Genomic DNA, 288358 nt, shown 5'->3' with positions numbered 1-288358 from the left:
GTATTCTTAGTGTTGAAGACTAATTCATACTGAAGGTGTACTATATGAGCTTTATCAGTAAGTACTTCAAGGCCTATTGACTTTCAGCCAGCAAGATTGGGTCATCTGCATAATACAGGTTGTTAATGATTCTTCCTCCAATCCAGATGCCTCAACTTCTTCATACAGAGCAGCTTCTCAGATTATTTGAATAAGTATAGTGTGATAGATAGGTAGGTTTATAGTGCCAACCTGGCCAATAAGAACATGTGGGATTAATAAGTTCGCAGTTTGATTCGTGGGCAAAGAGATAAATGGCTCAGCAAGCCACACCTATCTCTCAGTTGCTCTCTGGTGATCAGACCAGTGTGTGGCTGCCTTACCTAGTTCTGCAGTTTGCTGCCTGGCTGTACTGCCATATTTACTGTTGCATGGAAGTGAGTTAAACTGAGTCCTCTGTACTGCTATGTGGACTAATTAGCTGTTATATTCCTTCGTGTTCTATCTATCTATCAAATCATAAATGTCCTGGTTTTGTTTCTCTAGAGAACCCTGTCTAACACATATGGTGAAAGGATATACCCACAACACACACTCTCCTGATTTTAAACCACGCACTTTCCACTTGTTCTATTCGAACCAATCCTGTTGGTTTGTGTACAGGTACCACAGGAGCACAATTAAATGTACGGGAATTCCCATTGTTCTCATATGTATTCATATGCTACCCAAAGTTTGTTATGATACACAGTAAAATCCTCTGCATAGTCAATAGTACATAAGTAAGCATTTTCCTTGTATCCTCTGTTTTCAGCCAAGGTCCATCTGAAACCAGCATTGATATACCTTGCCTCATGCCCTCTTTTAATACAGCCTGGATTTCTGGCAGCTTCCTGTTGACATATTGCTATAACTACTTTTAAAGGTATCGTCAATAAAATTGTACTTGCATGTCATATTAATGTTATTTTAAATTAATTTGCAAATTTTGTTGCGTCATATTTCTTTAGAATGGACACAAATATTAATCACTTCCAGTTGGTTGGCCAGATAGCTATCTTCCAAATTTCTTGACATGGACTATCACTGCATGAGCGTGTTGAAATATTTCCATTCCTATCCCTTCCTTGCTTTTCACTAATGCTTACATTGCAGCTTCAACTTCCTCTTGGCCTTTTGAACTAGTAGAACCTCAACTAATTCTTGGGAACAGAGACTCTGTACACTCCGTCCATATTCTTTGGATTCTCCCTACATCATTCAATAGTTTGATAAATAATCCTTGAACATTGCAATCCGAGGCTTGGATTTTTTCTTCTGTTCTTTCAATTTATGATATGCTGACCGTACTCATTCCTTTTGCTTTCCTAATTCCAGGTCTTTACACGTTACAATATAATTCTTTACTTTATCTTCTCAAGCTGGCCTTTCAAATTTTTCTGTTCAACTCTTTTATTTCATCATTTCTTCCATTTGCTTTAACTGCTTTAGGTTCAAGAGCAAGTTTCACAGTCTCCTCTGATATCCACTGTAGTATTTTCTTTCTTTCCTGTATTATTAATGATCTTTTTGAGGAGCCCCCAATAAAATGATTTATGATAAATAAATAAATAGCCACAGGTGACATGACAAAAAAAAAAAAGATTGATGACCTTGATGCTATTTCACAAGTCTTCTGGTAGCTGATCATTAATGTTCAATATGTCCGAACCATTCTTGAGATAGGCTCTAAATTCAGGTGAGATATTGTGATAGTAAGGTTTGGTGTCAATTTAGCTTGACCAGGATCTTCAGAAGGTGCAGGTCACACTCTCCTTGGAGGTATGACCTATTTCATAGCTATAAGTAGACTGTGGAGAATGGGCTCACTCTTTTTCTTCCTGATGAAATGACCCTGGACCCTACGTCTGGCTTCTTGGGATGGCAATCACCATGAGACCTGCTGACCCTAAGAGCTGTCTGTGGCCTGCCAACTGCCTGTTGACTTTGGATTCTCCCAACTCTGCCTCCACCAACCTGTGGTTTTCCTGTTTCTTGGGCTATTCCTCCAACAGCTTCAGGAGTCTGGAAGGGCCTCTAGTTTGCATCTGATTTATGGGCTGGAGTTGGACTGGGGTTTCTTGTTGTGTGGACTTCTTAATGTAAAATTCTTTATTGATATAAATTTCCTTCTTCTACATGTATCAGTATCACTGGTTTGTTTCTCTAGAAACCCCAGCCGACCACAGATATAATATAGGCTGTATTTGGGCTCTTTTGCGTTCTTATTTTAATTTTCTTCAGGTTTGACTTGAACTTGCATATTAGTAATTGATAGTCTTTTACATAGTTGGCCCCCGGTCTTGTTTTGTCTCAATGATATTGAGCTTCTCTATCATGTCTTCCCACAGAGTTAATCAATTCCATTCCTGTGTTTTCCACATGTATATATGCCGCTCCTGTTGTTGAATAAAGGTGTTTGCAATGAGGAAGTTATTGCTCTTGCAGAATTCTTTCATGCAGTCTTCAGCTTCTTTTCGATCCCCAAAGCCATAGTTTCTAATTACTCTTCCTTCCTTTTTGTTTCCATGTGTGCATTCCAATTGTCAGCAATTATTAATGCATTTTCAGTACATGTGTGGTCAATTTCAGACTAAAGAAGTTGGTACAATTCTTCATTGGCTTTAGTGGTTTGTGAGAAAATTTGAATAATGGTTCTATTAACCGGCCTTCCTTGTGTATGAAGATAGATATTATTCTGTCACAGGCAGCATTGCACTTCAAGATAGATCTAAAAATGCTCTTTTTGAGGATGAAAGAGACATTCTTTTGAATTTGTCATTGTCAGCATAGTCATTCTTATCATTTTAAGATTCAAAGGGACTATTTCAACTCACCAATGCCTAGGATATTGATCTTTATAGGTCAGATTCCGTTTTTTTATGATTTCCAATTTTCCTAGATTCTTATTTTGCACGTCTCATGTTCTGATTATTAATGAATGGTTGCAATGATTTTTCTCATTTTGAATTATAATCCATTAGCAAATGAAGGTGCCAGAAGCTTTAGTACACTTTGTTGCTAGATGCCTTCAAGTCAGTTCTGTCTCATAATAATGCCTACACAACAGAATGAAACATTGCCTGGTCCTGCCCCTTACTCAAAAATTTTGTTATGTTTGAGTCCATTGTTGTAGGAATTGTCTCGATCCATTTGATCGGGTGTCTTCCTCTTTTTGCAACCCCTCCACTGTAATGTGTATGATGTCCTCCAGGGACTGGTCTGTCCTGATAACATCTGCAAAGTACATGAGATGAAGTCTCGCCATCCTATCTGCCAAGGAACATTTAGCTGCACTTCTTCTCAGACAGATTTGTTTGTTCTTCTCTCCACCCATGGTACTTTCAGTATTTTTTGTCAGTACCTTAATTCAAATGCACCAGTTCTCCTTCAGTCGTTCTCATTCAATGTTCAAATTTCACATGCATAAGGTGTGGCGGAAAATGCCATGCCTTGGGCCAGGCGCAACGTAATCCTAAGTGAAATTCTTGATCTTCAGTACTTTAACGTGGTTATGTGCAGTAGATTTGCCTAATGCAATATGTTATTTGGTTTTTAGATTGTTGTTTCCATGAGCATTAGTTGTGAATCTAAGCAAGACGAAATCCTTGATAACTTCAATATTTTCTCCATTTATTATGATGTTATCTACAGCTCCTGTTGTGAGGTTTTGAGTTATCATTAAGGTGGACTCTACTTTGAGGAAGCTCTCTTTCTCGGTGATATTTTGATTGTTTTGCAATCTGAGGGGCTCATTTTCTGGCATTATATCAGACAATATTTTACTGCTATGCATAAAGTTTTCAATGGTGAATCCCTCAGAAGTGGACTGATTGTTTTGTCGTCCTGTCAGTTCTTAGTCTGGAAGCTGTGTTGAAATCTGTTCACCGTGGGTGATCCTGCCTGGTATTTGAAGTACTAGTGGACTAACTCCCAGCATCACAGCAAAGCACAAGCTACCACAGTGCAGCAAATTGACAGATGGGGCACGGGAGGGGAGTTGTCATTGTTAGACACTGTTAATTTGGCTCTAACTCATAGCACCCACAGCCTGTTTCCTCACAGTTAATGTTGGAGACCATTTTTGCAGCCAGTATGCCAATTCATCCCATTGAGGACCTTCTTCTTTTTTTCACCACTCCACTTTACCAAGTATGATATCCTTCTCTAGGGACTATGCTCAGCTGTTAACATGTCCAAAGTATGTGATATGAAGTCTTGCCATTCTCACGTCTAGGAAGCATTCTGGCTCTACTTCCGCCAAGAAAGATTTGTTCCTTCTTCTGAAAGTCCATGGAATATTCAATATTCTTCACCAGCATCATAATTCAAAGACATCAACTTTTATTTTATCTTTCATAATTATTGTCCATTTTCAAGTACATATGAGGTGATTGAAAATGCCATAGTATGATAGTTATATAATTTTATGTCAGTTTGAAGATATGTAAAAGTGTAAGGTTGGTATCCAATCTGTCAATCACACCATAGTCTGATGGTGCCTCTTTGTGGCCATGGCCTTCTCATAAGGAGGGCCCTGGGAACCTCCCCTTCTTTTTGCATTCACCTGACTGCTTCCTGCCCACGTTGAGAGCTGCCAGAGTCTTGCCATGCTTCCATCGACCTTGGGTCCACACGACATTGCAATCACTGGCCTTTGACATCCCTGCATTCTGCATCATTGCATGTAACTGCGTAAGTTGGAAAGGAACTTATGGGCTAGTGTTGGACTTATGGACTTGAGTTGGACTGGCCTGGGATATTTCCTTGAAATAGAAATACTATAATGACTTCTTGATTAAAAACTATTTATTGCACATATATGAGTGTCACTTGATTTGTGTCTCTAGTCAGCCTGGATTACATCCAGTTCACTGCCATCAAGTTGATTCCAACCCTTAGCAACTCTATAGGACAGGGGAGAGATATCCCTGTGGGTTTCCAATACTGGAACTTTGTATGGGAGCAGAACTGCTGATCTTGTGTTGAGCAACCCAACCGGGTTGGTTCTGACGCATTATGTTTGTAACCACTATACCACTAGGGCTCAGCTGTGCCTTATTCCTCAAAGTGACATCTTTTAACACTGGAAATTGGTCTACAGCAAGATCTACCAGTGTACTCGTTCATATGACTTATTTTCTTTTTACACTGTTTTGATTGTGATGTGAGGGAAAATCTACAGAGTAAATTGATTTTCTTTACAATTCATGCTATGTTTTATGATATTGATTGCAATACCTACAATGCAATACTACTTTTCCTATTCCCTCCCTTTGTTTGCCGTTTCCATTGGTCTTTCGTTCCCATGCCTTCCTGCCTTCTGAGTAACTCCCTGACAAATGCTGGGCTCTGAATTGTACATCGTTGACAGTATAGGTCTCCTATTTGGGGGCTGAAAGTTGAGCCATGGAGGTGAGGTCAGGTGTCAAATGGGAATTCCACTAGTGCCTATCATATCCTAAGGTTAGTCTTCTTATTTTGAGTTCTACATTTTCCCCAGTTGATCCAGGGCCTACTACTGTGAGCACTTTCAGAGCAATCTGCAGTGAGAACCCTATGCTACCTTGGTCTTCTGGACTCAGCGCTGTGGAGCCTGGGCTTCATGTGGTCAGTGAATCCCTTTCATCTTCTTTTGATGCTATCTGTGTAATTCTGTATTTTGAATTTCTCTTCAATTTTTTCAGCTAGTGAAATGCACACGCTTTTCATTTTTGCTGTCCTAATTCCAGGTCTTTGCACCTTTTAATATAATTCTTTATTCCATCTTTTTGAATTCCCCTTTGAAATTTTATGTTCAGCTTCTTTATTCAGCGTCTTTACTTCATCAATTATTTCTATATTTCTCTCTTTTTCGTACTTCATCATTTCTTTCATTGGCTTCAGCTACTCCACATTCAAGGTGACATCCGTTTTGTCTTTTCTTTAGTTTCTATCTTTTTAATTATCTTTGAATTTCTTTATTTATGATGTTCTTGATATTATTGCAGAACTCGTATCATCTCAGGTGATTTGTGTTCAATGTGTCAACTTTCTTCTTGAAGTATCCTCTAATTTAGATGAGATATACTCAAATTCATACTTTGACTCTTGGGGACTTGTTTTAATTTTGTTGGAATTCGAGTTGAATTTGCCATTGATGGTTTGTTCCACAGTTCGTCTCCAGTCTCGTGACTGATGATATTGATCTTCTTTATACCGTAAATACTTGAGTATAAGCCGAGATTTTTCAGCACATTTTTTATGCTGAAAAAGCACCCCAGCTTTGGGGGGGTAAAATTAGTTGCCTTGGGTTATACTCGAGTATGTATAGTAGATTATTTCAACAGATATAGTTGATTTAATTCCTGTGTATTTCTATCCAATATACATAATCCATGTCTATGGTTACTGTTTACATCCCTGAAAAATAAATGTTCAATCAATAAGCCATCCTTATTGGAAAATTCTATCATGAGATCTCCCATGTGGCTTCCATCCCCATGGCCATATTTTCTAACTAGTGATCCTCCTCCTTAGTTTCCAATTTTTGCATTCAAGTCATCAGTAATCTTGATTGCATGTTTCATCAATTTCAGACTGAAAAGGTTGGTAAAAATCCTCAATGGCTTTATTGTTAGCATTAGTGGTTGGTGTGTAAATTTGAATAATAACTTTATTAATTATTCATCCTTGTAGGTGTAATATATCCTACACCTAACAATGGTGAACATTGGAATCGATGTTGAAACATTCTCTTTTTTAACATGAAAGTCATCCATTCCTTTCAAATTTGTTACTCTGGTATGTAAACCATATTATTGTGACATTCAAAATGGCCAATACCAGTCTATTTCAGTTCAATAACACCTAGAGTGTTTGATCTTTATGTGTTCCATTTTTTCATGGCTTCCAATTTTTCTAGATCTATATTTCATGCATCCCATCTTCTTATTAGTGGTTATTGCAGTACTGCTGTTTCTTCTCATTTTGAGTCATTGCCACATCAACAAATATAGGTCCTGAAAACTTTATATCACTAAGGTCAACTCTACTTTGAGGAGACAGCTCTTCCCCAATTATATTTTGAGTGTCTTCCAACTTGAGGGGTTCATCATCCTGCACTATATGAAACAATATTCCACTGCTATCAATGTGCTCCACAAACACCACTATTTTTTTTCAGATGTAGATTGGCAGGTTATTCTTTCTAGTCTATTTAGCTTGTAAGCTTTTCTGAAAATTTTCCACCACGGGTAACTATGCTTGTGTTTGAAATACCAGTGGTATATCTCACAGGATCATGATGACTTTCAAGTTATGATAGTTCAAGAACCTGACATGTCTGACAACTTGGCATGCTAGCCTAATTCCGAATGGCCAGCACATCTCTCTTCTTGCTTTCTCTAGTTTCTGTAGACCACTGTACCTGAGCATGCATGGCTTAGGAGGTTGTGGAGTTAATTCTTGCTTCCTGGAGTAACCCTTAACCAATGACCCATAGGAGTTGTTGGACAAATAGCCACACTCCCTCACATTCTGGGCAGAATAACTAGTGGATTTTCTACAGTGTCTACAGTAAGATTAACCTTCAGTTGCTCACAATTTTAAATTGTTTGATAATGTACTTTTCATTGGCTGCCTTCTTTCCCTTTTCTATTTCCCATTTCCTTATTGATATCTCCCCAGAAAATGGCTTAATTAAAACCTTTGTCTCAGGATCTAATCCTATGGGGAACCCAAACTCAATCACACAAGACATTTGTCAAATCATGGACTTAGTGGTTATATCTATTATATGTGTAGGTCATGGAAGAGGACAATTCATACCATCCCTTTGAATAGTCACTCGGAGTGCCAACTGGGTCCCCAGCATAGATCCTGGACATCAAAACTCACTGTTTCCTGTATCATAACACTTCCTTTTAGACTTCAGTCATTCAAAAAACTCAACAAATAGCTTGCTGTCTCACTTCAAATTTTGTAGTGTGCAAATATGGCTATGTTTTCATTGTGTGTTTAGCCCTGGACAAATCAGCTTTGACCAGGAAGGTGAAGTCATGTGGAAAAACAAACCAAAAACACTAGCAGCTGTGTGTTGTGGAAGAAAACCCTGTGGATGAAGTGCAATTTTTAGGGAACAGAGACCAGTAAGATAAACCAATAAGTGTCCACTGTTCTGATGTTAAGGAGAACCCTGGTGAGGCAGTAATTAAGCACTTAAGGGCTAATCAATCAGCAGTTCAAACCCACCATCTTCCCCAAGGAAGAGTTAAGATGTGGCAGTCTGACCTCCTTAAGATTTACATTTATTACCACTACCAACTGATCTGAGAGGGATAGCATTAGGGGATCCTGGATCGCATTCTTAACGAGCTCTAATGGCAGAGTGGACTCCTCATTGATCTCCTAACCGCAAAGAAAGTGGTTCTAACCTATCAGTTGGTCCATGTGAGAAATATGAGTTTGTCTGCTCTGGTAAAGATTTAAGCCTTGGAAAATCAAAGGGTGAAGTTCTATTCTATCTTGTATGGTCTCTATGAGTCAGCTTCAACACAATGATAATGAGTTTGCTTTGGAATTTTGGGATAGAATAGGAGAAATATGTGCAACAAAGTTTAAACTTATTTTAAATGTTCAGTGGTATTGCTCAGAGAGAGATTCTTGGAACCCACAAGACTGTTGTCCTTAGGCACCTTCAGATCTGGAACTGAACTCACTCCCTTGGCTCAATCTTCAGCCAAACAATAGGTAGATCTATAAGGTAAAAAGTAACACTAATCAACTCTTTGAATCAAAAGGATATAATTTATTCAAAGATAAAGTTCAGAAGGGTCAGGAAAGAAGGGGGAATGGAAACAGGAAATACAAGGAGGAAGTGCGATAAGTGATATTACGTTGAGCAGATTGCAGTCAATATCATGAAGCAAAATATGTGTGAACCGTCAAATGGAAAACGGATGTATTCTGTAAACCTTCACCCAACTCACAATAGAGATTTTTTGTCAGCCTTGGAAACCTATGAGGCAATACTATTCTGTCCTATAGGGTACCCATGAGTTGAAATCAACTCAGTGGCAATGGGATATTGATGCTGATGCTTTCTGCCGATTCTAAAAAATAGGGTTATTAGCAATTATTGTGGAAATAGCATGAATGAGACTATGTAAATGGGGTTGGTTACAGATAAATTCTTGTAAATGTTAAAGGATAAGTGATTGAGGATGGACTTACCCAAAAAGAGAAAATTATTGCAAGACTTTGTTCCAGGGATAAAATAAAAATAGGTTTCCTGTGGGTAAGACTTAAGCCTATAGATATGGAATTTAAGGAACTGGTATTCCATGATGGTCACCTTCCCGACACAATCACTCAAGACAAAAAGTGGGTGTATAAACAAATGAGGTGAAGAAAGCTTATGGAGCCTAGCTATCAAAAGATAAAGAGTCTAGGGTTTTAAAAACTAGAAGGTTCACAAGTGGCCATCTAGCTTAGAAGCAATAAAGCACACATGAAAGAAGCACACCAGCCTGTGTGATCACAAGATGTAGAAGGGATCAGGTATCAGGCATCAAAGAACAAAAAAATCATATCATTGTGAATGAGGCGGGGTACAGTTAGGGGATCCAAGATCTATCTGTAGGCAACTGGACAACCCCTTACAGAAGGGTCTCTGGGAGGAGATGAGCCAGTCAGGATGCAGTGTAGCAACGATGAAACATATAACTTTCCTCTCATTCCTAAATGCTACCGCGCCCACTATCATGATGCCAATTCTACCTTACAAACCTGGCTAGACCAGAGAATATACACTGGTCCATATAGGAACTGGAAACACAGGGAAACCAGGACAGATGAACCCTTCAGGACCAGTGCTGAGAGTAGCAATAACAGGAGGATGGAGGAAAGGTGGGGTAGAAAGAGGGATATGATTACAAGGATCTACATATAACCTCCTCCATGAGGGAGGGACAACAAAAAAGTGGGTGAAGGTAGATGTCGGACAGTGTAAGATAGGACAGAATAATAATTTATAAATTATCAAGGGTCCATGAGGGAGGGGAAGGGGGAAGGAGGGGAAATGAGGAGCTACTACCAAGGGCTCAAGTTGAAAGCAAATGTTTTGAGAATGATGATGGCAACAAATGTACGCAGTGGATGTATGTATAGATTGTGATAAGAGTTGTAGGAGCCCCCAATAAAATGATTCTTTTTAAAAACCTCAAAGAGCAAAACACACTATGGTTATTGTACATCAATGATACTTCAATAAAATTACATTAAAAAGTGGAAAAAGAAATGGAATTTAAGGTAAAGAAAGTATTCCCTTTGAGGACCATATTGCAAATATATATTTAGGCAGGCAATTAGATAAAGACATTTTAAGTCTGGGCTTCTATACCTGCCATCTGTCTGTTATGAATAGTATAATTAGCAAGTAGAATCTCTCACACAAAATCAACTCAATATGGTATTTCTGGTCTGACCTCCGTGGTGTTCTACTCTGCTTTGATGGAGCTCATCATATCATGACTCTATAACAAGATTGAGGAGTTATTTGCATTCTTATGTGGAAGGTAAATCTGTTTGGCCATTCTGTTAGACTAGTTCATTTTCTTTCCTACCATCCCATCTGCCATTTTAATTCAAAACAAGGAGAAAAGCATGTATGTGCCTTTTGAGGAAGGAGAAGATTTTGGTGTGGAAGAAATTCTCTTCTAGACTGCAAGGTAAGTATTTACCCCCTCTAGCCCTGTTGGAGGAGGGGAAAAGGAAGAGAGACAAGGCAAAGAGAACAACATAGTTAGTTTCATGCCTCCTTACTTGACCTGGGGATTGAGGGGAATATCAGTGACTATGGACCTGTTGTGCTCCCCATTTGGAAGCATGAAGAATAGAGGCTGCCAGGCAGAGCAGCCCTCTGGGAAGTCACTGAAGACAAACATATAGAGAGTGCCATCAAGTCTACTGTGATCCACGGAGACCTTATATGAAATGGAATGGAGTGCTGTCTGACCTTGCACCATCGTCACACATTCCTGAATGTTGAAGTCCATTGTTGCAGCGATTAGGTCAATGTGCCTCAATAAGGATCTTCCATGTCCCTCTATTTCATCAAATATGATGTCTTCCTCTAGCAATTGTCCCCTGATAGTGTGTCCAAAACACATTAGTCAGTCAGTGTTCTCTTGTGATCCATAAGGTTTTCTTTCAGTAATTTTTGGAAGTGGACTAGCAGGCCCCTCTTCCTTGTCTGTCTTAGTCTAGAAGCTTCACTGAAACCTGTCCACCATGGGCAATCCTGCTGGTATTTGAAATTCTGGGAACAGAGCTTCCAGCACCATAACAATACACAAAGCATTATAGTACAACCAACTGACAGATGAGTGGAGGATATCTATATCTATATATGGAGAGAGAGAGAGTAAAACTGGCAATGCAGTCTGATTAGGCAGTGTTCTGATAATCTGCTGCTAACAGAAAGTATCCCCACAAATAACATCTTAAAGTAATGATAATATCAATTTTGCTCACAAATCTGCAATCTGGGCAGAGCTCAGTGAGGACACTAGTTTTGGCTTCATCAAGCATTAGCTGGGGTAGCTCAAAGGACAGAGGCTGCAGCTCTCTTAAGACTCACTCCCTCACACGACTGATACTTCTATTGGTTGGAGCTCAAGAAGAACCCTATATGTGACATTTTCATTTGGCTTGGTCTTCCTTGCAACATCCTGACAGGGTCCCAATGGTGAACAACCCAATACGACCAGGTGGAAGTCACAGAGCAACACTTCTGCCATAGTCAAAGGCCTGCCAAGATGCAAGGAAGAGGGAAAGCAGGCCCTGTTTCTGGAAAAATGAACACAAATTCATCTTGTAACAAGAGAATGTGCGATGTGCAACATTAGGACAGTCATCTTTGAAGGACACAACCTGCCATGAGCCAAGATACAGAGACAGATTTCTACGAAAACGAAAGGGCAGGACTTAGACTTAAAGATAAAGCCACAGACTTCATAGGACAAGAGCAATAGGGAGACAAGCAAAGGAAAGCTCTAGGACGCAAGCCTAACATGGCTAAAGATAGGGACAATGTCAGGACTGAACTGGAAGCAAGCAGACACCTGTGCAAGGCAGAACCCGTGAAGTTGTGAGTGCCTTCAAAGCTAAGTCAAAGTACCTTGGGGCGTGAGAAGGGAAGGAGCAGGAGAAGGAATTAATGGGTAGGTTTATGGAATTTGTAAGTCTGGAGACAGAGCATCAGGAATAGCTGGGTTCTGGCACTCAGTTGAGACCATCAGAGTTTGAACCTTTTCCTTTCAGAGCTGTTTCCTTTTGAGTTTCACGCAGGCTTCCTGATGACAGCTGTAGTTTTATCTAGAAGCTCAGGAATTCTATTAGAGAGAGGCTCTTTTCCTTTCTAATCATTGGTGGTACTATCAGGTAAGCATTGGATTGCTAACTGCAAGGTTGGCAGTGCTACCCTACCAGCTACCTCATAGGGAAAAAGATGGAACTTTCTGCTCACATAAATATTTACAGTCTGAGAAACCCCACAGGGACCTTCTATGATTCAAAATGGACTCATTGGCAATGGGGCAATTGTTTCTGGGGCATTTTTTAGGGTTAGATATCATTAACCTAGCATGAGTCTCATACTGAGTCTGACCCAGTCCCTTTGGACAGAGGAAAGTCATGCCCTGACTAGCCAGGCCTGGAGCTGGCAGATTGGGTCAATGCCAGCAGAAGGATGGAGCATGGTGGAAGAGTGATCCCAAAGATACAAGCCATGTGCTGTGAGTGGAAGAAGGGCAAATGAATGCTGCATTAATTAACCAGTCATTGACAAAATGAGGTTGCATGACAAATGGCTCCAAAACCCAGCAGTTCAACAAACAGCCCAACCCCTTCCCTCCCACACACACAGTTCTTAAAATTCAGGATCAGGGAGATTAACTGGAACTTTGAACTTGGCACTTCAGGGCTTGGAAGAGGTGACAGTGCATGTAAAGGCCTTGGGGCAGGAGAGATCTTGGTGTGACTGAAAGCCCAGAAGAAGACTAATTTGGGGGAGGTGAGATAATAGGAATGGAGTTTTCAGTGAGCATTTCCTTGAGAGCCTTCAAGCGAAAGCGATTTTTCTATATTCATGTTTTAGAAGTAGATCTCCACCCATTGGGTAAAGCTTTGGGTATTGGATTGGTGTCGGTATGCAGGGAAAAAATAAATGGGCTTGTTATGGATTAGGAGCCTGTGGTAGTCACCTAATCTTGTGTCAAGTTAAGGATTAGGAGTGTAGGCGTGGAGTTTAGGCTGCCAATCTGGAGAAAGTCAGTGAGATTTTTATGTGGGCATAGCCTCCTTCTGAGAACTCTGAGAAATCTGGTACTTCCTCCTTGGAGGTGGAAGACACCTCTCTCTCTCTCTCTCTCTCTCTCTCTCTCTCTCTCTCTCTCTCTCTCTCTGCTACTCCTTGGGAGACATTGCAGAAGGCAAGCCAAATGGATGCGACCAGACCTCTGAAGCCAAAGAAGCCTCAGAGAGATCGCTGCCAGCACTGAGATGCTTACAATGCCACTGGATCCACAAGACTTTCCACCCATTGGCCTGTGATTATCCTGCATTCAGCATCACTGCACATGTTTTATGGGTCTGAAAAGGAATTTATAGATTGGTATCAGACATATGGGCTAATATCAGACTTATGGATTTGATGTGCACTGGGCTGGGACGTTTGCTTAATGTACAATTACTGTTTGATATAAAACTCTCTCTCTGGATTTATAAGGTAGAATTAGACCAGAACATGTACTCTGGTACAGAGAGGAGCTGGAAACACAGGGAATCCACGACAGATGATCCCTTCAGGACCAGTGGTGAGAGTGGCAATACCAGGAGGGTGGAGGGAAGGTGGGGTAGAAAGGGTGAATCGATTACAAGGATCTACATAAAATCTCTGCCCTGGGGGACAGACAACAGAAAAGTGGGGGAAGTGAGATGTTTGACCTGTAAGATATGACAAAATAATTTATATATTACCAAGGATTTATGAGGGAGGGGGAGGAGGATGGTAGTGGGGAAATGAGGAGCTGATACGAAGGGCTCAAGTAGAAAGCAAATATTTTGAGAAGGATGAGGGCAACACATGTACAAATGTACTTGACACACAATGGGAGGATGGATGATGGATGGATGGATGGATGGATGGATGGATGGAATGACTGTGATAAGAGTTGTATGAGCCCCCAATAAAATTATCAAGGGTTCATAAGGAGGGGGGAGTAGGAAGGGAGGAGAAAAATGAGGAGCAGGTGCCAGGGGCTTATGTGGAGAGCAAATGTTTTGACAATGATGAGGGCAATGAATGTATAAATGTGCCTTATAATGGATGGATGGATGGATTGTGATAAGAGTTGTATGAATCCCTAATATAATGATTAAATAATAGGGAAATGATTTTAAAAAACCACCAACTCTCTCTCATACACATGCGTCTCCCTCGATTTTCCTCTAGCATACCCAGACTAATACACAGTTCGCCCCTGTCCTATAGGGCCGCTATGAGTTGGCATGGACTTGAGGGCAGTGGGTTTGTTAGGGCTTTGGAGTTCAGCAGGCCTTTGTTGGTGTGTTTGAGTCTATTTTTGTAGCTGTGTTTGCAGGTCAGTGGCTCATCTTCCAGCACTCTATAGGACCATATTTTGTTGTGACCCATAAGGCTTTCATTTGTTAATATTTGGAAGTAGATCACCAGGTCTTTCTTCCTAGTCTGCCTTAGGCTAGAGCAGTGGTTCTCAATCTGTGGGTTGTGACCCCTTTTGGGGTCCAGCGACCTTTTAACACGAGTCACCTGATTCATGGCAGTAGCAACATTACAGTTATGAAGTAGCAAGGAAAATGATTTTATGGTTGGGGATCACCACAACATGAGGAATTGTATTAAAGGAAGGTTGAGCACCACAGGGCTCGAGGTTCCACTGAAGCCTGCCCATCATTGCTGACCCTTCTGGGGTTTGTCATATCGGTGGCACAGCTTCCAATTTCACAGCAGCACTCTAGCTACCACTGCACCACGAACTGATAGACAGGTGGTGGACTGTTCTTAAAAGCCACCTGATTTACGATGCTTTGTTTTGACAGCCCTGGAAAATGGATACAGAATCTAGTTTCATAGTCAATGCAAGACACACCTTGGGGCAGTAGGGATGGCATGAAGTGAATAGATTCAAAGTATATTTTAGGGAGAGGAAGGATGACAGTTAATGCCTGGGGGGTGTGCAAGAAGGAAGGAAGCAGAGACACCATTGATATTAAGTGCCTGAGTTAAGACAGGAATTTCCAGGGAAGCTGGTGGGTCATGATGGGAGAATTTCACACTCCCCGGGGACAGGGGGAGCATTGATTAGTTCATATGTCTGCACATCTTCTCAGACAATAGAGGCTTTGTCATCCTCAAATGAAGCATGCAGTTGGAGCTCAGAGAGGGCATGCAGTGCAAATGAAGACTGGCTTGGTTGAGATGGGTGGACCAGGGCCACTAGTCAATTCTGAGGAGCTTCAGAAAACCTGCCCAGTGTCTTTTGGAGAGTGGGCATGTCTCATGGCCACAGAGGGCCTTTTAATGTTTCACCTCCCACTGCAGCAGCGAGAGGCTCTATCAGCTCATCCTGGAAAGGAAACATAATACCTGCCATCAGGTTCATTTCTTCAAAAAGGATGGAAGAATACAAATGAAAGACTACAGTTTGAAGGGGTCTTAGGCAGACTATCAGGCTCATTAAAGCTTCATTTATTAAAACTTCATTATTCAGAGACATTCTCCAAGTAGGATGTATGCTGGGGTGGGGGTGGGCATGAGGAGGAAGGCTTGGAGCAGGGTAGGGGAACAACCCCACACCCCCAAAAAATACCTTCCCAAGAAGCAATTCCAGTGGGCACAGATTAGATAGAAGTTTCATCCTCTGGTCACTTGATGTTTGTCCCTCTCTTTTATCTGAATGCTCTTTCCACATTGCTCAGATGAAGCATCCAATTTATATTAAAATGCAAGTTAGGAAGCATCATCCCCAACCAACCTTGTTCATCAAAATGGTAGTGCTCTCTCCGGGTACCCTGAGTTCAGTTTGTCAACAAGCTGAAGCAGTTGAGCTGGGGCTCTGTGAGGCCCAGGAGCATGAGTTCATTAATATCCGACCCATAATGCCTTGCTGGGTTTATGCCAACAACGCCCTGTCACTCCTTACCTTAGGATTTACTCACTCTTTGAAACAGGCATTTATTTACACACAGTTTGACCTCATGATGGTGTTCAGCAGATGTGGATCTTACTTATTTGCATTGTTCTGTGACAGTTGCAAAATTCGTTAGTGGCTCAGGGATCAATCCTCTGTGGACTGCCCCGAAGCTAGATGAAGCAAGCGGGTTCTCCCTGATTCATCCTCCCTCCTTAGCAATGCTTGCTAGTCAGGATAACATAGTGCCCATTAAAGAAACTGCCTGTGTCACTTTAAATTTGTGACCTGGGCGGGAGGGAGGGTCATGATCACAAGTGACAGAAACTGACGCTTGACTAACTTAGGGGAAAAGGCCTAATGGTGGATAAATGTTGGGAAGACAAGAAAATGTGGCAAATGCCTGGGCAATCTCAGGGCTGTGAAGCAGGTAATGGCGAAACACTCCTCCTGAGGCCAAAGCGTGCCCTCTGTAGTACATTAAATCACATTAACACACACCCATTCATGTTCACATGGGACCTGAGGCTATGGCCTTACTTGGAGAGGAGGTCTTGGCAGATGTGCTTAGATAAGTATTTCAAGAGCTCCATCTTTCTGGGTTTAGATTTCAGATGGATACTACATGCACTGATTGGTGTGTTCTTATAAGAAGAGGAGTGGGCACACAGAGACCCCGTGTGAAGACACTGGCAGAGATTGGATCAGTGCATCTATAAGCCAAGAAATATCAAGGATTAGCAGCAGTGACTGGAAGCAGAGAGAGGCTACTTTGATTCTCCTTCAGAGTTCTCAGAAGGAATGAATCTTGCCCACACCTTAATTTTAACCCTTTGTCCTTCAGAAAAGTGAGAGAACAAATGCCTGCTGTTTAAGTCACTCGATTGGTAGCCATTTGTTACAGCTACCCAAAAGAACCATTATGGATTGATCTGTAGCCCCCTCAAAATATGTGAGAAATTTGAACTTGGTGGACATGATCCTGTTTGAAAAGAAGGGAGTTCTTTTGTAATATAAATGAGGCCGTATGGCCACTGGAGATCCCTTCATAGAGGGGTTTAGAAGAGGAGATGGGTCAGTCAGGGTGCGAGGTAGTACCGATGAAGAACACAGCTTTCCCCCAGATCCTGTATGCTTCCTCCCCCCAACTACCATGATCCAAATTCTACCTTGCAGGGCTGGATAGGGCAGAGGTTGTACACTGGTGCATATGGGGGCTGGAGGCACAGGGAATCCAGGGTGGATGATACCTTCAGGACCAAAGGTGTGAGGGGCGATGCTGGGAGAGTGGAGGGTGAGTGGGTTGGAAAGGGGGAACTGATTACGAGGATCCACATGTGACTTCCTCCCTGGGAGATGGACAGCAGAGAAGGGGGGGAAGGGAGACTCGGGATAGAGCAAGATATGACAAAATAACAATGTATAAATTACCAAGGGTACATGAGGGAGGGGGGAGCGGGGAGAGAGAGGAAAAAAAAAAGAGGACCTGATGCAAAGTGCATAAGTGGAGAGCAAATGCTTTGAGAATGATTGGGGCAGGGAATGTGCGGATGTGCTTTATATAATTGATGTATGTATATGTATGGATTGTGGTAAGAGTTGTATGAGCCCCTAATAAAATGTAAAAAAAAGAAAATGATTAGGGCAAAGAATGTACAGATGTGCTTTATACAATTGATATATGTATATGTATGGATTGTGATAAGAGTTGTATGAGTCCTAATAAAATGTTAAAAAAATGAGGCCATATGAGAATAGGCTTGAGCCTAAACCTAAACACTTCTGAGTTAAAGGCCAGGATAGACCCAGTAACACACAGTACGGGGAGAAAGATAGCGAGGAATGCCAAGGAACTTTCTGGTATCCACAAAGAAGGACCCTGACCTAGAGTCGCACCCCAAATTTGAACCTGTAAGCTCCAAAGCAGGGGGAAAAGTGTTTTAAGGCTACTGACTTGTTGGATAATTTTTGGTTAAGGAGATTAAGACAGGAATTTAAGACATCCTCCAATCCTTCCTCTGGCTTCGTTCCATTTTTCTCACATTCAAGAGTCCTCCTACAGGATTCAGTCAGGTTGTTGTTGTTGTTGTTGTTGTTGTTGTTGTTGTTGTTCAGTGTCATAGGGAGGGTTTGGATTCATTGTGACCATGCATACAACAAAGTCATACACTGCCCGGTCCTGTACCATTCTCACCGTTGTTCTTAAGTTTGAGCCCATTGTTGCAGCCACTGTGTCAATCCCATTTGTTGAGGGCCTTCCTCTTTTTCATTGCCCCTCTACTTTCCAGAACACGATGTCCTGCTCCAGGGACTGATCTCTCCAGACAACATGTCAAAGTTAAGGCGAAGTCTCATTATCCTTGCCCTGAGGAACATTCTGGCTGTACTTCATCCAAGTTAGATGGGTTTGTTCTTTTGGCAGTCCATGGTACATTCATTACTCTTTTACATCACTACTAATCAAATATATCTATTCTTCTTTGGTCTTCCTTATTCAGTGTTCAACTTTCACATGAATATGAGACAGTTGAAAATACCATGGCCTGGGTCAACCCGCCCCAGTCCTCAAAGTAATCTCTTGCTTTTCAACACTTTAAAGAGGTCTCGTGTAGCAGATTTGACTAGTGAAATGTGTCATTTGTTCTCTTCTCTGCTGCTTCCATGAGAATTGATTGTGGATTCAAGCAAGACAAAATCCTTGACAATTTCGATCTTTCCTCCATTTATCATGATGTTATCAATAGGTCCAGTTGTGAGGGTCTGGGCTTTCTTTACATTGAGTCATAATCCAAACTGAAGGCTTTAATCAATCCTTCATCTTCATCAGCAAGTGAATCAAGTCCTTCTCATTTTCAGCAAAATTGTGTCATCTGTATAATGCAGGTTGTTAATAGGCCTTCCTCCAACCTGATGCTCCATCAGGCACTGCCCCTTAATGAGTTTAGGTCATGAAGGATAGTCCTCCATAGGCACATTGATTATTACACTACCACCCTCACATAATAAATTCAGAGAGAGAAAATTTCCCCAAAGCAATGGAAAGCTTACTAGAGAAGTGGAGGGTGCTAAAAGCCAAAGGTGACACAAACTGGAAATCAATACTAGTTTTCAATACCTGCAGTCATCTAATAGTTCACTGCACTATCTAAGGAAAGGTGAGGAGAACTGGGGCAATTCCATTAAAAAAAAGACAATGCAGGGTATATAAGTCCGTCATTCCTCTGGAGAAGAAAAACACATAGTTGGGTTGTAGAGCTTTGTTTGCTAATCAACCGAATGTAGTTGTAAGGCAGGGGTGTGTGTGTGCGCGCGTGTGTGTGTGCGTGCGTGTGTGTGTGTGTGTTGAAGGGAGGGGCTTGCCATTCTATTTCATAGCCAGGAGAAAGATGAGCCTCTTCCCATATCTTTTGCTCTGTGGCAAGTTACTGATCTACAAGGAACTTTTATTTGACAAGGATATTGCCGAGAAAACAACGGGAAGCTTGTGTTCATCTCTGCTGAGAGGTGGAGTCAAAGAGATGGGCTTTATGACAGACACCCTGATCGTGCAACCAAACTATGAAATGGCCTCATACATTCAACACACATTTGCTGCACCTCCCCAGTGTGCTGCCCAGATATTACCAGGCAGAGTGTTTTATGGGCAGCATTTTAGAGTTAGGCAGGCAGAGGGAGTGTCTTTGTGGGTGTTGCCTTTACCAGTCCTTGGATTGTTCTGGGACAGGCATGTCTTTTTCCTCTAAAGTAACTGATCGCGTGTAAAGAAGGAGTCTCCTCAGTAAGACGGGTTGAACCAAACCCAACCTATGACAATCATCTCAATTGGAACACATAGCGACCCTATACAAATACCCGTAGGGTTTCCAAGTTTGTAACTCTTTTGGGGGGTCAACTACCATATCCTTCTCTTGCAGAACCACTACAGAGTTGAGCGTTGTGTTAGCAGCTGAATGCTTAATCACTGTGCCCATTTTGTTTGCAGAGCCGCCCTCAAAACACTGAACAGGTTTTCTGGGTACCAAGTATGTCCACTTCTGTATCTGGCCTAGGGTGTTTTCTCCAAGGTGATAGGAGGTGCAAATCAGTTACTAGGGGTTTGGCAGAGTCAGTATGGAAACTGGGAGGGTGTGTGAAATTTGAACCAGAGTAGAACAATTCCAAGACACTTCCTAGGGATTCCTGGCATATAATATGCAAATGATAGTCAAGATATACAACTGTGTCTCTGTTCTTGGTTCTGTCAGTACCTGGTGTGGCCACAAAGGAGAAACCTGGTCTCCTGCTATTTTGAGCATCTAGTGTGAATGACAGGAGATAAGTCACATGCTAATGAACCCTGGTGGTGTAGTAGTTAAGCACCATGGTGCCCGGCTATCAAAGCATATAGCGTCTGGGGTCTTAAAGGCTGGAAGATAAACAGGGGGCCATGTAGATAAGAAACAACAAAGTCCACATGGAAAAAGCACACCAGCCTACACCAACATGATCGCTGAAGACAAAGCGGGTGCATAAGCACATGTGAGCATGTTTTCTTGATGTGCACTCACCCTTTACATACAACTCTCTTATACATACGTGTTTCTGTGGATTTGTTTCTCGAATGCACCCAGACTAACATAAGCAGCGTGGAACGCATTTAAGAAGCCTAGACAAGGGCAGGGCAGGATATTCGGAGGGACTGGATCCAGAATTAGAGAGGAAGGAGCCCTGGTGGCAAAACGGGCTGCTAGCTCCCTGTCCCAAGGGGGACAATGAGACTGCTGGCTCCCATGAACATTTACAGTCTTGAAAACTCCATATAGTGTCACTGTGGTTGGAATCCACTGGACGGCAGTGACCTTTTGGGATTGAAGGTGGAAGCCACCAATGACTTCCTGCCAGTGAGCCAAGGAGCCTCCGGAGAGTGTGTGAACTTCTGGAATGCAGTGAACAACCTCTGCACATCTGCTTTTCGTGCTGCCCAAGTCATGCCCTTGGCCTTTGCTTAAACATATTCATCCAGAAGTGAATCATCACAGCTGCTCCCTCCGGAAGCTGGGGGCTGAGCTCTCTGGTTCCACTCTGTCAGCATTTCTGGTCCGGGTACCTCCCCTCTGCCCCGGCACAGGCAATGTGCTTTTGGAAGCAGTGCTCCCTGGGTAGTGGGTGTGATTTGCCTCCTCTGGCCTAACATGATGAATGCTGAGAGGGGGTGGATACTAGGGGGTTAAACTCCCTGAACTTTACCTAGCCCAGGGGAAAACTTATTATTTAAAGTAAGCTTTAGACAGAATCTTTAGAAAGAGAAATGGTTAACTTTATGTACACAATTACTCCCCAACACATAGGCTCAACCTCATAGGCTGTGGATGACCTTGAGCAGGTGCTCAGTCACAATGGGTTTCTATCAGGATTGAGAGTTCAGCTCTCTCAACTCTCCAACTGGTTATTAGCACCATAGTCTTGTTTCTATTTTTGTATTTACTTTGTTTTGAGGGGGAAAAGACTCCCAATCCAACTATATTTTATTAGGAACTCCTTTGCTAAGTTTTACACAAGAAAAAGGCACAAACTGCTGTTCTGGATGAAGGAGAGCATCCGCATGAGGCCACAATGGTGTCGGAAGGACCCACAGCCACAGTGACTTAAATAAAATGACACCCATTCTGTCCTGCTGACTCTGACTCATAGTGACTCTGTGTAGGGATCCTGAAGTTGCTACCTTTACAGGAAGCAATAACCTCATCTTTCTCCTGTGGAATGACTAGTGGCTTTGAACCAGCGACCTTGCTCTTAATAGTCCAACACTATCCAGCATTACCACCTGGGCTCCTGAAAACTTAAATAAGACATAGAAAACAAACAACTTTGTCACAAAATTGTGACTGAAGACAGATCAATTCATGGAGTTTCAGGAGGGCCTGTGAGAGCATGAGCGGGACCTTCATTGGGATGTGCACACTACGGTATATCGTTGAGTGTGGCCCGGGGAGTGGATGCAAGCACACTGCCTGAGGGACAAGCTTTCCACTGCCAGTCAGCAGTAAGAAAGAACTCAATGGTGGCTGAATCTGTGGCCCCTCAAAATGGATGTAGGGTCTCCACATAGACTCTCACTGTGAGCCACAGCCTATTGCTCAAAATTTAAGCTCAAATACGACTTAAACGCCAAACATTCTGTTTCCTTAAAATAGGGTACTGCCAGGAACAGCTAGAAGTCTGCATGACCTATCAGATCTCAACGCCGATCTCAAATCACTTCACATGATCCATTCTACCAGGCATGTCAAGGACAACTAGAGGTCTGCATGAGCGAGCCCAAATCGCCTCCTCACTTACCCATTCCAGAGGCTGTGCCTGTATAACCTATCGACTAACACATTCCCATATGCCGTGGTTATGAAACCAACCATCATGCTGGAATAAGGACCAATCACGATGCGAGGGTCAGGGTCAATGGGAAAGCAAAATAGGGGCTGAGGGGAGCCAAGAGGGGTCGCTTCACTCAATCCCTAAACCTGATCTAATGTCACTAGACTGGGGTCTTCCTTACATCTCAAGGGCACCCGATTCATGATTGAAGTGAAATGTGCTTATTCAACCTTTGTTCTGCTTGCTGTCCTGCTGTGCTGCATCCTCTTCTTGCTTTTTTGTGCATGGCTCCCTCTGTTGTGGTGACAAATGGCTTGAGAGGGATTTGACATAGGGAGAAAGCCCACCCACATCAACTGTCACCAGAAGCAGACTCTAAGTCCATTTCTCTCACCTCACAGAACTATGCACACCAGACACTGGTAGGGCTGTCTGGGAGGGGAACCCTTAGTGCAGTGGTTCTCAACCTGTGGGTTGCGACCCCTTTGGGAGTCATATGACCCTTTCACAGGGCTCACCCAATTCATAACTGTAGCAAAATTACAGTGATGAAGTAGCAAGAGAATCATTTAATGGTTGGGGGAGGGGGGCATCACCACAACAAGAGGACCTGTATTAGGAAGGTTGAGAACCACTGCCCGAGTGTGTTTAGGACTTTGCTGCCCTCAAGGTCATCAGACATTCCTGAAGGCAGAGCCACTGCAGGAAGCCCTTCTGGGAAATGCCCTGAAGACAGGTCTCAACCAACTCAACCCTCACCCTCTGAGATCCTAATCATAGGACGCATGGAAATGCTCCCTGCCTCTTCGAAGGCTGTAAGTCCATGGGAGCAGAAAGCCTCCTCTTTCTCCCTTGGAGTGGTGGCTGGTGAGTTCAAACTGCTCACTTTCTGGCTAACATAACCCACAGACCAGCTCCCCCTGAGCTCAGTTTGGTTTGCCGCACAGCACACATTGTTTGGAACCTTCTGAAATAGCTATGCACATGTGCAGGTTGGGGGGATTTCGCACAAGATGCAGTTTTCCACCCTCTCTTGGCAAAAATAATTTTTGCAAAAGGCTTGTATTCTCTTCTGGATCTGAGTAGCAGCTACTCTCATGAAGTCATAGCACATACATTCATGCTACAGTCCTCCCAACTCCCTAGTGTCTTACGCCGAGTCTGCTCCATGCTTTTCTGTGTCCTACATGGCAGCTGTAGGCACCCAAGGCATGGGCTCTGCAGCCTGGGTCCAAATCTCTCCTTCCCACTTCCTCACTATGTGGTCCTTGGCTCATGACTTTAGAGTTGTATGAGCCCCTAATAAATTGTTAAAAAAATGATCCTCAATTCTATCTGAATCCTTGCCATAGCTCCAAGTTGCCTTAATAAACACGAGCAAGAAAAGTACCTCTGGCAGCAGACCGCTCAGGTTCAAATCCAGGCTCTCTAACTTATTGACTATGTGACCTTGGTCAAACCTGGACCTCTCTGTGCTTCCAAAGATTCACTTTCCAAAAGGGAAGTCATAAGCCAACTTTTCTTATTCCTCACTGGGTTACTTTGAAGATGAAATGAGACATCTGTCTAAAAATGCTTCTGACCATCCCTTGGTTCTCAGAGCTCCACAAATGCTATGGATTATTGTTATAAGATTATGAATGATTTTTTTTCCAAGGGTAGTGCAAAGATTAACATCAGTGCTACTTCTCTCTGACAAAATATCAATCCAAATTTCTAAATAGCAGGGTCTGAACGGATGCGCTGTTAACAGCATCTTGCTTTTCTCCCATCACTTGTCACAGTAAATCTGATAAGAAATGCTGGGCTAGGGCTGGCAGCCAAGCCCCTCACTGGCAGCGTGCAGGACCTCAGGTTGTTGACAGGCCAAGGGGCATCACAATGGCAAGAGGAGACTCCACAAAGAGCCCCTGATTCCTCCCCCACGCCCTCCTTCCTCACGTTCAGGGTTAAACGTCAAAATACTATTTTTTTGTCACCTGGTGAAATAATGAGCCCCCATTCCCGTTGCCTTGGTATCATCAGAGCGCAACGGCCACGTGGGGTAATCGCTGTCTCCGTGTTAATGCTGCTCACTTCAAACATTTTCACAGGCCCTGGCGAAATGAAACCTGTGCTTTCTACCTAGGTGGAGTTTGAGGCGATTCAGCCCATTTGCTTCTGCTGAAGAGGCTACCTCAGAAAAACAGGAAATAAAAACATAGAGGGTGCTATTTACATTAGGTTTCTCATTCTCTTCCTTTCTTCCCTACCTTCCTTTCTTCTTCTTGCCCTTCTCTTTATCTTTTCTTCCTTCCCTCCCTTTGCTCACGTGTTCCTGCCTGCCTTCACCTTCCAACTTCCCTCCCACACTCCTCCATTTCTTCTTCGCTCCTCTCTCCCCACCGCCACCTTTCTCCTTTCCTTCCCTGCCTTTTCCCTTCAGCCTCCCAGTCTCCCTCCTTCACTCTCTCCCTTTGCTCCTTCCTTTCCCCACCTTGTTTTGATCCAGTGATTTGTACTCCTTTCTTCCTCTCATCCCACCCATCCCCATTGCTGGAAAAACGTCAGTTCCTTGTGGCGCTAGTTTCTTGGCACCAGACCCTGTTCTTTGGGTGTTCACAAGTTTGCGTCCTGTGTGCAAACATAAGACAGACATATGATCAGGGTTGGACAGAAGATGGGATTTGACAGGTGTACTGCATCCCAAATCTCCAGGAGGCAAAGGTAAAGTCAGGCTCCTGCCTTTAAGGTTATGTCTCCCATTGTAACTGCATCCCACAGAGGCTCCTGCCTCCTGGCAACCTGAGGCCTGCTGCCTGCCTTCCTCTAGCTCCTGGGGAATTGGGGCAGCAGTGGCAAGAACAACAAAAATCCCCAGGAGTTGACAAGAAGGGAGGCTGCCTTGCTCGAGAGATGGCCCCCTCACCCACCTGCATGTTGTTGAGATGCAGGTTCTCATCCCTGTGGCTGGGCAAGAAACGCCCCCTCCCCAAACGCAGTGGCTTCAAACAAGGACCATCATCGTGTGGTTGCTGGGAGGCCACTGGGTGGTGCTTGGAGTCTCCCATGAGTTGGCAGTCACATGGGAGCTGGGGCAGGGGCCTCTGGTGACTCCAGTGCCTACATGTGCACTCAGAGGGCTGGAAGCTGAAGCTGGGTGCTTAGCTGGGTTGTTGGTTGGAGTGTCTCCACGTGGCCTTTCCAGGCGGCTCAGGCTTCTTTCAGCATAGTGTCCGTGTGCTGAGAAGTGTCCTGAGAGGTAGCACGTGGAGGCTGGACATTCTAAGGGTGAGCACTCAAGAAGAAGTCTTTGAAGGGATTTTTCAGAAGCTGTGAAGCACTTTGTGGGAGGGAAGGGGGTTGCCCAAACTAGATGTCACAGTGTCATCTTCTCCATAATCTATTGGTCACAGAGGTCATGGAACATCCCAATTTAAGGGGAAAGGGCATAGACTCTACCTTCCTATAGGTAACCTGTCAAGGAATTTGGGGGTCACATACGAAGACTGGGAGACCCTGGGTGGCACAAATGGTTAAGGACTCAACGTATCAAGAGGTGGGGAGTTGCACCCCTCAGAAGAAATAACTAATGGCCTGCTTCTAGAAGCCCACAGGCTTGAGAATCCTGTGATGTGTAGTTTCTCCCTGGCACCCAGGGGGTCCTCGGGAACCAGAACCAACATAACAGCAATGGGTTGGGTTTTTGTTGGTTTTGTTTGGGCTAATATTAAAACGACTAGTATGAAATTATATATGTATTGTGTTTAACTCTCAGGACTCTGATTATGCTGAAGTTGAAAAAAACTGTCTGCCTCTTCTATGAACGCCAGCCGATGGAGGCAAAGGGTGAGGGTCTAGAGGAAGAATGAATGTCCCATTCCCGTCCTTATGTTTCAGTTGTCCTTAAAGGGCACAGGGGACAAACCAGACGTCTTTGATATGATTTTAGCCTAATGATGTGCTAGTATGATGATGAGCAGCCTGAAAAGTGGTTTTAACTAATGTGATCCAATATTTGAAAAGTTGACGATTTCACATCGAATTTTATATTCTCAGCATCTCAGTTACAAACAGAAAATCAGGCCTTAAAATCCTTGCATTTCCCCAAGGCAACAACAGTCTGGAGCTAGAATTTGAATGTCCCCTGTGGATGAGCTGACACGTGCCTGTTAACCACAGTCCCCATCCATCCCTATTGCCCCCAAAACAGAGGTTGGCTACAAGTATCCTTTATCTATATGGCTAAATAGGTTAGTTAGTTTGGATTGGGTTGCTAGTTTTTCCTGTTTTGTTTTGCTTACTTTTGATTTTTTGGGGGGCTTGCAAATGGTGTGTATTTTGGTACCATGTCTTCCAAAGCGAGAAAACCAAACCCAGTAAGCCAAGAAGGTCAAACAGTCTAGATTAATGATGAAAGGAGGAGCCCTGTTGGTGAGGTAGATTATGAGTTGGACTTCTAACTGCAACATCAGAAGTTCGAAACTCCCCCCACCCCCACTCCACAGGAGAAAGATGAGATTTTCTACTCCTGTAAAGATTTACAGCCTTGGAAACCCACAGGGGCAGTTCTATACTCTGTCCAAAGGGTTGCTATATGTCAGAATTGATTCCAGGGTAGTGAGGTTGTCTTGATTGATATAAATAATTTTTGGTGAGTATTGAAAAAACCAGTCAATATTATTTTTAATACACATCAAAGAAGGTCCACATTAATTGTTCCCACAACCCTGCCACCTTCTTTCTTTATTCCCTTGCCTCCCACTCTCCTTTCTTCCTCCCTATGGTTTTATCTCATTCATTTTCTTTCAAGGGTTAGCCTAGGAGTGGGAAAGTCTGACTAATTCTTAACCAAAAGACTAAATTGGTTTTATTGTTGGTGTTATTACTTGGGTTAAATTTTTTTCTTTTCTCTTCTTCTATTGGTTTGTGTCATGTAACCCAGAAAATGGGGAAACATTTGGAACATCAAAACACTATCCTTTCTCAGTAGACTACAAGCATTAAAGGCAACAGAGATAAATACTCCAATAATAACAATAACATACAAGGATAGCTAGAGAGATAAATAGATAGATAGAAAAACCACAAAATCTGAGCAGTTGTGGGAAGGGGAATGGGAATAGCCCCATGAATAAATATAGGTTTGCCAGAGAATAGTTCTATATACATATTAGCATATACTACAAATATGACCATGAATATAATAGTGCATCCAGGAGGCATAGTTAGGAAATGTCTTAGCTAGAACAAAACTCCTTGAGGGAGCGTGTCCTAAATATCGGGGATCAGGAACATAGCTCTGAGAGACCTCAAGATCAATTGGTACAAACTAGCTCACAAAGACAATGTTCTATATCCATCAGGGAAGTGACTGGGGTCTTCAAAAGCTAGTGAGTAGCAAACTAAAAGTCGGTTCTTGGTCTCACCCTATGTGTTGGACAGGGTTCTCTAGAGAGACAAAACCATATTGCTAGTAATTATATATAAATATATTTTTAAAGCTAGATATGCAATACAAGAAATGAACCACTAAATTATATACAGATAGATAACACAAGAAACTAACAGTTAAATTATAAAACAGTGAGACACTAGCAGTCCTTTAAGGCTTGAGAGCCGCCAGTTGCCAGTCCCTTTCTGTAGAGAGAGCTGGGCTATATATACCCAGGCAGCAAACAGCAAGGCAAGTCACCAACTGTTACCAACTGTCGGTCCCCAGCTCCAGAGACGAACATTCCAATCCTGTGGGATTAAATGGACCTCAACTTACAGCGACAGAGTCCACAAGCTAGGCATCCCACAGGTAGTGTACCCCTTTAAATTGAGGCACAGAACAAGCAAGGCGAGGCTCACGAAGCCATTTATCCCTCTGTCCTTTGATTAATCCTACTTGTGTTTATCGGCCAGGCTGGCACAATAAACTATTGCACCCTGTCTGGAGCAAATACCATTGAAGAAGCTCAAGATGCCTGGCAACAATTAGTCCAAATCAGTAATGGACTATGCGTACCTCAGCCTCTATGATGCTAAGGTCAGAAGAACTAAATGGTGCCTGCCTATCACAAACAGCTGCTCTGAAAGGGATCATGGTACATGATCCTAGCTAGAGTGGGGAGTAATGTGTAAGAAAACTGAAAGTCATACTACTACTACCAATAGTAATAATAATGATAAAAGATGAGGTTTATTGGTTAGATAGACTAGTGAGATCCCCACTACTATGGTCCGTCATCACCCTTCAGGTCTGGAACTGAATTCAACCCCCTGAAAAATAGACAGGTTTATAAAGTGAACCTTATGAGAAAAGATTGCAGCCCTCAGTATGGATTACAACTCAATGTCAAGAAGACACACATCCTCACAACTTGATCAATAGGTACCATGATAAATGGAGAAGTTTGTTGTTTTTTTTACTTGGTGTTATTTGTTGAAGTTGGCACGGATTTTTGTCTTGATGAGGTCTATAATCAATGCTCTTGGAAGCTGCAATCATGAGATCAAATGACGCATTCCATATGGATACATTTGGTGCACAATACATCTGTAGAGTGCTAAAAAGCAAGGATGTTACTTTGAGGACTAAGGTGCACCTTACCCAAGCCATAGTAATTTAAATTGCCTCATAAGTATGTGAAAGTCAGACATTGAATAAGGAAGGCTGAAGAAGAATTGATATGTCTGAATTGTGGTGCTGGTGAAGAATATTGAAAGTAACATGGACTGCCAAGGGAACAAACAGATCTGTCTTAGAAGAAGTATGGTCAGAGGGCTCCTTAAAGGCAAGGATGGTGAGACTTCCTCTCACATACTTTGGTCATGTTCTTAAGAGAGACTAGTCCCTGGAGAAGGACATCATGCCAGGTGAAGTAGAGGGACAGTGAAAGAGAGGAAGCCCCTTAAGGAGATGGATTGACAGTGACTGAAACAAGGGGCTCAAGCTTGGGAACAATTAGGAGAATTATTCAGGGCTAGGTAGTGTTTCTGTCTGTTTGGCATAGGGTCAATGTGGGTTGCAACTGGCTCAATGGCACCTGATAAGAACAACTACACCAAAATGAATCATAGCACTGAGGAGCACACATTCCTCAGAACCATCAACCAGTCAAAAGCAAATAGGCAGTATTTGCCCAAGGCCAAATTCAAAAGGCAGGCAAGGTTAGGGCAGAAGGGTGAATGAAAACAGGAAGCAGAGTTTCAATGGCATGAGTGATATTACATTGCAGGAGATTGTCATCAATGTCACATAACAAAACGTGTATAAATTGTTACGTGCAAAGCTGATTTTCTCTGTAAACCTTAACCCACCTTACAATAAAAAGTTTCTTTTTTTAAAACAAAGACACCATCGTTCATATTATAGACACAGCCAAAGAAAGATCTCCTGGACAATCCTAAAAGGATCTCCCAAATGATTTGGGTAGTTAGCCCTCCCCAGGGAGTTCTACCCATTGAAACGCTGGGCGGTTATGGCTGCAATTATATTTCAGGCCAGAAGAGGCAGCAGAGGCCTGGTTGTTCAAATGCTACAAAACTACCAGACAATGGGCAAACAGTTTCTTTCCACGGACGACTAGCGGCTCTGTCATATCCATGTCTGGTGTTCAACACTTGGCGACAGAATCCAGCCCGCTGGGTTTGGGTGGGGTCTGTTTCTCACCCATGCTTGGCTTGGGATTGTTCTATGGCATCCACAAAGTGGAGTCCTTTCCTTTCTGATGTCCCGAGAAAGCTGTTTTCTCCTTTTTCTCTCTCTGGCCCTCTTCCCAAGAACCCTGGGGTTCACTCTGCTTTCCTCTGGTTGATGTTTCTCAGGCAGTTACTTGACCTCGGTTCATCTACTGCAGGTGACCATTAGCAAGTAACTGTACCGTCCTTGGCTGGTATTGTTCATGAGCTAGGCTGCGAACTACGGGTTAAAGGTTTGAGTTCACCCAGAGGTGCCTTCCAAGAAGGGCCTGGTGATATGCCTCTGGAAAAAAACCCACCCCATCCATGGAAAATTCTAGGGACCGGACTTCTCTAACACACTTGGGCTCTCCATGAGTCCGAGTTGACTCAATGGCAATTGGTTGCTGGTATTCCTGTAAGTAGAAGACAACAATCTTTAAGCAGTCCCTCTTGGATTCATGGGAGGAGGATGGCTTCCTCTGAGAGAACTTCTCAGGGCTCCAAGGGCTCAATGATCTTACAAAAAATGAGAGAAATGATGAGCCTGATGACAGATGATATTGCTATGTAGGCCTCGTTTCAGGATGCTCAAGTTTCCAGGTCTTTCCCTGACTCACAGTGTAGCCCTGTGAGGTTCCAAATAGAAGGGCACCCTTGCTCCCAGGACCTGGAGCCTTGTAGCTGAGCAGAGCAGTCATGATGAGAAAGAGGACCCAAGGGGGAAGTCAGGGGGCTGCTTCACTTGTCTCAGTGTCAAGCAAACAAATGTTTTGGCAGGAAATTTCTCTTCAAGAGTGTTCTGATTTCTTGAAGGAAATCTTTTTCTGAACCATTTCCTCAGGGGAAAACCACTCAACTACCTCGGGAAGGAAGATTTTTCTCCTTTCAAGCTTACCAGGCTGTGCTAACTCACAGAGGAGGTGTGACTAGCAGGCAATGAAACTGACTTCCAGACTCCTATGAAAATCAGCAAGTGCTCGGCTGCTAAGTGAAAGGTCGGCAGTTGGAAAACCCCAGCTGCTCTGCAGGAGAAAGTGGTGGCTAACTGTGTCTGACAAGATGACAGCTTTGGAAACCCAATGGGGCAGTTCTCCTCTGTGTTCTACAGTTGCTTTGAGTTGGAGTGGACTTGACAGTGATAGATCTGATCTTTTTCCCCATGAAAATCAACTTTCACGAATACATGTGCATTCATGGATGTCTGTGTCTGCTTTGGCATGCATGTGCACATATGTGCCTATTTGCACGTGGATGAATACGTCTGTGAATATGGGCGTCTCTATTTACTTTGCCATGTGTGTGCACATGTCTGCCTTTGTCAGTATGCATGCGGGCTCAGGCAGCATAAAGAGATCACAGAGAAACTTGGAGAGAAAGAGAAAAGTAACCTATTTTCTCATGGGTCTCCCATACCTGACGGTCTACTGGCATCCACCGCCACGAAGACCAGAGTTCACTTCATGCCATGTGTCCAGCTGCACATTGCTGGTTGAGGTCAGTCACCAGGGAGGCAAGTGAGACTGGCCTCGCCAACCTACCACCCACCTGCAGGAGTGATTCCCACCATCTGTCCTGGAGCCCCTCCCACCTTACTCAGCCTCCCTAGACCTTGAGTGAAAGGCGTTTCCAACGTTTTTACATAAAGATTTCTGAGATTGACTGAAGAAATGATTTCATTTGACAAAACAAGAAGCTTTGAATTTAAAGATTTGAGGCAAGTGCCCTTCAGAGAGGGGGCCACAGGACGGGGCTATGCTCACTTCCGGTATGCACAGGGGTTGCTATGAGTTGGAACCAACTTGATGAGCACCTGCCAGCAACAACAACAACCAGAAGTTGTCCAAACTTCTGTGGCCTCAACTCAGAAATGAGAATATTATTATTGCCTCCTAGAAAGAACTCAAGGTATGTACAATTGGTTAATAGGCGTTTGGAAAGTGAGTACATTAAGTGGACTGATGACATTGATAAGGCAATAAGAAACTGAGAAGGCTTCACTAACAGGTGCTTTCACATCTGTAACCAGTAGATTCCTTCCTTCTTCATCTCTTGCCATCTTAATCAGCTCCCACACTTTCCAGGCAGCTTGAGGGATTAAATGTTCAGTCTGATCCTATTATAAGCCTCAGCCTCAGAATCAGAGGCTTTACCTGAGGTTTGAGGAGCTATACTGGGAATGAGGGAGAGTAACCTGTCTTTTCTATTGCTCTCCTATCGCTCCCTCTTCCCTAGCCCTTCCCTGTCTCTGGGCCTGCCTTTCCTCCCTAGAGCATTGGCTTCCGGGAGAAGGGGATGGAAACAATGAGCACAATGAGCACATTCCTGACCAGGCCTCTTACCATGCTATGTTCCAACCCTCTCTTGGAAGGGCCTCCACCAAGTCCTCTTATGTCATCTCACAATAACTTGTTAGATACCATTGAGTGAGCTCCTGACTCATAGCAAAAGTACACACAAGAGATTGAAGCACCATCTGGTCCTGCACCGTCCTCACAATGGTCCTTGTGTGTGAGCCCATGGTTGCAGCAGTGTGGAGGAGATCCTGTCCAAGAAGGCTGCCAGTGGGTGGGAGGGGTTGCAGCTTTCAGAGACTTTGGAGGATGCCAAGGTGGATAGTTCACGGCGTATCATATGAGGTCAGCCAGCGGGCCTTGGGGGCCCTTCCCATTATCCATAGATATATGAAATAAATGGAGGCCCTCAGCAAGATGGGCTGCAGACACCTCCAGGACTCACTTGATCCTTGGCAAGCTCCCTTAGCCTTAGGACACCACCTGCTGGAACTGTGGCTCTCAACTTCCCTCCTGGCTCTCAACTTCCCTCCTAGAGGACTCCAGCCACCCTTCTCCTTCCAGATCCTTCCAGCAGGAGGCAGATATTGGTCTCTATGCTTTTGCATGTGGCCAGTTTTCTAGGAACAGATCAGCCTCTCCCAAGAATTTGGGTTCACCAGAGTGAGCGTGCCCACAAGTCTGCAGAGCATACGGCCAGGCCTCTGAAGAGAGAACTGCTGGAAGATTTGCCCCTTTTCAAAAGCGCTAATTCCACAGTTGAGAGCTCGTCTCCTGGGGACTCAGCTTGAGTCTCAAGGAGCACATCCCCTTTGACACTGCTGGCAACTCGAGGTGCTGTGGGTCATTTTCTTGCCTTTGAGGAGTGCAAGGGAAATGCTACAATATGTCCCTTCACATGAACCACCAATCCTTATCTGGAGAACTCTCTGAGATGACAGGGATGAGAGGGAGATGTTCCTGGGGCACGCTTTCACCTGCATATCTCTCAGGTGAGTCAAACATTTGACCCCCAAAAGTTGAGTATGATGGTGAGAGTTCAGGCTGGGAGATAGAGTGTCTGGGTTCAAATCAAGAGACTGCACATCTCAACTCCCATGGTTCTCCTGCATAAAACCCAAGCCAAGCAGTTTATCACTTCCCGGCTGAGTATCCTACTGAGGCCAGCTAAACTCATTCTTTGCTGATGACAACGTTGCTTGTACCAAATGGCTTTGCCATGTAGCCCTTAGCAATGGCCAGAAGGGCTGCTCATCAAACCGCAGAGCAGGGCTTCTGGCGCACACGTTAAGAAGGGGGCTATTCACAACAAGGTCAGTAGTTCAGAACCCACTAGCTGTTTCTCTGGAGAAAAACTGTGGCTGTGTGCTTCCATAAAGAGGCCCAGCCATGGAACCCCCCTGGAGAGGGCCATGATGAGCTGGAGTGAGCTCTACAGGAGTGGGATTTTTTACTGTGGATGTAATCCCACCTGGGCAGAGATTTTCTTTGTGACTTAAAGAGGCTGTACCTTACACCAATGACTTGGCTGATACAAAAGGATTCAATTCAACACTGAAGCAAACCAACTCCAAAGGAAGAAGGCAGCTGCCATGCAGAGAGCTCCAAGGATCACCAACCATGGAGGTTATTGAAGCCAAAACAAGAATACCGCCCACCAGCCCTCAGCCCCCAGGGATGGACAAAGAGAGCCTGCCCATCAAGCTGGTGCACTGGCATGATGCTGTCAGCCTCCGGTGCTGTGAGAACATTGACTTTGGTGTGTTAAAGGCACCCACTTGCGGTATGTTTGTGATGTCAGCGTGTGGAAACTATGGCAAGCCCCCCCTCCCTGCCTCACAGCAGCAAAGCCTCGGCATTAAAACCCTGTGCCTTCTGTGGCGCTTGCCAGCTGTGAGAGGGCAGGAAATGCCCTTGGCTTTTCTGCTCCTTGTTGCGACCTCCCTCTGAGGCAGGGAGCAGAGGATTTGAGGTTGGAATCTGTTTTTTTTCATCACTACCCTTTGTCATCTCTCTGAACACTTTCATGTGCTCCTCACCAGTGCTTCGCCCTCTCTATCACCAAGCCATGTGCTCTTTAAAACACGCACACACACACACACACACACACACACACACCTAATGTTCACATTTTGAGGCACATTTATCTTTAATTCACTAATAATAACAATAATTATTCAAAGCTGCTTTACCATCTGAAAAGAAATCTCTATGCATACACTTAGATCATGGATGCCAACTGCCTTCTTAACAACATTTCCCAATGAAATATTCAGCAGCGATTATATTAAGCCTGAAGCTGTTCATCCAGTTTGTGTTAATGAAAACAAAAACAAGAGACGAAGGGATCCAAAAGGACATGTAAGATCATAGACTGAAAGTAGCCCCATCGAGCACCAAAGGCTTGTCCAGAAGGGCAGAGCCACAGGTAAAAGCTATGTCTCTCTGGAGTTGCTGGCATTTAACTAGATGCAAAATGTCAGCGCAGGAAATGGCTTGCCCAATGCAAATACTAAGAAGGGAGGCATGTGTTCCTGTGTAAATGGAGCTTCAGCCAATCCGGGCCTTCAGGATCCAGCTCCCATCGCAGCATCCACGGGAAGCACCAGGGGAATGTTCCGTTTGCTTATTTTCCCTCTCTTTGCTAAGAAGAAAAAGAGCCTTTGTGGCCTAGTGGCTACAAGTTGGGCTGCTAATTGCTATATCAGCAGTTTGAAACTACCAGCTGCTTTGTGGGAGAAAGATAAGGCATTCTGCTCCCATAAAGAGTTCGAGTCTCAGACACTCACAGGGGCAGTTCTACGCTGCCCTATAAGTTGGCTGTGAGTCAGCATGGATTCGATGGCAGTGAGTTTTCTAAGAGTAAGAAGTATCTAGGGGTGTAAACAGTTAATGAGCTCTGCTATTAAGGGAAAAGTTGTCATGCCCAACCCACTTAGAGGAGCTGTGAAAGAGAAGCCTGGCAATCTTCTTCAGAATCCTCGGCCATTGAAAAGTTTATAGAATGTATTGACCTAGGTTGTTAAATAGATCCAGGTATATGGTGGAGCATACAGGGACCAATGTCATAAAACGGGGTGGGGGTGGAAAAAAATCTCTGAGACATGCAAAAACTGTGAGGGAATGAGTTGTTGAGGCTGGGGGATCAGGACCATCGTCTCTGGGATTTTCAAAGTTCCTGAGCAATCAGGAAAGGGGCAAGAGTTGGTCTCTCCCCATCCAGAGGACAGCAGAAGAGGAGAACTGATTGGGCACAATGAATCAATGACTAGTGACTCAAGCAACGATCACCCTCCACCACTGGAGACCAGAAGAACTAGATGGTGCCTAGCTCTCACTATCGACTGCTATGAAAGAGATCACATTAGAAGGGCTTGATTAGAGTAGAAGGGAAATGTGGGGCAAAACTCAAAATCATGATTGTCGCGCGCCAGGTCTCGCCAGCAAGAAAAGACGCACCACAACAGGATTCTTCCACAAGCATTTAATTTTTCATAATGCGGTAAAAGACCCCGAAACCCCAAACTACTGCTGCTTATATATGCTCTATGGGGACGTGCTGTGCCCTGATTGGTGCATTTGCCAAAACCTCATGCATTGATTGGTGAGTTCGCCAGAACCTTCGTTTGCATACTCCAGGGTGGAGTTATGACTACGTCATCTCAGCATCGCGCATGCGCTAAGTGGTTGTTTATCACTTAGTTGGACCACCGCCCTGACTGCCCGGCGCCATCTAGTAATGGCGGCGAGAGCTGCGGCTACCCACATCACGAGAGCTGTGGCTTCCCACATCTCGCGAGAGCTATGGCTTCCCACATCTCCTCCTTTCTTTTTTATTTTAAGCCTAATCCATCGATCAATTCCAGAGCCTCCAGCAGCTCCAAAAGATCAAGATGGATATAAAGTCCATCGATCCATCCCGGAGCCTCCAGCAGCCCCAGGAGATCAAGATGGATATAAAAACCCAAATCTGGTCACCCTAATGTGTGCAATGAGCAAAGCTCCACATGGTGCAAGGGCTGACCAAGATCCAATTTCTGTCACTCTTCCCAGTGCAATGGGACAATTCCCTTGGGGTGCAGGAGCTGACAACTTATGGGGGTTAGTTTTCTCTTAACAAAGAAAGCCAAAGATCATGGGAACCACCGCGCTCAATCGCTAAGAGCGCCTGCGTGATGATGACTTTGTCACGTTTTTGCTGGGCTTTAAGCTTGCAGAGCAACCATAGCAACAACACTCCTCCACAGCACATTATTGCAGCAAATGTAAACACCCCCACCCACTCTTTAAAGTAGGAAAAAGCAGTAGAAAGCCAAGAAGTAAAATCTCCAACAGTTATGGGTTTCATTCTTGTGCCATTAAGAGTCGTAATCTGCATCCGGAGTTGTTCTTGAAGTTCTTCCAGCTCAGCTGTCCATTGTCCTGTAAGATACTGGGATATATTCTTGCTGCTAAAAGAAGACTCATTCAAGAATTTTAAAGGTGTTATGCACAAATTAGGTGTTGAAGAAACTCAACTTAATTGCACCATGCTCGTAAGAGTATCCACTTGGTGTTGTAATAAATCAACTCTCTGGTTCACTAACAGTAAACCAGACATTAATCGAGCATCCAACATATGGACTGTAGATAAAGCTTCTGATGTAGATTGCGTAATATTGCTAATGACATTTGCTGTCATTACTTGATTAGACATAGCCAATCCTGCTGTAACCGCTGCTGCAGCTGAGATAGTAATAGCTGTAATAATTGCTGCGGTAATGCCAAAATCTCTTTTATATCTATAAAGTGTAGCAATAGGAAAAGTATTGGGATCTGCTTCAACCAGTACAGGTATCATAGTGGGAATCTTTACTATCAAGGCAAATGGCTCAGAGCCATTCCAACATTCAGCAAGCCAACACTGACTGCTAAAGCTATTACATGAAGCTTCCCAAAATGTATCATTTGCATGACTAAAGTTGAATGTTAACAGAAAGAAAAATGGGGGCTGGACACAAACAGGTGATGGCTGAAATTGCACTCTTGATATATTAACCATAGTATTTACTTTCAGCCTCTTTGTAGTGGTATTGTATACACCAGTGACATTGTATAAAGTATCATTAATTCCAAACATTTTTGCAAAAGGAGTTACTATCGTAGATGCTCCACGTTGATTATATACCATCCATTCATACCATGGCCAGGTATTATCAGGACCAGTGGTATTAGTATTACTATTCCATTTTGCTTTACCTAAAGTCGGAGTCATATCAAAACCTGGTATAATAGGGTTGCTCCAATAATTTGGAGACTGACATTGAGTAAAAGTAGGCGGAAAACTTTTTTCAGGTGAGCAACTAGGTAATATGACACGTCTGGTCACATTAGGTGGCACTACTGATCCATTAATGGGCCCAGGGGGCCTGGATCCTTCACGAATCACCATAAGTGTTGTTGTATTTACACGTTTTCCTTTCTCAGAGGTGCCACTTCCACCTGTAGCACCTTGTGCAACTTTCATAAGGGTGGATATAATATTATTAAATGTAGAGTCTCCAGAAGGATCCACCCAATTGACTAAAGATCCATTTCTTACATATATACAAGGTGCACTAGTATTGATGGTGGTAAAACACAAACTATATGCCAATGTAAAATTGCTTGCATTATATACTTTAGGAGGCTCCCCTCTAGGCGTAATACATGGTATTCCCAAATCACATTGCGTTGATAAGAATAAGGGTAATATTGACGCATTCGAGTGTATGGGAATAGGTACAGGCCAAGTTTTATCTATGGCCCATAAAAAAACTCCTTTAACTATTGGGGTCCATATTACCATCAGTATCAGCAACATTATTAGGTTGATCATCATCTTCTTCATTCTTCCTGTTCGCACGATCTTCATCCTCCTTAATTAATCTCACCAGTCTCTCTGGCACCCAGATGGGGTTTTCTTCTTTCTGTGGAAAAACACAAATTGCTCCCCTGGACCTGATTAATATGGGGTCAGGGCCATACCATTTGTTGTCTAGGACATTTTTCCATCGGGCCATTTCCTTTGGTGGCTTTGGCCATTGTCCATGTCTGTCTGCAGCTGATTGGCCTTTCTCATCCAGATTTTGAAAAATTTCAGTTTCTCCCTATTGAGTAAGATGCTGGCAGTTGGTTTTTCATATATGTCTCTGATTTCATTGAGAATTTCCCTTCGATTCCTATTTTTTAGTATTTGTATCTAGAATGGCTGTTAGATATTATCAAATACCTTTTCTGAATCAATTGAAATGCTCATGTGGTTGTTTTTCTTTTTTATATGGTAGATCACATTCATTATTTTTCTCATTTCAAACCATCTTTGCATCCCTGGAACCAATCTCACCTGCTGTGGTTCTTTTGCTTAGCTTTTTGATAGATTGTTGGATTCTGTTGGCCAGGATTTTGAGATTTTGCCCCTATATTCATAAGGGATATTGGTTTACAGTTTTGTTTTGCTTGAAATATTTATTTCTGTTGACAAATAAATGAAATTTTGTCTTAAAGCATGGTGCAGCATGGGTAACAATGTTCACTCACGGTACTCACATGTGGGTGTATCTGCATGTGGGCGGACCCACCTAGAGACAGATAGAGGAGCGGTGTCTTGGTTCCTAAGAACATTGGTAACACAGAAAAATATGAGAAAAAAGACAAAAAGGATGGTAATAGAAATAAATTAATAAAAATATCTATTAAAGGCAACAAAAGAGAGACAATGGGAAGAAAACATAAAATTTAAATTTACAAGACATATTTTTGTTTTAAATTCTATACCATTGGCTAAATTAACTACACTATCAATAAAATTGCCTTATGCCCAAGGGGATGATTGATAATGTTCTCTAACAGAAAATAACAATTATATCTCTGAGGTGAACCAGAGCCAGATGAACCATAAATATGTGAATGGATTTTGAGCTTGCACTTAATTCTAGCCTCAATCTAAGTACAATTAGTTCTTATGAAATGGCCCTATTTGATGCTCGTCCTCATGAAGAAATCACTCAAGACATGAATGCTATAGGAAAGTGTAATGAAGAAACTAGATGGTGCCCACCTATCAGAAAAAAATAGCCTCTGGGGTCTTAAAAGCTGGTCTTAAACAGCCATCTAAGTGAGGGATCAACTAAGTCCATGTGGAAGAAGCACACCAGCCTGTAAGATCCTAGGATTTTAACTCATGAAATTCAAATCTGAAGGAGGGAATGATATCAGCTTCAATTATGAACACCTGGTTTTAAGGTTGTGGATAGCATTTGCAAGCTCTGGGGAATCCTCTCTGACCAGAGCCATGGGATGTGAACAGCCCTGTTATCAGACAGATAGCATTGTAAAATTGGTTATTGCAGATGTATTTAAGTTAAAATTTATACATCTCCCTTTTGACTCATTTTAAATATATTCCAGTCCTTTTAACCTCTGCTTTCTTTTCTAGAGCTTTTTAAAATCTGTTTTCTTTGTTATTGTTGTTAGGCTTTTAAAAATACATTTTTCTGTATATGAAATCCAGGATAACTAAATCTATATAGACAATGGTTTTGGGGGCTATGGCAGGGGAGGTTGGGGGAAATAACATGAATACAATAAAGAAAAATGTTCTAAAATTGATTGTGGTGATAATGATTATTACAATTTATCTTAATATAATTGAGCTATTGTATGACATGTGAGTCATATGCCAATAAAAGTGTTTTTGTAAATGAATTAAAACAATTTTTCCAAGCTGTTCTCAGCCTGCTAATTGTTTCTGTCTTGGAAATTTCAACGACAATATGTTCCAGTGTTTTCTTTTGGGATCTGTGGTGTTTTGGGTTCTCTCTGCTTCCTGGAGAATTATTTTCTCCTCCTCTGTTCTGTTAAGGAAGTATTATTCCGGAATTTCTTATATGGATAAAATCCCACTTAATTCTTATGTTTTCTTCAGATTCTTTTGTTCTTTTAGCTGATTGTATCACTCATAAATTGGAGTTAAGAGATATGCCTTCAAACTCACCAATTCAGCTTTCCATTTCTTCAATTCTCTTACTCTGTTCTTCTAAATTGTTGCCTAATTCTCTTATCTTAATATTTTCTGCATTTCTTTTTAGAGGTTTTTGTTGAAGATATCTAGCTTTTCTATTCTGACCATTGTTCTCGCAAACTCTTTGTTGAAAGTACATGACAACATTTTTCTGAATTCAATTTATGATAGTTTCAGAGCCTGTTCTTTTTAAGAAAATTCCTTGAGATCTGAGTGTTGTTCATTTGTTAATCCTTCTTCTGATGAATCAGGAGTGACTGCTGCCACTGCAGCATCGTGGCCGGGTATTACGGTTGGGAGGGCTGCTAGATTTTGTGGGAGTCGATGACTTTGTTGAGTAGTGCCAGAAATGAATGATAGAAGAGGGACGGGGGAGGGAAAAAAGGCTTTGGGCAGTAAAAGGCTGTACTAAGAAAAGTTGGGAGGGGGAGGAACACTGTACTTGAGTGTATTCTTCCCTAAGGCCAAGAGCTTCTTAACATAGTCCGTCAAAGCACAGGCAATCTTCAGGAAAACCATCATGGTGCCAAGTTTGTCCTTGGGATAGCCTAGGCTGGTCCTTTGGGACCTATGCTCCGGGAACTGTGCAGGCCAGCTTGCTTGGAGAGCTGGAAGCCACATGGGACCTGCGTGCTTATTACACGTGAAGCTTTGGACCCTGCTCACAATGATAGTCTTTGAGGAGTGGAGCTGGGTTGCTGTAGCCAGCAGTGCAGAATGGAGCTACAGATGGGTAGCAGGAGACCACTGGGCGCCTCTTCAGTGGACCTGCTCTTTCCTTCCCTTCTCTGCTTGCTCCCATAGTCTCTGATATATGGAAGCCTCCTTTTACTTCACTTTCAAGCCATTGTCTGAGATCACAGGCCACCTGTCTTTTCTTAGGGCCTAGTCTATCCTGGTTGTTACATAAGGATCTACCTGTGTGTATGTGTTCAGTTGGACATGTTCTAGTCCCCTTTCTTTAATGTTTTTAAAAGTTTCTATAGAACTGGTGTCAGCACTTCTGAATTTTTTATGAAATATCCCAGTGAAGCCATCTTGCCATTGACTTTTCTTTTTATATATATTTTTGGTCTTTTTTGAAGGGATGGAGCAGGGGGTTAATCACATTCTGAATTGCTTATTTCATAATTACTCTGCTTAAACCTATTTCTATTCATATTAGTTTAGGTATGTCGTATATTTTCAGGAATTTGTCCCATTCATCAGCACTTTCAAATCTGTTGCAGTTCTTTTTCATAGTGTTATGATTCTTTATTCAATGAATATGTTGTGTTGTCTCCAGATTCATTTCTTTTGATTATTTGCCCTTCCCCCCCCCCCCCCCCAGTATATCCAGTAGTTTGTTTCAGTGATTCTTTTCAAAGAACCAACTTCTGGTTTGATTGATTTTTTTCTGTTGTTTAACTGTATTCTATTTCATTTCTTTCTCACTGGTATTTATTATTCATTTCAGCTAGTATCTTTGGCCTCTTGCTCTTCCTTTCCTTTTTGTTCAAGTTTTCATTTAAACAATTGATTTTCATCCATCTTTTTAAATATGGGCATGTATTGCTATGAATTTCCCTCTGAGAATGGTTTGTGCTGTGTCCCAAAGGATTTGGTATGTTGTGCTTTCCTTTATATTTGATACCAAGTATATTTTTATTTCACTTTTAATTTCTTACATAGAGAAATTGTTTTCTAGTCGTACAATATTTAATTTTGGTATAATAATAATTATTCATTTTTATTCTTCCTGTGATTGATTTCTTACTTCATACCATTATGGTCAGAAAGTATGCTTTGTATGATTTTAATGTTTTAAAACTTGAGATTTGTGGCCTAATCTGTAGTTGGTTCTGGAAAAATTATCCTGTGAAAATGTCTGCTGATGATGGATGGAGTGTTCTAAGTTAAATTGGCTTATGATTTTCTTTATGTTCTTAATGTCCTTATTGATTCACTTTTTAAATGTTCTGTCGAGAACTGAAATTGAAGGTTTCAAATCTACAAATATTAATAGCGGCACTGTAATTTTTTTCTTTGATATTAGTGTTTGTGTCATGTTTTTGGACAGGTTAGGTGAATATATGCTAATAATTGTTGTATCTTCTTGATGTATTAGCCCTTTTATTATGTAATAGCCTTTATCAGTATGACCACACTCCTTTTTTTGGGTGCTGGTTGCACGGAACATTTTTTCCATCCTTTATTTTCAGTCAGTTTGTGTCCTAATGTGAATGTGTGTTTTGTGTAGGTAACAAAAGATGAATCATGTTTTTTATCCAGTCTATCACTCTGCCTTTTGTGTAAATATTTTGGCTATTTACATTTTCTTCATTCTTTTAGCTAATTGGGTTTTGAGTTTCTTTTATCTGGTTTCTCTTTTTATCAATTTTCCTGTTTTTTTTGTATTTAGCATCTTTTGTTATGAGCTTTAATTCCTCTTTACATATTCTCTTAGTGGTTACTACAAATATTATACTATACAACATGCAATTACAGTAACATTTAGCATGCAATCAACAATGAATGTGAAATATTAAGTATTCCTGGTTTACTGTTCCCTCTCCTTTTTCTGTTGGTGAACCTCCAGTGACAGTAATGTACACCCTACATCCAGTAGTCGTAATATGTACTTATTTTCTGAGATCTCTGTCTGACTCCTTCCTCCCCCTTTGTGTACATTTGAGTGTTTGATTAATGTTCTTTCCTTTCCATTTAGAAAACTTCCTTAAGTACATGTAGGGCTGGTCTGGTATTGCCAAATTCCCAAGGCTTCTGGTTATTTGGGACTCTTCTTCCCTGTTTCAAAGAAATGCCTTGACTTAGTGCTTTTCTGTTGTTTCCTTTTTAATTAAAGTAGGGCGATGCCATCTATCGGTTGGCGTGTGTCACATATTGGTATAAGGAGCCCTGGTGGTGCAGATTGGTGTGATACTGCTAACCACAAGTCAGCAATTCACATCCATTTTCTCTGTAGGGGAAAGATCAAGCTATTGCTCCCATAAACATGTACGCTCTCAGAACTCTAGGGTAAAAAAAGAAACCAAGAAACCATGGGGAGCAGTTTTACTCTTCCCATAGGGACACGAACAGTCAGAATCAACTTGAAGGCAGTGGGTTTTTACCTGTTGTTATGGAATTAAAGAATTTCCGATTTATTACCAAAGGTTTATAATTCATTACTGTGCTTAGATTTCTGGTGTTCAAATTGTGCCAGACAGTTCAACCTATCTGCTAAGTTTTTGCACTGCACCATCATTGTTTTGGTTGTTTTATTACGTGGTTCCTGAGATACTCCAGATTTACCTTGTACATTGCTGCCATTTACCCCAGAATCTGCCATTTCTCCAATGACTGCCGGTTCATTTGACAAGAGAATGATTCTTGAGGTCGATTAGGTTACCAGATGGGCTCATTGCTACAGGGATATCCTTGCTTGTTGGCTGAACTCAGTGTCTTACACTCATTCTACAGAAGGAGAAATAGCATGACCTTTCCCCCTGCGTAGCGCCCATTCTTTTCCAATTTTAGCGTAAAGTTTCACTGTAATTTACAATGCATATTGCAAAGCACAACAACCATGCTTCTTCCCTTTGTCGCTGAATTTTCCTCCAATTTAGCTATCATTTTAACTTTCTTTCTCTTTCTCTCAGCTGGTAATCTTTGTTTTCTCGATGAGGCTGCCCTTGGCAAATATAAGATTTTAGTCAGATCGCTTTCAGTGGCAGTTTTTACTGCTATTGTGGACACTACAATGGATTTATCAAATGTTCTTTCTCTTTAAGTATCATTTCAGCTTTTTCTTTTTTTTCCCAACTGTCCATCTTGATTTTCCTGGTGAGGCTGCCTTTGATAAAAGGAAATATAAGATGGTAACCCGCTATCTTTGGTTTGATACTTTTTTCTGCTGTGTATTTTGCTGGACACCATAATGGCTTTCTGTGGCCTCTGTAAGAAACCCAGAGTCCTTTGTTCTTAATGCTGTGATAGACCTTAGTGGACTTGCTACTTCACAAGACTTTCCCCAGATTCCTTATCACCTTCAACATCCACAGCCACCCACTTAAGCAAGTGATAACTTAAAAACAGTAGTCTGACTTCCATCCTTCCAGAGAGCCACCAAGTAGATGTGCTAAGGCCCTGCTGCTCCAGCTCAGGCTCCACACATCTCTACCAGTTGTAATGGACTATGCTCCTAGGTTTTGTGTTACTAAATCTCAAGACAGAGAGACTTCGACTCGTTGTATATCAGGCATCAGCTTTCTCACACTGCTGAGTGGTAGGGATGTGTCTAAAGGAGTCCTAGTGGTACTTAGTGGCTATGTTTGGGTGCTGTTAAAATCTAGGTCAGTCGTTCAAACCCATCAGCCAGTCTGTGGGAGCGAGATGAAGCCATCTGTTCCTGTAAAGATTTTCCACCTCAAAAACCGAAAGAAGTAGTTCTCTGCCCTGTATGGTCGTTGTGAGTCAGAATCAACTTGTTATCAGCAGTGGACATTTTCAGAATACCTATTTGGAATATAAGAAGAACCACACAAGAAGCAGGCCACCAGATAAATATGACTGTGGATGTTGCTTCCAAGATCCGTGCTGCCCAGTGGAAAGGGAAATGAGCTGCAAGTGCACACAGTTGACGCATCCCACTGCCGACTGCGAGGCTGGCAGTTTGAGTCCACCCACATTGAAAGGGATATTGAAAGAAAGACCTGGTGATCTACTTCTGAAAAATCACCATCGAAAACCCTGTGAAGCACAGTTCTACCCTGACACCCATGGGATTGGCAGTACTACTCAACCAGGTGCCTAGCAAGACACCATTCTTTGTGGGATTTTTCCTATTTTAATTACCATCCATTGCTTTTTATTTTTTTAATCATTTTACTGAGGGCTCGTACAACATTTATCACAATCCATACGTACATCCATTGTGTCAAGCACATTTGTACATTTCTTGCCATCATCATTCTCAAAATATTTCTTTCTGCTTGAGCCCTTGGTATCAGCTCCTCATTTTTCCCCTCCCTCCTAACCCTTCTCCCTCATGAATCCTTGATAAATTTATAAATTATTATTATTTTGCCATGTCTTACACTGTCCAGCATCTTCCTTCACGCACATTTCTGTTGTCTGTCCCCCAGGGGGTGGTTATATGTAGATCCTTGTGATCAGTTCCTGCTTTCTACCCCTCCGTCCCTCCACCCTCCCTGTTTCGCCGCTCTCACCACTGGTCCTGAGAGGGTCATCTGTCCTGGATTGCCTCTGTTTCCAGTTCCTGTGTGTACCAGTATACATCCTTTTGTCTAGCTGGATTTGTAAGGTAGAATTGGGATGATGATAGTGGGGAGGAGGAAGCATTGAAACTAGAGTAAAGTTGTATGTTTCATCATTGCTACACAGCACCTTGACTTGCTCATCTCCTCCCTGCGACCCTTCTGTGAGGGGATCTCCACTTGCCAACAGATGGGCTTTGGATCCCCACTCTGCACTGCCCCTCATTCACAGTAATAATAATATTTTTGTTCTTTGATGCCTGATACCTGAACCCATCAACATCTCATGATCACACAGGGTAGTGTGCTTCTTCCATGTGGGATTTATTGCTTCTCAGCTAAATGGCCTCTTTATTTTTAAGCCATTAAGACCCTAGGTGCTATATCTTTTGATAGCCAGGCACTACCAGCTTTCTTCACCACATTTGCTTACGCACCTGTGTTGTCTTCAGCGATCATGTTAGGAAGGTGAGCCTTATGGAATGCCAGTTTAATAGAACAAGTGTTCTTGCATTGAGGGAGTACTTGAGTAGAGGCCCAATGTCCATCTGCTACGTTAATACTCTAAATATATGCACATAGATCGATTATTTCCCCATTGTCATATATAAATATGTTTGCATATGTACATGCCTGTATTTAGACCTCTATAAATGTCCTTTGCCTTCTAGTTCTTTCCTCTATTTCCTTTTACTTTTATCTTGTCCCACTATCATGCTCAGCCTTCATTTGGGTTTCAGTAATTCCTCTCAGTTACATTACCCTTGAACAAGCCCTACCAGGCTTTTTACACCCTCCTCATCACTGATTTTGGATCACTTGTTATTCCATTGTCCCTGGGATTTATCAACACCACTTCCTTTCCCCCACCTCTCCCTCTACTATGTCCCCTGGAACCTTCGGTCCTGTTGTTTTCTCCTCCAGATTGTTTATCCAGACTCTTTTATCTAGACAGACCTGCAGAGATAATACTATGCACAAACCAAGACAGAGCAAAACAAAGCAACAAAAAAGAAAATAGTTCAAGGTCTATTGACATTTAGGAGTGTTTTCTGGTGGAGTCTGATGGAGTGCCACACCATGGCCCCAAAGTCTATTTTTGGTATTCCCTCGAGACGTCCTTGCTCTGCTCCCCTTGCTGTTCTGTTGCACGCCTTTAGTGTTTTGCCTCGGTGTGGTGGGGTCTGATCAGGCATAATTCCCTCACTGTGTATCCAGTGTTGTCCCCTATAGGGCTATGGGCCAGTGAGGGATGTCATGTCTCATAGTGGGGTTGACCATATGGCCCTCTCTAGCTATTGGCTGCTCTGAGCAGGGATATCATCTTCAAGTCTTGGTGGGCCAGGATGTGCTCCACTCTCTCTTCCTCCCCCCTCATTTGCTCCTGTGTGCTCTGATCAGACATGTCCCTCTCCCTGAGCTGTAGCTTCAGTGCTGCCCCTAAGGTAAATTCTTCAGGGGGCAGGGGTGGTTGTCCACATAGTTGGGATTGGGGCCTGTCTCTCAGACCCCTCTACTGGTTCCCTGCTTCATGCCAGTATGTTGCATTCACATCTTAGAGCACCGCTTTGTAGTCTGGTCCCTCTTTCCCTGAGAAGATATGAATAATACACTCCCCTTGGGGGAGTTAGTGCCCTGTTCCCCAACTACTCATTTGTTTTTGTTTTTTCTCTCTTTCCCCTTCCTTTTTAGTTGTCTACCATATGTATTCCTGGATTTGGTCTGGTCCCTGCCATACTCCCTGAACCTGAACCCAGGAATGTTTATATACAATAGTTTTTTCCCTAAGCCCGTTTTGCACTTTTTTTTTTTTTAAGCTTTCCTCATCAGACTCATATAGTACTTCTCATTTTCTGCTTGGCTTACTTCGCTTAGTATAATTTCCTCCAATTCTTTCCAAGGTGCTTCATGCATTCATCACTACATTTTTCTTATTTTTTTAATCATTTTATTGGGGGCTCATAGAATTCTTATCACAATATGTTCTTGATCCATTGTGTCAAGAACATATGTACATTTGTTGCCATCATCATCCTCAAAACATTTGCCTTCTATTTGAGCCCTTAATATCTGCTGCTTATTTTCCCCCTCCCTCCCCACTGTCCCCTACCTCATGAACCCTTCATCATTAATAAATTATGATTATTTTGTCATATACTACACTGTCCGATGTCTCCCACCGCCTTCTTCTCAACTGTCCCTCCCCCAGGGAGGAGACTATATGTAGATTCTTGTAATCAGTTCCCCCTATCCACCCCACATTCTCTCCACCCTCCAGGCATCGCCACTCTCACCACTGGTCCTGAATGAGTCATCTGTCCTGGATTCCCTGTGTTTCCAGTTGCTATCTGTACCAATGTACATCCTCTGGTCTAGCCAGATTTGTAAGGTAGAATTGGGATCATGATAGTGGAGGAGAGGAAGTATTTAAGAACTAGAGGAAAGTTATATGTTTCATCGCTGCTACCCTGCACTCTGACTGGTTCATCTCTTCCCCACAACCCTTCACTAAGGGGTGTCCGATTGGCTACCAATGGGCTTTGAGTCTCCACTCTGCACTCACCCACATTTTCAATGATATGATCTTTTGTTCCTTGATGCTTGAAACCTGATCCCTTCGACAGCTCGTGGTCAAACAGGCTGGTGTGTTTCTTCCATGTGGGCTTTATTGCTTTTGAGCTAGATGGCCACTTGTTTATCTTAGAACCTTTAAGAACACAGACGCTATATCTTTTGATAGCTGGGCACCATCACTTTTCTTCACTACATTTGCTTACACACACGTTTGTCTTCATTGATCGTATCAGGGAGGTGGGCACCCATTGATATGATTTTTAGTTCTTTCATGTCTGATAACCAGTCCCTTCTGCACCTTGTGGTCAGACAGGCTGTGTGCTTCTTCCATGTTGGCTTTGATGCTTCTCAGCTAGATGGCCGCTTGTTTATCTTCAACGCTTTAAGATCCCAGACGCTTTGATAGCCACGTACCATCAGCCTTCTTCACCACATTTGCTTATGCACACATTTTTCTTCAGCAATCATGTCGAGAATGTATGCATCCTGGAATGCCAATTTAATAGAACAAAGTGTTCTTGCATTGAGTAAGTGGAGGCCTAATTGTTTTATTAGGAGTTCACACAACTCTTATCACAATTCATACATACATCAGTTGTGTAGAGCACATTTGTACATTCATTGCCCTCATTATTCTCAAAACATTTCCTCTCCACTTAAGCCCTTGGCATCAGGTCCTCATTTTGTCCCCTCCATCCCCGCTTCCCCCTCCCTCATGAACCCTGGATAATTTATAAATTATTATTTTGTCATATCTTGCCTTGTCCGACATCTCCCTTCACCCACTTTTCTGTTGTCCACCCCCTAGTAACAAGGTCAAATGCAGATCCTTGAAATCGATTCCTCCTTTCCAACCTACTCTCCCTCTACACTTCTAGTAGTGCCACTCTCACCACTGGTCCTGAAGAGCTCATCCACCCTGGATTCCCTATGTTTCTGGTTCCTATCTGCACCAGTGTACATCCTCTGGTCTAGCCAGACTTGCAAGGTAGAAATCAGATCATGATAGTGCAGGAGGATGAAGCATTTAGGAACTAGAGGAAAGTTGTATTTTTCATTGTTGCTACATCACACCTTGACTGGCTCGCCTCCTCCCCTACACCCCTCTGCAAGGGGATTCCGGTGACTGACAAATGGGCTTTGGATCTCCAATCTGCACCCCGCCCCCCTACCTCATTCACTATGGTAAGATTTTTTGTTCTGATGATGCCTGATACCTGATCCCTTCAACACCTTGTGATCGCACAGGATGGTGTGGTTCTTCCATGTGGGCTTTGTCGCTTCTGAGCTAAGTGGCTGCTTGTTTGCCTTTAAGACACCAGACGCTATACCTTTTGATATCTGGGCACCATCAGCTTTCTTTGCCACATTTGCTTATGCACCCATTTGTCTTCAGCGATCATATCATGGAGGCAAGCACAAAATGTTATGATTTTTTGTTCTTTGATGCCTGATAACTGATCCCTTTGGCACCTTGTGATCACACAAGCTGGTGTGCGTCTTCCATGTGGGCTTTGTTGCTTCAGAGCTAGATGACCACTTGTTTATCTTCAATCCTTTAAGACCCCAGACGTTATATCTTTTGATAGCCAGGCACCATCAGCTTTATTCACCACATTTGCTTATGCACCCGCTTTATCTTCAGCAGTTGCGTTGAAAAGGTCAGCATCACAGAATGTCAATTTAATAGAAGAAAGTATTCTTGCATTAAGGGAGTACTTGAGTGGAGGCCCAATGTCCTTCTGCTACCTTAATACTAAACGTATAAATATGTGCACATAGATCTATTTACCCATCCTCATATATAAATATATTTGCATATATACATGTCTTTATCTAAACCTCTATACATGCCCTTTGTCTCCTAGCTCTTTCCTGTATTTCCCTTGACTTTCCTTCTGTCCCACTATCATGCTCAGTCCCGACCAGGGTTTCAGCAAATCCTCTTTGTTACATTACCCTTGATCATGCCCTACCAGGCCTCCCAGCCCCTCCTCACCACTGATTTAGATCACTTGTTCCCTTGTCCCTGGGTTTGTTAACACCACTACCTTTTCCCCCACCTCTCCTATGTCCCTCCTGAACTGTCGGTCCTGTTGTTTTATCCTCCAGATTGTTCATCCAGCCTATCTTATTTAGAAAGACCAGCGGAGATAATAACATGCACAAAAACAAGACATAAAAATACCAAGGAACAATATACAACCAACCAACAACAATAAATCAATGACAAAAAAAAACACAAGAAAGAAAAGTTTGTAGTTAGTTCAAGGATTGTGTGTTGGCCTTTAGGAGTGTTTTCCAGTTCAATCAATTGGGGTACCACACCCTAGCCCCAAAGTCCACCTTCATCATTCCCTGAGGACCTCGCCGTTCCATTCCCTTGCTATTCTGTTGCACCCCCTTAGTGTTTTGCCTCGGTGTGGCGGGATCAGATCAGGCGTAGTTCCCACACTGTGTCTCCAGTGTTGTCCCCGGTAGAGCTATGGGTCAGTGAGGGGCGTCATGTCTCATAGTGGGGCTGGCCATGTGGTCCTCTCTGTGGACTGGCTGCTCTAATCGGGATAATCGTCCTCAAGACCTGGTGGGCCAGGATGTGCTCCACTTTCTCCTCCTCCCCCTTCATCATCACCCATGTGCTCCCATCAGATATGTCCCTCTCCTGGAGCTGCAGATTCAATGCCGTCTTTTGAAATAAGTTCTTCTGGTGGGAGGGCCAGGCGTCCTCTTAGTATTTGTCATCACTGCTTTTTAGTGATGTGTAGTACTCCATTGTATGTATATACCACTGTTTTTTAATCCAATCATTTGTTGGTGGAAATTTGGGTTGTTTCCAACTCCTTGCATTCGGATTTGTACCCTTGTGGAACTGCTGTTCAGGTCCTTTGCCCACCTCCTCGGTGGGCAATTAGTTTTTGTTTTCTCTTTGGAAACTAGCAGAGTATTGTAGATTTTAGTAATAAGGCCTTTGTCTGATGTGTCAGGCTAAAGATGTTTTCCCAGTCCGTGGGCTCTCTTATTACTCTCTTGGTGAATTATTTTGATGTACACAGATGTTTTATCTTCAGTGTATCCCACAAGTCAATTTGTGACTCATGTGCATTTGTGTCCTTCCCTGTTTCTGCTATCCCATGTATTCCCAGTGCCAAAATTCTCAGATTGGTCCCAGTTCCCTTATTGATCGACCTAATAGTTTGGAGTTTTACCTCAAGGTCTGTGATTTACCTTGAGTTTATTCTTGTGCATGGAGTCAGATAAGGGTCATGCTTCATTTTTCTGCAGGTAGATATCCATTTTTTCCAACACCGCTTGTTAAAGAGGGTACCTGCTTTTGATATTTTGGGGGCTTTATCAAAAGTGAGTTGTCTGTATGCTGATGATTTTATTTCTGGGTTTTCAGTTCTTTTCCAGTAGTCTAAGTATCTGTCATTATACCAATACCTCCCAGTTTTGACCATGATGGCATTATAATATGTGCTAAAGTCAGGTAAAGCAAGCCCTCCCACTGTGTCCTTCTTAGGGAGTCTCTGCTAATTCTGGGCTTCTTCCCTCTCCATATGAATTTGGTAATCAGTTTTTCCATTTCTTTCAAGAAAGATGAGGGTAATTCTCTCAGGATTGCATTAAAGTTATATAGTGCCTAGGAGAGAACTGACATCTTTACTATATTGAGTCTTCTGATCGACAAAAATGGGATCTTCTCCCATTTGTTGAATCACTCTTGGTTTCTTGTAATAGTGTTCCATAGTTTTCCTCATATAAATCTTTTGTTCTTTTAGTCTGCTATTTCCCTAGATATTTTAATTTGTGCTTGGCTATTGTGATGGGTACCACCTTTTTGACCTCCTCTTCTGTTATTTTAGCTGATATGTATAGCAGTCCAGTGGACTTCTGTTTGTTGATCTTGTATCCTGCCACTCTGCCCCTTTTGGATCTTTTGGGATTTTCCATTTATAAAATCATGTCATCTACATATAACGATAGTTTTACCTCTTCCTTCCCCAGACGAATACCTTTGATGTCTCTCCTTTGCCTTATGCTGCGAGCTAAAACCTCCAGTACGATGTTAAATAAGAGTGGGGACAAGGGGCATCCTTGTCTGGACCCTTTTTCTGTGGAATTGTGTTCCTCTTTTCTGCATTGACTACCATGTTGGCTGTTGGTTCTTCATATATAGCTTGTATTGTCTTGAGGAATTGTCCTTCCATTCCTATCTCCTGACGTGTCTTAAAAAGGAATTGGTGTTGGATGTTGTCGAATGCTTTTTCCACATCTATCAATATTATCATGTGGTTCTTAGAGTTTTTCATGTCAATGTGGCACATGATACTAATGGTCTTTCATATGTTGAACTATCCCTGGTATGAATCTTGCTTGGTCATGGTGAATTACCATATATACTCGTGTATAAGCTGAATTTTTCAGCACAAAAATGTGCTGAAAAACTGGGGTTTAACTTATACGAGGTGTAATATCTCACAGGTGATTGTCGTTCCTCCGCTGTTCATTCAAAGCCCCACTGATACTGCAGGGCTTTGAATGTTTGTTACTCACATCTAACCAATCAGAGCCATCCTATGACGTGGAAGGCTCCAATTTGCAGAAGCACCCATAGTGATTCACTTACGCTGCCAGCTGAACTGGTCAGGATGTGTCCGTGGCTGCGCTCCGTCTCTCCCCTCTGGTCTCTGTGTTAATTCACATCCTGCATTTCCCACCCTAGGCTTATACTCAAGTCATCAGTTTTTCTAGTTTCCCAGGTAATAACTAGGTACCTAGGCTTATACTCACGTCGGCTTATATTCAAGTATATATGGTATTCGTTTTATATACATTTGTATTCTATTGGCAAGTATTTTGTTAACAATTTTTGCATCTGTGTTCATTAAGAATATTGGTCTGTAGTTCTCAATTCTTGTAGGATTCCTGCCCTGTTTGGGTATCATATTTATACTTGCTTCAAGAGGTTGCCGTCTTTTCTATGTTCTGGAAGATTTTGTGTAGGATTGGTGTCATTTCTGACCTAAATGCTTGGTAGAATTGTCCTGTGAAGCCATCTGGTCCAGGGAATTTGGGGTTGGTAATCCCTTGATATCCTTGTCTATTTCTTCTATTGCTATGGGTCTATTGACATTCTTGATGTTCCTCTGGGAAATTCGAGGGAGGGATTGATTTTCAAACTTTGACCATGTCTTCCAAGTTGTTGAATTCATTGGAGTACAGTCCTTCGTAATACGCTTTAATTATCATTTTGAATTCATTAGAGTCTGTTGTAATGTCCCCTCTCTCATCCCTCATTCTTGCTATTGAAATTTGTTCCCGTCTTTCTTTGGTTAGGTTTACCCACGATATGTTGATTCTGTTTATCTTTTCAAAGAACCAACTTTTAGCAGCATTAATTTTTTCCATAGTTTTCTTATTTTCCCTCTCCTAAATCTCAGCCCTGATTTTTATTATTTCTTTTCTTTTGCTATTAGCACGATTGTGCTGTTGACTCAGCCCTAGTTGCTGTAAATTTTGTGCCAGCATATCAATCATATGGCTTTCTTCCTTTCTCAGGTGTGCATGTATTGCTATGAAACTTCCTCTGATAACTGCCTTTGCTGTGTCCCATAAGTTTTGGTACGTCTTATTCTCATTCTCATTGGTTTCTAGAAATTTCCTAATTTCATCTATGATCTGAGCCAGTACACACTCCTTTTTCAGTAGAGAGTTATTCATCCTCCAATTGTTTGCCTTGTTTTATTCATCTTCCTTTTGCTGATTTCCAGCCTTATGGCACAGTGGTCAGTGAGAGAAGTCTATATGATATCAATGTGCTTAAATTTATGCAGATTTGACTTATGCCCCAGCATGTGGTCTATCTTCGAATATGTGCTATGTGGGCTTGAAAAGAATGTGAAATATTTTGTATTTTCATGAAAAGCTCTGTAAATATATATCAGGTCAAATTGACTAATTGTAGTGTTTAGATCTCTGGCCTCCTTGTTGAGTTTCTTTCCCTGTGATATTTCTTTCTCAGAGAGTGGTGTATTGAAGTCACCTACTATAATTGTTGAGGCTGTGACTTCCTTTTTCATATTTTGAAGCATTTGTTTGACGTATTCAGCAGGTCTGTCATTTGGGGAATATGTTTACAATGCTTAGTGGTTCTTTGCCTACTGCTCCCTTGAGCATTATATAGTGTTCCTCATCTCTTTTTATGGTTTGCACTTTGAGGTCAGTTTTATCCAAGATTATGATTGCAACCCTTGGTTTTTTTTTAATTGCTGTTTCTTTGGTATGTTTTTCTCCAGCATTTGATTCTCAGCCTAGTTTTGTTTGTAGTCTTGACATGTGTCTCCTGTTGGCAGCAGATTGATTAGTTGTATTTCTAAACTAGTCTAAACTAGTCTGCTAGCCTCAGTCTTTTAATGCCTGAGTTTAGTTCATAGATATTCAGGGGTATTATTTCCATCCGTGGACTCTGTGATGTCATCTTACACCTTTTGTGTTGGGTGTTTTCCCACCTCCCTTTCTTTTTAATGTAGTGTGTGTGTGTGTGTGTGTGTGTGTGTGTTTCATTCTTGACTTCTTTTCACCCTTAATCCAATGCTATCTTGGGGGCTGTTTTCTCTTTGTTTCCCTCTGGGTGAGGTTGTTCTCTGTGGCAGTCTCTTACTTATGCTTGGTGAGTGCTGTTCTTCTGCCTATACTGGATCGACAAGGATCCAGGCTGGGTTTCTTCTAATGTATTCTTTGAGTTTTTCCTTCTCTAACAAGACAATTACTTCTTCATCTATCTTGATCAGTAATTTGGCTGTGTAGAGTATTCTTGGGTTTGCATTATTTTCCTTCAATTTTTGCAATGTTACTCAACAACTCTCTCCTCTTCTTCATAGTGTTCTCTGATACCCTGTTTTCCCGGAAATAAGACAGTGTCTTATATTAATTTTTGCTCCCAAAGATGCACTAGGTCTTATTTTCAGTGGATATCTTATTTTTCCATGGAGAAGAATGTGGTACACTTTTATTGTTTATTGTTTTATTAAAAGAGACCTCGTACTACCTGTCTGCTCTGACTGCGCTGCAGCCAATAGTGAGCTGCGTGGTGGTGCCCACCACTATGATCCAGAGTCCAGAGTTACGGTAGCTTTGGGGGTGCTGATTTTTGGGGAGGTCTTATTTTTGGGAGATGCCTTATATTTCAGCCCGAGGCAAAACTCTAAGTAGGTCTTATTTTGGGGGGATGTCTGACTTTTGGGGAAACATGATAGGTCTGAGCATATTCTTATTTGGGAAACTATGTGATTGCTTGTTTTTCCCTAGCTCTTCTCATGATTTTCTCCTTTTCCTCAAAGTTGGATAGTAAGTATGATGTGCCTTGATTTCTTCTTGGGTTTCAATCTGACTGGTGTTCTTTCAGCTTCCTGAATGGTTGCCAGGTTTTCATTCATTAAGCTCGGGAAGTTTTCCTCCAAGAATTTCCTCTCTGTTGCAGTTGACTTCTTTGTGGTGTCTTCCTCTGGTAATCCAATAATTCTAATGTTGTTCCACTTCATAGCATCAGACCTAGCTTTTAGGTTCTCTTCAGCTTCACTAATGATCTTATTAGATTTTTGTTCGCATTTAAAGTCTCCTTGGCTGTCCTCTAGGTCACTGGTGCAATTATCTGCCTCCTCCAGTCGATTCTCGAGGTCTGCGTGTCTGCTACTAGTTTTTGTTATCTCTTCCCTGATCTCTTGTATTTCCCTTTGGTGTATGGACTTAATCTCCTCTTTCATTTCATCTTTTTTCTGTATTGTTTTTCTCATATCCTGTATTACTGCAAGAAGTATTCTGAAAAATTCTTTATGTGGCAGATAAATATCTGCTTCTTCTATGCATGTCGTTCGGTTCAGGACATCTCTGCCATTGAAGTTTGTTTCTCATGTCTTTTTGTTGAGGTCATTGGGCCTGATTGCTGTTTGTTTTAGAGGAGCCAGGTGCCATTTTTCAGGGAGTCAAAGAGCACTGGCTCTCTCTGGGAGACTCGTAGGAAAGCTTCTTCGAACTGCTACAGCTAATTTCACTATGGAATTAGCCAGCCACTTTATCCTCCTGTGGCTTCACTCTTTCCCTTGTCAACACGTTGGATGGGCCTCTCCGGAGATGCTGGTTGGGTTGTTGTGGATCCACGAGGATGGTGCTTTACTGGGTGATCTCACAAGAATCCATGATGGTGTGGCCCATGACGGCTTGGGTTGCCACAGGTGGCATGCAAAGGTGCCCGCTGCAACAGGAGTGTCACAGAAATCTGGTTGGTTGCCTGCTTTGGTATAGAGCACCGTGAATGGTGGGCGGAATTTCCCTGATCAGGTAGATCACTGCATAGGTTAGGCAGAGGTTCCCACTGCTCCGTGGAAAGCTGGTGAGTGTTTGATAAGCTTTCTTAGTCTGTGAGGCACTACAGCAGGCGGGAGGAAGCTCCCTCAGTAACGTGGGACCACAGAGGATGGATAGGAGCTCCCCAAGGCACACAGGCAGGATTTCCCCCAAAGAAGGGGTGCCGAATTTCTCCAGCCATGTCTTAAGCACTACAGAGGACCGGCAGGTGGTCTTTTCCAGGGAAGAAGTTGGGCAGGATATCCCCTGTTGGAGTGTGGGTGGGCTTTCCCAGCTTCCGGTTATGCTGCAGAGGGAGGAGCTCGCCCAGCAGGGTTGAGTGCAGGCATTAATGCCCTAGGCTAAGGGTAGTGGTCAGGATGTTGGCAGTGCTGTGTGAGAGAAAGGGGAAGAGAAAAAGAGAAGGAAAAAAACAGCCCACTGAGACAGGGGGATAGGGGGGAATAGAGAGAAGAGAGGGAAACTGAAGCATCAATATAAATGAACCTGATCCTTGACCATGGGGCTGGAGGGGTTTAATCCCTGCCCTGAGATGGTGTCAAACTGTGGCTGTGTTGAGATAAAGCCCCTGTGTTGGCTACAAATGATCCTGGCTCCAGCCAAGACAGTGGCCGGGCCAAGGTAAGGTGACCAGATTTTAACATTGGTATAGCGGGACACCATTGATAAAACTCATATCCTGGTGAAATTGCCACATGGCAGCCGAAAACCGTACATACCCTCACTTGTTGTCCATTCTTTCCAAAAATTGGGACTTTTTAAAAACACCATAGACACGAGAAAAAATGTTTAAAAAGCGGTACGTCTGGTCACCTTAGGCTAAGGTCAAACCCTAGCTGGCCTCCATTGTGGTAAGCCAAAAGACCCAGCTCCTTAAAACCTATTGGATCTCTGCCTACTTATCTTTCTGATGCTCCTTCTGCGAGCTGGCGGTGTGGAATTTCCCTCTTAGTGACTCTCCTGCACAGATTTCTGTGGAGTTCCTCTGCTATGTGTTACTCAGTCGCCATCTTCCTGGAAGTCTCTACCATCCATTTCTTAACAGATTTTTGTGAGAACTTTTTTTTCTCTCCCACTTAAAATTAATATACTTTTCCCCTCAAGAGACTGTAATTTACCTTTGTAAATTACAGAAAAGGGGCTTCAAAAATTCATGGAAAATTCCTTTACCTTTTAATCCTATTTCCATGAGCTATTTGTGGCTCACTCATACATGTTATTCCAGTTACTATGACTCCACAAGAAATTATCGCCAACACTTAATGGCCTAAAATAGCAATTAAATATGCTCATAGATTTTATATTTTGTGGGAAGGAACTCAGACATAGCATAACAAACATGTTTCTTCTCTGCCCTATGATGCCGGGGCCTCAGCTACACACCTTACTGGCTAGACCAGAAATGTCTGAAAGCTCGCTTACCATGTGGCTGCCTGATGGGCCAGTTTGGGCTTCTTCACAGTTCAATGTCTAGTGTCCCTCCAGAGTACGTTTCCTAAAGGAGAAACCAGGTAGAATCATACTCCTATAGTCCCTGGGAGCACTGCTGCCGTATTCATTAGGTCTGAAGAGTCCCAAGTCCCCCATCCCCAGGTGCACAAAAGGGAAAGTGACCACACACCTCACATTCCTTCACGAAGGGATCTAGGGTCCCTGAGTAAACCGCATGGAGTGCATAGCTGACCTCTGGCTACATCAAGGAGAAGAATCCTACGTAGCTCCATCAATCAAGGCCGATTGCCACAAAATAGAGATCAGGCATGCCTCCACCCTCCATCATTCTTTACCCTTTTCTGATAGTAACTGTTTCTTCCACAGCATTCTACTTTTGTGCTGTGTTCTATAATCCATTGCACTGGTCGCACAGAGCTCACAGGCAATACTCAGAATTAAGGGAGCTTTTTAGAGAACTTAATGGGTTACTACAAGCCAAGATCAGAAAACACTAAGGATACAGTCATTGGTCCACAGTATCATCTCGCCTCAATCAAGTCTTTCTCTAGTCCTTAGTCTCTGTGTTGCTCTTCAATTCTGTCTCGTGTCTCCTTGCCTCAGCCTCTGACTTTGCCTTGTTCTTTCAGTCTGTCCAGTAATTTCTGTTTCACAGCCTCTGGTTCCTCTTGTCTTTAGACAGAGATCTCATTTGTTCTCCACTGGTAGTTCTTTATCCCTTAAGTTCATGGGATTCCTCTCTGTTCCTGTTCTAAGATAACACATCCCTATGGCCAGGGAAGTGGCAACGAAAATGAACCAGTCCACTCTGTTTTGTGTTAGACATGCCCTATTTGCAAAGTCCCACCTAATCATCAATGGGAATCACAAAGACCTAGACAGAAGAGCCATGCCAAGAGACTTCACACCACGATAGTCCCACAGACAGGCGCTTCTTGCCTTCTTACCCTTAAATCTACAAGTGAGAGCTGTGTCTTGGGAGATTCGCCTCTAAACCCTGGCAACCAAGTGTGCTTTTTACAGTGCATTTCCTCAACTCCTGTGCAGACAGACCACTGCAGCCAGGTGCAGATTCAGGGCAGCCTCCCAGCATTGCCTGTCTGTCCTGCAGCCCCCACTCTATGTGCCTCATTGGGCCTCAGCCATCCATGTGGCCTTTCTGCTCTGCTGGGTGGCATTTTGTTTTAAGATGATGGCAACGCCTTGACAGTCAAAGCTGCAGAACCCTCTGGAGAAAGGACACCAGTGAGTTGCTTTTCTTGCCCACACCCCATCACTGTGGTGGACTTGCACACATTCCTGTTGAGTCAGATGTTGGTGATCTGCATTTCTCCTCCACATTCACTTCACTTTAAAAAAAAATTTAGCCCCTGCTATGATTCTAGTGATAGAAGGCGATGTAGGATTTAAGAAAGCTGAATTATCCCTGTCATGTTTAACTCACTGCATAGTTGGAAACCTATAGTTTGAATGTTACATGTTTGCTGTCAGGAATTGAATTTCCTTTCCACTGGGCATCCTGCAGACCCTGCGGTGCTGCATTGCTCCTTGGGCCTTGCTGTGTAGCATGGGGATTGCAGTGCCATCTCTACTCTGCTTATATGACCTGCAGGACCGCAATGATGAGTTGCAGGCTGCGCTGGAAGGCCTACAGACATGGATGCACAAGACACAGAGTAGCCCATCTAGTTTCCGGCCAGATGGATGCCTGCCCCCAGCAGATTGCTCCGAAGGTAGAGGATCTTCTTGGGGAAAGGGTGGAGTCCTTGTTCCAGCAAACTGGGCTATCTCTCAGACCTACCCGTAGTTTGTGTCATGGGCCACTTCCAAGCATCAGAGGGTATATTGAGGCACAAACACCTGCCCCAGACACACTGGCACCACCCGGCTGAGTTCCTTGTAGCTGGGAATTTATGGAAGGGGATGGGGGCTTTATCAACCGTAATGAAATGGCAGCAGTTATGTGATCTCACAATGACCTCATGAGAGGCATGTCCATCACTCGTAGATGTTCCAAAGCCACCTCCAGAGTTGTGATTAAGATGAAGGGACTTGGTGGTGAGGTTTCAGCATAGGCTAGAGACAGAGAGAGTGAGGGTATGTGACAGTAAATAAAGGAGCTATATTTCCTTTGCCCAGGTCACAGACCAGTCTCTATACAGATTGTCCTCTGAGCTGTAAGCTGGTTGATGTGAAAACTCTTTTAATAAAAGAGATAAATTATATCTAAAACATATTAATGACTCCCTGATGTTCAGAGAGAGCTTGAGATTTGTCCCCTTGAGTGTCAGAATTCGTCAGAATAGACCTGTGCCAGCGGCGCCTGCGCAGGACACAGGTCAAGCACTGGAAGCAGTTGGGACCTGTGTGCATAGGCGTGCATATCTGCTTAAAAGTAGATATCTCTGGCTTCAGGATCCTCTTAGTGCTGAGGTTTATGACAAATTCCACCTACAGTGTAGACTGTGTTTGATTAATCTCAGCTCCTTCAAAAGACAAGAACAAGGAGGTAACACAGCTGCCCTAGAGTTTTGTCATAGTCCTGTATAGCCAGGGGTTGGTTCTTGGATCAGTGCCCCCAACTGTGCATCAGCAGACACCGTGGCAAGTCTCTCAGCCCTGCTGCCAAAGCTCTGATACACAGTGGTTTTGTGTGCTAAGTTTTGGCCACTCCCTCACCCCAGGGAGATCTGTGGACACTGACAGGCCACTCCCTCACCCCAGGGAGATCTGTGGACACTGACAGGCCACTCCCTCACCCCAGGGAGATCTGTGGACACTGACCTGTGGATCTTTGGCAGTCGAGCATTTTGCATCCTCCTCCCTCCCAGTTTTGTAGTGCTCTAAAGCTATTTATTTAATAAAATGTAAATGAATTATAGCTACAAGAGCCAACCTGGGAACCTTAAGTTTTCTCTGAATGTGGGTACAGCGTCTTTGGACCCCAACATAACCTGCTCACCTGCAAATGGCAGATTGGTGTCTTGAAATCCTGTGAGTCAACAGCCAAAGGCCATTAGACTCATTTGGGAAATGTGGGATGGAGCCTGACACAGCCAGCTGCACCACATCCAGAGATGCCAAGGGTGCTGTGACATCCATTTAAGGCATCCTACGTATTCTTCCACACAACAGACAGGTCAGCCATCCCCAGGGAAATGGACACTGTGTCCCCTCAACTACACAGAATGTATGGCCCTCAGCACGAACCACTGACCCAAAACCTGGGAGACAAGGCCCTGAAGTCTTGGGTCTGCTCGAGACTGGGGACTGCGGCACCAGATCACAGACCTAGGCTTCATGCCATCGCTAATGAAACCTAGCAGTTTCACAATGTGGCCTTTTTATGTACTGTCCTCCCATCCCTCTGATGGAAACCATTTTAGAAGCAGCACCAAGGCTCAGTTGACCCTTCCGATGTTTTTTGTCTGCTGCTGAGAGAATAGTAAGAAGCTGGGTTGCAGTAAGCCTAGTGATGTGGACTGTCCAGCCTCACGGACCTCCTGTCAGCTCAGGTGACTGCGCAAGTTGACAGTTCTCAGTTTCCAAGGCAAAGTAATTCTTTCCAGAGGTTCTCATTCAGGTTTTTGTCTTGTCCCTTATGTCAAAGTTTGTCACCATTTTCAGGGTGACAATGAGAGTAGAGGATGACTTTGCCACGTCCCATCCTTGACACTGCAAAATGAAGACTGAGTCATGGCATAAATGCAATTCTGAGTCTCAGACCAGCTCTCTTCCAAGCCCTAGCAACACACGTAGTTCAAAGATGTGCCTTGTGTGCCTGGTGTGCGGAGTGGTGATTCAGGTCGGAAAGCGAGTCCTTGCAGTGCTCTCAAGCACCATTCCTCATTCCACACGTATGGAATGTGCCTGACTGCTTTATTTATTATTATTATTATTGTATTTTAAAATCATTTTGTTGGGAGATCTTACAAGTATAACATTCCATAGTTAAATCACATCAAACAGTGTTGTACAGTTGCTACCACAATCCGTTTCAAAACATTTTCTTTTTCTTGAACTCCTTGATATCTGCTCCCCATTTATTCCCTCCTTTGCCCACCATACCCCGCCCTAGGAAACCTTACTTTATTTTTTTCCATATCTTGCACATCCAATATATCCACTCACATACAATTCTGTTGTTCGATCCCATTGAGTGGGGTTATTCAGTCATCAGTGCTCTCAGCTCCCTGTTATCTCCTCCCCCCTTCCCGTACCCTCAGGGAACCGTTACTCCATTTATTGTTTCTGAAGGGTTATCTATCTTAGCTTTCATGTATCAAATGATATTAAATATACGATGAACCTACATCAAATCTGATATGATTAAAGAGGCAAAACAAATAAAAACCATAATCATAAGGGGAGGGAATATTAAGGAACTAGAGGATAATTATGTAGTTCATCAGTGCTATACCACACCCTGGATTTATCATCCCTTCCTGTGTCCCTTCTGAGCGTGACTGTCCAATTACCAGAGGGGCTGTGATTTCTGGGTCTCTACTACATCCATGCCCCTTCACATCAATTTGGTTGCTTATCTTTTGAACTTCTGATACCATTTCTCCTCAACACCTCATGATCACACAGGCTGGTGTGCTTCCTTGTGGGCTGTTTCTTACCTGCTAGTTGGGCACTTATTTAACTGCAAAGCATCTAAGACCCCATATGCTATTAATAACCAGGCACCATCAGCTTTTTTCAACCACATTTGCTTATGCACCCATTTTGGCTTCAGCAATCATCTGACCAGTTTATCGAGCAACACACAGACTTACTGCCATCAAGTTGATGCCAACTCATAATGACCCTATAGGACATGGGAGACCTGCCCCTGTGGGTTTCTGAGACTGTAACACTTGATGGTGGTTTCAAACTGCTGACATTTCAGATCACAGTCCAATGCATAAACACCATGCCACCAGAGCTCCTACATATCCTGAAACCCAGCATTATTTGTGTGATATAATAATGTGGAGGACGAGGAGGCCAATTTGAAGTCTTTAGCTAATAAACAGGCCATGAGGTGTGTCTGGCCACCTTCACACACAGTGAGGCTCATTCCCAGGCATCACACTGCCCAGAGGCATGTGTCACCAGGTCACCCCACTTCTTCCATCTCCCCACCTCCTCTATGATCCTGGCATCACCAGGGAATAAACTTGAAGTGAAGTACAAGGGGGCCTTACATTCATGGACAATTCCATTATCTTTTTCTTCCGTGTTCTGGAGGTTTTTTGAAGTCCCTTCACACGATATCACTGCCACTTTGTAGGAACTTGAAGGGTGTGATGGGCTGCAGGAGCCTCCTGAGCAATCTGTTCTGGGGAAAGTGTGAAATGGTTCTAAATGAGTGTTTCCTAACGTGGGCAATGCTGCCCCCTGGGGGGCACTGGAATAATCCGTGGGAGCTGCCAAAGCAAATAACCTACACCCTATCCTGGATTAGGGATGGGCTATTGTATAAAAGTTAATTGCCAGAGGGTTGCTGGGTAACTATTTTTCTGAAAATTGGACAGCTGACCAAATAAGTTTGAGATCCTTTATTCTACATGGATACAACATAGCAGATCACCAGTGATGCGTGCTGTTGTACGCCAGTGCGGCAGGACTCCACCATCACTGCCTTTCCCTTGAAAAAGCACATGTAGAATCTGTGCTTTGTTGTCCCTTGGGAATAGGAAAGCTGTAAGAAACCTGTAATGTCCTCACTGAGCTAAGCTGAGATTTCCTCTTCTTCGCAGGCTTTTTCACATGCGTTACAGCTCCTACTCCAGTGAGCCTCGAAACGGAACTCATGATGGAGCAGGTGAAAGAACGTTACCAAGACGTCAAGAGCCAGCTGGAGACGAAGGTAGGTGTGAGGGGTGCCCGAGGGGGAGCCTGGGGCTTCCTTTTGTGCACAGAGAGCCGTGCTTAGTGCTGACCCTTCTCCAGGCAGCTGCCTTGGATTTCTCTGGTTGGTGAGCGGGGGCACTAAGAAGACAGTTTGAGGGAAATACAAGCAGAAATGACTGTCAGTGCCTGGCCCAAAGTCGCTGGGGGCTGGCATGCTGAGTGCAGCCCTGCCAACTGCTGTGCGGGAATTCACACCACCTACCTCATTCTTAGCATAACTTATCCTTGGCTTTGCCTCTCTTGGGATGCTGCATAGTTTCTCAGCCAGGATTACCCTGGCTGACAAGGTCTTCTCAGATGAAGTTAACTCCTGCCTCTCCTTAGATGGTGACTAAGAGAATGTCCGCACACAGTTGCCATGTGCCGCGTTCTTTCTACTTTCAGGACTCAGAGAGCCAGCCACCCTGTTTCCACCGGGACCTCTGAGCTCCTGGGTGCAAGTTACTTACCTAAACGGAGCTTGCCAGCCAACGGCCAGACAATATCTTCTCCCACGGGAGGTTATCCAACTGGTCCAGACAAGGCTGTGCCTACATCTTGAGCACTGAGTCTTGGGGATGTCACCGCTGCCTTTTCATCCCTGACTTCTGCAGGCCTCAGCTCCTTGGCATGCCCGACAACCTTGCTGTTTCCATGTCATATTGTCAGGGGCTAATGTTTCTCTTTCCAGGTAAACTACAAGCAGGAAATTGAACTAATGAAGAAAAACTTTGAGAAGGAGAAAAGGGAAATGGAGCTTATGTTCAAAAGTGAAGTCAGCATGCTAGAGAGCCAGAGAGCAGACCTGGAGGCGCTCCATGCACAGTCTCAGGATGCCCTTTGCAGCCTGCAGGGGCAGCTGTGGGAGATAAGGAGTGGGGGCCCACATTGCCCCAAGGAGTTGGCCACCTTAGCTCAGTGGCCAGACGAGAAGCTACGCCTGAGACACCAGCACGGACTACCACAAATCAGGTCTGCTGCCCTGTTTTCTTCTGGGTCCTCCTTCAGTCTGAAGTTCTTCCCAAAAACCCACATTAGATATTTAATTCAGGAAATGACTCAACTGCAGTGCATGCTAAGTGGGTAGTTTTTCTCTGTCCACAGAGAGGAAGGTAGGAAAAAATAGGGCTTTGTATGAGTTGTTTTAACTTAAATTAGAAATATATATATTAAAACTTAAGTTATGAAGTAATTTAGTTTGTAGACTACTTTTAACACATTCATATTTATTTTCTGCCTCAGACTTCTCTGTAGCAAAGGAACAAAGTAGCAAAGCATCTTCCTTATTTAATGTCATGTTCTAATTTTCCAGTGCACGCGGTAGCATGTGGGCAAATGGAGAAAAAGGCTAAAAGCTCCTTTGCAATAGGGAGGCCAGTTATCTGCGAAGGTAGCTTTTCAAAGCTGTCCTAAGCGAAAGGAGCCCTGCTGGGGCTTTGGGTTAGCATCAGGCTGCTAACTACAAGATTGGTGATTCCAACCTCCCAACTGCTTTGTGAGAGAAAAACAGACTTGCTCCTCCAAGAAGAGGGACCATCTGAGAGCCTCGGCAGCAGTTTGCTCCATCCTGCAGAGCATAGGAGTTAGAATCGGTTTCATGGCAGCGAGTTGCTGTTTCATCACAAAGAAAAGCAATGAAAGATTTCTTTGGAAAACTGAGCGTATCAAGTAGGTTTCACTTAGTGGAATGATAACTGGTTGCTGCCAGCCCATGCCTATTTATCATGACCTCACTCTCCCACAGAGAATCTTGGCCCTCGCCAACTTGGACACCAAGCGGGCTAGAGCCCTGCTGACCAGACCTGCAAAGCCTCCTTGGGAAGCATTCTTAGCTGGGAACATGGCTCGGGTTAGAAGTGGCACTACGATGACCACAGTGGACCAAGCCATCTCCCGTGTCCTGTGACCTGGGGAGGTTGATGATCCCAGAGCCAGTCTGCCTTTCTGTCATGGTGCAAGGAAATTGAGGCAGCTTGAGTATGGGCGGTAAAGAAAATCCTGGACTACTGAATTGTACCCTCTTCTGTACCCTGCCTTTCTGTTCCCCAAAAGATGACCACACAGTGGCCTCAGACCTGGGCGTTGCAATAACACATACTGCCCGCTAGGATGATCCAGAGCTTCCTCCTGAGAATTTTGCTTCATAGTATCTGAACCTGTGAACTGTCTGGTAAAGGGCGGGCTACTGTCCAGAACACCTTATAGACCATTGCCACTATTCCCAAGCCCTCTCAGGCTCTAAGAAGCAGCAAAGGGACATGTCTGGTCCCAGGAGTTTCCTTAACTGGCTGGAAGGCTGCTCCCACCCCCATTCCCACCCCATGTCATGATTGTGAGTCGAGCCATATTGCATGACTCTGATGAGCTGAGTTACTCTTGTTCTCCCAGGCTGACTGCTCTCAGCTGGGCCTCACTCCACCTCAGTGTTATTTTCCTGGGGCTTCTAAAGGCCTCTTTCCTAGATGTTTAAAATACTTTTTAGAGTAATTTCGACTAAAGGTACTTTTTTTTCCCACTAAACTTTAGGCCAGTACTGCCCAATACAGCTTTCTGTAGTGATAGACATATCTTGTGTTTGCCTGCCCATTACAGGAGCCACTGGCCACATGGGGTCACTGAAAGTGACTGATGTGACCAAGAATCTGAGCTTTGATTTTATTCCATTTTAATCCGTCTAAATGTAAATTTAGTCCCATTTGACAAGTCGTGTCTGCTGCATTATCAACTAGATCCTGTGCATGCACTCTCTGAGCGCAGCTGGCACGAGTAGCGAGGAGTTGTGCACTTAGAACGTGCGCTTGGGCAGGCCTTTCTAACCCTGTGATACATGTGACATTCGTGTTTCTGAGCCAGGTCCATGTGAAAGTTTCTGTAGAAAGGGGGCAAAGGCTGAACTGAGCCAGAAACTCCTGTGGATGGAAGCAGTGCACTTGTTACAGCAATGGGACTGTAAAAAGAAAAAGATGCTTCAGAGGCAACTGCAGCTAGTGACAGACATGGGAGCCCAGCTGGACATGGACAAGGGATAGAGAAGAGAGGCAGAAGGAGATGCTAGCCCAGTGCAAGAAGCAGCAATGCAAGTTGGGTGGGGGGTGGAGGGTGGAGGGTGGCAGGGAGGGCTGATGAGTAAAGAGCAAGCTAAAATTTGCAAAGTGTTTGCACTTGAAAAGTTAGAAACCACATATAGGAAGCAATTAAAAGGGCTTTCCCTGGAGGCAGAGGGGCTGAAAACCTTCTTGAAGGAGGGAAAGGCAACTGCCTCCAGGCCTGCTGAGGTCCACAGAAGTCAGAAAGGAGACGGGACCAGCAGGGTCAGAACGTGGAGAGGCTGAGTTCCTGCGTATGCCAGGGAGGCATCTCACTGCAGATCCTGTCCAGAGCCCGGTCCCGAGAGCAGCCCCACAGCCCAGAGGACCCTCTGCATAGCTCACTATCAGGGCTATCCCATCTTGGTGAATGATATAGAGGTGGCTCCTGCTCCTTTAGAGACATGGGTGATGTATGCTATCCCCTAGAGGGGCAAGGCCCATGTTCCTGGAGAAACCCGTACCTTTGGCTAGCAGCCTTGCTGGTCAGAAGCAAAGGTCATCTGAGCAGCAGGAGTCCAAAGCCACAGAGCAGCCCTTACTGGACATGGCTGGACACAAGCTGCCCCTCTAGGAGCCTCTGTGTCTTGGAAGGTGAGCATGGGGTAGGGACCACTAGGACAGGACAGCAGAAATTAGAAGATGCTGTACCGATAACAGAAGGTAGAAACTGTGCTGGAGAGAGAAAAGAATGACAGAAAACCAGGCTCCTACAGCTGGAAGATAAGCTTCTGGCTAGGGAGAAAGAAGCAGACTCGAGAGAGAATAACAGGTTTGCCCTCTATCCATTCTTAAACAAGTGGAACTGAGTCATCTCAGTCCCTGATGACTTGATTGCATAACCCCCTTTCCTCCTAGCAGGCTGGTAGACTCGGCACCAGGAGAATACCACATAGCCCAGGTGTGCCCAAGCTTACAAGCCCAGTCTGGCCTGTACTCGGGCCGTGGTGTTGCTAGGTGCTGTGTGAATGCGAAAAGAGAAATTTTCCATACAGAAACCCCCAGAACTTCACCAAGAGGACTGCTGTGGCTTAGACTCAGGTTTTCACTACCTCTGTCGGCAGGAAATCTGTGCTTGTCTCACGGGGCCCACGAAAGACTGCCCTGAACCCCATTTCATTCCTTTGGGGTCTCTGAAGGTCTCTGCCTGCCAGCTCCAAGCACCTTCCTTTAGTCCCACTGTGTGTATTTATTGAAAGTGTCCTTGGCGCAGATCTACTGCTTCGTGAATTCTGTGAGAGCCCCAAGAACTGACTGGGACACTCAGATGTTGGCCGCAGAAGCCAATGCCTTCTAGAGAAAGCTGAGCTGAGAGGGAGTTCTTAATTCCACCAGCTGGGCAGGCTGCTTGAAAGGCCACAGGTGGAACTGGCCTTCTCGCTTGAGGACTTTGGCTGGCAAATGCTCTATCTCAAAAGCCTGGGATATAGGAAGGCCTTTCCCAATATTTTCCATAGATGGACCCATGTCCCTGAGTGGCTTAAAACAACACAGATTTAATATCTTACAGTTCTAGACGCTACAGGTCAGAAATAGGTTAAAATTTAGCTAATTTCTTGACAGCTTAGTTGCATGTTAGCTAGAACTGAGAGCTAAATTGTACTCTAATCGAGGTGTCATCAGGGTTGTGCCCCTTCCAAGGGGTTCTAAGGAGAACCCATGTACTTACTTTTTCCACCTTCTAGAAGCCACTCACATTTCTTGACTCGTGGCCTCTTCCACTTTTCAAAGCGTCCAATGGCTGGCTGAATCTAAGGCTGTGCCTCTTCTGCCTCTTTCATTTAAAAGGACCCTAGTCTGTACAATAGGCCCACTAGAATAGTCCAGAATAATCTCATTATCTCACAGTCAGCTGATCAGCAGACTTAATTTCATCTTCAACTGTAATTCCCCTTAGCCATGTAACATAATATTCACAATCGGGAATTAGAACATGGATAATGTTTTACCAACTGCCATCGAGTTAATTCTGACTCATATCCACCCCAAAGGGCAGAGTAAAACTGATCCCTAGGGTTTGTGAGGCTATAAATCTTGATAGAAGCAGAAAGCCCCATCGTTCTCCTTTAGAGCAGTGAGTGGGTGGGTCTTTTAGCTGCTGGCTTTCCAGTTAGCAACCTAGAGTGAAATGCAGATGAATACAATACCAACTGCACCACCATGGCTTCCCAGAACAGTCTTTAGGAGGTCATTAATCTGCCAACCACAGCAGTGATCTGGATGTTTTTTATCTCTGATACATTCATGATCACATATCTTTGGTGTATTTAGGTGTGTATTTTTTAAAATATTCTAATGTTATATGCAATAAAAAAGTGTACTGCTATGATTTTATAAGAAATTGATCAGATCGTTTTACCAGCACCCAAAACAAGAAATAGAACCCTCCTGGATTCCCCACACATAGCCAGTATCCTGACTTCTAACTCCTTAATTTTGCCTGTTTTTGCACTTTATATAAAAGAAGCATACCATCCGTCCTTTCTTACCATATGTTGTTTGTGAGATTCTTCCATATTGTTGCTTAGAGCTATAGTTATTTCATTTGCACTTTATTTTTCATTCTCTTGCCTGCATTTTTCTACTGCTATGAAAGTTCTGGGTCAATGCAATATGTTTGTATGGAATGGAATTTTTTAGATTTTAAGATATAATAATGTTTACCTTTTTATTGACATAAGAAACAATGTGTCTTGTGCAAAACTCAACTACAACTCTTTTTTGAATGAAGTTTTTATTGTGAATTAAGGTTTACAGAGCAGATCATACTTTAACACTCTGCAATTCATACATATTTTGATGCCATTCATTCATTCCAGTCCCCTTAATATGCCTTCCCTTAGTCCACGACTTCCCTGTTTTCTATGTCCTTTTCTCCTCCTTTCCTAGCCTTCTGTCTTTGGGTGAATGCTCCCCATCTCATTTTAACGGTTGACTTTTCTAACACAGTAGTGAGTTGAAGTCCAGACCCAAGGGAGCACGGTCTTAGGGGCCCTACCAGACGCTGTCTGACCAGTAAGCCTGGTTTCTTTTAGGATTTTGATTGACAGGTTCTTCTTCTCTTTCCAGGACTCTCTAGTGTGATTTTATGCAGAGCTGGTGGTGGTGGCGCCAGGTATCACCCCGTTCTTCTGGGCCCAGGATTGTGGAGACCGGTGATCTCACTGTCCCTTCGACTAAGTGTTTTCCCTGTGTCTGTTTAACTGCCACCCCGCTGCTCTGCTCTGGACAGGGAGAGATCAGTCCTTGCACCCTAGACGGCTGCTCAGAGACCTTTAAGACCGCTGCTACTTACCAGATTAGAATGTAGAGCACTGTCTTTGTGAACTATGATATGCTAATGGATCATTTTGTCCCCTGCAACTATTGTGATACCACTCCCCCAAAGCCCAGTACCTTATTCCTTCAGAGTATCTGCTTATATTTAAGAAGTTGTCATAATTTTGTCCTCTGTTCGCCCTACCACATTCATGGATATATTTGCAGTAAAAGTAAATATACAAATACTCTCTTTTAAACACACACACACACACACACACACACACACACACATATATATATATATATATATATATATATATGTTTGTAAAAGTCTCCTATCTGTTCAGCCTGTGTGTATGTCCAAGTACTCACTTGTAGATTCCCCAATCCCCCACTGTTGTAGGACTTTGAATCTAACAGTGTTTGCGTCTGTAGTTTCTCACTCTTGCAAACTACCGGTGTACTCGCCTGCCTGCCTCCATCGTTTCTCCTGTGTGTTGCATTCCCCTCCGCCCAGGCTATCACTTGCCTGTGTTCTAGCCGCACCTCCCCCCCCCCTCCTTTCCATCCTCTGCAACCATCAAAGAATGTTTTTATTTCCATAAGAAAACTTACTGTTGATTTTTATAGTGGTGGTCTCATACGATATCTGTCCTTTTTGTTTTTGACTAATTCCACTCGGCGTACTGTCCTCCGTGTCCATCCCTCTGTGAGGGCTTTGCAGGTGCATCGTTATTCTTCGACGTTGCATAGCATTTCATTGTGTGTTTATTGCACCCAAGTTTGTTCATCCATTCTTCCACTGCAGGGCATTTAGATTGTTCCTGTTTTTTGCTATTGTGAATAATGCTATGATGAACATGGGTCTGTATCTATTTATTTGTGTCATAGTTTTTATTTCTCGAAGACACATACCAAGTAGAGGGATTGATGTGTCATGGTATTTCTCTTCCCAACTTTCTCAGGGTGCACCATACTGCCTGCCACAGTGGCTGCACCATTTCCCAGTTCCTCCGGCAGTGTATGAAAGTGCCAGTCTTTCCACACCCTCACCATCATTTGTTGTTATCTGTTGTTGTTTTTTTAACCTTCCAGTTAATTTGGGGGGTGAGGTCGTATCTCATTTTGATGTGTATTTCTCTAATGGCTAATGATTAAGAGCATTTCTTCATATATTTTTGCCCCCCTGAATGTCTTCTTTGGTGAAGGATCTGTTCACATTCTTTGACCATTTTTTAAATTAGATTGCCTATCTCTTTCTGTTGAGATACTCAATTTTCTGTAAATTTTAGAGATGAGTCTCTTGTCCAGTATGTCATTGTCCAATATGAAATTCCACAGCCTTTGGCTGCTCTTTTGACTCTTGGTGGAATCTCTTGACACACACAATTGTCTACATTTTCGGAGACCCTAGTCATCCATTGTCTTCTGCTCTGAGTGTGTTCTCCATTACTTCTGTGAGGGCAGTTACATACTTGGCTTCACATAGTCTCTTAATTGTTCAGCAGATAGGATGAGCAATCTTCAGTGTATCTGCGCTCCAAGCAGCCAAAAGTAGAATTCCACCTCCACCTAACACAGTGTACACACCTAGAATCAGTCTGTTTCCCATACTAGAGCCAGAGTGACCATTTCAAATTTCATGTCCCATTTATTTGACAGCCCTACTCTAAACCCTTTGCTGCTTTTAAAGTTCCCATGACTTCTTTTTCTCTATTTTTCCCTTAGTGCCCCATGAGATCAAATGAAGTCAGATGAGACATACTTGTGCTTGATACTAGAACATAATGCATAAGATAAGCATGGCAAGGTTATATAGTACCTTGATTACTTAGATTGGGAGAATTAGAATCTAACAAGATGCCAGACAAAGACGTAGTTGGGGGGATAAATATCGACATGTGTTCAGGACAGAAAGTATGGGTTCAAAGCTCATTAGGGATTTTTTTGTTGGTAAAAATACTTGCCTGTCATAAATCACTTGTGTTGTCTTGGCAGAGATTCTTTAAGAATTGTTTGTCAGGAAATAATGTGGCCCAGGGTAGCCTTGGTCATGGAGTAGATAGTGACACCTGCCTTTCTCTGCTGAGGTATTCACTGTGCATCAGGCCGCTCCATAAATCAATATGTGTTTCTTCCTCAGTTTTTCCTTCCAGTGATGACCTTGGAGTATAGCAGGTGACAGTCTCACTAAAGAGGAAAATGTGTGCATATATTTTAAGCTCTGGTCATTCTTGTTTCTTAGATCCCTGCCAGGATTCACTAGCAGGGAATAGTTTTTGGAATGCCCCAAGGTCTCACATTCAGTATTACGCATTGATACCAACCATGGGCACATGGTTCCCAACTTACTTCTGATTGTCAATTGTGCTTGCAGAGCCGAGCTACAGAGGCTTTCTGAAGAAAACACATCGTTGACAAATGAATTGGGAAGGATTCAGCAAGAACTTAAAGTTGCAGAAAGAACAAATGATGTACAGAGGTAAAGGCTTGTCCAGGTTCAACTTAGGACCTTTGAGCTTGTGACCCAGTTTTCACATAGCAGAATGAGTGGTTTCCTCTCAGTAAAGTGAGTGTAGAAGTTACTGAGATAGAAAGTGGGGCGTATTCTCAAATCAACCTCACTTTCCAGAAAGCCAAGAGTGGATGAACCTAATTGGTCTCTGACCATGACATGACACATATGTAAAGGGCCCTGGCCTACCTCCACATGCAGGCAGCCCCTCTCATACCTGAATGCCTGGTCTCAGACGTAAAAGGTAGAACACGTATGTATGTGGCAGCATTGCCCACCCCACAGTGAGCAGCTGCTACACCCATCCTTCTTACCTCTGCCATCGTGGCATACCACCTTATTCCCTGTATGAAAGTACTCCGCATCACACCTGATGGTGAGGACAGGTGGACATAGTTTAGTACAGTGAAATGATCCTAGGGCCTTCCTAGACAAATACAATATCTATGTTCATGACTCAGTAATAATTTCAGGTGGACTTTTCACCACGGTTTATATTTGTATGTAGATACCGGCATTAGGGGTAGGTCTGGGCCCTAGGACACTGAGGCAGGAACAAGGGACAGGGAGTGGAGTGCTAACACTGGTCAGTGAGTTTTCACTGCTGTAGCCATATCCAAGGGCAGTCTGCCTTTTGATTTTTCTTCCAAATAAGAAGTTCAAGATAAAGTCAACTCTGACCTGCTGCGAGCATGGAGCATAGTTGATGGAGTAGCCATGACGGTCAGAATATGGATGGCAGGGGAAGGGACCAGCGGGGATTTGCATCATTACAGTTCTGAAATCCAGGAGGTCTTCCCTTGAACCCATTTTCTCCTAAGTTTACTACCAGACTCCATTCCCAGCAGATCGCAGTGAGGGTAAGATGGTTTGTGTTTGTGTTGCTGGGTGGCTAGTTCCATACTTTGCTAAATCCGTAGTAATTTGCTTGACTAAGGATTGCCACGGAGAATGCTCCTTTTGTACAATCTGGCAAAATCTTGCAAGCGAAAACTAAACCCACTCTCATTGAGTCTGTAGAGGGTTTCTAAGACTGAATCGTTAAGGGGTGTGGGAGGCTATACCATTGACCTTGGCAGTTACCAGCACAAACCAAGGTGACACCTGGCTTTGGTTTCACCCTCCCTGCTGAAAATTTTCATTTCCGCCTCAAAAAGAGTCACCTGACGAATCCCATCTGACCCTAGACCAAGGATGGGACCAGCCTTGTTCTCATGTAAAATGCATTGGAAAGGGGATTATTGGAGATGCAGTTAGTTTAAAATTTGGCACCTTGTCTTTTGATCTCTCTTAAGTTCCATTTTTAATTTGTTCCAGTTTTTAATACTTTCTGCTTTCTTTTCTAAAGGTTCTTGTCTGTTTTACTTTGTTATTGTTAGTTGTTTCTGTTGTTTTCAAAGTATGTTTTCCTATAGATGAAGTCCAGAATAGGTGCATCTATACAGACCCTAACTGGATTAATGGTTCTTTGGGAGTTTCACACAGTTGGTTAGAAGGAAATGGGAAGCTAATAACGACGAGTACAAGAATGAAGAAAATGTTCCAAAACTGATTGTGGTGATGATTATACAATCTTGATATGATTGAACTATTGAATTGTATATATGTGAATTATGTATCAATAGAACTTTTTTAAAAATTAAAGAATCGCCTGAGAACTTTGCTAAAATATTGATTGTGATTCAGTATATTTAGGTCAAAAATTCAAATTATCAACAGGGGTTGGAACTGGAATGAATCGGTTTGAAGTCCTAAGGGTAAACTTTCCTAAATTCTTCTGGCTTTAGGAGCTTGGGATCAAGATTGAACCATCACCACTATTATCAATCATAGCAGTAGCAGTAGTGTAGAGGGATCTGGGCCGTAGAATATGAGGGGAGGTAGGGGTGGGCCTTTTTGTCCAAGCCATGGTGGACTGTTACTAGAAGAAGAAAACTCATTAATTGGCAATGATATTGTTAATTTTGCTTTTTCAACAGGAAAGAAATTGATATTTTAAAGAAAGAGAAATATCAGGCCTGCCTTGAAATGGAAATGATCAACAGTCAGGTTTAGTATTACCACCTGATGTGAAGCTAATGAACTTTTCTTTCTCTCTTTCTTTCTTTCTTTCTTTAAAAACTATTTTCGAATATTATAGAGGACTTTGTTCCTCAACGATTTCAGAATGCAGTAACTACCTCCCTTGTCAAAAATCAGAAAGTTCGTGTGGATACATTACTGCCGTGAGGGACACCCCATGTTGGTGCTGCCAGCCATCCTGATAATTCTTAGAATCACATGTGGCATTTATATCATGTCTTCTTGTCTCTTTCTCTCGGTCTATTCTTTATTTTGGAGACCATGGCACTTTTGAATATTACATGCAATTGTTTTGTTCCGTGTCTTGAAGTTTGGGTTTGTCTAGTCATTGATAATAATTAGATTGAGATGAGGCTTCTTTGGCAGAAGTACAAGAGTAAGAGTTGTGCAGTCATCAGCACCATCAATGTCAGAACTCTTCCTTCTTCCACTCATTGTTAGCTTCCCACTTCCCGCATCCTCCCTGCCATGCCCCTAGCCAACTATCACTCCAGTTACTGTCTCTAGAGATTTACATAGCCTGGATTTCATACACAGAAAATCACACAAAGCACAAACAATGACAAAGCAAAACAGAGAAAAATCTCAGCCAAAAGAAAATATAAAATGTTAGAAACTGCCACCAGTTAGAACCTCCTTGGGAATTCAGCCAGTCTCAGCCAGAATCTTAACAGTGAGACACACTTTCACATAAACTAACAAGTACTAGCAGACCCCTTAAAATCCCCTTTTTTAATTTATCAGAAAACCACTATAACCAGAACACCACTTATGATTATTTCTGTCACCTAAATCCTACTCATGTATTCCTATCTCCTATTCCTTCTACCCAGTCAGCTCTATCATTTCTTCCTCATCTCAACAGAAAACAATTTCCAGCCCCTATCTGAACTTTCTCCACTAACCCAAAGAGCAAGTCCTGTCCCTCCCCCCTCCACCTACTCACACACAATCCAGAACCTTACATACCATCTACAGATGTGCTTTACATAATTGATGTATGTATGGATTGTGCTAAGAGTTGTATGAGCCTCTAATAAAATGATTTAAATAAAAACTATGGTACATACATAAACTGGAGTACTACACATCACTAAAAAGCAGTGATGAATGCATGAAGCACCTTGCCACATGGGAAAAACTGGAGAAAATGATGCTAAACAAAGTAAGCCAAGCACAAAACACAAACACAACATGAGTCCGCTGAGGTAAACTTAAAAAAAAAATGCAAAAGAGACATAAGGAAAAAGCTACTGTATACAAACATTCCTGGGGTGAGGTCCAGGTAGTATGGCAGGGGCCAGACCAAATCCAGGGATACATATGGTAGACAATTAAAAAGGTTGGGGGGGGGGAGAAAATGAAATAAATGGGTAGCTGGGGAACAGGGAACTAACCCATCCAAGGGGAGGGTCTTGTTCATTTCGTCGCCGGGAAAGAAGGACCAGACTTCTACCCCATGCTCCAAGATGTGAATGCAACATACTGGCATGAAGCAAGGAACCAGTAGAGAGGTCTGAGGGGTTGGCCCCAATCCCAACTACATGGACAGCAGCCCTTGCCCCCAGAAGAAAGTACTTCAGAGGATAGCATTGAAGCTACAGCTCCGAGAGAGGGACATGTCTGATCAGAGCAAATCGAAGCAAATGAAGGGGGAGGAAGAGAGACTGGAGCACATCCTGGCCCACCAAGCCTTAAGGACAATATCCCCACTAAGAACAGCCAATGCACAGAGAGGACCATATGGCTGGTCCCACTATGAGACAGAACATCCCCCACTAACCCATAGCCCTGTAGGGGACAACACTGGAGACACAGTGTGGGAATTAGACCGATCTGACCCCACCACACTGAGGCAAAACATGAAGGGCATGCAACAGAACAGCAAGGGGAGCAGAGCAAGGAAGTCCCGAGGCATTATCAAAAATAGACTTTGGGTTCAGAGCATGGCACCCCATCAGGCTCAATCAGCAAACACTCGCAAATGTCAACAAACAGACCTTGAACTATTGACAGGCTTTTCTTTTTTTTGTCATTTGTTTTTTGGTGGTGTTGTTTTGTTTTCTTTTGTTGCTTTGTTTTGTTCTGTCTTGTTTTTGTGTATATTATTATCTCTGCAGGTCTATCTAGATAAAATAGGTGGGATAAACAATCTGGAGGAGAAAACAACGGGACTGACAGTTCCAGGGGGACATGAGAGAGGGGAAGGTTGGGGAAAAGAAGTGGTTAACAAACCAAGGGACAAGAGAACAACAAGTGATCCAAAATCAGTGGTGAGGAGCGTGTAAGAGGCCTGGTAGGGCTTGATCATGGGTAATGTAACCGAGAGGAATTACTGAAACCCTAATGAAGGCTGAACATGAACAAGAGCAAAGTAAAAGGAAATAGAGGAAAGAACTGCAAGGCACATAGCATTTATAGAGCTCTAAATATAGGCATGTACATATGTAAATATATTTATATATGATGATGGAGAAATAGAACTATGCATATATTTATAGGTTTAGTATTAAAGTAGCAGATGGACATTTGGCCCCTACTCAAGTACTCTCTCAATGTAAGAGCACTTGTTCTATTAAACTGGCATTCCATGATGCTCACTTTCCAGACACAATCACTGAAGGCAAATGTGGTGAAGAAAGTCAATGGTGTCGGCTATCAAAAGATATAGCATCTAGAGTCTTAAAGGTTTGAAGGTAAACAAGTGGCCTTCTAGGCCAACCAAAGCCCACATGGAAGAAGCACACCAGCCTGTGTGATCATGAAGTGTCAAAGGGATCAGGTATCAGGCATCAAAGAACAAAAAATAATATCATTGTGAATGAGGGGAGTGCAGATTGGGGACCCAAAGCCCATTTGTAGGCAACTGGACACCCCTTACAGAAGGGTCACGGGGAGGAGATGGGCCAGTCAGGGTGCAGTGTAGCAATGATGAACATACAACTTTCCTCTATTTCTTAAATGTTTCCTCCCCACCACTATCATGATCCCAATTCTATCTTACAAATCTGGCTAGACCGGAGGATGTACACTGGTACAGATAGGCACTGAAAACACAGGGAATCCAGGATAGATGAACCCTTCAGGACCAGTGGTGGGAGTGGCAATACTGGGAGGGTGGAGGGAAGGTGGGGGTAGAAAGAGAGAACCAATTACAATGATCTACATATAACCCCCTCCCTGGGGGATGTACAACTGAAAAGTGGGTGAAGAGAGACGTTGAACAGTGTAAGACATGACTAATAATAATTTATAAATTATTAAGTGTTCATGAGAAAGGGGGGCAGGGAGGGAGGGTAAAAAATGAGCTCATACCAAGGACTCAAGTAGAAAGCAATGTTTTGAGAATGATGAGGGCAACAAATGTACAAATGTGCTGACACAATGGATGTATGAATGGATTGTGATAAAAGTAATTTGAGCCCCCAATAAAATAATTACCCCCAAAAAAGAACTGAACAATAGAATGGAAGAAAATGAAAATTGAATCTATGAACTTGAAGACAACCATGCAGACTTCAGCAAATGAGAGAAACAAACAAAAAAGTTAAATAATCTGAAGTAAACCTGAGGATGATGTGAGATACCATGAACAGAAGTAATGAATGTCTTGTTTGGAATACTGGAACGGGAAGAAACAAACAAATCTACATATAAATTAGTAAGAGAATTTGTGGAGGAAATTTTCCCCAGTACTATAAAGGAGGAGATAATATCCATTCAGGAGACAGAGAGAACTCCAAGGAGGTTAGATCCGGGGGGTGGGGGTAGGGGACATGTATAGGAGGGCATCAGGACATATGATAGTCAAAATATTCAACTTCAAGGAAAAGGAGAGAATCTTGAGAGCAGCTAGAGAGGGAAAAAGTCACCTTCAGAGGTAATCAGATTGGAATAAGCTCAGAGCTCTCAGCAGAAAATATGCAGGAAATAAGAAAATGGAGCAACATAGATCAAACTTTCAAAGTAAAAACCTGCCAACCAAAATCCTGTATCCAGCAAAGCGATATATCACATATAAAGAAGAAATAAAGGTATTCCCAAACAAGGAAATAGTTAGAGAATTCATAAAAACAAAACCAGCATTGCCGAAAACACTAACCATATCTCTATGGTCAGAAAATCAACAGCACAAAAACATTATGAGATCGCCACAGTCCGTGCTACTATCCAGAAGTCAACACACTAAAACAACACCCAAAACAGTAGATCTAGACGGGAAACAAGGACATGAATAGATTCCTCCCTCCCAAACACAGATAATACAATATGATAGTAACTCACCTGCATTTGGAATTAATACCAATGAAAATCAATGGGCTAAATACCCCAGTCAAAAGACAGAGTAGCAGACTGGATTAGGAAACAAGATCCATCAATCTGCTGCCTTCAAGAAACACACCTCAAACTCACAGACAAAAACAGACTGAGAGTCAAAAGATGGAGAAAAATTTACTAAACCAATGACAATGAAAGGAAGACCTCACACAAATAGAAAACTACAAGCCAATATCTCTCATGAACATAGATTCTCAACAAAATCCTGGCCAGTAGAATTCAACAACATATCAAAATAATAATAATACTTCATGCCCACATGGGATTCATACCACCATATAAACAAAATATAGAAGAACCAGATGATCATATTGATGGATGTAGAAAAAGCATTTGACAATATCCAACACCCATTCCTAATAAAAACAATAATTAAATATAAGGAAATTCTTCAATATACTAAAGTCCATATCTTAATATCCAACAGCCAGTATCATACTGGATGGAGAAAAGCTGAAATCATTGCAATTGAAAATGGGAACCAGACAAAGATGCCCATTATCCCCACTTTTATTCAGCATTGTGCTAGATCCTAGCCAGAATCAAAAGGCAACAAGAGATTAAGGGAGTGCAATTGGGCAAAGAGAAATTAAGCTCTAGTTATTTGCAGATGGTATGATTTTATAGAGAGAGAAAAACCCAAGGTCTCCACAAAACTCTGTTGGAAATAATTGGAGCTTGTTTCAAATAAGCACCCATCTAAGTGAGATGTCAGTAAACTCACCTGGAAGAAGCACACGATCATCGATGATCCAAGGATTATCAATTATATAAACCAGATCTGAAGAAGGGAGTGCTGTCAGAGCTGAAATTTGTGACATTCTGGTGTTCACAAAGCTATGGCTGACAGTGGGAGCCCAAAATACATGTTCAGGTTCTCCACAGGGAATAAGCCTCCAGTGGCCCCCCTCTGACTATCACTGAGAGATAGGAATAACCTGGTTATCAGGCAGCTGGTATTGGAAAGACGATTATAGTAAATTAAAATGATAAATAGGGCTTGAATGGTTAAAATCTTGTTATTTGAGCTCCCTTTAGATACACTTTGACTTTTATCTAGTTTTTAATATTTTCTGGGTATTGCTGTTGTTTTCTAGATTAGGTCTTATCTCTGCTGTATTTTGTTATTTTGGTACCTTTCTTGATTCTCTGTTATGTATCTTTCTGTGTTTGGGGGTTTATCAAACCCAGATTGGGTGAATCTGTAGAGGTAATAACTGGAGTAAGAGTTCTTGGGGTGTATTGATGGGGAGGAAAGAGGTAATGGGGAGCTGATATCACGTAGTATGAAAAGGAAGAAATTGATTATATGCAGTAATTGCACAACGCTGCTTGATCTGATAGAGCTATTGGTATGATGTCTGGATTATGCCCTAATAAAATGATCTGGGAAAAACATAAATTTTAAAAAATCAATTTTCATTTACATCAGGGCTATCACATTTTTAACAAAACTCAAGTGAATATTCCCAAATTAATTAAGTTTTCCCACAAGTTTACAGGAATGCTGCTGCTCCACATAACACAATACTTTTTAGCGTTTTAATGAAGGTCGGGAAGACCTCAAAGATGAATTCAAGGCAAGTCACCTCAGAAGGCTTTGGAGACTCTCTTTCTGGGTTTCAAAGGAATCCTCTTTATATTTTCTCAAGGATGATCACAGAGACTTCTCAGGAAGACATCTGAAGAGAATGGAAAGCTGCGCTGGGGAGGAGGAAGAAGGACAGGAAAATGTACCACGGCGTGTGTTCTGTTACGGCGCCATACCTGCTCCTCCTGGAGGGTAGCAAGGACTGTCTGACGAGCTCCTCATTGGGAACGACCCATCCACCTGACGCAGCCTTATCTGCCTTCCACACTGCTCTGTGTTCCCAAGCTCAGAGGACATTTAAAACGAACATGATTTGCATCCCTTGAACATGACAAAACTCCCATTTGACATGACATAAATTGAAGAGTGAGAATTCTTTGGGAAATGAATAGAAAGATGAAAACACTTCAGAAGCATATAGGCATAGATAAAGATATGACATGAAACAGTAGCTTCATATTTTGATAGTTTTGTTTAATTAAGGTTTCTTTTTTTAATCATTTTATTGGGGGCTCATACAACTTATCACATTCCATACATACATTCATTGTGTCAAGCACATTCATACATATGTTTCCATAATCATTTTTAACAAGTTTCTATTATACAATGCTTTTATACTTACCCTTGTGTGTGCGTATTAAACCTACAAGATAAAAATGATATGATTCTGCTCATTGCTGAACCATAGGTATTCACACCAACGTGGGAATACCTTGGAACTGTGGTTGATCTCTCCCCTGAAAACTAATTGTTGTGAGAAAAAAAGAAAGGCAATCCAACAAAAATGTAATTTGATTCTTTTAAATTGTAATTTATTGAAAGATGCTCCTGACCAGTGGTTGACAGTAACTGAAATCTCTATGGTGAAAAACTGAGAAATTTTCTAGCAACTGTTGGAACACACGGCCATTTGTGTATACACCAAGAGGACATCTGTCAGACACTCTAATTTCTTGGCCCAGTGGTACTGAGAATATCAACAACTTACTGCCAGATAGATTTGGATATCAGGGACAGGTCAGAGGTCCTTTTGAAGAGATTCATATGCTTTAAGTTTCTTCTTCCCCCCCCCCCCTTAACACGATGTTTTAAATAACTTAGATAAAAGTGGGAGGCCTTCAGAACAGTGGTTTGAATGTTCTTAATGGTCTAGATGTATTCTCACTTCTCAGGAATAAAGCAGAGTTCTCAACTTCAGCATCATTGCTGTGTGAGACTGGATAAGTCTGTATAGGGGCTGTCCTATACACTGTAGGATATTTAGTAGCATTTCTACATGTCAGTAGCCACCCCTACCTACCCCAATTATGACAATGAAAAATGCCTCCAGATGTTGCCACGTCCCACAGTGAGACAAAATTACCCCTCATTAACCACTGAAAGGATCTGCTGGGGCTTCGTTTTTGTTTTCAATCATTGTTTTACCCTTTTTTGCTCTAGAGTCAGAAATACAAGGATCAGTTATCTCAGCCCAACCATGGGATCCTTCACCTGGGTGAGGAGGCCTTTGTCCACAAGGCTCAAAATGAGAAAAATCAAGTACCCGTTCAGTTGCTGACACTGAAGATGGATCGGGCTGGTCACCAGGTGAAAGAGCAGGTGAGTGGGCAGTGCAGAGTGGGAATATGAGAGCAACAACTTAAAGATATGGAGACATACACTGCCCCACACATAGCCAGGAAGCCTGGGGGAAAAGAACATGGAATATCATAGTTTTTTATAAATTCGCTTTATTTAGAAGAGTAGCATAAAGGAATTAAATCTTAAAAAGAGAGTAAATTCCTACAACCTTTCTGAAAAGACAAGTTGAAAATATAGATAGCAAGAGCCTCAAGAATCTCATTATAAGAAGTGAAACTTCACTGTTTGCAAATAATATGATTTTATATATTGAGAATCCTAAAGGGTCCACAAGAGACTAGCTGGAAGTCATAGAGGAGTTTAGTAGAGTAGCAGTATACAAGAGTAACAATTGACTTCTTCTATACCTGGGATGGGGGTACAGAAAAAGATACCAAGGAATCAGTATCCTTTGCAAAAGCTGAAATACCTGGGAATAAACTTAACCAAAAACCAAGACTTGTACGAAGAAAACTATAGAACATTACTATAAGAAGCCAACCGGGATCTACACAAATGGAAGCATATTCCGTGTTTGTGGATCAGAAGACTCAGTATTGTGAGAATGTTGATACTATCTAAAACAATCTACAAATAAAATGCATTGCCGATCCAAATTCTAACATCATTCTTCAAAGAAATGGAAACACTGATTATTAACTCCATATAAAAAGGGAAGAAACCCAGGATAAGCAAAGAACTCCCCAAGAAAAAGAACAAAGCAGGTGATCTCACATTACTTGACCCCAAAACCTACTTATACAGCCACAGTTGTCAAAACAGTCTGATACTGGTATACTGATACATGCTCCCTGTCACTAGCCACCCAGGAAATGCGAGTCAAAATGACCATAAGATCCCACCTAATGCCCATAACTAGCCCAATTAAAAAAAAACCAGAATGTGAAAGGGAGGATAGGGCGGAGGTAGGGGGAGGAATGAGGAGCTGATGCCAAGGGCTCAAGTAGAAAGAAAATATTTTGAAAATGATGATGGCAACAAATGAACAAATGTGCTTGACACAATGGAAGGATTACAATAAGTTGTACAAGTCCCCAATAAAATGATTTTTCAAAAAAAACAGAACAACAAATGTTGGAGAGTGTGTGGTGAGATAGGAACTCTTATCCCCTGCTGGTGGACTGGTAAATATGTACAGGCACTCTGGAAGGCAGTATGGCGATACCTAAAACAGATGGCAACTGAACTACCATATGATCCAGCAATACCATTGCTGGTATGTACCCCAAAGAAATAAGAAGCAGATCACGGACAGATGTTTCCCTCCCCTATGGTCATCACAGCAGAGTTCATAGTAGCAAAAAGCTGGTGGGTGGGCAGGAAGAAGCTGGAAACAGCCTACATTACCATCAGTACAAGAGTGGATAAAAACTCTGGTACATACATACAATGGAATACATCCCTAAAAACAGCAATGAAACACCTCAAGTTGTAGAGGCATCTGGAAGATATTATGCTGAGTGAAGCTAGTCAAGCACAGAAGGATAAACACTGTGTGAGTCCACGATAATAGGAACATGCAGCAGAACGGGCACAAGTTCAAGTGTGCAGGTCATCCAGTCGTCTGGCTGGGGACCAGGCAGGCCGCTAAAGAGCCACACATCATCTGCTCAAAGTAAGTATCATGTAGGTCACTTGGCCGAAGGTCACCTCATGAGAGCTGGAATCAGATGGATGGGGTGGGGTTGATGCTGGTCCCTGAGAGGTAGCCATGTGGATTTGGGGTGAGGTCTCCCAGAGAGGGAATCAGCCCTGTCAGAGGAATGGGGCTTACTGATGCGAGGGGCAGCACAGGAAAGAAGAAAGGCAATGGTCAAATTTGGGGGAACATAGGTGCATGCCTGTTGAGGGGAGAAGAGGGAGGGCTGACATTGTGGGGGGAGGGGTGTCCAGTGAGGTTGCTCTTGGGAGGACCTGATGCAGAGGGGTTAAGTGGAGAGCAAATGCTTTGAGAGTGATTAGGGCAAAGAATGTATGGATGTGCTTTATACAATTGATGTATGTATATGTATGGATTGTGATAAGAGTTGTATGAGCCCCTAATAAATTGTTTAAAAAATAATAATAAATTTTTTTAAAGTTGTATGAGCCCCTAATAAAATGATTTTTTAAAATACTGTAAAAAAAGAAACCAAACTTGACCAACAGTTACCATGGGTGAAGGGGAAAGATCTGTTGCTTTGGGAGCATTGAGTTTCTGTCACTGTGGTCGATAGTTTGAAAAAGGATAACAATGATAGTTGTACAACATGAAGAATATTATTGAGCCTCTTCTCGCTCTGAATTATACAACTAGAAGTTGTGCAATTGGAAAATATTTCTGTATATTTGTGCCACAGTTAGAAAAAATAAGTACATGAATTACAATGAGTACAAGGAAGAAGAAAAAGGTTTTGAATTAAATATTGTAACAATTGGACAACTTTTCTTGATCTGATTGAATTGTATGACGTGTGTGAAGTGCTAATACAACTGTTTTAAAAGATGTGATGCAAAACAATAATATGGATTATTCGGGAGAACATGATGCTGAGTGAAATTAGTCAATCACAAGAGACAGATATTGTATGAGACCACTACTGCAAACGGTTTTCATATTGAAAAATAAATAACGAGATAGAAAGAAACTCCATGTGGTTACAGATCAGATCAGGTTTTCTGGGATGTTAGAATTACAGAGTCAGATCATGACCAAGAAAGCCCCATGGAGCACTTCGACTCTGACAAATACATGTGTTGCCGTGAGTTAGAACTAACTCCACAGCATCAGTTTTCGTTATTAACTGCTGTCTCTTGTTCCCATTCAGGATGACGCTTAGGGTTGCCCGTAGGCATGCCCTGTACCCAAGATTAAAGTTTCATGCAGAATAATTTCACTGCCCTTAAAATTCTCTGCTCCACCTGTTTGTTCCTCTATTGTTCCTTGAACTCCTGCTAGTCGCTGACCTTGTTTCTGTCTCTTTAATTTTGCTTTATAATTGGAATCATGCATTATGTAGCTTTTTCAGACTGGTTTCTTGTACTTAATAAGTACTTAAGTTTCCTCCATATTTTTTTCATGGCTTGATGGCTCATTTATTTTATTTGCTAGATAATATTTCCATGATACAGATATGCTCGTTTGTTTAGCCATTGACCTGTTGAAGGACCTCTTGATTACTTCCAGTTTGGGGCAATAATGGATAAAATTACGATAAATATTTGTATGCAGGCTTTTATGTGGATACAGATTTTCAACTCATTTGAGTAAATACCTAGGAACACAACTGCTAAAACATATGACAGGCCTTTGGAATAGTGGTTACATTACCAGATAAGTATTGGACTGCTGACAGCGAGATTGACAGTTCAAATCCACCAGATGATCCGAGGGAAAAAGATAAGCCTATCTATTCCCATAAAGAAATCCTGTCAGAAACTCTATAGAGGGACGCTGTGAGTCAAATTGGCTTGATGGCATTGTTTTTGTTTTTTTGTAAGCCTATGTAAGAAACTGCCACTGTCGGATTCCTATGCAAAACACTACGCCCTGCGCCACACCTATACTCCTGACAGAGCTTGTTAGCATCCCATGTTCAGACAGAGGCTCGTAGCTAGTAACTTGTAGATGTGTACATTTCGCCCAAATACCATTTTAAATGTCTTGAAGTTAGTTCTTTTAAAACATAATTTTTTGATTGGTAACCTCCTTTTGTCAGGAAATACATGAAAAACAACTTAATACCACAGAAAAGCAAGTGGATAAAGTGGAAATGATCTTAAAGAATATGGAAATGCTTCTACAAGAAAAAGTAGATGAGCAGAAGGACCAGGTGAGTGATAAGTTCTTGTCATTTCCTCACAAACATCTTATATCTGCACACTTCTACCTCCTGGGTATTCACACAGCTGGTGTAGTAAGAGACTGTCTGGTCACAGACTCCGAGAGGCCATGTTCATTAGTTACCCCTCAGACTGAGCCTCTGTCAACACCTCATACTTGAACATAAAGTAATTTTCCACAGGATTCATAATTAATAGCAGTCAATAAAAGATTCTATTATATATATATAACTAGCTTGTTTATTGTACTTATTTTCTTTTGGGTATCATTTTAAGGTTTCTTTTTTGAGATGGCCACATAACCTCAGGAAGGTTATGGATTTATTCATGCATCCATCATTCAGCACATTGCCTACTGAGCACCTACTGTGTAGGAAAGTATTTTTCTAGGTAGACCTGAGATAAATAAGCCCTCATGGAACTTAAATTCTAGAGCTGATGAGAGCTAATAATAAGATTGTAGTTGGCCAAGGGCTTTGAAGAAAACACATTTTCCTGGACTGTAGAGTCAGGGTGTTAGGGGAGACTATACTGCACAGATAAGGTATCTGAGCAGCCCCTTAATCATGACCTAACATATATGAGTGGGTAAAAAAGAAAAACAGGAAAACTCCACTCTGTGGAGCTTTCATAGGATGCATTGTTCCTACTAGCTGAGCATCGAGCAACTTGTTCTGAGTTAGTGCACCCAGCGGCGTCGCCTGGGAAGGTTCTCTGGTCACAGTGAATTTTTTCATAAAAGCAGTTTTGCTCACACCTTGTTTTTTTTGTGATGGCTCATTTAAGAGAACTGCGTGTGGCTGTGAAAGTTTGCTTTCTGCTCCAGAAAAATGTCACAGAAACTGTTGTGATGTTGAATACAACTTACAAGGATAGCACTCTGAAAAAAACTCAAGTGTACCAGTAGTTTTCTTATTTCCAAAAAGGTAAAATGTCGATCGATAACAAACCTTATTCTGGATGTCCATCAACTTTCCAAACAGACAAAAATGTCCAAAAAATTCATCCACTTTTGCTTGAAGACCAATGATGGACCATTAAAAAGATGGGGAAGTTATCTGGACTATCTTGGAGCTTAGTTCAGTGAAGTTTAACAGAAGATTTGTGACAGGCCACCAAGAAGGAGTGTCAACTGGAAACAAGTCATTCTTGGAAAGAACAACTCTGAAGTGATCCAGACTTTTCTCAAGGTCATTACTGGTGACAAGCAAACTTCAGTCAAGCCAGGGGAAGACACCATCATCACCTTGCCCAAGAAAAACTCGTCAAGTGAAATTAAAGTTCAAGATTATGCTCATTTGATTTTTTTGATGTCCATAATATAGTGCATTTAGAGTTCCTTCCACTAGGTCAGACTGTTAATCAAACTTTCTATTTAGAGGTTTTGAAAATATTGTGTAACAATGTGCAACAAAAAAGACCTGATTTGTGGCAGATGGGGGACTGGTTTTACCATCATGACAATGCAACTGCTCACATGCCATCTCAGTGTGCCAATTTTTGACAAGAAACAGCATGCCTCTCTTGTCCCATGCACCTTACCTGACTTCACTCCATGCAACTTCTTTGTGTTTCCACCAATGCAGAGGAACATGAAAGGACAGCTAGTTGATGATATAGAAGAGATGAAGCAAAAAAATGAGAGAGGTGCTGTCAGCCGTCCAAACAGCTGAATTTGAAAAAAAACAATGTTTCCAAGAATGGAAGCGCAGAATTGACAAATGTATTAGGTGTAATGGAGAGTACTTTGAAGGTGATAAGGTTGTTTTGTAAAAAAATTTAAATACAAAGCTTTGAAACAAAATTCCAGGTTTTGGGGGTACCCCATCGTATACCTCAAGTAGAAAACAGATTAGCATTGGGGGAAGCATGTTGCTCACTGGTGGAATATCACATGTGTTGTACATGAGAATCCTTCCTGACAGGTGCTAAATACCGGTAACATTTCCTGATCACCAGACAGCCATAAATAGGCACCCACACACTTACACTTCCCTGTTTGTGGTTGTGGGAAAATAGTCTCGGCCCTGTAAAAGGTTTTGCTCTACCGAGTGCCAGGCACCATGCCTGTCACTGTTCTACTGTTCCTTTACTTCCTCCTGTCCCTCAACTACTCCTCTTAAGTCCCCTTTCTCCTCTTCTTTCCATCCTGCCTTGCTCTTTTTTATTCCCCCACTCACTGGGAGCCCTCCTTGCCATAAGTATGTAAGCCCATTGTAAAGAAGCCTGGCCCTCTGGCCTAGCCCTCAGCCCTCCTCTCTGCTCTTTAAATGCCCTTCAAAGACTCTGTGCTCACAACCCTGCTTCTCTCCCTTCCATGCTCCTCTCATGGCTCAGCCACTGTTCGTCCCCCCTGCCTGGGTCTACACCTAATTCGCAGCTCAGCTTTCAGAATGGATATAGACTCCAAGCACTCGTACCCCACTGATCTCACTCTGGTCCACACCCCCTCACTTTATGCCCTCTCTCTGGCCTTCCTGGTTCTGCCTTGCATACCGGCCTTGATTTCTTCTTAGCACAGGCGCTGCAATACCTCTGAGATCTCAGCTCGCCGCGCCTCACACCTTCCCATCTTCTTCAAAGTAAAAGTCAACCTTGTCACGGTGTCCTTTAAGGCTCTCTTAGATTTAGTGTCCACTCCTGCCCTGACTTCCTGTCTATGTTTCCTCAGGAGCACACACCTTCAGCTATGGTGGCTGCCTGCTGCTACCTAGTCACCCGAGGCCCTGACCAGCTGCAAGGTCTTTGTAATCTCTCTTCTTGCTACCTGGTGTTCACATAGCCCCTAGATTCCTAAACTTACTTGGCCTACCACCCCTTTTTACAGGAAAAAAAAATCACTCATTGTCCACCTGACCATTAAAATCTTTTGTACTATTGCCCCTAATTCAGGATACGGTTTGGGTGTCTGCTTGTGTAGCGCCCCTGGATGCTTTGAGGCCCAGACATCGTCACTGGACTGTTTCACTGCTACCCAACGGGCAGTACCGCCCCCTTTGGGAAAAACTGGGATAGTCTCTGGACTCTCATTTTACTCAGAACTCCATTCACATGTCATCTTACAGGAACAGCCTCGGGGTTTCTGTAGACAAGCAAAACCAGTAAAACATGTATGTAAATATATTGAGAAAATTGTACTTCGTGACTCACACACATGGGGGGGTTAGCACGTCCCATATCCGTGGGTCCAGTGGCAACTTGGAGACCTCTGCTGGTTCATGGGGTAGCAGAGGAACAGATGTCTGCAGGTTTATGAACTAGAACTGCAGGCCAGGCGTTAAGCAAAAACATAACAAAGAATCGAGACGGCTAACCACGATGACAAAATACAACAGAAATAAACCCCCATAGTTTTAACTGTTCGAGATTTTAGCTATTCAAGTCAGAGTTATCATTTTAATTTCCTATAGTCATCTTCAGTACTCTCATCTGGTAACCAGGTTCTTCCCATTCCTCAGTTTCATCGGAAAATCACTGGAGACTTATTCGCTGAGTAGCTCCTGCAAATGTATTTTGGCCTTCCGCTCTCATCCATTCCCTTCTGAAAACCAGAATCTCGCCTGCTAAGCTTTGATACTATTCCCTTCTTCCGATTTGGATTATATAATTTACAATCCATGGATAACAGATGTTGGTGTGCTTCTTCCATGTGGATTAGTTGACATCTCACTTAGATGGCTGCTTGTTTGGAAACAAGCCTTTAAGATCCCAGATGCTGTTCTGTCTGATTAGTGGGGCACCATCTAATTTCTTCACCAATGCTACCCTTAAGGGACCTGATCTCATTCAAGAACTTTTTGAAGCCCCCTTGTATTCTTGACCTTGATAGCTAAAGGTACACTGCTTCTGACAGGTATCAAGAAAAAGACATTGATTAAAGCAATAGCTATGTGCTGTCTTCCAGGAAATGTACTAATGTGCTCAAGCAGTGAAACCACATCTGGATTAGCAGTTACAATCAGAGCCACCACTGGTTAAGTTTATATCAATTCACTGTCACTCTCTTAAGATCCTTTTTTTTTTTTTTTTTTGCACAAGACAGATAGGTAAGTTGAATGAGATTGTGGTGGAAATCATCCCCCTCCATTCTTCAAGTCTTTATGGTGACATTAATCTCTGCAGGTTCTCCAGCAATGTAATACTGCTTTTGGTCTAATATTTCTTTGAGGAAAGTTCTAATGGCTTCCACTTGGCCTTTCTTACTGTAATAACCCTTTCTCCATGTGTCAGGGATCCAAAATTCTGCCAATTGCATATTCTGGACCTGGAGAGATTATTACAGGATTATTTCAGAGACCACTGTACCCACTGTTGGATAGGCATGAGCTGACATTTGGGCCTCCTAGAATGAGTGTCAGTTTAGTGCCATAGGGATCCTTTGAGAAATATTAACTATCTATATTCTGACAGTGTAGTGGATTTCTACCTCAGAGGATTCATAGGAGTTGTGGGCCTATACACTTGCTCATCTTGGAATTGATAGAGCCCTCTAAGCATCCCCTGCATGTGTGGGTATGTCCATCTTGATAAATCTACTCTAACATTCCAATTTACTTCAGCTTTTAGATCCCTTTTCCAGTATATAAAAGCAATTCAACTTCATTCAGTATAGGCCACTTCATAGTCCTCATTGTCGTCCCGCAACAATGTAACTACTAGGTACTTTTCTGACGCCGTGAGCTGAAACATCGAATGAAGACTTGCCACTTGGCAGGCTCATAGCACTACACTCAGACTGACACAGTTCCCACACCTAATCCCGAGGCCTTTGTTTCTCCTTGTGTTCAGTAGGAAAAGCAAGCAGTCTCTGTCTGGAGTATGCCATACCTCCTCCTGGGCCACACTTTATGCCTCAAAGAAGTCGTGTCATGGGACAGTGGACTTCACACTAGTTATTGTTCTAAAAGCAAAAAGTGCATCTTGCAAAGCATTTGCCTCATACAAAGATTCCTGGGACACAGCTGTGGGACTATGGTCAGATGAGGATAAGAGGGCTGATTTTACTCTCGAAGGTGATTCAGGCAAAGAAGGTGGGTTAATCCCTTCAGATGGGGGCAGGAGGCTGGTCCTTCTGAAAATAAAAAAAGGTAATTCAACAATAAGGGCTCCATGTCCCTAGCTTGATCCTTTTATTGTCCACATTTTCCCATCTCAATTTTCAGGATCTCACATCTTCCCCGTCAAACCTTTCAACATAAGGGATTCAGTTGATGGTGTAATTAGCTATTCTTCAGCTAGGACTCAGGAATGATGGTGGTGTGTGGGTTACAAACTGGACTGTTAGCTAAAGGTCAGCGATTTTAAAAGCACCAGCCACGCCCCAGGTAAAAGATGAAGTTTGTGCTCCGATAAATATTTATAGCCCCCAGAGCCCTCGAGGACATTCGATTTTGGCTTATGCAGTCACTGTGCATTGCAGCCAACTCAGTGGTAGTGAGGATAAGACTCTGGATGGGTTTTCAGCAATCTCAACACTGCTACAAGAAATAAGACTTTATTTCAAGACCCAAATAGCAACTTTCAGGTCCTTTATGTACTGCTTGAGCCAGGACTTTGAAGCTCTGGACTCATCATTTTCTCTTTCCGCGTTGTGTATCTGAAAGCTGAACCAGCCAGCTTCACTATGCTTGTGGGTGTAACAAAAATGTTGAAAGATAATAATGAAATAGTAGTCACTCACAGCATTGTCTCTCACAGATGTTTGATCTAATGGTGGGGATATTATGCTTGTCTTTATTGCCACCTCATGCCATGGATTACTATGCCTCTTTACTATTGGAAGTCGAGCAATTAGTACTTTTAAATCCAGCCAGACTTGAGAATAAGTTCAGAAAGCATGCTGTAGTGGAGTTAACAAACCCAGGGACAAGAGAACAACAAGTGCTCCAAAATCAGTGACGAGGATGATGTAAGAGGCCTAGTAGGGCTTGATCAAGGACAATGTAACTGAGAGGAATTACTGAAACTCAAATGAAGGCTGAGCATGATAGTGGGACAAGAGAAAAGTAAATGGAAATAGAGGAAAGAACTACAAGGCAAAGGGCATTTATAGAGGTCTAAGTACAGGTGTGTACATATGTAAATATATTTATATATGATGATGGGGAAATAGATCTATGTGCATATAGTTATAGATTTAGTATTAAGGTAGCAGATGGACATTGGGCCTCCACTCAAGTACTCCCTCAATGTCAGAACACTTTGTTCTATTAAGCTGGTATTCCATGAAGCTCACCTTCCTGACATGATCGCTGAAGACAAATGGGTACATAAGCAAATGTGGTGAAGAAAGCTGATGGTGCCCAGCTATCAAAAGATATAGCATCTGGGGTCTTAAAGGCTTGAAGGTAAACAATTGGCCATCTAGCTCAGAAGCAACAAAACCCACATAGAAAAAGCACAACAACCTGTGTGATCATGAGGTGTCGAAGGGATCAGATATCAGGCATCAAAGAACAAAAAATCCTATCATGGTGAATGAGGGGAAGTGCAGAGTAGGGACACAAAGCCCATCTTTAGGCAACTGGAGATCCCCTCACAGAAGGATCATGGGGAGGAGACAAGCCAGTCAGGGTGCAGTGTAGCAATGATGAAACATACAACTTTCCTCTAGTTCTTAAATGCTTCCTCTCCCTCCCCCGCCATCATGATCCCAATGCTACCTTACAAATCTGGCCAGAGGATGTAGACTGATACAGATAGGAAATGGAAACACAGGGAATCCAGGATGGATGAACTCCTCAGGACGAGTGGTGATACCAGGAGTGTCAAGGGAATGTAGAATAGAAAGGGGGAACCAGTCACAAGGATTTACATAAAACCCCCTCCCTGGGGGACAGACAACAGAAAAGTGGGTGAAGGAAGATGTCGGACAGTGTAAGACATGACAAAATAACAATTTATAAATTATCAAAGGTTCATAAGAGAGGGGGACTGGGGAGAGGGGGGAAACAAGGAACTGATGCCAAGGGCTCAAGTAGAAAGCAAATGTTTGAGAATGATGATGGCAACAGATGTACAAATGTGCTTGACACAATGGATGATTGTGTGGATTGTGATAAGAGATGTAAGAGTTCCCAAGGAAAGTATATAACTAAAAAAGAAAGAAAGCATTCTGTGTTGGGCCGGGTTGACTAGAGAAACAAATCCAGAGATACTCATATATGTATAAGAAAAAGTTTTATCTCAAGAAGTAATTATGGATCAATAAAACATTCCATCCCAGTCCAGCTCTTCAGTCTATAAGTCGCTCTTCAGACTCATTAAGTCACATGCAGTGATGCAGAATGCAGGACAATCACAGGCCAGTGGGTGTAGTTATGTGGATCCAACTGACCGTATCGTAGTGCTTGCAGCAGCCAGGAAAGTGAAGGCACAGAGAGTGGGGGAGGTGCCCAGGACCCTGCTTATGAGAAAGTCTCGCCCACAGAGAGTCACCATCAGGGTGTGACCTGATTGACAGACTAAACTCTACCCTTACACTTTCATATATCTTCAAGTTGACATGAAATGATGTAACTACCACTTATTCTTTGAGTTTTGTTCTTCTAGAATCACACTTGGTGCCAAATAGCTAAGTCTGAGTTCTCGAGAGGGGTGCATCAGTGAGATGCACACATACATACATATAAAGAGATTTGCTGCATGGTAGGGGTTTATGCAGTTGTAGAGGTTGGCAAGTCCCAAACCTACCGTTTGTGTCCAGTGGAAGCTAAGGATTTCTGATGACTTGTGGGGTTGTAGGACTGGTGAATCCACGACCTGCTGGTTAGGATGGAGACTTCTTCAGGTTTATAACACAGGAACTGCAGATCAGGCAACTAGAGTGCAGGTCAAGAAAGAGAGCAAACTTTGCCACAACTTCCACTTCGATAAAGGAAGCTGGCCACACTCCCGAGGCAATTTCCCTTTCAACTGATTGGCTGTTCATATCAGATCACAAAAATGAAAGTTGATTCCATTATGAAAAAGCACCTGTCAGACTGATGAGAATCATAGTCTAGTCAAATTGAGGTTTACATTAGTCGTTACAGTTCCCTCAACCAACTAGCTGCCCCCCTCTTGCTCCTTGCTTGGTTTTCTCAGCACTTCCCCCATATGGCATACTAAGTTTGGTTCTCATTAGCATATGTGGTGCACAGCCCAGAGACTACGTTCACCACTGCTTCGCTAGTGCTAGAGCAAGACCTGGCATGTGGGCGCTTACTGACTATGTTCTACAAGTGAAATTTGGTGTTGACTGAACCCCATGCTGGGATTCCTGTGCCCTTGTATTTTGAATGAGGTCATTGCTAGTGTTTCCTGTCATTCACATCTGTGAAACCGTATGGGTTTGGCAGAAAGCTCAGACCCAGGAAACAGCAGTGGGGGTCAGGGCCACAGTGATTCCTAGGGCAAGGGGCAGTAAAGAACCAAAAATTGTTGTCATTCTTTGCAATTAATTATTGTATCGTACAATAGCCTTTCTGAGAACTGTTGATTTGTGACTCTTGGGTCTTCAGGTTAAACTGATTCCCACAATTTCCCTTAAATTTTCTCCAGTACATAATTCATCACACCCTCAGTTGGAGGTCTCACTTCAGGGTAACAAGAAGTGTCATACACGCAATATTTTTGTTATATCCTTAAGAACCTAAAGTTATCATTTCAACGACCGTGGAATGAACAGGGTCGGGAGCATGTACCCCTTCCCTGCACTCACAGTAATGGGTGGCTCTCTTCCCTCTCTAGTTTGAAAACAGCGTGAAGTCCAATTTGCTGCTCAAGGAGCTTTATGTGGAGAACGCACACCTGCTAAAAGCCCTCCAGGTTGCTGAAGAGAAACAAAGAGGAGCTGAGAAAAACAGCCTCATCTTGGAAGAAAAACTCAGAGCTCTCAACAAATTTATCAGTAAGATTTCTCCGGCATCCCTCTGTGTGTAAAGACTGCTTGCTTTCTTGGAATTCATTCTGAAAAGAAAATCTTAAAACCTGAGCCACTGTGATGCCTTAATCACTTGCAGCTTATTGGCCATGGTCCTCAGAAACAGGGCGACTGTGGTGTGTGGCTTGTTCCAGCAGCATCTGCTCTGTGCCAGATCCTGGGAACATACACGTGTTGGACAAGAGCACATTTTTATAAAACTCCCAATTTTACCACTGGGAAAACATGATGGAAACACTTGGTCAGGCCTGACAGAGAAAGTGGGTTAAGATAATGCAGTTCCAATACTGCATTTTCGACTTAAGCTCTCATTGCCATCGAGTCAATTACAATTCGTAGTGACTTTGGCTTCAAAGATTAAAATGTAAAGTAGGGCTCTAGACAGCTTTATCATATTTTTCCTTTTAAATTTCATTTATGTTTTCTTAAGCAGACACACAACAAAACATACATCACTTCAGCAGTTTTTAATGTATACAGTTTGCTGATACGGATTATATTCCTCCGGTCTGTAGCCATTTTCAGCTTTTTTGAGTTGTTGCTCATCTGTTAGCATAAATTCACTCCCCTTAGAGTTCCAGGGGAGCCCAGGTGGCATGGTGATGACAGCACTGGGCTGCTAGCCACAAAAGCAGCACTTTAAATCCAACAGACTTGGGAGAAAGACATGGCTGTCTGCTCCCATGAAGAGTTGCGGTCCCAGAAACGCACAGGGGCAGGTCTACTCGGTCCTGTAAGGTCATTGTGAATCAGAATTGATTTCATGGCAGTGTGGTTGGCTTTGTTTTTTGTTTAAAGTCCCAGGCAAATACTTCAAGTTGTTTTCCATTTTATTCCACATACATAGTTGTTAAAAGATCATCAAGCTCAAAGCAGACTTTTTTTTTACTAGTTAAGCCAAACTATTACTTGGTTTCAAGAAGACATTATGGTACATTTCTGGTTTAAGGCAATAGTTTTAGGAGTTCAGCCACCTTCCATGGCTCCAGAAAGTTGGGAATTATGAGAATTTTCTATTCTTGTCTGTATTTTTGCCCCATTTTGTTCAGGATCCTTCTCTGAACTCTTTGATCAAAATGCTCAGCAGTGGTAGCCAGGCACCCTGCAGTTCATTTGGACTTGTGACAAAGGAGGGCATTGTTTATGGAGGCAGCTAATTAGCCATGCATTCCAGAATCCTACTCTATTCCATTCTGTTGTTCCACATGAATCGACACCAACTGTGCCTGACAACTGAAGGAGGAGGTAGAACAGAAGCACCAAACATGTTAATAAGCCAAATAATGGTATGTCCCATGAAACCATTACCCTGAACCTAAGAGCTTTACTGTCTGGTTATTCAGCTCTGTCCTCTGTTACACTTCCCAATGGCTGCTGAGTGCAGACTTTCCAGAAGGGCTTCCCTCTGTAAGCAGTGTCCTCTAGACAATAAAGGGGAGGACTCTTGTTCGTTTGGAACCACTTTACCACATGTAAATATTGGTACTGTGGTTACATCTGTAGGCTTGTATTTATTGTACATTAATCTTTTTTTCATTGGAGTGTTTTTGCACTGGGAATTGAACTATATGTTAAAAAAGATAAAAATATAGTTTTATACCAAATTGATGGTCATTTGTTTATCTGAATGTACTACTGTAATGTGAAATGAGTCACTGTATTTGCAGTTTTTCAATTAAAAAATTTCAATTTTGTCCTTTGTTCTTCAATTATAAAATATCTCAAATAATTAGAAAATACAGTTTTAGGAGAAAACCCATATACCCATCAACTAGATACATTTAATATAATATTTTGAAATTTTTCTTTTTAAAAGATATAAAATATTTTAGATAGAGGTGAAGGTCGTATTCTATTGATTGCAACCTTTTACTCGTCCTAAAGGCACGCACTATCCCAAAGATGGTAAGTAAGTCTCCTGGTCTCTTTGTACATTTATTATATATGCATTATATAGTCTTGATTAGTGTCCACTCTTTTACTTTTGCATGTATCCATTGCAACGGCTACACAGAAACTCACAGACAAAATGCGTGATGAAAGAATTTAATAACTCAATAAGTTATAGTGCCAAGAGAAATGCTCAGGGTAGGTGTTTAACAGGACACATTACAGAGTTTCAGGTATGCTAATAAACACCCGAAGTGGCATACAACTCTGCTATGAGCCTCAACCCAAAGACATTCAGCTCAGGCTCTGGTCAAACCCAGGTCAGCAAACCCAGGTCTCCGAATTAAGTGCCCAGACTGAAGGACCAGGAAAACGTCAGTCTTCACAACCTAGAAATTGAAAACATTGTTCGGCACCCAGCTACCATGACCAAGTGTTATGAAAAGGATCACAACAGAAGGTTCTGTCTAGAGTGGGGGAGAAGTTAAGAACATAACCCTAAAGGATGCCAGGTTTACTGATCGAACAGAGATAGGCAGGACCTCCAAGATTTGCACTCCCCCCTGCAGATCGGGAACTGAACTCAAATGGTACATTGACGGTATTGCTGCAATTAATGGGTTGAATCAGAATGCATATGAATTGTGGTAAATGATGTAAAAATATCACCTGATCTTTTGAGGGCAGGCCAGGTATGAGTGATAGGCTTTTTCACTGGGGTCAAGGAGGGGAGCCAAGCCCTTCTTTCAAAAGATATTTTTAATTAAAAGTTTCTTTTTTCATATAACACTGTTTAGGAATGAATAAAATGTAGCACAAAACCTGTCTCTTTCAGCCCTGCCATGTTCCCAAACATGCTCCGCAGTGTTCCCCTTGCTCATATGATAAATATGATTATATCTATCCATACTTGTTTTATGAAAAATGCTCACACTGTACAAGTTGTAAAGCGGTCCTTCAAAAATTAAGGACTGTAAAAATTGTCCTTCAAAAAAAAGTTAAGTATTCCAAGATAAAAGCTGAGCGTTCATAGCTATTAGACTCCCATACAAGAAAACTTAAAGCCAGTCCTCCAACGTGAGAAATGTGAAGGAATGATACTAGAAAGTCACTCAAAGTTGAACACAAAAGGGAAAATGATGAGAACAAATGTACAAATGTGCTTGGAAATTGATATATTTATGGATTGTGATAAGAGTTATACAAGCCCCCAATAAAACTATTTTTTAAGTTGTACGAGCCCCCCAAAAACTGATTTAATAAAAAAGAAAGAGCTAGATCTGGAAATGGTGGAATGTCACCTGGCTTATATTCTTTTCTTATTTTTTGTACAATGACTATATTCCTTTCTCTCTTTTTTAATCATTTTACCACAATCCATATCTACACCCATTGTGTCAAGCACATGTGTACATTTATTTCCATCATCATTCTCAAAATACTTTCTACTTGAGGCCTTGGTATCAGCTCCTCATTTTTCCCCTCCCTCCCCACCCCCTTCCCTCATGAACCCTTGACAATTTATAAATTACTATTATTTTGTTATGTCTTACACTGTCCAACATCTCCTTTCACCCACTTTTCTGTTGCCTGTTCCTCAGGGAGGGGCTTATATTGTAGATCCTTGTAATCAGTTCCTCCATTCTATCCCACCTTTCCTCCACCCTTGAATTATCGCCACTCTCACCACTAGTCCTGAGGGGTTCATCTGTCCTGGATCCCCTGTGTTTCTTTCTGTACCCGTGTACATCCTCTGGTCTAGCCAGATTTTAAGATAGAATTGGGATCATGATAGTGGTGGGGAGGAAATATTTAAGAACTAGAGGAAAGTTGACTCATCCTTCCCTGTGATCCCTCTGTGGGGAGATTGTTCCACTATCTACAGATGAGCTTTGGATCTCTGCTCCAGCCCTCTCGTTTTTATTTGTTATGTGTCTGCTGATGCCCAGTTCCTATGACTCCTCATGATCGCACCAGCGATGTGCTTCTTCCATGTGGACTTGTTGCTTCACTGCTGAATGGCAGCTTGTGTGACATCAAGCCTTTTAGACCCCAGACACTATATCTTTTAATAACCGGGCACCATTTGCCCTCTTCACCACATTTGTTTATGCACCTATTTTGTCTTCAGCGATTGTGTCAGGAGGGTAAACATCTCATGCTGCTGACTGGTTAGAACAAAACTTTCTCTTTTTTACAAAATTTATGTATTGGGGCTCATGCAATTCTTATCACAATCCACACATACATCAATTGTGTAAAGCACACTTATACATTCATTGCCCTCATCATTCTCAAACTTCGCATTCCGCTATGGTTCCTGGAATAAGCTCCTCATTTTCCTTTTTTCTCTCCCTCTCCCTCCTCGCTCCCCTCTCCCTCATGAACCCTTGATAATTTATAAATTATTATTTTATCTTATCTTACACTGCCAGGCGTCTCCCTTCACCCACTTTCCTGTTGCCCATTCCCCAGAGAGGAGGTTATATATAGATCCCCGTGATTGGTTTCCCCTTTCTACCCCTCCTTCCCTCCCGATATCACCACTCTCACTGTTGGTCCTGAGGGGGTTCATCTGTCCTAGATTCCCTGTTTCCAAATCCCAACTGTACCGCTGTGCATCCTCTGGTCTAACCAGGTTTGCAAGGTAGAAGTGGGATCATGATAGTTGGGGGGAGGAAGTGTTTAAGAACTAGAGGAAAGTTGTGAGTTTCGTTATTGCTACACTGAAGCCTGAGTGACTCATCTCCCCACTACCGCTCTGCAATGGATGTCCAGTTGTCTACAGATGGGCATTGGGTCCCCATAGAACAAAGTGTTCTTGAATGGAAGGAGGATATGAGTGGATGCCCAAAGTCCATCCCCTACCTCAGGGTATTGCCATATAAATATATGTACATGGGCCAATACCTCTATTTTTGTAGATTAATGTATTTACATATGCACACCACTATGTTTATACCTCTATCCATTGCTTTGCTTCCTTGGTCCTTCCTCTGTTGCCTTTTACCTTCCTCATGTCCCACTGTCACTTACCCCTTATTTCTGCCTCTTGGTAACCCCCTTAGCTAGTCTGCTGTTGCTCCAACATTACCACCACCCCCACCTTGGATCCCTATATCCTCATTACTGGCTCTGACACCCCAGTTGTTCCCCTGTCCATGGCGCAGCCTGCTCAGCACCCCCTTCCTCCACCACTCTGACCTCCCAGGTCTCCCTGGAACCGTTGGTCCCAATGCTCTCACCTCAAGCATGCCTCCCATACCTATCCTATATAGGTAGGTACACCGACTATGACATAGCCCAAAATGATTTTTTAAAATAAAAATAGTAAATCAATAAGAAAAATTTTTTAAAAAGAGAAAAGAACTATACAAAAATCCTGGGTCTCTTCGCTGGCCTTCAAGACTGTCCAGGAGCTGCCTCTCCCAGCCTGGAGTGCATGTAGACCCTACTATGAAGCACCAAACCATGAGGACAGCATGGTCACATGGAAGGATGCATGAAGAGAGAGAGCTACAGGCTAGGGAGAGGAGCCAGCATGCCACACCCACACAGAGGCAGGCCAGGAGAGAGGAAGAGAAAGAGAGCGGGACTAGACCCCACGCTGGCACGCCAGGCTCGGAGGATGACGTCCCTGGGGGAAGCTAATGGGACACAGAGGGAACTGGACAACTGACAACAGCTAGTGGCATGCTGTCCCCTTGCTGGAGCAGACTGCGACAAAGTATATTTCTTGATCACAATTGAATGTAAACAGAATTTGGTAACACAATGAAACTGAAATACACAATTATATGGAAATTAAACCATTATACAAACAACCAGTGAATATTTAGAGTCAAATGAAAATGAAGATACAACACACGAAAACATTTGAGACTCTGAAACTGTTAGGGTGGGGGAAGGGAAGTATACTTATTGCCAATGAAGTGAAGGTTTACAGAGAAGTTCATCAGTTTTACATCGAAAAATTCATACACATTGATTTTGCACATCCACTCCAATACCTTCCATGTGCCATCCTACTTCCCCACTGGGCTTTCTCTTACCATCACTCCTTCTTTAGTAACCCTCTGGACTTTGTCATTGGGTAAATGCTGCCCTTTGGGTTTTAAGCTGTTGATGGTTTTAAAAAAGGTCATTTCAGTTCCACGCCTAGAGGACATTGGTTATATTCTTGGGGTATGCTACTAGATTCCATTCAACCAGTAAACCCAGTCTGTTTTATGATCATGAGTTCTGTTCCACATTTTACCCCCATTCCATTGAGGACCTTCTAATGTGATTGTGTTCAGAGTAATAGGTAGCGGTAGTCAGGCACCATTTAGGTTTTCCAAGCTCAAGATTATAGAGACTAATGTTTGGGTTGTTCATCATTCTATTGTAATAATTGTATTCAACATGTCTTTTGACTTCACTCTTGTTTCCTCCGAGTGCAGAGAGACCAATAGTTACTACTGGCTGCTCATGCACAGTTTTTCTTATTTAAGTCACTTTTTTAAAAAACAAAAATTTCAAAAGAGGACCTGATGCAAGGGGCTTAAGTGGAGAGCAAATGCCTTGAGAATGATTGGGGCAGAGAATGTATGGATGTGCTTTATACAATTGATGTATGTATATGTATGGATTGTGGTAAGAGTTGTTTGAGTCCCTAATAAAATGTAAAAGAAGAAAAGAGAAAAAATGATTAGGGCAAAGACTGTACAGATGTGCTTTATACAATTGATGTATGTATATGTATGGATTGTGGTAAGAGTTGTTTGAGTCCCTAATAAAATGTAAAAGAAGAAAAGAGAAAAAATGATTAGGGCAAAGACTGTACAGATGTGCTTTATACAATTGATGTATGTATATGTATGAACTGAAAAGAATTGTATCAGCCCCAATAAATTGTTAAAAAAATAAATTAAAAAAAATTCCTTTTATTTTTTTTGTAGTGTCCGACGTCTCCCTTCACCAACTTTTCTGTTCTGTTTTAATGTAATTTTTATCATTAAACTGTGAGTCTAATGGTAACAAAATAGAACGTGTGTGTGTCTGTGTTAAAATAGTCATTAAAGAATAGAATTCAGAGACAGAGAATTTTTTTAAGTTTTTAAAAATATTTTCTATTGTTACTTAGGTGAAGGTTTATAGAGCAGACATCAGTTTTACATTAAATAACTCGTTAAATCTACCATTGTCTTTTCATTTCCAATATTTTTTGCCAATCTCTTGTTTTATATTGTCTTCCCTTCACAAAAATAACACCTGTCTACCCTCTAGCTTCCACAGACAGAGAACTTATTGTTGACAAAGGCCTAAAAAACATTAAATGGGAAGCAGACACCTCTTCAATAAATGCTATTGGAAATACTGGCTATCCACTTGCAGAAGAACAAAAAAAAGACGACTGCCTCACCCATGCACAGAAACAAACTCAAGATGGATCAAATTCCTAAATGTAAAACCCAAAGCTCTCAGGATCAGAAAACTGGGACAAAACTAGAAACCCTAGTGCAGTAGATGGGCTATCAGAAATAACAAAGCTAACACAATCCATAGAAAACAAAATAGTGGGACATATTAAAAAATAAAAAACTTGCATACATTAAAAGACTTCATTGAAAGAGTAAAAAGACCCATAGACTGGGAAAAGATATTTAGTAATGACATAACAAAGGACTAATTACTAAAATCTACAGAATTTACAAGGTGGCAAGAAAAACAAACTAGTAGCCCTATGAAAAAGTGGGCAAAGGACCGGAGCAGATGACTCACAAAGGATGATACGCGAATAACTAATAAACATATGAGTAAGTTCTCTCAGTCATTAGCTATCCAGGAAATGCAGGTCAAAGCAACCATGAGATACCACCTAACACCCATAACTGTAGCCCAGTTAAAGTAAAAAAGCTGAGAACAGCAAATGTTGGAGAGTGTGTGGTGAGATAGGAACTCTTATCCTCTGCTGGTGGACTTGTAAATATGTACAGACACTCAGGAAGGCAGTATGGCGATACCTAGAACAGATGGCAACTGAACTACCATATGATCCAGCAATACCATTACTGAACATATACCCCAAAGAAATAAAAAACATCATAAGCAGACATTTGCTCCCCCATGTTCATCACAGCACAGCTCACAATTGCTAGAAGCGGCCTCCATTCCCAACAATGGATAAAAAACCTCTGGTACATAAACATGATGAGTACTGCGCATGCCAGAAGAACAGCAATGAGACCCCTCACGTCGTGGAGGGCTCTGGAAGACATGCTGAGGGAAGCGAGTGAAGCACGAAAGGACAAGCACTGTGTGAGTCCAGAGCAGCAGGAACAAGCAGCAGAAGGGGCGCAAGCTCAAGCGTGCAGGCCATGCAGTCGTCTGGCTGGGGTCAGACAGGCCGCTAACGAGCTGGACCAGTGCCAATGACCTACACATCATCTGCTCCTGGTGAGTATAGTGTAGGTCACTTGGCCGGAGGTCACCTCATGACAGCTGGGATCAAATGGAGGGTGCGAGGGGGTAGTGGCTGTTCGCTGAATAGTAGCCATTTAGATCTGTGGTGAGGTCTCCCAGAGAGGGAGGTAGCCCCGTCGGAGGAATGGGGTTTACTGATGAGAGGTGCCGCACAGGAGATGAAAGGGAATGGTCAAATTTGGGGGTACATAGGTGCATGCCTGTTGAAGGGAGGGGAGGGAGAGCTAACCTCCAGGTGGGGGACAAAAGACTGAGGATGCTCTTGGCAACAATAAATGGGAGGTGTCTTCAGTGGCATGCAATGGGTGGGCAGAACTGGTGTAGGGCATCTGGGGGGGGGGGGTATCCCAGGAAAGCAGACCAGGTGCCATAAAATGCTGGGACACCAAATCCTGGATCTTTGGGGTGCATGCATGCTCCAGAGGCTACATCAGTGAGCCCCATATGGGAATCCCACTGGGTGAACTAGACTCTACCTCAGACACACTTGTAACATGAGAACTTAAGCGGGAAATACATGGTGCCTGAGGAAGCAGAAAACAGCTGTACCAAGAGTGGTGTACTGATGGTTGGTGGACAAATAAGGTCATGTTACATCAACCCCCTTTATGCTGGATTAAGATATCTATTATTCTGGAAATCTTGTGACAGCCCCTCTACTGTGTGTTGCATGTGCTTGGGTATATTAAGGTGTGTCTCAGGGGTGCAGCACCATGGGGGTCACTTTCTTGAAGCTGTTATTTGTTTCTGCTTTTTAGTAAATGAGACCCAGAGACATTGAGAAAGAAAATATAACAATTGTTTGGGGGGGCGAGGATAAAGAGGGTAGGGGGAAGTAAGAGGGAGATGATGTCAAGTAGTCTAGGAGGGAAATGTATGTGTGGAGACTGATTGTGGCAGCAATTTTACAATTCTGTTTGATGTGATTGAACTATGGAATAATATGACATTTGTATTAACTCCTAAGTTAGCAAATTTTTTAAAAAGCATAGATTCAGGAATGGTTTGGGGGCTCACACTTAAAAAGAATTATCATGGCCCTGCTCAGTACTCACCTTCATGAAATGATCACTGAAGATAAAGGTACTACAGCGAAGTGTCGCAAAAAAGTAGATAGTAGCACTCCCTCAATGTATGAATACTTTCTTTTATTAAATTGGCACACTGTGATGCTCACCCTCCCGACACAACTGCTGAAGCCAAAGCGGGTGAACAAGTAAATGTGAAGAAAGCTGATGGTGCCCGGCTATCAAAAGAGATAGTGTCTGGGGTCTTAAAGGCTTGAAGATATACAAGCGGCCATCTAGCTCAGAAGCAACAAAGCCCACATGGAAGAACACACCAGCCTGTGTGATTGCATGGTCCTGAAGGGAACAGATATCAAAGAACAAAAACTCAAATCATTGGCTGCACACCTCCATGATACAATCACCGAAGACAAACAGGTGCATAAGCAAATGTGGCGAAGAAAGCTGATGGTGCCCGACTATCAAAAGAGATAGTGTCTGGGGTCTTAAAGGCTTGAAGGTGAACAAGCGGCCATCTAGCTCAGAAGCAATAAAGGCCACATGGAAGAAGCACACCAGCCTGTGCAATCACGAGGTGCCAAAGGGACCAGGTATAAGGCATCATGCAATATATATATATATACACACACACACACACACACACACCATAGTGAATGAAGGGGGAAGTGCAGAGTGGAGACCCAAAGCCCATTTGTCGGCCACTGGAGATCCCCTCATAGAGGGGTTTAGGAGAGGAGATGGGTCAGTCAGCGTGCGATGTAGTACCGATGAAGAACACAGCTTTCCCCCAGATCCTGGATGCTTCCTCCCGCCACCTACTATGATCCGAATTGTTGTACACTGGTGCATATGGGAGCTGGAGGCACAGGGAATCCAGGGTGGATGATACCTTCAGGACCAGGGGTGTGAGGGCCGATGCTGGGAGAGTGGAGGGTGAGTGGGTTGGAAAGGGGGAACTGATTACAAGGATCCACATGTGACCTCCTCCGTGGGAGATGGACGGCAGAGAAGGGGGGGGGGCGGTAGACTCTGGATAGGGCAAGATATGACAAAATAACAATCTATAAATTATCAAGGGCTCATGAGGGAGGGAGGAGCGGGGATGGAGGGGGGGAAAAAAGAGGACCTGATGCAGAGGGCTTAAGTGGAGAGCAAATGCTTTGAAAATGATTAGGGCAAATAATGTATAGATGTGCTTTATACAATTGATGTATGTATATGTATGGGTTGTGATAAGAGTTGTATGAACCCCTAATAAAATGTTTTTTTAAAAAGTACTAAATCTAAAAAAAAAAAAGAGTGGCTGAATTACAACACTAACTGAACCCTCTACTTAGAATGATTTCTGATGTTAATAGGAGAGCATGGATTGGGACTAAATGGGAACCTGAAAGTTACGGTGGAGAGGACTGTGCTACGCTGAGTTTTCTAGAGAAATAAATCAAACTACACTCAAATAACTTTATAGCAAAAATAAATTTACATCAGGAAGCCCAGCCCAGTTCAACTCAAGTCCATGGGTCAGATGCTAGATGAAGTCCCCTTTAGACTCACCCAGCTTCCAGCCAATGAAGCAAAGGCAAAGCAGGAATCGGGAAAATCACAGGCCAGTAGGGGCAAGAGCATCTGGATGTAAGGTCAGCAGGAAGAGGGCAGCGCACTGCAGCTCCTATGATCAGCAGGCCGGCTCGGCCATGAATCCTAGAGATGCAGAATCAAGGTAAGCAGGATGGAGGGAGAGGGAAGGAAAGTTGTCCATGGCATCTCTCTCAATTGGGCACCTCCTCCAAGGAGAGGGCCTTATTGAGATTGAACTCTACCCATACTTTCACACAGATGCATCAAACTGATATAAAATCGAACCATCATAGGGACACACGGAAAGATTATTCTCAGAATTATCAGAACATGGATCCTTGACATGCCATTGAGTTACTTCAGCCAACAACACTACCACTCACATCTGAAGAGTTTAATCCATCATTAGTAAAGCCATTGTCCCCTCCACCTGCACTTGAGCTTAGCCCAACTTTCCCTGCTGATAGGGAACCTCGAGTTGTATCTGGAGCATTCCCTGCAGCAGATGCCTTGCAAGATAATGCTGACACTTGCTGGGAAACACCTTCGACACTCATGCCTGCTTCGACACTGCCTCTAAACTTGTCTCAGTAATCCCAAAGGTGACCTCCAAATATTGATCCAGAAAGAGCTGTGCTATCCTCTTAAAGGACTGCTAGCATTTTCTAGTATGTACAGGCAGAGACCCGAGGAATGTGTGCGGGAGTGAGATGATGATGCAAGGAGCGAACGGTTGCATCAGTCTGAATGTGTTGACGTGGACCAACTAAGCACTGATCCTTCAGTCAGTGTTTCAGCACCAGATGTTAGGACAGAATCTAATAGTGTATCTGTTTGGTTTACTGAAGCAAAGCTTCTGCAGTGGCTTAGAGCAAGTTAAGTTGAAGTACCAGACCTAGCTTGGTATACTTTAGAGGATTAAGGGAATGGGCGTGTTTCAGGGCAGACCCATAGACTCACAAATGGAATGCACTGAGGACACACCTTTTCTCTCAGTGGGAAACAAATTTCTGAAGGGATCATAAGTATCTCTAAAGACTGCTGTGATTGATATTTTATTTTGAGCCAGTTTTGACAGTGGAAAATACCCTAATTAAGACGTTTGCACATAACATGGCTGATTGGGTCCCATGGTAGTAGGCGGTAAGCAGTAGCATTTAACAGAGACAAGGTGGGTGTGGTTGCCAAATGGTTAGCAGAGTCAAAGTAGTAACAGAATAGCCTGATTTGTATGGCATTGGATACCCAAGCAGAGTGTCCCTAGGAGTGAAATAAATGAGAAACCTACCAAATCTATCATTGATCTGTACAAGTTGAAAAATTCTAGGCCAGTTGAATAGCAGTCTAATTCAAATAGCCAGATATAGAGTCGCAAATGCTCGATCAATTCCCCAAAATTGAGCCAGTTCACAAACCCTTCATTTACGGGGAAGCCAGGTCCCTTTTGAGGAAGGCACCCACTACACTAATAAAAAAAATGCATAGTTAGCCTTTCTCCCAGGCCTGCCCAGTGGAAACTGCGCCTTTTATAAGTGACAATTCATTGGAGAAAGGAAATAATCAGACGTTGGGGATGGTTACTGGACATTGGCTCCAAACTGACATTAATCTAAGTGACCCTAAATTTTAAGGTCCCACAATCAGACTAGGAGCATATAAAGGTCAAGTTATAATGGAGTCTTAGCTCAGGTTGATCTCACAGGGGATCCAGTATGAGCCCAAACCTATCCTATAGTAATTTCCCTGTTCTAGAACACATAAATGGAATAGACAGACTCACTGACTGCCAGTACCCCATATGGCTACCTGACTCTAGAACATGGACTACTATGGCAGGGGCAGGAGTGGAAGCTAGTAAAGCTACCTCTACTTAGGAAAATGGTAAAGCCAACGCAATTATGTTTTCCTGGAGGGATTGCAAAGATCAGGGTGCAAAGATTGCACCATCAAGGAATTGAAGAATATAGGACTGGAGACCATTACTTCCGAACTGAGCTGTTGTCTATGGGGGGACTAGCAAACTCTAGACCTATGTGGTTTGTAAGGGTCCAGGTATAAGCTGTGCTTACACACACACAAGCACCAGCAGCGGTTAAGCCAGTTTTTAGTGTGGGGTTTTTAATCACTTTATTAGGGGCTCTTACATCTCTTTTATAACAATCCATACATCAGTGGAGTCAAGCATATTTGTACATATGTTGCCATCATCATTTTCAAAACATTTTCTTTCTACTTGAGCCCTTGATATCAGCTACTTTTTTCCCTCCCTCACCCACCCTCCCACCCTCAAGACTCTTGATAAATTATTATCGTTTTCCTATCTTACACCATCTTCTGTCTCCCTTCACCCACATTGCTGTTGTTTGTCCCCCTCAGGGTGTGGGGGTTATGTCTACATCATCATTGTAATCAATTCTCTGTTTCTCCCCCTTCTCCCCCTACATTCCCCCTAAGTGGCCTACGCTGATAGTATTGCTACTCCCATTACTGTTCCTGATGTGTTTATCTGTCCTGGATCCCGTGTGACAAGAGCTCTTATCTGTACCATCTGGTCTAGCTAGATTTGTAAGCTAGAACTGGGATTTGTAAAGTAGAAGTGGGGTCATGATAGGTGGGTGGGGTGGGGTGCGGGAAGCACTAAAGAACTAAAGAAATGCGTGTCTCCTTGGTGCTGTACTGCACTCTGGCTGACTTGTCCCTCCTGTGAGGGATGTCCAATTGTCTACAGATGGGCTTTGAGTCTCCATCCGACTCCCTTCATTCACATCATATGATGGTTTGGGGTCTCCTGATGTCTGATACTGTTAGATTCCTCAGGTGGAAATACCTGGGTCATTGGCTTCCCATGAGAATGAATTCACACCGAAGCCTGGTTTGTGATCCAAGTGAATTTTTATAAAGAAGTGTAAAGGTGAAACTGAGGTACAGGGAGGAAGACAGACATAACTGACAGGACAAGGAAAGCAGAAACAGAAATAGCTTTATTAGGTGGGGCAGTAGGGCGGCTCCTGCGGCTCCCTGCTGAGGTTTCGTGACCTAGGCGGACAGGTCAGGGAAGTCCCATTCAGCAGCTGGGGGCGAGGGTTTTTACAGGGGTAGTGAGGAATGTATGGCAATTAGCATATGGGGTCTGGAGACCTGGAGAATTGCTTGTCATCTCCTTGCAATTCTGACTTTTCAGGGCCCTCCACTGGGAGGCGTGGTTGACAGTACTGGTTGACTCCATTGACTCAATTAAGCTCACCTGGCCTAGATTGAGGTCCTCCCAAGAGTACTGGCTTCGTCTCAACTGCCTGAATTTATTCATGCCATCCAGCCTGGAGCAGCTTCCCACAGTCTGTAAGGGTGGAGGGAGGCCTTGGCAGGTAGAGGTAGAGGTTTCTGCCTCTAGCTCCCTAACACTTTCTGATCCCATCTACACCTTGTGATCACACAGGCTGGGCAACAATTTTATTAAAGCATAGATAGAATCATTTCCAAAGAAAGTATGTGAGTCCTTCTGGCATGGTGAAAAGGATACCTTAAGCATAGATAAAATATGCTTTGCTCCCGGAATGTAGTGGGGGCCCCTTTCACAAATTAAGAAGGGTCATTCATTGTCTAGGGGAAGACTCCTAGTTTCTAAAAGACAGTTTTAAAGGGGAGGAGTTTGCCACTCCACAGATGTACAATTAGCTTTCTAATTAGTTATTTAGACCACCCTTGAGGCTCTTTAAATTGCAATCTCAGCTTTTGTCTCTGGATCAGTGTGCTGTCAGATTTATCTCCAGCAGCACTGCTGTGTGAGGACATTCATTAGGGCCTAGCTTCAAGGTTGACCTGCTTACTAACCTGTTCTCACAAGGTCTTCTGTTAATTCCCATATTGCAGGCAGAAAATGCCTCTTCTGTCCCTGTCAATTTGGTCAGTGCAAAAAACAGATGGATCTTTGAGAATGGCAGGGGGTGCCTGGAAACTTATCCAGGTGGTGACTCCAATTGCAGCTACTGTCCCAGAAATGGTTTTATTGCTTGAGTAGATTAATATCTCTTCTAGTATCTGATAGCAGCTACTAATTGGGCAAATGTGTTTTTCTCAATTCCAGTTTTAAAGGAGCAGCACAAGCAGTTTGCCTTTAGCTGTTGTGGCAGTTAGATGTTATGTCAACGTGACCCTGTGGGAAACTGTAGCACTAGTCCCACCTATCAAACAGGTTACAGCCTGATGACTCCTCCTAGGGGATATGAACTTTCAAATAAGAAAGACAAGGAGAGCAGCAAGAGGAGATAAGCAGCACCTGAGAGGGGATTGAGGGGCAGCTGGGAGGAGGAGGATGACCAAGCAGCACACACTGCAGAGAACAGCGCAAAAGAGTTACTGAAAGGGATAGCACTTCCAGACCACAGGATTGTCACCATAAAGATAGGTAGACACAAATAGACTACAACGAGAGAGCAGAAACACCAGCCAATTAGAACCGCTTAGGGCATCTCCTCGGCCGCCTGAGGGGAGATTCCCGGGTCTTTGAATTGGGAAGCTAGCTGAGGGGGTGGGGGGTACGTGCCAGTGGGGTGTGATGGAGCAAAAGGAACATAATTCGAAGTGACCAGACTGGGACCAGGGAAAATAAAAATATAAATTTCTTTGGCTTCCTGCCAAGACCAGAAGACTGCCAGTGGAGATCCCCCATCTAGGACTCACTCCTAGTAGTGGGTACTTCACAGCTTACTGAGCCTCACAGGGCTGAGAACAGGGCAGCTGAAAGCAGGTGTTAAGTGATTAACACCAAGAGCTCCAGCCCCCTCCTGAGGTACCACTCAGCACAACCCCTGATCGGAAGACACCCCAAAGGCCTGGTACCTTAAATAATTGGGCCACTCTGAGGATTTATTTTCATATTACTTGTTACACATACCTGGATTGCATACACCTGACTCATTGACTAAGTATTTGCATCACAAAACAAGAAGCTGGAGCAGGTTTGGCAGGCAGAACAGGTTTTACAAGCCCAGGCAAGGAATTTATATAAGGGAGTTTATATATATCATTTGTATGATATATTACTTTACGTTTTTTCCTTCCGATCTCATTGGTTTATTTCCTAGACCCCTAACACCCCATCTACCTACTAGTTCGCACCCACAACAGAGACTAAGCTCTGTGTGAAGCTTAGTGTCCCGGACAAACATACATTAACAGCTCTCCTGCATCTTATGCTAGTATGATTTTTCCTATTACTATTATTAAAACTTTCATCTCTTACCCCTTTTCTTTCATTTTCCTTTCTTTAGTCTAAATATCCAAAGTTTTACTTCATAACATCATTAACCTGTCTTTTAGTTTCACTGTACTGATCATCAAAATTTTTCTTACATTTTCAGACTCATAAAACCAAAGACTAATACTACTATCACAATATTTAAAATTGTTTTTGCTCTCAAATACTAGTACCCATTGATCCATCGTTGCAAATGAGGCATTTCAGGGCCAAATACCCCTTCCTTTAACCTACTATATAACACTACCTGATCCGCCACCCTCTTTTTTAACCTACTGCTTCTTTCACTCTCCCAACACTCATAACATTTCCTCCCCAAATTTCATATGACTCCCCTAACACATAAATTAGCAACCTCCCTCAGACACTTAATACAAACTATCCATTAGCCCTCTACTGCACCACCTAATAGAGTTAACCAGTTCCAAATAACATCGCCTACATAACACTCCCAATAGACTCCAAGATGACAAGGAAACAACAGAAGATATTAGTCACACACACACACACACACACACACACAAAACAAGAGAAACAGAAACAAATAACCAAATAGCAATCAGACTTAAATGTAATACCTGAAACTGTACAAGTTATGGGTTTCCCAGAAAAAGAATGTAAAGAATGATGTTTGTGCTCATGCAACAGCTGAAAGAAGTCTGAAAGGAAAAATCAAACAATAGAAAAGCTATAACCTCATTAGAGAAACAAACAGAAACACAAAAATCAAACACTACAATAAATAGCAGAATTACAAAGCAGGGGTGTCAAACTCAATTAAAAAGCGGGCCATTTGGTGCAACAGGCAAGATTCACATGGGCCACATCACATTTACAAATTTTGTTCAATTTCTATTTTGAAGTGAGGATTCAGGAATATGGATAGGATAATTAAAATACTATAATAGCTTTTATTTAAATATTTATTTTATTTAATGTATTTATAAAACTAAAATTATTGTTTTACCCTTAACTTGACAGTGCTTTCCTTCTACTAGTTTTCACTACGTCTTATGTTGTGACCGGAAAATATAACAAGGTAACTAATAAAAAACACCAAGATTTGGGCAGCTGACAAACGTGATGCACAATTGTAATGGCTTCCCTCTAAAAATGTTCACTAGCACTGCTGCTAGGTATGATCATAACAGCACAACCCAGAGTGCTATTTTTCACCTTTTCACTATTGGGATCTCTTTACATTATGTGACACTGAGAGTGGCAGACAGATCGCTTCCAATCATCACTGGAACTAGGTCAGTGCATTTATACACATCCACAGGCCCCCCAAAAAGCACTGGGCCACATGTATACTCATCTTCAGATAAAGGGTTAACGAGGGAATTGTGTGTACGGTATTGCCTCGATCTCCCCTAAGTGCTATTTTCTTCATAACAATTTTTTTCTATTTTCATTTTATTTCAGAGCATCGCAGGCCACAAAAAAAGCTCCTCAGGGGCTACATGCGGCCGACAGGGCCAGTTTGACACCCCTGCTATAAAGGAAAAGCGGGAGGCTGTAAAAAAAAATAGAGATACAGAATTGAAGAGATAGAAACCCAAATTAGTGAGCTGAAAGACAAATCTATAGATTCCAATCAAAAGGAAGGACAAATAACCAAAAAATGCAAAAGAGACTGAGAAAAGCTTGATAATAATGTGGGACACCATTAAGAGGAACAACCTGCATCTTGTAGGAATTCCAGAAGAGGAAGAAACAAACAAAGTTACATCCACACAGAGAATAGTCCAAGAGCGCCAGCCAAAGAACTTTGCTCAATGTCTAAAAGAGAAAAAGATGATTATTTAGGAAGCCAAAAGAACCCCAGCCAGGAGAGATTCTAAAAGGCAAACTCCACGGCATATTGTAGTCAAGATGTCGAACATCAGAACGGAAACAACAAACAATCTAAAAGCACCTAGAGAAAAAGATCAATTACACACAAATGTTCAGCAACTAAATATGGTGGTATAATACAATTATTTCAAGACAAGAAAAGCCAAAAGCAAGACCACCATTACAAAAAATACTCAATGAAGTACTGTGGCCAAAAAAACCAACAGCAACAACACACAAACCTGAAACCAACATTCAAGACAATTCCTCACAAAAACCAGCACACACGGAACAACACCCAGAGCAAGGGAACGACACAGGAAGAACAAAGAAACTGAACATAATACACATCCAAACACACAACACACGCATATATAAACCAAAATGGTGGAAACAAATACACATACATGTCAATAATTTCACTGAATGTTAATGTACTAAATACACCAGTACAGAGACAGAGAGAAGCTGAATGGATAAGAAAGCAAGCCCCACCAATATGCTGCCTACAAGAAAAACACCTCACAAACAGAGACTTGAAGACATTAAAAATCAGAGGTGGAACAAAAGCATACCCAGCAAACAGCAACAAAACTCAGCAGGGGTAACAATATTAATCTCCAAGAAGATAAACTTCAAGGTAAACAACATAACGAGAAAAGATTGAATACTACATAATGATAAAGGGAAAAATAGCTCAGAAAACCATAACTTTAATAGTCATCTATGCACTCAATGAAATACCTTTGAAATACATCAGATCCTCATAGAATTGAAAAAGGACCAAGACACATTGACAGTAAGAACAGAAGACTTCAATACACCACTCTCAAAGAAAAAAAAAATGTCAAGAAAAAAGGCAATGAAGACCAAAAAAAGTTTAATAACAAAATCAATAAAAACTATCTTGGATGTATGAGCCCCTAATAAAATGTTTTTTAAAAAAACTATCTTGGAGGGAAGATGGTGACTGAGTAACACATACCAGAGGGACTCCACAGAAATCAACCCAGGAGAGCTACTAAGAGGGAAATTCAACACTGCTGGGTCGCAGGAGGCGCATCATAAAGATAAGTAGGCACAGATCCACAAGGTTTGAAGGGACTGGCGGGCCCTCAAAGTTTAGTATTAAGGTAGTAGATAGACATTGGGCCTCCATTCAAGTACTGCCTCAATGCAACACTGTGTTCTATTAAACTGGCATTCCATGATGCTCACCTTCCCAACACAATCGATGAAGACAAATGAGTGCATAAGCAAATGTGGTGAAGAAAACTGATGGTGGCAAAAGATATAGTGTCTAAGGTCTTAAAGGCTCAAGGTAAACAAGCGAACATCTAGCTGAGGAGCAACAAAGCCCACATGGAAGAAGCACACCAGCCTGTGGGATTATGAGGTGTCAAAGGGATGAGGTAGGAGCCATCAAAGAACAAAAAATATTATCATTGTGAACGAGGGGGGTGCAGATTAGGGAACCAAGAGAGACTCATCTGTAGACAACTGGACATCCCCTTACAGAAGGGTTGGGGGGTGGGGCGAGACAGCCAATCAGGGTGCATTGTAGCAACAATGAAACTTACAACTTTCTTCTAGTTCTTTAATGCTTCCTTCCCCACCACTATCATGATCCCAATTCTAATTTACAAATCTGGCTAGATGAGAGGATGTACACTGGTACAGATAGGAACTGGAAAAACAGGGAATCCAGGACAGATGATCCCTTCAGGACCAGTGGTGAGAGTGGGGATACCAGGAGGGTGGAAGGAGGGGGGGGGAGGGGAAACCTATTACAAGGATGTACATATAACCTCCTCCCTGGGGAATGGACAACAGAAAAGTTGGTGGAGGGTGATGTTGGACAGTGCAAGATATTACAAAATAATACATTGCCAAGGGTTAATGAGAGAGAGGGCAGCGACGGGTGGTGGGGGGGAAAGAGGAGGTGATGCCAAGGGCTTAAGTGGAGAGCAAATGTTTTGAGAATGATGTGGGCAACGAATGTACAAATGTGCTTGACACAATTGATGTGCTATGGATTGTGATAAGAGTTGTATGAGCCCCCAATAAAATGATTTAAAAAAATAAAGATTTATTTGAACATAAAAAATAGATATAACTGATGGCATATATTCAATCTTGTTTTGTTAGGTGCCACCCAGTCAGTTCAGACTCGGTGACCCTATCGACAACATAAGGAAACAGTGCTTGTTTCTTGTGTCATCCTTACACACGTTTTCTCTTTGAGCCTATGATTTCAGTCATGTCAATCCATCTTTTTTGCTGTGCCTTTTCTGTAACAAGCATTCTTTCAGGGACTGGTCTCTCCTGAAAACCTGTCCAATGTCCAACATCTTGCCATCCTTGTATCTAAGGAGCATTCCGGCTGTACTTCTTCCAAGACAGATTTGTTGTTGTTTTTTGGCAGTCCAATTACTTCCAATATTTTTCACAAGCACCATAATTCAAATACATCGATTCTACATTGATCTTCCTTAATCAATGTCCAATTTTTACATGTGAATGAGATGATTAAAAATGCCATGGCCCCCAAAAGACTGGACTGGAAAACGCTCCTAAGGGCAAGCAAACGATCCCTGAACTAACTACAAGCTTTTCTCTTGTGAACTGTTTTGTTCTGTTCTTTGTCAGTGGTTTGTTTTTGTTGTTTTGTTGCCTGGTTGTATACTGTTGCTTTGTTTTCCTCTGTCTTGTTTTCGTGCATGTTAGTGTCTCCACAGGTCTGTCTGAATAGGACAGGCTGGATGAACTATCTGGAGGAAAAACAACGGGACCGACAGTTCCGGGGGGACTTGCGGTGGGGGGGTAGAGGGGTATAAGGAAGTGGTGTTAACAAACCCAGGGACAAGGGAAAAACATGGGACCCCAAATGGTAGAGAAGGGGGAGTGGCAGGCCTGGTGGGAAATGATCAAGGGTAAGGTTGCTTAGAGAAGAGGTATACTCTAGCCCAGGTGGCGACGAAGCATGGTAGTAGGGCAGGAGGAAAGTCAAGGGAGATGGAGGAAAGAGCTAGGAGTCAAAGGGCATTCATGGAGGTCTAGATAAATACATGTACATGCAAATATATATAGGAGGATGGGGAAATAGATCTATGTGTCTATATTTATAAGTCAAGTATTAAGGTGGCGGAAGGACCTTGGGCCTCTACTCAAACACTCCCTCAATGCATGAATACCTTCTTTTATTAAATTGGAACTCTATGATGCTCACTCTCCAGACACAACGGCTGAAGTCAAAGTGGGTGAACAAGTAAATGTGGTGAAGAAAGCTGATGGTGCCCGGCTATCAAAAGAGGTAGTGACTGGGGTCTTAAAGGCTTGAAGATAAAAAAGCGGCCATCTAGCTCAGAAGCAACAAAGTCCACATGGAAGAACACACCAGCCTGTGTGATCGAGGGGTCCCAAAGGGGTCAGTTACCAGGCATCAAAGAACAAAAAATCATATCATTGATTGCACACCTCCATGATAGGATCGCTGAAGACAAATGGGTACATAAGTAAATGTGGTGAAGAAAGCTGATGGTGCCCGGCTATCAAAAGAGATAGTGTCTGGGGTCTTAAAGGCTTGGTGAACAAGCGGCCATCTAGCTCAGAAGCAAAAAAGCCCACATGGAAGAAGCACACCGGCCAGTGCGATCACGAGGTGCCAAGGGACCAGGTATAAGGCATCATGCAAAAAAAAAAAAAACAACGATATAAGTGTGTGTATGTATGTGTATATATGTGTATATGTATGTGTATATATATACCATATTAAATGAAGGGGGAAGTGCAGAGTGGAGACCCAAGGCCCAAGTGTCGGCCAATGGAGATCCCCTCATAGAGGCGTTTAGGAGAGGAGATGGGTTAATTAGGGTGCGAGGTAGTACCGATGAAGAACACAGCTTTCCCCCAGATCCTGGATGCTTCCCCCCCCCCCAACTACCATGATCCAAATTCTAACTTGCAGGCCTGGATAGGACAGAGGCTGTACACTGGTACATATGAGGGCTGGAGGTACAGGGAATCCAGGGTGGATGATACCTTCAGGACCAAGGGTGTGAGGCACGATGCTGGGAGAGTGGAGGGTGAGTGGGTTGGAAAGGGGGAAGTGATTACAAGGATCCACATGTGACCTCTTCCCTGGGAGAGGGACAGCAGAGAAGGGGGGAAGGGAGACTCCTGATAGGGCAAGATATGACAACATAACGATGTATAAATTACCAAGGGCACATGAGGGAGGGGAGAAAGGGGAGGGAGTGGGGAAAAAAAAAAGAGGTCCTGATGCAAGGGGCTTAAGTGGAGAGCAAATGCCTTGAGAATGATTGGGGCAGGGAATGTTTGGATGTGCTTTATACAATTGATGTATGTATATGTATGGATGGTGATAAGAGTTGTATGAGTCCCTAATAAAATGTAAAAAAATGCCACGGCATGGTCAGGCGCAACTTGGTACTCAAAATATTCAGTTACCCAAATACATGTCTTCTGATTTCTTTGACTGCTGCATCCATGAGCATTGATTGTGGATCCAATCAAGACAAAATCCTTGACAACTTCAACCTTTTCTCCATTTATCATGCTGTTACCTACTGGTCTAGTTGTATTTTGGTTTACCTTATAGAGTAGTAACCCATACTGAAGGCTGCAATCCTTGACCTTCATCAGCAAGTGCTTCCATTTCTCTTCATTTTCAGCAAGCAAGGTTGTGTCATCCGCATATTGCAGTTTGTTAATATGCCTTCCTCCAATTCTGGTGTCACATTCTTCATATAATCGAGCTAATCATACAGATTGAGTAAGTATGGTAAGACAATATAAACCTGACTAACACCTTTCATGATTTTAAACTATGCAGTATTCCCATGTTTGATAAATTACAGAATGGAGACATAGGTACATAGGTAGAAATTTTCAATTTCTGTATCACTAGCTTGAATGGTTGGTATGTAAATTTGAATAATCACAATTGTTTGGATTTCCTTATATGAGGATAGATTTTGCATCACAGACAGCATTATACTCTAGATCTTGAAATGTCCTTTTTGACAATGCATGAAACACTATTCCTCTTGAATCTATCATTCTCAGCAAGCTACATTTAGATTCAGAATGGCCAATGCTAGTCCATTTTGGTTCACTAACACCACGAATATCTATTTCTGTCTTCCATTTCATTTTTTACAACTCTCAATTTTCCTAAATCCCTACATTCTAAGTTCCATTACTGTATATACTCAAGTATATGACCTGAATATCTGCCGAAGCACCTAATTTTACCACAAAAATTACATTAAAATGTGATGAAAAACGTGGCTTACCCACATGGAAGAAGCACACCGGCCAGTGCGATCACGAGGTGCCAAGGGACCAGGTATAAGGCATCATGCAAAAAAAAAACAAACAACGATATAAGTGTGTGTATGTATGTGTATATATGTGTATATGTATATGTATATATATACCATATTAAATGAAGGGGGAAGTGCAGAGTGGAGACCCAAGGCCCAAGTGTCGGCCAATGGAGATCCCCTCATAGAGGCGTTTAGGAGAGGAGATGGGTTAATTAGGGTGCGAGGTAGTACCGATGAAGAACACAGCTTTCCCCCAGATCCTGGATGCTCCCCCCCCCCAACTACCATGATCCAAATTCTAACTTGCAGGCCTGGATAGGACAGAGGCTGTACACTGGTACATATGAGGGCTGGAGGTACAGGGAATCCAGGGTGGATGATACCTTCAGGACCAAGGGTGTGAGGCACGATGCTGGGAGAGTGGGGGTTGAGTGGGTTGGAAAGGGGGAAGTGATTACAAGGATCCACATGTGACCTCTTCCCTGGGAGAGGGACAGCAGAGAAGGGGGGAAGGGAGACTCCGGATAGGGCAAGATATGACAACATAACGATGTATAAATTACCAAGGGCACATGAGGGAGGGGAGCAAGGGGAGGGAGGGGGCAAAAAAAAGAGGACCTGATGCAAGGGGCTTAAGTGGAGAGCAAATGCCTTGAGAATGATTGGGGCAGGGAATGTATGGATGTGCTTTATACAATTGATGTATGTATATGTATGGATGGTGATAAGAGTTGTATGAGTCCCTAATAAAATGTAAAAAAAGAAAAGAGGAGAAAAAATGATTAGGGCAAAGACTGTACAGATGTGCTTTATACAATTGATTTATGTATATGTATGAACTGTGATAAGAATTGTATGAGCCCCTAGTAAATTGTTAAAATTAAAAAACAAAAAACAAAAAACGTGGCTTACACTCAAGCATATATGGTAATTGGTGTTTTCAGCTATCTCTTCTCCTTTTGAGTCATGTCCCATCAGTAAATGAAGGTCCTGAAGGCTTTACTCATGTAGGGTGTATTCCACCCACATCACAATAGACTCTACTTTGTGAAGGCAGTTCTCCTGGAGTCATACTGAGTGTCTTCTGGACTGAAGGCTCATCTTCTGGCACCATCTCTGACAATGTTGTTTCTACTCTTAAGGTTTTCTGTATCTGATTCACTCTGTTTGTCTCCCTGTGAGACATTCCTGTTGACAAGCCACTGGGAGCTACACTGATGGAGCCAGGGCCCTGGAGATGGAGGAGTCATATGGAGACCCATGACATCGCTCAGATGCTTCCACCACCACTGGATCTGGATTTTTCACCCACTGGCCTGTGATTTTCCTCATTCAACATCATTGCATGTGTTGCTTGAGTCTGAAGAGGAATTTATAGACTGGTATTGGACATATGGACTAATATCAGACTTATGGACTTGATCTGGACTGGGCAGGGATGTTTTCTCAATATACAGTTGCTCTTTTATATAAAGTTCTTTTTTATACACGAGTGTCTCCCTGGATCTCTCTACCTGGACTAACACACACAACCACCACAGTAAACCTGAGTCATGAATATCCCCGGGAGAAGCAGCTAGATTATGGGCCCCAAATGAACTCTAGCTCCAGCCCAAGAATAGTCAGTTCTGAAAACATGGCCCTGCTCAATACTCACTCACATGAAAAGATCACTGAAGAGTGTCCTACGCATTGTGGTGAGAAAGCAGATGGTGCCTGGCTCTCAAGTGGAATCGTGTTTGTGGTTTTAAGGTGTGTATTCAAATAAAAAGCCATCTAAGTAAGGAGTCCACTAAGCCAACATGGAAGAAAACCAGCTCGTATGAGTCAAAGATGACAATAAACTCAAATATGATGAAAGAAGTAATATCAGACCTAAAATTATGAACACCCAATTTGTGGAAGGCTATGGAGGACAGTGGGAGCCCAAAATCCATCTGCAGAATATCAAGACAAATTAAGCCACTGGCAGATCTCTAGTTACAGGCAAAGGTCTGAAATACTTACTACCAAACAAAAATCATTGTCATCCTGATTATGCTGGATCAAACTTGGGATTTGATCAGTTGACCTTCTAGATCCATCCTGAATTTGTTCTAGGTGTAAGGATCTCTTGCTTACTCCATGATAAAAACTTCTTCCCTGGCCTTTAAAATATTGATGGTGGTGGGTTAGGGAAAAAAAAATGATGGTGGTGCTTTTTATTTGTCTTTATATATTATTGTCTTATCCATATCATTTTATTTTTTGTTATTATTTCTGTTGGATTTACCAGTTGAAGCACAGGAGTGGATAAATATAGTTAACTGATGAAAGGGTTTCTAGGAGATATAGGGGTGGGTGAGCAGGGATTGGGGAGGGTGAGGCTATTTCGGGAGTAAACAATGAAGGTGGGAGGGGGAGTGAGTACTAGGGCTCAAGGTGATTACACAACTCAATTTAAAGATGATTTAACCATGGGAGTGGGGGGGTATAGAGAAAATATTCTGAAATTGTGGTAATGATTGTACAATTCTTCTTGATATGACTGAACTATTGAATTGTGTGAATGTGGATTAAAGAGAATTTCAAAACTTAAAGTACAATGCTTTCTGTAATATGAAAATATCTATATACCTACAAGGAAGCCCAATTAGTATGACTATTATTCTAATTTAAGAATAAAGAAATTGAATTCTACCAACTTCAGTCTGAACTGATCACAAATATAATCAAGATGCATTATTGATAATTGGAATGAGAGCTGGAACAAAGAGGGACAATAGTTTGAAACTATGGCTTCAGAGAAACAAAAGTTGCTGATTGCATGATAGAATTTTCTGAGATGGACTTAAATGCAATACCTTTTTCAACAACATAATGTGTACTTGGATAGATAGCATACAGAATGTATAGATAGGTCTCATACTGACTACCTCCATGGGAAGAGATGACAGAGAAGCTCAGTAATAGCAGCCAAAAGGCTGACTGTGAAACAGAACATCAATTGCTCACATAAAAGTTCAGGTTGATGTTGAAAATTAAAACATGCCCACAAAAGCCCCAATATGACCTTGCATATATCCCACCTCAATTTTATAGACACATCAAGAACAGCATTAAATATTAACAACACTGATGACAACTGATATGCTGTGGGATGAAATAAATGACAAGGTTATATAATAAGAAAGCAATATGCCAATAAAAAGAAAATAAAGCAGATATCAGAAGAGACCCTAAAACTTGCAGTTGATCATAGATCAACTGTAATAAATTTAAGAAATGAAGTTCACAGAAAATCACAAAGGGCAGATTAATGAGACAAAGTATCAAATATGCAGACTTGAAGTTAGAAAACCAAAAAGGAAGAACACACTCAACATATCTCATGCTGCAGGACTGAAAAAAAAAATCCAAGCCTTGAGTTAAACATTAAGGATTCCTATGGGCAAAATATTGAACAAAGCAGGAAGTACCCAAAGATGATGGGAAGAACACTCACTGTACTGAAAAGTACATTCAGCTATTTTAAGAGGTAACTTCTGATCAAAAACCAATGGTATTGAAGGAAGAAGTCCAAGCCCTATCAAAGGCATTCGCAAAAAATAAAGTTCCTGCAATTGGTCAATGGAAATGTTTCTTCAGCGAAGTAATATACAGGCTCGTCTATGCCTAAGAAATTTGGCACAAGCTTACAAGGCCAACTGAAAATCTGTGCCTACGTCAAAGAAAGGTGACACAACAGACTGCAGAAGTTATCAAACTTCTTATATTAATATCTGTTAAATCAACTTTTGCTGAAAAAAATTCATCAATGGTTACAATCAACAGAGTGCTGCCAGAAATTCAAGTCAGATTCAGGAGAGGATGTGGAACAAAGGATTTATCATTGATTATATGAGATGGATCTTGGCTGAACAAAGATAACAACTGTTGCTACTTGCGTTGTAAAGGTAACAGGGTACATAGATCATAACTATTGATCACATTTGGAAAAATGGGAATTCCTCAACCCTTGATCATCCCTGTACAAACCAAGTGGTATTTGAGGCATTCATTGGAATAGAACAATATGGGGCTGTTTAAAAGCAGCTAATATTCATGTCAGAGCTGCTTTCTTTCGCCATATTTAATCAAAATATATGGTGAAGTAATAATCTAAGAACATATGAAGACAGGCCCAGGATTGGAGAGAGTGTTTATTAACAACTTACAATATACAGATGACACCTCAACTGCTACAGGTGAGGACCTGAAACACTTGCTGATGAAGATCAAGGGTTGCAATCTTCAGTATGGAATACAACTCAATGCAAAGGAAACCAAAACCCTTATAATCAGTAGTCAACATTATGGTAAAGACTAATATTATCTAAAATGTCATTCTGCTTGGATTGACAAGCAATGCCCATGGAAGGAGCAGTCAAGAAAACAAACAGTATTGCACTGGACAAATCTGCTGCACAAGACATTTTAGTGTTGAAGAGCAAGGGAGTCACTTTGAGACTGAGACCTGTCTGACCCAAGAGAGTGTGGCATTTGGGCATTAAGACCAGAGAAGAATGGATACATTTGAATCATGGTATTGATGAAGAACAGTGAGAAGACCAGGGACAGGCAGAACAAGTATTCTAGAACAAATACAGCTAGAATGATCCTTAATGGTAAAGATGACAAGATTTCATTTCACATACTTTGAACATATTGTCTCAAGATGTTGGACATCAGACTTGTTAAAATAGGGTAGTAAAAAAGATTCTCACAATGGACTGATAAAATGGTTACAAGTTCAAACCTAATTGTGAAGAGGCACAGGACGGTAGTATTTTGCTCTTTTGTACACTGGGTTGCTATGAGGAACCAACTAAATAGCACCTAAAAATGATCAGCTTAATGAGCTTGGTCTTCTCTTGATGAATGTTTCTTCTTGATTACATTTCATTGACTTACCTTCAATGCTACCTACTTCTGTAATCTTTTGGATTTTAATTTGCTGTGTTGGTATAATTTCTAATGTTTCATTTATTTTGTTATTGTAGTCGTCCCTGAATTTTCCCAAAGTTTTGTTTGCCTTGCAATATTCTCTATGTAAAATGCCCAATTATTAACTATTAGGAAGTTCCCATGACATTTCTTCCTTAGAAAGGGTTTCTAGATCTTTATTTTGGTGAATTGTTTCTTTGGGTGAAATGAAATTGAATTCTTCAGTGTACTGTAATGGTACTATTTGTACTTAATTGGTGATTATATGTTGTTAGGTGCTAAGCACCTGTCTCCTTATGGGTGTGACACAGAACGGGAATGACTATAATTCTCTGTTCACTGCGGAGTGCAGTTGAGAACAGATTTAGAAGATGTTGGCCACTATCATTAGTCAAAAAGTGGCCCCCACCTGTAGGTAGAACTCCTATGGTAAATGGGTGGGGGGAGGGGGAGGGCTGGGCACCTGGGCTGCCAGCTATTGATATGGGGCAGTTGTCAGCTCATTGTTCTGATCAAACCCTGTTCACAAAACTTCATAATGTTCAACAGCAATGGGTACAAGAAGAAAATCTTCCAATGTTGATTATAGTGATGATTTCACATTAAACACAAATTTCATAATGGATGTGCTGTAATGTCAGTTGAGAATTTACTAGTCTCGTGTCTTCATATTTAGATTTTATTCAGCTTCTTGTAGTCAGCATTCAAATAATCTCTCTATCCTCTCCTCTAAAACTGAGGGTCCCTGGATTTTCATTCGTGTTTTATTTGGTCTTTCACATATTTCTTGTACAGGATCTTGGTAGTGTGTCTGTTTGGGCCAGGTCCGGACCAGGCAGCCCCTTGCACCAGCCTCTCAAGAAGACAAATGACCTGCGGAACTTCAAAGCAGCTGCCTCCAGCATGTCACAAAGCTTACCCCCGGGCAGAACACAGACTCCCCCCCAGCGTGCCAGGAAGCCAGTTTGCTGAGAACAAGATGATTTATGGACAGGTCATCTCCTGCTCCGAAACTTGCAGCCGCAGTACAAAGAACCTCCCTTCCCCTTACCGGCCCATATGCCTTTAAGCTCATATAATATGTATATATCCTGCCACCCTAGCACCATGCGCGACTTCCTTAACCTATTCTTGTTGGGTTGCGGAATCCATCTGGGAGTTCTTTTCCCTCAATAAAATCTTTCTCTTTCACTCATTTTTGTCTGAACCCTGCCTCTGTTCTGTGACTCTGTCTCAATCTCTCGGTGTCTATTTAATCTTGGCAGAAGTCCTTCTTGATTATCTTTTAGTTCTATTTCCACATGACTTTTTGGAAAAGCTTTACTCACTTACTTAACATTTCATCATTTCATAATTTCAAATATAGTAGAGATGACCAAAACTACAGCCCCAACAAACACTTATGGGGTTGCTGAGTTGAAAATCTTAAACAGCACCCAACATGCACAGCAACAACAATCTAAAACTAAGTTTTTATTTAATTAAAGAACACTTCATCATTGTACCTGTTTACAGAATTAGTTTCACATTCAACAATTCTTAATTTGTTTCTTTTGTGACATTAGTTGTAATCCCTTAAACATCCTTTTTGGGTTCCCATTTCACCCTCTTCCTGCCTTCTGAACTTGGCTTGTAGCAACATTTCTTCTTATATGATTGTCAGTATACTTTGTTCTCATGAGTCCTCACAAGTGTTACTATTTTACAGGTCTGTCCAGTATGGCATAAAAATGATCTCTGGGAATAGGTTCATTTTCAGGTTTGACGGATGTTTAAGGGTTATAGTCTTAGGGGGAGAGGGGATTCTCTACCTGTCTTTATCAGACCAGTGAAGCTGGTCTTTTCTCTCCTACTCTGTTCAGGATCTTCGATTTTTACTAGAGTGGTAGCCAGGAACCTTCCAGTTCTCCTCGTCTTAAGGTTAGAGAGGTTGTGGGATACAGAAAGGTTTTCCCCAGGTTGTCACAACCTTATTATGACACATGGTAAATGACTGTACACTTGGAGGTCAGCTGCTTAGCGGGTATCTTGTCACAGGTGTATCCCCAGTGTTTCCCCCTTCCTATTGTGTGTGTATTCCTAGCTCGTCCCCTTCCTGTCACGCATAAACCTATTGTACAGCCCCTTCCTGTTACGCATATGGTTACCTGTCACTAGGGGGCTTGAATGTCCTCAAAATGTATATACAGCATGATTAGAAATATGATACATTTTCTCTCTGTGTGTGGACCTGGCTGTTGAGATCATGGCCGTCCTGAAGGTGAGCAATTGTATACTTTATTTTGTCTGTTGTCTCTTTAATTTTACCCCTCAATTACACAACTGGACCCGTTTGATTGTGGGAGTTGGTACCCCTCAGGAGGTAGGAGTTCATGTGGTCCAATAGTTCTTTAACCTAATTGTTTGGGTCTTTGATTTCAACTCTTTTCCAAATGGAAAGAGACTAACAGTTGGAACTTAACTGGTCACCACGCAAGCTTATAAGACTCCCTGTAACTGCTACTCATCCAAATAAAATGCAAAACATTCGGTTTAAAGACTGTTACACCAATTGACCTAGACAGTCTCCAAACTATGGTCTTTACCCTTCCAGTCCAGTGCCTCAGAACTTGAAGGTGTTTTTGGATATGAATAAGTTTTCATAACTTTGTACCCTGTATGCTCTATCACATACGTGGACATATTGACATATTTACAGTACAAATAAGTATATCAAAATAGTCCCTGCCACACAGGTATACTCCCACAGACCACCGGTTCAACTCATATCTACCTATATATATACATACACTTATAAATTATTATTTGCTTTCACTGTTATTTCAAAATGGTGATTGGTATCTTTAAAAGGCATTTGAATCCAAAAACACAAGTAAATAGATAATGAATGATTGACTACAAGCTAAGCAACTCTAAGAATTGCTGGCAGTTCCCAAAAGCTGAGAAAAACGATATACGGACCTCCCTTATTTCAGAGAGAGAACAAGGTGCTGTCAACACTTGCCTTCAGATTTCTGGCCTCCAGAACCGAGAATAAACTTCCCTTTGTTTTAAGCTACCTTGCTTATGGCATTTAGTTGTTGCTGATGCACAAGTTTATTGATAGTCATGTGCCAGGCTAGCCATTACTGTCTGCCTTCGCAAATCAGATGATAAACAATTGTGGTTACACATTAACTATAGCAAGAGGTCTTACACATCATCGTAACTTGCTTGTGTGAAACATTAATAAATATTCAAGAATCTTGGGCTTCTTGGCTTCACCAGGAATGCTACAGCATCCCTGCCGAATGTAAGACCCATGAGGGTCTGCCTTCTTCTTGTACAGCCAAATGCAACTGTGTTTGGGGGGAAAAGAGGAAAAAGACTCAAAGGTAATTAACAAACCACTAATATAAAATGTTATATATATGGATAGAGATTACTGCAAGGATGAGAATTCTTAGGATTCTAATAAATTCTTAGAAATGAGCACTAAAACTATGTAGTCAAGTAATTCTGGTTTTACATAAAGAATACCTGTAATTTTAACAATTAAACAGTGGTGTCAGGTAGATGGAAAGATGTACAGATGTCTCCAAGAGCTGGACTCTGTCTAAATGTGAAGCTATGACAGCACATGTTCCAGAATTCCTTGTCTGATTAACTGTTCACACTTCCAACGAGGTAAAAAATGCTGAGGGAAAAAAGGGACACAGAAAAGAAATTATTGGAAAATAACCTCTTGGATTATATTTTACATCAATAAAAAACAAACTAATAGCTTATTTTAAAATTCCAACAGTGATAGATTATAATCAACTCAACAGCAACAAGTAGTTAATAAGGAATTAAGTTAACTTTACTATATTTATTGCTTTATTCAAATTTTGTTAAAGCTATTGGTATTTTAATCAGAATTACTTAAATGAATTGTATAGTTTAAATTAAATTCAATAAGAAACTTGTAAACACAGAAGTGGTTTTTTGCCCAACTTTAATAAACCCTGAATTTTCCAGGAGTGTAACTAGTATATTTTTTTTAAAAAAAGAAGAACTTATGAATTAAGGACATCAGGTATAATGAATAACTATACAGACAACTTACAACAAAGATACAAGAGATCTAGTAAAACTAGGTAATCTTGGAACCTTGAGCTTCAGAAGAAATTATAGAAAAGTGGACTGAAAACTAACTAGAAGATGAAGGGAAACAAAAGTGGTGCAAGAACAGACAGGTGAATTGTCAGCTAGCCTGACGCATTCCATCCAGACAGAAGCCTGGCACATTGGTAGCTGGCACTAAGAAAGGATCCTCACTTGTTTCCCACACCCTCCTGATATCACAATTGCCAGTCCCTACCTTCACCCATACACCAGACAGAGATATCCTTGTAAGTCCATTTCTGCTTGAAGACAAAGGTATGCCCTCATGGTTTAACATCCCCATGCCTAGAGAAGGTTTATCACCCCCATGCCCAGAAATGCTTGAGATTCTCCTCATAGCACTAGCAAAAAATACAATGCTGGATCCCTCGCTGCTCTTGGACACGTGGAAAGTTCCCCCATGATTAGCCATTCTGACCCAGCTGCTTCTCTACCAGAAAGATTCCCCTCAGCTATCACCTAAGCTGTAAAAACACCCTACTGGATCAGGTGCGTGGACCACAGAAAACAGATAGGCCTGCCAAGCTCCATCTGGAATCAATATTCAACCCCCTAGAGGCTGTGACCTATACAAAAAGGTCCTCACCCCAAGTTTTCTCTTTGTTTTTCCTTTTCCTTCACTTCCTTTTATTTATTTTAATCACTTCTGCACTCTGCTTTCTTCTTTATTTCTGCTTCTACTTCTATTCTTTCCATTTTAATTTACTTTTCCAGTTCCCTTCCTTTCCTTTTTTATGTTTTGATTAGCTTCTCTTTTATTTTTCTCTACCTTGGTTTTTGACACACACACACACACACACACAGACACACACACACACACACACACACTTCTAGTTATTAAATTCCTTTCACTTGCTCTTGTTTGTCCGCTGTCTCTTGCTGGTTTCTTTTTCAAAAATTATTTCTTCGTTGGCAATTTTTTTTGTCCCTTCCTGTTCTACCTGACAGTGGACAGCAATCGCAGGCCTAGCCACCTCTATGACTGTAGTCATACCTATACAGTGACAGACACTACATACTCCTGTACCACCTGATCATCTTTACGTAAGTGAGACCACCAAACAAACCATTGCTAACTGTGCTATAATAACAACAAACAGTACCACACACATTCTCAAATTATCCTTTACAACAACCAGTAGATAGGTGGAGTGTCTGCAGTCTCAAGATACTAAGATCAATTAAACACAAAAACACTAATACTACAACATCTCAGTGGCAAAGACAATTTAAGTTTATATGAAGAAACAAGACAGAACAGCTGAAGCACATGACCAATATAGAGCTAGAAGACCTTTTTTCAGGAAGAAAAGGCATTGAAATTACCTGATAAACTATTAAAAATTATACTTTTATACTATCAATGAACCGGGAGAAAGGAAAGATTGCGAAGCTAAAGAAAAACTGAACACACACACACACACACACACACACACACACTAGAGTAATTCAGGAAAGCACTAAAATAACACATCAATTGAAACTAGAAACCGTACACCACAGCAAAGAGAAATTCAGAAGATTAATACTAAGATGAGAGAAACAGATAACGCATTAGAAGAGCAAAGGACTTTGCGAGTAAAAGGAGGCAGGGGAAGGGAGTGGTAAGCAAACAACGCCAAAGACAGGGGAACAACTAAGGAATTAAAATCAACAATGAGGAGGACATAGAGATCCTGGTGGTGTTGGGGTAACAGCAATTTAGCTGAGAAGAACTACTAAGGTGGAAGAAGGGTGAGTGTGATGGTGAGGTAGAAGGTAAAAAGAAACAGGAAAGATCTAGGAAGCAAAGCTATAGATAGAGGTATAAGCATAAGTGTGTACCTATGTAAATACATTAATTCATAAAAATAGAGGTATTGGTCTATGTACATCATATATGGCAAGACATTGATGTAGTAGATGGACTTTAGGTCTCTGCTCAGGGCCTGCCTTCAATACAAGAATACTTTGTTCTAAGAACCTGGCATGTTGTGATGCTCACCCTCCTGGCATGATCGGTGAAGACAAAATGGGTGCACAAGCAAATGTGGTAAAGAAAGCTGATGGATTGCCTGCAACAATGATGCAAAAATAGAGCGATACTGGGGATGGTTCAGGACTGGATGGGGTGTGCTCTCTTGTCTAGAGGGTCACTGTGAGGTGGAGCTGGTTCGACAGCACCCGACCACAACAACAACAGAAAACTAAGACTGGCTCTGACAAGTGTCAGATGCTGCTCACCCAGGCTTGGACATTAACTTTCCATCGCATTAAATGTAATCGCTTGGTGTCAGAGTTGGAGAAGCTACTATTCATACTCTAGTGATCAAGTGTTATGTGAGAAAATTACTTGTACATTTACTAGTTTGCTATTCATACCTTATTTCAGTTTAGCTTAATAACCCATTCCCTTGTTTTCTTTATCTCTGAGGAAAATAAGTATCACTAATTGGAGCAGGATATGTGAAAGTACTGCAAAAATAAAACACACCATGCTAATATTAAAAAAAAAAGAAAGCTGATGGTACCTCTTCTATCAAAAGATATAGCATCTGGGATCTGAAAGGCTTGAGGTTAAACAAGCAGCTGTCTAGCTGATAAACAAACCCACATGGAAGAAGCACACCAGCCTGTGTGATCATGAGATGGGATCAGGTAACAGGCATCAGAAGACCCACAACACACACACACACACACCCCACCCCACCCCCCCAAATCCATCTGTAGATAATGGAACATCTCCTTGCAAAAGGGTCACAAGGGATGAGTCAACTAGGATGCAGTATAACACCAATGAAATATACAATATTCCTCTGGTTCCTTGAGGTTCCTCACCCCCCACTACCATGACTCCAGTCCTGCCTTTCACTGCGGGCTAGACCAGAACATGTACACAGATACAGATAAGAGCTCCAGACACACACTGAATCAAGGAATAACAATGGAAGTAGTGATACCAGGAGGGCAGGAGAAAGGTGACTCCAATGATTGACACATAACCACACCCCCACCCCGGGGGGGACGATCAACAGAAACCAAGGGTGACGGGAGAGAGTGGTTGGTTAAGATATGAAAATAATAATAATTTATAATTTATCAAGGGGTCAAGGTGGGGTGGGGAGGGAGGGGAAAAAGAGGGACTGATATTTTGACCCTGGCCTCTAAACCCCTGATAAGGCCTGACCATGGCAGCCTGCTCTCTGCTGGCTCCTCTAAGCCCCATGTCCATCACATGGCTGGTTCATTTTCTGTCAGCGCCCACGTAACTGACATATCTCCCCCACTTGCCTGAAAAGACAGCCAGGAGATCACCTCGCTAGGGTTTGGGATCAACGGTGGCCCTCTCTCCTTTGGGGACTGCCTACACCAGTGGAGCTCTTAACACTGGTCTCACTTCATGCCCTGCCTTGCCCTAGGGGCTAACTGACCCTGGGGCACAACAAGGCCAGTATCATCACAAGGGCATAAGGACTGCACCTCTTGGCCTCCTAGTACAATCCTGCCCCTTGAGAGTCCCTGGGGTCTAATAGTAAGGGCTCAAATAGAAAGTAAATGTTTAGAAAATAATCTTGGCAACATATGTACAAATATGCTTGATACAATTGATGAATTGATTGTTATAAGACCTCTAAGAGCCCCTTTATTAGTCTAGGTACTTTGGAGAAGTAAATCTACAGCAACTTGTGTATAAGAGAGAGTTGTATGTAAAGGTTAAGTGCGCATCAAGAAAATATCCCAACCCAGTGCTGCCCAAGCCCACAAGTCCAACATTAACCCATTAGTCCAATAACAGTCCACAAAGTCCTGCTCCATCTCACAAAACAGACACAATGATGTCGACTGCAGAGGAAAGCTGAGTCAATGAATATGTAAGCATCTCAGCGCTGGCAGGGGTCTCCACGTGGGTGCTCCAGCACCCAGGGCTGCATCGGGGTACGTTCATGTGGCTTCTCCCTGGGGATGTCTTGCAGGAAGTCTGTCTTGCAAGCTGAAGCAGGGAACTGCGAAAGCAGTTGCACCCTGGTGTGACCACAAAGCAAGAGACCCGAGAACTAGAAAGGTGAGGCTCACTGAGCCATTTATCCCTCTGCCCTTCAATTAACCCCACATGTGTTTATCGGCCAGGTTGGCACAATAAACTAACTGAGTCCCCAGTAGTATGATCTTTTAATTTTAAAAAAGAGCAAATGGACTAGAATTGAATCAGAGAGAGTTCATCAGTGAGATTAAAGAAAATCTCTCAACCTAATTTGGTAAAGGAATAATTTTTTAAATAGACAAGAAAATCTAGAGAAAATCACAGAATTCTGTGGGACAACATCAAGTACATTATGTGTGATTGGACAAAAAAACAGGAAGAAACAAACAAAACAATCAAAAGAGCAGAGAGAAGGAAACTTCCTTAATATATCATGACCTGGTAAAAAATGTACTCATGAAGCTAAACAAACCAAAAGCAGGGCTGACTGAAACAAAATAATCATGACATATCATGATGAAAGTTACAAATGACAGGAATCCTGACAGCAATTGAGGAAAAATAAGTTACTTAAAAAGAGGAACTGAAAACAAAAATTGTCTTAGAAAAAGTGCATCCAGAAGGCTCTGTAGCAGAAAATGACGAGACTTGGTTTAATGTACTTTGGACATGTTGTCCAGGGAGACAGACCTTGGAGACGTGTCCCACGCATGATAAAAGTACCGGGTTTTAGAACCGAGGAAAACCTTCAACAAGATGGATTGACACAGTAGCTGCATCACTGGGCTCAAAGATAAGAACAATAGTGAGGACTGCACAGTATGGGGCAGGGCTTTGCTCTATTGTCCATAGGAACACTGAGTTGGAATAACTCCACAGCACCTTCCAATAACAGCAACAACACCACCATCTATCATACACGAACACACTGAAGCAGGAAAAGTAAACATACATATTGAAAAGAGAAACGAGTCATGCAATTAAAAACTCCCAATACATTCAAAGAAGAGTTGACACCAATTTTATTCAAACCATTGTAGGACATAATAAAAATGGAAAGTCCCCAAATTCATTTTATGAAACTTGTAAAATCATTAACCCAAATCAGACAGAAACATAGCCAGGAAAGAAAATAATACAGCAATATCCCTTATGAACATAAATGTAAAAATATCTCAACAAAACCCTACCTAATAAAGCCAACAATAAATATCTCAGTAAAGTAAATCATCATGACCAACATGAATTCATAACAAGGGTGCAATGATGGTTACATATTAGAAAAACAATCAATGTTATCCACTATATAAACAAAACAACAGGAAAGAACTTTATAACCATATTAGAAAAATTCAAATCCTACAATCCTGAGAAGAAAATGGGACCAACGGTTCCAGGGGATAAGAGAAAGGGAGAGCTAGGGAAGGGGGAGGGGAGCCAACAGACCCACGGACAGGGAACAACAAGAGATCTAAAATTGATGGAGAGGAAGGTGTAGAATGCCTGGTGGGGTTAGATCAAGTGCAATGTAGCTGAAAGAGGAATTACTGAGAGCCAAATGAAGGTCAAACATGATAGTGGGACAGGAGGAAAGTAAAGGGAAATAGAGGAGGAAAGGAGGCAAAAGACATTTTTTTTTACATTTTATTAGGGGCTCATACAACTCTTATCACAATCCATACAAATACATACATAAATTGTATAAAGCACACCCCTACATTCTTTGCCCTAATCATTTTCAAAGCATTTGCCCTCCACTTAAGCCCTTTGCATCAGGTCCTCTTTTTTTCCCCCTCCCTCCCCGGTCCCCCCTCCCTCATGAGCCTTTGATAATTTATAGATTGTTATTTTGTCATATCTTTCCCTATCCGGAGGCTCCCTTCCTCCCTTTCTCTGCCGTCCATCTCCCAGGGAGGAGGTCACATGTGGATCCTTGTAATCGGTTCCCCCTTTCCAACCCACTCACCCTCACTCTCCTAGTATCACCCCTCAGACCCCTGGTCCTGAAGGTATCATCCACCCTGGATTCCCTGTGTCTCCAGCTCCCATATGCACCAGTGAACATACAACCGCTGCCCTATCCAGTCCTGCAAGGTAGAATTCGGATCATGGTAGTTGGGGGAAGGAAGTATCCAGGATCTGGGGGAAAGCTGTGTTCTTCATCGGTACTACATCGCACCCTGACTGACCCATCTCCTCTCCTAAACCCCTCTATGAGGGGATCTCCAGTGGTTGACAAATGGGCTTTGGGTCTCCACTCTGCACTTCCCCCTTCATTCACTATGGTATATATATATATATATATTTTGCATGATGCCTTTGGCACCTCGTGATTGCACAGGCTGGTGTGCTTCTTCCATGTGGGCTTTATTGCTTCTGAGCTAGATGGCCGCTTGTTCACCTTCAAGCCTTTAAGACCCCAGACACTATCTCTTTTGATGGCCGGGTACCATCAGCTTTCTTCGCCACATTTGCTTATGCACCCGTTTGTCATTGGTGATCGTATCATGGAGGTGTGCACCCAATGATATGATTTTTTTGTTCTTTGATACCTGATAACTGATCCCTTCAGGACCACGCGATCACACAGGCTGGTGTGTTCTTCCATGTGGGCTTTGTGCCTTCTGAGTTAGATGGCCGCTTGTTTATCTTCAAGCCTTTAAGACCCCAGACACTATCTCGTTTGATAGCCGGGCACCATCAGCTTTCTTCACTACATTTACTTGTTCACGCACTTTGGCTTCAGCAGTTGTGTAGGGAGGGTGAGCATCGTAGAGTGCCAACTTAATAAAAGAAAGTATTCATGCATTGAGGGAGTGCTTGAGTAGAGGTCCAAGGTCCTTCTGCCACCTTAAAACTAAACCTATAAATACAGAAACATAGATCTATTTCCCCATCCTCATATATATATTTGCATGTACATGTCTTTGTCTAGACCTCTATAAATGCCCTTTGACTCCTAGCTCTTTCCTCCATCTCCCTTGACTTTCCTCCTGCCCTACTACCAAGCTCCATCCCCACCTGGGTTACAGCTATACCTCTTCTTTATGTAACCTTACCCTTGATCATTCCCTACCAGGCCTGCCACTCCCTCCTCACTACCATTTTGGGTCCCATGTTGTTCCCTTGTCCCTGGGTTTGTTAACACCACTTCCTTACCACCCCACTTCCCCTATCCCAAGCCCCCCCCGGAACTGTCGGTCCATTGTTTTTCCTCCAGATAGTTCATCCAGCCTGTCTTATTTAGACAGACCTGTGGAGACAGTAACATGCACCAAAATAAGACAGAGGAAAACAAAGCAACAGTATACAACCAGACAACAAAACAACAACAAATCACTGACAAAGAACAAAACAAAACACATCAAGAAAGAAAACTTGTAGTTAGTTCAAGGATCGTTTGTTGGAGGCAAAAGACATTTATAGAGGTGTAAATATACACACATATATAAAAATATACTTATATAATGATAGGGATATGGGTCTATGTTCATATATTTATGTTTAATATCAAGGTTGCAGATGAATATTGGTTCTCTATTCAAGTCCTCCCGCAACGCAAGAACACTTCCTTCTAATAACCTGGCATTCTGTGATGCTCACCTTCCTGACATGATAGCTAAAGTCAAATGGGTGCATTAGCAAATGTGGTGAAGAAAGCTGATGGTGCCTAGCTATGAAAAGATACAGTGTTTGGGGTCTTAAAGGCTTGAAGTTAAACAAGCGGCCATCTAGCAGGGAAGCAATAAAACCCACATGAAAGAAGCACACAGCCTGTGTGATCACAAGGTGTCAACAGGATCAGGTATCAGATGACCCAAAACAAACCATCATATAGATATGAATTGGGGGGGGGTTTGGAGTGGAGACCCAAGGCCCATTTGTAAACAATTGGACATCTCCTCACAGAAGGGTCAAGTCAGTCAGGGTGAAGTTTAGCACCAACAAAATACACACTACTCTAGCTCTTTAATTGACCTTGGCACCCCACTATCCTGACCCCAGTTCTAGCTTACAAATCTGGCTTGACAGGAACATGTACCCTAGTACATATCAGAGCTCTTGGTACACGGAATCCAGGACAGATAAATCCCTCAGGAACAGTAATGGGAGTAGCAATACCATGAGGGGAAGGGGAAGATGGGAGAGGAAGGGGAGAAAAGGAAAACCAGTCACAATGATCGACATATAAGCCACTCCCCACCTGCAGGGGACAAGCAACAGAGTAAAGGGAGACTGCAGACAGTGTAAAATATGAAAATAATAATAATTTATAATTCAACAAGGAGTCATGAGGGTGAGGGAGGGAGGGAGGGAAATAAAACAGGAGCTGATACCAAGGCCTCAATTAGAAAATGTTTTGAAAATAATGGTGACAACATATGTACAAATGTGCTTGATACAATTGATATATGGATTGCTATAAGAGGTGTAAGAGCCCCTAGTAAAATGATATTAAAAAATACATCTACCTCTCCGTCTCTCTGCCACCCCGAGTGTGGTGGTGCTCCGACTTCACCATGTCATCTCATAAGACTTTCAGGATCAAGAGATTCCTGGCCAAGAAACAGAAGCAGAATCTGCCCATTCCCCAATGGATTCGAATGAAAACCGGTAATAAAATCAGGTACAACTCCAAGAGAAGACATTGGAGAAGAACCAAGCTGGGTCTGTAAGGAGCCCCCTGAAGGATGGCACGCATGGCCGCATTTTCCCAGGCTCAAATCATGAATTAAGATTTTTGTCCCCATCTGAGGAATTGAACTTCAATCGGCAAATAATCTGGTTTATTCCTTGTTTTTTTGCTTCCTAATCAAGTTTAACAATAAATAATGTAAGGTTGTTGTTGTGAGAAAAAAAATACATCTATACTACTATAATACCTCAAGTAGAAAAAGACAGAAAATGGGGTAAGATGGCCACCATATAACAAGCCCGGGAAGATGTGCTCAGCAACTACCAAAGAGTTTCCACTATGAGAGAGATTCTGCACTTCCTGGTAGCAAGAAATTCAACTTAAAAGCCAAGTTGACCCAAGTTTCTCAAAGTGGAAAGCAGCAAGGCCTGCTGACAGACTTCCCTTCACGGATGAGCAGCAACATGAGTTGCTTCTACAAGCATCGTGATTCTTCGTGGCCCCTGAGAAAAGACAGTCAGCCAGCCAACCCTCTACCTCCCTGGCCTCTAGGGACACAGATAGCTAGCAGATCACTTGGGCAGCTTGGTACACACATGCTCAGTACCCAAGGTTTTGTACCATTTCCCCATCTTCCTCCTCTTTTCCTGCTTTGTTCTACAAGGCATTCCATCCCGTGTGCCAGCGCCGTGATACCGCATACATGTACACACAGACTACTAAAAGAGCAGGAATCCCCACCCACAAGGTAGCTTTATTATATATATTTTTGGATTTTGTACTTTTGTTCTATTTTAATACTCTCTCTCTCTCTCTCTTTTTTGATCTCCTACTTCCTCTTCTGGAGTGACTCCACCCTCCTGAGAATCCACATTCCTCCCAGGAAGAGACAGGTCTGTGTATCCCAGCATACCCACTCTAGCATGGGCTTTCCAGGACCTCCTAAGTGCACAGATATGCTCACATTCATTCGCATTGCCACAATAGCAGAATCTGGTACCCACAACCATACCCAAGTCTTTTTTTTTTTGATCCTTGTACTTCTATCAATTATCTTTCTATTTTCTTGCTGTTCTCTCATTAAATATCTTTCCATGAAACCTATTAATTGAGATTAACTCTCTGCCCGCAAGTGTCAACTCACAGTGATCCTATAGGACAGGGTAAAACTGTCCGGTGAGTTTCTGAGACTGTAACTGTTTATGGGAATAGAAAGTCTCCTTTTTTTGGCGGAGCAGCTGGTGGTTTTAAAATGTTGACCTTTCGGATTACAACTCAATACATAACCATTATATTACCAGAGCTCCTTATTGTGATTACCCCTCTGAAAATATTTTCCCATTATTTTTGCAAGTCTGTTGGCTTATTCACAGTCACTTATTACTATCATTACTTTATTCTTATCATTACTTTTATTTTATTCTATTTTTCCCAGCCACTATCCCCACTTAGGCACCTTTCCCCTTCTTTTCATTTTACCACTGTATGTTTTCCAGCTCCTATTAGAACTCACCTGTGTCACTACACAAACTCTACCTCTGTATGACCAGCAGCTCACACACCACAATGCTGAAGAAACAGCAGTCAAGCACAGAAAGCTTCCAAATTCAAGAAAAACAAACATGAACAACCAAGTAGCACTCAAACCAATGGAATAGTCTGAAGATGTGATTGTGAACCACCAGTAACAGAATTCAGAAGAATGATGCTTAGGTCAAGAGATCTGGGGAATGTTCATGAGAAAAACAGAAGAAATTGAGAAACTAAAATCCTTAAACCAAAGGATTCTAGAAGACAAGCAATGAGATAACTGAATTAGGCAACATAGTAAAAGGCTAGAGGAATAAAATGGAAAAGGAAAATAAAATAAATGAGCTTGAAGACAATTACCCTCACGACAGTAGACAACAGAAGCAATCAACAAAAAAACCCGGAAGCATCCAAATAAATCCTGTAGGACACTATCATAAGAACCCATCTAAGAAAAGAAAAAAGAAAAGAAATGCTGGGAAAAGAACACCACCAAAAAAAAAAATCTACAGAGAATAGTACAAGAAACCATGGAAGAAAATTTCAACACACTATTCAACAAGCTGAGAAGAATGGACAACCAAAGAGAAAACATCAAGACATAAAGAAAAGGAGAGAATCTGAGGGCAGCTAGAGAAAAAGGAAAAGTCATCTACAAAGGAAAGTTGATAAGGATAAATTCAGACTTCTCAGCAAAAGACCTGCAGGCAAGAAGACAATGGAATGACATATATACAATTGTGACGGGTGGAAGGGGGGGTGGGGCGGAAGGAAGCCAGCCAAGAATATTATACTGAACAAAAATATCCCTCAAATACAAGGGAGAAATAAAGGTTATTTCCTGAGGAGGAAAAAATAAAGGAATTTTGAATTCAACAATTCATTTTCTCAGATCACAATGTTATAAAACTGGAAATCTACAACAGAAAGAAAAGGAACAAAAAGACAAACACATGGAGACTGAACAACATACCATTTCAAAATGACTGGACACTAGAGTAAACGAAAACGAGAAATTAAGAAACTCCTTAAAACAAGCAAACCTATAACACATCATACCAAAAACTCGGATACAACAAATGCAGTTATCTGAAGTCAATTTATAGCAATCAATACACACACGAAATATGAGAGAAATCCAAAACCAATACTAATAAAACACTTCCAAGAAGTAGAAAGAGGGAAACCACATAAGTCCTTCAACAATAAAGGGAAAGAACTAATAAAAATTGAAGCAGAAATAAATGAACTGAAAAATGGGGGGGAAATCAACAAGACAAAAAGTTGGTTATGAAAAGATTAACAAAATCGACAAACTGCTAGAAAACTTAACAAAGGAAAAGAAAGATGCAAATATCTAGAATTTGAGATGAAAAGGGTGCCATCACAAAAGATCCAAATGAAATAAAAAGATACATGTAGAGCAAAAGAAGAATTAGAGGTCACCAAGAGACTTCCAACCAAGAAAGATTCTAAAGAAGTATGTATGTTGGCTTCACAGGAGAATGCTAGCAAGTATTCAGGGAAGAGCCATAACTAATTCTGTGCAGACTATTCCAAAATATAGAAACTGACAGCAAACTCCCACACGCATTCTATGAAATGAGCATAATCCTCAAAACCTGATCACGATCATTTAGAAAAAATGAAAACAGGAAGTAGATAAGAGTGTCCCTCATCAATATTCTTATTCAACATTGTACTACAATAAACATCTTAGCCAGACAGACAGCAAAAAAATTTTAAAATAAAAGGAATATAATTGGGCAAAAAATAGGTCAAGCTGTCACTATTTGCAGATAGTATGATTTTACATAGTGAGAGCCCCAAGGACTCCACAGAAAGATTGTTGGAAAGTACTAACGAATCTGTTAAAGTAATGGCATACAAGATTAATAAGCAGAAATCCATTTTAATATGCTATTGAAGAGCTCCAAAATAAAAACATCAAGAAAAAAAATAAAAAAAGAGAAAACAATATCATTTATAATATCCATACAAAAGATGAATACCTGGGAATAAACTTAACCAAAGAAACAAAAGACCTGTACAAAGGAAACTACAGAAAAATCAAAATGTGAATATTACTGAAAGCAATAAATCTATAGATAGAACACAATTCTGATCAAAATCATTTTCTTGGGGGCTCATACAGCTCTTATCACAATCTATGCATCCATCCATTGTGTCTAGCACATTTGTTCATTGTTGCCATCATCATTTTCAAAACAATTTCATTCTACTTGAGCCCTTGGCATGGGCTCCTCATTTTTCCCTCTTCCCTTCTTCACGAACTCTTAATAATTCATAAATTGTTATTAATTTTTCATGTCTTACACTGTCCGAGGTCTCTCTTTACCCTCTTTTCTACTGCCCATGCCCAAGGAGGGGTTACATTGTGATCAGTGCCCCCTCTTGGTACCACTACTCTCACAGCTGTCTACAAATGGGTTTGGGGTCTCCAGTCCACCCTCCCCCTCAATCACATCAATAAGGCTTTTTGTTCTGGGTCTTTGATGCCAGATACCTGATCCCTTCGACACCTCTTTATCACACAAGCTGGTGTGCTTCTTCCATGTGGGCTTTGTTGCTTCTTAGAGAGAGTCACTTGTTCATCTTCAAGCGTGTAAGACCCCAGATGCTATATCTTTGCATTGCTGGACACCATCACCTTTCTTCATTACATTTGCTTATGCACCCATTTGTCTTCAGCAATTCTGGCGGGAAGGTTATCACAGAATGCCAGGTGACTAGAACAAAGTGTTCTTGCGTTGAGGGAGTACTTGAGTAGAGGCCCACTTAATTGGACCTTTTGGACCTACTTTCTATCCAGCTCTTGGTAATCCAGGGTGTGTGCTACAGACTAGTGGACTTAATATTGTTCTTTTGAGGCACTCAATATCTTTCATAGGCCACACCAGAAAGAATCCATGTGGAAGCTACATTCACTGGAGTTTGTAAACTGGGCTTTCATTCAAACTCATCAGGAGCCCTTTGATTTAAGACTGAAATTCATCAGTGTGAGAAGATGATGACTGCTATCCCAAGTTATGGAATTGGCAGTTATTGGACTTTGGTTTGACTCTCTGGCCTTCAGGGTACCTAATGAATGGTGATCCAGGAATACCAAATATTTACTACTTTAATGCTCTTCTTATTTTGTTATGACATGTACTAGTCAGGTATGCATGTTGCTACCTTTTGGAATGAATTTTGTTGAAAGTTTTGTTCCAACATCAACCCTAATTATTTGTGTAAATAGTGTCCAGCCCAGCCTGTGTGATCACGAGGTGTCAATGGGATCAGGTATCAGGCATCAAAAAACAAAAAGTCCTATCACTGTGATGAGGGGGAGTGCGAAATGGGGACACAAAACCCATCTATAGGCAACTGGACATACCCTTACAGAAGGGCCTTGGGGAGGAGACAAACCAGTCAGGGTATAGTATAGTAAAGATAAAACATACAGCTTTCCTCTAGTTCTTTAATGCTTCCTCCCTCCCACTATCATGATCCCAATTCTACCTTACAAATACGGGTAGACCACAGGATGTACACTGATATAGACAGGAACTAGAAACAGAGGCAATCCAGGACAGATGACCCTCTGAGGACTAGTAGTGAGAGTGGCGATACCGGGAGGGTGGAGGGAAGGTAGGGTAGAAAGGGGCAAGGGATTATAAAGATCTACATATAAACTCCTCCATGGGGGACAGACAACAGAAAAGTGGGTGAAGGGAGACGTTGGACAGTGTGAGATATGCCAAAATAATAATAATTTATAAATAATCAAGGATTCGTGAGGGAGGGTGGGGGAAGGAGGGTGAAAATGAGGAGCTGATACCAAGGGCTCAAGTAGAAAGAAAATGTTTTGAAAATTATATGGCAACAAATGTACAAATGTGCTTGACACAATGTATGTATGGATGAATTGCAATAAGAGCTGTATGAGTCCCCCCAGAAAAGATTTTTTAATAAATTGTTCAGAAACTTGAATTTAATCTATATAAGTCAACAATTCAAGCATGAATTGATGTCTGAAACCAGCCTATACTTCTATATGCTTTTCTCAACCGTGTTTTAAATTCTGTATCATTAGCTAAATGAATAACACTATCGTTACCTTATGTCCCAGGAAGATGGTTTGAAAAGTTTTCGTTATCATAAAATGATAATGTTGTTTCTAAAGTGAACCAGAGACATATATAAACCACAGATATGTGAATGGATTTTGTGGTCCCATTTAAATCTAGCCCCAATCTAAGAACTATGAGTTCTTAGGATGTGGCCCTCTTTAATGCTTAAAGAAGTCACTAAAGATATTGGTGCTATAGAAAAAACAAAACAAAAGAGAATGAAAAAACAACAAACAAAGCCCAAGTAATATACTCATAAAAATTATATCTGTTTGTAATTAATAGATAAAAATTTTACTAGTACATTGCTTAGAACACATGGTAGATAAATGGAATCACAGAATGGAATTTTCCCACTTTTTGCAGTCCATTGTATATTCAATATTTGTAAGTCTTAACATTTACAAAAAGTACAAAACAAGGTGATCTATATTAAACATAATGCCTGTGCTATAAATTGTCATCACAAGGTAATTATTTTACTATTGATTCGAACATTTTCTTCATTCAATACTTTTATTGAAGTTCAAAGTATACATTCTTAAGACAATAAATACCTGGCTGTTTTTTCTTAGTATCACAGAGGTACCATCATCAACTTCAAATTCTCCATAGTCTCTTAGACACCGTACCTGAAAAGAAAATCAGATATTTTATCCAAATTACCTTTTAAAATATGCAGTGATCATAACATGTAGTAGGATTATATAAATGCCCGAACAATAAAAGTACTGTATTTTATGTGTCTGTTTCCTCCTCTGTGTACTTAGGACCCTTACTATTCCCAGATATTTACTGTGGTCCTAAACCTAAAGATCTCAATTTCCTACGTCACCGGGAAGGGAAAAATAAGCTTTGCAAATGTATACATGGATGGTATTACCAATAAGGAAACCAGGGATTTAGATAAAAGGAGACTACATAGTTGGATTTTTTCCTCTCAAACAATGCACTATATTATTCAGAAGGAATAAAAATGAGGGACATAACAGTGGCAAACAAGAAAGAAAAGAGCATTTTACCTCAACTAGATTGACCAGATCCTTCGCATAATCCATCAGGATAAAAGAACATACATCTAAAAACAAACTGTTTTTCTTTTTAACAATTTATTGGGGCTCATACAATTCTTATCACAGTTCATACATATACATACATCAATTGTATAAAGCACATCTGTACAGTCTTTGCCCTAATCATATTTTTCTCTTTTCCTTTTTTACATTTTATTAGGGACTCATACAACTCTTATCACAATCCATACATATACATACATCAATTGTATAAAGCACATCCATACATTCCCTGCCCCAATCATTCTCAAGGCATTTGCTCTCCACTTAAGCCCCTTGCATCAGGTCCTCTTTTTTATTTTTTCCCCCTCCCTCCCCTTTCCCCCCTCCCTCGTGTGCACTTGGTAATTTATACATCGTTATTCTGTCATATCTTGCCCTATCCGGAGTCTCCCTTACCCCCCTTCTCTGCTGTCCCTCTCCCAGGGAAGAGGTCACATGTGGATCCTTGTAATCAGTACCCCCTTTCCAACCCACTCACTCTCCACTCTCCCAGCATCGTCCCTCACACCCTTGGTCCTGAAGGTATCATCCACCTTGGATTCCCATACCTCCAGCCCTCATATGTACCAGTGTACAGCCTCTTCCCTATCCAGCCCTGCAAGGTAGAATTCGGATCATGGTAGTTTGGGGGAGGAAGCATCCAGGATCTGGAGGAAAGTTGTGTTCTTCATCGGTACTACCTCGCACCCTAATTAACCCATCTCCTCTCCTAAACCCCTCTATGAGGGGATCTCCATTGGCCGACACTTGGGCCTTGGGTCTCCACTCTGCACTTCCCCCTTCATTTAATATGGTATATATATACATATATACATATACATATATACATATACACACATGTACACATACATACACACATATCTTTTTTTTTTTGCATGATGCCTTATACCTGGTCCCTTGGCACCTCGTGATCGCACTGGCCGGTGTGCTTCTTCCATGTGGGCTTTTTTGCTTCTGAGCTAGATGGCGGCTTTTTCACCTTCAAGCCTTTAAGACCCCAGACACTATCTCTTTTGATAGCCAGGCACCATCAGCTTTCTTCACCACATTTGCTTATGCACCCATTTGTCTTCAGCGATCCTATCATGGAGGTGTGCAGTCAATGATATGATTTTTTGTTCTTTGATGCCTGGTAACTGATCCCTTCGGGACCACTCGATCACACAGGCTGGTGTGTTCTTCCATGTGGACTTTGTTGCTTCTGAGCTAGATGGCCGCTTGTTTATCTTCAAGCCTTTAAGACCCCAGTCACTACTTCTTTTGATAGCCGTGCACCATCAGCTTTCTTCACCACATTTACTTGTTCACCCACTTTGGCTCCAGCCGTTGTGTCAGGAGAGTGAGCATCATAGAGTTCCAATTTAATAAAAGGAGATATTCATGCATTGAGGGAGTGAACAAACTGTTTTTCAAAGGAAATCAAGTCTTCCAATCTCTTGTTTCTCAGGAATACTTAAAAATACATTTAAAAGATTCAGTTTCATGCTCTTTCATTTTGCTTACACAGTAACTTAGCAATCAATTAATTTTCATTTAGTATTTTAAAAATAAAACAAAATTTATGGAAGATGGAATGTTAGATTACATTAAGATGCTTGAAATTAAAGTGCCAACATCCAATCATTTTTGACCTATAAAATGTAAGCTTAATATAGTTCAGCTCACACATCACTATTACCTTAAAACTGTGAATCAAAGTTTGTTGCAGTGAGGGCACTATAAGCATTTCCATACTCCTGTCCCTCTATAGCAGTGTTTCCCAAAGTGGGGATACTGCAATGATCCAGGAGGAGTATAAAGCAGATAGCTACACTTTATCCTGGAGTATAGGCTATTGTATAAAAGTTTTTAATTTTACACACACACACACACACACACACACACACACACACACACACACACCATAGTGAATGAAGGGGTAAGTGCAGCGTGGAGACTCAAAGCCCATTTGTCGGCCACTGGAGATCCCCTCATAGAGGGGTTTAGGAGAGGAGATGGGTCAGTCAGGGTGCGATGCAGTACCGATGAAGAACACAGCTTTCTCCCAGATCCTGGATGCTTCCTCCCCCAACTACCATGATCCGAATTCTACCTTGCAGGACTGGATAGGGCAGAGGTTGTACACTGGTGCATATGGGAGCTGGAGGCACAGGGAATCCAGGGTGGATGATAACTTCAGGACCAATGGTATGAGGGGCAATGCTGGGAGAGTGAAGGGTGAGTGGGTTGGAAAGGGGGAACTGATTACAAGGATCCACATGTGACCTCCTCTCTGGGAGACAGACGGCAGAGAAGGGTGGGGGGGGTAAGGGAGACTCCGGATAGGGAAAGATATGACAAAATAACAATGTATAAATTACCAAGGGCACATGAGGGAGGGGAGAAAAAAAAGAGGACCTGATGCAAAGGTAAAGTGAAGAGCAAATGCTTTGAGAGTGATTAGGGCAAAGAATGTAGGGATGTGCTTTATACAATTGATGTATGTATATGTGTGGATTGTGATAAGAGTTGTAGGAGCCACTAATGAAATGTAAAAAAAGAAAGAAAAAAAAAAAGAACACAGCTTTCCCCCGGATCCTGGATGCTTCTTCCCCCCAACTACCATGATCCTAATTCTACACTGGTGCATATGGGAGCTGAAAGCACAGGGAATCCAGGGTGGATGATAACTTCAGGACCAATGGTATGAGGGGCAATGCTGGGAGAGTGGAGGGTGAGTGGGTTGGAAAGGGGGAACTGATTACAAGGATCCACATGTGACCTCCTCTCTGGGAGAGGGACGGCAGAGAAGGGTGGGGGGGGGTAAGGGAGACTCCGGATAGGGAAAGATATGACAAAATAACAATCTATAAATTATCAAGGGCTCATGAGGGCGGGGGGGGCAAGGGAGGGAGGGGGGAAAAAAGAGGACCTAATGCAAAGGGCTTAAGTGGAGAGCAAATGCTTTCAAAATGATTAGGGCAAAGAATGTAGGAATGTGCTTTACAAAATTGATGTATGTATATGTGTGGATTGTGAAAAGAATTGTATGAGCCCCTAATAAAATGTAAAAAAAATGATTAGGGCAAAGAATGTACAGATGTGCTTTATACAATTGATGTATGTATATATATGGATTGTGATAAGAGTTCTATGAGCCCCTAATAAAACAATTAGGAAAAAAAACAGGCCCAAAGAACAAAAGAAAACTGGGTTAGCAATATATATACATAAATTAAAATATCTATAAAGAGATTCTATCACCGCCCTCTAGTTGATTCTAACTCACAATGACCCTATATTGGTTTTCCAAGGCTATAAATCCTTACAGAAACTAAGAGTCTCATCTTTCTCCTGAGCAACAGTTGGTAAATTTGAACCTTAAGAACCTCAGAACCCTGGTGGTACAGCAGTTAATCACTGGGTTGCAATCTGCATGGTCGACAGTTCAAAACTACCAGTACCAGTAGGAGAAAGCCTGGGCTTTCTACTCAGAAACCCATAGGGGATCCCTAGGAATCAGCATTGACTCAATACCAGAGAGTTTGGTTCTGGAACCTTATGGTTAGCAGTCCAATCAATGCCTATCCTACAATGCCAGCAGGGATCCTAAGAAAGAGATGAAGAGATGTAGTCAATGAATAAGGCCCATCTAGCCATCATCTCTTATGCATTGTATTATCAATTCTAGCCTATATGGCTATGGTTAAAATCCCATTTTGGAGGGATGGTTATGTGGAAAAGCCATCTCAGAAGCAGGAACACAGAGAAATGCTGGACCATCAAGGTGTAAGAGGCCCTAGTGGGACATACTTGAGATCTTTGTCTGAAGTGGTAGAGACTGAGATGGAGGCATCAAAGGCTGCAGCACAGAGACCATGGGACAGAACAGAGGAACCAGGCCAAGACCAGAGGCTGAGGCAAGGCGTCCATGACATAAAACAGAGGAGCAATACTGAGACTATGATACTTTGAGGCAGAGCAGTGGGCTGCCTTTCTGGCCCAAAGAGGCAAAGGGACTATGTGACTGAGAGGCTAAGGACTAAAGACTGACATGACTGCTGGATGACAGGAGAGGTACACTTACTGTTTCCTGATGCTGACTTGTGGTAACTAGTTACCTTCCTTAATAAGCCCACTAAATTGTGAATATTGTCTGTGAGTTCTGTGAGGCCAACTGGGACCGATAATTGAACCCGACAGAAAGGCAGTGTGTGAGGGAGGAGTGGGTGGTGTCAGAATAGATATTGAAGGATGAAGGATGGAGGCATGTCTGAACTCTGCCTCATGGAAACAGTGAAGCCAGAGAAAGTCAAATACGGCCCTCTGATATGTCTTCCTACATTTAAAGAAGCCAATCCAATTACTAGCACTAACAAATAAGAGAAACAACGTTACTGGATAACTCAACAGGATATTTGAGTTGGCAGAAGAACAGAACAGCTTATTGAGTCTGAGGAACAAAAGTAAAGAAACATGATCCCAAGGAACACCATCAAGCAAATCAATGCAAATATTATGGAAGTCCCAGAAGAGGGCAAAGGGTAACTAAATAAAACTTAATAGACAACAGCAGAACATTACCAAAACTTGACAAAGGACAAGAATGTACATATCAATGACACTTAAGAATTTCCAAATCAGAAGAAAGCCTGAGAGATCCACACCAAAATATCTTATCATCAAACTCTTTAAAAAAAAAGATAAAATCTTGACAATATCAAATAAAATGAAGTACCAATTTACATATATAGAAACCCTGGAAACCAGGAGGTAATAGAGTCACATATTTAAAATAATGAAAGAAATGAACAGCCATCCAAGATTCCTATAGCCAGCAAAACTTTCCTTTATAAATGAGGATAAAATTCAAGAAAACAAATAAAACCTGAGGGAATGTTGAGACATTCCTTTAGATTGAAATACAAGGATAGTAGATTGCAAGATGAAGCAATATAGAGAAAAAGGTGTTAGGTTCCTGGATTCAGGTACCTGAAAGAATTCACACAGCAGAAGCAGGTTTGTAATCCAAGTGATTTTATGGGGAAAAGGGAAGTTTCAGGTATTACAGCCTCAAAAAATACACATTGTTTTAAGAAAGCATACAAGGATCCGCAGAACTGCACATGGGTTCACTGCTGAATGGGGAAAAAACACATAGAAAGAACAGGAACACATAACCCAGCACGTGGAACCAGGAAATCCCAGGGGCCAAAAGGGCTCCCACCCCCCACTTGTGGAGAATGCTGGAATGGAAGGAAGTCAAGGCAGGGTCTTTATTCCCTCCTCTCCACAACGGCTGGGGGAAGCATGGTTGAAGGTATTGGTTGGTTCCACTGGCTTGAGTTTAGGCCCACATGTGTGAGGTAATGTAACTGAGCCTAATCTGTGTGCCCTGGTGGACCTCCCCTCGGGGTGGAGGGAGCTCTTGTCTGAGCATGCTCAGTTTGATTGTTCTAAAATTTAACGGATGCCTGATTTCTTCCAATCCTTTTGCTTTAGCCTTATGCAGTTACTGCGGAGACAACCCCCTTGTGGTCCTTATGTAATCTGATGTCAATTTGGGACTTGAGAGGATTAAGAGTGAAGTGGTGGAGTCTAGTTGGTCAATCAGGATAGCCAGTGAGGCCTCTGTGTGGGCATTGCCTTCGCCTGAGAATTCTGGGAACTCCAGTATTTCCTCCTTAAACAGGAGACGCTTCTCTCTCTCAGCTCACTTCCTTGGAGATGCTCTACTGGCAAGACACATGGCACTACGTCCTGGTAGCTGGGAAAGCCACACGGACCTACCCTGATGCAACAGACCTCTGGAGCCAGAGAAGCTACATAGAGAACCCTGCCAGCGCTGAGATGTTTACAATGCTACTGGATCCAAAAACTTTCTACTCGCTGGTTCAAGATCGTCCTGCAATCGGAGTCATTGCATGTTTCGTGAGTCTGACGAGGCCTTTACAGATTGGTATCAGACATATGGGCTAATATTGGGCTCACGGACTTGACCTGGACTGGGCTGGGACATTTTCGCAATATTCAGTTGTTCTTCTATATAAACCTCTTTCTTATAAACATGAGTTTCTATGAATTTGTTTCTCTTGTCTACCCAGACTAACACTCCCCCTTTATGGCCCCTATTCTGGCTACCTAACATATTTAGCCAACACCTAAGTTGAATGCAAACATTTTTCTTTGGTCTTCTTTATTCAATATTCAAAAGTATACAAAAGAGGATAATAAAGATGGTTCAAAATCCAAAAATTAACTAAGCGCCAAAGTACGTGGTACTACTGGAAGAAATGAGGAGCAAAGAGAGGATAACCCACTTAACAAGTAACAAAATGACAACTATATGACAGGGACTTCAAGTGTGTGCAAATATGGAATTTAAAAACTGAAAAAAGTCCCAGAAACATTTGAAGCTCCTTGGTAAGTACTTCCTTAGTGGTAGTAACTTTCAATATGAAAGTATTAAAATGTCCAGTGTAAAAGCAGAGACCTTGTGATATGCATATGATACAACTTTGCTTATGGAAAGCTAAGAGGATTCAACACATTAATGAAGAACTGAGACTAAAGCTTTCTGTAGGGATTATGGCTCAATGAAAAAAAAAAGCCTCATGCTCGGGCCAATAAACACAATGATAAAAAGAGAAAAAAATAAATTGACACGGATTTCATTTATTTCAATGCATAATCAACATTCATGGAATTAGTGAAGAAATCAAGCCATGAGATAAATGCTGCAAAAGACTTCTTTAAAGTGTTAAAGAGCAGCAGAGTCAGCAAAATGACTGTCAGACAACAAACTCGGACAACTCTCAGCAATTATAGAGAAGGTCCACTAGGAGCGATATCCTAAACTTCATGGAAGAGAATCTCAATATGAAGTACATCCAAGCTTCTTAAACTGAGAGAGCAGTAGCAACTACTAACAGATTCCCCTCTTTGTTATAGGCTGTCCACACACTGGGGAAGCTTCCCTCCTGCCTGGCATAGCCAATTTTTTCTGGTCCCTGAGCTAACCCAGCTGACCAAGCCTCTTGGCTTGCTGTCCTCTGGTGAAGAACAGCTTTGCAGAGTCAGCTTGGTGCAGACAGTCACTAGCCAAGCTTAACTTTTGCTTTGTTCTACAGTTCCACCAGCCCTTGCTCAACATTCCTCACCTTGCCACCCCCAAGCAGGAAATGTGTTAGCAAAACAACACAATTAGGGGGCAAGGGGGAAAGAGAAGCCTAGCACTTCCCGCACCAATCTCAAAGTAGACTTGAGAGGTTTAATTTAACCCCCCCATTGGGTGAGAAATCCACACACCTGGCCTCTAGACCTGGCAGGAACCCCATCTTATCCCTCAAGGGGTGGAGTCAAGGGACAGAGTTTTTGTGGGTTTTGAACTGCGGACCATGCTGATCGCAACCCAATGTGTAACCACTGTACCACCAGGGGTCCTTTTATCTCAGTAAAACTATGAAAACTAGTCCTCGGTTTATCTGACCCCAGCCATGCTATTTTTTAATCACCTAATATGTATATGAAAGGTGAACAATGAATAAGACAGAGGTGAATTGATAACTATGAATTATGATATCGCAGAAAAGCACTGACAAAACATCAACAGCCAGAAGAGCAAACAAAGCTATGCTGGAAGAGCTACAGCGGGAGTGCCCCTTAAAGAGGCCGACTCCGTGTATATGTCATCTGGATGGCAAGTCCCTGGATGGTCAAAAAGAGGAAGCCTCTCAGTGGTATACATTGACACCATGACTGCAATAATGGGCTCAAACAGCAATGTTTTAGAAGAGGGTGCGGGGCAAGGCAGTGTTCCATTCTGTTGTACATCTAGTTACTATGAATAGGACTTGGTGGCACCTAACAAAACTATATTCATATCTCCTTCTTACATAATAGGAGCATAATCCACACATTCAATAAAATCCATTCTCAAGAGGTAAAACTTACTTCAATATATAAGCTTTGGGGAGGCTTCATATCCTGTGTTATGTCCAAACCTTCATTTCCTCCCAATGACCTCATGTAAGTAGCAAGGGACTTCTTATAACAATTGAACCATTCTATCTGAAAACAGAAAAATGGTCTTTTTACCAAGTGACAAAGAAAACAAGCTTGCCAACATTGTGTAATCGTGACTTCAAACAGCACATACGCCCATGTAGATCATGAGTGTGGCATTCCTGTATTTATATAGCGAACATTAATGGTTGTCTTCTACGAGTCAGGAACTGTCTGTGCACTTAGGATGGAGCATTCAACCAAAACAGACAAAATCCTTGTTATCACATAGCTTACAAACCAGTAGACCTAAGCACAGATCTAAAAAAACCATTCAACCAGAAACAACACTACGAAAAACACATGATTCAGTTATGGTCGCATTAAATACTGCACGGACTCTTTTTATAAGAATGGAACAACATGCTTGAGCAGACAATGCAAATGTCCCCAAAGAGAAGGAAGGACAAGCAAAATGAGGAGTGCACACAATAGAAGATAGTGAGGCTTACTTTGGAATTCAGTTCTAAGTTGTATCTGACAAGGGTAAACCTTTATCACATGTAAAGTGGCGCAAGAGGTCACATTATTTTACGACTGCATTTGTAGGAAAGTCAGTCATCGGAATTCTATAAATGTAAAAAAGTAGATTAAGAGTTGCCAAAGGGCTGGGGGAAGGAAATAATAATAAAAGGCATTTGTTATTTTTTAAAGTCTATTATGGTTAGGGTGAAAGTTTACAGAGAAAACTCATGTTTTATACAATAATTTATATATATTTTGTTTTGTGACATTAGTTGCAATCTCCTCAGAATCTTATTTATGTATAATTACAGAAAGGTAGGCAAAACAAAGATGTACAGGTTAATGACATTATTAAGAAACAGCCTGGTCAAGGAGTAACACATCCTCAGCCCCAAAATGGAGACTTATCATTTTGTTCCATTCTGAAAATTTTACATTATCACCCAAGAATGCATCCCTAAAACACTAGTTTAGTGCTGTTCATTATTTGTACTTTAAATAGATCCACACAGTATTTATTATTTTGTGACAAATTTCTTTCACTAAACATATTTTGGATTTCTGAAATTCTACTTTAAAGTGATGAAGAGCAAGGATGTCACACTTTGATGACTGAGCAATGCCATGGGATTTTCCATTGACCTTAGCCATGGGATTTTCCATTGCCTCATAAGCATATGAAAGTTGGACAACAATTAATAAAGACCAAAGAATAGATGCCTTTGAATTAGCATGTTGGCAAAGAACACCGAAAGTACCATGGACTGCTAACTGAACAAACAAATCTGTCTCGGAAGATCACAGCCAGACTGATCCTTAGAGATGAGTATGGCAAGACTTGTCTCACAAGTTTTGGGCATGTTTTCAGGAGACCAGTCCTTAGAAAACGACACAATACTTGGTACAGTGCAAAGTCAGTGGGAAAAACAAAAACAACTCAAGGAGATGAATTGATACGGTAACTCAACAATGGGTTCAAACATAACAATTGTGAGGATGCAGAGTCCAGTAGTACTTCATGCTGATCTAGACAGGGCCACTATGAGGCGGAACTGACGAGAAGGCACCCACCACTACTATGTTGGTTAGTATTGGGTTATGTGTTGGCTAAAGCCAAGGTCAACAGTTTGACTCAACCAGTTACACCTAGGGAGAAAGGGGATTTCTGCTCCTATAAAGAAATACAGCTTCAGAAACCTAAAGAGCCAGTTCTACTTTGCTCATCCTTAAGGATTGTTAAAAGTCAATGGCAGTGGGTGTTTTACACAATTAATGTATGTATGTATGGATTGTGATAATAGTTGTATGAGCCCCAATAAAATGATTTTTAAAAAAGAAATTATGACATAAGATTATCTCTCTCTAAAGTGTCTTGGAGTCTCTAACTTGTAAACTACTATTTGTCTACCTTCATGGAAAAAAATAATACACTAATCTTTGTTAAAGATGGCATCACCTATCCCTTATCGGTGAGTTCAAAGTGAAATGTTCACATATAGAAACTGAATTTCGGTTTATGCTCTGAGAAGGAAAAGGCAGAGGCAGTGATTCTCTCCATAGACTAGACCTTGTAGAGACTCTATTAACACAGAATTTGGACCCCAGCTATAAGGGATTTCCATTGAACTCAAGGTCAAAATGACGTCTAAAGTATGGAAATCTAATCTCAAGACTAACATTATAATTGTTAATTATAATTTTCTGGTTCTAAAATCAGCATCTTGAAGTCTTACTTGTGTGCCTTGTCATGACTACCTTGTACTAAACTAAAAAAGTTTATGCACGACAAGTTCATGTATTTATGTTTAAAATAAAATCCTCATCTATTGGTTACTTAAATTTTAAGATAAAATCCTATAAGAACTATTACTCTTAAACACTCTATGTTTTTAAAAAAATACTATAGCTATTGTTATTAGAGAAAGAACATGTTCTGTTCATTTCACCATAATAAAGAGGCACCCCTCAAGTCCACTTAATGTAAGATTCCGGCACAAAGACCATGGAAAAAGAACCTGAAAAATTAACTGGTAACGTAATTATTTAGTAGTTCCCTCAAGAAGCTGAGGTACTTTGTTTCTTTCTCCAGAACATGAACAGAATAAAAATAAAGCATGGAAATGTACTTAGCAATCCAAGATCAGAGGAGGCAATGGTATTAGAGATTAAAACCTGAGCAGACTGCGGATGACAGTGGAAGCCCAAACTCCATTTGCACAGTTCCCACACAGATTAAGCCTCCAGTGAATCTCCTTAGACCATGAACAAAGAATGGAAATAGTCTTGTTATACACTGAGTGCATTGGAAAGTAGATTAACACAGATAATTTTTAACGTTATTGTTTTTCTCTCTTTTGGTCCCTTTTAAATTTGTTCTAGTTTTTATATTTTCTTTTGGATTGAGGGCTGTTTTTTTTGCATATGATTTTCTTTCTTTTTTTTTGGAGTTTTCAGTGGTTTATTGAGCATTCAATATTTTGCCATGATGACTTAGGATAGTTAGGTGTTTTTTTTATTTTGTGTTTTACATTTTATTAGGGGCTCATACAACTCTTATCACAATCCATACGCATATGATTTTCTTTAAATAAAATCTAGCATAGGACTTAGTTACTGTGAAGACTATAAATGGATTAAGTTTCTTTGGGTTAGGACAGGGCAGGCTGGGGCAAATGGTGAGTTTAAGACTGAAGAAAATGTTCTAAAATTGATGGAGATCATAACTGCACAGCTCTTTTTAATATATTTAAACCACTGGGTTGTGTGGTATATGAATTATGTCAATTAAACTCAAGTTAAATTTTTTAAATGCAGTTAGCAAGTAAATTGTTTATAAAACTCATGGCAAATTTACTGAATACATGCCGTGGCAATTACATTATATCCTGTCAGCCTGTCAATAAAATTGCAGCTTGATGACCTCATTTTGAGGCATGACAGAAATAAGTAGCTCAATGGAGATCAAACCCAGTCTCTCTGCCTTCCTTTTCTGCGCTGAGAAAGTCAGAGAGCTGGAGGAGACCCGTGCCAACACTGAAATGCATACACTGCCACTGGATCCACAAGACCTTCTACCCACTGGCCTGCGATATTCCTGCATTTGGCATCATTACATATACTGTGAATCTAAAGAGGAATTTATCGACTAGTACCGAACATATAGGCTAATATCGGACTTAGGAACTTGATCTGAACTGGGCTGAGATGTTTTCTCAATATATAATTGCTCTTTTATATAAAGTTCTTATACACATGAGTGTATGACTGTTCCTCTAGTCAACCCAGACTAACACTTTCTTTCATAAGTGATATACTATACCAAACTCACACAATTACAGCATTGATCACATTCCGTTCTATGCTATGTTCCAAATGGGCAGCCTTAATCATCCTGTAACAACCCTGTTAATACAGCAGTTCTCAACCTGTGGGTTACGACCTCTTTTGGGGTCAAAGGACCCTTTCACAGGAGTCACTTAAGACCATTGGAAAACATGTATTTCCAATGGTCTTAGGAACCAAGTCACTGCTCCTCTATCCATCTCCAGGAGGGTCTGCCCACATACGAGTACGCAGCGTAATGACATAATCAGACAACCCCATCACATTCAACTTGTACAAATAAAGGTGGATGTGACAGGGTTGGCACCACAATGTGTTTATGTGGACAAGTCACACATGCGTAGAGAGCAGCTGCTGTGTTAAAAGCAGCTACTGTGTTAAAAGCAGCGACAGTGTTAAAAGCAGCAGTATTGGTGGTAAATGACACTTCATGAATTATTATTTCTGGGTAAAATCATAAACTACTGCAAAAAATCGATATCTGTACCATGGGAACTTTATCTGGATGCTGATTGGTCTTTTTATATTCAGCTGTGGTTGATGTGAATACTGCTCCTTGTGATAGTAACAGGTATGTAAAAACACAACATAGAGAATGTTAAATCATAGGAAATTTTAATAAACTGTATTGACTAAATTGTGCCATGTATCATCTTTAGTACTATTTTTTTTTAAATAAGAAATTTAAACAAGACGCTTGACTTGAAGGGAAAACTATCTAGGCTTCATTGAGAGTAATTTACGCCTACTTAAAGACAGATTGCCCTACATGTAATAGCTACATACAAAAATGTTATAAAACTGTCCTTGGTTTTACAATGATAAATGAAAAACATAAAAATTCTTCAATCGAACAAGGCATGCAAGGATTTTTTTCATGTCATTTTTTTTTGTTTTTGTTAAACAGTGAGAGCAAAATAACCTACTGAAATACAAAGAGAGAAGCTGAATGAGCAAGCCACTGATGGAGAAGGGGAGCTTTCACAGAACCAGTGTTTTCCCCATCCCATCTCCACCTGATGTTGATCAAAACATACCATTGGTGATTTAGTAAATGAGTAAATAAACAAAGGGGAAAATTTAATATGCTTGTGTACATGCACCAGTTACTTTGTGTACAATAAAGGAATGAGGAAGGGGAAATGAAATAAAGAGAAAACTATACTGTAGTTGTCAGGAGGTGGTGGAATCAAACTGTGGTTTTCTAATCGAGAATGGATTCTTGGTTGGCTGGAAGAGAGTTCTGGAGGAAAGGAACAGGCTCCCTTAGAAGATGCCTCCTGTCTGCTGCTGGAACACATCAATTGTATCTTCATCCTCCATTTCCAACTGTGCAGGTGTGTCTGTTTCATTGATTGGCTGTCTGTCGAATCAAATCAGATCTGACTCATTGACAAACCCTGTTCACAATAGGCTTCCATTAGCTTACTAAGTGGGTGTGCCTCTGAATCTTAAACTGCACCACAGAACCATCCTGCCCTACCACCTTCAAGTTAATCTGATCATTGTTCTCAGTCTTGACTCCTCCCTTGAGTTTTTTGTTGGCCAGGGTGAATGCTGAAGTCTTCTCAAAAGAGGTACCAGGTCCGCACCAAACGAGCACACAGGCAGCTGCAGGAACAGCAGGAGGAGGTGGCAGTGGTGGAGGAGGGAGAGCCATCTTTTGTATTATTAAAGCTATGGTTATATATTATTTTCATTAGCCAACCATCCCATGACAATGGATCATGTGGAAGAACGTTAAGAAAAGATAGTGAGGATTTTTTATGGTATGGTTTTACTTCAATGACAGCAGGAACTGAGAAACTACAATGTCTTACTTGTTGTGAAGTTCTATTAGTTGAATCTATGAAGCTGAACAAACTAATATGCCATTTTGATAGCAAATATCCGAGCTTTGCTGGCAAGGATACCAACTATTTTAAAAGCAAAGCTGATGATAAACTCAAGAAAGCCAGACTTGACACTGGTGGCAAGTACCACAAACAAAACGTAGCAGTCATTGAAGTTTCATATTTGGTGGCACTCAGAATCACCAGCGCTATGAAACCCTACACCATTGCTGAGGATTCACTGTTGCCAGGGGCCAGTAAATTGTTCGAGTTATGATCAGAGATGAATTTGTTACAAAATTGAGCGCAATTTTCTTATCAAATGACACTGCCTGCAGAAGAATAGCAGACAAGGCTGCTGATATTCTTGATCAGATAATCCAGGAAAGTAAATCTGCTCCACTTCCAATATTTAGCATCCAGCGTGATAAATCTACAGACGTTGCAAACTGTTCACAGTTACTGTTTACCTGAGGCATATTAATGATGGCGACTTTAAATATGAGTTTCTTTTTTTGCAAACCTCTTAAAATGGCAACTACTACACGTGATGTATTTGATAGTTGGTTCATTCTGAAAGAGCATAAGATCTCTTGGGAAAAGGTTTGTGGTGTTTGCAGATGATGCTCCACTATGCTAGGATGTCAATCTGAATTTCAACGTTTGGTACTGAGTCACCGAAAGTCACCGGAACTCACTGTATAACTCATCAGAAAATATTAGCAACAAATACACGGCCAAAAGAGTTACAAGAAGTAATGAGAAGCATCATAAATTCTGTCAATTTTGTAAAGGCGAGCACTTTAAACAGTCTACTGCTTTCGCAACTGAAGTGAGACGGTTGTCCAGAGGAAAAGTTTTAAAAGGTGTTTTTGAGCATGGTGATGAACTCAAAACGTTTTTGATCAGAAAACATGACCGCAGTTCAAAGCATTTTGCAGCGATAAAAGTGAGATACAGAAAATAGTTTGATTGCCATCTTTGCCATCTTGAATGAGTTACAATTTATTACTGCAAGGACAAAATGCAACATGCCTTGATTTATCTGAAAATATCTGATCATTCCAAAGGAAACATCAGCTTTGGGGGAAAAAATTGGATGAAAATAAAATTTACCAAAAAAATAATAAAAAGAAAATAAAATTTACATGCCTACCCTATCTGTTTTCTTTGAAGAACATGACACTGAACCAGACAAAAGGATTACAATTTCTGTGAAAGAACACTTGCATATGCTTGCAGATGAAATTTCATCGTACTTTCCAAATCTACTCGACACCTCATTTGCACTTGCCAGAAGCCCATTTACAGTCAAAGTTGAAGATGTTCCTGAGATAGCACAAGAGACGTTTATTGAACTAACAGCGATGCAGCGAGAACTGATTTCTCTACAATGCCAGTTACAAAATTCTGGATCAAGTGTTTGCAGTCAGGTCCTGTTCTGTCTGAGACTGTGTTGCACCTTTTTCTTCCATTTCCAACAACTTATCTTTGTGAAACAGGGTTTTCCAGCTTGTTTGTTATCAAGTCTAAATAAAGAAGTAGATTTGTTGTGGAAGATGATCTTGTGCTCTTGCAAAGACTGTCTGGAGAATTTCTGATCTAGTGAGAAAGAAACTATCTCAACCTTCTGGCTTTTTACGCACACTGTCGCAAAATGTAGCAATGTAGTTCACTATTGTTATATTAAGACTGTTACTCATGCTACACCATGCTTCAAGACAAAATTTCATTTATTTATAATTAGAAATCAGTATTTCACAAGATATAATTACCTATTTTTGTGATTAATCACTATGCTTTAAATATGTTCAATTTGTAAACTAAAAATATATCCTACATATCAGATGTTTACAGTATAATTCACAACAGTAGCAAAATTACAGTTATGAAGTAGCAACAAAAATGATTTTAAGATTGGGGATCACCACAACATGAGGAACTCTATTCAAGGGTCGTGGCATTAGGAAGGTTTGAGAACCAAGGCTGTAGTAGGACACACTATGACCCCATTTTGTAAATAAAGGAGTGAACACAGAGCAATGAGGTTACTTGCCCAAGATTAGAAAGCAGTGTCAGGAGTTGAAACCAAGTGTTCTGACTCTAATGTTCTATCTTGAAATACTGGTCTAGCACCCTACCTTCAGTGACAAATACTCATCTTATTCTGAATATTTATTCATGCTGACTAGAAAACTACATATCTCCTAAGAATAATGTCGGCTTTTCAACTCCACTGATGAATCACTAATAAATAAAAGAAACTCCTTTTTTTATTGTTTGTCAGTTTTCCCTGTAGCACTAGAATTACTTACTACTACTCCCTTCCAGGAGGGTACCCCAGTGGCAGTTGCTACATTTGTCACTATTAATGGAAAGGTTGGCAATTTGAATCCACTTAGCTACTCTGTAAGAGAAAAATATGGCAGTTGGTTTCCATAAAGATTGATAGTGTATATGGATTATGTGCCAAATAAGACAGTTCAAAACAAAAATAATGTATAGCCTTATAAACCTCTGAGGCAGTTTTAGTCACAATCGACTTGAGAGTAATGAGTTTGGTTTTATACTTCCCATGCCTATCGCAGTAAGTACTAACTGCTTAAAAAACGCTGAAAACTTATTGCTGAAAAGGTGATCAAATCATGGATCAAATGATAGCAACTAAAAAGATTAGCTAGGAATCTTGGAGTAGTAAGCTTATGCTAGTGAGGAATAACTCAGAAAAGTATGGTAAGAATGGTTGCTTAATTCAAAAAGTATGTGTCAATAAATTATATATACAAACTGCTGAGTTAGTAGTTTATATTTACCTCTACACATTCTCACAAACAAAATATAGAAAATTTACAGAAAACAGAGAAATACCAGTAAACATCATTGTAGAAAAAAAAAGCCAGGATCTCAGTATTTTCCCAAAATCATTAACTTGAAAAAGTGCTAACTTACTTCTTCAGCAGACATGTGAAATCGTAAAGCATTAGGCAACACACTGCCATATTCCCACCTAAGTGCACGAATCCGCAGTAACCGGTCATACCTAGGACATTGAGAGAGTATTAGCATACAAACAAGCAGGAAATCAGACATTGTTCTATCAGTAAGGACTCAAGGATCTTATCAACTAAACTGTCATTTGTGGATTTTTTTTTTTTAAGATTCTGATGCAAATAGATCTACTCTAAGAAGACATCTTTGGGACTACCAGAAATCGGGAATAGGAACTGGGCTGATGCCCCTAGCACTGTTCATTGTCGTAACTGTGATGGTGACACAGCAGTAATGTGGAAAAAGATCAGAAAGGCCCTTATTTCTTAGAGATGTATCCTAAAGTATATAGTGGTAAAATGTTATCTGATGTTTAGTACTTAGTTTTAAGTAGCCTAACATACATATGTCATAAATTATGGAAAATGTATTGTTAAATTTATAAGACAACTCCAGGAGCTTCACTATATTATTCTCTCTGCTTTCAAGAATAGTGCAATCTTTTACAATACAAATTTTAAACTGGAAAAACGAAATTAAAATGCTTACATTAAATCAAACTTAAAAGAAATAACTCACTGCCACATGGAGTTGTTTGACTCATACTGACACTGTAAGGACAGGATAGAAGCGCACCAGTGAGTTTCCGAGATTGTAACTCTTTTTTAAGAGAAGAAAGCCTCATCTTTTCCCCGCAGAACAGCTGGTGGTTTTGAAATGCTGTTTCTGGTTAACAGTCCAGCGCATAAACACTGAAAACACTCTCACTTCCATCAAGCCAATGCTGACTCATAGCAAACCCCTGTGGGTTTCCAAGATTGTAATTATTTACAGGAATAGAAACACGGCCTTTTCCCCTCGGAACTACTAGTGGTTTTGAACTGTGGACCATGTAGATCACAGCCCAACAAGTAACCATGCTACCAGGGCTCCATGCATAACCACAGAGATAAATAAATCTGAGATCTGTTGCTATCAACCAGAAACTTAATTGAGAAACCCCATGGAAAACTCTTCTTTGTTTCCTGCTACTACAAGTAAAATCACAGCAGCTTACAAGTACGCAATAGTGCAGCGTCGATTTCTTAACAAAGAACAGTGCCGAAATTTGATGGTTGGTATCAAATTGCTTCTTCCGTCTGATTTTGCTTCATTACTAGGAAGAGAATTAAAGAGAAAATGATAAATACACTGCAGAACAACAAAAATTTTTAAGTTTTATTGACATGTAACAATTCACATCAAACAATTCAATAGTTATTAAGAATTGTACAAAAAACTGTACAATTACCACTACAATCAATTTTAGAACATTTTCTTATTTCTTGTACTCATTGTTATTAGCTTCCTGTTTCCCACCAACCACCCCTACAATCCCCACAAGAAACCATTAAATCCAGTTCCTGGCACTACAGAACCAAAAAAATTAATTTTTCCATGATATTTTTCAAAGGACTGATACACGTACACATTTTTACCTATTTGTACGTAACAGTTTACCTAAGCAAATTGTGCTGCTTCTACTTCAGAACTTTTATTTACACATTACAAGATTAAAGTAAGAAAAAGCCAAGTTAACTAACTTGTCAATGCAATGATACTATAATAATTTAATCTCCTTTAACCATTTGGTATTGTACCGTTTTGCACACTGATTGCTTTCTATTATTTCAAAAGACAAGTGTCCTATTTGTTCACTGAGGTAAGAGAAAACCTGACATCATGGCCCGAAGAAGGTGGTCTTACATGATGTTTCTATTGTATGAGCACTCCGCTTCTAGGAGCACTTCCGAATCCTCACCACACTACTGTAGCTGGACATGGAGTCAGCAGTTTATTCATTCAACAAATATTTGCTATTTCCCCATCTATATTTTTTACTATACTTTAGGGTTTTTTCATATACAGAGGAAGTAGTTTCACCCTATAAAATGCACATCTTCTTAGACACTTGATATGGATCACATTTTAAAACCAGAAGAACAAAAGGAGTAAGTATCTACTTTAGCATTTTAAAGCAATTAGATGAATATAAAAAGGGTCCACCATGCTTTGTTCCACATAATGCACTAGGCCCTGAAAACAGGAAAAATGCACACCCTGTGCTGTTAGGTTTTTCTATCTGCTGTCACTCTATGGGTACCAGATTATGGTCTACATTGTACAAACTAAGCACAAATACACCTAATACCAAGTACTTAAAAACATACATCAAATGTCCTAAAAAAAAATCACATTTATAGGTGGGTAAATAAAAAGATTTCTTTTGATATATAATTTAACCAGACATTGCTTACAGTGATTGTTTTCTCAGAAGGACATCAGGAAGATGGGGGACAAATTTTTAAAACAAGAATTTACAAGTGTTATGAATACAAGAAAGTAGTTCAAAGTGGAACACATCCTGGCCCACCAAGCCCTGAGGACGATATTTCCACTCAGAGAAGTCAAAGCACAGAGAGGACCATATGGCCAGTCCACTATGAGACACGATGTACCTCACTGACCCATAGTGCTACCAGGGGACAACACTGGAAACACAGTGTGGGAACTGTGCCCAATCTGACCCCATCACACTGAGGCAAAACACTAAGAGCCATGCAACAGAACAGCAAAGGAAGCAGAGCAAAGAAGTCTTGAGGGAGTACAAAAAATAGACTTTGGGGCCAGAGTGTGCCACCCCATCAGACTCAACTGGAAAACACTCCTAAAGGTCAACAAACAGACCTTGAACTATTTACAGGCTTTTCTTTTTTGTGTGTGTCTTTTTTTGGTTTTCTTTTGTTGCTTCGTTTTGCTCTGTCTTGTTTTTTGTGCATATTATTATCTCTGCAATTCTATCTAGAAAAAATAGGCGGGATAAACAATCTGAAGGAGAAAACAACGGACTGCTGGTTCTGGGGAGATATGGGAGCAGGGGAGGCGGGGGTGGGGGGAAAGGAAGTGGGTGTTAACAAACCTAGGGACAAGGGAACAATAAGTGATTCAAAATCAATGGCCAAGAGGGTGCAGGAGGCCTGGTAGGGCTTGATCAAGAGCAGTATAACCTAGAGGAATTACTGAAATCCAAATGAAGACTGAGCATGATAGTGGGACAAGAAGAAAGCAAAAGGAAATAGAGGAAAGAATTAGGAGTCAAAGAGTATTTAAAGGTCTAAATACAGGTGTGTACATGCCAATATTTATATATGATGATGGAGAAGTAGATCTAATGTGCATGTATTTATAGGTTTAGTATTAAAGGACATTGGGACTCTACTCAAATACTCCCTCAATGCAAGAACACTTTGTTCTATTAAATTGGCATTCCATGATGCTCACCTTCCCTACATGATTGCTGAAGACAAAACAGGTGCATAAGCAAATGTGAAAAAAAAGCTGATGGTACCAGCTATCAAAAGATATGGCCTCTGGGATCTTAAAGGCTTGAAGATAGAGACCCACATGGATGAAGCACACTAACCTGTGTGATCACGAGGTATCTATAGGAACAGGTACCAGTCATCAAAGAACAAAAAAAATCATCATTGTGAATGAGGGGGAGTGCGGAGTGGAGACTCAAAGTCCATCTGTAGGCAAGTAGACATCCCTTTACAGCAGGGTCACAGGGAGGAGACGAGCCAGTCAGTGTGCAGTATAACACTGATGAAACACGCAACTTTCCTCTAGTTCTTTAATGCTTCCTCCCCCAATTATCATGATCTCAATTCTACCTTACAAATCCGGGTAGACCAGAGGCTGTACACTGATACAGATAAGAGCCGGAAACACAGGGAATCCAGGGCAGATAAACCCTTCAGGATCAATGAGTGCAGCAATACCAGGAGGGTAAGGGGAAGGTGGGGGAGAAAAGAGGAACCAATGATCCACATATAACCCCCTCCCTGGGGGTGGAAAACAGAAAAGTGGGTGAAGGGAGATATTGGACAGTGTAAGACATGAAAAAAAATTTTATAAATTATCAAAGTTTTGTGAGGTAGGGAGGGAGGGAGAAGAAGGGTAAAAAATGAGCGGATACCAAAGACTCAAGAAGAAAGAAAATGTTTTGAGAATGATGATGGCAACAAATGTGCTTGACATAATAGATGGATTTATGGATTGTGCAAAGAGTTAGTTATACAAGCCCCCAATAAAATGATTTAATAAAATAAATAAACCTAACCAAACTCACTACCAAAAAAAAAAAAAATTTCCTGTATCCATTGCTGGTAGGAATGTAAAATGGTATCGCTAATGTAGGTAGTAGTGTCGCAGCTCAACAAAAATCTGATCTACTACAACCAGATTTGAAAAGACATGCAAACAGACTTGTACACCAACATTCCTTGCTATACTATTTGCAATGGGTGAAGATAAGAACCACCTAATGCCCATGAATAGGAAAATGTGATATATATGTGTACACACTACTGCTGCTGCTGATGTTGTTACTCAGCCAATCGGAGAAATGAAGAATTGGCACAATCTACAATATGGATGGGACTCGATGTCATTAAACTAGTGAAAGAAGTCAACCACAGCACGGGACTTGGTTTCAATCTCTTGCCACCAAGAACAGTGGCCCAGAACTACCAGTCTGTTTTAATGCTTCTTTGCTTTTTATGGCAGGTGTGGCTCTGCTGTTGTAAATATTATTGGAACGTTTGCCCTATCACCAACTCCTGTTGTTTCTGTAAATAGTGCTCAGTCACTTAAAGGTTTAATTTACACAAGTCAACAATTCATGTATTGCAGTTCACAGCTGGCCCATACTTGTATAATTTCCCTTTCTCGACAATGTTCTAAATTCTGTAACATTGGCTAAACTAATGACACCATCAAAGTGTACCGGCTACACATTAGACTCCTAAGTGAAACATCAGCAGTTTAAAGTCACCAGCCAAGTCTGTGGGGGAAGGATGAGGCTTTTTACTCCTGTGATGATGTGCAGGCTGGGAGACTCACAGGACAGTTCTACCCTGCCCTATAAAGTTGTCATGAGTCAGCAAGGGGATGATAATTGATAATGTTCTGTAACATAAAATGACAATGATGTCTCTTAGGTGAACCAGAGTCATTTATAAACCATGAGTGGATTTTAGGCTTGTACTTAATTCTAGTCCCAATCTAAGAACAGCTAGTTCTTATGACATGGTCCTGCTTGGTGGTTGCCCTCATGAAGAAATCACTGAAGATATGAGTCTACAGCAAAATGTGGTGAAGAACCTAGATGGTGCCCAGCTATTAGAAAAAATAGTGTTGGGGATTTTAAAGGTTTGTTTTCAAACAAGCAGCCATCTAAGTGGGGTGTCACATGGAAGGAGCCCATCAGCCTGTGTGAACATAATCCAAATCTAAAGGCTGGAATGATATCAAAGCTTAAATTGTGAACAATTGGTTTGTAGAAGGCTATGGTTGTCAGTGGAAGCCCAAAATCCATTTAGAGGGTCCACAAAGAGATCAAGCCTCTTGTGAATTCCCTCTCGTTATAGCTGAGGGATGTGAAGAGCTCTATTATCAGACACTGTAAATCAATATGTCAGACATAGATCAAAATGCAGTATATCTTATTTGATTTTCCTTTGGACCCATTTTAAAGCTGTTTCAATTAAAAAAAAAAGTGAAGGGAAAATACTCATGAAGCAAACCCTTGGAGCCTCACTGTGACCATGGACGAGGGGTGGAGGGCCTCGCTAGCAATGCAGAGCGCAGTGGATTCCTGCGGATGCGGTTAGGTTCAAACTCAGCACCCCACCATTTGCTCTCCCTTATGAGCCATCTAAATGTGTTCTAGTTCTTAAGATACTTGTAGCTTTCTTTTGACTGAGGTTTTTGTTTTACTTTCATAGTCTTGTTAGTGTTGTTTTTATTGTTTTCACTGTTTTTCTGTATATAAAATCCAAGATAGGTGAATCAGAGGCAGTAACTGGATTCATGGTTCCTTGGGGCAGGGCAGGGGAGGTGGGGAGGAAATGGGGAGCTAATAACAATGAGTCCAAGAATGAAGAAAATATCTAAACCTGATTATGGTGATGATTCTACAACGATATGTGAATTATATACCAATAAACTGTTAAAAAGTCCATCGCAAATTATATAATTAAATGCTTCAATCATATTAAGAAGAGTTGTACAATCATTACCACAATCGAATTTAGAACATTTTCTTCCTTCTTGTACTCACTGTTACTATTGTACTCACTTCCTTCAAACCGCCCCGGCCACAACTCAGGAACCATTAATCAAGATATTGTCTCAATAGATATACCTACCCTAGATTTCATATACACTAAAACATTTAAAAACAGCAAAAAACCTACTAAAAATAACAAAGTAAAACAAAAGTATCCCAACTGAAAAGATAGAAAATATAAAAAACTAAAATCAATTTAAAATGGGTCAAAAAGGAGATCAATGGATATGGTGCTAAATTTTAAAGGAATTGCATCTGCAATAATCCACTTTCCAATGCACTCTGCATAACAGCAAGGCTAACCACAACACTTGTCTATGCTCAGAGAGGACTCACAGAGCTTTATCCATACATATTTCCCCTGCACTTTGTTTTTACTGAAGTAAAATGGGTCAAAACAGAGGTCAAATGATATCATGCTTTATTGTAATCATCTCTATAACACTCTCTGTCTGATAGCAAGACTACTGACATCCTTCAACTGAGTCAGAGAGGATTCACCGGAATCTTAAACCACTTGTGTGGAACTTGCAAATGATTTTGGATTTCCACTGTCATCCATATCCTTCTGCAAATCAGGTGTTCACAATTTAAGCTCTAATACTAGTCCCTCCTTCATATTTGAGTTTTAATTATTCACACTCCTCTGGTCACAAAGGCTGATGTGCTTCTTCCATGTGGACTTAGGTGACATTTCACTCAGAAGGCTGCTTGTTGAAAAATAAGACCCCCATGCGCCATTCTTTCTAAAAATCATACCATCTAAATTTCTTTACTACACTTTGCTATAGCATCCATATCTTCAGTGAGCATCAAAAAGGGCCAAGTCACAAGAACTAATTCTCATATTGGGCTAGAATTAAATGCAAGTCTAAATCCCATTCATGTTATCTATGGTTTACGTACATCTCTGGTTAATCTTAAGAGACATCATTGTAATTTTATATTAGAGAACATTATCAATCACCCCCAGGGGCACATGGCAATTCTATTGATAGTGTGAACTTTTTGATTAAAGAATCTATAAACGAATGCTGATCAAAAGGGAAAAATTCAAAATTGAATTTCAAATTACCAAGAACTCTAGACTTTCTAGAGCCACGTAAACTGGAAAAACCCAAGTCCTAAAATAATCCTTAAACCAAAAATATCCTCCAAAGTGGGTCACTCCACAAAGAGGTGGGATATGGGATAAGACCATCCACCTGAGGGTCTACACCAAGACAAGGCTGGGGCAAATCCCCACAGAAATGAAAGAACCTTGCCAGGAAATCAAGTTTAGGCCAGGGGAGAGGAACATCACTGATAGTTCTGTTGGCGAGCATGGTAGGTGATTGGGGAGAAATATCCTCACATTGGGAAGGGGTGCTAAACAATGATTGTAGGGAACCTATAGGGACAGATTTTATGTTCCTGGGTAAACACTACAAATATGTCTCTAGCCAAAGCTCAATAAAACATGCCATGGACTAAACACCAAGATGTCACTGGATGCTGACCTTGTGGTACGGTAAACCTTGTGGTCAGCATGGCATCACTCGGGCTACACAAGCGCTTAACACAGAGGCCCAGCAGAATGAACTGAGCCTGGCCTCAAAGGTGCCTGTACCCTTGAACTGAGGACTGGGGTGCTTAGATAGAAGAGGAAGCAGAGTGGCTGCCCTGGACCTGTGGAAGTGATGGTCATTGGACCTTGGGGGGAACCCCATTTGGTTGGAGTCCATCAAAAGGGACTCAGAATCACCATATATTTAGTACCTTGATGCTCCCCTCTCAGTGATATGACTGGCTTTGATCTGTTGGGCAGGGATTTAAACTTGGAAGAATTGATCCAGGATGTTTCCCCTGGCATCGATCCCCCCTGCTTAGGGTAAACAGAATTCAACTGAATATGAGATCTAACTGTGTGGAGCAACAACTCATGGGTTTCGGCTCAAGTTAGAACTGTACTTGCAGACTCCTCAAACCTACAGCAGAATGATGTGTCATCGGAAAACTTGATGGTGTTGCCAGTGCAATCATCTTATACTCCAGGGGGAATGATTGACAATGTGTTACTTTTCTGTTTCTATGGGTTTTTTTCCCTGCCTTTCATTTGCTTGTTTTGTTTGTGTTTGTCTTTAGTTGTCTGCTAGTTGTTTTGTTGCTGTTGGTGGGGTAGTTGGTCTTACAGGGTATTAATTTGTCATAGTATGGCTGTCAAAGTAAACCCGAGCTATGCATATCCCAGGGACAAGCAGATGGATTCTGGCCCCAATTTAACTTTAGTCCCAATCCAAAGACAGTTAGTTTGGATAACATGGCCTTGCCCACCTCATGTAATGATCACTGAAGATAAGGGTGCTACAGCTAAGTGTGGTGAAGAAAACAAATGGTGCTCACTATCAATCGGAATAGTGTGTGGAGTCTTAAATTCAAACAAGTAGTCATCTAAACGAGGAGTGAACTATGTCCACAAAGAAGAAGCACACCAGCTTGCGTGACCCAAAGGCACGCAAAACAAAATTCAAAAATGACAAAGGGAAAAGTATCAGAGCCCAAATTTCGAAGACCCAATTTATAGAATGCTATAGAAGATAGGGGGGCCCCAAACCCATCTGCAGAGTATCTAGTCAGATTAAGCCACCAGCAGATCCCCTCTAGTCACAGGAAAGTGTCTCGAACAGCTTTTCTATCAGATAGAGATCATTGTAAGTGTGATTATGCTAGAATGAACTGGATACATGGTCAGATGACCTCCCTTCTAACCTGAACTTGTTCTTGGTCAGTGGTTTTCAACCTTCCTAATATACATTTACTACAGTCCCTCATATTGTGGTGATCCCCCCAACCATAAAATTATTTTTGTTGCTACTTCATAACTGTAATTTTGCTACTGTTATGAATCGTCATGTAAAACCTGATAAGCAGGAAGTATTTTCATTGTTACAATTTGAACATAATTAAAGCAGAGTGATTAATCACAAAAACATTTTCTATTGTGAAAGACTAATTTCTAACTACAAATGAAATTAATTTTGTTGTAAAGCATAGTGTAGCATGGGTAACAGTTTTCACGCCAGTTACTCGTATGTGGGCATATCTGCATATGGGCAGCCCTGCCTAGAGACAGCTAGAGGAACAGTGTCTTGGTTCCTAAGACCATTGGAAATGTGTTTTCAGGTCTTAGGTGACTCCTGTGAAAGGGTTGTTTGACCCCCAACGGGTCGTAACCAACAGGTTGACAACTGCTGTTTAGGTGAGAGCATTTCTTGCTTGTTCTAAGACAAGGTGGTCTTTTCTTTCTTACTCATTATTTGTAATTTTATCTCTAAAGAATTGATTGTGTTAATGATTATGTAAGTCTTCTTGATATGACTGAACTATTGAATTGTGTGATATATGTGGATTAAGTACCAATAAAACTGTTTTAAAAAAGGCTCAGAAACCCACACAGGCAGTCTATCCTGTCCCATAGAGTCACTATGAGTCGGCATTGACTCAATGGCAGTGAGCTTGGTTTGTTTTTTGACCAAATCACAGGGCACTATTACTTTGTCTTACAGCTCAAATTCTTCACTGTGCCAAATCCCAGGCTTAACTTTTACTATCTGTAAATCTAGAAACCTTTTGAGCTTTCTGCAGCACTAGTTCTGTATAAACTCCACTCCAACTATGAATAATCTCTACTGCGCCGATACTCAAACCAAACTCTGCCAGTGAGTTGATTTCCACCCAAAGCAGTTCTGCCCATAGGACAGGGTAGAACTGCCCCTCTGGATTTTTAAGACTGTCACTTTATAGGAGTAGAAAGCTTCATCTTTCCTCCTCAGAGTAGCTGATGGTTCCAAACAGCTGATCTTGCAGTCAGCAGCCCAACATGTAGCTATCATGTTGTCTATTGTCTATACTGCCTACTATATATTGTCTATTCTCTTTACTCAATGCATTAAAACATCTATTAATTTTTTTAAAAAGTAAAATGTATGTATTCCACTTTGTTAGTGCTTTTATTCACTTGTATCTCAATTTGGGTCTATCCTAATTCCGTCATATCAATCAACCAACAAATATGCATTAAAGCACCGAAAATGCAGATATAACAATAAGCAATATTAAGTCCTTTAGAGCTGGGCTAAATTATATAGTTAGAATATAATCAGGTGCACAGAGATTAAAAAAAAACCAAATATGATGCAAAATCAACTAGCTAATATTATTTCTAATTAATTCTTAACTCTGATAACTTAAAAAAAATCTTATGAAAACTTACACATCGGATTGGTTTTGTTCATATAAAGACTTCATCTCCTCCAGAATTTGTCTGAGTCCATCCTCCTGGAATATATAAACTGCTTTTGATATATATCCATGGATTCCCCAATGCATTCAATTAATCCCCTAAGTCTATGTGTACTACATTTATCCTCAATTTATATATATAATTTATTTAAAATCCATAGCCATTGCATAAATTCTGGCTATTTATGTACCTATATCAAAAATAAAGGCTTAATCGAGCATGAAAGTACACATTTTCACTGCAAAAACAACAAATACAAGTTTTAAAATATTTCTCCCAATTTTTTCCCCCAAAGACACAGTTTTGGTTTGTATTGCAAGAAAAGAAAAGCCAAAGGAATTTTTCCTACCATCTACCTTAAGATAGAAATTTTTCACTTAGACAAATAAAATGTTTTAATTCTAAAATTCATAAACGTTAATAAGATAGTTGACCATTTGAAAAGAAGTGACATCACATATTCTTTCAGCCAAAATACAGTCTTGGGTTCAACCAACCCTGTAGCCAATTATATGTTGAAAATATCTGATGATGATGAATAGCCTTGTTTACTCTTGATGTCATTTATTACCCATTTCATCTCCACAATTCTAAAAGTTACAAGTCCTGCTAGTCTTCAATCACTTAAAAAACTCATTTATCAATATCTGTAGAATTGAGTTTCAATCATCCACATTTCTCACCACTAGCTCATCTCTCTGCCTCCATTAGTTCTTCTCTTCTGATGCATTTTCCATATTGCCAATAACCAAAACCACTTCCATTAAGTACATTTTGATTAAATGACCCTATAGGACGGAGAAAATTGCTCCCTATGGTTTACACAGCTGTAAATCTTTACAGAAGCGGCTATCTTTCTCCCTTAGAATGGCTGGTGTGTTTGAATTGCTGACCATTAGGCTAGCAGCCCAATGCATAACTCCAGGCCTCATTTTATTGCCAATAAGTACTCCAAAATATAAAAACATCCCGCCACACCCCTACCTGAAAACCTCTACCTGATTCCAAATGCCTGTGGAATAATGCCGAAGTTTTTCTAATCCTAGAACCCACCATTGACATCTCCATACATAACCTTTCCAGTTGTGATCATGAGTCTTAAGCCATTGTTTATCACCTGCCTGTGTGAGGGCTAATACTTCATACAAGGCTCGAACACCCACTCCCAACCCCCCAGTAGCATTTCTCTTTATGCTCCCATCTACGCAACACCAGTTTCACTTACCACATTGCATTCTATTCACTTGTGTTTCTTGGTCCTCTCACTGACATCTATCTAGTTGCTGCCCTATGATTGTTTACTACGATGCTTAAACGTACAGGCTCTTGAGCCAGACTTCCAGGGTTCAAGCTCTAGCTCTGCTCTTTACTGGCTATATCACCACTGACAAATCTCCTAACTTCAATTCTCCACTCACATGTTTGAGGTGGGGGGAGACAGCTCAGATCTCACACAATTATGAGGAGAGACAATTGCAAGCTAAGTGCTGAACATCATTCCTACTTCCATGTTATTGTAGTGGACAAATAATCATAATAGTAACAATACGACTGTTAGCACTATTATTATTTCTTGTAGAAACAGCATACAGGGACTCAGCCCTGGGTGTGTCAGGTACAGTTCCTCACTACACCAAGAGCTCTGTACCATCATCATGCCCATTTTTGTTGGTGAGAACACTGGACGCACAGAAAGCCTGAGTCCACAGTGATCGAACAGAGTATGAATCTCAGTCTGGCACCAGAGGCCTACTTCATCATCACATTTTGCTCACTGAGTGCGTGCGCGCACACTAAGGCGCATAAAACGCTAGATCCAATAAGAACGACTGGTTCTGTGGGTTTCTGAGGCTGTCAATCTTTAAAAGAACAGAAAGCTTCCAGCTTTCTTCGGCAGAATGGAGGTGGATTCGAATTTACTTTAGTTCGTATTAGGCAACCTTTTACTTGGCTAAGCAAAGGAAAAGCAACAAAGCTAAAAATGAAGCAAAACGGAAGGAAGTAGACTTTGAGGAAGCGCAATTGCTGAGTTGTACAGTAACTTCCTTCTTTCTCCCACAGTAACCTTTTGTTATGCTGTTACTTTCCCTTCCGGAACTTGGCTCACACCCTCAGGGGAATCTGAAGCAAACCGCGAAAAGAGCAGCCCTGGGGAGATCCCGCTCACCCTCCAGCCCCTTTCAGCCAAGCTCCCCGGACCTCCATCCCGCCCTCTGCCGTCCAGCCCGTCATATTAAAGGCGGGCAGCTGCCCTTCTGGCGTGTGGTGCAGTTCGCGGACCACCTCCGTCGCCTTTTCACAGAACATGGCGGGTAGACCTGGTACTGGGACCTCCTTGTCGGCCGCCCACTTGACCGAAGAGTCTGCGGGCTCCCTGCAGCCTAGTTCGCGCCGCGCTTATTAGCGCAGGTCTAGGAAATCGCCTGCGCTTTGGCGGTAAAAATCCCCAACCAATGGGAAGGCAAGGACGCAGGTTGCGTGGCTACGGTGGTTGCAAAGGGACAATTCCATACGAGGTACAGAAATATGACCGGAAGTGAGGGGGCGGTGACCGGTGCCTTCTTCCGGTGGAACGCGGCCCTCCGGAAAGAGTCCTTGGGGTTCCATTTGACTTTATCCATGAGGTGAGACGAATTTTCCAATACTAATCTGACCACATAGTTTAGGGAGCAGCATAGCTTGGAATAGATGTACCGCCCACACCCCCCGAAACTTCCTCTTTTCCCTTTTTTAAAAATAAAAATCATTCTATTGAGGGCTCATATAACTATCCATATGTACATACATTGTGTCACGCTCATTTGTACATTTTTGCCATCATTCTCAAAACATTTGCTTTCTCCTTACTCCCTTTATATCAGCTCCTCACTTTTTCCCCTGCTTCATGGAACCTTGATCATTTATCAATTATTTTGTCATGTCTTACAGTGCCCACATCTCCCTTCATCCACTTTTCTGTTGTGCAACTCCATGGAGGGGGTTATATGTAAATCCTTGTAATCAGTCCCCCCCCTTTTTTTTTAAATCATTTTATTGGGGGCTTGTACAACCCTTATCACAATCAATACATCATTCCATTGTGTTTAGGACATTTGTGCATTTGTTGACCTCATCATTCTCAACACATTTCCTTTCTAATTGAGCCCTTGGCATCAGCTCCTCGTTTTTCTATCTCCCTCCCTATCCCCTCCCTCCTAAACCCTTGTTAATATTGATAGGTTTAGAATTAAGGTAGCAGATGGACATTGGACCTCCACTTCTTTTCTCCCTCAATTGCAAGAACACTTTGTTCTATTGAACTGGCATGCCGTGATGCTCACCTTAAAAGCTTGAAAATAAACAATCCGCGATCTAGCTCAGAAACAGCAAAGCCCACGTGGGAGAAGCACACCAGCATGTGTGATCACGAGGTGTTGAAGGGATCAGGCATTAAAGAACAAAAAAAATCACATCATTGTGAATGAGGAAGGGTATGGAGTAGGGATCGAGGCCAAAACCCATCTGAAGGAAAGTGGACATCCCCTTACAGAACGGTTGTGGGAAGAGAAGAGGTGTTCAGGGTGCAGTGGAGCAACAATGAAACATACAGCTTTGCTCTAGTTATTTTCTATTTATTTATGTATTTGTTTGTATCATTTTATCAGGAGCTTGCACATCTCTTATCACAACCCATACATACATTGTGTCGAGCACATTTCTACATTTGTTGCCATCATTATTCTCAAAAACTTTGCTTTCTACTTGAGCCCTTGGTATCAACTCCTCATTTTCTCCAAACCTCCCCGCTACCCCCTCCCTCATGAACCCTTGATAATTTATAAATTATTATTTTGTCATATCTTACACTGTCCGACATCTCCCTTCACCCACTTTTCTGTTGTCCTTCCCCCAGGGTGGAGGTTATGTAGGTCCTTGTAATCGGTCCCCCCTTAATACCCCACTTTCCCTCCACCCTCACGGTATAGCCATTCTTAGCACTGGTCCTAAAGAGAGCGTCTGACCTGGATTCCCTGTGTTTCAAGTTCCTGTCTGTACCAGTGTACATCCTCTGGTCTAGCCAGATTTGTGCGGCAGAATTGGGATCATGATACAGGAGGGGGTTGGGAGAGGAAGCATTTAGGAATTAGAGGAAAGTTGTATGTTTCATCATTGCTACACTGCACCGACTGGATCATCTCCCGACAACCCTTCTGAAAGGGGATGACCACTTGCCTACACATGGTTCTTGGGTTCCCAATCTTCACTGCCCTCATTCACAATGATATAAATTTTTTGTTCTTTGATGCCTGATACCTGATCCCTTTGAAACATCATGATCACACAGGCTGGTGTGCTTCTTCCATGTTGCCTTTGTTGCTTCTGAGCTAGATGGCTGCTTGTTTACCTTCAAGTCTTTAAGAGCCCAGACGCTATCTCTTTTGACAGCCAGGATTTGTTTCACCACATTTGTTTATGCGCCCATTTGTCTTCAGCAATCATATCGGGAAGGTGAGCACACAATTATATGACTTTTTTTGTTCTTTGATGCCTGATAACTGATCCCTTTGGCACCTCATGATCACACAGGCTGGTGTGCTTCTTCCATGTGGGTTTTCTTGTTTCTGAGCTAGACAGCTGCTTATTTACTTTGAAGTCTCTAAGACCCTATATCTTTTGATAGCCATTTGTCTTCAGTGATCAGATCATTACACACCTCTTTTTAACAAGTTTAAACTATTGTATTATATGACATCTGAATTATATGTCAATAAAACTGAAAAAAATTTAAAGATTAAAGGAATATATGGAGTCGCTATACTAAAAAGAACTAGTCAATATTGCATCATGTTAAGAGGTATCATATAAGAACCAAAGGTACTGAAAGAAGAAGTCCAAGTTGCACTGAAAGCATTAGTCAAAAACAAGGCTCCAGGAATTGTTGGAAAACCCACTGTAGGCAGTTACATAATCTAATAACTTGAGAAAGGGTAAAGTCTAGCCTGTCAATAGGGTCACAGCGAATGAGGCCTCTGTGGGGCCTGGCTTTCTCCAGAGGATTTTGGGTATTCCTGTATTGCTATCTTGTGGTGGAACACACTGTCTCTTTTCTACACAATCCTGTTGACAAACCACATGGAGACACACTGAGAGAGCCAGAGCCCTGGAGCTGGAGGAGCCACATAGTGACCCCTGCCAGCACCAAGATCCTTCACCGCTACTGGATCTACATGACTTTCCACCCACTGGTCTGTGATATTCTTGCATTTGGCATTATTGCATGGCTACATGAGTCTAAAGAGGAATTTATTGACCAGTATTGGACATAGGGGATAATATTGGACTTACGGACTTGATCTGGACTGGGCTGGGATGTTTCTCAATATACAATTGCTCTTTTATACAAAGCTCTTTCTTATACACATGAGTGTCTGTGAATTTGTTTCTCTGGTCTACCTGGACTAACACATTATGCTACCTGGAGTGGTGTACTAGAGAAACAAATCACAAAGATGGAGAGTGGATGCTTGTTTGACGTCTGCTCATGGTAGTACTTTTTTGGCTAGCCAGAGGTTAGATCTGGCCATTCAGTTTGCTGGGTTGTTTTATGGAAAAAATACAGGAAGTTAAACTTTTTATGATTTCCTTTGATTGCTGTCTTTGGTGATTCCTGTACTAACTGGTAAAAATGAATGTGATTAATGTATATTTGGAGCTCAGGGGTAGAAATCCAGATTGGAGACTGGAAAGTCAACTCGGTGCTCCTCAAGGGGACAGGCACTCCCCTCTCTGGATCTCACTTTTAACATCGATACACAAAGGTCGATTCTGTGAGGGTCACAGACTGGGGACTCCCATGGCCAAATGAGGACCTGTGTGGACTCTGGTTGGCCTGCTTATTCACTGCCATCTAGAAGATTCCAACTCACAGTGACCCTGTAAGACCGAGCGGAACTGCCCCTGTGGGTTTCCGAGGCTGAAATTCTATATGGACTAGAAGGTCTCATCTCTGCACAGCCCCCCACCCTATCCCCCAACCCCCGCTCCCCCAGTGTGACTGGTGGTTTCAAACTACTGACCTTCTAGTTAGCTGCCCAACACATAACCCACTGTGCCATCAGGGCTCTTTGGCCTACTTGGCTTCTATCCAATGTTATTGAATCGCCTTTGAAAAAATCAGGAGGTTTTTAAGAAAACAGGAATTTTGACTTTCTCTAGAAAAATCGATCTGGCATCACTGGAACCTAAACTAGAGGATCCACAATTCCACGTGGCTCTGGGAATCTCAACATTTCTTCCTCCTGCTCAAAGTAAAATGGTTTAAGGGGACCTTTCACAGCTGGTGGGCTGGTCTCCTTTCTAGAAAGTTGCCTCTGTAAAGAAAATGCATCTTTCTTCCCTTTTACCTAGTTGGGGGTGGTGACGGTAGCAGGAGCTATTGGGTTAAGAAAAAACAGTCCAGGTAGCTTCAGTCTGCCCTGCCAGGGCTTTAGAGGCCAAGCCTTTTTTGCTCCAGCTGACTGACCTGCTGTTTCCAGGGCAGCCCCACCATCTGTTCCCAGATGCAGGGAGGGAGCCGACTTTCCTCCATCACACCTGCCCCAAACTCAGGCCCAGAACTACTGTCTAAACACAGAACAACTTTTGTCTGTGGCCAAATGTGGGACCCCAAATTTCTTCCCTCTTTCCCGATACTCCTTCAGTGACTTGATGACCTGGGCCAGGCTGAGATGAATTAGCTTGCTCCTCACAGCTGGCTGCTGGGTTTCAGTCAACTCCCAGAGGCCACTGGCTGTGCCCATCAGTAGAAGTGGGAGTTGAGAACCCTCAGCTCTTGGCTGAGCAGCTCTGTCAGTCTGTAGCTGTTGACTGTAGCTGCTTCTGACAGCCAGTCTAGCTGGTGCTTTAAGTCATTTCAGTCGCTCCACCTCAGCTGTGATTAGTCTAGTCTCTGTAGCCTCAGAGGGAGGGGAAAACAAAACACCTCAATGACTTTGAATCAGAGTGGGTTATCCTCTTTTAAAAGGCAGAAAGTCTGAATTGGAGGATATTTTTGGGGGGGTCTCTTTTATGCATTTCACATTTATGAAATAAGAACTAACAGTATTTGTTCCAGTAAGTGGATCAGAACCACCTAAGGGCACACTCCTCCCACCAGGCCACGCCTCACTAAGAATAGAGGTCCATCACTTGTCTGGCATTTTGTGGTACTGTGGTGACTTTTGTTTTGTGAGATACTGGGAGCTATGTGATTGGCATTTCATATACCAGCAGGGTCACCCAAAGAGCTTCCAGACAAAGAACAGACAATGAAGAAGGAATTGGCTGCCTGCATGGGAAGAATGAGCCATTGAAAACCCTATGGATAGCAGCAACACTGTCAGTTACTAGACCCCCCATGAACAACAGAAGAACATTGTCAGAACGTGTGCCAGAAGATGAGCTCTTCAACTTGGAAAGTACTCAAAATACGGCTGAGGAAGAGGAAGAGCTGACTTTTCATAGGCAAGTCGACCATAATGATGCAAATCGAGTATAGCCATCAGGACCTTCATTTGCTGATGGGGCACAACTCAAAATGAGGAGAAACAGTTCAAATCGTCATTAATAATTGAAACTTGGGATGTATGAAATATGAATCTAGGCACATTGGAAGTCATTAAAAATGAAATGGAATACATAAAGATTGATATTGTAAGCATTAGTTAGCTGAAATGGACTGATATTGACCATTTTGAAACAGAAAATCTTACGGTTTACTCTGCTGGAAATGACACAATCAAGAGAAACAACATTGCATTCATCATCAAAAGGACATTTTAAGATCTATTTTAATGTACAATGCTATCTTTGATAGGATGCTATCTATGCCCCTTCAAGGAGAACCAATCAATACAACTATTGTTCAAATTTATGCACCAACCACCCAAAGCTGGTGATGCAGAAATTGAATAATTCTACCACCATATTCAGTCCCAAATTTGTCAGACTTGCTATCAAAATGCTATTGGAATGCAAAAGTTGAAAACAAAGAGGAAGGATCAGTAGTTGAAAAATATGGTCTTGGTGATAGAAACCAAGCTGGAGATCGCATGACAGAGTTTGCAAGACCAATAAATTGCTGATAGCATATACTATATTTTCCAACTTCTGTTCTTTCCTCTGTGGTTCCAACATTTGCACTCCAATCACCAATAATTACCAATTTATCTTGATTGTATGTTAGAATTTTGCATGATTAATGATTTCTTCAAACATTTGATCAACAACAAAAAAGGTGACCATAAATGTGGACTTCTCCAGATGGAATACACGGAAATCAAATTGACTACACCTGTGGGAAGAGACAATAAAAGAAGCTCAATATCAGCAACTGAAACCAGTCCAGGGACTGATTGTGGAACAGATCAGCAATTGTTCATATGTGAGCTCAAGTTGAAGTTCAAGAAAATGCAAACAAGTACACGAGAGTCGATATACATCCTTGATAATAACCAACCAAATTTTGAGAACATCTCTGAATAAAGCACAGTGTCATTATAAAAAAACGGAAATAAAGAAAAGATACAAGTGCATGTCCAAAGAGACTCTGAAACTTACCCTTAATCAGAGTAGCTAAAGCAAAAGGAAGAAATGATGAAGTAAAGAGCTAAATAGAAAATTTCAAAGGACAACTCGAGAATACAAAGTAAAATATTATCACAAAATGTGCAAAAGCCTAGAGTTAGAAAACCAAAACAGAACATATTCAGCATATCTTAAACTGAAAGAACTGAAGAAAAATGTCAAGTCTTGAGGTGCAATATTAAAAAATTCTATGGGCAAAATATTGAATGATGAAGGAAACATCTGAGGAAGATGGAAACAATATGGAGTCACTGTATCAAAAAGAATAGACCAACATTCAACCATTTCAGGAGGTAACATATGAACAAGAACCAATGGTCAGGAAAGAAGAAATTCAAGATGCATGGAAAGCACTAGCCCAAAACAAGATGCCAGGAATTGCTGGAATATCTATTGAAATGTTTCCACAAGCTGATAAAGCACTGGCAGCACTCACTCATCTATGTCAGGAAATTTGGAATACAGCTACTTGGCTAACGGACTGGAAGAGATCCATATGTGTATACATACCAAAGAAGGGAGACCAACAACAGAATGGTCAAATTATGTAACACTATCATTGGCATCACATGTGAGTCAAATTGTACTGAAGCTAATACAACAACAGTTGCATTGATTCATTGACAGAAAGTTACCATATTCAGCATTCAAGAGCCATCGTGGCACAGTGGTTACAGGTTGGATTGCAAACCCCAAGGTCAGCAGTTCAAAACCACCAGTCACTCCGTGGGAGAAAGGCAAGGTTTTCTACTCCCATAATGAGTTACAGTCTCAGAAACTCACAGGGGCAGTTAGTTCTACCCTATACTATAGGGTCAGGATGAGTTGTCATCAACTACAAGGCAGTGAGTTTGGTTTCCCAGAGATTTAAGCCAGATTCAGAAGAGGATGTGGAACAAAGGATATCAGATATCAGATGGATCTTGCCTGAAAGCAGTGAATACCCTAAAGATGGTTACTTATGTTTTATTAACACCCAAGCTATCTGACTGTGTGGATCATAAGAAAACATGGATAGTTTTGAGAAGAGAATTCCAGAACACTTATAGAACAAGGGTAGATTGCATGGTTTAAGAACCAAGAAAGGTGTCCTGGTTGCACCCACTTATTATACTTTTTCAATTGTATGGTGAGCAAATAATCAGAGAAGCCAAATTATATGAAGAAGAACACAGAATCAGATTTGGAGGAAATATTATTAACAACCTGCTATATGCAGACGACACAGTTTGGCTTGCTGACAAGGATGGGGGACTTGAAGCACTTGCTGGTGAAGATCAAGGATTGCAGCCTTCAATGTGGGATACAACTCAACACAAAGAAAACCCAAATCCTCACAACTGAACCAATAGGTAACATGATGATAAATCGAGAAAAACCTGAAGTTGTCAAGGATTTTGTCTTGTCTGGATCCACAAGCAATGCTCCTGGAAGCAGCAGTCAAGAGATGAAAAGATACATTGCACTGAGTAGATCTGCTGCATAAGAGCTCTTTAGAATGTTGAAAAGTTAGGATGTTACTTTAAGCAGGAAGTACACCTGATCCAAACCATAGTATTTTCATTTGCCTCATCTGCATGTGAAAAGCTTGCCATTGAGTGAAGAAGACCCAGGTAAACTGTATGAATTTGAACCATGGTACTGGCAAAGAATATTGACAGTACCATGGACTGCCAAAAGAACAAACAAAATCTGTCTTGGAAGTACGGCCAGAATTCCCATTAGAAGTAAGGATGGTGAGACTTTGGACATGTTGTCAGTGGAGACCAGTCCCTGGAGAGGCATCATGCTTAGAAAAATGGAAGGGCTGTGAAAAAAGGTTGAAGGCCCTTGAAGAGCTGGATTGACACAGTGACGACAACAAGAGGACTGAGCATAGGAACACTTGGGTGGATGGAGCAGGAGCTGTTATTGTTACATTCTGCTGTGAATAGGTTTGCCATGGACCAGAACCAACTGGATGGCAAACTAACAACAACAACAACAACAACTGGGAGAGACATTAAAAAGCCAAACTCACTGCCATTGAGTTGACCTTGATTCAGAGCAACCCTGGAGGACAGGGTAGGACTGGCACCCGTGAGTTTCCCGAGAGTGTAACTTTTCACAGGAGGGGAAAGCCCCTTTAACCTACTACTTAGCAGCCCAGCCCATCACCAGGGCTCCACAAGGATAGAGAGAAACACTGTTAGGGCTGGATAGGGCAGAGGCTGTACACTGGTACAAATGAGGGCTGGAGGTACAGGAAATCCTTGGAGGACGATACCTTCAGGACCAAGGGTGTGAGGGGCGATGCTGGGAGAGTGGAGGGAGAGTGGGTTGGAAAGGGGGAACTGATTACAGGATCCACATGTGACCTCTTCCCTGGGAGAGGGACAGCAGAGAACCGGGGAAGGGAGACTCCAGATAGGGCAAGATATGACAAAATAACGATGTATAAATTACCAAGGGCACATGAGGGAGGGGGGGAAGGGGAGGGAGGGGGAAAAAAGAGGACCTGATGCAAAGGGCTTAAGTGGAGAGCAAATGCTTTGAGAATGATTGGGGTAGGGAATGTATGGATGTGCTTTATACAATTGATGTATGAATATGTATGGATTGTGATAAGAGTTGTATGAGTCCCTAATAAAATGTAAAAAAGGAAAAGAGGAGAAAAAAATTATTAGGGCAAAGACTGTACAGATGTGCTTTACACAATTGATGTATGTATATGTATGAACTGTGATAAGAGTTGTATGAGCCCCTAATAAGTTGTTAAAAAAAATGATCCTCAATTCTATCTGAATCCTTGCCAGAGCTGCAAGTTGCCTTAATAAACACGTGCAAAAAAAGTACCTCTGGCAGCAGACCGCTCCGGTTCAAATCCAGGCTCTCTAACTTATTGACTATGTGACCTTGGGCAAACCTGGACCTCTCTGTGCTTCCAAAGACTCACTTTCCAAAAGGGAAGTCATAAGCCAGCTTTTCTTATTCCTCACTGGGTTGCTTTGAAGATGAAATGAGACATCTGTCTAAAAATGCTTCTGACCATCCCTTGGTTCTCAGAGCTCCACAAATGCTATGGATTATTGTTATAAGATTATGAATGATTTTTTCCAAGGGTAGTGCAAAGATTAACATCAGTGCTACTTCTCTCTGACAAAATATAAATCCAAATTTCTAAATAGCAGGGTCTGAACGGATGCGCTGTTAACAGCATCTTGCTTATCTCCCATCACTTGTCACAGTAAATCTGATAAGAAATGCTGGGCTAGGGCCTGCAGCCAAGCCCCTCACTGGCAGTGTGCAGGACCTCAGGTTGTTGCCAGGCCAAGGGACATCACAATGGCAAGAGGAGACTCCACAAAGGGCCCCTGCTTCCTCCCCCACGCCACCCTTCCCCACATTCAGGGTGAAACGTCAAAATACAATTTTTTTTGTCACCTGGTGAAATAATGAGCCCCCATTCCCGTTGCCTTGGTATCATCAGAGCGCAACAGCCACGTGGGGTAATCGCTGTCTCCGTGTTAATGCTGCTCACTTCAAACATTTTCACAGGCCCTGGCGAAATGAAACCCGTGCTTTCTACCTAGGTGGAGTTTGAGGCGATTCAGCCCATTTGCTTCTGCTGAAGAGGCTACCTCAGAAAAACAGGAAATAAAAACATAGAGGGTGCCATTGACATTAGGTTTCTCGTTTTCTTCCTTTCTTCCCTACCTTCCTTTCTTCTTGCCCTTCTCTTTCTCTTTTCTTCCTTCCCTCCCTTTGCTCACGTCTTCCTGCCTGCCTTCACTTTCCATCTTCCCTCCCAAACTCCTCCATTTCTTCTTCGCTCCTCTCTCCCCACCGCCACCTTTCTCCTTTCCTTCCCAGCCTTTTCCCTTCAGCCTCCCAGTTTCCCTCCTTCACTCTCTCCTTTGCTCCTTCCTTTCCCCACCTTGTTTTGATCCAGTGATTTGTACTCCTTTCTTCCTCTCATCCCACCCCTCCCCATTGCTGGAGAAACATCAGTTCCTTGTGGTGCTGGTTTCTTGGCGCCAGACCCTGTTCTTTGGGTGTTCACAAGTCTGTGTCCTGTGTGCAAACATAAGACAGACATATGATCAGGATTGGACAGAAGATGGGATTTGACAGGTGTTCTGCATCCCAAATCTCCAGGAGGCAAAGGTAAAGTCAGGCTCCTGCTTTTAAGGTTATGTCTCCCATTGTAACTGCATCCCACAAAGGCTCCTGCCTCCTGGCCACCTGAGGCCTGCTGCCTGCCCTCCTCTAGCTCCTGGGGAATTGGGGCAGCAGTGGCAAGAACAACAAAAATCCCCAGGAGTTGACAAGAAGGGAAGCTGCCTTGCTCGAGAGACGGCCCCCTCACCCACCTGCATGATGTTGCGATACAGGTTCTCATCCCTGTGGCTGGGCAAGAAACACCCCCTCCCCAAACGCAGTGGCTTCAAACAAGGACCATCATCGTGTGGTTGCTGGGAGGCCACTGGGTCGTGCTTGGAGTCTCCCATGAGTTGGCAGTCTCATGGGAGCTGGGGCACTCAGAGGGCTGGCAGCTGAAGCTGGCCGTTAGCTGGGTGCTTAGCTGGGTTGTTGGTTGGAGTGTCTCCACGTGGCCTTTCCAGGCAGCTCAGGCTTCTTTCAGCATAGTGTCCGGGTTCTGAGAAGTGTCCTGAGAGGTAGCACGTGGAGGCTGGACATTCTAAGGGTGAGCACTCAAGAAGAAGTCTTTGAAGGGATTTTTCAGAAGCTGTGAAGCACTTTGTGGGAGGGAAGGGGGTTGCCCAAACTAGATGTCACAATGTCATCTTCTCCATAATCTATTGGTCACAGAGGTCATGAAACATCCCAATTTAAGGGGAAAGGGCATAGACTCTACCTTCCTATAGGTAGCCTGTCAAGGAATTTGGGGGTCACATACGAAGACTGGGAGACCCTGGGTGGCACAAATGGTTAAGGACTCAACGTATCAAGAGGTGGGCAGCTGCACCCCTCAGAAGAAATAACTAATGGCCTGCTTCTAGAAGCCCACAGGCTTGACAATCCTGTGATGTGTAGTTTCTCCCTGGCACCCAGGGGGTCCTCGGGAACCAGAACCAACATAACAGCAATGGGTTGGGTTTTTGTTGGTTTTGTTTGGGCTAATATTAAAACGATTAGTATGAAATTATATATGTATTGTGTTTAACTCTCAGGACTCTGATTATGCTGAAGTTGAACAAAACCGTCTGCCTCTTCTATGAACGCCAGCCGATGGAGGCAAAGGGTGAGGGTCTAGAGGAAGAATGAATGTCCCATTCCCGTCCTTATGTTTCAGTTGTCCTTAAAGGGCACAGGGGACAAACCAGACGTCTTTGATATGATTTTAGAATAATGATGTGCTAGTATGATGATGAGCAGCCTGAAAAGTGGTTTTAACTAATGTGATCCAATATTTGAAAAGTTGATGATTTCACATCAAATTTTATATTCTCAGCATCTCAGTTACAAACAGAAAATCAGGCCTTAAAATCCTTGCATTTCCCCAAGGCAACAACAGTCTGGAGCTAGAATTTGAATGTCCCCTGTGGATGAGCTGACACGTGCCTGTTAACCACAGTCCCCATCCATCCCTATTGCCCCCAAAACAGAGGTTGGCTACAAGTATCCTTTATCTATATGGCTAAATAGGTTAGTTGGTTTGGATTGGGTTGCTAGTTTTTCCTGTTTTGTTTTGCTTACTTTTGATTTTTTGGGGGGCTAGGAAATGGTGTGTATTTTGGTACCATGTTTTCCAAAGCGAGAAAACCAAACCCAGTAAGCCAAGAAGGTCAAACAGTCTAGATTAATGATGAAAGGAGGAGCCCTGTTGGTGAGGTAGATTATGAGTTGGACTTCTAACTGCAACATCAGAAGTTCGAAACTCCCCCCACCCCCACTCCACAAGAGAAAGATGAGATTTTCTACTCCTGTAAAGATTTACAGCCTTGGAAACCCACAGGGGCAGTTCTATACTCTGTCCAAAGGGTTGCTATATGTCAGAATTGATTCCAGGGTAGTGAGGTTGTCTTGATTGATATAAATAATTTTTGGTGAGTATTGAAAAAACCAGTCAATATTATTTTTAATACACATCAAAGAAGGTCCACATTAATTGTTCCCACAACCCTGCCACCTTCTTTCTTTATTCCCTTGCCTCCCACTCTCCTTTCTTCCTCCCTATGGTCTTTTATCTCATTCGTTTTCTTTCAAGGGTTAGCCTAGGAGTGGGAAAGTCTGACTAATTCTTAACCAAAAGACTAAATTGGTGTTATTACTTGGGTTAAATTTTTTTCTTTTCTCTTCTTCTATTGGTTTGTGTCATGTAACCCAGAAAATGGGGAAACATTTGGAACATCAAAACACTATCCTTTCTCAGTAGACTACAAGCATTAAAGGCAACAGAGATAAATACTCCAATAATAACAATAACATACAAGGATAGCTAGAGAGATAAATAGATAGATAGAAAAACCACAAAATCTGAGCAGTTGTGGGAAGGGGAATGGGAATAGCCCCATGAATAAATATAGGTTTGCCAGAGAATAGTTCTATATACATATTAGCATATACTACAAATATGACCATGAATATAATAGTGCATCCAGGAGGCATAGTTAGGAAATGTCTTAGCTAGAACAAAACCCCTTGAGGGAGCGTGTCCTAAATATCGGGGATCAGGAACATAGCTCTGAGAGACTTCAAGATCAATTGGTACAAACTAGCACACAAAGACAATGTTCTGTATCCATCAGGGAAGTGACTGGGGTCTTCAAAAGCTAGTGAGTAACAAACTAAAAGTCGGTTCTTGGTCTCACCCTATGTGTTGGACAGGGTTCTCTAGAGAGACAAAACCATATTGCTAGTAATTATATATAAATATATTTATAAAGCTAGATATGCAATACAAGAAATGAACCACTAAATTATATACAGATAGATAACACAAGAAACTAACAGTTAAATTATAAAACAGTGAGACACTAGCAGTCCTTTAAGGCTTGAGAGCCGCCAGTTGCCAGTCCCTTTCTGTAGAGAGAGCTGGGCTATATATACCCAGGCAGCAAACAGCAAGGCAAGTCACCAACTGTCACCAACTGTCGGTCCCCAGCTCCAGAGACGAACATTCCAATCCTGTGGTATTAAATGGACCTCAACTTACAGCGACAGAGTCCACAAGCTAGGCATCCCACAGGTAGTGTACCCCTTTAAACTGAGGCACAGAACAAGCAAGGCGAGGCTCACGAAGCCATTTATCCCTCTGTCCTTTGATTAATCATACTTGTGTTTATCGGCCAGGCTGGCACAATAAACTATTGCACCCTGTCTGGAGCAAATACCATTGAAGAAGCTCAAGATGCCTGGCAACAATTAGTCCAAATCAGTAATGGACTATGCGTACCGCAGCCTCTATGATGCTAAGGTCAGAAGAACTAAATGGTGCCTGCCTATCACAAACAGCTGCTCTGAAAGGGATCATGGTACATGATCCTAGATAGAGTGGGGAGTAATGTGTAAGAAAACTGAAAGTCATACTACTACTACCAATAGTAATAATAATAATGATAAAAGATGAGGTTTATTGGTTAGATAGACTAGTGAGATCCCCACTACTATGGTCCTTCATCACCCTTCAGGTCTGGAACTGAATTCAACCCCCTGAAAAATAGGTTTATAAAGTGAACCTTATGAGAAAAGATTGCAGCCCTCAGTATGGATTACAACTCAATGTCAAGAAGACATACATCCTCACAACTTGATCAATAGGTACCATGATAAATGGAGAAGTTTCTTGTTTTTTTTTACTTGGTGTTATTTGTTGATGTTGGCACGGATTTTTTGTCTTGATGAGGTCTATAATCAATGCTGTTGGAAGCTGCAATCATGAGATCAAATGACGCATTCCATATGGATACATTTGGTGCACAATACGGCTGTAGAGTGCTAAAAAGCAAGGATGTTACTTTGAGGAATAAGGTGCACCTTACCCAAGCCATAGTAATTTAAATTGCCTCATAAGTATGTGAAAGTCAGACATTGAATAAGGAAGGCTGAAGAAGAATTGATATGTCTGAATTGTGGTGCTGGTGAAGAATATTGAAAGTAACATGGACTGCCAAGGGAACAAACAGATCTGTCTTAGAAGAAGTATGGTCAGAGGGCTCCTTAAAGGCAAGGATGGTGAGACTTCCTCTCACATACTTTGGTCATGTTCTTAAGAGAGACTAGTCCCTGGAGAAGGACATCATGCCAGGTGAAGTAGAGGGACAGTGAAAGAGAGGAAGCCCCTTAAGGAGATGGATTGACAGTGACTGAAACAAGGGGCTCAAGCTTGGGAACAATTAGGAGAATTATTCAGGGCTAGGTAGTGTTTCTGTCTGTTTGGCATAGGGTCAATATGGGTTGCAACTGGCTCAATGGCACCTGATAAGAACAACTACACCAAAATGAATCATAGCACTGAGGAGCACACATTCCTCAGAACCATCAACCATTCAAAAGCAAATAGGCAGTATTTGCCCAAGGCCAAATTCAAAAGGCAGGCAAGGTTAGGGGAGAAGGATGAATGAAAACAGGAAGCAGAGTTTCAATGGCATGAGTGATATTACATTGCAGGAGATTGTCATCAATGTCACATAACAAAACGTGTATAAATTGTTACGTGCAAAGCTGATTTTCTCTGTAAACCTTAACCCACCTTACAATAAAAAGTTTCTTTTTTTAAAACAAAGACACCATCGTTCATATTATAGACACAGCCAAAGAAAGATCTCCTGGACAATCCTAAAATGATCTCCCAAATGATTTGGGTAGTTAGCCCTCCCCAGGGAGTTCTACCCATTGAAACGCTGGGCGGTTATGGCTGCAATTATACTTCAGGCCAGAAGAGGCAGCAGAGGCCTGGTTGTTCAAATGCTGCAAAACTACCAGACAATGGGCAAACAGTTTCTTTCCACGGACGACTAGCGGCTCTGTCATATCCATGTCTACTGTTCAACACTTGGCGACAGAATCCAGCCCGCTGGGTTTGGGTGGGGTCTGTTTCTCACCCATGCTTGGCTTGGGATTGTTCTATGGCATCCACAAAGTGGAGTCCTTTCCTTTCTGATGTCCCGAGAAAGCTGTTTTCTCCTTTTTCTCTCTCTGGCCTTCTTCCCAAGAACCCTGGGGTTCACTCTGCTTTCCTCTGGTTGATGTTTCTCAGGCAGTTACTTGACCTCGGTTCATCTACTGCAGGTGACCATTAGCAAGTAACTGTACCATCCTTGGATGGTATTGTTCATGAGCTAGGCTGCGAACTACGGGTTAAAGGTTTGAGTTCACCCAGAGGTGCCTTCCAAGAAGGGCCTGGTGATATGCCTCTGGAAAAAAAACCCACCCCAGCCATGGAAAATTCTAGGGACCGGACTTCTCTAACACACTTGGGCTCTCCATGAGTCCGAGTTGACTCAATGGCAATTGGTTGCTGGTATTCCTGTAAGTAGAAGACAACAATCTTTAAGCAGTCCCTCTTGGATTCATGGGAGGAGGGTGGCTTCCTCTGAGAGAACTTCTCAGGGCTCCAAGGGCTCAATGATCTTACAAAAAATGAGAGAAATGATGAGCCTGATGACAGATGATATTGCTATGCAGGCCTCGTTTCAGGATGCTCAAGTTTCCAGGTCTTTCCCTGACTCACAGTGTAGCCCTGTGAGGTTCCAAATAGAAGGGCACCCTTGCTCCCAGGACCTGGAGCCTTGTAGCTGAGCAGAGCAGTCATGAAGAGAAAGATGACCCAAGGGAGAAGTCAGGGGGCTGCTTCACTTGTCTCAGTGTCAAGCAAACAAATGTTTTGGCAGGAAATTTCTCTTCAAGAGTGTTCTGATTTCTTGAAGGAAATCTTTTTCTGAACCATTTCCTCAGGGGAAAACCACTCAACTACCTCGGGAAGGAAGATTTTTCTCCTTCCAAGCTTACCAGGCTGTGCTAACTCACAGAGGAGGTGTGACTAGCAGGCAATGAAACTGATTTCCAGACTCCTATGAAAATCAGCAGGTGCTCGGCTGCTAAGTGAAAGGTCGGCAGTTGGAAAACCCCAGCTGCTCTGCAGGAGAAAGTGGTGGCTGACTGTGTCTGACAAGATGACAGCTTTGGAAACCCAATGGGGCAGTTCTCCTCTGTGTTCTACAGTTGCTTTGAGTTGGAGTGGACTTGACAGTGATAGATCTGATCTTTTTCCCCATGAAAATCAACTTTCACGAATACATGTGCATTCATGGATGTCTGCTTTGGCATGCATGTGCACATATGTGCCTATTTGCACGTGGATGAATACGTCTGTGAATGTGGGCGTCTCTATTTACTTTGCCATGTGTGTGCACATGTCTGCCTTTGTCAGTATGCATGCGGGCTCAGGCAGCATAAAGAGATCACAGAGAAACTTGGAGAGAAAGAGAAAAGTAACCTATTTTCTCATGGGTCTCCCATACCTGACGGTCTACTGGCATCCACCGCCACGAAGACCAGAGGTCACTTCATGCCATGTGTCCAGCTGCACATTGCTGGTTGAGGTCAGTCACCAGGGAGGCAAGTGAGACTGGCCTCGCCAACCTACCACCCGCCTGCACGAGTGATTCCCACCATCTGTCCTGGAGCCCCTCCCACCTTACTCAGCCTCCCTAGACCTTGAGTGAAAGGCGTTTCCAACGTTTTTGCATAAAGATTTCTGAGATTGACTGAGGAAATGATTTCATTTGACAAAACAAGCTTTGAATTTAAAGATTTGAGGCAAGTGCCCTTCAGAGAGGGGCCACAGGACGGGGCCATGCTCCCTTCCGGTATGCACAGGGGTTGCTATGAGTTGGAACCAACTTGATGAGCACCTGCCAGCAACAACAACAACCAGAAGTTGTCCAAACTTCTGTGGCCTCAACTCGGAAATGAGAATATTATTATTGCCTCCTAGAAAGAACTCAAGGTATGTACAATTGGTTAATAGGCGTTTGGAAAGTGAGTACATTAAGTGGACTGATGACATTGATAAGGCAATAAGAAACTGAGAAGGCTTCACTAACAGGTGCTTTCACATCTGTAACCAGTAGATTCCTTCCTTCTTCATCTCTTGCCATCTTAATCAGCTCCCACACTTTCCAGGCAGCTTGAGGGATTAAATGTTCAGTCTGATCCTATTAAAAGCCTCAGCCTCAGAATCAGAGGCTTTACCTGAGGTTTGAGGAGCTATACTGGGAATGAGGGAGAGTAACCTGTCTTTTCTATTGCTCTCCTATCGCTCCCTCTTCCCTAGCCCTTCCCTGTCTCTGGGCCTGCCTTTCCTCCCTAGAGCATTGGCTTCCGGGAGAAGGGGATGGAAACAATGAGCACAATGAGCACATTCCTGACCAGGCCTCTTACCATGCTATGTTCCAACCCTCTCTTGGAAGGGCCTCCACCAAGTCCTCTTATGTCATCTCACAATAACTTGTTAGATACCATTGAGTGAGCTCCTGACTCATAGCAAAAGTACACACAAGAGATTGAAGCACCACCTGGTCCTGCACCGTCCTCACAATGGTCCTTGTGTGTGAGCCCATGGTTGCAGCAGTGTGGAGGAGATCCTGTCCAAGAAGGCTGCCAGTGGGTGGGAGGGGCTGCAGCTTTCAGAGACTTTGGAGGATGCCAAGGTGGATAGTTCACGGCGTATCATATGAGGTCAGCCAGCGGGCCTTGGGGGCCCTTCCCATTATCCATAGATATATGAAATAAATGGAGGCCCTCAGCAAGATGGGCTGCAGACACCTCCAGGACTCACTTGATCCTTGGCAAGCTCCCTTAGCCTTAGGACACCACCTGCTGGAACTGTGGATTTGCTGCCTCTCCTGGCTCTCAACTTCCCTCCTAGAGGACTCCAGCCACCCTTCTCCTTCCAGATCCTTCCAGCAGGAGGCAGATATTGGTCTCTATGCTTTTGCATGTGGCCAGTTTTCTAGGGACAGATCAGCCTCTCCCAAGAATTTGGGTTCACCAGAGTGAGCGTGCCCACAAGTCTGCAGAGCGTACGGCCAGGCCTCTGAAGAGAGAACTGCTGGAAGATTTGCCCCTTTTCAAAAGCGCTAATTCCACAGTTGAGAGCTCGTCTCCTGGGGACTCAGCTTGAGTCTCAAGGAGCACATCCCCTTTGACACTGCTGGCAACTCGAGGTGCTGTGGGTCATTTTCTTGCCTTTGAGGAGTGCAAGGGAAATGCTACAATATGTCCCTTCACATGAACCACCAATCCTTATCTGGAGAACTCTCTGAGATGACAGGGATGAGAGGGAGATGTTCCTGGGGCACGCTTTCACCTGCACATCTCTCAGGTGAGTCAAACATTTGACCCCCAAAAGTTGAGTATGATGGTGAGAGTTCAGGCTGGGAGATAGAGTGTCTGGGTTCAAATCAAGAGACTGCACATCTCAACTCCCATGGTTCTCCTGCATAAAACCCAAGCCAAGCAGTTTATCACTTCCCGGCTGAGTATCCTACTGAGGCCAGCTAAACTCATTCTTTGCTGATGACAACGTTGCTTGTACCAAATGGCTTTGCCATGTAGCCCTTAGCAATGGCCAGAAGGGCTGCTCATCAAACCGCAGAGCAGGGCTTCTGGCGCACACGTTAAGAAGGGGGCTATTCACAACAAGGTCAGTAGTTCAGAACCCACTAGCAGTTTCTCTGGAGAAAAACTGTGGCTGTGTGCTTCCATAAAGATGCCCAGCCATGGAACCCCCCTGGAGAGGGCCATGATGAGCTGGAGTGAGCTCTACAGGAGTGGAATATTTTACTGTGGATGTAATCCCACCTGGGCAGAGATTTTCTTTGTGACTTAAAGAGGCTGTACCTTACACCAATGACTTGGCTGATACAAAAGGATTCAATTCAACACTGAAGCAAACCAACTCCAAAGGAAGAAGGCAGCTGCCATGCAGAGAGCTCCAAGGACCACCAACCATGGAGGTTATTGAAGCCAAAACAAGAATACCGCCCACCAGCCCTCAGCCCCCAGGGATGGACAAAGAGAGCCTGCCCATCAAGCTGGTGCACTGGCATGATGCTGTCAGCCTCCGGTGCTGTGAGAACATTGACTTTGGTGTGTTAAAGGCACCCACTTGCGGTATGTTTGTGATGTCAGCGTGTGGAAACTATGGCAAGCCCCCCCTCCCTGCCTCACAGCAGCAAAGCCTCGGCATTAAAACCCCGTGCCTTCTGTGGCGCTTGCCAGCTGTGAGAGGGCAGGAAATGCCCTTGGCTTTTCTGCTCCTTGTTGCGACCTCCCTCTGAGGCAGGGAGCAGAGGATTTGAGGTTGGAATCTGTTTTGTTTCATCACTACCCTTTGTCATCTCTCTGAACACTTTCATGTGCTCCTCACCAGTGCTTCGCCCTCTCTATCACCAAGCCATGTGCTCTTTAAAACATGCACACACACACACACACACACACACACCTAATGTTCACATTTTGAGGCACATTTGTCTTTAATTCACTAATAATAACGATAATTATTCAAAGCCACTTTACCATCTGAAAAGAAATCTCTATGCATACACTTAGATCATGGATGCCAACTGCCTTCTTAACAACATTTCCCAATGAAATATTCAGCAGCGATTATATTAAGCCTGAAGCTGTTCATCCAGTTTGTGTTAATCAAAACAAAAACAAGAGACGAAGGGATCCAAAAGGACATGTAAGATCATAGACTGAAAGTAGCCCCATCGAGCACCAAAGGCTTGTCCAGAAGGGCAGAGCCACAGGTAAAAGCTATGTCTCTCTGGAGTTGCTGGCATTTAACTAGATGCAAAATGTCAGCGCAGGAAATGGCTTGCCCAATACAAATACTAACAAGGGAGGCATGTGTTCCTGTGTAAATGGAGCTTCAGCCAATCCGGGCCTTCAGGATCCAGCTCCCATCGCAGCATCCACGGGAAGCACCAGGGGAATGTTCCGTTTGCTTATTTTCCCTCTCTTTGCTAAGAAGAAAAAGAGCCTTTGTGGCCTAGTGGCTACAAGTTGGGCTGCTAATTGCTATATCAGCAGTTTGAAACTACCAGCTGCTTTGTGGGAGAAAGATAAGGCATTCTGCTCCCATAAAGAGTTCGAGTCTCAGACACTCACAGGGGCAGTTCTACGCTGCCCTATAAGTTGGCTGTGAGTCAGCATGGATTCGATGGCAGTGAGTTTTCTAAGAGTAAGAAGTATCTAGGGGTGTAAACAGTTAATGAGCTCTGCTATTCCCAACCCACTTAGAGGAGCTGTGAAAGAGAAGCCTGGCAATCTTCTTCAGAATCCTCGGCCATTGAAAAGTTTATAGAATGTATTGACCTTGGTTGTTAAATAGATCCAGGTATATGGTGGAGCATACAGGGACCAATGTCATAAAACGGGGTGGGGGTGGAAAAAATCTCTGAGACAAATGCAAAAACTGTGAGGGAATGAGTTGTTGAGCCTGGGGGATCAGGACCATCGTCTCTGGGATTTTCAAAGTTCCTGAGCAATCAGGAAAGGGACAACAGTTGGTCTCTCCCCATCCAGAGGACAGCAGAAGAGGAGAACTGATTGGGCACAATGAATCAATGACTAGTGACTCAAGCAACGATCACCCTCCACCACTGGAGACCAGAAGAACTAGATGGTGCCTAGCTCTCACTATCGACTGCTATGAAAGAGATCACATTAGAAGGGCTTGATTAGAGTAGAAGGGAAATGTGGGGCAAAACTCAAAATCATGATTGTCGCGCGCCAGGTCTCGTCAGCAAGAAAAGACGCACCACAACAGGATTCTTCCACAAGCATTTAATTTTTCATAATGCGGTAAAAGACCCCGAAACCCCAAACTACTGCTGCTTATATATGCTCTATGGGGACGTGCTGTGCCCTGATTGGTGCATTTGCCAAAACCTCATGCATTGATTGGTGAGTTCGCCAGAACCTTTGTTTGCATACTCCAGGGTGGAGTTATGACTACGTCATCTCAGCATCGCGCATGCGCTAAGTGGTTGTTTATCACTTAGTTGGACCACCGCCCTGACTGCCCGGCGCCATCTAGTAATGGCGGCGAGAGCTGCGGCTACCCACATCACGAGAGCTGTGGCTTCCCACATCTCGCGAGAGCTATGGCTTCCCACATCTCCTTTCTTTTTTATTTTAAGCCTAATCCATCGATCAATTCCAGAGCCTCCAGCAGCTCCAAAAGATCAAGATGGATATAAAGTCCAACGATCCATCCCGGAGCCTCCAGCAGCCCCAGGAGATCAAGATGGATATAAAAACCCAAATCTGGTCACCCTAATGTGTGCAATGAGCAAAGCTCCACATGGTGCAAGGGCTGACCAAGATCCAATTTCTGTCACTCTTCCCAGTGCAATGGGACAATTCCCTTGGGGTGCAGGAGCTGACAACTTATGGGGGTTAGTTTTCTCTTAACAAAGAAAGCCAAAGATCATGGGAACCACCGCGCTCAATCGCTAAGAGCGCCTGCGTGATGATGACTTTGTCACGTTTTTGCTGGGCTTTAAGCTTGCAGAGCAACCATAGCAACAACACTCCTCCACAGCACATTATTGCAGCAAATGTAAACACCCCCACCCACTCTTTAAAGTAGGAAAAGGCAGTAGAAAGCCAAGAAGTAAAATCTCCAACAGTTATGGGTTTCATTCTTGTGCCATTAAGAGTCGTAATCTGCATCCGGAATTGTTCTTGAAGTTCTTCCAGCTCAGCTGTCCATTGTCCTGTAAGATACTGGGATATATTCTTGCTGCTAAAAGAAGACTCATTCAAGAATTTTAAAGGTGTTATGCACAAATTAGGTGTTGAAGAAACTCAACTTAATTGCACCATGCTCGTAAGAGTATCCACTTGGTGTTGTGATAAATCAACTCTCTGGTTCACTAACAGTAAACCAGACATTAATCGAGCATCCAACATATGGACTGTAGATAAAGCTTCTGATGTAGATTGCGTAATATTGCTAATGACATTTGCTGTCATTACTTGATTAGACATAGCCAATCCTGCTGTAACCGCTGCTGCAGCTGAGATAGTAATAGCTGTAATAATTGCTGCGGTAATGCCAAAATCTCTTTTATATCTATAAAGTGTAGCAATAGGAAAAGTATTGGGATCTGCTTCAACCGGTACAGGTATCATAGTGGGAATCTTTACTATCAAGGCAAATGGCTCAGAGCCATTCCAACATTCAGCAAGCCAACACTGACTGCTAAAGCTATTACATGAAGCTTCCCAAAATGTATCATTTGCATGACTAAAGTTGAATGTTAACAGAAAGAAAAATGGGGGCTGGACACAAACAGGTGATGGCTGAAATTGCACTCTTGATATATTAACCATAGTATTTACTTTCAGCCACTTTGTAGTGGTATTGTATACACCAGTGACATTGTATAAAGTATCATTAATTCCAAACATTTTTGCAAAAGGAGTTACTATCGTAGATGCTCCACGTTGATTATATACCATCCATTCATACCATGGCCAGGTATTATCAGGACCAGTGGTATTAGTATTACTATTCCATTTTGCTTTACCTAAAGTCAGAGTCATATCAAAACCAGGTATAATAGGGTTGCTCCGATAATTTGGAGACTGACATTGAGTAAAAGTAGGCGGAAAACTTTTTTCAGGTGAGCAACTAGGTAATATGACACGTCTGGTCACATTAGGTGGCACTACTGATCCATTAATGGGCCCAGGGGGCCTGGATCCTTCACGAATCACCATAAGTGTTGTTGTATTTACACGTTTTCCTTTCTCAGAGGTGCCACTTCCACCTGTAGCACCTTGTGCAACTTTCATAAGGGTGGATATAATATTATTAAATGTAGAGTCTCCAGAAGGATCCACCCAATTGACTAAAGATCCATTTCTTACATATATACAAGGTGCACTAGTATTGATGGTGGTAAAACACAAACTATATGCCAATGTAAAATTGCTTGCATTATATACTTTAGGAGGCTCCCCTCTAGGCGTAATACATGGTATTCCCAAATCACATTGCGTTGATAAGAATAAGGGTAATATTGACGCATTCGAGTGTATGGGAATAGGTACAGGCCAAGTTTTATCTATGGCCCATAAAAAAACTCCTTTAACTATTGGGGTCCATATTACCATCAGTATCAGCAACATTATTAGGTTGATCATCGTCTTCTTCATTCTTCCTGCTCGCACGATCTTCATCCTCCTTAATTAATCACACCAGTCTCTCTGGCACCCAGATGGGGTTTTCTTCTTTCTGTGGAAAAACACAAATTGCTCCCCTGGACCTGATTAATATGGGGTCCGGGCCATACCATTTGTTGTCTAGGACATTTTTCCATCGGGCCATTTCCTTTGGTGGCTTTGGCCATTGTCCATGTCTGTCTGCAGCTGATTGGCCTTTCTCATCCAGATTTAAAAAAATTTCAGTTTCTCCCTATTGAGTAAGATGCTGGCAGTTGGTTTTTCATATATGTCCCTGATTTCATTGAGAATTTCCCTTCGATTCCTATTTTTTAGTATTTGTATCTAGAATGGCTGTTAGATATTATCAAATACCTTTTCTGAATCAATTGAAATGCTCATGTGCTTGTTTTTCTTTTTTATATGGTAGATCACATTCATTATTTTTCTCATTTCAAACCATCTTTGCATCCCTGGAACCAATCTCACCTGCTGTGGTTCTTTTGCTTAGCTTTTTGATAGATTGTTGGATTCTGTTGGCCAGGATTTTGAGATTTTGCCCCTATATTCATAAGGGATATTGGTTTACAGTTTTGTTTTGTTTGAAATATTTATTTCTGTTGACAAATAAATGAAATTTTGTCTTAAAGCATGGTGCAGCATGGGTAACAATGTTCACTCACGGTACTCACATGTGGGTGTATCTGCATGTGGGCGGACCCACCTAGAGACAGATAGAGGAGCGGTGTCTTGGTTCCTAAGAACATTGGTAACACAGAAAAATATGAGAAAAAAGACAAAAAGGATGGTAATAGAAATAAATTAATAAAAATATCTATTAAAGGCAACAAAAGAGAGACAATGGGAAGAAAACATAAAATTTAAATTTACAAGACATATTTTTGTTTTAAATTCTATACCATTGGCTAAATTAACTACACTATCAATAAAATTGCCTTATGCCCAAGGGGATGATTGATAATGTTCTCTAACAGAAAATAACAATTATATCTCTGAGGTGAACCAGAGCCAGATGAACCATAAATATGTGAATGGATTTTGCGCTTGCACTTAATTCTAGCCTCAATCTAAGTACAATTAGTTCTTATGAAATGGCCCTATTTGATGCTCGTCCTCATGAAGAAATCACTCAAGACATGAATGCTATAGGAAAGTGTAATGAAGAAACTAGATGGTGCCCACCTATCAGAAAAAAATAGCCTCTGGGGTCTTAAAAGCTGGTCTTAAACAGCCATCTAAGTGAGGGATCAACTAAGTCCATGTGGAAGAAGCACACCAGCCTGTAAGATCCTAGGATTTTAACTCATGAAATTCAAATCTGAAGGAGGGAATGATATCAGCTTCAATTATGAACACCTGGTTTTAAGGTTGTGGATAACATTTGCAAGCTCTGGGGAATCCTCTCTGACCAGAGCCATGGGATGTGAACAGCCCTGTTATCAGACAGATAGCATTGTAAAATTGGTTATTGCAGATGTATTTAAGTTAAAATTTATACATCTCCCTTTTGACTCATTTTAAATATATTCCAGTTCTTTTAACCTCTGCTTTCTTTTCTAGAGCTTTTTTTAATCTGTTTTCTTTGTTATTGTTGTTAGGCTTTTAAAAATACATTTTTCTGTATATGAAATCCAGGATAACTAAATCTATATAGACAATGGTTTTGGGGGCTATGGCAGGGGAGGTTGGGGGAAATAAGATGAATACAATAAAGAAAAAATGATCTAAAATTGATTGTGGTGATAATGATTATTACAATTTATCTTAATATAATTGAGCTATTGTATGACATGTGAGTCATATGCCAATAAAAGTGTTTTTGTAAATGAATTAAAACAATTTTTCCAAGCTGTTCTCAGCCTGCTAATTGTTTCTGTCTTGGAAATTTCAACGACAATATGTTCCAGTGTTTTCTTTTGGGATCTGTGGTGTTTTGGGTTCTCTCTGCTTCCTGGAGAATTATTTTCTCCTCCTCTGTTCTGTTAAGGAAGTATTATACCGGAATTTCTTATATGGATAGAATCCCACTTCATTCTTATGTTTTCTTCAGATTCTTTTGTTCTTTTAGCTGATTGTATCACTCATAAATTGGAGTTAAGAGATATGCCTTCAAACTCACCAATTCAGCTTTCCATTTCTTCAATTCTCTTACTCTGTTCTTCTAAATTGTTGCCTAATTCTCTTATCTTAATATTTTCTGCATTTCTTTTTAGAGGTTTTTGTTGAAGATATCTAGCTTTTCTATTCTGACCATTGTTCTCGCAAACTCTTTGTTGAAAGTACATGACAACATTTTTCTGAATTCAATTTATGATAGTTTCAGAGCCTGTTCTTTTTAAGAAAATTCCTTGAGATCTGAGTGTTGTTCATTTGTTAATCCTTCTTCTGATGAATCAGGAGTGACTGCTGCCACTGCAGCATCGTGGCCGGGTATTACGGTTGGGAGGGCTGCTAGATTTTGTGGGAGTCGATGACTTTGTTGAGTAGTGCCAGAAATGAATAATAGAAGAGGGACGGGGGAGGGAAAAAAGGCTTTGGGCAGTAAAAGGCTGTACTAAGAAAAGTTGGGAGGGGGAGGAACACTGTACTTGAGTGTATTCTTCCCTAAGGCCAAGAGCTTCTTAACATAGTCCGTCAAAGCACAGGCAATCTTCAGGAAAACCATCATGGTGCCAAGTTTGTCCTTGGGATAGCCTAGGCTGGTCCTTTGGGACCTATGCTCCGGGAACTGTGCAGGCCAGCTTGCTTGGAGAGCTGGAAGCCACATGGGACCTGCGTGCTTATTACACGTGAAGCTTTGGACCCTGCTCACAATGATAGTCTTTGAGGAGTGGAGCTGGGTTGCTGTAGCCAGCAGTGCAGAATGGAGCTACAGATGGGTAGCAGGAGACCACTGGGTGACTCTTCAGTGGACCTGCTCTTTCCTTCCCTTCTCTGCTTGCTCCCACAGTCTCTGATATGTGGAAGCCTCCTTTTACTTCACTTTCAAGCCATTGTCTGAGATCACAGGCCACCTGTTTTTTCTTAGGGCCTACTCTATCCTGGTTGTTACATAAGGATCTACCTGTGTGTATGTGTTCAGTTGGACATGTTCTAGTCCCCTTTCTTTAATGTTTTTTAAAGTTTCTATAGAACTGGTGTCAGCACTTCTGAATTTTTTATGAAATATCCCAGTGAAGCCATCTTGCCATTGACTTTTCTTTTTATATATATTTTTGGTCTTTTTTGAAGGGGTGGAGCAGGGGGTTAATCACATTCTGAATTGCTTATTTCATAATTACTCTGCTTAAACCTATTTCTATTCATATTAGTTTAGGTATGTCGTATATTTTCAGGAATTTGTCCCATTCATCTGCACTTTCAAATATGTTGCAGTTCTTTTTCATAGTGTTATGATTCTTTATTCAATGAATATGTTGTGTTGTCTCCAGATTCATTTCTTTTGATTATTTGCCCTCCCCCCCCCCCCCCAGTATATCCAGTAGTTTGTTTCAGTGATTCTTTTCAAAGAACCAACTTCTGGTTTGATTGATTTTTTTCTGTTGTTTAACTGTATTCTATTTCATTTCTTTCTCACTGGTATTTATTATTCATTTCAGCTAGTATCTTTGGCCTCTTGCTCTTCCTTTCCTTTTTGTTCAAGTTTTCATTTAAACAATTGATTTTCATCCATCTTTTTAAATATGGGCATGTATTGCTATGAATTTCCCTCTGAGAATGGTTTGTGCTGTGTCACAAAGGATTTGGTATGTTGTGCTTTCCTTTATATTTGATACCAAGTATATTTTTATTTCACTTTTAATTTCTTACATAGAGAAATTGTTTTCTAGTCGTACAATATTTAATTTTGGTATAATAATAATTATTCATTTTTATTCTTCCTGTGATTGATTTCTTACTTCATACCATTATGGTCAGAAAGTATGCTTTGTATGATTTTAATGTTTTAAAACTTGAGATTTGTGGCATAATCTGTAGTTGGTTCTGGAAAAATTATCCTGTGAAAATGTCTGCTGATGATGGATGGAGTGTTCTAAGTTAAATTGGCTTATGATTTTCTTTATGTTCTTAATGTCCTTATTGATTCACTTTTTAAATGTTCTGTCGAGAACTGAAATTGAAGGTTTCAAAACTACAAATATTAATAGCGGCACTGTAATTTTTTTCTTTGATATTAGTGTTTGTGTCATGTTTATGGACAGGTTAGGTGAATATATGCTAATAATTGTTGTATCTTCTTGAAGTATTAGCCCTTTTATTATGTAATAACCTTTATCAGTATGACCACACTCCTTTTTTTGGGTGCTGGTTGCACGGAACATTTTTTCCATCCTTTATTTTCAGTCAGTTTGTGTCCTAATGTGAATGTGTGTTTTGTGTAGGTAACAAAAGATGAATCATGTTTTTTATCCCGTCTATCACTCTGCCTTTTGTGTAAATATTTTGGCTATTTACATTTTCTTCATTCTTTTAGCTAATTGGGTTTTGAGTTTCTTTTATCTGGTTTCTCTTTTTATCAATTTTCCTGTTATTTTTTGTATTTAGCATCTTTTGTTATGAGCTTTAATTCCTCTTTACATATTCTCTTAGTGGTTACTACAAATATTATACTATACAACATGCAATTACAGTAACATTTAGCATGCAATCAACAATGAATGTGAAATATTAAGTATTCCTGGTTTACTGTTCCCTCTCCTTTTTCTGTTGGTGAATCTCCAGTGACAGTAATGTGCACCCTACATCCAGTAGTCGTAATATGTACTTATTTTCTGAGATCTCTGTCTGACTCCTTCCTCCCCCTTTGTGTACATTTGAGTGTTTGATTAATGTTCTTTCCTTTCCATTTAGAAAACTTCCTTAAGTACATGTAGGGCTGGTCTGGTATTGCCAAATTCCCAAGGCTTCTGGTTATTTGGGACTCTTCTTCCCTGTTTCAAAGAAATGCCTTGACTTAGTGCTTTTCTGTTGTTTCCTTTTTAATTAAAGTAGGGCGATGCCATCTATCGGTTGGCGTGTGTCACATATTGGTATAAGGAGCCCTGGTGGTGCAGATTGGTGTGATACTGCTAACCACAAGTCAGCAATTCACATCCATTTTCTCTGTAGGGGAAAGATCAAGCTATTGCTCCCATAAACATGTACGCTCTCAGAACTCTAGGGTAAAAAAAGAAACCAAGAAACCATGGGGAGCAGTTTTACTCTTCCCATAGGGACACGAACAGTCAGAATCAACTTGAAGGCAGTGGGTTTTTACCTGTTGTTATGGAATTAAAGAATTTCCGATTTATTACCAAAGGTTTATAATTCATTACTGTGCTTAGATTTCTGGTGTTCAAATTGTGCCAGACAGGTCAACCTATCTGCTAAGTTTTTGCACTGCACCATCATTGTTTTGGTTGTTTTATTACGTGGTTCCTGAGATACTCCAGATTTACCTTGTGCATTGCTGCCATTTACCCCAGAATCTGCCATTTCTCCAATGACTGCCGGTTCATTTGACAAGAGAATGATTCTTGAGGTCGATTAGGTTACCAGATGGGCTCATTGCTACAGGGATATCCTTGCTTGTTGGCTGAACTCAGTGTCTTACACTCATTCTACAGAAGGAGAAATAGCATGACCTTTCCCCCTGCGTAGCGCCCATTCTTTTCCAAATTTTAGCGTAAAGTTTCACTGTAATTTACAATGCATATTGCAAAGCACAACAACCATGCTTCTTCCCTTTGTCGCTGAATTTTCCTCCAATTTAGCTATCATTTTAACTTTCTTTCTCTTTCTCTCAGCTGGTAATCTTTGTTTTCTCGATGAGGCTGCCCTTGGCAAATATAAGATTTTAGTCAGATCGCTTTCAGTGGCAGTTTTTACTGCTATTGTGGACACTACAATGGATTTATCAAATGTTCTTTCTCTTTAAGCATCATTTCAGCTTTTTCTTTTTTTTCCCAACTGTCCATCTTGATTTTCCTGGTGAGGCTGCCTTTGATAAAAGGAAATATAAGATGGTAACCCGCTATCTTTGGTTTGATACTTTTTTCTGCTGTGTATTTTGCTGGACACCATAATGGCTTTCTGTGGCCTCTGTAAGAAACCCAGAGTCCTTTGTTCTTAATGCTGTGATAGACCTTAGTGGACTTGCTACTTCACAAGACTTTCCCCAGATTCCTTATCACCTTCAACATCCACAGCCACCCACTTAAGCAAGTGATAACTTAAAAACAGTAGTCTGACTTCCATCCTTCCAGAGAGCCACCAAGTAGACGTGCTAAGGCCCTGCTGCTCCAGCTCAGGCTCCACACATCTCTACCAGTTGTAATGGACTATGCTCCTAGGTTTTATGTTACTAAATCTCAAGACAGAGAGACTTCGACTCGTTGTATATCAGGCATCAGCTTTCTCACACTGCTGAGTGGTGTGGATGTGTCTAAAGGAGTCCTAGTGGTACTTAGTGGCTATGTTTGGGTGCTGTTAAAATCTAGGTCAGTCGTTCAAACCCATCAGCCAGTCTGTGGGAGCGAGATGAAGCCGTCTGTTCCTGTAAAGATTTTCCACCTCAAAAACCGAAAGAAGTAGTTCTCTGCCCTATATGGTCGTTGTGAGTCAGAATCAACTTGTTATCAGCAGTGGACATTTTCAGAATACCTATTTGGAATATAAGAAGAACCACACAAGAAGCAGGCCACCAGATAAATATGACTGTGGATGTTGCTTCCAAGATCCGTGCTGCCCAGTGGAAAGGGAAATGAGCTGCAAGTGCACACAGTTGACGCATCCCACTGCCGACTGTGAGGCTGGCAGTTTGAGTCCACCCACATTGACAGGGATATTGAAAGAAAGACCTGGTGATCTACTTCTGAAAAATCACCATCGAAAACCCTGTGAAGCACAGTTCTACCCTGACACCCATGGGATTGGCAGTACTACTCAACCGGGTGCCTAGCAAGACACCATTCTTTGTGGGATTTTTCCTATTTTAATTACCATCCATCGCTTTTTATTTTTTTAATCATTTTACTGAGGGCTCGTACAACATTTATCACAATCCATACGTACATCCATTGTGTCAAGCACATTTGTACATTTCTTGCCATCATCATTCTCAAAATATTTCTTTCTGCTTGAGCCCTTGGTATCAGCTCCTCATTTTTCCCCTCCCTCCTAACTCTTCTCCCTCATGAATCCTTGATAAATTTATAAATTATTATTATTTTGCCATGTCTTACACTGTCCAGCATCTTCCTTCACCCACATTTCTGTTGTCTGTCCCCCAGGGGGTGGTTATATGTAGATCCTTGTGATCAGTTCCTGCTTTCTACCCCTCCGTCCCTCCACCCTCCCTGTTTCGCCGCTCTCACCACTGGTCCTGAGAGGGTCATCTGTCCTGGATTGCCTCTGTTTCCAGTTCCTGTGTGTACCAGTATACATCCTTTGGTCTAGCTGGATTTGTAAGGTAGAATTGGGATGATGATAGTGGGGAGAAGGAAGCATTGAAACTAGAGTAAAGTTGTATGTTTCATCATTGCTACACAGCACCTTGACTTGCTCATCTCCTCCCTGCGACCCTTCTGTGAGGGGATCTCCACTTGCCTACAGATGGGCTTTGGATCCCCACTCTGCACTGCCCCTCATTCACAGTGATAATAATATTTTTGTTCTTTGATGCCTGATACCTGAACCCATCAACATCTCATGATCACACAGGGTAGTGTGCTTCTTCCATGTGGGATTTATTGCTTCTCAGCTAAATGGCCTCTTTATTTTTAAGCCATTAAGACCCTAGGTGCTATATCTTTTGATAGCCAGGCACTACCAGCTTTCTTCACCACATTTGCTTACGCACCTGTGTTGTCTTCAGCGATCATGTTGGGAAGGTGAGCCTTATGGAATGCCAGTTTAATAGAACAAGTGTTGTTGCATTGAGGGAGTACTTGAGTAGAGGCCCAATGTCCATCTGCTACGTTAATACTATAAATATATGCACATAGATCGATTATTTCCCCATTGTCATATATAAATATGTTTGCATATGTACATGCCTGTATTTAGACCTCTATAAATGTCCTTTGCCTTCTAGTTCTTTCCTCTATTTCCTTTTACTTTTATCTTGTCCCACTATCATGCTCAGCCTTCATTTGGGTTTCAGTAATTCCTCTCAGTTACATTACCCTTGAACAAGCCCTACCAGGCCTTTTACACCCTCCTCATCACTGATTTTGGATCACTTGTTATTCCATTGTCCCTGGGATTTATTAACACCACTTCCTTTCCCCCACCTCTCCCTCTACTATGTCCCCTGGAACCTTCGGTCCTGTTGTTTTCTCCTCCAGATTGTTTATCCAGACTCTTATCTAGACAGACCTGCAGAGATAATACTATGCACAAACCAAGACAGAGCAAAACAAAGCAACAAAAAAGAAAATAGTTCAAGGTCTATTGACATTTAGGAGTGTTTTCTGGTGGAGTCTGATGGAGTGCCACACCATGGCCCCAAAGTCTATTTTTGGTATTCCCTCGAGACGTCCTTGCTCTGCTCCCCTTGCTGTTCTGTTGCACGCCTTTAGTGTTTTGCCTCGGTGTGGTGGGGTCTGATCAGGCATAATTCCCTCACTGTGTATCCAGTGTTGTCCCCTATAGGGCTATGGGCTAGTGAGGGATGTCATGTCTCATAGTGGGGTTGACCATATGGCCCTCTCTAGCTATTGGCTGCTCTGAGCAGGGATATCATCTTCAAGTCTTGGTGGGCCAGGATGTGCTCCACTCTCTCTTCCTCCCCCCTCATTTGCTCCTGTGTGCTCTGATCAGACATGTCCCTCTCCCTGAGCTGTAGCTTCAGTGCTGCCCCTAAGGTAAATTCTTCAGGGGGCAGGGGTGGTTGTCCACATAGTTGGGATTGGGGCCTGTCTCTCAGACCCCTCTACTGGTTCCCTGCTTCATGCCAGTATGTTGCATTCACATCTTAGAGCACCGCTTTGTAGTCTGGTCCCTCTTTCCCTGAGAAGATATGAATAATACACTCCCCTTGGGGGAGTTAGTGCCCTGTTCCCCAACTACTCATTTGTTTTTGTTTTTTCTCTCTTTCCCCTTCCTTTTTAGTTGTCTACCATATGTATTCCTGGATTTGGTCTGGTCCCTGCCATACTCCCTGAACCTGAACCCAGGAATGTTTATATACAATAGTTTTTTCCCTAAGCCCGTTTTGCACTTTTTTTTTTTTAAGCTTTCCTCACCAGACTCATATAGTACTTCTCATTTTCTGCTTGGCTTACTTCGCTTAGTATAATTTCCTCCAATTCTTTCCAATGTGCTTCATGCATTCATCACTACTTTTTTTCTTATTTTTTTAATCATTTTATTTGGGGCTCATAGAATTCTTATCACAATATGTTCTTGATCCATTGTGTCAAGAACATATGTACATTTGTTGCCATCATCATCCTCAAAACATTTGCCTTCTATTTGAGCCCTTAATATCTGCTGCTTATTTTCCCCCTCCCTCCCCACTGTCCCCTACCTCCTGAACCCTTCATTATTAATAAATTATGATTATTTTGTCATATACTACACTGTCCGATGTCTCCCACCGCCTTCTTCTCAACTGTCCCTCCCCCAGGGAGGAGACTATATGTAGATTCTTGTAATCAGTTCCCCCTATCCACCCCACATTCTCTCCACCCTCCAGGCATCGCCACTCTCACCACTGGTCCTGAATGAGTCATCTGTCCTGGATTCCCTGTGTTTCCAGTTGCTATCTGTACCAATGTACATCCTCTGGTCTAGCCAGATTTGTAAGGTAGAATTGGGATCATGATAGTGGAGGAGAGGAAGTATTTAAGAACTAGAGGAAAGTTATATGTTTCATCGCTGCTACCCTGCACTCTGACTGGTTCATCTCTTCCCCACAACCCTTCACTAAGGGGTGTCCGATTGGCTACCAATGGGCTTTGAGTCTCCACTCTGCACTCACCCACATTTTCAATGATATGATCTTTTGTTCCTTGATGCTTGAAACCTGATCCCTTCGACAGCTCGTGGTCACACAGGCTGGTGTGTTTCTTCCATGTGGGCTTTATTGCTTTTGAGCTAGATGGCCACTTCTTTATCTTAGAACCTTTAAGAACACAGACGCTATATCTTTTGATAGCTGGGCACCATCACTTTTCTTCACTACATTTGCTTACACACACGTTTGTCTTCATTGATCGTATCAGGGAGGTGGGCACCCATTGATATGATTTTTAGTTCTTTCATGTCTGATAACCAGTCCCTTCTGCACCTTGTGGTCAGACAGGCTGTGTGCTTCTTCCATGTTGGCTTCGATGCATCTCAGCTAGATGGCCGCTTGTTTATCTTCAACGCTTTAAGATCCCAGACGCTTTGATAGCCACGTACCATCAGCCTTCTTCACCACATTTGCTTATGCACACATTTTTCTTCAGCAATCATGTTGGGAATGTATGCATCCTGGAATGCCAATTTAATAGAACAAAGTGTTCTTGCATTGAGTAAGTGGAGGCCTAATTGTTTTATTAGGAGTTCACACAACTCTTATCACAATTCATACATACATCAGTTGTGTAGAGCACATTTGTACATTCATTGCCCTCATCATTCTCAAAACATTTCCTCTCCACTTAAGCCCTTGGCATCAGGTCCTCATTTTGTCCCCTCCATCCCCGCTTCCCCCTCCCTCATGAACCCTGGATAATTTATAAATTATTATTTTGTCATATCTTGCCTTGTCCGACATCTCCCTTCACCCACTTTTCTGTTGTCCACCCCCTAGTAACAAGGTCAAATGCAGATCCTTGAAATCGATTCCTCCTTTCCAACCTACTCTCCCTCTACGCTTCTAGTAGTGCCACTCTCACCACTGGACCTGAAGAGATCATCCACCCTGGATTCCCTATGTTTCTGGTTCCTATCTGCACCAGTGTACATCCTCTGGTCTAGCCAGACTTGCAAGGTAGAAATCAGATCATGATAGTGCAGGAGGATGAAGCATTTAGGAACTAGAGGAAAGTTGTATTTTTCATTGTTGCTACATCACACCTTGACTGGCTCGCCTCCTCCCCTACACCCCTCTGCAAGGGGATTCCGGTGACTGACAAATGGGCTTTGGATCTCCAATCTGCACCTCGCCCCCCTACCTCATTCACTATGGTAAGATTTTTTGTTCTGATGATGCCTGATACCTGATCCCTTCAACACCTTGTGATCGCACGGGATGGTGTGGTTCTTCCATGTGGGCTTTGTTGCTTCTGAGCTAAGTGGCTGCTTGTTTGCCTTTAAGACACCAGACGCTATACCTTTTGATATCCGGGCACCATCAGCTTTCTTTGCCACATTTGCTTATGCACCCATTTGTCTTCAGCGATCATATCATGGAGGCAAGCACAAAATGTTATGATTTTTTGTTCTTTGATGCCTGATAACTGATCCCTTTGGCACCTTGTGATCACACAAGCTGGTGTGCGTCTTCCATGTGGGCTTTGTTGCTTCAGAGCTAGATGACCACTTGTTTATCTTCAATCCTTTAAGACCCCAGACGTTATATCTTTTGATAGCCAGGCACCATCAGCTTTATTCACCACATTTGCTGATGCACCCGCTTTGTCTTCAGCAGTTGCGTTGAAAAGGTCAGCATCACAGAATGTCAATTTAATAGAAGAAAGTATTCTTGCATTAAGGGAGTACTTGAGTGGAGGCCCAATGTCCTTCTGCTACCTTAATACTAAACGTATAAATATATGCACATAGATCTATTTACCCATCCTCATATATAAATATATTTGCATATATACATGTCTTTATCTAAACCTCTATAAATGCCCTTTGTCTCCTAGCTCTTTCCTCTATTTCCCTTGACTTTCCTTCTGTCCCACTATCATGCTCAGTCCCGACCAGGGTTTCAGCAAATCCTCTTTGTTACATTACCCTTGATCATGCCCTACCAGGCCTCCCAGCCCCTCCTCACCACTGATTTAGATCACTTGTTCCCTTGTCCCTGGGTTTGTTAACACCACTACCTTTTCCCCCACCTCTCCTATGTCCCTCCTGAACTGTCGGTCCTGTTGTTTTATCCTCCAGATTGTTCATCCAGCCTATCTTATTTAGAAAGACCAGCGGAGATAATAACATGCACAAAAACAAGACATAAAAATACCAAGGAACAATATACAACCAACCAACAACAATAAATCAATGACCAAAAAAAACACAAGAAAGAAAAGTTTGTAGTTAGTTCAAGGATTGTGTGTTGGCCTTTAGGAGTGTTTTCCAGTTCAATCAATTGGGGTACCACACCCTAGCCCCAAAGTCCACCTTCATCATTCCCTGAGGACCTCGCCGTTCCATTCCCTTGCTATTCTGTTGCACCCCCTTAGTGTTTTGCCTCGGTGTGGCGGGATCAGATCAGGCGTAGTTCCCACACTGTGTCTCCAGTGTTGTCCCCGGTAGAGCTATGGGTCAGTGAGGGGCGTCATGTCTCATAGTGGGGCTGGCCATGTGGTCCTCTCTGTGGACTGGCTGCTCTAATCGGGATAATCGTCCTCAAGACCTGGTGGGCCAGGATGTGCTCCACTTTCTCCTCCTCCCCCTTCATCATCACCCATGTGCTCCCATCAGATATGTCCCTCTCCTGGAGCTGCAGATTCAATGCCGTCTTTTGAAATAAGTTCTTCTGGTGGGAGGGCCAGGCGTCCTCTTAGTATTTGTCATCACTGCTTTTTAGTGATGTGTAGTACTCCATTGTATGTATATACCACTGTTTTTTAATCCAATCATTTGTTGGTGGAAATTTGGGTTGTTTCCAACTCCTTGCATTCGGATTTGTACCCTTGTGGAACTGCTGTTCAGGTCCTTTGCCCACCTCCTCGGTGGGCAATTAGTTTTTGTTTTCTCTTTGGAAACTAGCAGAGTATTGTAGATTTTAGTAATAAGGCCTTTGTCTGATGTGTCAGGCTAAAGATGTTTTCCCAGTCCGTGGGCTCTCTTATTACTCTCTTGGTGAATTATTTTGATGTACACAGATGTTTTATCTTCAGTGTATCCCACATGTCAATTTGTGACTCATGTGCATTTGTGTCCTTCCCTGTTTCTGCTATCCCATGTATTCCCAGTGCCAAAATTCTCAGATTGGTCCCAGTTCCCTTATTGATCGACCTAATAGTTTGGAGTTTTACCTCAAGGTCTGTGATTTACCTTGAGTTTATTCTTGTGCATGGAGTCAGATAAGGGTCATGCTTCATTTTTCTGCAGGTAGATATCCATTTTTTCCAACACCGCTTGTTAAAGAGGGTACCTGCTTTTGATATTTTGGGGGCTTTATCAAAAGTGAGTTGTCTGTATGCTGATGATTTTATTTCTGGGTTTTCAGTTCTTTTCCAGTAGTCTAAGTATCTGTCATTATACCAATACCTCCCAGTTTTGACCATGATGGCATTATAATATGTGCTAAAGTCAGGTAAAGCAAGCCCTCCCACTGTGTCCTTCTTAGGGAGTCTCTGCTAATTCTGGGCTTCTTCCCTCTCCATATGAATTTGGTAATCAGTTTTTCCATTTCTTTCAAGAAAGATGAGGGTAATTCTCTCAGGATTGCATTAAAGTTATATAGTGCCTAGGAGAGAACTGACATCTTTACTATATTGAGTCTTCTGATCGACAAAAATGGGATATTCTCCCATTTGTTGAATCACTCTTGGTTTCTTGCAATAGTGTTCCATAGTTTTCCTCATATAAATCTTTTGTTCTTTTAGTCTGCTATTTCCCTAGATATTTTAATTTGTGCTTGGCTATTGTGATGGGTACCACCTTTTTGACCTCCTCTTCTGTTATTTTAGCTGATATGTATAGCAGTCCAGTGGACTTCTGTTTGTTGATCTTGTATCCTGCCACTCTGCCCCTTTTGGATCTTTTGGGATTTTCCATTTATAAAATCATGTCATCTACATATAACGATAGTTTTACCTCTTCCTTCCCCAGACGAATACCTTTGATGTCTCTCCATTGCCTTATGCTGCGAGCTAAAACCTCCAGTACCATGTTAAATAAGAGTGGGGACGAGGGGCATCCTTGTCTGGACCCTTTTTCTGTGGAATTGTGTTCCTCTTTTCTGCATTGACTACCATGTTGGCTGTTGGTTCTTCATATATAGCTTGTATTGTCTTGAGGAATTGTCCTTCCATTCCTATCTCCTGACGTGTCTTAAAAAGGAATTGGTGTTGGATGTTGTCGAATGCTTTTTCCACATCTATCAATATTATCATGTGGTTCTTAGAGTTTTTCATGTCAATGTGGCACATGATACTAATGGTCTTTCGTATGTTGAACTATCCCTGGTATGAATCTTGCTTGGTCATGGTGAATTACCATATATACTCGTGTATAAGCTGAATTTTTCAGCACAAAAGATGTGCTGAAAAACTGGGGTTTAACTTATACGAGGTGTAATATCTCACAGGTGATTGTCGTTCCTCCGCTGTTCATTCAAAGCCCCACTGATACTGCAGGGCTTTGAATGTTTGTTACTCACATCTAACCAATCAGAGCCATCCTATGACGTGGAAGGCTCCAATTTGCAGAAGCACCCATAGTGATTCACTTACACTGGCAGCTGAACTGGTCAGGATGTGTCCGTGGCTGCGCTCCGTCTCTCCCCTCTGGTCTCTGTGTTAATTCACATCCTGCATTTCCCACCCTAGGCTTATACTCAAGTCATCAGTTTTTCTAGTTTCCCAGGTAATAACTAGGTACCTAGGCTTATACTCACGTCGGCTTATATTCAAGTATATATGGTATTCGTTTTATATACATTTGTATTCTATTGGCAAGTATTTTGTTAACAATTTTTGCATCTGTGTTCATTAAGAATATTGGTCTGTAGTTCTCAATTCTTGTAGGATTCCTGCCCTGTTTGGGTATCATATTTATACTTGCTTCAAGAAGTTGCCGTCTTTTCTATGTTCTGGAAGATTTTGTGTAGGATTGGTGTCATTTCTGACCTAAATGCTTGGTAGAATTGTCCTGTGAAGCCATCTGGTCCAGGGAATTTGGGGTTGGTAATCCCTTGATATCCTTGTCTATTTCTTCTATTGCTATGGGTCTATTGACATTCTTGATGTTCCTCTGGGAAATTCGAGGGAGGGATTGTTTTTCAAAATTTGACCATGTCTTCCAAGTTGTTGAATTCATTGGAGTACAGTCCTTCGTAATACTCTTTAATTATCATTTTGAATTCATTAGAGTCTGTTGTAATGTCCCCTCTTTCATCCCTCATTCTTGCTATTGAAATTTGTTCCCGTCTTTCTTTGGTTAGGTTTACCCACGATATGTTGATTCTGTTTATCTTTTCAAAGAACCAACTTTTAGCAGCATTAATTTTTTCCATAGTTTTCTTATTTTCCCTCTCCTAAATCTCAGCCCTGATTTTTATTATTTCTTTTCTTTTGCTATTAGCACGATTGTGCTGTTGACTCAGCCCTAGTTGCTGTAAATTTTGTGCCAGCATATCAATCATATGGCTTTCTTCCTTTCTCAGGTGTGCATGTATTGCTATGAAACTTCCTCTGATAACTGCCTTTGCTGTGTCCCATAAGTTTTGGTACGTCTTATTCTCATTCTCATTGGTTTCTAGAAATTTCCTAATTTCATCTATGATCTGAGCCAGTACACACTCCTTTTTCAGTAGAGAGTTATTCATCCTCCAATTGTTTGCCTTGTTTTATTCATCTTCCTTTTGCTGATTTCCAGCCTTATGGCACAGTGGTCAGTGAGAGAAGTCTATATGATATCAATGTGCTTAAATTTATGCAGATTTGACTTATGCCCCAGCATGTGGTCTATCTTCGAATATGTGCTATGTGGGCTTGAAAAGAATGTGAAATATTTTGTATTTTCATGAAAAGCTCTGTAAATATATATCAGGTCAAATTGACTAATTGTAGTGTTTAGATCTCTGGCCTCCTTGTTGAGTTTCTTTCCCTGTGATATTTCTTTCTCAGAGAGTAGTGTGTTGAAGTCACCTACTATAATTGTTGAGGCTGTGACTTCCTTTTTCATATTTTGAAGCATTTGTTTGACGTATTCAGCAGGTCTGTCATTTGGGGAATATGTTTACAATGCTTAGTGGTTCTTTGCCTACTGCTCCCTTGAGCATTATATAGTGTTCCTCATCTCTTTTTATGGTTTGCACTTTGAGGTCATTTTATCCAAGATTACGATTGCAACCCTTGGTTTTTTTTTAGTTGCTGTTTCTTTGGTATGTTTTTCTCCAGCATTTGATTCTCAGCCTAGTTTTGTTTGTAGTCTTGACACGTGTCTCCTGTTGGCAGCAGATTGATTAGTTGTATTTCTAAACTAGTCTAAACTAGTCTGCTAGCCTCAGTCTTTTAATGCCTGAGTTTAGTTCATAGATATTCAGGGGTATTATTTCCATCCGTGGACTCTGTGATGTCATCTTACACCTTTTGTGTTGGGTGTTTTCCCACCTCCCTTTCTTTTTAATGTAGTGTGTGTGTGTGTGTGTGTGTGTGTGTGTGTGTGTGTTTCATTCTTGACTTCTTTTCACCCTTAATCCAATGCTATCTTGGGGGCTGTTTTCTCTTTGTTTCCCTCTGGGTGAGGTTGTTCTCTGTGGCAGTCTCTTACTTATGCTTGGTGAGTGCTGTTCTTCTGCCTATACTGGATCGACAAGGATCCAGGCTGGGTTTCTTCTAATGTATTCTTTGAGTTTTTCCTTCTCTAACAAGACAATTACTTCTTCATCTATCTTGATCAGTAATTTGGCTGTGTAGAGTATTCTTGGGTTTGCATTATTTTCCTTCAATTTTTGCAATGTTACTCAACAACTCTCTCCTCTTCTTCATAGTGTTCTCTGATACCCTGTTTCCCTGAAAATAAGACAGTGTCTTATATTAATTTTTGCTCCCAAAGATGCACTAGGTCTTATTTTCAGGGGATATCTTATTTTTCCATGGAGAAGAATGTGGTACACGTTTATTGTTTATTGTTTTATTAAAAGAGACCTTGTACTACCTGTCTGCTCTGACTGCGCTGCAGCCAATAGTGAGCTGCGTGGTGGTGCCCACCACTATGATCCAGAGTCCAGAGTTACGGTAGCTTCGGGGATGCTGATTTTTGGGGAGGTCTTATTTTTGGGAGATGCCTTATATTTCAGCCCGAGGCAAAACTGTAAGTAGGTCTTATTTTGGGGGGATGTCTGACTTTTGGGGAAACATGATAGGTCTGAGCATATTCTTATTTGGGAAACTATGTGATTGCTTGTTTTTCCCTAGCTCTTCTCATGATTTTCTCCTTTTCCTCAAAGTTGGATAGTAAGTATGATGTGCCTTGATTTCTTCTTGGGTTTCAATCTGACTGGTGTTCTTTCAGCTTCCTGAATGGTTGCCAGGTTTTCATTCATTAAGCTCGGGAAGTTTTCCTCCAAGAATTTCCTCTCTGTTGCAGTTGACTTCTTTGTGGTGTCTTCCTCTGGTAATCCAATAATTCTAATGTTGTTCCACTTCATAGCATCAGACCTCGCTTTTAGGTTCTCTTCAGCTTCACTAATGATCTTATTAGATTTTTGTTCGCATTTAAAGTCTCCTTGGCTGTCCTCTAGGTCACTGGTGCAATTATCTGCCTCCTCCAGTCGATTCTCGAGGTCTGCGTGTCTGCTACTAGTTTTTGTTATCTCTTCCCTGATCTCTTGTATTTCCCTTTGGTGTATGGACTTAATCTCCTCTTTCATTTCATCTTTTTTCTGTATTGTTTTTCTCATATCCTGTATTACAGCAAGAAGTATTCTGAAAAATTCTTTATGTGGCAGATAAATATCTGCTTCTTCTATGCATGTCGTTCGGTTCAGGACATCTCTGCCATTGAAGTTTGTTTCTCATGTTTTTTTGTTGAGGTTATTGGGCCTGATTGCTGTTTGTTTTAGAGGGGCCAGGTGCCATTTTTCAGGGAGTCAAAGAGCACTGGCTCTCTCTGGGAGACTCGTAGGAAAGCTTCTTCGAACTGCTACAGCTAATTTCACTATGGAATTAGCCAACCACTTTATCCTCCTGTGGCTTCACTCTTTCCCTAGTCAACAAGTTGGGTGGGCCTCTCCGGAGATGCTGGTTGGGTTGTTGTGGATCCACGAGGATGGTGCTTTACTGGGTGATCTCACAAGAATCCATGATGGTGTGGCCCATGACGGCTTGGGTTGCCACAGGTGGCATGCAAAGGTGCCCGCTGCAACAGGAGTGTCACAGAAATCTGGTTGGTTGCCTGCTTTGGTATAGAGCACCGTGAATGGTGGGCGGAATTTCCCTGATCAGGTAGATCACTGCATAGGTTAGGCAGAGGTTCCCACTGCTCCGTGGAAAGCTGGTGAGTGTTTGATAAGCTTTCTTAGTCTGTGAGGCACTACAGCAGGCGGGAGGAAGCTCCCTCAGTAACGTGGGACCACAGAGGATGGATAGGAGCTCCCCAAGGCACACAGGCAGGATTTCCCCCAAAGAAGGGGTGCCGAATTTCTCCAGCCATGTCTTAAGCACTACAGAGGACCGGCAGGTGGTCTTTTCCAGGGAAGAAGTTGGGCAGGATATCCCCTGTTGGAGTGTGGGTGGGCTTTCCCAGCTTCCGGTTATGCTGCAGAGGGAGGAGCTCGCCCAGCAGGGTTGAGTGCAGGCATTAATGCCCTAGGCTAAGGGTAGTGGTCAGGATGTTGGCAGTGCTGTGTGAGAGAAAGGGGAAGAGAAAAAGAGAAGGAAAAAAACAGCCCACTGAGACAGGGGGATAGGGGGGAATAGAGAGAAGAGAGGGAAACTGAAGCATCAATATAAATGAACCTGATCCTTGACCATGGGGCTGGAGGGGTTTAATCCCTGCCCTGAGATGGTGTCAAACTGTGGCTGTGTTGAGATAAAGCCCCTGTGTTGGCTACAAATGATCCTGGCTCCAGCCAAGACAGTGGCCGGGCCAAGGTAAGGTGACCAGATTTTAACATTGGTATAGCGGGACACCATTGATAAAACTCATATCCTGGTGAAATTGCCACATGGCAGCCGAAAACCGTACATACCCTCACTTGTTGTCCATTCTTTCCAAAAATTGGGACTTTTTAAAAACACCATAGACACGAGAAAAAATGTTTAAAAAGCGGTACGTCTGGTCACCTTAGGCTAAGGTCAAACCCTAGCTGGCCTCCATTGTGGTAAGCCAAAAGACCCAGCTCCTTAAAACCTATTGGATCTCTGCCTACTTATCTTTCTGATGCTCCTTCTGCGAGCTGGCGGTGTGGAATTTCCCTCTTAGTGACTCTCCTGCACAGATTTCTGTGGAGTTCCTCTGCTATGTGTTACTCAGTCGCCATCTTCCTGGAAGTCTCTACCATCCATTTCTTAACAGATTTTTGTGAGAACTTTTTTTTCTCTCCCACTTAAAATTAATATACTTTTTTCCTCAAGAGACTGTAATTTACCTTTGTAAATTACAGAAAAGGGGCTTCAAAAATTCATGGAAAATTCCTTTACCTTTTAATCCTATTTCCATGAGCTATTTGTGGCTCACTCATACATGTTATTCCAGTTACTATGGCTCCATAAGAAATTATCGCCAACACTTAATGGCCTAAAATAGCAATTAAATATGCTCATAGATTTTATATTTTGTGGGAAGGAACTCAGACATAGCATAACAAACATGTTTCTTCTCTGCCCTATGATGCCGGGGCCTCAGCTACACACCTTACTGGCTAGACCAGAAATGTCTGAAAGCTCGCTTACCATGTGGCTGCCTGATGGGCCAGTTTGGGCTTCTTCACAGTTCAATGTCTAGTGTCCCTCCAGAGTACGTTTCCTAAAGGAGAAACCAGGTAGAATCATACTCCTATAGTCCCTGGGAGCACTGCTGCCGTATTCATTAGGTCTGAAGAGTCCCAAGTCCCCCATCCCCAGGTGCACAAAAGGGAAAGTGACCACACACCTCACATTCCTTCACGAAGGGATCTAGGGTCCCTGAGTAAACCGCATGGAGTGCATAGCTGACCTCTGGCTACATCAAGGAGAAGAATCCTACGTAGCTCCATCAATCAAGGCCGATTGCCACAAAATAGAGATCAGGCATGCCTCCACCCTCCATCATTCTTTACCCTTTTCTGATAGTAACTGTTTCTTCCACAGCATTCTACTTTTGTGCTGTGTTCTATAATCCATTGCACTGGTCGCACAGAGCTCACAGGAAATACTCACAATTAAGGGAGCTTTTTAGAGAACTTAATGGGTTACTACAAGCCAAGATCAGAAAACACTAAGGATACAGTCATTGGTCCACAGTATCATCTCGCCTCAATCAAGTCTTTCTCTAGTCCTTAGTCTCTGTGTTGCTCTTCAATTCTGTCTCGTGTCTCCTTGCCTCAGCCTCTGACTTTGCCTTGTTCTTTCAGTCTGTCCAGTAATTTATGTTTCACAGCCTCTGGTTCCTCTTGTCTTTAGACAGAGATCTCATTTGTTCTCCACTGGTAGTTCTTTATCCCTTAAGTTCATGGGATTCCTCTCTGTTCCTGTTCTAAGATAACACATCCCTATGGCCAGGGAAGTGGCAACGAAAATGAACCAGTCCACTCTGTTTTGTGTTAGACATGCCCTATTTGCAAAGTCCCACCTAATCATCAATGGGAATCACAAAGACCTAGACAGAAGAGCCATGCCAAGAGACTTCACACCACGATAGTCCCACAGACAGGCGCTTCTTGCCTTCTTACCCTTAAATCTACAAGTGAGAGCTGTGTCTTGGGAGATTCGCCTCTAAACCCTGGCAACCAAGTGTGCTTTTTACAGTGCATTTCCTCAACTCCTGTGCAGACAGACCACTGCAGCCAGGTGCAGATTCAGGGCAGCCTCCCAGCATTGCCTGTCTGTCCTGCAGCCCCCACTCTATGTGCCTCATTGGGCCTCAGCCATCCATGTGGCCTTTCTGCTCTGCTGGGTGGCATTTTGTTTTAAGATGATGGCAACGCCTTGACAGTCAAAGCTGCAGAACCCTCTGGAGAAAGGACACCAGTGAGTTGCTTTTCTTGCCCACACCCCATCACTGTGGTGGACTTGCACACATTCCTGTTGAGTCAGATGTTGGTGATCTGCATTTCTCCTCCACATTCACTTCACTTAAAAAAAAAAATTTAGCCCCTGCTATGATTCTAGTGATAGAAGGCGATGTAGGATTTAAGAAAGCTGAATTATCCCTGTCATGTTTAACTCACTGCATAGTTGGAAACTTATAGTTTGAATGTTACATGTTTGCTGTCAGGAATTGAATTTCCTTTCCACTGGGCATCCTGCAGACCCTGCGGTGCTGCATTGCTCCTTGGGCCTTGCTGTGTAGCATGGGGATTGCAGGGCCATCTCTACTCTGCTTATGGGACCTGCAGGACCGCAATGATGAGTTGCAGGCTGCGCTGGAAGGCCTACAGACATGGATGCACAAGACACAGAGTAGCCCATCTAGTTTCCGGCCAGATGGATGCCTGCCCCCAGCAGATTGCTCCGAAGGTAGAGGATCTTCTTGGGGAAAGGGTGGAGTCCTTGTTCCAGCAAACTGGGCTATCTCTCAGACCTACCCGTAGTTTGTGTCATGGGCCACTTCCAAGCATCATAGGGTATATTGAGGCACAAACACCTGCCCCAGACACACTGGCACCACCCGGCTGAGTTCCTTGTAGCTGGGAATTTATGGAAGGGGATGGGGGCTTTATCAACTGTAATGAAATGGCAGCAGTTATGTGATCTCACAATGACCTCATGAGAGGCATGTCCATCACTCGTAGATGTTCCAAAGCCACCTCCAGAGTTGTGATTAAGATGAAGGGACTTGGTGGTGAGGTTTCAGCATAGGCTAGAGACAGAGAGAGTGAGGGTATGTGACAGTAAATAAAGGACCTATATTTCCTTTGCCCAGGTCACAGACCAGTCTCTATACAGATTGTCCTCTGAGCTGTAAGCTGGTTGATGTGAAAACTCTTTTAATAAAAGAGATAAATTATATCTAAAACATATTAATGACTCCCTGATGTTCAGAGAGAGCTTGAGATTTGTCCCCTTGAGTGTCAGAATTCGTCAGAATAGACCTGTGCCAGCGGCGCCTGCGCATGACACAGGTCAAGCACTGGAAGCAGTTGGGACCTGTGCGCATAGGCGTGCATATCTGCTTAAAAGTAGATATCTCTGGCTTCAGGATCCTCTTAGTGCTGAGGTTTATGACAAATTCCACCTACAGTGTAGACTGTGTTTGATTAATCTCAGCTCCTTCAAAAGACAAGAACAAGGAGGTAACACAGCTGCCCTAGAGTTTTGTCATAGTCCTGTATAGCCAGGGGTTGGTTCTTGGATCAGTGCCCCCAACTGTGCATCAGCAGACACCGTGGCAAGTCTCTCAGCCCTGCTGCCAACGCTCTGATACACAGTGGTTTTGTGTGCTAAGTTTTGGCCACTCCCTCACCCCAGGGAGATCTGTGGACACTGACAGGCCACTCCCTCACCCCAGGGAGATCTGTGGACACTGACAGGCCACTCCCTCACCCCAGGGAGATCTGTGGACACTGACCTGTGGATCTTTGGCAGTCGAGCATTTTGCATCCTCCTCCCTCCCAGTTTTGTAGTGCTCTAAAGCTATTTATTTAATAAAATGTAAATGAATTATAGCTAAAAGAGCCAACCTGGGAACCTTAAGTTTTCTCTGAATGTGGGTACAGCGTCTTTGGACCCCAACATAACCTGCTCACCTGCAAATGGCAGATTGGTGTCTTGAAATCCTGTGAGTCAACAGCCAAAGGCCATTAGACTCATTTGGGAAATGTGGGATGGAGCCTGACACAGCCAGCTGCACCACATCCAGAGATGCCAAGGGTGCTGTGACATCCATTTAAGGCATCCTACGTATTCTTCCACACAACAGACAGGTCAGCCATCCCCAGGGAAATGGACACTGTGTCCCCTCAACTACACAGAATTTATGGCCCTCAGCACGAACCACTGACCCAAAACCTGGGAGACAAGGCCCTGAAGTCTTGGGTCTGCTCGAGACTGGGGACTGCGGCACCAGATCACAGACCTAGGCTTCATGCCATCGCTAATGAAACCTAGCAGTTTCACAATGTGGCCTTTTTATGTACTGTCCTCCCATCCCTCTGATGGAAACCATTTTAGAAGCAGCACCAAGGCTCAGTTGACCCTTCCGATGTTTGTCTGCTGCTGAGAGAATAGTAAGAAGCTGGGTTGCAGTAAGCCTAGTGATGTGGACTGTCCAGCCTCACGGACCTCCTGTCAGCCCAGGTGACTGCGCAAGTTGACAGTTCTCAGTTTCCAAGGCAAAGTAATTCTTTCCAGAGGTTCTCATTCAGGTTTTTGTCTTGTCCCTTATGTCAAAGTTTGTCACCATTTTCAGGGTGACAATGAGAGTAGAGGATGACTTTGCCACGTCCCATCCTTGACACTGCAAAATGAAGACTGAGTCATGGCATAAATGCAATTCTGAGTCTCAGACCAGCTCTCTTCCAAGCCCTAGCAACACACGTAGTTCAAAGATGTGCCTTGTGTGCCTGGTGTGCGGAGTGGTGATTCAGGTCGGAAAGCGAGTCCTTGCAGTGCTCTCAAGCACCATTCCTCATTCCACACGTATGGAATGTGCCTGACTGCTTTATTTATTATTATTATTATTATTATTATTATTGTATTTTAAAATCATTTTGTTGGGAGATCTTACAAGTATAACATTCCATAGTTAAATCACATCAAACAGTGTTGTACAGTTGCTGCCACAATCCGTTTCAAAACATTTTCTTTTTCTTGAACTCCTTGATATCTGCTCCCCATTTATTCCCTCCTTTGCCTACCATACCCCGCCCCAGGAAACCTTTCTTTATTTTTTTCCATATCTTGCACATCCAATATATCCACTCACATACAATTCTGTTGTTCGATCCCATTGAGTGGGGTCATTCAGTCATCAGTGCTCTCAGCTCCCTGTTATCTCCTCCCCCCTTCCCGTACCCTCAGTGAACCGTTACTCCATTTATTGTTTCTGAAGGGTTATCTATCTTAGCTTTCATGTATCAAATGATATTAAATATACGATGAACCTGCATCAAATCTGATATGATTAAAGAGGCAAAACAAATAAAAACCATAATCATAAGGGGAGGGAATATTAAGGAACTAGAGGATAATTATGTAGTTCATCAGTGCTATACCACACCCTGGATTTATCATCCCTTCCTGTGTCCCTTCTGAGCGTGACTGTCCAATTACCAGAGGGGCTGTGATTTCTGGGTCTCTACTACATCCATGCCCCTTCACATCAATTTGGTTGCTTATCTTTTGAACTTCTGATACCATTTCTCCTCAACACCTCATGATCACACAGGCTGGTGTGCTTCCTTGTGGGCTGTTTCTTAGCTGCTAGTTGGGCACGTATTTAACTGCAAAGCATCTAAGACCCCATATGCTATTAATAACCAGGCACCATCAGCTTTTTTCAACCACATTTGCTTATGCACCCATTTTGGCTTCAGCAATCATCTGACCAGTTTATCGAGCAACACACAGACTTACTGCCATCAAGTTGATGCCAACTCATAATGACCCTATAGGACATGGGAGACCTGCCCCTGTGGGTTTCTGAGACTGTAACTCTTGATGGTGGTTTCAAACTGCTGACATTTCAGATCACAGTCCAATGCACAAACACCATGCCACCAGAGCTCCTACATATCCTGAAACCCAGCATTATTTGTGTGATATAATAATGTGGAGGAGGAGGAGGCCAATTTGAAGTCTTTAGCTAATAAACAGGCCATGAGGTGTGTCTGGCCACCTTCACACACAGTGAGGCTCATTCCCAGGCATCACACTGCCCAGAGGCATGTGTCACCAGGTCACCCCACTTCTTCCATCTCCCCACCTCCTCTATGATCCTGGCATCACCAGGGAATAAACTTGAAGTGAAGTACAAGGGGGCCTTACATTCATGGACAATTCCATTATCTTTTTCTTCCGTGTTCTGGAGGTTTTTTGAAGTCCCTTCACACGATATCACTGCCACTTTGTAGGAACTTGAAGGGTGTGATGGGCTGCAGGAGCCTCCTGAGCAATCTGTTCTGGTGAAAGTGTGAAATGGTTCTAAATGAGTGTTTCCTAACGTGGGCAATGCTGCCCCCTGGGGGGCACTGGAATAATCCGTGGGAGCTGCCAAAGCAAATGACCTACACCCTATCCTGGATTAGGGATGGGCTATTGTATAAAAGTTAATTGCCAGAGGGTTGCTGGGTAACTATTTTTCTGAAAATTGGACAGCTGACCAAATAAGTTTGAGATCCTTTATTCTACATGGATACAACATAGCAGATCACCAGTGATGCGTGCTGTTGTACGCCAGTGCGGCAGGACTCCACCATCACTGCCTTTCCCTTGAAAAAGCACATGTAGAATCTGTGCTTTGTTGTCCCTTGGGAATAGGAAAGCTGTAAGAAACCTGTAATGTCCTCACTGAGCTAAGCTGAGATTTCCTCTTCTTCGCAGGCTTTTTCACATGCGTTACAGCTCCTACTCCAGTGAGCCTCGAAACGGAACTCATGATGGAGCAGGTGAAAGAACGTTACCAAGACGTCAAGAGCCAGCTGGAGACGAAGGTAGGTGTGAGGGGTGCCCGAGGGGGAGCCTGGGGCTTCCTTTTGTGCACAGAGAGCCGTGCTTAGTGCTGACCCTTCTCCAGGCAGCTGCCTTGGATTTCTCTGGTTGGTGAGCGGGGGCACTAAGAAGACAGTTTGAGGGAAATACAAGCAGAAATGACTGTCAGTGCCTGGCCCAAAGTCGCTGGGGGCTGGCATGCTGAGTGCAGCCCTGCCAACTGCTGTGCGGGAATTCACACCACCTACCTCATTCTTAGCATAACTTATCCTTGGCTTTGCCTCTCGTGGGATGCTGCATAGTTTCTCAGCCAGGATTACCCTGGCTGACAAGGTCTTCTCAGATGAAGTTAGCTCCTGCCTCTCCTTAAATGGTGACTAAGAGAATGGCCGCACACAGTTGCCATGTGCCGCGTTCATTCTACTTTCAGGACTCAGAGAGCCAGCCACCCTGTTTCCACCGGGACCTCTGAGCTCCTGGGTGCAAGTTACTTACCTAAACGGAGCTTGCCAGCCAACGGCCAGACAATATCTTCTCCCACGGGAGGTTATCCAACTGGTCCAGACAAGGCTGTGCCTACATCTTGAGCACTGAGTCTTGGGGATGTCACCGCTGCCTTTTCATCCCTGACTTCTGCAGGCCTCAGCTCCTTGGCATGCCCGATAACCTTGCTGTTTCCATGTCATATTGTCAGGGGCTAATGTTTCTCTTTCCAGGTAAACTACAAGCAGGAAATTGAACTAATGAAGAAAAACTTTGAGAAGGAGAAAAGGGAAATGGAGCTTATGTTCAAAAGTGAAGTCAGCATGCTAGAGAGCCAGAGAGCAGACCTGGAGGCGCTCCATGCACAGTCTCAGGATGCCCTTTGCAGCCTGCAGGGGCAGCTGTGGGAGATAAGGAGTGGGGGCCCACATTGCCCCAAGGAGTTGGCCACCTTAGCTCAGTGGCCAGACGAGAAGCTACGCCTGAGACACCAGCACGGACTACCACAAATCAGGTCTGCTGCCCTGTTTTCTTCTGGGTCCTCCTTCAGTCTGAAGTTCTTCCCAAAAACCCACATTAGATATTTAATTCAGGAAATGACTCAACTGCAGTGCATGCTAAGTGGGTAGTTTTTCTCTGTCCACAGAGAGGAAGGTAGGAAAAAATAGGGCTTTGTATGAGTTGTTTTAACTTAAATTAGAAATATATATATTAAAACTTAAGTTATGAAGTAATTTAGTTTGTAGACTACTTTTAACACATTCATATTTATTTTCTGCCTCAGACTTCTCTGTAGCAAAGGAACAAAGTAGCAAAGCATCTTCCTTATTTAATGTCATGTTCTAATTTTCCAGTGCACGCGGTAGCATGTGGGCAAATGGAGAAAAAGGCTAAAAGCTCCTTTGCAATAGGGAGGCCAGTTATCTGCGAAGGTAGCTTTTCAAAGCTGTCCTAAGCGAAAGGAGCCCTGCTGGGGCTTTGAGTTAGCATCAGGCTGCTAACTACAAGATTGGTGATTCCAACCTCCCAACTGCTTTGTGAGAGAAAAACAGACTTGCTCCTCCAAGAAGAGGGACCATCTGAGAGCCTCGGCAGCAGTTTGCTCCATCCTGCAGAGCATAGGAGTTAGAATCGGTTTCATGGCAGCGAGTTGCTGTGTCATCACAAAGAAAAGCAATGAAAGATTTCTTTGGAAAACTGAGCGTATCAAGTAGGTTTCACTTAGTGGAATGATAACTGGTTGCTGCCAGCCCATGCCTATTTATCATGACCTCACTCTCCCACAGAGAATCTTGGCCCTCGCCAACTTGGACACCAAGCGGGCTAGAGCCCTGCTGACCAGACCTGCAAAGCCTCCTTGGGAAGCATTCTTAGCTGGGAACATGGCTCGGGTTAGAAGTGGCACTACGATGACCACAGTGGACCAAGCCATCTCCCGTGTCCTGTGACCTGGGGAGGTTGATGATCCCAGAGCCAGTCTGCCTTTCTGTCATGGTGCAAGGAAATTGAGGCAGCTTGAGTATGGGCGGTAAAGAAAATCCTGGACTACTGAATTGTACCCTCTTCTGTACCCTGCCTTTCTGTTCCCCAAAAGATGACCACACAGTGGCCTCAGACCTGGGCGTTGCAATAACACATACTGCCCGCTAGGATGATCCAGAGCTTCCTCCTGAGAATTTTGCTTCATAGTATCTGAACCTGTGAACTGTCTGGTAAAGGGCGGGCTACTGTCCAGAACACCTTATAGACCATTGCCACTATTCCCAAGCCCTCTCAGGCTCTAAGAAGCAGCAAAGGGACATGTCTGGTCCCAGGAGTTTCCTTAACTGGCTGGAAGGCTGCTCCCACCCCCATTCCCACCCCATGTCATGATTGTGAGTCGAGCCATATTGCATGACTCTGATGAGCTGAGTTACTCTTGTTCTCCCAGGCTGACTGCTCTCAGCTGGGCCTCACTCCAACTCAGTGTTATTTTCCTGGGGCTTCTAAAGGCCTCTTTCCTAGATGTTTAAAATACTTTTTAGAGTAATTTCGACTAAAGGTACTTTTTTTTTTTCACTAAACTTTAGGCCAGTACTGCCCAATACAGCTTTCTGTAGTGATAGACATATCTTGTGTTTGCCTGCCCATTACAGGAGCCACTGGCCACATGGGGTCACTGAAAGTGACTGATGTGACCAAGAATCTGAGCTTTGATTTTATTCCATTTTAATCCGTCTAAATGTAAATTTAGTCCCATTTGACAAGTCGTGTCTCCTGCATTATCAACTAGATCCTGTGCATGCACTCTCTGAGCGCAGCTGGCACGAGTAGCGAGGAGTTGTGCACTTAGAACGTGCGCTTGGGCAGGCCTTTCTAACCCTGTGATACATGTGACATTCGTGTTTCTGAGCCAGGTCCATGTGAAAGTTTCTGTAGAAAGGGGGCAAAGGCTGAACTGAGCCAGGAACTCCTGTGGATGGAAGCAGCGCACTTGTTACAGCAATGGGACTGTAAAAAGAAAAAGATGCTTCAGAGGCAACTGCAGCTAGTGACAGACATGGGAGCCCAGCTGGACTTGGACAAGGGATAGAGAAGAGAGGCAGAAGGAGATGCTAGCCCAGTGCAAGAAGCAGCAATGCAAGTTGGGTGGGGGGTGGAGGGTGGAGGGTGGCAGGGAGGGCTGATGAGTAAAGAGCAAGCTAAAATTTGCAAAGTGTTTGCACTTGACAAGTTAGAAACCACATATAGGAAGCAATTAAAAGGGCTTTCCCTGGAGGCAGAGGGGCTGAAAGCCTTCTTGAAGGAGGGAAAGGCAACTGCCTCCAGGCCTGCTGAGGTCCACAGAAGTCAGAAAGGAGACGGGACCAGCAGGGTCAGAACGTGGAGAGGCTGAGTTCCTGCGTATGCCAGGGAGGCATCTCACTGCAGATCCTGTCCAGAGCCCGGTCCCGAGAGCAGCCCCACAGCCCAGAGGACCCTCTGCATAGCTCACTATCAGGGCCATCCCATCTTGGTGAATGATATAGAGATGGCTCCTGCTCCTTTAGAGACATGGGTGATGTATGCTATCCCTTAGAGGGGCAAGGCCCATGTTCCTGGAGAAACCCGTACCTTTGGCTAGCAGCCTTGCTGGTCAGAAGCAAAGATCATCTGAGCAGCAGGAGTCCAAAGCCACAGAGCAGCCCTTACTGGACATGGCTGGACACAAGCTGCCCCTCTAGGAGCCTCTGTGTCTTGGAAGGTGAGCATGGGGTAGGGACCACTAGGACAGGACAGCAGAAATTAGAAGATGCTGTACCGATAACAGAAGGTAGAAACTGTGCTGGAGAGAGAAAAGAATGACATGAAAACCAGGCTCCTACAGCTGGAAGATAAGCTTCTGGCTAGGGAGAAAGAAGCAGACTCGAGAGAGAATAACAGGTTTGCCCTCTATCCATTCTTAAACAAGTGGAACTGAGTCATCTCAGTCCCTGATGACTTGATTGCATAACCCCCTTTCCTCCTAGCAGGCTGGTAGACTCGGCACCAGGAGAATACCACGTAGCCCAGGTGTGCCCAAGCTTACAAGCCCAGTCTGGCCTGTACTCGGGCCGTGGTGTTGCTAGGTGCTGTGTGAATGCGAAAAGAGAAATTTTCCATACAGAAACCCCCAGAACTTCACCAAGAGGACTGCTGTGGCTTAGACTCAGGTTTTCACTACCTCTGTCGGCAGGAAATCTGTGCTTGTCTCACGGGGCCCACGAAAGACTGCCCTGAACCCCATTTCATTCCTTTGGGGTCTCTGAAGGTCTCTGCCTGCCAGCTCCAAGCACCTTCCTTTAGTCCCACTGTGTGTATTTATTGAAAGTGTCCTTGGCGCAGATCTACTGCTTCGTGAATTCTGTGAGAGCCCCAAGAACTGACTGGGACACTCGGATGTTGGCCGCAGAAGCCAATGCCTTCTAGAGAAAGCTGAGCTGAGAGGGAGTTCTTAATTCCACCAGCTGGGCAGGCTGCTTGAAAGGCCACAGGTGGAACTGGTCTTCTCGCTTGAGGACTTTGGCTGGCAAATGCTCTATCTCAAAAGCCTGGGATATAGGAAGGCCTTTCCCAATATTTTCCATAGATGGACCCATGTCCCTGAGTGGCTTAAAACAACCCAGATTTAATATCTTACAGTTCTAGACGCTACAGGTCAGAAATAGGTTAAAATTTAGCTAATTTCTTGACAGCTTAGTTGCATGTTAGCTAGAACTGAGAGCTAAATTGTACTCTAATCGAGGTGTCATCAGGGTTGTGCCCCTTCCAAGGGGTTCTAAGGAGAACCCATGTACTTACTTTTTCCACCTTCTAGTAGCCACTCACATTTCTTGACTCGTGGCCTCTTCCACTTTTCAAAGCGTCCAATGGCTGGCTGAATCTAAGGCTGTGCTTCTTCTGCCTCTTTCATTTAAAAGGACCCTAGTCTGTACAATAGGCCCACTAGAATAGTCCAGAATAATCTCATTATCTCACAGTCAGCTGATCAGCAGACTTAATTTCATCTTCAACTGTAATTCCCCTTAGCCATGTAACATAATATTCACAATCGGGAATTAGAACATGAATAATGTTTTACCAACTGCCATCGAGTTAATTCTGACTCATATCCACCCCAAAGGGCAGAGTAAAACTGATCCCTAGGGTTTGTGAGGCTATAAATCTTGATAGAAGCAGAAAGCCCCATCGTTCTCCTTTAGAGCAGTGAGTGGGTGGGTCTTTTAGCTGCTGGCTTTCCAGTTAGCAACCTAGAGTGAAATGCAGATGAATACAATACCAACTGCACCACCATGGCTTCCCAGAACAGTCTTTAGGAGGTCATTAATCTGCCAACCACAGCAGTGATCTGGATGTTTTTTATCTCTGATACATTCATGATCACATATCTTTGGTGTATTTAGGTGTGTATTTTTTAAAATATTCTAATGTTATATGCAATAAAAAAGTGTACTGCTATGATTTTATAAGAAATTGATCAGATCGTTTTACCAGCACCCAAAACAAGAAATAGAACCCTCCTGGATTCCCCACACATAGCCAGTATCCTGACTTCTAACTCCTTAATTTTGCCTGTTTTTGCACTTTATATAAAAGAAGCATACCATCCGTCCTTTCTTACCATATGTTGTTTGTGAGATTCTTCCATATTGTTGCTTAGAGCTATAGTTATTTCATTTGCACTTTATTTTTCATTCTCTTGCCTGCATTTTTCTACTGCTATGAAAGTTCTTTTACATGTCTTCTGGGTCAATGCAATATGTTTGTATGGAATGGAATTTTTTAGATTTTAAGATATAATAATGTTTACCTTTTATTGACATAAGAAACAATGTGTCTTGTGCAAAACTCAACTACAACTCTTTTTTTAATGAAGTTTTTATTGTGAATTAAGGTTTACAGAGCAGATCATATTTTAACACTCTGCAATTCATACATATTTTGATGCCATTCATTCATTCCAGTCCCCTTAATGTGCCCTCCCTTAGTCCACGACTTCCCTGTTTTCTATGTCCTTTTCTCCTCCTTTCCTAGCCTTCTGTCTTTGGGTGAATGCTCCCCATCTCATTTTAACGGTTGACTTTTCTAACACAGTAGTGAGTTGAAGTCCAGACCCAAGGGAGCACGGTCTTAGGGGCCCTACCAGACGCTGTCTGACCAGTAAGCCTGGTTTCTTTTAGCATTTTGATTGACAGGTTCTTCTTCTCTTTCCAGGACTCTCTAGTGTGATTTTATGCAGAGCTGGTGGTGGTGGCGCCAGGTATCACCCCGTTCTTCTGGGCCCAGGATTGTGGAGACCGGTGTTCTCACTGTCCCTTCGACTAAGTGTTTTCCCTGTGTTTGTTTAACTGCCACCCGGCTGCTCTGCTCTGGACAGGGAGAGATCAGTCCTTGCACCCTAGACGGCTGCTCAGAGACCTTTAAGACCGCTGCTACTTACCAGATTAGAATGTAGAGCACTGTCTTTGTGAACTATGATATGCTAATGGATCATTTTGTCCCCTGCAACTATTGTGATACCACTCCCCCAAAGCCCAGTACCTTATTCCTTCAGAGTATCTGCTTATATTTAAGAAGTTGTCATAATTTTGTCCTCTGTTCGCCCCACCACATTCATGGATATATTTGCAGTAAAAGTAAATATACAAATACTCTCTTTTAAACACACACACACACACACACACACACACACACATATATATATATGTTTGTAAAAGTCTCCTATCTGTTCAGCCTGTGTGTATGTCCAAGTACTCACTTGTAGATTCCCCAATCCCCCACTGTTGTAGGACTTTGAATCTAACAGTGTTTGCGTCTGTAGTTTCTCACTCTTGCAAACTACCGGTGTACTCGCCTGCCTGCCTCCATCGTTTCTCCTGTGTGTTGCATTCCCCTCCGCCCAGGCTATCACTTGCCTGTGTTCTAGCCGCACCTCCCCCCCCTCCTTTCCATCCTCTGCAACCATCAAAGAATGTTTTTATTTCCATAAGAAAACTTACTGTTGATTTTTATAGTGGTGGTCTCATACGATATCTGTCCTTTTTGTTTTTGACTAATTCCACTCGGCGTACTGTCCTCCGTGTCCATCCCTCTGTGAGGGCTTTGCAGGTGCATCGTTATTCTTCGACGTTGCATAGCATTTCATTGTGTGTTTATTGCACCCAAGTTTGTTCATCCATTCTTCCACTGCAGGGCATTTAGATTGTTCCTGTTTTTTGCTATTGTGAATAATGCTATGATGAACATGGGTCTGTATCTATTTATTTGTGTCATAGTTTTTATTTCTCGAAGACACATACCAAGTAGAGGGATTGATGTGTCATGGTATTTCTCTTCCCAACTTTCTCAGGGTGCACCATACTGCCTGCCACAGTGGCTGCACCATTTCCCAGTTCCTCCGGCAGTGTATGAAAGTGCCAGTCTTTCCACACCCTCACCATCATTTGTTGTTATCTGTTGTTGTTTTTTTAACCTTCCAGTTAATTTGGGGGGTGAGGTCGTATCTCGTTTTGATGTGTATTTCTCTAATGGCTAATGATTAAGAGCATTTCTTCATATATTTTTGCCCCCCTGAATGTCTTCTTTGGTGAAGGATCTGTTCACATCCTTTGACCATTTTTTAAATTAGATTGCCTATCTCTTTCTGTTGAGATACTCAATTTTCTGTAAATTTTAGAGATGAGTCTCTTGTCCAGTATGTCATTGTCCAATATGAAATTCCACAGCCTTTGGCTTCTCTTTTGACTCTTGGTGGAATCTCTTGACACACACAATTGTCTACGTTTTCGGAGCCCCTAGTCATCCATTGTCTTCTGCTCTGAGTGTGTTCTCCATTACTTCTGTGAGGGCAGTTACATACTTGGCTTCACATAGTCTCTTAATTGTTCAGCAGATAGGATGAGCAATCTTCAGTGTATCTGCGCTCCAAGCAGCCAAAAGTAGAATTCCACCTCCACCTAACACAGTGTACACACCTAGAATCAGTCTGTTTCCCATACTAGAGCCAGAGTGACCATTTCAAATTTCATGTCCCATTTATTTGACAGCCCTACTCTAAACCCTTTGCTGCTTTTAAAGTTCCCATGACTTCTTTTTCTCTATTTTTCCCTTAGTGCCCCATGAGATCAAATGAAGTCAGATGAGACATACTTGTGCTTGATACTAGAACATAATGCATAAGATAAGCATGGCAAGGTTATATAGTACCTTGATTACTTAGATTGGGAAAATTAGAATCTAACAAGATGCCAGACAAAGACGTAGTTGGGGGGATAAATATCGACATGTGTTCAGGACAGAAAGTATGGGTTCAAAGCTCATTAGGGATTTTTTTGTTGGTAAAAATACTTGCCTGTCATAAATCACTTGTGTTGTCTTGGCAGAGATTCTTTAAGAATTGTTTGTCAGGAAATAATGTGGCCCAGGGTAGCCTTGGTCATGGAGTAGATAGTGACACCTGCCTTTCTCTGCTGAGGTATTCACTGTGCATCAGGCCGCTCCATAAATCAATATGTGTTTCTTCCTCAGTTTTTCCTTCCAGTGATGACCTTGGAGTATAGCAGGTGACAGTCTCACTAAAGAGGAAAATGTGTGCATATATTTTAAGCTCTGGTCATTCTTGTTTCTTAGATCCCTGCCGGGATTCACTAGCAGGGAATAGTTTTTGGAATGCCCCAAGGTCTCACATTCAGTATTACGCATTGATACCAACCATGGGCACATGGTTCCCAACTTACTTCTGATTGTCAATTGTGCTTGCAGAGCCGAGCTACAGAGGCTTTCTGAAGAAAACACATCGTTGACAAATGAATTGGGAAGGATTCAGCAAGAACTTAAAGTTGCAGAAAGAACAAATGATGTACAGAGGTAAAGGCTTGTCCAGGTTCAACTTAGGACCTTTGAGCTTGTGACCCAGTTTTCACATAGCAGAATGAGTGGTTTCCTCTCAGTAAAGTGAGTGTAGAAGTTACTGAGATAGAAAGTGGGGCGTATTCTCAAATCAACCTCACTTTCCAGAAAGCCAAGAGTGGATGAACCTAATTGGTCTCTGACCATGACATGACACATATGTAAAGGGCCCTGGCCTACCTCCACATGCAGGCAGCCCCTCTCATACCTGAATGCCTGGTCTCAGACGTAAAAGGTAGAACACGTATGTATGTGGCAGCATTGCCCACCCCACAGTGAGCAGCTGCTACACCCATCCTTCTTACCTCTGCCATCGTGGCATACCACCTTATTCCCTGTATGAAAGTACTCCGCATCACACCTGATGGTGAGGACAGGTGGACATAGTTTAGTACAGTGAAATGATCCTAGGGCCTTCCTAGACAAATACAATATCTATGTTCATGACTCAGTAATAATTTCAGGTGGACTTTTCACCACGGTTTATATTTGTATGTAGATACCGGCATTAGGGGTAGGTCTGGGCCCTAGGACACTGAGGCAGGAACAAGGGACAGGGAGTGGAGTGCTAACACTGGTCAGTGAGTTTTCACTGCTGTAGCCATATCCAAGGGCAGTCTGCCTTTTGATTTTTCTTCCAAATAAGAAGTTCAAGATAAAGTCAACTCTGACCTGCTGCGAGCATGGAGCATAGTTGATGGAGTAGCCATGACGGTCAGAATATGGATGGCAGGGGAAGGGACCAGCGGGGATTTGCATCATTACAGTTCTGAAATCCAGGAGGTCTTCCCTTGAAACCATTTTCTCCTAAGTTTACTACCAGACTCCATTCCCAGCAGATCGCAGTGAGGGTAAGATGGTTTGTGTTTGTGTTGCTGGGTGGCTAGTTCCATACTTTGCTAAATCCGTAGTAATTTGCTTGACTAAGGATTGCCACGGAGAATGCTCCTTTTGTACAATCTGGCAAAATCTTGCAAGCGAAAACTAAACCCACTCTCATTGAGTCTGTAGAGGGTTTCTAAGACTGAATCGTTAAGGGGTGTGGGAGGCTATACCATTGACCTTGGCAGTTACCAGCACAAACCAAGGTGACACCTGGCTTTGGTTTCACCCTCCCTGCTGAAAATTTTCATTTCCGCCTCAAAAAGAGTCACCTGACGAATCCCATCTGACCCTAGACCAAGGATGGGACCAGCCTTGTTCTCATGTAAAATGCATTGGAAAGGGGATTATTGGAGATGCAGTTAGTTTAAAATTTGGCACCTTGTCTTTTGATCTCTCTTAAGTTCCATTTTTAATTTGTTCCAGTTTTTAATACTTTCTGCTTTCTTTTCTAAAGGTTCTTGTCTGTTTTACTTTGTTATTGTTAGTTGTTTCTGTTGTTTTCCTATAGATGAAGTCCAGAATAGGTGCATCTATACAGACCCTAACTGGATTAATGGTTCTTTGGGAGTTTCACACAGTTGGTTAGAAGGAAATGGGAAGCTAATAACGACGAGTACAAGAATGAAGAAAATGTTCCAAAACTGATTGTGGTGATGATTATACAATCTTGATATGATTGAACTATTGAATTGTATATATGTGAATTATGTATCAATAGAACTTTTTTAAAAATTAAAGAATCGCCTGAGAACTTTGCTAAAATATTGATTGTGATTCAGTATATTTAGGTCAAAAATTCAAATTATCAACAGGGGTTGGAACTGGAATGAATCGGTTTGAAGTCCTAAGAGTAAACTTTCCTAAATTCTTCTGGCTTTAGGAGCTTGGGATCAAGACTGAACCATCACCACTATTATCAATCATAGCAGTAGCAGTAGTGTAGAGGGATCTGGGCCGTAGAATATGAGGGGAGGTAGGGGTGGGCCTTTTTGTCCAAGCCATGGTGGACTGTTACTAGAAGAAGAAAACTCATTAATTGGCAATGATATTGTTAATTTTGCTTTTTCAACAGGAAAGAAATTGATATTTTAAAGAAAGAGAAATATCAGGCCTGCCTTGAAATGGAAATGATCAACAGTCAGGTTTAGTATTACCACCTGATGTGAAGCTAATGAACTTTTCTTTCTCTCTTTATTTAAAAACTATTTTCGAATATTATAGAGGACTTTGTTCCTCAACGATTTCAGAATGCAGTAACTACCTCCCTTGTCAGAAATCAGAAAGTTCGTGTGGATACATTACTGCTGTCAGGGACACCGCATTTTGGTGCTGCCAGCCATCCTGATAATTCTTAGAATCACATGTGGCATTTATATCATGTCTTCTTGTCTCTTTCTCTCGGTCTATTCTTTATTTTGGAGACCATGGCACTTTTGAATATTACATGCAATTGTTTTGTTCCGTGTCTTGAAGTTTGGGTTTGTCTAGTCATTGATAATAATTAGATTGAGATGAGGCTTCTTTGGCAGAAGTACAAGAGTAAGAGTTGTGCAGTCATCAGCACCATCAATGTCAGAACTCTTCCTTCTTCCACTCATTGTTAGCTTCCCACTTCCCGCATCCTCCCTGCCATGCCCCTAGCCAACTATCACTCCAGTTACTGTCTCTAGAGATTTACATAGCCTGGATTTCATACACAGAAAATCACACAAAGCACAAACAATGACAAAGCAAAACAGAGAAAAACCTCAGCCAAAAGAAAATATAAAATGTTAGAAACTGCCACCAGTTAGAACCTCCTTGGGAATTCAGCCAGTCTCAGCCAGAATCTTAACAGTGAGACACACTTTCACATAAACTAACAAGTACTAGCAGACCCCTTAAAATCCCCTTTTTTAATTTATCAGAAAACCACTATAACCAGAACACCACTTATGATTATTTCTGTCACCTAAATCCTACTCATGTATTCCTATCTCCTATTCCTTCTACCCAGTCAGCTCTATCATTTCTTCCTCATCTCAACAGAATACAATTTCCAGCCCCTATCTGAACTTTCTCCACTAACCCAAAGAGCAAGTCCTGTCCCTCCCTCCTCCACCTACTCACACACAATCCAGAACCTTACATACCATCTACAGTTGGATCACTATGCCATGCAAACAACAGTCAGCAGTAGTAATCACAAAAAATCAAGATAAACAAAAGTCAACAACTGAAGATTACGCAACTTCATTGGAATACACAGAAAGTGAAGACCTTAAATTACCAGAAAGAGAATACAGGTGAATGATGTTTGTGACCATACAAGAGATTTGGGGATCAATTCTGAAAAAAGGAAGAAAGTGTGATACTAAAAACCTCACACCCCAAAGAAACCAAGAAACAAAACAATGAGATAACAGAATTAAAAAACATTGTATGAGAACTGAGCAATACCGGTGTTCATCGCAGCACAGTTTACAATTGCAAGGAGTTGGAAACAACCCAAACCATCAACAGATGAATGGATTAAAAACCTATGGTACAGATGTGCTTTACATAATTGATGTATGTATGGATTGTGCTAAGAGTTGTATGAGCCTCTAATAAAATGATTTAAATAAAAACTATGGTACATACATACACTGGAGTACTACACATCACTAAAAAGCAGTGATGAATGCATGAAGCACCTTGCCACATGGGAAAAACTGGAGAAAATGATGCTAAACAAAGTAAGCCAAGCACAAAACACAAATACAACATGAGTCTGCTGAGGTAAACTTAAAAAAAATGCAAAAGAGACATAAGGAAAAAGCTACTGTATACAAACATTCCTGGGGTGAGGTCCAGGTAGTATGGCAGGGGCCAGACCAAATCCAGGGATACATATGTTAGACAATTAAAAAGGTTGGGGGGGGAAGAAAATGAAATAAATGGGTAGCTGGGGAACAGGGAACTAACCCATCCAAGGGGAGGGTCTTGTTCATATTGTCGCCGGGAAAGAAGGACCAGACTTCTACCCCATGCTCCAAGATGTGAATGCAACATACTGGCATGAAGCAAGGAACCAGTAGAGAGGTCTGAGGGGTTGGCCCCAATCCCAACTACATGGACAGCAGCCCTTGCCCCCAGAAGAAAGTACTTCAGAGGATAGCATTGAAGCTACAGCTCCGAGAGAGGGACATGTCTGATCAGAGCAAATCGAAGCAAATGAAGGGGGAGGAAGAGAGACTGGAGCACATCCTGGCCCACCAAGCCTTAAGGACAATATCCCCACTAAGAACAGCCAATGCACAGAGAGGACCATATGGCTGGTCCCACTATGAGACAGGACATCCCCCACTGACCCATAGCCTTATAGGGGACAACACTGGAGACACAGTGTGGGAATTAGACCGATCTGACCCCACCACACTGAGGCAAAACATGAAGGGCATGCAACAGAACAGCAAGGGGAGCAGAGCAAGGAAGTCCCGAGGCATTATCAAAAATAGACTTTGGGTTCAGAGCATGGCACCCCATCAGGCTCAATCAGTAAACACTCGCAAATGTCAACAAACAGACCTTGAACTATTGACAGGCTTTTCTTTTTTGTGTCATTTGTTTTTTGGTGGTGTTGTTTTGTTTTCTTTTGTTGCTTTGTTTTGTTCTGTCTTGTTTTTGTGTATATTATTATCTCTGCAGGTCTATCTAGATAAAATAGGTGGGATAAACAATCTGGAGGAGAAAACAATGGGACTGACAGTTCCGGGGGGACATGAGAGAGGGGAAGGTTGGGGAAAAGAAGTGGTTAACAAACCAAGGGACAAGAGAACAACAAGTGATCCAAAATCAGTGGTGACGAGCGTGTAAGAGGCCTGGTAGGGCTTGATCATGGGTAATGTAACCGAGAGGAATTACTGAAACCCTAATGAAGGCTGAACATGAACAAGAGCAAAGTAAAAGGAAATAGAGGAAAGAACTGCAAGGCACATAGCATTTATAGAGCTCTAAATATAGGCATGTACATAAGTAAATATATTTATATATGATGATGGAGAAATAGAACTATGCATATATTTATAGGTTTAGTATTAAAGTAGCAGATGGACATTTGGCCCCTACTCAAGTACTCTCTCAATGTAAGAACACTTGTTCTATTAAACTGGCATTCCATGATGCTCACCTTCCAGACACAATCACTGAAGGCAAATGTGGTGAAGAAAGTCAATGGTGTCGGCTATCAAAAGATATAGCATCTAGAGTCTTAAAGGTTTGAAGGTAAACAAGTGGCCTTCTAGGCCAACCAAAGCCCACATGGAAGAAGCACGCCAGCCTGTGTGATCATGAAGTGTCAAAGGGATCAGGTATCAGGCATCAAAGAACAAAAAATAATATCATTGTGAATGAGGGGAGTGCAGATTGGGGACCCAAAGCCAATCTGTAGGCAACTGGACACCCCCTTACAGAAGGGTCACGGGGAGGAGATGGGCCAGTCAGGGTGCAGTGTAGAAATGATGAACATACAACTTTCCTCTATTTCTTAAATGTTTCCTCCCCACCACTATCATGATCCCAATTCTATCTTACAAATCTGGCTAGACCGGAGGATGTACACTGGTACAGATAGGAACTAAAAACACAGGGAATCCAGGATAGATGAACCCTTCAGGACCAGTGGTGGGAGTGGCAATACTGGGAGGGTGGAGGGAAGGTGGGGGTAGAAAGAGAGAACCAATTACAATGAGCTACATATAACCCCCTCCCTGGGGGATGTACAACTGAAAAGTGGGTGAAGAGAGACGTTGAACAGTGTAAGACATGACTAATAATAATTTATAAATTATTAAGTGTTCATGAGAAAGGGGGGCAGGGAGGGAGGGTAAAAAATGAGCTCATACCAAGGACTCAAGTAGAAAGCAATGTTTTGAGAATGATGAGGGCAACAAATGTACAAATGTGCTGACACAATGGATGTATGAATGGATTGTGATAAAAGTAGTTTGAGCCCCCAATAAAATAATTACCCCCAAAAAAGAACTGAACAATAGAATGGAAGAAAATGAAAATTGAATCTATGAACTTGAAGACAACCATGCAGACTTCAGCAAATGAGAGAAACAAACAAAAAAGTAAAATAATCTGAAGTAAACCTGAGGATGATGTGAGAAACCATGAACAGAAGTAATGAATGTCTTGTTTGGAATACTGGAACGGGAAGAAACAAACAAATCTACATATAAATTAGTAAGAGAATTTGTGGAGGAAATTTTCCCCAGTACTATAAAGGAGGAGATAATAACCATTCAGGAGACAGAGAGAACTCCAAGGAGGTTAGACCCGGGGGGGTGGGTGTAGGGGACATGTATAGGAGGGCATCAGGACATATGATAGTCAAAATATTCAACTTCAAGGAAAAGGAGAGAATCTTGAGAGCAGCTAGAGAGGGAAAAAGTCACCTTCAGAGGTAATCAGATTGGAATAAGCTCAGAGCTCTCAGCAGAAAATATGCAGGAAATAAGAAAATGGAGCAACATAGATCAAACTTTCAAAGTAAAAACCTGCCAACCAAAATCCTGTATCCAGCAAAGCGATATATCACATATAAAGAAGAAATAAAGGTATTCCCAAACAAGGAAATAGTTAGAGAATTCATAAAAACAAAACCAGCATTGCCGAAAACACTAACCATATCTCTATGGTCAGAAAATCAACAGCACAAAAACATTATGAGATCGCCACAGTCCGTGCTACTATCCAGAAGTCAACACACTAAAACAACACCCAAAACAGTAGATCTAGACGGGAAACAAGGACATGAATAGATTCCTCCCTCCCAAACACAGATAATACAATATGATAGTAACTCACCTGCATTTGGAATTAATACCAATGAAAATCAATGGGCTAAATACCCCAGTCAAAAGACAGAGTAGCAGACTGGATTAGGAAACAAGATCCATCAATCTGCTGCCTTCAAGAAACACACCTCAAACTCACAGACAAAAACAGACTGAGAGTCAAAAGATGGAGAAAAATTTACTAAACCAATGACAATGAAAGGAAGACCTCACACAAATAGAAAACTACAAGCCAATATCTCTCATGAACATAGATTCTCAACAAAATCCTGGCCAGTAGAATTCAACAACATATCAAAATAATAATAATACTTCATGCCCACATGGGATTCATACCACCATATAAACAAAATATAGAAGAACCAGATGATCATATTGATGGATGTAGAAAAAGCATTTGACAATATCCAACACCCATTCCTAATAAAAACAATAATTAAATATAAGGAAATTCTTCAATATACTAAAGTCCATATCTTAATATCCAACAGCCAGTATCATACTGGATGGAGAAAAGCTGAAATCATTGCAATTGAAAATGGGAACCAGACAAAGATGCCCATTATCCCCACTTTTATTCAGCATTGTGCTAGATCCTAGCCAGAATCAAAAGGCAACAAGAGATTAAGGGAGTGCAATTGGGCAAAGAGAAATTAAGCTCTAGTTATTTGCAGATGGTATGATTTTATAGAGAGAGAAAAACCCAAGGTCTCCACAAAACCCTGTTGGAAATAATTGGAGCTTGTTTCAAATAAGCACCCATCTAAGTGAGATGTCAGTAAACTCACCTGGAAGAAGCACACGATCATCGATGATCCAAGGATTATCAATTATATAAACCAGATCTGAAGAAGGGAGTGCTGTCAGAGCTGAAATTTGTGACATTCTGGTGTTCACAAAGCTATGGCTGACAGTGGGAGCCCAAAATACATGTTCAGGTTCTCCACAGGGAATAAGCCTCCAGTGGCCCCCCTCTGACTATCACTGAGAGATAGGAATAACCTGGTTATCAGGCAGCTGGTATTGGAAAGACGATTATAGTAAATTAAAATGATAAATAGGGCTTGAATGGTTAAAATCTTGTTATTTGAGCTCCCTTTAGATACACTTTGACTTTTATCTAGTTTTTAATATTTTCTGGGTTTTGCTGTTGTTTTCTAGATTAGGTCTTATCTCTGCTGTATTTTGTTATTTTGGTACCTTTCTTGATTCTCTGTTATGTATCTTTCTGTGTTTGGGGGTTTATCAAACCCAGATTGGGTGAATCTGTAGAGGTAATAACTGGAGTAAGAGTTCTTGGGGTGTATTGATGGGGAGGAAAGAGGTAATGGGGAGCTGATATCACGTAGTATGAAAAGGAAGAAATTGATTATATGCAGTAATTGCACAACGCTGCTTGATCTGATAGAGCTATTGGTATGATGTCTGGATTATGCCCTAATAAAATGATCTGGGAAAAACATAAATTTTAAAAAATCAATTTTCATTTACATCAGGGCTATCACATTTTTAACAAAACTCAAGTGAATATTCCCAAATTAATTAAGTTTTCCCACAAGTTTACAGGAATGCTGCTGCTCCACATAACACAATACTTTTTAGCGTTTTAATGAAGGTCGGGAAGACCTCAAAGATGAATTCAAGGCAAGTCACCTCAGAAGGCTTTGGAGACTCTCTTTCTGGGTTTCAAAGGAATCCTCTTTATATTTTCTCAAGGATGATCACAGAGACTTCTCAGGAAGACATCTGAAGAGAATGGAAAGCTGCGCTGGGGAGGAGGAAGAAGGACAGGAAAATGTACCACGGCGTGTGTTCTGTTACGGCGCCATACCTGCTCCTCCTGGAGGGTAGCAAGGACTGTCTGACGAGCTCCTCATTGGGAACGACCCATCCACCTGACGCAGCCTTATCTGCCTTCCACACTGCTCTGTGTTCCCAAGCTCAGAGGACATTTAAAACGAACATGATTTGCATCCCTTGAACATGACAAAACTCCCATTTGACATGACATAAATTGAAGAGTGAGAATTCTTTGGGAAATGAATAGAAAGATGAAAACACTTCAGAAGCATATAGGCATAGATAAAGATATGACATGAAACAGTAGCTTCATATTTTGATAGTTTTGTTTAATTAAGGTTTCTTTTTTTAATCCTTTTATTGGGGGCTCATACAACTTATCACATTCCATACATACATTCATTGTGTCAAGCACATTCATACATATGTTTCCATAATCATTTTTAACAAGTTTCTATTATACAATGCTTTTATACTTACCCTTGTGTGTGCGTATTAAACCTACAAGATAAAAATGATATGATTCTGCTCATTGCTGAACCATAGGTATTCACACCAACGTGGGAATACCTTGGAACTGTGGTTGATCTCTCCCCTGAAAACTAATTGTTGTGAGAAAAAAAGAAAGGCAATCCAACAAAAATGTAATTTGATTCTTTTAAATTGTAATTTATTGAAAGATGCTCCTGACCAGTGGTTGACAGTAACTGAAATCTCTATGGTGAAAAACTGAGAAATTTTCTAGCAACTGTTGGAACACACGGCCATTTGTGTATACACCAAGAGGACATCTGTCAGACACTCTAATTTCCTGGCCCAGTGGTACTGAGAATATCAACAACTTACTGCCAGATAGAGTTGGATATCAGGGACAGGTCAGAGGTCCTTTTGAAGAGATTCATATGCTTTAAGTTTCTTCCTCCCCCCCCCCCTTAACACGATGTTTTAAATAACTTAGATAAAAGTGGGAGGCCTTCAGAACAGTGGTTTGAATGTTCTTAATGGTCTAGATGTATTCTCACTTCTTCTCAGGAATAAAGCAGAGTTCTCAACTTCAGCATCATTGCTGTGTGAGACTGGATAAGTCTGTATAGGGGCTGTCCTATACACTGTAGGATATTTAGTAGCATTTCTACATGTCAGTAGCCACCCCTACCTACCCCAATTATGACAATGAAAAATGCCTCCAGATGTTGCCACGTCCCACAGTGAGACAAAATTACCCCTCATTAACCACTGAAAGGATCTGCTGGGGCTTCGTTTTTGTTTTCAATCATTGTTTTACCCTTTTTTGCTCTAGAGTCAGAAATAAAAGGATCAGTTATCTCAGCTCAACCATAGGATCCTTCACCTGGGTGAGGAGGCCTTTGTCCACAAGGCTCAAAATGAGAAAAATCAAGTACCCGTTCAGTTGCTGACACTGAAGATGGATCGGGCTGGTCACCAGGTGAAAGAGCAGGTGAGTGGGCAGTGCAGAGTGGGAATATGAGAGCAACAACTTAAAGATATGGAGACATACACTGCCCCACACATAGCCAGGAAGCCTGGGGGAAAAGAACATGGAATATCATAGTTTTTTATAAATCTGCTTTATTTAGAAGAGTAGCATAAAGGAATTAAATCTTAAAAAGAGAGTAAATTCCTACAACCTTTCTGAAAAGACAAGTTGAAAATATAGATAGCAAGAGCCTCAAGAATCTCATTATAAGAAGTGAAACTTCACTGTTTGCAAATAATATGATTTTATATATTGAGAATCCTAAAGGGTCCACAAGAAACTAGCTGGAAGTCATAGAGGAGTTTAGTAGAGTAGCAGTATACAAGAGTAACAATTGACTTCTTCTATACCAGGGATGGGGGTACAGAAAAAGATACCAAGGAATCAGTATCCTTTGCAAAAGCTGAAATACCTGGGAATAAACTTAACCAAAAACCAAGACTTGTACGAAGAAAACTATAGAACATTACTATAAGAAGCCAACCGGGATCTACACAAATGGAAGCATATTCCGTGTTTGTGGATCAGAAGACTCAGTATTGTGAGAATGTTGATACTATCTAAAACAATCTACAAATAAAATGCATTGCCGATCCAAATTCTAACATCATTCTTCAAAGAAATGGAAACACTGATTATTAACTCCATATAAAAAGGGAAGAAACCCAGGATAAGCAAAGAACTCCCCAAGAAAAAGAACAAAGCAGGTGATCTCACATTACTTGACCCCAAAACCTACTTATACAGCCACAGTTGTCAAAACAGTCTGATACTGGTATACTGATACATGCTCCCTGTCACTAGCCACCCAGGAAATGCGAGTCAAAATGACCATAAGATCCCACCTAATGCCCATAACTAGCCCAATTAAAAAAAAACAGAATGTGAAAGGGAGGATAGGGCGGAGGTAGGGGGAGGAATGAGGAGCTGATGCCAAGGGCTCAAGTAGAAAGAAAATATTTTGAAAATGATGATGGCAACAAATGAACAAATGTGCTTGACACAATGGAAGGATTACAATAAGTTGTACAAGTCCCCAATAAAATGATTTTTCAAAAGAAACAGAACAACAAATGTTGGAGAGTGTGTGGTGAGATAGGAACTCTTATCCCCTGCTGGTGGACTGGTAAATATGTACAGGCACTCTGGAAGGCAGTATGGCGATACCTAAAACAGATGGCAGCTGAACTACCATATGATCCAGCAATACCATTGCTGGTATGTACCCCAAAGAAATAAGAAGCAGATCACGGACAGATGTTTCCCTCCCCTATGGTCATCACAGCAGAGTTCATAGTAGCAAAAAGCTGGTGGGTGGGCAGGAAGAAGCTGGAAACAGCCTACATTACCATCAGTACAAGAGTGGATAAAAACTCTGGTACATACATACAATGGAATACATCCCTAAAAACAGCAATGAAACACCTCAAGTTGTAGAGGCATCTGGAAGATATTATGCTGAGTGAAGCTAGTCAAGCACAGAAGGATAAACACTGTGTGAGTCCACGATAATAGGAACATGCAGCAGAACGGGCACAAGTTCAAGTGTGCAGGCCATCCAGTCGTCTGGCTGGGGACCAGGCAGGCCGCTAAAGAGCCACACATCATCTGCTCAAAGTAAGTATCATGTAGGTCACTTGGCCGAAGGTCACCTCATGAGAGCTGGAATCAGATGGATGGGGTGGGGTTGATGCTGGTCCCTGAGAGGTAGCCATGTGGATTTGGGGTGAGGTCTCCCAGAGAGGGAATCAGCCCTGTCAGAGGAATGGGGCTTACTGATGCGAGGGGCAGCACAGGAAAGAAGAAAGGCAATGGTCAAATTTGGGGGAACATAGGTGCATGCCTGTTGAGGGGAGAAGAGGGAGGGCTGACATTGTGGGGGGAGGGGTATCCAGTGAGGTTGCTCTTGGGAGGACCTGATGCAGAGGGGTTAAGTGGAGAGTAAATGCTTTGAGAGTGATTAGGGCAAAGAATGTATGGATGTGCTTTATACAATTGATGTATGTATATGTATGGATTGTGATAAGAGTTGTATGAGCCCCTAATAAATTGTTTAAAAAATAATAATAAATTTTTTTAAGTTGTATGAGCCCCTAATAAAATGATTTTTTAAAATACTGTAAAAAAAGAAACCAAACTTGACCAACAGTTACCATGGGTGAAGGGGAAAGATCTGTTGCTTTGGGAGCATTGAGTGTCTGTCACTGTGGTCGATAGTTTGAAAAAGGATAACAATGATAGTTGTACAACATGAAGAATATTATTGAGCCTCTTCTCGCTCTGAATTATACAACTAGAAGTTGTGCAATTGGAAAATATTTCTGTATATTTGTGCCACAGTTAGAAAAAATAAGTACATGAATTACAATGAGTACAAGGAAGAAGAAAAAGGTTTTGAATTAAATATTGTAACAATTGGACAACTTTTCTTCATCTGATTGAATTGTATGACGTGGGTGAAGTGCTAATACAACTGTTTTAAAAGATGTGATGCAAAACAATAATATGGATTATTCGGGAGAACATGATGCTGAGTGAAATTAGTCAATCACAAGAGACAGATATTGTATGAGACCACTACTGCAAACGGTTTTCATATTGAAAAATAAATAACGAGATAGAAAGAAACTCCATGTGGTTACAGATCAGATCAGGTTTTCTGGGATGTTAGAATTACAGAGTCAGATCATGACCAAGAAAGCCCCATGGAGCACTTCGACTCTGACAAATACATGTGTTGCCGTGAGTTAGAACTAACTCCACAGCATCAGTTTTCGTTATTAACTGCTGTCTCTTGTTCCCATTCAGGATGACGCTTAGGGTTGCCCGTAGGCATGCCCTGTACCCAAGATTAAAGTTTCATGCAGAATAATTTCACTGCCCTTAAAATTCTCTGCTCCACCTGTTTTTCCTCTATTGTTCCTTGAACTCCTGCTAGTCGCTGACCTTGTTTCTGTCTCTTTAATTTTGCTTTATAATTGGAATCATGCATTATGTAGATTTTTCAGACTGGTTTCTTGTACTTAATAAGTACTTAAGTTTCCTCCATATTTTTTTCATGGCTTGATGGCTCATTTATTTTTTTTGCTAGATAATATTTCCATGATACAGATATGCTCGTTTGTTTAGCCATTGACCTGTTGAAGGACCTCTTGATTACTTCCAGTTTGGGGCAATAATGAATAAAATTACGATAAATATTTGTATGCAAGCTTTTATGTGGATACAGATTTTCAACTCATTTGAGTAAATACCTAGGAACACAACTGCTAAAACATATGACAGGCCTTTGGAATAGTGGTTACATTACCAGATAAGTATTGGACTGCTGACAGCGAGATTGACAGTTCAAATCCACCAGATGATCCGAGGGAAAAAGATAAGCCTATCTATTCCCATAAAGAAATCCTGTCAGAAACTCTATAGAGGGACGCTGTGAGTCAAATTGGCTTGATGGCATTGTTTTTGTTTTTTTGTAAGCCTATGTAAGAAACTGCCACTGTCGGATTCCTATGCAAAACACTACGCCCTGCGCCACACCTATACTCCTGACAGAGCTTGTTAGCATCCCATGTTCAGACAGAGGCTCGTAGCTAGTAACTTGTAGATGTGTACATTTCGCCCAAATACCATTTTAAATGTCTTGAAGTTAGTTCTTTTAAAACATAATTTTTTGATTGGTAACCTCCTTTTGTCAGGAAATACATGAAAAACAACTTAATACCACAGAAAAGCAAATGGATAAAGTGGAAATGATCTTAAAGAATATGGAAATGCTTCTACAAGAAAAAGTAGATGAGCAGAAGGACCAGGTGAGTGATAAGTTCTTGTCATTTCCTCACAAACATCTTATATCTGCACACTTCTACCTCCTGGGTATTCACACAGCTGGTGTAGTAAGAGACTGTCTGGTCACAGACTCTGAGAGGCCATGTTCATTAGTTACCCCTCAGACTGAGCCTCTGTCAACACCTTATACTTGAACATAAAGTAATTTTCCACAGGATTCATAATTAATAGCAGTCAATAAAAGATTCTATTATATATATATAACTAGCTTGTTTATTGTACTTATTTTCTTTTGGGTATAATTTTTTTTTTCTTTTGGGTATCATTTTAAGGTTTCTTTTTTGAGATGGCCACATAACCTCAGGAAGGTTATGGATTTATTCATGCATCCTTCATTCAGCACATTGCCTACTGAGCACCTACTGTGTAGGAAAGCATTTTTCTAGGTAGACCTGAGATAAATAAGCCCTCATGGAACTTAAATTCTAGAGCTGATGAGAGCTAATAATAAGATTGTAGTTGGCCAAGGGCTTTGAAGAAAACACATTTTCCTGGACTGTAGAGTCAGGGTGTTAGGGGAGACTATACTGCACAGATAAGGTATCTGAGCAGCCCCTTAATCATGACCTAACATATATGAGTGGGTAAAAAAGAAAAACAGGAAAACTCCACTCTGTGGAGCTTTCATAGGATGCATTGTTCCTACTAGCTGAGCATCGAGCAACTTGTTCTGAGTTAGTGCACCCAGCGGCGTCGCCTGGGAAGGTTCTCTGGTCACAGTGAATTTTTTCATAAAAGCAGTTTTGCTCACACCTTGTTTTTTTGTGATGGCTCATTTAAGAGAACTGCGTGTGGCTGTGAAAGTTTGCTTTCTGCTCCAGAAAAATGTCACAGAAACTGTTGTGATGTTGAATACAACTTACAAGGATAGCACTCTGAAAAAAACTCAAGTGTACCAGTAGTTTTCTTATTTCCAAAAAGGTAAAATGTCGATCGATAACAAACCTTATTCTGGATGTCCATCAACTTTCCAAACAGACAAAAATGTCCAAAAAATTCATCCACTTTTGCTTGAAGACCAATGATGGACCATTAAAAAGATGGGGAAGTTATCTGGACTATCTTGGAGCTTAGTTCAGTGAAGTTTAACAGAAGATTTGTGACAGGCCACCAAGAAGGAGTGTCAACTGGAAACAAGTCATTCTTGGAAAGAACAACTCTGAAGTGATCCAGACTTTTCTCAAGGTCATTACTGGTGACAAGCAAACTTCAGTCAAGCCAGGGGAAGACACCATCATCACCTTGCCCAAGAAAAACTCGTCAAGTGAAATTAAAGATCAAGATTATGCTCATTTGATTTTTTTGATGTCCATAATATAGTGCATTTAGAGTTCCTTCCACTAGGTCAGACTGTTAATCAAACTTTCTATTTAGAGGTTTTGAAAATATTGTGTAACAATGTGCAACAAAAAAGACCTGATTTGTGGCAGATGGGGGACTGGTTTTACCATCATGACAATGCAACTGCTCACATGCCATCTCAGTGTGCCAATTTTTGACAAGAAACAGCATGCCTCTCTTGTCCCATGCACCTTACCTGACTTCACTCCATGCAACTTCTTTGTGTTTCCACCAATGCAGAGGAACATGAAAGGACAGCTAGTTGATGATATAGAAGAGATGAAGCAAAAAAATGAGAGAGGTGCTGTCAGCCGTCCGAACAGCTGAATTTGAAAAAAAAACAATGTTTCCAAGAATGGAAGCGCAGAATTGACAAATGTATTAGGTGTAATGGAGAGTACTTTGAAGGTGATAAGGTTGTTTTGTAAAAAAATTTAAATACAAAGCTTTGAAACAAAATTCCAGGTTTTGGGGGTACCCCATCGTATACCTCAAGTAGAAAACAGATTAGCATTGGGGGAAGCATGTTGCTCACTGGTGGAATATCACATGTGTTGTACTTGAGAATCCTTCCTGACAGGTGCTAAATATCGGTAACATTTCCTGATCACCAGACAGCCATAAATAGGCACCCACACACTTACACTTCCCTGTTCGTGGTTGTGGGAAAATAGTCTCGGCCCTGTAAAAGGTTTTGCTCTACCGAGTGCCAGGCACCATGCCTGTCACTGTTCTACTGTTCCTTTACTTCCTCCTGTCCCTCCCCTACTCCTCTTAAGTCCCCTTTCTCCTCTTCTTTCCATCCTGCCTTGCTCTTTTTTATTCCCCCACTCACTGGGAGCCCTCCTTGCCATAAGTATGTAAGCCCATTGTAAAGAAGCCTGGCCCTCTGGCCTAGCCCTCAGCCCTCCTCTCTGCTCTTTAAATGCCCTTCAAAGACTCTGTGCTCACAACCCTGCTTCTCTCCCTTCCATGCTCCTCTCATGGCTCAGCCACTGTTCGTCCCCCCTGCCTGGGTCTACACCTAATTCGCAGCTCAGCTTTCAGAATGGATATAGACTCCAAGCACTCGTACCCCACTGATCTCACTCTGGTCCACACCCCCTCACTTTATGCCCTCTCTCTGGCCTTCCTGGTTCTGCCTTGCATACAGGCCTTGATTTCTTCTTAGCACAGGCGCTGCAATACCTCTGAGATCTCAGCTCGCCGCGCCTCACACCTTCCCATCTTCTTCAAAGTAAAAGTCAACCTTGTCACGGTGTCCTTTAAGGCTCTCTTAGATTTAGTGTCCACTCCTGCCCTGACTTCCTGTCTATGTTTCCTCAGGAGCACACACCTTCAGCTATGGTGGCTGCCTGCTGCTACCTAGTCACCCGAGGCCCTGACCAGCTGCAAGGTCTTTGTAATCTCTCTTCTTGCTACCTGGTGTTCACATAGCCCCTAGATTCCTAAACTTACTTGGCCTACCACCCCTTTTTACAGGAAAAAAAAATCACTCATTGTCCACCTGACCATTAAAATCTTTTGTACTATTGCCCCTAATTCAGGATACGGTTTGGGTGTCTGCTTGTGTAGTGCCCCTGGATGCTTTGAGGCCCAGACATCGTCACTGGACTGTTTCACTGCTACCCAACGGGCAGTACCGCCCCCTTTGGGAAAAACTGGGATAGTCTCTGGACTCTCATTTTACTCAGAACTCCGTTCACATGTCAGCTTACAGGAACAGCCTCGGGGTTTCTGTAGACAAGCAAAACCAGTAAAACATGTATGTAAATATATTGAGAAAATTGTACTTCGTGACTCACACACATGGGGGGGTTAGCACGTCCCATATCCGTGGGTCCAGTGGCAACTTGGAGACCTCTGCTGGTTCATGGGGTAGCAGAGGAACAGATGTCTGCAGGTTTATGAACTAGAACTGCAGGCCAGGCGTTAAGCAAAAACATAACAAAGAATCGAGACGGCTAACCACGATGACAAAATACAACAGAAATAAACCCCCATAGTTTTAACTGTTCGAGATTTTAGCTATTCAAGTCAGAGTTATCATTTTAATTTCCTATAGTCATCTTCAGTACTCTCATCTGGTAACCAGGTTCTTCCCATTCCTCAGTTTCATCGGAAAATCACTGGAGACTTATTCGCTGAGTAGCTCCTGCAAATGTATTTTGGCCTTCCGCTCTCATCCATTCCCTTCTGAAAACCAGAATCTCGCCTGCTAAGCTTTGATACTATTCCCTTCTTCCGATTTGGATTATATAATTTACAATCCATGGATAACAGATGTTGGTGTGCTTCTTCCATGTGGATTAGTTGACATCTCACTTAGATGGCTGCTTGTTTGGAAACAAGCCTTTAAGATCCCAGATGCTGTTCTGTCTGATTAGTGGGGCACCATCTAATTTCTTCACCAATGCTACCCTTAAGGGACCTGATCTCATTCAAGAACTTTTTGAAGCCCCCTTGTATTCTTGACCTTGATAGCTAAAGGTACACTGCTTCTGACAGGTATCAAGAAAAAGACATTGATTAAAGCAATAGCTATGTGCTGTCTTCCAGGAAATGTACTAATGTGCTCAAGCAGTGAAACCACATCTGGATTAGCAGTTACAATCAGAGCCACCACTGGTTAAGTTTATATCAATTCACTGTCACTCTCTTAAGATCCTTTTTTTTTTTTTTTTGCACAAGACAGATAGGTAAGTTGAATGTGATTGTGGTGGAAATCATCCCCCTCCATTCTTCAAGTCTTTATGGTGACATTAATCTCTGCAGGTTCTCCAGCAATGTAATACTGCTTTTGGTCTAATATTTCTTTGAGGAAAGTTCTAATGGCTTCCACTTGGCCTTTCTTACTGTAATAACCCTTTCTCCATGTGTCAGGGATCCAAAATTCTGCCAATTGCATATTCTGGACCTGGAGAGATTATTACAGGATTATTTCAGAGACCACTGTACCCACTGTTGGATAGGCATGAGCTGACATTTGGGCCTCCTAGAATGAGTGTCAGTTTAGTGCCATAGGGATCCTTTGAGAAATATTAACTATCTATATTCTGACAGTGTAGTGGATTTCTACCTCAGAGGATTCATAGGAGTTGTGGGCCTATACACTTGCTCATCTTGGAATTGATAGAGCCCTCTAAGCATCCCCTGCATGTGTGGGTATGTCCATCTTGATAAATCTACTCTAACATTCCAATTTACTTCAGCTTTTAGATCCCTTTTCCAGTATATAAAAGCAATTCAACTTCATTCAGTATAGGCCACTTCATAGTCCTCATTGTCGTCCCGCAACAATGTAACTACTAGGTACTTTTCTGACGCCGTGAGCTGAAACATCGAATGAAGACTTGCCACTTGGCAGGCTCATAGCACTACACTCAGACTGACACAGTTCCCACACCTAATCCCGAGGCCTTTGTTTCTCCTTGTGTTCAGTAGGAAAAGCAAGCAGTCTCTGTCTGGAGTATGCCATACCTCCTCCTGGGCCACACTTTATGCCTCAAAGAAGTCGTGTCACGGGACAGTGGACTTCACACTAGTTATTGTTCTAAAAGCAAAAAGTGCATCTTGCAAAGCATTTGCCTCATACAAAGATTCCTGGGACACAGCTGTGGGACTATGGTCAGATGAGGATAAGAGGGCTGATTTTACTCTCGAAGGTGATTCAGGCAAAGAAGGTGGGTTAATCCCTTCAGATGGGGGCAGGAGGCTGGTCCTTCTGAAAATAAAAAAAGGTAATTCAACAATAAGGGCTCCATGTCCCTAGCTTGATCCTTTTATTGTCCACATTTTCCCATCTCAATTTTCAGGATCTCACATCTTCCCCGTCAAACCTTTCAACATAAGGGATTCAGTTGATGGTGTAATTAGCTATTCTTCAGCTAGGACTCAGGAATGATGGTGGTGTGTGGGTTACAAACTGGACTGTTAGCTAAAGGTCAGCGATTTTAAAAGCACCAGCCACGCCCCAGGTAAAAGATGAAGTTTGTGCTCCGATAAATATTTATAGCCCCCAGAGCCCTCGAGGACATTCGATTTTGGCTTATGCAGTCACTGTGCATTGCAGCCAACTCAGTGGTAGTGAGGATAAGACTCTGGATGGGTTTTCAGCAATCTCAACACTGCTACAAGAAATAAGACTTTATTTCAAGACCCAAATAGCAACTTTCAGGTCCTTTATGTACTGCTTGAGCCAGGACTTTGAAGCTCTGGACTCATCATTTTCTCTTTCCGCGTTGTGTATCTGAAAGCTGAACCAGCCAGCTTCACTATGCTTGTGGGTGTAACAAAAATGTTGAAAGATAATAATGAAATAGTAGTCACTCACAGCATTGTCTCTCACAGATGTTTGATCTAATGGTGGGGATATTATGCTTGTCTTTATTGCCACCTCATGCCATGGATTACTATGCCTCTTTACTATTGGAAGTCGAGCAATTAGTACTTTTAAATCCAGCCAGACTTGAGAATAAGTTCAGAAAGCATGCTGTAGTGGAGTTAACAAACCCAGGGACAAGAGAACAACAAGTGCTCCAAAATCAGTGACGAGGATGGTGTAAGAGGCCTAGTAGGGCTTGATCAAGGACAATGTAACTGAGAGGAATTACTGAAACTCAAATGAAGGCTGAGCATGATAGTGGGACAAGAGAAAAGTAAATGGAAATAGAGGAAAGAACTACAAGGCAAAGGGCATTTATAGAGGTCTAAGTACAGGTGTGTACATATGTAAATATATTTATATATGATGATGGGGAAATAGATCTATGTGCATATAGTTATAGATTTAGTATTAAGGTAGCAGATGGACATTGGGCCTCCACTCAAGTACTCCCTCAATGTCAGAACACTTTGTTCTATTAAGCTGGTATTCCATGAAGCTCACCTTCCTGACATGATCGCTGAAGACAAATGGGTACATAAGCAAATGTGGTGAAGAAAGCTGATGGTGCCCAGCTATCAAAAGATATAGCATCTGGGGTCTTAAAGGCTTGAAGGTAAACAATTGGCCATCTAGCTCAGAAGCAACAAAACCCACATAGAAAAAGCACAACAACCTGTGTGATCATGAGGTGTCGAAGGGATCAGATATCAGGCATCAAAGAACAAAAAATCCTATCATGGTGAATGAGGGGAAGTGCAGAGTAGGGACACAAAGCCCACCTTTAGGCAACTGGAGATCCCCTCACAGAAGGATCATGGGGAGGAGACAAGCCAGTCAGGGTGCAGTGTAGCAATGATGAAACATACAACTTTCCTCTAGTTCTTAAATGCTTCCTCTCCCTCCCCCGCCATCATGATCCCAATGCTACCTTACAAATCTGGCCAGAGGATGTAGACTGATACAGATAGGAAATGGAAACACAGGGAATCCAGGATGGATGAACTCCTCAGGACGAGTGGTGATACCGGGAGTGTCAAGGGAATGTAGAATAGAAAGGGGGAACCAGTCACAAGGATTTACATAAAACCCCCTCCCTGGGGGACAGACAACAGAAAAGTGGGTGAAGGAAGATGTCGGACAGTATAAGACATGACAAAATAACAATTTATAAATTATCAAAGGTTCATAAGAGAGGGGGACTGGGGAGAGGGGGGAAACAAGGAACTGATGCCAAGGGCTCAAGTAGAAAGCAAATGTTTGAGAATGATGATGGCAACAGATGTACAAATGTGCTTGACACAATGGATGATTGTGTGGATTGTGATAAGAGATGTAAGAGTTCCCAAGGAAAGTATATAACTAAAAAAGAAAGAAAGCATTCTGTGTTGGGCCGGGTTGACTAGAGAAACAAATCCAGAGATACTCATATATGTATAAGAAAAAGTTTTATCTCAAGAAGTAATTATGGATCAATAAAACATTCCATCCCAGTCCAGCTCTTCAGTCTATAAGTCGCTCTTCAGACCGATTAAGTCACATGCAATGATGCAGAATGCAGGACAATCACAGGCCAGTGGGTGTAGTTATGTGGATCCAACTGACCGTATCGTAGTGCTTGCAGCAGCCAGGAAAGTGAAGGCACAGAGAGTGGGGGAGGTGCCCAGGACCCTGCTTATGAGAAAGTCTCGCCCACAGAGAGTCACCATCAGGGTGTGACCTGATTGACAGACTAAACTCTACCCTTACACTTTCATATATCTTCAAGTTGACATGAAATGATGTAACTACCACTTATTCTTTGAGTTTTGTTCTTCTAGAATCACTCTTGGTGCCAAATAGCTAAGTCTGAGTTCTCGAGAGGGGTGCATCAGTGAGATGCACACATACATACATATAAAGAGATTTGCTGCATGGTAGGGGTTTATGCAGTTGTAGAGGTTGGCAAGTCCCAAACCTACCGTTTGTGTCCAGTGGAAGCTAAGGATTTCTGATGACTTGTGGGGTTGTAGGACTGGTGAATCCACGACCTGCTGGTTAGGATGGAGACTTCTTCAGGTTTATAACACAGGAACTGCAGATCAGGCAACTAGAGTGCAGGTCAAGAAAGAGAGCAAACTTTGCCACAACTTCCACTTCGATAAAGGAAGCTGGCCACACTCCCGAGGCAATTTCCCTTTCAACTGATTGGCTGTTCATATCAGATCACAAAAATGAAAGTTGATTCCATTATGAAAAAGCACCTGTCAGACTGATGAGAATCACAGTCTAGTCAAATTGAGGTTTACATTAGTCGTTACAGTTCCCTCAACCAACTAGCTGCCCCCCTCTTCCTCCTTGCTTGGTTTTCTCAGCACTTCCCCCATATGGCATACTAAGTTTGGTTCTCATTAGCATATGTGGTGCACAGCCCAGAGACTACGTTCATCACTGCTTCGCTAGTGCTAGAGCAAGACCTGGCATGTGGGCGCTTACTGACTATGTTCTACAAGTGAAATTTGGTGTTGACTGAACCCCATGCTGGGATTCTTGTGCCCTTGTATTTTGAATGAGGTCATTGCTAGTGTTTCCTGTCATTCACATCTGTGAAACCGTATGGGTTTGGCAGAAAGCTCAGACCCAGGAAACAGCAGTGGGGGTCAGGGCCACAGTGATTCCTAGGGCAAGGGGCAGTAAAGAACCAAAAATTGTTGTCATTCTTTGCAATTCATTATTGTATCGTACAATAGCCTTTCTGAGAACTGTTGATTTGTGACTCTTGGGTCTTCCGGTTAAACTGATTCCCACAATTTCCCTTAAATTTTCTCCAGTACATAATTCATCACACCCTCAGTTGGAGGTCTCACTTCAGGGTAACAAGAAGTGTCATACACGCAATATTTTTGTTATATCCTTAAGAACCTAAAGTTATCATTTCAACGACCGTGGAATGAACAGGGTCGGGAGCATGTACCCCTTCCCTGCACTCACAGTAATGGGTGGCTCTCTTCCCTCTCTAGTTTGAAAACAGCGTGAAGTCCAATTTGCTGCTCAAGGAGCTTTATGTGGAGAACGCACACCTGCTAAAAGCCCTCCAGGTTACTGAAGAGAAACAAAGAGGAGCTGAGAAAAACAGCCTCATCTTGGAAGAAAAACTCAGAGCTCTCAACAAATTTATCAGTAAGATTTCTCCGGCATCCCTCTGTGTGTAAAGACTGCTTGCTTTCTTGGATTTCATTCTGAAAAGAAAATCTTAAAACCTGAGCCACTGTGATGCCTTAATCACTTGCAGCTTATTGGCCATGGTCCTCAGAAACAGGGCGACTGTGGTGTCTGGCTTGTTCCAGCAGCATCTGCTCTGTGCCAGATCCTGGGAACATACACGTGTTGGACAAGAGCACATTTTTATAAAACTCCCAATTTTACCACTGGGAAAACATGATGGAAACACTTGGTCAGGCCTGACAGAGAAAGTGGGTTAAGATAATGCAGTTCCAATACTGCATTTTCGACTTAAGCTCTCATTGCCATCGAGTCAATTACAATTCGTAGTGACTTTGGCTTCAAAGATTAAAATGTAAAGTAGGGCTCTAGACAGCTTTATCATATTTTTCCTTTTAAATTTCATTTATGTTTTCTTAAGCAGACACACAACAAAACATACATCACTTCAGCAGTTTTTAATGTATACAGTTTGCTGATACGGATTATATTCCTCCGGTCTGTAGCCATTTTCAGCTTTTTTGAGTTGTTGCTCATCTGTTAGCATAAATTCACTCCCCTTAGAGTTCCAGGGGAGTCCAGGTGGCATGGTGATGACAGCGCTGGGCTGCTAGCCACAAAAGCAGCACTTTAAATCCAACAGACTTGGGATAAAGACATGGCTGTCTGCTCCCATGAAGAGTTGCGGTCTCAGAAACGCACAGGGGCAGGTCTACTCGGTCCTGTAAGGTCATTGTGAATCAGAATTGATTTCATGGCAGTGTGGTTGGCTTTGTTTTTTTGTTTAAAATCCCAGGCAAATACTTCAAGTTGTTTTCCATTTTATTCCACATACATAGTTGTTAAAAGATCATCAAGCTCAAAGCAGACTTTTTTTTTACTAGTTAAGCCAAACTATTACTTGGTTTCAAGAAGACATTATGATACATTTCTGGTTTAAGGCAATAGTTTTAGGAGTTCAGCCACCCTCCATGGCTCCAGAAAGTTGGGAATTGTGAGAATTTTATATTCTTGTCTGTATTTTTGCCCCATTTTGTTCAGGATCCTTCTCTGAACTCTTTGATCAAAATGCTCAGCAGTGGTAGCCAGGCACCATGCAGTTCATTTGGACTCGTGACAAAGGAGGGCATTGTTTATGGAGGCAGCTAATTAGCCATGCATTCCAGAATCCTACTCTATTCGATTCTGTTGTTCCACATGAATCGACACCAACTGTGCCTGACAACTGAAGGAGGAGGTAGAACAGAAGCACCAAACATGTTAATAAGCCAAATAATGGTATGTCCCATGAAACCATTACCCTGAACCTAAGAGCTTTACTGTCTGGTTATTCAGCTCTGTCCTCTGTTACACTTCCCAATGGCTGCTGAGTGCAGACTTTCCAGAAGGGCTTCCCTCTGTAAGGAGAGTGTCCTCTAGACAATAAAGGAGAGGACTCTTGTTCGTTTGGAACCACTTTACCACATGTAAATATTGGTACTGTGGTTACATCTGTAGGCTTGTATTTATTGTACATTAATCTTTTTTTCATTGGAGTGTTTTTGCACTGGGAATTGAACTATATGTTAAAAAAGATAAAAATATAGTTTTATACCAAAATTGATGGTCATTTGTTTATCTGAATGTACTACTGTAATGTGAAATGAGTCACTGTATTTGCAGTTTTTCAATTAAAAAATATCTATATTTCAATGTTGTCCTTTGTTCTTCAATTATAAAATATCTCAAATAATTAGAAAATACAGTTTTAGGAGAAAACCCATATACCCATCAACTAGATACATTTAATATAATATTTTGAAATTTTTCTTTTTAAAAGGTATAAAATATTTTAGATAGAGGTGAAGGTCGTATTCTATTGATTGCAACCTTTTACTCGTCCTAAAGGCACGCACTATCCCAAAGATGGTAAGTAAGTCTCCTGGTCTCTTTGTACATTTATTATATATGCATTATATAGTCTTGATTAGTGTCCACTCTTTTACTTTTGCATGTATCCATTGCAACGGCTACACAGAAACTCACAGACAAAATGCGTGATGAAAGAATTTAATAACTCAATAAGTTATAGTGCCAAGAGAAATGCTCAGGGTAGGTGTTTAACAGGACACATTACAGAGTTTCAGGTATGCTAATAAACACCCGAAGTGGCATACAACTCTGCTATGAGCCTCAACCCAAAGACATTCAGCTCAGGCTCTGGTCAAACCCAGGTCAGCAAACCCAGGTCTCCGAATTAAGTGCCCAGACTGAAGGACCAGGAAAACGTCAGTCTTCACAACCTAGAAATTGAAAACATTGTTCGGCACCCAGCTACCATGACCAAGTGTTATGAAAAGGATCTCAACAGAAGGTTCTGTCTAGAGTGGGGGAGAAGTTAAGAACATAACCCTAAAGGATGCCAGGTTTACTGATCGAACAGAGATAGGCAGGACCTCCAAGATTTGCACTCTTCCCCTGCAGATCGGGAACTGAACTCAAATGGTACATTGACGGTATTGCTGCAATTATTGGGTTGAATCAGAATGCATATGAATTGTGGTAAATGATGTAAAAATATCACCTGATCTTTTGAGGGCAGGCCAGGTATGAGTGATAGGCTTTTTCACTGGGGTCAAGGAGGGGAGCCAAGCCCTTCTTTCAAAAGATATTTTTAATTAAAAGTTTCTTTTTTCATATAACACTGTTTAGGAATGAATAAAATGTAGCACAAAACCTGTCTCTTTCAGCCCTGCCATGTTCCCAAACATGCTCCGCAGTGTTCCCCTTGCTCATATGATAAATATGATTATATCTATCCATATTTGTTTTATGAAAAATGCTTACACTGTACAAGTTGTAAAGCGGTCCTTCAAAAATTAAGGACTGTAAAAATTGTCCTTCAAAAAAAAGTTAAGTATTCCAAGATAAAAGCTGAGCGTTCATAGCTATTAGACTCCCATACAAGAAAACTTAAATCCAGTCCTCCAACGTGAGAAATGTGAAGGAATGATACTAGAAAGTCACTCAAAGTTGAACACAAAAGGGAAAATGATGAGAACAAATGTACAAATGTGCTTGAAAATTGATATATTTATGGATTGTGATAAGAGTTATACAAGCCCCCAATAAAATTATTTTTTAAGTTGTACGAGCCCCCCAAAAACTGATTTAATAAAAAAGAAAGAGCTAGATCTGGAAATGGTGGAATGTCACCTGGCTTATATTCTTTTCTTATTTTTTGTACAATGACTATATTCCTTTCTCTCTTTTTTAATCATTTTACCACAATCCATATCTACACCCATTGTGTCAAGCACATGTGTACATTTACTTCCATCATCATTCTCAAAATACTTTCTTTCTACTTGAGGCCTTGGTATCAGCTCCTCATTTTTCCCCTCCCTCCCCACCCCCTTCCCTCATGAACCCTTGACAATTTATAAATTACTATTATTTTGTTATGTCTTACACTGTCCAACATCTCCTTTCACCCACTTTTCTGTTGCCTGTTCCTCAGGGAGGGGCTTATATTGTAGATCCTTGTAATCGGTTCCTCCATTCTATCCCACCTTTCCTCCACCCTTGAATTATCGCCACTCTCACCACTAGTCCTGAGGGGTTCATCTGTCCTGGATCCCCTGTGTTTCTTTCTGTACCCGTGTACATCCTCTGGTCTAGCCAGATTTTAAGATAGAATTGGGATCATGATAGTGGTGGGGAGGAAATATTTAAGAACTAGAGGAAAGTTGACTCATCCTTCCCTGTGGTCCCTCTGTGGGGAGATTGTTCCACTATCTACAGATGAGCTTTGGATCTCTGCTCCAGCCCTCTCGTTTTTATTTGTTATGTGTCTGCTGATGCCCAGTTCCTATGACTCCTCATGATCGCACCAGCGATGTGCTTCTTCCATGTGGACTTGTTGCTTCACTGCTGAATGGCAGCTTGTGTGACATCAAGCCTTTTAGACCCCAGACACTATATCTTTTAATAACCGGGCACCATTTGCCCTCTTCACCACATTTGTTTATGCACCTATTTTGTCTTCAGCGATTGTGTCAGGAGGGTAAACATCTCATGCTGCTGACTGGTTAGAACAAAACTTTCTCTTTTTTAAAAAATTTATGTATTGGGGCTCATGCAATTCTTATCACAATCCACACATACATCAATTGTGTAAAGCACACTTATACATTCATTGCCCTCATCATTCTCAAACTTCGCATTCCGCTTTGGTTCCTGGAATAAGCTCCTCATTTTCCTTTTTTCTCTCCGTCTCCCTCCCCGCTCCCCTCTCCCTCATGAACCCTTGATAATTTATAAATTATTATTTTATCTTATCTTACACTGCCAGGCGTCTCCCTTCACCCACTTTCCTGTTGCCCATTCCCCAGAGAGGAGGTTATATATAGATCCCCGTGATTGGTTTCCCCTTTCTACCCCTCCTTCCCTCCCGGTATCACCACTCTCACTGTTGGTCCTGAGGGGGTTCATCTGTCCTAGATTCCCTGTTTCCAAATCCCAACTGTACCGCTGTGCATCCTCTGGTCTAACCAGGTTTGCAAGGTAGAAGTGGGATCATGATAGTTGGGGGGAGGAAGTGTTTAAGAACTAGAGGAAAGTTGTGAGTTTCGTTATTGCTACACTGAAGCCTGAGTGACTCATCTCCCCACTACCGCTCTGCAATGGATGTCCAGTTGTCTACAGATGGGCATTGGGTCCCCATAGAACAAAGTGTTCTTGAATGGAAGGAGGATATGAGTGGATGCCCAAAGTCCATCCCCTACCTCAGGGTATTGCCATATAAATATATGTACATGGGCCAATACCTCTATTTTTGTAGATTAATGTATTTACATATGCACACCACTATGTTTATACCTCTATCCATTGCTTTGCTTCCTTGGTCCTTCCTCTGTTGCCTTTTACCTTCCTCATGTCCCACTGCCACTTTCCCCTTATTTCTGCCTCTTGGTAACCCCCTTAGCTAGTCTGCTGTTGCTCCAACATTACCACCACCCCCACCTTGGATCCCTATATCCTCATTACTGGCTCTGACACCCCAGTTGTTCCCCTGTCCATGGCGCAGCCTGCTCAGCACCCCCTTCCTCCACCACTCTGACCTCCCAGGTCTCCCTGGAACCATTGGTCCCAATGCTCTCACCTCAAGCATGCCTCCCATACCTATCCTATATAGGTAGGTACGCCGACTATGACATAGCCCAAAATGATTTTTTAAAATAAAAATAGTAAATCAATAAGAAAAATTTTTTAAAAAGAGAAAAGAACTATACAAAAATCCTGGGTCTCTTCGCTGGCCTTCAAGACTGTCCAGGAGCTGCCTCTCCCAGCCTGGAGTGCATGTAGACCCTACTATGAAGCACCAAACCATGAGGACAGCATGGTCACATGGAAGGATGCATGAAGAGAGAGAGTTACAGGCTAGGGAGAGGAGCCAGCATGCCACACCCACACAGAGGCAGGCCAGGAGAGAGGAAGAGAAAGAGAGCGGGACTAGACCCCACGCTGGCACGCCAGGCTCGGAGGATGACGTCCCTGGGGGAAGCTAATGGGACACAGAGGGAACTGGACAACTGACAACAGCTGGTGGCATGCTGTCCCCTTGCTGGAGCAGACTGCGACAAAGTATATTTCTTGATCACAATTGAATGTAAACAGAATTTGGTAACACAATGAAACTGAAATACACAATTATATGGAAATTAAACCATTATACAAACAACCAGTGAATATTTAGAGTCAAATGAAAATGAAGATACAACACACGAAAACATTTGAGACTCTGAAACAGTTAGGGTGGGGGAAGGGAAGTATACTTATTGCCAATTAAGTGAAGGTTTACAGAGAAGTTCATCAGTTTTACATCGAAAAATTCATACACATTGATTTTGCACATCCACTCCAATACCTTCCATGTGCCATCCTACTTCCCCACTGGGCTTTCTCTTACCATCACTCCTTCTTTAGTAACCCTCTGGACTTTGTCATTGGGTAAATGCTGCCCTTTGGGTTTTAAGCTGTTGATGGTTTTAAAAAAGGTCATTTCAGTTCCACGCCTAGAGGACATTGGCTATATTCTTGGGGTATGCTACTAGACTCCATTCAACCAGTAAACCCAGTCTGTTTTATGATCATGAGTTCTGTTCCACATTTTACCCGATTCCATTGTGATTGTGTTCAGAGCAATAGGTAGCGGTAGTCAGGCACCATTTAGGTTTTCCAAGCTCAAGATTATAGAGACTAATGTTTGGGTTGTTCATCATTCTATTGTAATAATTGTATTCAACATGTCTTTTGACTTCACTCTTGTTTCCTCCGAGTGCAGAGAGACCAATAGTTACTACTGGCTGCTCATGCACAGTTTTTCTTATTTAAGTCACTTTTTTAAAAAACAAAAATTTCAAAAGAGGACCTGATGCAAGGGGCTTAAGTGGAGAGCAAATGCCTTGAGAATGATTGGGGCAGGGAATGTATGGATGTGCTTTATACAATTGATGTATGTATATGTATGGATTGTGGTAAGAGTTGTTTGAGTCCCTAATAAAATGTAAAAGAAGAAAAGAGAAAAAAATGATTAGGGCAAAGACTGTACAGATGTGCTTTATACAATTGATGTATGTATATGTATGAACTGTGAAAAGAATTGTATCAGCCCCAATAAATTGTTAAAAAAATAAATTTAAAAAAATTCCTTTTTTTTTTTGTACTGTCCGACGTCTCCCTTCACCAACTTTTCTGTTCTGTTTTAATGTAATTTTTATCATTAAACTGTGAGTCTAATGGTAACAAAATAGAACGTGTGTGTGTCTGTGTTAAAATAGTCATTAAAGAATAGAATTCAGAGACAGAGAATTTTTTTAAGTTTTTAAAAATATTTTCTATTGTTACTTAGGTGAAGGTTTATAGAGTAGACATCAGTTTTACATTAAATAACTCGTTAAATCTACCATTGTCTTTTCATTTCCAATATTTTTTGCCAATCTCTTGTTTTATATTGTCTTCCCTTCACAAAAATAACACCTGTCTACCCTCTAGCTTCCACAGACAGAGAACTTATTGTTGACAAAGGCCTAAAAAACATTAAATGGGAAGCAGACACCTCTTCAATAAATGCTATTGGAAATACTGGCTATCCACTTGCAGAAGAAGAAAAAAAAGACGACTGCCTCACCCATGCACAGAAACAAACTCAAGATGGATCAAATTCCTAAATGTAAAACCCAAAACTCTCAGGATCAGAAAACTGGGACAAAACTAGGAACCCTAGTGCAGTAGATGGGCTATCAGAAATAACAAAGCTGACACAATCCATAGAAAACAAAATAGTGGGACATATTAAAAAATAAAAAACTTGCATACATTAAAAGACTTCATTGAAAGAGTAAAAAGACCCATAGACTGGGAAAAGATATTTAGTAATGACATAACAAAGGACTAATTACTAAAATCTACAGAATTTACAAGGTGGCAAGAAAAACAAACTAGTAGCCCTATGAAAAAGTGGGCAAAGGACCGGAGCAGATGATTCACAAAGGATGATACGCGAATAACTAATAAACATATGAGTAAGTTCTCTCAGTCATTAGCTATCCAGGAAATGCAAGTCAAAGCAACCATGAGATACCACCTAACACCCATAACTGTAGCCCAGTTAAAGTAAAAAAGCTGAGAACAGCAAATGTTGGAGAGTGTGTGGTGAGATAGGAACTCTTATCCTCTGCTGGTGGACTTGTAAATATGTACAGACACTCAGGAAGGCAGTATGGCGATACCTAGAACAGATGGCAACTGAACTACCATATGATCCAGCAATACCATTACTGAACATATACCCCAAAGAAATAAAAAACATCATAAGCAGACATTTGCTCCCCCATGTTCATCACAGCACAGCTCACAATTGCTAGAAGCGGCCTCCATTCCCAACAATGGATAAAAAACCTCTGGTACATAAACATGATGAGTACTGCGCATGCCAGAAGAACAGCAATGAGACCCCTCACGTCGTGGAGGGCTCTGGAAGACATGCTGAGGGAAGCGAGTGAAGCACGAAAGGACAAGCACTGTGTGAGTCCAGAGCAGCAGGAACAAGCAGCAGAAGGGGCGCAAGCTCAAGCGTGCAGGCCATGCAGTCGTCTGGCTGGGGTCAGACAGGCCGCTAACGAGCTGGACCAGTGCCAATGACCTACACATCATCTGCTCCTGGTGAGTATAGTGTAGGTCACTTGGCCGGAGGTCACCTCACGACAGCTGGGATCAAATGGAGGGTGCGAGGGGGTAGTGGCTGTTCACTGAATAGTAGCCATTTAGATCTGTGGTGAGGTCTCCCAGAGAGGGAGGTAGCCCCGTCGGAGGAATGGGGTTTACTGATGAGAGGTGCCGCACAGGAGATGAAAGGGAATGGTCAAATTTGGGGGTACATAGGTGCATGCCTGTTGAAGGGAGGGGCGGGAGAGCTAACCTCCAGGTGGGGGACAAAAGACTGAGGATGCTCTTGGCAACAATAAATGGGAGGTGTCTTCAGTGGCATGCAATGGGTGGGCAGAACTGGTGTAGGGCATCTGGGGGGGGTATCCCAGGAAAGCAGACCAGGTGCCATAAAATGCTGGGACACCAAATCCTGGATCTTTGGGGTGCATGCATGCTCCAGAGGCTACATCAGTGAGCCCCATATGGGAATCCCAGTGGGTGAACTAGACTCTACCTCAGACACACTTGTAACATGAGGACTTAAGCTGGAAATACATGGTGCCTGAGGAAGCAGAAAACAGCTGTACCAAGAGTGGTGTACTGATGGTTGGTGGACAAATAAGGTCATGTTACATCAACCCCCTTTATGCTGGGTTAAGATATCTAGTATTCTGGAAATCTTGTGACAGCCCCTCTACTGTGTGTTGCATGTGCTTGGGTATATTAAGGTGTGTCTCAGGGGTGCAGCACCATGGGGGTCACTTTCTTGAAGCTGTTATTTGTTTCTGCTTTTTAGTAAATGAGACCCAGAGACTTTGAGAAAGAAAATATAACAATAGTTTGGGGGGGGCGAGGATAGAGAGGGTCGGGGGAAGTAAGAGGGAGATGATGTCAAGTAGTCTAGGAGGGAAATGTATGTGTGGAGACTGATTGTGGCAGCAATTTTACAATTCTGTTTGATGTGATTGAACTATGGAATAATATGACATTTGTATTAACTCCTAAGTTAGCAAATTTTTTAAAAAGCATAGATTCAGGAATGGTTTGGGGGCTCACACTTAAAAAGAATTATCATGGCCCTGCTCAGTACTCACCTTCATGAAATGATCACTGAAGATAAAGGTACTACAGCGAAGTGTCGCAAAAAAGTAGATAGTAGCACTCCCTCAATGTATGAATACTTTCTTTTATTAAATTGGCACTCTGTGATGCTCACCCTCCCGACACAACTGCTGAAGCCAAAGCGGGTGAACAAGTAAATGTGAAGAAAGCTGATGGTGCCCGGCTATCAAAAGAGATAGTGTCTGGGGTCTTAAAGTCTTGAAGATATACAAGCGGCCATCTAGCTCAGAAGCAACAAAGCCCACATGGAAGAACACACCAGCCTGTGTGATTGCATGGTCCCGAAGGGAACAGATATCAAAGAACAAAAAATCAAATCATTGGCTGCACACCTCCATGATACAATCACCGAAGACAAACAGGTGCATAAGCAAATGTGGCGAAGAAAGCTGATGGTGCCCGACTATCGAAAGAGATAGTGTCTGGGGTCTTAAAGGCTTGAGGTGAACAAGCGGCCATCTAGCTCAGAAGCAATAAAGGCCACATGGAAGAAGCACACCAGCCTGTGCAATCACGAGGTGCCAAAGGGACCAGGTATAAGGCATCATGCAATATATATATATATATATATATATACACACACACACACACACACCATAGTGAATGAAGGGGGAAGTGCAGAGTGGAGACCCAAAGCCCATTTGTCGGCCACTGGAGATCCCCTCATAGAGGGTTTAGGAGAGGAGATGGGTCAGTCAGGGTGCGATGTAGTACCGATGAAGAACACAGCTTTCCCCCAGATCCTGGATGCTTCCTCCCGCCACCTACCATGATCCGAATTCTACCTTGCAGGACTGGATAGGGCAGAGGTTGTACACTGGTGCATATGAGGGCTGGAGGCACAGGGAATCCAGGGTGGATGATACCTTCAGGACCAGGGGTGTGAGGGCCGATGCTGGGAGAGTGGAGGGTGAGTGGGTTGGAAAGGGGGAACTGATTACAAGGATCCACATGTGACCTACTCCCTGGGAGATGGACGGCAGAGAAGGGGGGGGGGCGGTAGACTCTGGATAGGGCAAGATATGACAAAATAACAATCTATAAATTATCAAGGGCTCATGAGGGAGGGAGGAGCGGGGATGGAGGGGGGAAAAAAAGAGGACCTGATGCAGAGGGCTTAAGTGGAGAGCAAATGCTTTGAAAATGATTAGGGCAAATAATGTATAGATGTGCTTTATACAATTGATGTATGTATATGTATGGGTTGTGATAAGAGTTGTATGAACCCCTAATAAAATGTTTTTTTAAAAAGTACTAAATCTAAAAAAAAAAAGAGTGGCTGAATTACAACACTAACTGAACCCTCTACTTAGAATGATTTCTGATGTTAATAGGAGAGCATGGATTGGGACTAAATGGGAACCTGAAAGTTACGGTGGAGAGGACTGTGCTACGCTGAGTTTTCTAGAGAAATAAATCAAACTACACTCAAATAACTTTATAGCAAAAATAAATTTACATCAGGAAGCCCAGCCCAGTTCAACTCAAGTCCATGGGTCAGATGCTAGATGAAGTCCCCTTTAGACTCACCCAGCTTCCAGCCAATGAAGCAAAGGCAAAGCAGGAATCGGGAAAATCACAGGCCAGTAGGGGCAAGAGCATCTGGATGTAAGGTCAGCAGGAAGAGGGCAGGGCACTGCAGCTCCTATGATCAGCAGGCCGGCTCGGCCATGAATCCTAGAGATGCAGAATCAAGGTAAGCAGGATGGAGGGAGAGGGAAGGAAAGTTGTCCATGGCATCTCTCTAAATTGGGCACCTCCTCCAAGGAGAGGGCCTTATTGAGATTGAACTCTACCCATACTTTCACACAGATGCATCAAACTGATATAAAATCGAACCATCATAGGGACACACGGAAAGATTATTCTCAGAAATATCAGAACATGGATCCTTGACATGCCATTGAGTTACTTCAGCCAACAACACTACCACTCACATCTGAAGAGTTTAATCCATCATTAGTAAAGCCATTGTCCCCTCCACCTGCACTTGAGCTTAGCCCAACTTTCCCTGCTGATAGGGAACCTCGAGTTGTATCTGGAGCATTCCCTGCAGCAGATGCCTTGCAAGATAATGCTGACCCTTGCTGGGAAACACCTTCGACACTCATGCCTGCTTCGACACTGCCTCTAAACTTGTCTCAGTAATCCCAAAGGTGACCTCCAAATATTGATCCAGAAAGAGCTGTGCTATCCTCTTAAAGGACTGCTAGCATTTTCTAGTATGTACAGGCAGAGACCCGAGGAATGTGTGCGGGAGTGAGATGATGATGCAAGGAGCGAACGGTTGCATCAGTCTGAATGTGTTGACGTGGACCAACTAAGCACTGATCCTTCAGTCAGTGTTTCAGCACCAGACGTTAGGACAGAATCTAATAGTTTATCTGTTTGGTTTACTGAAGCAAAGCTTCTGCAGTGGCTTAGAGCAAGTTAAGTTGAAGTACCAGACCTAGCTTGGTATACTTTAGAGGATTAAGGGAATGGGCGTGTTTCAGGGCAGACCCATAGACTCACAAATGGAATGCACTGAGGACACACCTTTTCTCTCAGTGGGAAACAAATTTCTGAAGGGATCATAAGTATCTCTAAAGACTGCTGTGATTGATATTTTATTTTGAGCCAGTTTTGACAGTGGAAAATACCCTAATTAAGACGTTTGCACATAACATGGCTGATTGGGTCCCATGGTAGTAGGCGGTAAGCAGTAGCATTTAACAGAGACAAGGTGGGTGTGGTTGCCAAATGGTTAGCAGAGTCAAAGTAGTAACAGAATAGCCTGATTTGTATGGCATTGGATACCTAAGCAGAGTGTCCCTAGGAGTGAAATAAATGAGAAACCTACCAAATCTATCATTGATCTGTACAAGTTGAAAAATTCTAGGCCAGTTGAATAGCAGTCTAATTCAAATAGCCAGATATAGAGTCGCAAATGCTCGATCAATTCCCAAAAATTGAGCCAGTTCACAAACGCTTCATTTACGGGGAAGCCAGGTCCCTTTGAGGAAGGCACCCACTACACTAATAAAAAAAATGCATAGTTAGCCTTTCTCCCAGGCCTGCCCAGTGGAAACTGCGCCTTTTATAAGTGACAATTCATTGGAGAAAGGAAATAATCAGACGTTGGGGATGGTTACTGGACATTGGCTCCAAACTGACATTAATCTAAGTGACCCTAAATTTTAAGGTCCCACAATCAGACTAGGAGCATATAAAGGTCAAGTTATAATGGAGTCTTAGCTCAGGTTGATCTCACAGGGGATCCAGTATGAGCCCAAACCTATCCTATAGTAATTTCCCTGTTCTAGAACACATAAATGGAATAGACAGACTCACTGACTGCCAGTACCCCATATGGCTACCTGACTCTAGAACATGGACTACTATGGCAGGGGCAGGAGTGGAAGCTAGTAAAGCTACCTCTACTTAGGAAAATGGTAAAGCCAACGCAATTATGTTTTCCTGGAGGGATTGCAAAGATCAGGGTGCAAAGATTGTACCATCAAGGAATTGAAGAATATAGGGCTGGAGACCATTACTTCCGAACTGAGCTGTTGTCTATGGGGGGACTAGCAAACTCTAGACCTATGTGGTTTGTAAGGGTCCAGGTATAAGCTGTGCTTACATACACACAAGCACCAGCAGCGGTTAAGCCAGTTTTTAGTGTGGGGTTTTTTAATCACTTTATTAGGGGCTCTTACATCTCTTTTATAACAATCCATACATCAGTGGAGTCAAGCATATTTGTACATATGTTGCCATCATCATTTTCAAAACATTTTCTTTCTACTTGAGCCCTTGATATCAGCTCCTTTTTTCCCTCCCTCACCCACCCTCCCACCCTCAAGACCCTTGATAAATTATTATCGTTTTCCTATCTTACACCATCTTCTGTCTCCCTTCACCCACATTGCTGTTGTTTGTCCCCCTCAGGGTGTGGGGGTTATGTCTACTTCATCATTGTAATCAATTCTCTGTTTCTCGCCCTTCTCCCCCTACATTCCCCCTAAGTGGCCTACGCTGATAGTATTGCTACTCCCATTACTGTTCCTGATGTGTTTATCTGTCCTGGATCCCGTGTGACAAGAGCTCTTATCTGTACCATCTGGTCTAGCTAGATTTGTAAGCTAGAACTGGGATTTGTAAAGTATAAGTGGGGTCATGATAGGTGGGTGGGGTGGGGTGCGGGAAGCACTAAAGAACTAAAGAAATGTGTGTCTCGTTGGTGCTGTACTGCACTCTGGCTGACTTGTCCCTCCTGTGAGGGATGTCCAATTGTCTACAGATGGGCTTTGAGTCTCCATCCGACTCCCTTCATTCACATCATATGATGGTTTGGGGTCTCCTGATGTCTGATACTGTTAGATTCCTCAGGTGGAAATACCTGGGTCATTGGCTTCCCATGAGAATGAATTCACACCGAAGCCTGGTTTGTGATCCAAGTGAATTTTTATAAAGGATAGAAGTGTAAAGGTGAAACTGAGGTACAGGGAGGAAGACAGACATAACTGACAGGACAAGGAAAGCAGAAACAGAAATAGCTTTATTAGGTGGGGCAGTAGGGCGGCTCCTGCGGCTCCCTGCCGAGGTTTCGTGACCTAGGCGGACAGGTCAGGGAAGTCCCATTCAGCAGCTGGGGGCGAGGGTTTTTACAGGGGTAGTGAGGAATGTATGGCGATTAGCATATGGGGTCTGGAGATCTGGAGAATTGCTTGTCATCTCCTTGCAATTCTGACTTTTCAGGGCCCTCCACTGGGAGGCGTGGTTGACAGTACTGGTTGACTCCATTGACTCAATTAAGCTCACCTGGCCTAGATTGAGGTCCTCCCAAGAGTACTGGCTTCGTCTCAACTGCCTGAATTTATTCATGCCATCCAGCCTGGAGCAGCTTCCCACAGTCTGTAAGGGTGGAGGGAGGCCTTGGCAGGTAGAGGTAGAGGTTTCTGCCTCTAGCTCCCTAACACTTTCTGATCCCATCTACACCTTGTGATCACACAGGCTGGGCAACAATTTTATTAAAGCATAGATAGAATCATTTCCAAAGAAAGTATGTGAGTCCTTCTGGCATGGTGAAAAGGATACCTTAAGCATAGATAAAATATGCTTTGCTCCCGGAATGTAGTGGGGGCCCCTTTCACAAATTAAGAAGGGTCATTCATTGTCTAGGGGAAGACTCCTAGTTTCTAAAAGACAGTTTTAAAGGTGAGGAGTTTGCCACTCCACAGATGTACAATTAGCTTTCTAATTAGTTATTTAGACCACCCTTGAGGCTCTTTAAATTGCAATCTCAGCTTTTGTCTCTGGATCAGTGTGCCTTCAGATTTATCTCCAGCAGCACTGCTGTGTGAGGACATTCATTAGGGCCTAGCTTCAAGGTTGACCTGCTTACTAACCTGTTCTCACAAGGTCTTCTGTTAATTCCCATATTGCAGGCAGAAAATGCCTCTTCTGTCCCTGTCAATTTGGTCAGTGCAAAAAACAGGTGGATCTTTGAGAATGGCAGGGGGTGCCTGGAAACTTATCCAGGTGGTGACTCCAATTGCAGCTGCTGTCCCAGAAATGGTTTTATTGCTTGAGTAGATTAATATCTCTTCTAGTATCTGATAGCAGCTACTAATTGGGCAAATGTGTTTTTCTCAATTCCAGTTTTAAAGGAGCAGCACAAGCAGTTTGCCTTTAGCTGTTGTGGCAGTTAGATGTTATGTCAACGTGACCCTGTGGGAAACTGTAGCACTAGTCCCACCTATCAAACAGGTTACAGCCTGATGACTCCTCCTAGGGGATATGAACTTTCAAATAAGAAAGACAATGAGAGCAGCAAGAGGAGATAAGCAGCACCTGAGAGGGGATTGAGGGGCAGCTGGGAGGAGGAGGATGACCAAGCAGCACACACTGCAGAGAACAGCGCAAAAGAGTTACTGAAAGGGATAGCACTTCCAGACCACAGGATTGTCACCATAAAGATAGGTAGACACAAATAGACTACAACGAGAGAGCAGAAACACCAGCCAATTAGAACCGCTTAGGGCATCTCCCCTCGGCCGCCTGAGGGGAGATTCCCGGGTCTTTGAATTGGGAAGCTAGCTGAGGGGGTGGGGGGTACGTGCCAGTGGGGTGTGATGGAGCAAAAGGATCATAATTCGAAGTGACCAGACTGGGACCAGGGAAAATAAAAATATAAATTTCTTTGGCTTCCTGCCAAGACCAGAAGACTGCCAGTGGAGATACCCCATCTAGGACTCACTCCTAGTAGTGGGTACTTCACAGCTTACTGAGCCTCACAGGGCTGAGAACAGGGCAGCTGAAAGCAGGTGTTAAGTGATTAACACCAAGAGCTCCAGCCCCCTCCTGAGGTACCACTCAGCACAACCCCTGATCGGAAGACACCCCAAAGGCCTGGTACCTTAAATAATTGGGCCACTCTGAGGATTTATTTTCATATTACTTGTTACACATACCTGGATTGCATACACCTGACTCATTGACTAAGTATTTGCATCACAAAACAAGAAGCTGGAGCAGGTTTGGCAGGCAGAACAGGTTTTACAAGCCCAGGCAAGGAATTTATATAAGGGAGTTTATATATATCATTTGTATGATATGTTACTTTACGTTTTTTCCTTCCGATCTCATTGGTTTATTTCCTAGACCCCTAACACCCCATCTACCTACTAGTTCGCACCCACAACAGAGACTAAGCTCTGTGTGAAGCTTAGTGTCCCGGACAAACATACATTAACAGCTCTCCTGCATCTTATGCTAGTATGATTTTTCCTATTACTATTATTAAAACTTTCATCTCTTACCCCTTTTCTTTCATTTTCCTTTCTTTAGTCTAAATATCCAAAGTTTTACTTCATAACATCATTAACCTGTCTTTTAGTTTCACTGTACTGATCATCAAAATTTTTCTTACATTTTCAGACTCATAAAACCAAAGACTAATACTACTATCACAATATTTAAAATTGTTTTTGCTCTCAAATACTAGTACCCATTGATCCATCGTTGCAAATGAGGCATTTCAGGGCCAAATACCCCTTCCTTTAACCTACTATATAACACTACCTGATCCTCCACCCTCTTTTTTAACCTACTGCTTCTTTCACTCTCCCAACACTCATAACATTTCCTCCCCAAATTTCATATGACTCCCTTAACACATAAATTAGCAACCTCCCTCAGACACTTAATACAAACTATCCATTAGCCCTTTACTGCACCACCTAATAGAGTTAACCAGTTCCAAATAACATCGCCTACATAACACTCCCAATAGACTCCAAGATGACAAGGAAACAACAGAAGATATTAGTCACACACACACACACACACACACACACACACACAACAAGAGAAACATAAACAAATAACCAAATAGCAATCAGACTTAAATGTAATACCTGAAACTGTACAAGTTATGGATTTCCCAGAAAAAGAATGTAAAGAATGATGTTTGTGCTCATGCAACAGCTGAAAGAAGTCTGAAAGGAAAAATAAAACAATAGAAAAGCTATAACCTCATTAGAGAAACGAACAGAAACACAAAAATCAAACACTACAATAAATAGCAGAATTACAAAGCAGGGGTGTCAAACTCAATTAAAAAGCGGGCCATTTGGTGCAACAGGCAAGATTCACATGGGCCACTTCACATTTACAAATTTTGTTCAATTTCTATTTTGAAGTGAGGATTCAGGAATATGGATAGGATAATTAAAATACTATAATAGCTTTTATTTAAATATTTATTTTATTTAATGTATTTATAAAACTAAAATTATTGTTTTACCCTTAACTTGACAGTGCTTTCCTTCTACTAGTTTTCACTACGTCTTATGTTGTGACCGGAAAATATAACAAGGTAACTAATAAAAAACACCAAGATTTGGGCAGCTGACAAACGTGATGCACAATTGTAATGGCTTCCCTCTAAAAATGTTCACTAGCACTGCTGCTAGGTATGATCATAACAGCACAACCCAGAGTGCTATTTTTCACCTTTTCACTATTGGGATCTCTTTACATTATGTGACACTGAGAGTGGCAGACAGATCGCTTCCAATCATCACTGGAACTAGGTCAGTGCATTTATACACATCCACAGGCCCCCCAAAAAGCACTGGGCCACATGTATACTCATCTTCAGATAAAGGGTTAACGAGGGAATTGTGTGTACGGTATTGCCTCGATCTCCCCTAAGTACTATTTTCTTCATAACAATTTTTTTCTATTTTCATTTTATTTCAGAGCATCGCAGGCCATAAAAAAAAGCTCCTCAGGGGCTACATGCGGCCGACAGGACCAGTTTGACACCCCTGCTATAAAGGAAAAGCGGGAGGCTGTAAAAAAAATAGAGATACAGAATTGAAGAGATAGAAACCCAAATTAGTGAACTGAAAGACAAATCTATAGATTCCAATCAAAAGGAAGGACAAATAACCAAAAAATGCAAAAGAGACTGAGAAAAGTTTGATAATAATGTGGGACACCATTAAGAGGAACAACCTGCATCTTGTAGGAATTCCAGAAGAGGAAGAAACAAACAAAGTTACATCCACACAGAGAATAGTCCAAGAGCGCCAGCCAAAGAACTTTGCTCAATGTCTAAAAGAGAAAAAGACGATTGTTTAGGAAGCCAAAAGAACCCCAGCCAGGAGTGATTCTAAAAGGCAAACTCCACGGCATATTGTAGTCAAGATGTCAAACATCAGAACGGAAACAACAAACAATCTAAAAGCACCTAGAGAAAAAGATCAATTACACACAAAGGTTCAGCAACTAAATATGGTGGTATAATACAATTATTTCAAGACAAGAAAAGCCAAAAGCAAGACCACCATTACAAAAAATACTCAATGAAGTACTGTGGCCAAAAAAACCAACAGCAACAACACACAAACCTGAAACCAACATTCAAGACAATTCCTCACAAAAACCAGCACACACGGAACAACACCCAGAGCAAGGGAACGACACAGGAAGAACAAAGAAACTGAACATAATACACATCCAAACACACAACACACGCATATATAAACCAAAATGGTGGAAACAAATACACATACATGTCAATAATTTCACTGAATGTTAATGTACTAAATACACCAGTACAGAGACAGAGAGAAGCTGAATGGATAAGAAAGCAAGCCCCATCAATATGCTGCCTACAAGAAAAACACCTCACAAACAGAGACTTGAAGACATTAAAAATCAGAGGTGGAACAAAAGCATACCCAGCAAACAGCAACAAAACTCAGCAGGGGTAACAATATTAATCTCCAAGAAGATAAACTTCAAGGTAAACAACATAAAGAGAAAAGATTGAATACTACATAATGATAAAGGGAAAAATAGCTCAGAAAACCATAACTTTAATAGTCATCTATGCACTCAATGAAATACCTTTGAAATACATCAGATCCTCATAGAATTGAAAAAGGACCAAGACACATCGACAGTAAGAACAGAAGACTTCAATACACCACTCTCAAAGAAAAAAAAAATGTCAAGAAAAAAGGCAATGAAGACCAAAAAAAGTTTAATAACACAATCAATAAAAACTATCTTGGATGTATGAGCCCCTAATAAAATGTTTTTTAAAAAAACTATCTTGGAGGGAAGATGGTGACTGAGTAACACATACCAGAGGGACTCCACAGAAATCAACCCAGGAGAGCTACTAAGAGGGAAATTCAACACTGCTGGGTCGCAGGAGGCGCATCATAAAGATAAGTAGGCACAGATCCACAAGGTTTGAAGGGACTGGCGGGCCCTCAAAGTTTAGTATTAAGGTAGTAGATAGACATTGGGCCTCCATTCAAGTACTGCCTCAATGCAACACTGTGTTCTATTAAACTGGCATTCCATGATGCTCACCTTCCCAACACAATCGATGAAGACAAATGAGTGCATAAGCAAATGTGGTGAAGAAAACTGATGGTGGCAAAAGATATAGTGTCTAAGGTCTTAAAGGCTCAAGGTAAACAGGCGACCATCTAGCTGAGGAGCAACAAAGCCCACATGGAAGAAGCACACCAGCCTGTGGGATTATGAGGTGTCAAAGGGATGAGGTAGGAGCCATCAAAGAACAAAAAATATTATCATTGTGAACGAGGGGGGTGCAGATTAGGGAACCAAGAGAGACTCATCTGTAGACAACTGGACATCCCCTTACAGAAGGGTTGGGGGGTGGGGCGAGACAGCCAATCAGGGTGCATTGTAGCAACAATGAAACTTACAACTTTCTTCTAGTTCTTTAATGCTTCCTTCCCCACCACTATCATGATCCCAATTCTAATTTACAAATCTGGCTAGATGAGAGGATGTACACTGGTACAGATAGGAACTGGAAAAACAGGGAATCCAGGACAGATGATCCCTTCAGGACCAGTGGTGAGAGTGGGGATACCAGGAGGGTGGAAGGAGGGGGGGGGAGGGGAAACCGATTACAAGGATGTACATATAACCTCCTCCCTGGGGAATGGACAACAGAAAAGTTGGTGGAGGGCGATGTTGGACAGTGCAAGATATTACAAAATAATACATTGCCAAGGGTTAATGAGAGAAAGGGCAGCGACGGGTGGGGGGGGGGAATGAGGAGCTGATGCCAAGGGCTTAAGTGGAGAGCAAATGTTTTGAGAATGATGTGGGCAAAGAATGTACAAATGTGCTTGACACAATTGATGTGCTATGGATTGTGATAAGAGTTGTATGAGCCCCCAATAAAATGATTTAAAAAAATAAAGATTTATTTGAACATAAAAAATAGATATAACTGATGGCATATATTCAATCTTGTTTTGTTAGGTGCCACCCAGTCAGTTCAGACTCGGTGACCCTATCGACAACATAAGGAAACAGTGCTTGTTTCTTGTGTCATCCTTACACATGTTTTCTCTTTGAGCCTATGATTTCAGTCATGTCAATCCATCTTTTTTGCTGTGCCTTTTCTGTAACAAGCATTCTTTCAGGGACTGGTCTCTCCTGAAAACCTGTCCAATGTCCAACATCTTGCCATCCTTGTACCTAAGGAGCATTCCGGCTGTACTTCTTCCAAGACAGATTTGTTGTTGTTTTTTGGCAGTCCAATTACTGCCAATATTTTTCACAAGCACCATAATTCAAATACATCGATTCTACATTGATCTTCCTTAATCAATGTCCAATTTTTACATGTGAATGAGATGATTAAAAATGCCATGGCCCCCAAAAGACTGGACTGGAAAACGCTCCTAAGGGCCAGCAAACGATCCCTGAACTAACTACAAGCTTTTCTCTTGTGAACTGTTTTGTTCTGTTCTTTGTCAGTGGTTTGTTTTTGTTGTTTTGTTGCCTGGTTGTATACTGTTGCTTTGTTTTCCTCTGTCTTGTTTTCGTGCATGTTAGTGTCTCCACAGGTCTGTCTGAATAGGACAGGCTGGATGAACTATCTGGAGGAAAAACAACGGGACCGACAGTTCCGGGGGGACTTGGGGTGGGGGGGTAGAGGGGTATAAGGAAGTGGTGTTAACAAACCCAGGGACAAGGGAAAAACATGGGACCCCAAATGGTAGAGAAGGGGGAGTGGCAGGCCTGGTGGGAAATGATCAAGGGTAAGGTTGCTTAGAGAAGAGGTATACTCTAGCCCAGGTGGCGACGAAGCATGGTAGTAGGGCAGGAGGAAAGTCAAGGGAGATGGAGGAAAGAGCTAGGAGTCAAAGGGCATTCATGGAGGTCTAGATAAATACATGTACATGCAAATATATATAGGAGGATGGGGAAATAGATCTATGTGTCTATATTTATAAGTCAAGTATTAAGGTGGCGGAAGGACCTTGGACCTCTACTCAAACACTCCCTCAATGCATGAATACCTTCTTTTATTAAATTGGAACTCTATGATGCTCACTCTCCCGACACAACGGCTGAAGTCAAAGTGGGTGAACAAGTAAATGTGGTGAAGAAAGCTGATGGTGCCCGGCTATCAAAAGAGGTAGTGACTGGGGTCTTAAAGGCTTGAAGATAAAAAAGCGGCCATCTAGCTCAGAAGCAACAAAGTCCACATGGAAGAACACACCAGCCTTTGTGATCGAGGGGTTCCAAAGGGGTCAGTTACCAGGCATCAAAGAACAAAAAATCATATCATTGATTGCACACCTCCATGATAGGATCGCTGAAGACAAATGGGTGCATAAGTAAATGTGGTGAAGAAAGCTGATGGTGCCCAGCTATCAAAAAAGATAGTGTCTGGGGTCTTAAAGGCTTGGTGAACAAGCGGCCATCTAGCTCAGAAGCAAAAAAGCGCACATGGAAGAAGCACACCGGCCAGTGCGATCGCGAGGTGCCAAGGGACCAGGTATAAGGCATAATGCAAAAAAAAAGATGTAAGTGTGTGTATGTATGTGTATATATGTGTATATGTCTGTGTATATATGTATATATATACCATATTAAATGAAGGGGGAAGTGACGAGTGGAGACCCAAGGCCCAAGTGTCGGCCAATGGAGATCCCCTCATAGAGGGGTTTAGGCGAGGAGATGGGTTAATTAGGGTGTGAGGTAGTACCGATGAAGAACACAGCTTTCCCCCAGATCCTGGATGCTTCCTCACCCCAACTACCATGATCCGAATTCTACCTTGCAGGCCTGGATAGGACAGAGGCTGTACACTGGTACATATGAGGGCTGGAGGTACAGGGAATCCAGGGTGGACGATACCTTCAGGACCAAGGGTGTGAGGGACGATGCTGGGAGAGTGGAGGGTGAGTGGGTTGGAAAGGGGGAACTGATTACAAGGATCCACATGTGACCTCTTCCCTGGGAGATGGACAGCAGAGAAGGGGGGGAGGGAGACTCCTGATAGGGCAAGATATGACAACATAACGATGTATAAATTACCAAGGGCACATGAGGGAGGGGAGAAAGGGGAGGGAGTGGGGAAAAAAAAAGAGGACCTGTTGCAAGGGGCTTAAGTGGAGAGCAAATGCCTTGATAATGATTGGGGCAGGGAATGTATGGATGTGCTTTATACAATTGATGTATGTATATGTATGGATGGTGATAAGAGTTGTATGAGTCCCTAATAAAATGTAAAAAAAGAAAAAAAAATGCCACGGCATGGTCAGGCGCAACTTGGTACTCAAAATATTCAGTTACCCAAATACATGTCTTCTGATTTCTTTGACTGCTGCATCCATGAGCATTGATTGTGGATCCAATCAAGACAAAATCCTTGACAACTTCAACCTTTTCTCCATTTATCATGCTGTTACCTACTGGTCCAGTTGTATTTTGGTTTACCTTATAGAGTAGTAACCCATACTGAAGGCTGCAATCCCTGACCTTCATCAGCAAGTGCTTCCATTTCTCTTCATTTTCAGCAAGCAAGGTTGTGTCATCCGCATATTGCAGATTGTTAATATGCCTTCCTCCAATTCTGGTGTCACATTCTTCATATAATCGAGCTAATCATACAGATTGAGTAAGTATGGTAAGACAATATAAACCTGACTAACACCTTTCATGATTTTAAACTATGCAGTATTCCCATGTTTGATAAATTACAGAATGGAGACATAGGTACATAGGTAGAAATTTTCAATTTCTGTATCACTAGCTTGAATGGTTGGTATGTAAATTTGAATAATCACAATTGTTTGGATTTCCTTATATGAGGATAGATTTTACATCACAGACAGCATTATACTCTAGATCTTGAAATGTCCTTTTTGACAATGCATGAAACACTATTCCTCTTGAATCTATCATTCTCAGCAAGCTACATTTAGATTCAGAATGGCCCATGCTAGTCCATTTTGGTTCACTAACACCACGAATATCTATTTCTGTCTTCCATTTCATTTTTTACAACTCTCAATTTTCCTAAATCCCTACATTCTAAGTTCCATTACAGTATATACTCAAGTATATGACCTTAATATCTGCCGAAGCACCTAATTTTACCACAAAAATTACATTAAAATGTGCTGAAAAACGTGGCTTACCCACATGGAAGAAGCACACCGGCCAGTGCGATCACGAGGTGCTAAGGGACCAGGTATAAGGCATCATGCAAAAAAAACAAACAAACAACGATATAAGTGTGTGTATGTATGTGTATATATGTGTATATGTATATGTATATATATACCATATTAAATGAAGGGGGAAGTGCAGAGTGGAGACCCAAGGCCCAAGTGTCGGCCAATGGAGATCCCCTCATAGAGGCGTTTAGGAGAGGAGATGGGTTAATTAGGGTGCGAGGTAGTACCGATGAAGAACACAGCTTTCCCCCAGATCCTGGATGCTTCCCCCCCCCCCCAACTACCATGATCCAAATTCTAACTTGCAGGCCTGGATAGGACAGAGGCTGTACACTGGTACATATGAGGGCTGGAGGTACAGGGAATCCAGGGTGGATGATACCTTCAGGACCAAGGGTGTGAGGGACGATGCTGGGAGAGTGGAGGGTGAGTGGGTTGGAAAGGGGGAACTGATTACAAGGATCCACATGTGACCTCTTCCCTGGGAGAGGGACAGCAGAGAAGGGGGGAAGGGATACTCCGGATAGGGCAAGATATGACAACATAACGATGTATAAATTACCAAGGGCACATGAGGGAGGGGAGAAAGGGGAGGGAGGGGGAAAAAAAAAGAGGACCTGATGCAAGGGGCTTAAGTGGAGAGCAAATGCCTTGAGAATGATTGGGGCAGGGAATGTATGGATGTGCTTTATACAATTGATGTATGTATATGTATGGATGGTGATAAGAGTTGTATGAGTCCCTAATAAAATGTAAAAAAAGAAAAGAGGAGAAAAAATGATTAGGGCAAAGACTGTACAGATGTGCTTTATACAATTGATTTATGTATATGTATGAACTGTGATAAGAATTGTATGAGCCCCTAATTAATTGTTAAAATTAAAAAACAAAAAACGTGGCTTACACTCAAGCATATATGGTAATTGGTGTTTTCAGCTATCTCTTCTCCTTTTGAGTCATGTCCCATCAGTAAATGAAGGTCCTGAAGGCTTTACTCATGTAGGGTGTATTCCACCCACATCACAATAGACTCTACTTTGTGAAGGCAGTTCTCCTGGAGTCATACTGAGTGTCTTCTGGACTGAAGGCTCATCTTCTGGCACCATCTCTGACAATGTTGTTTCTACTCTTAAGGTTTTCTGTATCTGATTCACTCTGTTTGTCTCCCTGTGAGACATTCCTGTTGACAAGCCACTGGGAGCTACACTGATGGAGCCAGGGCCCTGGAGATGGAGGAGTCATATGGAGACCCATGACATCGCTCAGATGCTTCCACCACCACTGGATCCGGATTTTTCACCCACTGGCCTGTGATTTTCCTCATTCAACATCATTGCATGTGTTGCTTGAGTCTGAAGAGGAATTTATAGACTGGTATTGGACATATGGACTAATATCAGACTTATGGACTTGATCTGGACTGGGCAGGGATGTTTTCTCAATATACAGTTGCTCTTTTATATAAAGTTCTTTTTTATACACGAGTGTCTCCCTGGATCTCTCTACCTGGACTAACACACACAACCACCACAGTAAACCTGAGTCATGAATATCCCCGGGAGAAGCAGCTAGATTATGGGCCCCAAATGAACTCTAGCTCCAGCCCAAGAATAGTCAGTTCTGAAAACATGGCCCTGCTCAATACTCACTCACATGAAAAGATCACTGAAGAGTGTCCTACGCATTGTGGTGAGAAAGCAGATGGTGCCTGGCTCTCAAGTGGAATCGTGTTTGTGGTTTTAAGGTGTGTATTCAAATAAAAAGCCATCTAAGTAAGGAGTCCACTAAGCCAACATGGAAGAAAACCAGCTCGTATGAGTCAAAGATGACAATAAACTCAAATATGATGAAAGAAGTAATATCAGACCTAAAATTATGAACACCCAATTTGTGGAAGGCTATGGAGGACAGTGGGAGCCCAAAATCCATCTGCAGAATATCAAGACAAATTAAGCCACTGGCAGATCTCTAGTTACAAGCAAAGGTCTGAAATACTTACTACCAAACAAAAATCATTGTCATCCTGATTATGCTGGGTCAAACTTGGGATTTGATCAGTTGACCTTCTAGATCCATCCTGAATTTGTTCTAGGTGTAAGGATCTCTTGCTTACTCCATGATAAAAACTTCTTCCCTGGCCTTTAAAATATTGATGGTGGTGGGTTAGGAAAAAAAAAATGATGGTGGTGCTTTTTATTTGTCTTTATATATTATTGTCTTATCCATATCATTTTATTTTTTGTTATTATTTCTGTTGGATTTACCAGTTGAAGCACAGGAGTGGATAAATATAGTTAACTGATGAAAGGGTTTCTAGGAGATATAGGGGTGGGTGAGCAGGGATTGGGGAGGGTGAGGCTATTTCGGGAGTAGACAATGAAGGTGGGAGGGGGAGTGAGTACTAGGACTCAAGGTGATTACACAACTCAATTTAAAGATGATTTAACCATGGGAGTGGGGGGGTATAGAGAAAATATTCTGAAATTGTGGTAATGATTGTACAATTCTTTTTGATATGACTGAACTATTGAATTGTGTGAATGTGGATTAAAGAGAATTTCAAAACTTAAAGTACAATGCTTTCTGTAATATGAAAATATCTATATACCTACAAGGAAGCCCAATTAGTATGACTATTATTCTAATTTAAGAATAAAGAAATTGAATTCTACCAACTTCAGTCTGAACTGATCACAAATATAATCAAGATGCATTATTGATAATTGGAATGAGAGCTGGAACAAAGAGGGACAATAGTTTGAAACTATGGCTTCAGAGAAACAAAAGTTGCTGATTGCATGATAGAATTTTCTGAGATGGACTTAAATGCAATACCTTTTTCAACAACATAATGTGTACTTGGATAGACAGCATACAGAATGTATAGATAGGTCTCATACTGACTACCTCCATGGGAAGAGATGACAGAGAAGCTCAGTAATAGCAGCCAAAAGGCTGACTGTGAAACAGAACATCAATTGCTCACATAAAAGTTCAGGTTGATGTTGAAAATTAAAACATGCCCACAAAAGCCCCAATATGACCTTGCATATATCCCACCTCAATTTTATAGACACATCAAGAACAGCATTAAATATTAACAACACTGATGACAACTGATATGCTGTGGGATGAAATAAATGACAAGGTTATATAATAAGAAAGCAATATGCCAATAAAAAGAAAATAAAGCAGATATCAGAAGAGACCCTAAAACTTGCAGTTGATCATAGATCAACTGTAATAAATTTAAGAAATGAAGTTCACAGAAAATCACAAAGGGCAGATTAATGAGACAAAGTATCAAATATGCAGACTTGAAGTTAGAAAACCAAAAAGGAAGAACACACTCAACATATCTCATGCTGCAGGACTGAAAAAAAAAATCCAAGCCTTGAGTTAAACATTAAGGATTCCTATGGGCAAAATATTGAACAAAGCAGGAAGTACCCAAAGATGATGGGAAGAACACTCACTGTACTGAAAAGTACATTCAGCTATTTTAAGAGGTAACTTCTGATCAAAAACCAATGGTATTGAAGGAAGAAGTCCAAGCCCTATCAAAGGCATTCGCAAAAAATAAAGTTCCTGCAATTGGTCAATGGAAATGTTTCTTCAGCGAAGTAATATACAGGCTCGTCTATGCCTAAGAAATTTGGCACAAGCTTACAAGGCCAACTGAAAATCTGTGCCTAAGTCAAAGAAAGGTGACACAACAGACTGCAGAAGTTATCAAACTTCTTATATTAATATCTGTTAAATCAACTTTTGCTGAAAAAAATTCATCAATGGTTACAATCAACAGAGTGCTGCCAGAAATTCAAGTCAGATTCAGGAGAGGATGTGGAACAAAGGATTTATCATTGATTATATGAGATGGATCTTGGCTGAACAAAGATAACAACTGTTGCTACTTGCGTTGTAAAGGTAACAGGGTACATAGATCATAACTATTGATCACATTTGGAAAAATGGGAATTCCTCAACCCTTGATCATCCCTGTACAAACCAAGTGGTATTTGAGGCATTCATTGCAATAGAACAATATGGGGCTGTTTAAAAGCAGCTAATATTCATGTCAGAGCTGCTTTCTTTCGCCATATTTAATCAAAATATATGGTGAAATAATAATCTAAGAACATATGAAGACAGGCCCAGGATTGGAGAGAGTGTTTATTAACAACTTACAATATACAGATGACACCTCAACTGCTACAGGTGAGGACCTGAAACACTTGCTGATGAAGATCAAGGGTTGCAATCTTCAGTATGGAATACAACTCAATGCAAAGGAAACCAAAACCCTTATAATCAGTAGTCAACATTATGGTAAAGACTAATATTATCTAAAATGTCATTCTGCTTGGATTGACAAGCAATGCCCATGGAAGGAGCAGTCAAGAAAACAAACAGTATTGCACTGGACAAATCTGCTGCACAAGACATTTTAGTGTTGAAGAGCAAGGGAGTCACTTTGAGACTGAGACCTGTCTGACCCAAGAGAGTGTGGCATTTGGGCATTAAGACCAGAGAAGAATGGATACATTTGAATCATGGTATTGATGAAGAACAGTGAGAAGACCAGGGACAGGCAGAACAAGTATTCTAGAACTAATACAGCTAGAATGATCCTTAATGGTAAAGATGACAAGATTTCATTTCACATACTTTGAACATATTGTCTCAAGATGTTGGACATCAGACTTGTTAAAATAGGGTAGTAAAAAAGATTCTCACAATGGACTGATAAAATGGCTACAAGTTCAAACCTAATTGTGAAGAGGCACAGGACGGTAGTATTTTGCTCTTTTGTACACTGGGTTGCTATGAGGAACCAACTAAATAGCACCTAAAAATGATCAGCTTAATGAGCTTTGTCTTCTCTTGAATCAAGAATGTTTCTTCTTGATTACATTTCATTGACTTACCTTCAATGCTACCTACTTCTGTAATCTTTTGGATTTTAATTTGCTGTGTTGGTATAATTTCTAATGTTTCATTTATTTTGTTATTGTAGTCGTCCCTGAATTTTCCCAAAGTTTTGTTTGCCTTGCAATATTCTCTATGTAAAATGCCCAATTATTAACTATTAGGAAGTTCCCATGACATTTCTTCCTTAGAAAGGGTTTCTCGATCTTTATTTTGGTGAATTGTTTCTTTGGGTGAAATGAAATTGAATTCTTCAGTGTACTGTAATGGTACTATTTGTACTTAATTGGTGATTATATGTTGTTAGGTGCTAAGCACTTGTCTCCTTATGGGTGTGACACAGAACGGGAATGACTATAATTCTCTGTTCACTGCGGAGTGCAGTTGAGAACAGATTTAGAAGATGTTGGCCACTATCATTAGTCAAAAAGTGGCCCCCACCTGTAGGTAGAACTCCTATGGTAAATGGGTGAGGGGGGGGGAGGGCTGGGCACCTGGGCTGCCAGCTATTGATATGGGGCAGTTGTCAGCTCATTGTTCTGATCAAACCCTGTTCACAAAACTTCATAATGTTCAACAGCAATGGGTACAAGAAGAAAATCTTCCAATGTTGATTATAGTGATGATTTCACATTAAACACAAATTTCATAATGGATGTGCTGTAATGTCAGTTGAGAATTTACTAGTCTCGTGTCTTCATATTTAGATTTTATTCAGCTTCTTGTAGTCAGCATTCAAATAATCTCTCTATCCTCTCCTCTAAAACTGAGGGTCCCTGGATTTTCATTCGTGTTTTATTTGGTCTTTCACATATTTCTTGTACAGGATCTTGGTAGTGTGTCTGTTTGGGCCAGGTCCGGACCAGGCAGCCCCTTGCACCAGCCTCTCAAGAAGACAAATGACCTGCGGAACTTCAAAGCAGCTGCCTCCAGCATGTCACAAAGCTTACCCCCGGGCAGAACACAGACTCCCCCCCAGCGTGCCAGGAAGCAAGTTTGCTGAGAACAAGATGATTTATGGACAGGTCATCTCCTGCTCCGAAACTTGCAGCCGCAGTACAAAGAACCTCCCTTCCCCTTACCGGCCCATATGCCTTTAAGCTCATATAATATGTATATATCCTGCCACCCTAGCACCATGCGCGACTTCCTTAACCTATTCTTGTTGGGTTGCGGAATCCATCTGGGAGTTCTTTTCCCTCAATAAAATCTTTCTCTTTCACTCATTTTTGTCTGAACCCTGCCTCTGTTCTGTGACTCTGTCTCAATCTCTCGGTGTCTATTTAATCTTGGCAGAAGTCCTTCTTGATTATCTTTTAGTTCTATTTCCACATGACTTTTTGGAAAAGCTTTACTCACTTACTTAACATTTCATCATTTCATAATTTCAAATATAGTAGAGATGACCAAAACTACAGCCCCAACAAACACTTATGGGGTTGCTGAGTTGAAAATCTTAAACAGCACCCAACATGCACAGCAACAACAATCTAATACTAAGTTTTTATTTAATTAAAGAACACTTCATCATTGTACCTGTTTACAGAATTAGTTTCGCATTCAACAATTCTTAATTTGTTTCTTTTGTGACATTAGTTGTAATCCCTTAAACATCCTTTTTGGGTTCCCATTTCACCCTCTTCCTGCCTTCTGAACTTGGCTTTTAGCAACATTTCTTCTCATATGATTGTCAGTATACTTTGTTCTCATGAGTCCTCACAAGTGTTACTATTTTACAGGTCTGTCCAGTATGGCATAAAAATGATCTCTGGGAATAGGTTCATTTTCAGGTTTGACGGATGTTTAAGGGTTATAGTCTTAGGGGGAGAGGGGATTCTCTACCTGTCTTTATCAGACCAGTGAAGCTGGTCTTTTCTCTCCTACTCTGTTCAGGATCTTTGATTTTTACTAGAGTGGTAGCCAGGAACCTTCCAGTTCTCCTCGTCTTAAGGTTAGAGAGGTTGTGGGATACAGAAAGGTTTTCCCCAGGTTGTCACAACCTTATTATGACACATGGTAAATGACTGTACACTTGGAGGTCAGCTGCTTAGAGGGTATCTTGTCACAGGTGTATCCCCAGTGTTTCCCCCTTCCTATTGTGTGTGTATTCCTAGCTCGTCCCCTTCCTGTCACGCATAAACCTATTGTACAGCCCCTTCCTGTTACGCATATGGTTACCTGTCACTAGGGGGCTTGAATGTCCTCAAAATGTATATACAGCATGATTAGAAATATGATACATTTTCTCTCTGTGTGTGGACCTGGCTGTTGAGATCATGGCCGTCCTGAAGGTGAGCAATTGTATACTTTATTTTGTCTGTTGTCTCTTTAATTTTACCCCTCAATTACACAACTGGACCCGTTTGATTGTGGGAGTTGGTACCCCTCAGGAGGTAGGAGTTCATGTGGTCCAATAGTTCTTTAACCTAATTGTTTGGGTCTTTGATTTCAACTCTTTTCCAAATGGAAAGAGACTAACAGTTGGAACTTAACTGGTCACCACGCAAGCTTATAAGACTCCCTGTAACTGCTACTCATCCAAATAAAATGCAAAACATTCGGTTTAAAGACTGTTACACCAATTGACCTAGACAGTCTCCAAACTATGGTCTTTACCCTTCCAGTCCAGTGCCTCAGAACTTGAAGGTGTTTTTGGATATGAATAAGTTTTCATAACTTTGTACCCTGTATGCTCTATCACATACGTGGACATATTGACATATTTACAGTACAAATAAGTATATCAAAATAGTCCCTGCCACACAGGTATACTCCCACAGACCACCGGTTCAACTCATATCTACCTATATATATATACATACACTTATAAATTATTATTTGCTTTCACTGTTATTTCAAAATCGTGATTGGTATCTTTAAAAGGCATTTGAATCCAAAAACACAAGTAAATAGATAATGAATGATTGACTACAAGCTAAGCAACTCTAAGAATTGCTGGCTGTTCCCAAAAGCTGAGAAAAACGATATACGGACCTCCCTTATTTCAGAGAGAGAACAAGGTGCTGTCAACACTTGCCTTCAGATTTCTGGCCTCCAGAACCGAGAATAAACTTCCCTTTGTTTTAAGCTACCTTGCTTATGGCATTTAGTTGTTGCTGATGCACAAGTTTATTGATAGTCATGTGCCAGGCTAGCCATTACTGTCTGCCTTCGCAAATCAGATGATAAACAATTGTGGTTACACATTAAATATAGCAAGAGGTCTTACACATCATCGTAACTTGCTTGTGTGAAACATTAATAAATATTCAAGAATCTTGGGCTTCTTGGCTTCACCAGGAATGCTACAGCATCCCTGCCGAATGTAAGACCCATGAGGGTCTGCCTTCTTCTTGTACAGCCAAATGCAACTGTGTTTGGGGGGAAAAGAGGAAAAAGACTCAAAGGTAATTAACAAACCACTAATATAAAATGTTATATATATGGATAGAGATTACTGCAAGGATGAGAATTCTTAGGATTCTAATAAATTCTTAGATATGAGCACTAAAACTATGTAGTCAAGTAATTCTGGTTTTACATAAAGAATACCTGTAATTTTAACAATTAAACAGTGGTGTCAGGTAGATGGAAAGATGTACAGATGTCTCCAAGAGCTGGACTCTGTCTAAATGTGAAGCTATGACAGCACATGTTCCAGAATTCCTTGTCTGATTAACTGTTCACACTTCCAACGAGGTAAAAAATGCTGAGGGAAAAAAGGGACACAGAAAAGAAATTATTGGAAAATAACCTCTTGGATTATATTTTACATCAATAAAAAACAAACTAATAGCTTATTTTAAAATCCCAACAGTGATAGATCATAATCAACTCAACAGCAACAAGTAGTTAATAAGGAATTAAGTTAACTTTACTATATTTATTGCTTTATTCAAATTTTGTTAAAGCTATTGGTATTTTAATCAGAATTACTTAAATGAATTGTATAGTTTAAATTAAATTCAATAAGAAACTTGTAAACACAGAAGTGGTTTTTTGCCCAACTTTAATAAACCCTGAATTTTCCAGGAGTGTAACTAGTATATTTTTTTTTAAAAAAGAAGAACTTATGAATTAAGGACATCAGGTATAATGAATAACTATACAGACAACTTACAACAAAGATACAAGAGATCTAGTAAAACTAGGTAATCTTGGAACCTTGAGCTTCAGAAGAAATTATAGAAAAGTGGACTGAAAACTAACTAGAAGATGAAGGGAAACAAAAGTGGTGCAAGAACAGACAGGTGAATTGTCAGCTAGCCTGACGCATTCCATCCAGACAGAAGCCTGGCACATTGGTAGCTGGCACTAAGAAAGGATTCTCACTTGTTTCCCACACCCTCCTGATATCACAATTGCCAGCCCCTACCTTCACCCATACACCAGACAGAGATATCCTTGTAAGTCCATTTCTGCTTGAAGACAAAGCTATGCCCTCATGGTTTAACATCCCCATGCCTAGAGATGGATTATCACCCCCATGCCCAGAAATGCTTGAGATTCTCCTCATAGCACTAGCAAAAAATACAATGCTGGATCCCTCGCTGCTCTTGGACACGTGGAAAGTTCCCCCATGATTAGCCATTCTGACCCAGCTGCTTCTCTACCAGAAAGATTCCCCTCAGCTATCACCTAAGCTGTAAAAACACCCTACTGGATCAGGTGCGTGGACCACAGAAAACAGATAGGCCTGCCAAGCTCCATCTGGAATCAATATTCAACCCCCTAGAGGCTGTGACCTATACAAAAAGGTCCTCACCCCAAGTTTTCTCTTTGTTTTTCCTTTTCCTTCACTTCCTTTTATTTATTTTAATCACTTCTGCACTCTGCTTTCTTCTTTATTTCTGCTTCTACTTCTATTCTTTCCATTTTAATTTACTTTTCCAGTTCCCTTCCTTTCCTTTTTTATGTTTTGATTAGCTTCTCTTTTATTTTTCTCTACCTTGGTTTTTGACACACACACACACACACACACACACACACACACACACACACACTTCTAGTTATTAAATACCTTTCACTTGCTCTTGTTTGTCCGCTGTCTCTTGCTGATTTCTTTTCAAAAATTATTTCTTCGTTGGCAATTTTTTTTTGTCCCTTCCTGTTCTACCTGACAGTGGACAGCAATCGCAGGCCTAGCCACCTCTATGACTGTAGTCATACCTATACAGTGACAGACACTACATACTCCTGTACCACCTGATCATCTTTACGTAAGTGAGATCACCAAACAAACCATTGCTAACTGTGCTATAATAACAACAAACAGTACCACACACATTCTCAAATTATCCTTTACAACAACCAGTAGATAGGTGGAGTGTCTGCAGTCTCAAGATACTAAGATCAATTAAACACAAAAACACTAATACTACAACATCTCAGTGGCAAAGGCAATTTAAGTTTATATGAAGAAACAAGACAGAACAGCTGAAGCACATGACCAATATAGAGCTAGAAGACCTTTTTTCAGGAAGAAAAGGCATTGAAATTACCTGATAAACTATTAAAAATTATACTTTTATACTATCAATGAACCGGGAGAAAGGAAAGATTGCGAAGCTAAAGAAAAACTGAACACACACACACACACACACTTTAGAGTAATTCAGGAAAGCACTAAAATAACACATCAATTGAAACTAGAAACTGTACACCACAGCAAAGAGAAATTCAGAAGATTAATACTAAGATGAGAGAAACAGATAACGCATTAGAAGAGCAAAGGACTTTGCGAGTAGAAGGAGGCAGGGGAAGGGAGTGGTAAGCAAACAACGCCAAAGACAGGGGAACAACTAAGGAATTAAAATCAACAATGAGGAGGACATAGAGATCCTGGTGGTGTTGGGGTAACAGCAATTTAGCTGAGAAGAACTACTAAGGTGGAAGAAGGGTGAGTGTGATGGTGAGGTAGAAGAAAGGTAAAAAGAAACAGGAAAGATCTAGGAAGCAAAGCTATAGATAGAGGTATAAGCATAAGTGTGTACCTATGTAAATACATTAATTCATAAAAATAGAGGTATTGGTCTATGTACATCATATATGGCAAGACATTGATGTAGTAGATGGACTTTAGGTCTCTGCTCAGGGCCTGCCTTCAATACAAGAATACTTTGTTCTAAGAACCTGGCATGTTGTGATGCTCACCCTCCTGGCATGATCGGTGAAGACAAAATGGGTGCACAAGCAAATGTGGTAAAGAAAGCTGATGGATTGCCTGCAACAATGATGCAAAAATAGAGCGATACTGGGGATGGTTCAGGACTGGATGGGGTGTGCTCTCTTGTCTAGAGGGTCACTGTGAGGTGGAGCTGGTTCGACAGCACCCGACCACAACAACAACAGAAAACTAAGACTGGCTCTGACAAGTGTCAGATGCTGCTCACCCAGGCTTGGACATTAACTTTCCATCGCATTAAATGTAATCGCTTGGTGTCAGAGTTGGAGAAGCTGCTATTCATACTCTAGTGATCAAGTGTTATGTGAGAAAATTACTTGTACATTTACTAGTTTGCTATTCATACCTTATTTCAGTTTAGCTTAATAACCCAATCCCTTGTTTTCTTTATCTCTGGGGAAAATAAGTATCACTAATTGGAGCAGGATAT

At 42.0% G+C, this 288358-nt stretch overlaps 1 protein-coding gene across 1 annotated transcript; it reads left to right on the top strand.

The window, feature by feature from the left end:
* The first annotated feature begins 64805 nt into the window (after positions 1 to 64805).
* Positions 64806 to 232732, top strand: LOC142435956 (uncharacterized). The gene is made up of 7 exons (XM_075539977.1): positions 64806 to 65062; positions 72815 to 72919; positions 74932 to 75001; positions 82407 to 82505; positions 222527 to 222807; positions 230553 to 230657; positions 232657 to 232732. Exons 1-7 carry the CDS (start codon positions 64809 to 64811, stop codon positions 232730 to 232732), a joined length of 990 nt encoding a protein of 329 aa, XP_075396092.1. The 5' UTR covers positions 64806 to 64808.
* The last annotated feature ends 55626 nt before the right edge of the window (positions 232733 to 288358 follow it).

The sequence above is a fragment of the Tenrec ecaudatus genome, assembly GCF_050624435.1.
Source record: "Tenrec ecaudatus isolate mTenEca1 chromosome 18 unlocalized genomic scaffold, mTenEca1.hap1 SUPER_18_unloc_2, whole genome shotgun sequence".
Taxonomy (NCBI): domain Eukaryota; kingdom Metazoa; phylum Chordata; class Mammalia; order Afrosoricida; family Tenrecidae; genus Tenrec; species Tenrec ecaudatus.
Note: the sequence above shows the minus strand (reverse complement) of the source record. Positions and strands in the feature narration are given on the sequence as shown.

What these genes read in the sequence shown, in the direction of transcription:
- LOC142435956 (XM_075539977.1), top strand. Translation starts at nt 64,809, where the DNA reads ATGAAGAAAAACTTTGAGAAGGAGAAAAGGGAAATGGAGCTTATGTTC. An exon ending in AGAACAAATGATGTACAGAG is followed by an intron (nt 72,920 to 74,931) that starts GTAAAGGCTTGT and finishes CTTTTTCAACAG; the next exon opens with GAAAGAAATTGATATTTTAA. An exon ending in TGGAAATGATCAACAGTCAG is followed by an intron (nt 75,002 to 82,406) that starts GTTTAGTATTAC and finishes TTTTTGCTCTAG; the next exon opens with AGTCAGAAATACAAGGATCA.